Genomic DNA, 288,358 nt, shown 5'->3' on the forward strand with positions numbered 1-288,358 from the left:
ACCGCATTTAAAAAAGACTTAAGCGCCATAAGTTTTTTTAAATGCGGTATCAACCTATCACATACAACGCAAACAAATAACGCAAAAAAATAAATAAATTCGCTTCGCGTTGCCCGCTCGAGTTTTACCGCTGGATTAAATTTGTGTTTAAACCGGCGAGTATTCCCCCTTCTCTTACGGAAAAGTACAGGAGGAGGGGCTTCTTCGACAATTTATCTCTCCGCCATAAACCATGGCAGATATTGTAAAGTATGCTGCGCTGTATCTGTTGTGGAAGTCCCAGATACGTTGACGTTGTGTCAAACAATTCCGGGTGCCCACAAATTATTTTTTAAGGAGAGGGTGGCTCAAAATATCCTTTTTATTTCTGATCTCTTCAATAATCAAGGGGAACTTATCTTATTTAATGAATGTATTACTCTGAAGGGTGTTCCGTTTTCTAAAAGAGACTTCAATAAGGTGGTTAGAAGTATCCCACTTAACTTAAAATCTTTAATCAGTGCACACCTAAGTTATGCTAGCTTGTCTAATCATATCCCTACACTTTCAATTAATAGTATTCATATTCTAGACAAGAAATGTAATATTTTTTTTCATTAGAAATGCTATTGTCTCAGATCAAGTAACTCTTTCTAAAGCCTGTTCAAAATGGAGTATTTATTACCTAAATTCTAATTTAAGCAATTTATAGATTTCTTTTTACAAACTTCTTATCCCAAATAAAATTTGAGAACTTCATTTCAAAATTACTCACAAATATTACCCTTGCAATCAGAATTTAAACAGCGTTTTTGAGAATGTATCCCCCTTAAAATGGAAGAAGAATCAGTTTTACATTTGTTTTATCAGTGTACTTTCTCTAAATCTTTTTGGACAGAAATAACCTTGTTATTATTGTTATGTTTTAACAAATTGGTGCAGATTACAGAGACTATGATTTTTCTTTAAAATATTCATTTTAATTATGCTAAATTTGATTGTTCTTTATTGTTACTTTGTCTTCTAGGTAAATTTCATCTTCACAAAGCCAGAGTAATACAATCGACACCTAATTTTCTGCTGATGTAAAATCCCTTTTTGCCTCTCTTAATAATATGTCTAAACTTCTGAACGCCAAGGCTTCAAAAACATATAACATCTTTAAGGATGTCACATTGAAAATTTAATCTTTAGATGTGATATGTATTGTTTTTATTTGTCCCTTTGTTAGCAATATGTCCCCACTGTTGTTAGTCAATGTATATACACTCACCTAAAGGATTATTAGGAACACCTGTTAAATTTCTCATTAATGCAATTATCTAATCAACCAATCACATGGCAGTTGCTTCAATGCATTTAGGGGTGTGGTCCTGGTCAAGACAATCTCCTGAACTCCAAACTGAATGTCAGAATGGGAAAGAAAGGTGATTTAAGCAATTTTGAGCGTGGCATGGTTGTTGGTGCCAGGCGGGCGGTCTGAGTATTTCACAATCTGCTCAGTTACTGGGATTTTCACGCACAACCATTTCTAGGGTTTACAAAGAATGGTGTGAAAAGGGAAAAACATCCAGTATGCGGCTGTCCTGTGGGCGAAAATGCCTTGTTGATGCTAGAGGTCAGAGGAGAATGGGCCGACTGATTCAAGCTGATAGAAGAGTAACTTTGCCTGAAATAACCACTTGTTACAACCGAGGTATGCAGCAAAGCATTTGTGAAGCCACAACATGCACAACCTTGAGGCGGATGGGCTACAACAGCAGAAGACCCCATCGGGTACCACTCATCTCCACTACAAATAGGAAAAAGAGGCTACAATTTGCAAGAGCTCACCAAAATTGGACAGTTGAAGACTGGAAAAATGTTGCCTGGTCTGATGAGTCTCGATTTCTGTTCAGACATTCAGATTGTAGAGTCAGAATTTGGCATAAACAGAATGAGAACATGGATCCATCATGCCTTGTTACCACTGTGCAGGCTGGTGGTGGTGGTGGTGGTGTAATGGTGTGGGGGATGTTTTCTTGGCACACTTTAGGCCCCTTAGTGCCAATTGGGCATCGTTTAAATGCCACGGCCTACCTGAGCATTGTTTCTGACCATGTCCATCCCTTTATGGCCACCATGTACCCATCCTCTGATGGCTACTTCTAGCAGGGTAATGCACCATGTCACAAAGCTCGAATCATTTCAAATTGGTTTCTTGAACATGACAATGAGTTCACTGTACTAAAATGGCCCCCACAGTCACCAGATCTCAACCCAATAGAGCATCTTTGGGATGTGGTGGAACGGGAGCTTCGTGCCCTGGATGTGCATCCCACAAATCTCCATCAACTGCAAGGTGCTATCCTATCAATATGGGCCAACATTTCTAAAGAATGCTTTCAGCACCTTGTTGAATCAATGCCACGTAGAATTAAGGCAGTTCTGAAGGCGAAAGGGGGTCAAACACAGTATTAGTATGGTGTTCCTAATAATCCTTTAGGTGAGTGTATATGTTTAATGCAAAAAAAAAATATATATAAAATTCTCACATATTTTTCCTGATTTCTTCTGCTACTACAAGAGCACCAAATTCCTTGGTGTTCACCTGACGGAGAACCTCACCTGGTCCCTCAACACCAGCTCTATTCCCAAGAAAGCCCAGCAGCGTCTCTACTTTCTTCGAAGACTGAGGAAAGCACATCTTCCACCCTCCATCCTCACTACTTTCTATAGAGGGACTATTAAAAGCATCCTGAGCAGCTGCACCGTTTCGGACCGCAACGCCTTGCAGAGATAGTGAGGACAGCTGAGAAGATCATCAGGGTCTCTCTTCCCTCAATCAAAGACATTTACAAAAAACACTGCATCCGCAAAGCAACCAGCATTGTGGACGACCCCTCACACAAACTCTTCAACCTCCTGCCGTCTGGCAAGAGGTACCAAAGCATTTGGACCCTCACAGCCAGACTGTGTTACAGCTTCTTCCCCAAAGCCATCAGACTCCTCAATACTCAGAGACTGCACTGACACACGCACACACGCGTCCTGAGTTGCACTTTCGTTATTGTTACTTTATAACTGGCTGCTACCTCAATAACTGCTATGTGCATAGAACACTATCTCATAGTATGTTAGGTTTACATTTGGCATTTTTAGAAACTGTCATCTTTTGCACTAGTGTTGGACAGTAACGAAGTAAATGTAATTCGTTACTGTACTTAAGTAGCTTTTTTGCGTATCTGTACTTTACTGAAGTATTTCAATTTGGGGAGACTTTTACTTTAACTCCACTACATTTCAAAGTCAAATATCTTACTTTTTACTCTACTACATATTCAAAATCAGTCGTTCCTTTTTATTTATGAGTGGATAAAAACGTAACTGGTCAAACGAGCCACCAATCACAGTACAGCGCGCGCGCTTTGTTTTGAACTTGCCTTGGTGGCATCTACTAAGCGCAAACCGGGGGTGCGTTTCCCAAAAGCATCGTTAGCCCACTATGGTCGCAAGTTCCGTCGTTATCATCATAATTGCAGCTATTATTGCAGCAATTATCGGTAAATATTGACGCATAATGTACATTGCTTATTATGTTGACACTAAAATTACTTGCATATAATAGAATTTCTTTCTGGGGAGTAGCAGAAACACTGCATTAATACGTTTTTGTGTTTAATTTTGGAGGGAAATTGGCTGCTCCCATAACATAGAATATATATATATATATTTTATATATATTCTATGTATGTGTGTGCACGCGTGTGTGTGTGTGTGTGTGTGTGTGTGTATATACAGTGAGGAAAATAAGTATTTGAACACCCTGCTATTTTGCAAGTTCTCCCACTTGGAAATCATGTAGGGGTCTGAAATTGTCATCGTAGGTGCATGTCCACTGTGAGAGACATAATCTAAAAAAAAAAATCCAGAAATCACAATGTATGATTTTTTAACTATTTATTTGTATGATACAGCTGCAAATAAGTATTTGAACACCTGTCTATCAGCTAGAATTCTGACCCTCAAAGACCTGTTAGTCTGCCTTTAAAAGGTCCACCTCCACTCCATTTATTATCCTAAATTAAATGCACCTGTTTGAGGTTGTTAGCTGCATAAAGACACCTGTCCACCCCATACAATCAGTAAGAATCCAACTACTAACATGGCCAAGACCAAAGAGCTGTCCAAAGACACTAGAGACAAAATTGTACACCTCCACAAGGCTGGAAAGGGCTACGGGGAAATTGCCAAGCAGCTTGGTGAAAAAAGGTCCACTGTTGGAGCAATCATTAGAAAATGGAAGAAGCTAAACATGACTGTCAATCTCCCTCGGACTGGGGCTCCATGCAAGATCTCACCTCGTGGGGTCTCAATGATCCTAAGAAAGGTGAGAAATCAGCCCAGAACTACACGGGAGGAGCTGGTCAATGAACTGAAAAGAGCTGGGACCACCGTTTCCAAGGTTACTGTTGGTAATACACTAAGACGTCATGGTTTTAAATCATGCATGGCACGGAAGGTTCCCCTGCTTAAACCAGCACATGTCAAGGCCCGTCTTAAGTTTGCCAATGACCATTTGGATGATCCAGAGGAGTCATGGGAGAAAGTCATGTGGTCAGATGAGACCAAAATAGAACTTTTTGGTCATAATTCCACTAAGCGTGTTTGGAGGAGGAAGAAAGATGAGTACCATCCTAAGAACACCATCCCTACTGTGAAGTATGGGGGTGGTAGCATCATGCTTTGGGGGTGTTTTTCTGCACATGGGACAGGGCGACTGCACTGTATTAAGGAGAGGATGACCGGGGCCATGTATTGCGAGATTTTGGGGAACAACCTCCTTCCCTCAGTTAGAGCATTGAAGATGGGTCGAAGGCTGGGTCTTCCAACATGACAATGACCCGAAGCACACAGCCAGGATAACCAAGGAGTGGCTCTGTAAGAAGCATATCAAGGTTCTGGCATGGCCTAGCCAGTCTCCAGACCTAAACCCAATAGAGAATCTTTGGAGGGAGCTCAAACTCCGTGTTTCTCAGCGACAGCCCAGAAACCTGACTGATCTAGAGAAGATCTGTGTGGAGGAGTGGGCCAAAATCCCTCCTGCAGTGTGTGCAAACCTGGTGAAAAACTACAGGAAACGTTTAATTGCAAACAAAGGCTACTGTACCAAATATTAACATTGATTTTCTCAGGTGTTCAAATACTTATTTGCAGCTGTATCATACAAATAAATAGTTAAAAAATCATACATTGTGATTTCTGGATTTTTGTTTTTAGATTATGTCTCTCACAGTGGACATGCACCTACGATGACAATTTCAGACCCCTCCATGATTTCTAAGTGGGAGAACTTGCAAAATAGCAGGGTGTTCAAATACTTATTTTCCTCACTGTATATATATTTGGCCTTCATAGGTGCTCGCTAACAGCACTTGCCCCTACAGTCTGTTAAGGCTAAATGGGGGATCTTTGTCTTTGTTGTGTATATATATATATATATATATATATATATATATATATATATATTAATGGCGTTGTGCAGGTTTATGTGAATGTATCATAACAATAGGATGTTAATAATTATGACCATAGACACTCGAGAAAAATATATACAGTAAATACTGTAAATGTATTATACCTTATGGGAACAGTCCCTTCCCTCCAAAATCAAATACACAGAAAATGTATTCAGTTCAAATATATATATATATATATATATATATATATACAGCTGACTAATTAATGTCATTTTATTAATAGATTCGTGTGCCAAGAGTGACATTAGTCTTCATGTAGACTGAGTTAAGCAAGAGTCTTGTGACAAATTATAATAGGACATTATGGCCATACAAAATCATAGTACTTGGATACTTAAGTACATTTGAAGGCAAATACTTTTGTACTTTTACTCAAGTGAATGTTTAAAGGCAGCACTTCTACTTTTACTTGAGTAATATTTTACCTTGAGTATCTTTACTTTAACTCAAGTACATAGTATGTGTACTTCGTCCACCACTGTGTACAGGTCAGCGCTGCACTGACTCTCACTGTGCCTATTGTACTGTTCATTTTTAGTACTTTTTGCACAGGTTTGCACGTGCACTATGTTATTTAGTCTGTGTAGTCTCATGTGGTTCTGGGTTTGTCCTATTGTTTTATGTAGCACCATGGTCCTGGAGGAACGTTTTCTCGTTTCACTGTGTACTGTACTAACTGTATATGGTTGAACGACAATAAAAACCACTTGACTTGACTACTATGTCAGTGACATCCGGACAATCTCAATGCTGATAGGCTTTTGCGACAACTCGTCATGCGTATATTTCGCTTGAGTTGACAAATTTCATCTCGTGCGAACATACGATTTCGCTTCACACCATTCGCGCCGCAAATTCGCGTTGTATGTGAACGCACCATTAGGCTCAGGAAGGTACTTCCGTAAATTAATGAGACATAAAAGGATACATATTTTATATATATGATTTATAAATAAATAAAAGTCGTTGAGGTGAGTGGGTAATTTTCAAAATATGGTGACAAACATGTCCCTTGAATTTTCAGTAATGAAAAAGATGTCAAATAATCAAGAAACTTCATTTAAAAGGCATCATTCTGTAACTCATAACCTTTAATTAAATCATATTAAATGGTTCGACTATATTGTTTACACATTAAAAAAAAAAATATTTGAATTTGTCAATTGCCTGAAAAACATTGTCCCTTTCATCTGGTACACCTGTTCGATGACATTTACAGTTATCTGTTTATTTCTACTCATTCTGTTTTCTAAAGTAAAGCATTAGTGCAGGGCCTTACAAGTGTGAAAAAAGCAAAACAATTAAAGTTATTTATAATTTAAAAACAATGTTTGATTTCATGTCATTGGTGTGATCAGGGTTAAATATGTTTAAATAACATTAAACAATGTAACACCAATGTGTGAAAGATTTTAATGAATTGTTTTTTATTATTGAGCAAAAAAAACAAAACTGTTTGGATTTGCCCAAAGTGTTAAGTCTTAGGAGGTCCTCAAGGATAAAGTTAGGAAAAACTGGCCAGGTGCTGAATGGCATACTACCATTCTACACTTACTATAGTAAATTCAGACCGTTTTATGTCAGTTAGCCATTCTTAAGTCATTGCCACAATTCTACATTAACAAAAGCATGTTTGTTACAGAGGATTTACTGAAACCATTTGCTTCTAATTTATGAAAAGATCTTAAAATCTTTTAAATTTTATATAAGGATAAAAATCCTCAGAATGAATTTCAGTCTTTTGGGTCACCAAATGGTAATTTAATATTGATAACACAGACACACACACAAATTAATGTTTATTGACACTGGATAAGTCAAAAGTTTGAAAATCTGTGTGGGGGCAATTAATTTTTCTATGAAATAAACCTAGATCTGTCAAACAGACTTAGTCATCATGTTTAAGTTTTTTGATTTTGCCCTCATGACGACTGATCTCCTGTTGTAACCTCTCGATTTCCTTCTTATGGTGGTCAATCTCTTCCTGGTGGTGCTTTCTAAGAGCAGCCAATTGTTCTTGCTCTCTTCTCCTGTGAAGGTGATATATAGAGAGATGACAAGACATGAAGACAACACTGCGAGAACAACACTGCTGCAGCTTGTGAGGTTTATTATACACATGCAAGCAGTAGAGATCTGCAAGCGTGAGGCGCTCAAGCAAAGGCACTTACTTGAAGTACAACTCCTCCTCAGCAGCCTGCTTTTTGCCAAAAGCTCCTCCTGCCTCTCTTATTGCACCGCCACCACCACCTCCTTTTCCGGCACCTTTACCTAATTCTCCAAGCTTAATCAGAGGGAGAGACACAGGCACAGATTGCACAAGACACAAGTGTTTATTGATTTACCTGTAATGAGTACATATGTGTGAGAATACACAAATAAAGCATGAACTGTGGAAGGCATAACACTGTTGAAATGGAGCGGCCGACGAGCAAATTTGGATCGTATAACCATGTTCGAGCATTTTTAGCACCCCGTCAGAAATGCCTGTAAGGGCTTGCCATGCCTCCATGTAACGGGACAGAGGGGGGGATTTGGTTTGTTCAATGTATAATATAATGCGTAGTTGGGCATAACCTTTGTCTTCCCCTTGGTCCACTTTAGTGAGGAGAGTGGAATCGCTGAGGGAGCGAGCTGAATATTTTGAAGATCTGAAGACCCGCTTCCTGAATCCTCCAAATGATGCGTGACCTTACCAACAAGCTTACGTCATCCCTCACATAAGCGCATCACAGAGATATACAGAAGCAAACATTTGAAGTTAAAAAGTATACAAGTATTGTTTTGTTTCTAAAAATAATCAATTGTTTGGGTTCAGAAAAAAATTATTTGTCGACGTGGATTCGTGTGGATTATTTTGTGCATCCTAAATATGCATTTTGGACCACTTGCATTGTTTAAAGGAGGCGGCCTCAAATTAAATCCTAAAAATCATATATTCGGTTTTGATGAAGAAAGAAATAAAATATTTGCACCAGGAGTGGCACGAAGTCACCCAACAGCAATTTGAAAGACTGGTGGAAAGCGTGCAAACACATGAAAGCTGTGATTGAAAATCTGGGTTATTCCACCAAATATTGATTTCTGAACACTTCCAAAGATAAAACATTAGTATTGTGTTGTTTATAAATTAATATGAACTTGTTTTCTTCGCATTTGAGGTCTGAAAACACTGCATCATTTTTGTTATTTTGAACTTGTTTTCATTTTCTTTAAATAAATGCTCTTATTGACAATATTTTTATTTGGAATTTGGGAGAGATTATGTAATTACTTTATAGAATAAAACAAAAAGGTACATTTTATTCAAACACATACCTATAAATAGTAAATCCAGAGAAACTGATACATTTGCAGTGGTCTCTTTTCCCAGAGCTTTATGTAATACAATATAGCAATATCAATAAAGGATACTTAGGCCGAAGCGCTCCATGGAGCAGGTGTGTCGCTCAAGCGAGGACCTGTTCACCAATGAAGCGTCAATCGGCGAGGTGTAGAATGTCCACCGGAACACTGCAGGGGAGCGGAGAGTAGGGCTGCATGATTATAGCAAAAATCATAATTGTCGATTATTGCTCTTGATATTGTAATCTCGATTATTAATGTTGATTAAAAAAATTTAATTACCGTGACATCACAATGTAAGCAACCGTGTAGTTCTTCAGAGTAGCAGATTTCAATGGTGGTTATGAGCTGCATCTTTTAAGCATTATATTGTATTTTACATTGTAATAATGTTTGTTAAGGTAAGGCAAATGAAAATAATTGTAAATGGATATCTATGCTAAAGAATAAATGTAATTATTGCTAAATTACTGTTTAAATGTTTAGTCCACGTAAAATACATAATATGGCATATTAAATATTCCAACTTATTAACAGCCGATTTAAATTGACAAAGTTACACCAAATTAAAAACAGTCATTTGCGATCGGATTCGTGAAAAAGTTAAATCTACCAGCTGTGTGGCAAATGGGTCTTATTAGAGCAGGCGTGATAACAATGACGGTGATTCCTGAAATATGCTTATTCATGTCATATTCCTTATGTTGGCTACACCCCCAAAACACAATTACAACAGTTAAGCTGAATTATTTTATTGCTATTTTGTACAAATCAAATTCACATTGGCCTACTTATTAACGTGACAAAACAAACCTGTTATTACATTAATAAATTGTACACCGAAAGCAAGCAACACGACAAACTCTCCCATTACAACGACTGCGGTCACTCACTGCAGGTTTACACTGTTTGAGACCTGCATTTTGATGCAATGTTCTGCACTCTCACAAATGCTCTCGTGTACATTATTTACACTGCGTCTGTGCCTTGTAGAACAGGATCATTTTTGTTTTGTCGTGTTGCTCATTTGCAGTGTATGTAACATCTACATTCAAAGCGAGCAGTGCAATATGCAATGAATCCAAAATAATTACAAAATGCTTTTCGCTCTTGTTCTACAGCTTCTTTTCAAGTGTCAGGTGATGTTTCTTCAGTATTAATTTTAGTGTGCTGTGCGCACAGATCAAGAACAAAGCAAGCATCTGGGCATTCAGATGGTTTAAAACGTGCGCATTAGGATCAGTTGTCTTTACTGATAGGACAGAGGACTAATCTAAGTGGCTCTGATTGGCCATTGCCATTACATTGCTCAACAGACATGTTAGTGATTGGTTAGAATACTCAACCGCTGCAAAAACAGGTTGTAAATAGAAACCATTGACGCAACAGTAGCAGACTTAAATTGAACGCCATAATCATAATTTTTCACGATTACATGATCGTGGCAGCCGTAATCGCGATTCGTTTTTCTATTAATTGTGCAGCCCTAGTGGAGAGTCTTCTAAACTTGCACATCTGCTGACTCGTGTATTTCGACAGCAACAAATGTAGAGGGCTTCTAGGACGAGAGATAAATCACTGTCTGAGGAATGGTGTTAGTGCACCTGCTTTTATACCAGGCAATTTTGTGCCTAAAAGGGCAGTATTTCAACATCAAAGCCAGTTTTTTAGAATTGGTGTTATTGTAGAGGGGTTTCAACTAGGTAATGTAGAAGGACACTCCCATAGTGTCTGCTTAGTGACACAATGACAAGTGAACTGAATTGTAACAACTATTGATTTTAAATGATGCTTCATCCAAGCCGCTAGGTGTCAGTGTAAGTCCAAGTCCAAGATGACACAAAGACAAAAGATACTGAGTTAAAAACTGTGTATGTTCTATTAATGTAAAATGACTGTGGTATTTTGATATAAAAGTTACATTTTATATCATTAAACTATATATGAACACACATAATTCTTGCTCTTGTAAACAAAACAAAAGGGTCATAAGACAAGGGCACCCTGAAAGTGTGACATTGCAAAACTATAAGTCCTTCGTTGATTATTTAAACAACGCAGTACGTTAAACTATCGTATAATGTATTTGTTTATCAAACACTGGAACTGCCAACGCATGCTTATGAACTCTAAAATCGCAATGAAATACAGCAATATATTTTGTCCTTTTCTTTAATAGAAAGAACAATTCTATGAGAACTTCTATGAGAAAGAAAGTCACTGGGCCGGAATATTTTTTTAATGCATTCTCTACCTGGTCGGACGACATCCTGAGCTGTGTGGCCAAAAAGCTCCTGATATTAAGTTTGAGAAACCTCGCCATGTTGTCTTTATATTCTCGTGCATGCAGTGACTTGAGCGTGCCGTGCGCTCTTGTTTAATGTAGACTCAGACAGGAAGGTACCATTGTAAAGAAATAGGCGAGACCCTGTTTAACATCACTTAATCTAATATATTTGTCATTTAATGGCAATTTAGAGGTTTGTATTAATCTATTACTTCTAATATGCCACTACAAACAAACCGTGAACTTCGTGATTATTATTTTTAAGGAATCCTCTCTAAGTGGTACAGCCGTGGTTATAGCTCTGTATGAGCACTTTCATGCGCACAGCTGACTGATAAAAAGGTGCACTCAGTAATTTTTCATCATAAAAAAAAGTTTCACTTCAAAAGAAATGAAGAATCATAACTACTCACATGAGGTGAATATTCCAGTCCTATCATTAACTTTATAAACTATAAAAGCTGTTTTATTATACACAGAGGGTCCCCTAATGGGGGCTGCCATGGGATGACATGAACCACTGCCCTGTCTCAAATACGTCCAAAACTAATGTTTGCTTAGCATTCTGTCCCACCCCCACCCCCATCTGAGGGTTGTCCCCCCCTAAAATATCATTAAAATATGTGTATTGTAAATAATATAATGATATATTCTTAAAATAATTGTTTAAGAAATAAAATAATACAAATGCAAACGGGGCAACAACAAAAAACCCCATGGTGTCCCCTTCAAAAATTGCTCTTGAGAATTGTTATGTTTATTGTCCCCCCAACATTTTGATGACATTTTCGTCCCTGGGTTCAGCAGTCGATGAAAAGAATAAAAATGGTGTCTGATGAAGCAGTTGAAATTAGTCAATTAATTAATCTACATCAAGTGTAAAATGTTCGATTTTAATTTTTTAAACTTATGATTCTATTTTTAGAAAAGCATTGTAGTCATTAGATATTGCTTGGTTATTTCTAAAGCTCAGTTGAATTTAATAGCTAATTTAAGTTATGGTGCCTTAAGACCCTATCAGAAAAGTTTCCTTTTAAGGTACCTTCATAAAAATGTGTTCTCTCTTTTAAATCATGATAACTGACTAGTCAGTGAGGCAGTTGGCTTCATTTTCAGATTTGGTCTCATACTTCCTCATAATTTGGTCTTCCATTTTTTTCTTTCCCTTTTTTTTTTTTGACCATGCAACATATAATTTAAAAACCAAACTGATTTAGTTACCATTTCACTATAGATAAGTATTATGCAAATCTTTTCTAAAAAAAGATGCACTCAGTATTTTTTTTTCCTCATTAAAAATGTAACTACTAAAAACATGAATAGTCATTTTGAAACATGTATAAAATCACGACCAATCACACGAGATAAAGACTGGAGTGATATCAGTAGACTTATAAAAGCTGTGGAGAGGGACTCCTCTTGGGGGTTGCCATGTTAGGATCATATGACCGGCCCAACAATACTCAATGTTAGTAACCACCCTGTGATTGGACACATTCATTCATGGATTAAATTACTCACGGTTGACTGAATAGATATGTTTTTACAATGGCATTTGTAACTGGAAACTGCATTTTAATTATGCTGAACTGACGTATTAACCAGCACAGCATAAACAAAATAATGAATGCACATTTAATAATGCATGGCTTGTCTTTGTATAGCTTTCACATATTTACATGGCTACTATTGGTTTAGATAATTTAATCTTTTTTTTTTTTTTTAGAAAGTTATACAAAGAGCAAAGATATATTTATTCACTTAAGTGGGAAGTGAATAAAGTGCAGTCAATATATTGTTTTATTTTATCAATATAGTTGTCCATATTTCTTCTCTTGGACCCTTATATATACAGAGATGGTCAATGCAGAAAGAAAAATATAATTGGTAGAAAGTGGATGGCACAGAGCCAAGTACCTGCAGAAGAAAATGTTTATGCAGGAATACTGTTAATGGTGATCAATACACACCAGGCATAAGCCCTGGCATGTAAGCACATAAAATATTCAAAATCTCTGAATTGATGCCATTCATTCATGATAAAAACAAACTGTGGTAAGTTTGTAATTTGATCAATCAAATGGGCCAATGAGTGAGGAAGCAGCAAATTGTCAACATGAGTATTTTAGCATCACACAAAAACTTAAACAAAAAGGGCCCTCAGTAAACACATAAAACACACAAACGTGTTGTATTGCTGCAGATGCTGGAACAGTCTCTCTGGTTCCACTCTCTCACTCACTCTGACGCCTCATGTGCCTTTTTATGACTCCCTCCGCTATCACAACAACAAGAAACAGGTGTTAGAGACAATGACAGCCCAGGTGACAAGCTCTCTCCAGCAGACAGACACATGACCATGCCCCCATCACCACATATCCCCACCACCCAACTCAAGCAAGAGCAACATCCGACCTGCCACACTTGGACACCATGTTCACTTTGCGATAATCTACACAGAACTGGCCCATTCTGTCTTTCTTAGGTACCAGAACCACCGGGCTGGCCCAATCGCTGTACAACTCTCCTACTATGCCCATATCAAGCATCGCCTCATTCTTCCTTAACAACCTTTTTTGTGTGCAGGAAGGCGATCCGGGTAGCTACGAACCACCACCTCCAGGGTGGTCTCAATGTGGTGCTCAATGAGGTTCCTGCGACTGGGGAGAGGAGAGAACGCGTCCGCAAATTCTGATTGCAACTTGGCCACGTCTGTGAGCTACGATGGTGAGAGGTGGTCGCCACACAGGACCGGGGTGAATGTATGTGGATTGAGAGTCAACACCGGCCCGAGCTCCGCAGTCTCGGGGACTACCATTGCTAAGGCCACAGGGACTGCCTCAGTCCATGATTTTAGGAGGTTGAGGTGGTAAACTTGACATGCTCCACCCCTAGCTGTTTGCTTAACCTCATAATCGAGATCTCCAACTCGCCGTGTGACCTCAAAGGGTCCTTGCCACTTGGCAAGAAATTTAGAGCTTGAGATGGGCAGTCATAGAAGCACTTTATCTCCCGGTGTGAATTCCCATAGTCGAGTGTCCCTGTCATACCTTCGACATTCCTGAGCTTGGAGAAAATTCTCCTGTGTTAATTGACCCAAAGTGTGGAGTTTTGCTTTAAGATCAAGAATGTACTGAATTAAAATTGTACCGTTTGAACATTCCTCCTCCCAAGCTTCCCATATGACGTTGAACACACTGTGCGGCTGACGCCCATACAGCAGCTTGAATGGGGAAAACCAGGTGAATGCTTGCAGGACCTCTCGCACTGCAAACAACTGGCTCGAGCCACTTATCCCAATTCCTAGCGTCCTCGTGATAGAACTTACAAAGGTTTTACTAAATCGTTCCACCAACCCATCTGTTTATGGGTGATGAACAGTGGTGCAAATCGATTTAATACCCAACAATTCATATTGTTTGTTGAGTGTTCATGACTTAAAGGTAACGTAAACACGAGTATTTATTTTGGAAATGCCCCCGAAACACTACGTGCTGAGGTGTAGTGAAGGGGCACTGCCTCCAGATATCGCGTTGCATAGTCCACCAGAACTAACAAAGCGATGCCTGCGTGCAGTCCATTCTAATAGCCCAACAAGGTCCATGCCAATACTCTCGAAGAGGACCTTGATCAGCGGTAGGGGCGCAATGGTGCTTTTGGGGTGGCCTGTGGATTCACCAACTGACATTCACGGCACACCGCACACCACTTGCGAACGTCTCAGTGAATGCCTGGCCAAAAAAGTGCCATTATTTGGTTCAACCTTTTCTCGTGACTCGTCGAGAAACCCTCTTTCAGGCGGCTCACTGTAATACAATGGGTACCCACCATTGTATTACAGTGAGCCGCCTGAAAGAGGGTTTCTCAACGGTATTAATAACTGGGTTTCATTTTCTTTTGTTTGAGTGTCCTGCGTCACTCGATACAACTGATCTTTAATATGTAAAAAATATGGGTACGTGAGTGCGACGCCAGGCTGGAGCTGTTGACCATAGATGACTCACTTGATCAAATGCGTCTTTGAGGGACTAGTCACGTGACTGCTTCAGAGGGAAAACCCCTCAGGGAAGCCTCTGAGGACAGGAACTCCCTCTCTTGTGTCATCCTAATGCAGAGCAGATATAGACGGCCCTAGCATCAGGTATCCGGACCAGTGTTGCCACCTCCATCACCAAGCACTGATCCTTGAAGTGACCAGGCTTCCCTACCTCACTCGTGGGGCCATCCAGTCAACTTGGGGCAGAGAGCGGAAAAAGACAGAAGTGGTGGACACAGACACAGGGAAGGACCCCCTAGATGGGGGAAGGGGTTTGGGTGGGGTTCCTCACATGACGGAAAGCTGGTGAGAGGCAGGGTGTTGCTGCCTCCTGTAAATGCCACCATGTAGTTCTCGGTCAGCTGGACAGCCTCCCCTAGCAACGCTGGGCGGTGCCACTGGACCAAACCTGCCATCTCCTGAGGAAGCTGTGAGATTAATTGTGCCAGGTCGACTATCTTCACGGCACCACAAGTTTCCTCAGCCAGCAACCATTTCCGGCAGGCATCCAGGAGCTGTTGTGCAAAAGCGAACTTCAGGGACATGAATCGCCGGTGGTTCTGTTCAGGACTATGGCCAACCCATTGCACGATGGCCTTTTTCAGATGTTGATAATCGAAGATGCAGGTGGCAGGAAGTTGTTAAGCAGCTAGTTGTGCTTACATGGAGAGGAACGGTAACTGGCGGGCCACCCACTGATCGGGTGACCACTTCCACAACTCAGCAGTCTTTTCAAACAGGTCGATGTAGGCCTCAGGCCCATTTTGATGAGGGTCACCAGTGTTGAAGTCTCCGGGGTTGCAGCCCCTCTCTGTCAATCAGGCGCCGGAATACCTGCTGGTCCTCCGCTTGAGCATAGAGCAGGAGTTGGAAATGCTGTTCCTGCTTCAGGCATCACTCCATGTGGGCCTGATGTTGACTTTTCTGGATGCCGGCAAGGGACTTGATGACTTCACCCAGCGGTGAAGATTTCATGACGTTTAGACCAATTGCTCCTGGGTTTTGGCACAACTATAGCAAGTTCGTAATTTGAGCAATGGAAAAGTAAGGAATAAGCAAATAGTCAACGTGTGTATTGTTTTCTTTTCAGCATGTCAAAAACTACAAAAAGGGCTCTCAACAAGCACATAAAACACACAAATGAAACCTTTTGCTGCAGTAATGGTCTCTCTTGTTCCACTCTGGCGCCAAAGTATGGCTTTTTATGTCTCCCGCCGCTATCACTACATCAAGAAATAGGCGTTAGAGATAATGACAAAACAGGTGACAAGCCTTACCGCTCTTTCTCTCTACCGCAGACAGACACGCGATGACGCCCCCATCACCACACAAACTTATACATTTATTGTGAACAGTTTTATTCATAGTGATGAAAAACACATCCATCCAGGCCAATCATCCCAGATGTCACTGGACATATTCCTTTAGTCTGAGTGTAAATGTACCATCATTGAACTTGACTATTTTGTTAAATTTGGAATGAAGCGTTTAGCCTAATTTTCAGGTGGACATTAAATGAGCTCAAGCCATTAAAATATCAAATATAGTAAAAGCCTCAGTCCAATGTTTTTATTGCATGCCAAATATCACAGAAACGTGTATGCCTTCACATGTGAAAACATAGAAAACCCCCCTAAATCCAGTTTTCCACCAGCAAAACTATTATTTTTACGATTCAGGGTTCAGATTTTAAGAGGAAATAAAGAAAAACAAAATAAAAATAAAAACAATTATTTCTAACAATTCATTAAATACTTTCGAAAGTCACTTCTGCCCTTGAATGTTGCTTATACTTCATATTTAAACAACACATTTCTGGTTACAAAAGTAAAACAAAGGTTTTTTTTCCCCAATGTCTTTTCAAAAGAACCAACATTGGAATTAACATTTTAGCTGGCCTTACTGAGCCATAAGTCATCAAAATGACAAATTTTCTTCCTGTGTTTTAAGTGTCAGAAGTCTCATTGGTTTGTACATACCATCTGTCATCTGAACCTTCTTAATTGTAAGAATTTTTGAGTGTCACATAGTGCTGAAAGCCCCTATAAGATGCTTTAACTTAATTTCTCTCTCATGGTTCACATGGATCAAACAGTGGATAACACTTTGAAAATCAAAACATTGACAATAAAAGTGGAAACGCATGGATCTATGAAGAACCGGAAGGGACAATTCACAGTTAAAATATAAAAAGGAATTAAAATAATAAAAATTATATCAAGAACAACTGCAGAAGGCTAACTGAACACATAAACTCACACAGATGAATAAGTAACATCTTGTACATTATCGGTTTTCTGAAGCCATCAGCAAACAATTTGGATTTCCAATCAAGCCAATGACAAACAACTGACAAATTAAACACTTAGGAAGAGAAAGGAAATTATTAAGTAAGTTGACATGGAAAAGGAAAGGAAAGAGAGAGAAAAAGGCATTAATTCCAGAGGGCCAATAGCAGACCCTTTCTCGAGGGACCGAGTGGTGAACCGATTGGGGAATGTGGCCCCCCTTGCAAAGCGGTCAGTCTTGCTTGGGTCCTGTGAGAGCTCGGAGACGCTCTAGCAGGGGAGGATGCGAGTAATGCCACATAGAGAAGAGCCAGTCTGCCACAGGGAACCCCAGGTTATCCTTATTGAGCTTGATGAGAGCAGAGTAGAGCTCAGATGATCTGCCCATACCACGTGCAAATGCATCTGCCTGAAACTCAAACCTCCGGCTCAAAACAGTCAGACAGAACGAGAGCAACTGCAGTGGACAAGACAGGATGAAAATAGATCAGATACATCTTATTACCTGGAAAAAAATATTTCTTAGAATACTGTGTAATAATCAGTGTCCGAATTAACTTTTCAATTAAGGGGCAATATTTGCCCCTTAATTGATTTTCAGGGAGATTCTATTATTTTAAAGGGCCAAATAAACAATTATACAGAATCATGTTACTCAATTAAAAAGAAGCAATTTTTTGCACCATTATTTTATATGTTGGGTTATTTTAGTTCCTTTCAATTACATTTTCCCCTGAGCCCACCTTAATGCAACAGTTTGCCCAAAAATGAAAATTCTTGCATCATTTATTCATTCTCATGCCATCCCAGATGTGTATGACTTTCTTTCTTCATCTGAACACAAAGATTTTTAGAAGAATAGCTCAGCTCTGTAGGTCTTTACAATGCAAGGGCATTGGTACTAAAATTAAATTGAAGCTCTAAAAAACAAAAAAAGGCAACATGAAAGTAATCCATAAAACTCCAGTGGTTAAATCTTTATCTTCATAAGCGATATGATAGGTGTGGGTTATACTTAAGTTTTTAAGCAGGTGGCTATATGCACAAAGAATTTGAATCGCCAAAAAAAAAAAAAAAAGAATGTGAAAGAGGAGATTGAAAGTAAAGGACTTAAATGCTGATCTTTTTCTTACCCACACTCATCATATCATTTCAAGACATGGAGTAAACCACTGGAGTCCTATGGATTACTTCTGCCTTGGTTTTGGTCACCAATAGACTTGTATTGTATGAACCTACAGAGCTGAAATATTCTTCTAAATATCTTAATTGTGTTCAACAGAAGAAAAAAGTCATACACATCTGGGATGGCACGAGTCGGAGTAAATGATTAGAGAATTTTCATATTAGGGCAAACTATTCCTTTAATTTCTGACCCTGGTTATAATTAGTTTCAGGTTTAAGGCTGATCAAAATTAAAAAAATGGGAGACAATTAATTTTTTTTAGAGACAGGAAAAAGAGAGGAGAAAAGAAAGAGGTATTACCTCATTATAAGGTGAGAAGATAAACTGAAAGATGATCATCAGTCCGATGAGGGTGGGTTGGCTATAATGAAAACCAAATGCCACGAAGAGCTCCTTCCGACCAATCAGGACAGCAAAAAGGAAGAAGCACAGGAAGGAGTTCATCTGCAGAGAAGAAACAGCTGGTGAATACTTTAACATCCACACAAGTATCTATTCACATGCTCATAAAACATCAAGAAAAATGGACATACATGAGAAGAGAAAAAAAAAAAAACCTTCTGCATTGAATGCACAGTGGGAGAAAATTCCATGGCAGAGTAAAGAATGTGCATTGGCAAAAACTAGCCTGGAGAAATATCACTTAAAAATAATGTGCCATTATGAGGACTGGCTAATCTACAGTCAATCGGCAGTTAACAAAATTAGGAAAACAGTGCAAATATAATTTTAGAAATCTATAACCCCACACTTTGAGCTGGGCTGCACATGCCAGAATGTTGGAATGCAGCAGACAGCATCTCACCTGGCTGATAACAATGTTCTTGACTGTATGGCCCAGTTTCCAATGCCCCAATTCATGTCCAAGAACTGCCAGAACCTCAGGGTTATTGCAGCCTTGCTTCTTGTTCTAGATAAAGAGAAGACAGAAACCATATGAAACAAATAGCACGTACATAGAGGCACATTGAAATGACCCACTAACTTTTGTAATACTATAATAGTACTCATTTTGTCAAATTTTTTATTTCTGTTTTCTTTTTTTAAGAGTACTGATTTTTCTGACCTTTGGTTTGGACTTGCTTTCATTCTCTGTCTCCTCAGTCTCCTCTCCTGTCCCTGCCCTCTCGGTTTTGTTCAGTGGAGAGTAATCCTCCAAAAGTGTGTCGAATAGCACAATACGCTTGTTTTTGAAGAAACCATAGAAGTAGGCATTGCTGTGGGAAGATCTCTTTGAGCCTGGAAACGAGAAAATAGAGGGAAGAAAGCAATCCAAGACTGAAACATTATGGTTCAAGTAATATAAAATTATTTGTGCTTGCTGCATATGGCTGCAACTAACAATTATTTTGATAATCGATAAATCTAACGATTGTTCAGCGATTATTGCAACGATTAATCATTAGCTCTTAATTGATTATTCAGCTTGTGCCCCGATTTAAAAGGTTGTATTAACATGCTTACAAACAATAGAGGACAAAATCATCTTTTAAAAATACATTCACTGAATTAAAGGATTTTTTTTATTAAGTTTAATTCAGTAAAGAAATTTACTGCAAAAAGTCCTATTGTTATCAAGTGTATTTGTCTTAAAATAGGCCTTCCTAAAAACACTTAACAAGAAAAATTTACTCGACAAGCAACATAAGACATTTAGACCTGCTTTAGTAGAATGTATTTTAAATATACAGTAAGTGTATTTTTTATGCAAGTGTATTTTTCATTGGTTATAATTTGTTATAATAAAAGCAAGTCTAAATATCTTATCTGCTGCTTGTCAGGTGAATGCATCTTTTTTTTTTTATATGATTTTTTTAGATATTTTAAAATATTTGTGTTTTTAATATTATATTCAACATTGTCAGATAAAAAAAAAAGCCTTCAGCAGTATTGTTCCTAAAGTAAATGTACATTGTTTTAAACGAGATTTAGATATTTATATGGGAAAACAAGCCAAAACAAAAACAAATCATAAATGTATTTTGTTGCTGTGCATAATGGGGTGAAGACTTCCTCTCACACATTTCTGTTCACTTCAATCCATCTTTAACTCACAAAAACAAACTCTCTAGTATTAATAAAGCTGATTATTGCCAATTTTCTTCATGATAAGAAATGCAGAGTGACATATTTTATGATTCAATAAGTCACGAGACATCTTGATATAAATCAAGCTACAGCAAGCGTGCACGCTTGAGGGACAAGTGTCCCCGTGACAGAGTGTGACTCAGCCGGGTGTAGTTTCAATCTCTCCTCCTTAGATCGAGACATTCGCGCAACTCATAGAAGAGGTGCTGACCACACAGACAAATGCCAGTGTGTTTCCTTTAAAGACGTTCGATACCAAAGTTTTTTTTCAGCGGAGCGGCAGCTCCAGCTCCACTTATTCCACAATAATAGCACTTCTGTATTTACTTTGTATTTTTGCATTATAATTCCCTCATACTTTGCGACCTACATCACCTGAAGCTGTGAAAGTTTAGAGTGCATATGAACTTTGAGCTGTCTTCTTCCCCTCCTCAGTCAGGTGTGTTATAATAATCATTAGATTATAATGTGACCACACATTACGTTAAATGAGATCAAGCGACTATTTAGACAATTTAATATTGTTGTCGATAACATCAACTAATCGTTTCAGTCATAAATGGCTAATAAACCACTAAAATGGTCTATATTATTATAGTGAAGAGTATTAATTTGCAGTACCTTCCACTACATAGACTTTGGTGAGGGGGAATTGGATGGACTTTGCCATGCTCTCAATCTCGCTCTTCAGCTCTCCCTCTGGCAGCGGAGTGAACTTATCAAACAGGGGGGCGATATAGTCTGCATAGATAGTCACCAGAATCTGAGGGACAAAAATGGAAGGGGGAAATCAAACTCATGTTACAAGATTTTAGCTTAAACATAATATAACCAAGAGGTGATGTGAAATGGCCATGGGCATCAGCAGTTAGGAAACTTCACTCAATGACTTATGAGGGGTGAAAAAACAGAAACCCTTTGTTTTCTTCACAGACCACGTGAAAAATCAGTGTAACTGACCAGAGAGACAGCGAGAGTGAAGAGCCAGGCATAGATGAAGAAATAATCCCCTCCGATCTTGATGATGTATAGGAGCAATGATGTCACTGGCAGTAAAATACACTGCGTCACAGCAAACTTCTTTACAGCATCTTTCAGGAAAAAACCCAGTGTCTACAGGGAAAAGACAGAATAAGAGAGTAAGACACAGCAGGATAGAGTCACTTCAGTACATTTCATCATTAGTTTAATTCCTGCTACACACCGTGCAGAGAAAGAGCTTTAGCCCTACCTGCTGGTTGAATCCATGCTTTTCCTCAATAACAAATGTGTTGTAGAGGCTCCAGGGAAGGCCAGTGAAGGCACTAAAGAGAGTCGCCAACATCAGAAACCCCAAAGACTGGGAGATCTGAAGGAAATTAGAACATTTTAAATATCAATGGATGAAACAGCTTTTTTTGGCCATGTTAAGAATAGCTTACTAACATACTAATGTTTATTCTGCAATATATGAATACTGATTGCAAATTCTATATATGGATAAAAGGTGACACATTTCCACTCAACGAATGAACTTGAAAGTAATTAGACTAAAAATTTTGATTGGACTGACAAAAGTCGAAAACTGATTTGGAAACATTACCGCAAATATAGTGTCACATGACAGAATTGACCCCAATCGTTAGCCTGTGTTAATCATGATGACGCGTATCAATCCTTGAAAGCCAATTTATTGTACGTGAAGGATTACTCACAGTTATGGATTGGTATTAATGGCATACCTGCGCAGATCTGATGCTGCAAACACATGCGAGTCATGACACTTCCAGGAGTGCCAACATAAATGTCTCGTATCATGCACACGACAATATCGACAAGTGCACGGTGAACAAATGAATGGCCACTCTTTGTGATTAATTTAATCGTGGTAGCCATCCGTTTATTTATTAAAGATGCTTTTCCACACCACTCAAAATAATAGATAGACTGAAGTCATGGAATTAGCCCACAATACAAACACATATAATTTCTATGCACGAAGATGTTTAAAATTAAATATAAATACACAATACTTGTAGAAAAGTTTCAATGCTTTTTGGGAACAGTAACACAGCCCAATTCGATCAAATTTTTGTTTAGCTTACTTTTGAAAAAATGCAGGCATAATTCCCTGCATTTTAAATCTTATAAAATATATTGTCGCGCTCAAATTACCAAACGAATAAAGCATTAAATAAAAATAAAAAAATATATATATATAATTATAACCAAACAAAAACATATTGTTAGGCCTATATAATTGCCTTTTGTTTACACAAACTTAAATTAGCCTTACCCTGTTCCGTAGATGAAAATTTGGCTGAATGACATTCTCAGAACGTTCAACACTTTTTTCAAGACTAGATAAAACTTTGTCCAATGCACAGTTCACTTTCGGAAAACTAGCTTTTTAACATTTAAAAACTTTAAAATATTTTAAATCTAACCCTCTTTACCTTGGATCGCATTTGCTGAGCTTATTCAGAAAATATAAATTGCATTATTACGCTAAAATTTATTTTCAGTTCAGTTGGTGTTTCAAGTCATTAAAACTTGCTGGACAAATATGCGAGACATAATGCAGTTGTGATGGCAACACTTTAGATAAGATGATTGTTCAAAATTGCCTACTGAATATCAGGAATGTATCATATGTAGCAAACTATGTTCCACCACATCAATTTTTATTTAATAGCACACTGCATATACACATCGATGGATGGTCCTTATACGAAGACCGAAAGTTTCCCCCACTACTTGGTGCAGGTTGCCAGATTGAACAGGGCCATGACGATTCACTTTCGGGTAGGAACTGGTAATAAACTGCAATAGGTGCAACATCTGGACCAATATTACAGTTCAAGAACAACTGTTTCCTTTTGATTGCATTCATTTCTCAAATTAAAATGACAGTAAGCTGGCTAGGCGAAAGGTACACAATTAGCGATATACACACATTTCTGTCTGGAAACGGCTTAAGGGAAGCTTTCTTTTGTGATAAACCAAAACTTATGCGACAAAGTGTTTTTAAGCCTGACATCATCACGGACACCATTTTTATCGATAAAAGGCCATTTGAATTAAAATTTCAATTTTTTTTTACGCATTTTCACTGTCGATAACAAAACTGATTGAAAAGTGGATGGAAACTAGGTTATTGCCAAGATAATGGGTTCATTTTGAAGTCGCTTTGGATAAGAGTCTGACAAATGCATAAATGTAAATTAAACTTTATATCCAAGATGACTGGATGCCAATGCAAAGTGATAACGTCATGTGGCAACAATGTACCATAATGCAAAATATTCCAGTATTAACTATTGACTGTCAGAATTAACGTGTTAACGCATGCGATTAATAAAGAAAATGTATCTTGTTATTTTTTTCTCAATTGCAATTAACACATTTACCGTTAGTACAGCATAAGTCAGCATAAACACTTGTTGGGCATACGGAACCTTTGTAATGAGTCTACCCGGAGTGATTACACTGATGTACACATCACAACACACATAACAGCGCTTCCCTGTCAGTGATAAAATTATGGAGAAAGGAATTCTTAATGATATTTGATGTACAAAACAAGCCCAGATGGGACTTGTAACTGAAATCAAATATTTTTCAGCCTATGCAAGATGCATATAATTACCACAGAAGCATGTAAAATCATAACAATAACTAAAATGCAGAATGAGACATTTTGTCAGCAAGCGTTTTTCATATGCCGTTCAAAGCACTTGAAGCTGGTGTTGACGCTCTGACACGATTCATGAATGCAGCTTCAAGACTGCTGTAACAAAGTGGATAGCCACAATCTAATGGCAGATTAATATTGTGGAGGATGAGAGTTTAAGATATGTAATAACTATTGCAATGAATATGCAACCTTTGTGGGGACTAGTTCTTTAAATTATCCAAACTCCCACTCAGATTTGGGAAACGTTTAATGTTACTTGAATTGGTGCTATTTTAGTGTATTTCTATCTTTATAGATGTAGAGACTCAACTAATGGCTGAATAAGAATGCATTTTAATGCAGGTTTGAAAAGCCCAGTCCCACACCCACTCTGATCTTCACTTCACACACCTCCTTGAACCCCCTCCTCCACCTTCCTGCTACTCAATCTGCACTTATGATCTGTGAAGAGGATGTGTGCCAGGTTTTTCAGAAACAAAAGACTAGGAAAGCTTCAGGCCAAAACGGTGTTTCACCTGCCTGTCTGGAAACTCACATCCGGAAACCTCACTATTAGCACTGGTGCTCCTCAAGGATACATTTTCTCTCCCCTGCTTTCTCCCTGTACACGAAAGAATTTACTGCAAAAGTCTCCACTGTCAAGCTCCTGAAGTTTGCAGACAACACCACGGCCATCTGCCTCGTCCATGATGCTGACGTGTCTGCATACAGTCGGGAAGTTGATCAGCTGGCTGTCTGGTGCGGTCACAACAACCTTGAGCTGAACACGCTCAAAATTGTGGAGATGATAGTGGACTTCAGGAGAAATCCTCCAGTTTGGTTCAGCCACCAAATCAGACAGAAGGAAACTACAACGGATAGTCAGGACTGTTGAGAGAATTATTGGTGCCCCCTGTCCACCCTCCAAGACCTGTATATTTCCAGAGTAAGGAAACACACCCTGCCCAATCCCTCTTTGAACTGTTGCCCTCTGGGCAGCGCTATAGAGCACAGAGCGCCAGGACATCCAGGCACAAGAACAGTTTTTACCCTCAGGCCATTTTCCTCAATCAACAATCAACCTTCAGGACTCCCCCATAGTGCAATAATGTAAATACATTTCTCATGTACATATGAAAATTCACATATTTTATTTAATAACTGTACATACCCCTACCTTGCACATACATTACCACTTGTACATGTACATAAACCATTCTGTTTTATGTCCTATTATTTCTATGTCTATTTATACTCTAACCTTGTTTTATATTCTGTGTCTCACTTTTATGTTATGTGCACTTATTTTTTCCTATCACCAAAAACAATTCCTTGTGTATGTTTGTACACTTGGCAATAAAGCTCATTCCGATTCTGAGGAAAGGTTTGTTTGGAAAATGTTAATAAATCATTATATTGTTACATGGTGTCAATTTTCAGCATTTTCCAATTCTACGATTAACGCCAAAAAAGAATTATGCAATTAATCGGGATTAACATTTTTAATCGAATGACATCACTAGTAAAAATAGATAAGTAGTTTAAGGGTGAAGAAACAGTGACTCTTTATGTCATTCACAGTGTGTCATGTGAGTGGACGGTCGCTCCAAGGCACGTTTTGTTGGCTTAATTAGGTGCAGTTCTCTGATTGGTGAAGCTTTCTCTGCTGGACAATGGGTAATGCACTTGTTTAACATAAATTCTGCTATCAAACATGATTTTTACACAACAAAGCAGAAATAACACAGACTGATGGATTCAACGCTCAAGGTAGGTTTGTCTTTAATTTATTGTCTACCATAACTAATAAACCATGAGTCCATGAAAAAAACATTATGGAATTTTTACTTCCGGAACCAGACTGTTGCACTCTATAGAGTATCATATTTGACAGCATTAAGAATTACATGGGTGCTCCAGGATATTTGAATGATGATTCACTGGGCTGCCTTGGGTTAAATCTATCTATTTTCCAAAAAACAATATTTCTGGTGTCTTTAGCCATCTTAAGGTTCTGGAGAGAGCTGCAGAAATTACACCCACCTCATACTCTGGACCAAGACCAAAATGAGCTGTGAGATTCCCTGACACTTTCCAGAGGAAGGGGATTCCTCCAAGGAGCAGTATCAGCTACAAAATAAAGCAAACAGAAAAGGAAGATAATATTTACAGTCAAAGCCTCATTCAAATGCAAAGATAAGTTTCAAATGTTTTTCCTAATATTTTAATTTTGAAAGCTGCAGATGTGAATGTCTGAACATAAAACACTGCAGAGAGCATAACTACTATAAATAGGAAATACTTTAAATCACACTTAATACAGGGACGCAAACTCATGAAAGTTGAGAGAGTCATAGCAGATCTTCCAGATGTATATTTTCAGGTGGTGATTCATTTGTTGTCTTTTTTCAGTGTTCAGGCTTAAAGAAACACTTTCAAGTCATTTCAGAAATTAAATGTAATAAGTTAACAAATCTTTTGCGCAAATTATCTTCAGAAAAGGTGACTTTAGCAGTAGTTTGCATCCCTGTTAATAAAATAATTTATCACCATTATTAAAAACAAAACAAAAAACAAGTGTTTACACATTCACTCCACCGCTAATTGGGTGGTAATTTCAAGATATTTGAAAATGACAAATTTCTTTGCAAGCTGTTTCAAGCTCACCGTGCCCTCTGTCTCAGAGTAGAGTCCAGACCAGAAGCCAAAGTTGCTTTTGTCCAGCTGATAGAGGCGAGACTTTTCAAAGGTCTCGGAATCCATTATCTTGCCCAGTTCCGTGGGCACATGCATTGTAGTTCTATAGATCTTCCTCTGTGATGAGTAAAACGGGATTGGTAAGAGTTTACACAAATTCACTCACTGGTATCCCTCAGTTCTGTACATCCCTAAATGAGATGTTATGTGTACAGACCATAAAAATGGCATGCACAACAAAGAAACAATAAGTGTTTGACATCACCTGTCTATAGGCGAGGTAGGCCTCCCAAACATACACCGTCCATGAGAAGACCAGGACAGCGTAAAATATTTTGTCTTCAATTGGTAAAGACAGAACTTCCTGCAGCATTGTTACGGCCTGCCAGTTATTTGTTGGTATCGTTAATTAGGCTAGAGTTATCCAGCAGCAGTTACCTCACAAACAACCCGATCAATCAAGAGAAAATAATCTTCGTAATTATTCTGAAACAATATGAGCCTTACAAGGATATGTATGTGTTATCAAAAATTCCCATAGATCGAAAAACCTCTAAGTAGGAATACACTTATAATGATAACTCATGCTCTATTGCTTCCCATTCCCATTCATGTGAAGTAGCGTGCAACCAGAAACTGTGTCCCACCTGACACAATAGCACAACGACAACGGTTCCTAGACGCTTTGCATACTTGTACCGATTCTGAGTGAAATGTGTACAGTGATACAGATTTTAGCGAAATAGTTCAGCAACGGATGAATTACATTAGAAAAAGTTATTAAAAGGATAGTTCACCCAAAAATGAAGAAATATCGAATTATTTACTCCCACTCATGCCATCCCACATGTGTATGCCTTTCTGTCTTTTTAGTTTTTAGAAGAATATCTCAGCTCTGTAAGTCCATTCAATGCAAGTGAATGGTGGCCAGAACTTTGAAGGTCCATAAATCATATAAAAGGCAGCATAAAAGTAATCCATAAGACTCCATTGGTTAAATCCATATATTCAGAGGCAATATGATACGTGTGGGTGAGACAGAGATCAATATATTTTTTTTTTACTATAAATCTACTCTTTAAATTTCACTTCCACATTGTTCTTTTATTTTTGATGATTCAAATTCTTGTGCATATCGCCACATACTGGGCAGGGAGGAGAATTTATATCCAAATATCACATCGCTTAGAAAGATATGGATTTAACCATTGAGTCTTGTTGATTACTTTTATACTACCTTTATATGCTTTTTGGACCATATGACTTTTGGACTTGCAGTGAAATTGGTATTGTCTAAGCCGTTGAAATGATAAAGGCCAGAAAAAGTATTCCAGACACAAAGATCACTACGTCCCTTACAACAAAGAAAGAAATACAGAACAACCACAACCTTTTGTGTTCCATGACCTGTACCTCAAAATTTAAGATATGCGGTACTTTACAGAAAAAGATTTGACGAACACTTTGATGAACACAACAGTTCCCGTCAAAATATACCATTGTTACTACCATAAAAAATAGCCTATTTTTTCGTCGTCGGCGTCAACACAAGCAATCAAATTTGTATTGTTATTAACTGTACTTATGACAGGGCATGCTTTATTAAGGTTTACTGCATTAACATAACATTTTTACCAAGGATCTCTCATTGTACCGGTCACACATGATACAAAATATTGTATTGTATATATATATATATATATATATATATATATATATATATATATATATATATATATATATATATATATATATATATATAAAACTAGTTCTTGCAGAGAACAAACAAATTTCGATCGAGCACACTCGCTTAATTCAGACGGAATGCACTAAGTAGCCTACTGGGGCCTGAATGCAGAAAATAGAATGAAATGACGAACAAACTGCAACTATGTTTTTCTTTTATGGAATCGGATGCTTCTGCTTATTTCCGGAAATAACGTTTTGTATTATTCTCTTTGCTTTGGAAGGTAAAACAAAAAAAAAGATCAATCTCTTGGAGCTCAGTCTGTGGCCGTGATTGGTTTCCGGGGAGTGATCTAATCCGTTTCCTTAGAAACTACTAAATAAACCTTCATAAAAAGGACGATGGACGAGTATCAGACTGCTGAGGAGGTAAGTAACATGTTTAAAAAAATAACAATAACAGAAGTTTTATGCAGTAGAGTTTTGATTCATACTTCTAAATGAATCTATTTTATTCACGAAAAAGTTTTTTTTAGAAGTAGGCCTACTTCATACAGGAAAGTAACTGCATACACCAATGCTACCTTAACTATGCCTTACTTTCATTCACAGACTACATTTGTTGTAGATGAGATAACCACAATTATCAAAGAAGTAAGAATTTTATAATTCTCTATTTCTTAAGAATTGAGGAATTAAATCTGCAGCTAAACAGATCCATACACTCTCAAGAACTTACATAACTTTTTTGTAAAAATTCTCAAAGTAAATACTTAAATCTGAAATGGAAAATTTGCAGTTATAAGTATTATGGGGTATTTTAATAACAGACTGTTGAAAGCACCATTGGCAACAGCTCTTACCAACACAATCGAATCAACCAGTGGACATCAAGCATTGTGGAGTCAAGTCTGAGCCAGCTAACTAAATTAGGAAAGCCCTTTAAGTACATAGGTATGTAAACAAAAATTGAAACTAAAATAACACTTATTGCATGACATTTTATTAGTATATTTGGAAACCAAACTATAGTCCCAAATCTAACCACACCAGTAGTTTAGATCCAGAATGTTGTACAAGAAAATGTATTGCCTCTGATTCATTGTTCTTATTCATACCCACATCCTTTTCTTTTTGTTCAACCAGTGACATGTATCATTATGCAAAAAAATGGTGCAGGTTTGCACACTGCCAGCTCATGTTTCTGGGACAACACTACAGATGGTAAGATGTACAGTATGACCTGAGTTGCATTTTTTTTTTTTAAATAAACAAAACACACCAAAGCAAGAATAATCGAAGCATTATCTAAAAATGGAAACCACTCGAGTGTGTTTTTATGACACTGTCACTTTCCCCCCAGGGAGTTGCACATTGCGGTGGGAGAATAAAACCATGTACTGCATAGTTAGTGTTTTGGGGCTTGCCATTTGAGGATGAATAAGGCTGATGTATCCAGACCTTTCAGTTTAGACTCCTTAACAAGAAATGCTGTCCCTGTTTGATTTGTAAGTATAATAAATGTATTTATAATTCATCATATCTGTGTGTCTTTTTTGGCCTAGTATCTCAGCAATAGCAGATCACCTGTATTTATCCTATGTGTGATTTACAAAACAATGAAATTCAGTGCATTTCCATCATCAGGCCTAACAATTCTGAGCACACGAGTAACAGTGGCATTTCCATTAGAACAGAGTTCTGTGCAGTATGATTACAAACTGTTCCCTGCACAGATTTGTCAGCACAATTATCCAACAGCACTCAGGACAGGGGATCTATGCATGTGGAATGGCATTAGGGACGTGGCAACACACAACTGATCACTTGTCAATTATTTTCATTCTAATCCTGATTTCACAGCACTGCATTGGAAAAAGAAACCATAAAGGCCCTGATATACTTCCGGAGATGTTCAACTTCGTTCAGACGTAAAAATAAGAAGTAAACAGCTGAGCAATGGTAAACTATTTGCGAACATTCCGATACTTTTCAAAAAGTTCACCCAGGCAAGCCATTACAAACCACTGAAACAAATGCAAAAACACATTTTTGGCCAGATTTTGTTCTAAAAGATGTCACACTTGTTCTTTCTTTGATTTCGTTTGAAGTATATTTGGGCCTTAACTGTGTCAACAAGTTGGAATTGCTGCAGAACAGTGAGATTCAGCAAAGGTACCTGATAATGGAAATACACATATCTAAAAAGCAGTTATGATACAACTGCTCCCTGTGAGGCACACTGCACCAAAACCAGTGTGACTGGATTTGCTTAAGTGCTGTCATTTTTAACTCATATATGAAGATTGTGGAAGACTCACAATAATTTTAAATAATGGGCCCTCATTTGCATTTACAACACCAGAAACAGAATATAAATGTTCAAAATTTAATAAGCTTTTTACTTTTTTATTTTTTCATTCAACCTTATATACACACATATTAACAGCCACAACTTAAAGAAGGTGCCTAACCCTGGCACCAGAAAAAAAAAAAAAAAATGAATCCATGATATAAAAAAATACTATGAAAGTCTTTCAAATAAAAAAAAAAAGTGGGCTAGCGTTTAACTGCCTTAAGAGCAATGTAGAAGCTTAAGCTTTTGTTTCAGAGGGTAAAAGATCAAGAATGGAGGCAGAGGACTTGGGCCTCTCTAGAACCACCACAGGCTTCAAGAACTGCAGCTGTTTTATAGCTTGGTCTCCAAACCCCCTTAAAGCCCTCTCCATAATGAGCCGGAGATTCTGGATTGAGGTACACTCTTCTTTAGAGATCAAATGCCTCAAAGGTGATGATCGAGACCTGCGGCTTCGAGAGATTGTGGCTCCTCTCTCATTGTTCTCTTTAACTGAGCAATTGCGTCGTAAACTATCTCGCCGACGAGGTAGATCTGGCTTGAGACAAGGATTAGTTACTACTGCAGTCCACTGCTTGTCATATTTAACCTCTTCTTCCTTCTCCTTAATGAACTTCAAGAATGATGACTCAAAGCCAATTGGTTTGTAAGTTGCGATGTCAAAAGCTCGTGGGACTAGACTGTGTGTTCGAGGATCCTTTGAGATTGGTGAATGAGAGACTAGGGTTGGTGCTTCAGAGAGTTCATTCTTCCGTCTGAGAGGTTGCCGGGTTGTGGTCAGAGCTGATATGGAAACAGAGGAAGGAATGTTAATGGATTTACTATAACTGTCTCTAACGGAGGGTTCAAATGTACTTTCATCAAAAGCTATTCTGAGGGTAGAGGGTGGCGAGAGGTCCAATGGTGGGGGACGAATAAGGGGAGGTGCGCTTGACCTCTTCTCGTGGGTTTGACCCTCCTCAGAAATAGGCTCTTCAGGTTGCCCACTTGATTCCCCATAGAGCAAATCATCTGCGGCAATAAGCAAATTGCTGTCATGGTGTGACTCCCCTGAAAACTCTGATTCAAAAGAATGAATCACTTCCTGCCCCTTTGACTCAGTTTTAATAGAATGGAGGCTCATTGGCAGTGATGGGCCACCTGGGGTCGAAGGCTCTGCTTGGTACTCCATTTTTAGGACACCATTTGGAATCCGTGTTAAATCAGATGTAGCAGAAACAGCAGATTTCTTTTGTATAATCTCCTCAAGTTTTTCAGTAGTGTAAAACAACTGGTCCATATAATCAGCCAACTGTTTGCATGCAACTTTGTGACAACACATGTAATGTCGCTTCAAACTACGCTTAGTTGTAACCACAGAGTCACAGTTCTGTACCATGCAAGGGAAGGCCACTGGCAGGCAGCGATCTTGGCACATCTGCAAAGCCTCCTCATGTGTTCGGAAGACAAACTCTGTTGTTTCTTCAATCGACTCAAAGTTCTCCTCAGACTGAGCAAGTTCCTGGCCCTTGCGAGAGAATCTTAAAGACTGCTTGAGAGTTCGCTTTGGAGAGACTTTTGATGATTGAGAGGAGGGTGAGATGATCAGCTTAGTTTGGCATCCACTATTTGACTCTTTTTTAGGTGTACTCTGAAGCCGCACCACAAGAGAATCAGAGGGATCACAGTGCCTATGTAACACATGATTTTTATAGCTTGTGTTAAACTCACCGTTCACAGCAGAGGCAACTGGATTTGAGGGAGGCTGGTTCCGGTGAAACTGACTAGTGTGCCGCAAGAGGCTGCTTTTGAGATGGTATGATTCATTACAGTTAGCATAGGTACACTTAAACCTTGGTATGGGCTCTTCCAATGTGGCTGTCTGTCTTTTTATGTTCTTAGTATTCCCACTGCAGGATGTTTTTGAAGTTGTCTTACTGGTAAGGTTGTGCACTTGGCGGTTGTGTCTAGTAAGACTAGAATAATGGTTAAATTGCTTATCACATCCTTTGTGTGCACATGAGAAGCCCAACTGTGAGCGGTTATAGTGATGTATAAACTGAAGGTGGCCATTGAGGCCTTTCTGATTGCTGAAGGCAGCATTGCAGTTTGTGTGCATGCAGGGAAAAGCTTTGTTGCATTTGCCGAGGATGTAGCTCAGGTTCCCTTTTGCAACCAAGCGGTGGCTTCCCTTACCATCATCCGTTGAATTGTTCACATTAGCGACCTGCTGCAGTGATGATACATTTTTGCTGGTCTGCCTTTTCTCTTCAGCTTTAACTTTGCCATTTTCCCTATCTAGTGTCCTTGTCCACAATCGATAATCTCTTTTTTGGCATCGCTGTTGCCAGTTGCACGCATCTCTTCTTTGGGATTTAACCTCATCCACCTTTGATGATTGTGACTGCTTTCTCTTTTTTATTTTGGATGTGGACAAAACAGGCTCCTCATCGGCCAGCTTCTTTTTAGAAGAGCAACTCATCTCTTCAACAACTGCTTCATTTATGCAATGCATCCGTCTATAATGGATCCTCAACTGTATTTTGTTTTTGTAGCACTTGGAGCAGAGATGGCACTGGAAGGGCCTGAATGTTTGAGACTGAAAAACCTCCATCTCTTTAACCTCTTTCTCAGAGTAGTGGTGGATCTTAATATAGTGCTGTAATAAAGCACAACTAGTCACACTCTGGTAGTGGCAATTGTTAGCTTCACAGGTGTAAGGTTTGGTTGTGGGCTGCACATGGAACTCAGTTTGAGGTTGATCCTTCTCCAAGACAGAATCTTTAACGTTATCATCAAGTGCTTTGAAAGGCTTCAATGTTTGAGATTGAAACACCTCCATCTGGTTCACCTCCTCTGAAGAGCAACCATGAACCAGAATATAGTGCTGCATTAAAGCATGACTAGTAGTACTCTGGTGGTGGCAGCTTTTAGCATCACAGGTGTAAGGCTGGGTTTGGGGATGCACAAGGATCTCACTTTGTGGTTCAGCCTTCTCCAAGACAGATTCCTTAATATTATCAGGTGTTTGTGGTGATTCGATCTTGCTGGTTAGTCTCTTTGAATCACTACATTCTACAGGAGATCTTAGCTCAGTTTTGTTGCTTGTTGTTGCTTTGGCAAGTCTCTTTGAATCACTACCTTCCACAGGGGTTCTCAGCTCAATTTTGTTGTTTGTTGTTTCTTTGGTGGGTCTATTTGAATCACTGCCTTCTACAGGAGATCTTAGCTCAGTTTTGTTGCTTGTTGTTGCTTTGGCAAGTCTCTTTGAATCACTACCTTCCACAGGAGTTCTCAGCTCAATTTTGTTGTTTGTTGTTGCTTTGGCTGGTGATCTTGCATTCAAGGTAGGGGGGCAAGTGACCACTGAAGTGTTAGATCCTGAAACAGATCTCTGTGCGTTCCACCTACCATTGCTGGCACTTTGGGAATTAAGGGTTAGTTGACTCAATCCAAGCATGATCTCAGTTACTGTTGCACTGAGTTCCATGTCTGAATGGGTTGTGTCACAATCTACAGAATCACCACCAGGTGAAAGAGCATTTTCTTCAGTAGATTCATCTGTTGATGACCCATTATCCTGGCCACGTTTATGCAACGCAATGCCTGGAGTCTTAAAATTCTTTGGTTGTCCTTTTTTCCATAATTGTTCTTCCTCATTAAATTCATCTGCATGGGCAATTTTCAAGTGCTTCTGAAGATCTCTGGTGGTAGTGAAAGTCCTCCCACACTTTTTTAGGCCACAGGTAAATTTCTTGCCATCAAAGCAAACAGCAACATGTGTCAATGAAGCCTTAGATTCTTTGCATTCCGAGAGCGGAGATGATGAACTTGAACCACTTATTTGGACGTTCTCTAATTCCACCTTTAACCCAGAGCCCATAACATCTCTTACATTTGAAATCAAAAGTTTCCTTTTAATTTTTCTCTGCCTCTCAAAGTCTTCCTCTGTGAAAGTGATGTTATGGGTGGCCAAGTGCTTTAGAAATTCTCTGCGTGAGTAGAAAAATTGCTTGCAACCTGGACCAGTGCATGTGTAAGCAGCATCGCGGAAGTGCTGTGCCTCATGGTGGTAGAGCTGCCCCAGGTCACAGTAGGTAAAACTGCAGCCTTTCAAATCACAGCTGTAGGACAAACGATACCCATGACTATGTTTATGAGCAAAGAGTTCATTGGTGGTGTTAAAACAAGCGCCACATCCGGTGATCACACACATGAAAGGATGATCTCCATAATGGACCGGGCGGTGCTTGTGATGGTGGAAGGTAGTCATAAAGGTTTTCCGGCAGAAAGTGCATTTCTCCCGGCGGTCTTTCATCTCTAGATAATGTTTCACGTTGGGGTCTTCATTATCATGATCATTTTTTATGTGTATACCCATGTACTTGAAAAGTTTGAAATTCTTTGAGCAGCCAGTGGCTGGACATTGGTAAACATCACGATCCTGTAATTTGAAGTATTTGTTGATGTAGTCAAATGTGATATAGTCATTTTCTTCTTGCTTTTTAGGCACATTGGCTGCTTGCTCTAAAATATGTTCCAATACAACAGGGTCATGGGTGGACTGATAGTACATAGCAAGGGAAGGATCTAAAGGAATTTGACCAGGTTCTAGGTCATCGAAACCCTCCTCAAAATAATTTTTCGGGTCCACATTCTTCACTTTATTTTTCCATGGACAGACCTTTGTAGGCATCTGAATGTGTTTTTTGGAGTGTGGCACAAACTCCTTCCTACTTTTGAACTCTTGCAGACATATCGGACACCTCCACACACCATTCTCCATATGCTTTTTGGTGTGGTGACAGATTCTTGACTCAACCACTTCTTTATGGCATATCTTGCAGAGAAACTTGTACTTCTGGCATTTAAGAACTTGTGCTTTTTTCTTTGAGACTTTTTGTTGCTTTATTGTATCCGTTTTCTCCACTGTCTGCTCTTGTTCATTGCTGCTAAATCCATTGTAATCACACTTATCACTCTCCTCCTCCTCTGCCTTTTCATTCAAAACGGTTTCTAGATTATACAGCTCCTCGGGTGATGCTTCATCCTCCACTTCTTCCTCCTGTTCCAGCCCCAATAATCTAATGCAGTGCCTTTTCAATGTTTTCCAGTCCCAGAATTCAGGGTCAAATGGCCAGTGTGCTTTCAGAGCAAGTAGAAGTTCGCAGCGCAGGGAATTTGGAATAATGGCATTTTCCTCATCATATTTTTGATCAGGACGTGTGTAGAGGACCTCGAGGACATCAAAGGCCTCCTGAGCAGGGCTTAAAAGAAATTCTGTGAGCTGGCAGGCCCGTATCATCTCCAGATCCTCAGAAAGGAGACAGGCAACAGTCTTGCAGACCATTGTTTTAGAGCCAACATCTTCTTGCTTTGGAAGCCGAAGAGCCTTCACACAAAGTTCAACTGATACTCCTAGGCCAAGGTGCATTGTCTGAAAATAAAAATAAAAATAAGTGTCAAAAACAGCCAAGCCCATAAAATAAAAAGAGAGAAAATAAGTCTTTTCACCTCTGTCTGAATGACACGAATGAGGAAAAGGAGATGGTAGATATTCTTGGCAATAGCGCCAAACTGCAGGCACCGTTCAAGAAATGATTCAAGGGACACATCAATTCTTCTCTGTAGTTTACTCCAAAGAAGGATTAACTCCCTGAGAGACACCACAGAAAACAGAAATGCTATAAGAGACATGCATGTAAAACTATTCTCCTCATTAATGGTTTCAAGTCCCAAGTTTTCTCTTTACATTGTTCTCTAAATATCATCTGTGCTGATGTCCTGTGGATCAACTATGATCCCAATGACTAGACCGTCAAGGGCCTTTTGACTTCAACATTTATCATCTGTCTGAAATGATCTGATCACAAGTGCATACTGTCATTACTAGTAAAAAAAACTGTCAAATATGTCTTGGAAACCCCATTTGGAGGTTGTCAGATGCATTTGTCCACACTGCATTTGTAGTGTCAAACGTAGAGGAAAAATTTATAAAAAAGGTATAATTCATAGATGAAACATTTGGTTAAATGAGTGGTTAAAACAAGTCCTCACCAGGTGCAACACAAGCTCTCTTGCTGTAGCTGTTGTGTCAAATAGGTGGTGCACAAGATCAAGGCTGTGTTCTCATCTCCTTCAGTGTCCATGTTGCAAATAATGTCCAGGACATCTTTCCCATCTATTCTAGAAATCTAGAAAGGTAAGGATAAAATGTAAATTATCAAAAAATATTTTAAAAAGTTGTTGAATTTGACTATTTGCATTGATAGGGTTCAAGACTGTAAAAATATTATGGGTGTAAGGCACTTGGGTACATTACCTCTATAATTGCTTCCTCACTAGGGAGCTGTTGGCACAGTTGGGTGACAAAGGTTTGCCGAAAGGTGGACTGGTTGGGCATGAGGCTACAGTTAGCACAGGCTTTGTTGAGGATCAGGGCTTTCTCTACCTCCCCTACTTTCTCCAGGTGTTTGATCCTCATTTCCATGAAACCCTCTCCCTCCAAAGCAAGATAGGCATTTACTGTTCCAGAAGACAACAATGGTAAATAAACAGCTGATAGTGTTATACAGTGGTCTGTCTGAAGATGTGAAAAGGAAAAATGTGATCTCCGTGATTTAGAACGTGGCATGAATGTTGGTGCCAGACGGGCTGGCTTGAGTATTTCTGTAACTGCTGATCTCCTGGAATTTTTAAGCACAACAGTCTCTAGTGTGTAAATAGTGTTGTGCAAAACACAAAAACATCCAGCGTGCTGCAGTTCTGTGGGAAAAAAACGGCTTTTTAATGACATAAGTCAGAGTAGAATGGCCAGAATGGTCCAAGCTCACAGGAAGGTGACAGTAACCCAAATAAACATACGTTACAACAGTGCTATGCAGAAAAGCATTGCTGAAGGTACAACACGTCGAACATTGAGGCAGATGGGCTACAGCAGCAGAAGACCCCTCCGGGTACCACTACTGTCTACATAGAACAGGAAACTGAGGCTATAGTGGGCACAGTGGACTGGATAGTAGATGCTTGGAAAAACATTGCCTGGTCTGACATCTCTGGATTTCTGCTGAAGTACACAAATGGTAGGGCCACTGCAGCCTCAGTTTTCTGTTCTTGGCAGAAAGAAGAAGTGGAACCCAACGTAGTCTTCTGCCATCATAGCCCATCCACCTAAAGGTTCAACATGTTGTGCATTCTGAGATGCTATTCTGCTCACTGCAATTGTACAGATTGGTTATCTGAGTTACCGTAGCCTTTGTCAGCTCAAACCAGTCTGGCCATTCTCTGTTTAGCCTCTATCAACAAGCCATTTTCGTACACAGAACTACCGCTCACTGCCCCCCCCCCACCATTCCCTGTACACTCTAGTAAGGATGCCCCTGACCAAAGATTTTCCTTGACGTTAATTTAAGCCTTTAGTCGACTAGTCGCATGTTTATGATATTACACACTAGTTTTGAGTTCCAGGGCTGAGAAAGAATGTTAGAAGTAACATTGCTAACACTGTTCTATAATATAGAGAAATACTAAACCGTAATAATGAGCCTTTAAAATATAAATTTTACAAGCGCGCATGCACGACGCGAGCCGCAGTGACACCAGCAAAAGCTGTAATGATTCTGAATGTGTAGGAAAAACCAGCAAGAGACTGTCTGAACATTTAGTTAATTTATAAAGAGAAACACATTATTATATTATTAAGAACAGATGACAGAAAAGCCATCTGTGCGCATGTATGACACGCTGATACAGAGGCGGGTAGTCTCGTGGAAAACGCGCATCTAAAAGGTTTTCAGTCTTTCGATTTATTTCCATTTTTTGCAAGAACAGGATCATCTATAAGTGCTGCAAATAACCTCAGACGTCTCATCTCAGCTCAGGTGCTTTGAGTTCAGTTCACTTTATTTCCACTGAGCAGTTTATTGTGAACGTAACTGCAGCCTGTAAAATAATACAAAATATAAAAAATATTACAAAAACATGTTCACCTCGAACCATGATTTATATTTCAGAGATTATCATCATCATAATTATTATTTTTACGTCTTCATTTGTGTAAATCATTTTCTGCCTGCTTGTTTAGATGGAAACTTGCCTGACGGTAGAAGGTGGTTATATATATATATTTCTTTTATCATTTTATTTATATACTTTTTTGTTTCATTTGGAGTGCAATTTGTATTTAGAAATGTATTTGATTTAAGTTTAGCTTTTTAAATACATTAATTTTCAACGCAAAATCACTTAAGGAAGAATATTCACCGATCACTCAGCCCATGGGTTGCCGATGTAATTGGATATTGATGTATATATATATATATATATATATATATATATATATATATATATATATATATATATATATATATATATATATATATATACATACATATACAGTGAGGAAAATAAGTATTTGAACACCCTGCTATTTTGCAAGTTCTCCCACTTGGAAATCATGGAGGGGTCTGAAATTGTCATCGTAGGTGCATGTCCACTGTGAGAGACATAATCTGAAAAGAAAAATCCAGAAATCACAATGTATGATTTTTTAGCTATTTATTTGTATGATACAGCTGCAAATAAGTATTTGAACACCTGTCTATCAGCTAGAATTCTGACCCTCAAAGACCTGTTAGTCTGCCTTTAAAATGTCCACCTCCACTCCATTTATTATCCTAAATTAGATGCACCTGTTTGAGGTCGTTAGCTGCATAAAGACACCTGTCCACCCCATACAATCAGTAAGAATCCAACTACTAACATGGCCAAGACCAAAGAGCTGTCCAAAGACACTAGAGACAAAATTGTACACCTCCACAAGGCTGGAAAGGGCTACGGGGAAATTGCCAAGCAGCTTGGTGAAAAAAGGTCCACTGTTGGAGCAATCATTAGAAAATGGAAGAAGCTAAACATGACTGTCAATCTCCCTCGGACTGGGGCTCCATGCAAGATCTCACCTCGTGGGGTCTCAATGATCCTAAGAAAGGTGAGAAATCAGCCCAGAACTACACGGGAGGAGCTGGTCAATGACCTGAAAAGAGCTGGGACCACCGTTTCCAAGGTTACTGTTGGTAATACACTAAGACGTCATGGTTTTAAATCATGCATGGCACGGAAGGTTCCCCTGCTTAAACCAGCACATGTCAAGGCCTGTCTTATGTTTGCCAATGACCATTTGGATGATCCAGAGGAGTCATGGGAGAAAGTCATGTGGTCAGATGAGACCAAAATAGAACTTTTTGGTCATAATTCCACTAACCGTGTTTGGAGGAAGAAGAATGATGAGTACCATCCCAAGAACACCATCCCTACTGTGAAGTATGGGGGTGGTAGCATCATGCTTTGGGGGTGTTTTTCTGCACATGGGACAGGGCGACTGCACTGTATTAAGGAGAGGATGACCGGGGCCATGTTTTGTGAGATTTTTGGGAACAACCTCCTTCCCTCAGTTAGAGCATTGAAGATGGGTCGAGGCTGGGTCTTTCAACATGACAATGACCCGAAGCACACAGCCAGGATAACCAAGGAGTGGCTCTGTAAGAAGCATATCAAGGTTCTGGCGTGGCCTAGCCAGTCTCCAGACCTAAACCCAATAGAGAATCTTTGGAGGGAGCTCAAACTCCGTGTTTCTCAGCGACAGCCCAGAAACCTGACTGATCTAGAGAAGATCTGTGTGGAGGAGTGGGCCAAAATCCCTCCTGCAGTGTGTGCAAACCTGGTGAAAAACTACAGGAAACGTTTAATTGCAAACAAAGGCTACTGTACCAAATATTAACATTGATTTTCTCAGGTGTTCAAATACTTATTTGCAGCTGTATCATACAAATAATTAGTTAAAAAAATCATACATTGTGATTTCTGGATTTTTTTTTAATATTATGTCTCTCACAGTGGACATGCACCTACGATGACAATTTCAGACCCCTCCATGATTTCTAAGTGGGAGAACTTGCAAAATAGCAGGGTGTTCAAATACTTATTTTCCTCACTGTATATATATAAATATAAAGTGACGGAGAGAATTTATTTCACACACATTATGCATTTTCCCGAACAACTAAATACCCGACCGGTAGAGAATGCAGGGATGAGGTTCTTTGCCAGAGAGATGTTGTCAACTGTTGCAAAGCCATCTTTCAAATAGTTGAAGACACATTTTAAATGCACTTTTTCCCCAGTTTCATTTGTTTCATTTTCTTTTAGTTAAAATAAAAAATAAAGTTCAAAGTTTGAAATAAAGATGTCTTGCTTTGTGTAGGCTTAACCCTAATAGCTCCTACACACACTACATGACTTTCAAAGACGTCGGATCGGGGTACCGTTCATATTACACAACGGTCTGTCTTGTCACTGAAGTCGTAGCGTTTTCAAATTACACGATGAATCCGTGACAGGGGTGAACACATTACAAGATATTTTACTATTGACGAATCCCGGACGACTCTGCCTGGACACCAAATTACGTTTCAAAACAGAGTACATTCGAGAAGATACGAAAAAAAAAAAAAATGCATGATCATATGTTGCATTTCAGAATATGATGTGTATATTTTTAATTGCCTCAAGGCATCATATATTTTATTGGTTACAATATGTAGAAGTACCTCCCTACTGTAAAACTACATATTTGCTTACCTGACTGTCCAAGAGATTTGGCAATTTCTCTCCAACACTTCTCTTTCTACACCCAGTTGAGTTACAGTTCAGAGGAAACATCAAATAGGCACTGGTGCTCCTGCCAAATTTTTTCGGTCCAATGAGTTTCTTGATACCGCAGCCATGCTAGTTGATGTTCTGTTGCAGGTACATCAGGACTCCTCCCACTGAAACTTCCCATGCCCCATTTATTGCTCTCTCATTGGCTGTAGGTCAACGCTGCTGTTGTATTCAGTCAAAACATATTTCACATTGCACGATTTGGAATCGCAGACCGTCCAGATATTTAACATTCTAGATATCTCGCTGACAACGGCGACGCATCGGTGATTCTCTCAAAATCGCGTCTTTGATAGTTCATACATTGCGATCATTGCTCACGGGAGCGAACTGGCTTTGATTTCAGGCTTTTATCGTGATCTCCACCAAACTGTCGGCGAGCAAAAATCGGGCTTAAAATCGTGTAGTGTAAACTCTGCATTATCCTGCTAACGAAAATTACCCCATAGTACCCCCTAGCGTACAGCCAGTGGTAATTAGTTTTTTTTCTCCTGCGACCAACCAACCGATCAAAACTCGGTCGACCGAGACTCTTCTCATCGACGAACACTTGGTCGACTACCAGGGGGCAGCCCTAGAGACCGTTGCGTGTGAAAATCCCACGAGATCAGCAGTAACAGATATACTCAAACAAGCCCGTCTGGCACCAACAATAATGCCAGTCTAAATCACTGAGATCACATTATTTCCCCATTCTGATTGTTGATGTGAACATTAACTGAATGTCCTTACCCATATATGCATAATTTTATACATTTAAGTGCTGCCACACAATTGGCTGATTAGATAATAGTGAGAATAAGTAGATGTACAGGTGTACCTAATAAAGTGGCCGGTAAGTGTGTATATACACCGTATATATCTTAGTTTTGATATTGGCTTCTTTAAAATTAATTCAATTTAAAGCATACAGACTGGCCATTGTGTCAAATCTCGTTCTGTATTTTGAGAGTCCTTGCTCAAGTGCATGAGCATTGCAGTCCTAAGACAGCATGTGAAGTTAAAATAGTTACATTTTTAAAAAGGAAACCCAAAAGTTATACCCTGAACTAAAACCCAAATAGGTGGCAAAAACCTCTTCCTAGAAATATTGCAATAATATGGAATTACTGACCCGCATCAGGTTCTGTTGGCTGGCCGGTAAGAAGAGAGACCAGGACAGGGTTATTCCATGCTCCACCCTCTCCTGTTATGTTCAGCAGGGCCTGCAAATCTGTACTGCCATACTCCAGCATGGCCTCATGGGCCGCCTGTAAAGAGAGACAAACCATAGTGCAGCGTGATCCTAATTCTGTTACTCTAAATCATTAACTCTTCTATTCGATATTCAACTTGACAGTTCTGGCATTTACAAAACAAAGTCAACTTAGTGCCATAAAACCCAATTATCTGATCTTACCTGAACTGAACCATGAAACTGCAGCCAGGCTTCATAAGGTATTTCATTATGAGGCACTGACAACAACAATTCAAGGCAGCTCCTGCAGATGACAACAGTATTTAGAAAACATAAGTTGACCTAGTCTTAACATTATACATCATTTTCAGTGATTTACATTTTGTTGTTGAATATTTCTGAAAATATAAAAATATTAAAGTAATAACATTAAATATTAGTATACTAATAAGAGCACTCACAATGCTAGTCTTTTGAGCACAAGGGCAACATTTGGGGAGTCAGCTGTGAGATGTGGCCTGGCAGCTGCAAAACAGTTTATGGATAGACAGTAGACTTCCAACAGAGGCAATCCATGTTCCACTGAATTTCTGCTCCCAGCATAGTGCATTAGAGCCTTAAAAGAACACAACAGGCAGAGTCACAAAAAAAAAAAAACTTTATAAACTATACAGAAACAAGATCATCAAAAAACACGTTAATAAAAATTATGCTCAAGAAAGAAAACAGTATCACTTCTGCCGACAGTTAATTGTCTTAAGCAAGAATTGGATGATAAACCCCTGATACATCAGTTCCAAAGCAGTCCATCTGTGCTGGGGCGCTTTGATTGGACTTTAGGGATGAAAGCAGATGCAACCCAAGCACAGAGCAACTCAAGGCAACCTCCTCGTTCTTCATATACACATTCAAATACATGCAAAAACTCCCCTTTCACAAACATCGAGCCTCAAGGATGTTAATTCCCTGCTGATGTCTTCTTATAGGGTATGAGAAAGAAAATGTCATGCCAAATTTAACCTCCCAGACTAATATTAGGAGAGCTCCCCTCTAGGTAACTGGGTATAGCTTTGTAAACCAATTTCTTCTCAAAACACTTGTGGTGCTTCCTTGTGAGACTTCACTCTAGAGAAAAAAAAATGATTTGGTTGTAAAATGTTATTCTCCAAATGCCACAATTATAGTCCAAATAGTAAAATACAATGAAGGACAGAAAAACTAGGCTAACAGTCAAAACCTAATCTCAATTTGGAGTTTCACTCTGGCTGAAAAACAGCTTAAATCGGCCTTAGCTGGCTGCCTTACTAGGTTCTTCGAATGCTAGACTGTTTTAGAGAGGTTTTGGGTACTTGTCAGCTAATCAGGTCAGCAAACTAGGTTAGGCTTGTTTAGGCAGTTTTGGCTTCAGCAGGGACTGAACTAAAACATTGACTGCACTAGCTTGTGTGTGTGTGTGTGTGTGGCTAAACTCTTTTCTGCATCACAAACATATTTCAACGTATTTTGCTTTCATTCAAAGCAACTTCTTTATTTTTTGTATTTGGTTACACATATTGGATCCAAGATGCAAACCAGTTTATTATTTATATTTTTAGCAAATTGACAAAGAACATTTAAGACAGACATGTAGGGTGTGGCAGGTGACATCTGGCAGAACCAACCCCTAGCACTCAAAACTCCAGCTGTATTGGTGGTGACAGCAACACAAAAACACACACACACACACACACAAAGAGGCAGAGATTACATGCAAGTAAGCTGATGCTTCAAAGAGAAGTCAGTTTAAACCAAAAATTGCCTTTTTGGGGGCCTGGGTAGCTCAGTGGTAAAGACGCTGGCTAACACACCTGGAGTCGCAAGTTCAAACCCAGGGCATGCTGAGTGACTCCAGTCAGGCTTCCTCAGCAACAAATTGGTCCGGTTGCTATGGTGGGTAGAGTCACGTTGGGTTTTTCTCCTCATGGTGGCTATAATGTGGTTATCGCTCTTGGTGGAGTGAGTGGTGAGTTGTGCATGGATGCCGCGGAGAATAGAGTGAAGCCTCCACACACGCTACATCTCTGCTGTAACGCGCTCAACAAGCCACGTGATAAAATGTGCAGATTGACTATCTCAGACGCAACTGAGATTCATCCTCCACCACCTGGATTGAAGCGAGTCACTACGCCACCACGAGGACTTCAAGCGCATTGGGAATTGGGCAAGCCAAATTGGGGAAAAATGTGAGGGGGAAAAAATAAATAAATAAATATTTGCCTTCTGCCTTAGTAATGTTGTTGATATAATAAGAGCAACAACATCATTGCAAGATAACTTTATGGATTAAAAGAAAAGTCCATGATTGATGTGAGTGCGGTCAAGAGCAGTTATTTCTGATGAGGGCTTGACAATAGGGATAGTGCACTAGTCCATGGCAAATGTGAGAGTTTTGGGCCACTTGACATAAGTTACTTTCCCTATTATAACTAAATCTTACATTCATTGATGGTGATATGTTTCATTCCTTAAACATTTTGTTTTCTGTGATGTATTGAACATTGTTGTTTCTGGAATTCTGCTGATGTCAATATTTCAGAATGGTTTCCTAGATGGCATGGGTGTAGAATACTTTTTATTTTATTTATTCATTTATTAACAAATTTGATTGATTCCATTGATGGCTTGAATAAACATGACAGGAAATTTGGAATCAAATTATATGAACTTAAACCCTTCCCTAAAAACACTCCACTCTCATATAGGTCACAGAGAATTTAAACTCCCTCACAATCTACTTTGACCAGCAGAAAGGGGACTAAATAATATTTAATTTTGGGTTCATCCATATGCTCAGGCAACATTTAAATAAATGTCTGAATTAAACACTCTTGACACTTTTGTCCATAAAGAGTGCATAACAGGGTGTAACTTAACTTCTCCGGTTAGTTTAATAGAAAGGCTTTGCAATGGCAAAATAAGGGCAAGAACTTCCTGTTCAATACAAAACCAGGGAGGGGCTCTCTCAGGTGGAATTGACCAATGAGCCAAATGTCTGAGACCGAGGTGTAGAATACTTTTAATAAAAAAATTCATTCATTTCAGACAGGCTACTGAGGCAGCATAACATCACATCATTGCTATGATACCAGCAACTGCTTAATGTCCACTAAAGGTAACACTACATGTCTCCTTCATTCAGTCCAGCCGAACCACAATGGTATAATAATCTAGAACAAAATCAAGAGAATTTTGGCAATAAAAGTTTATATTTAATAACTACAATACTACTTTCCTGCTACAAATGGAATCAAAAGTTGTAAAAAGTTAATAAAAACACATTTTTACACAAATTCTATCAATCTCTTTTTTTTTTTTCTTCAGCTCAACTGCCGTGGTTTCAGGAGCACAGGATTGTGGGATTTCATAGGCAGCAAAGGATACATCTATGCAACCTTCAAAAATCGATCAGATGAAGGTATCTCAGAAGACAGGATGTGAAGCAAACATTGGAATTGGACATGCCTTGAATGATCCCTTCCTACCTCCGTATACAGCCTCCAGAGGCAGCATTTTCCTGGTTTCAGATGCAGCCTGACAGTGCACCGCCTAGATTTTCTTGGCTCACGCACGTGATTCTCATCTGTGTATGCGCAGGACATTGACTACTAAAAGAGTGTCACAAAGCAGTTGTAGTGTGCATGTATCGAACGCATTCCTATTCGTTCGCAGTAAGAAAAGTATACTCAAGGCGCCTTTGTCGACCGGGTGCGAGGCAATCCAGAACGCGCCAAAACAATGTATACCAGGGCCTTTAGAACTATGGCTTTTATTGTACTGGCCCTACAAGGATAAAGAAAATGACACTAATTACAAATTATTTGCATTTTCTGAATAAAAATACTGACTCAAGATCAGGATGCTATAATAACATTAAACATGATGCAGTTTAAGTTAGTTTCCAGTATATGGTGTTTACCATGGGGAAAACATGTTTTAACCCAATCATTTTTTTTTTTTTTTAATTATCCTATAGAATTTTATAGAAAAGGCAGAAAGCTGAAACAAAGTAGTTATATGGATATGTAGCATTTAAAGTAATTCACAGTTTAGTAGTGTTATGCATTAAAGTTTTTAGATGGGTATTCATTTATAGGGTTCTCTATTATTGCTATATTTTGTTGTTTTTTAACAAACAAGTCAAAAAGCAGAAAGATCTAAAGAGAAAGATGTTAAAAATAGTTTGAAAAAGTTGGTTGAAATTAGGCTAAATGTTGATTGAAGATGTCCTGCGTGTTATTCTTAGCGCTACCGATTTAAGGTCCAAGAAAATTTCAGTAAAATTTGTTTCCTTACAGTGAAATATTGTCACTTAAGTTGAAACACGTCTTTTTGCAAGGGTTGATTGAGTGACTTTTTAAAATGTATTTCCCCAAAAGTGGACTGTAGAACAGAATAGAGTAGATAAAATAATATGTGAATGCGCAAGTGTCCATTACTGTATGCAAAGTACATACAATACAAAAAACCCCACTAACAATACAACATGCAATAGGGCTGCACAATTAATCGAAATAAAATCGAAACCACGATATGACCTTGTGCGATTATTAAACTGGAAGGGCTGCGATTTAATTAAATAAATAATCTGCTCCCTTCAAAGTTTATTTGCGCTGCTCTGTCCAGTGTATATTAAGTTAGAGCATTGTTGGTGTTTTCAGAGCAGTTCTGTGCTCCACAACTCACTCTCATGCTTAGAGTAACAGAAGTGCTCAGAATTCGGTTCCGTTTGCTTACGTGCGCTAAACGCTTTATTTACACTAAACTGGCGCGTCCTGCGTGAAGCGTTTTTTATTATTATCTGCGGAAGCAGCATTTCAGTCCCCGCAAGCCACAGGTATCATAATACTATCGCAGAATACAAGATTGGGCACAATCCAAAGATCTTTATTAAATGCTTGCTGACAAACAGCATTAACAGCAACACCTGTAGAGTCCAGAAAAATCTCCTCATTCTTCTTTCATTTGTTTACCTCACGAGAGAATGTGTCGCTCTTATTACACTCCCAGCAGAAACAAGTGAAAACTAATATTACCAACATCAAACAAAATGAAAAGGAAAGAACATACATACAATAAATCTATATAAAATATTTAGTTACTATAATATAATGCATTGTAAAATGTAATAAAGTAAAATAATGAATACAAATAATTAAATGAAATGGTGACAAACTAACCAAAATTTCCACTTTTAATGTAATTACACCAATGGGTTATCAGTTCAACTTCAGTTTTACATTAAGCCTCATTCTTTAGGACTATCTTATACATATATATATATATATATATATTTTAAAGAATAGTTTGTATAAGCCAACTAGGTTTTTAAGGCCTAGAATAAAGAGTAACATTTATATTTTAAAATAATATTTTGTGTGTACTGAATTATTCAATCAATCAACATTATTTTTGACAGCAAAAACTAGGCAACAACTGTGGTTTTACCAACAGGGAAATTCAGCTAACAGTGACATTGAGCAGAAAGCTAACATATAACCAGTTTTGACAGAGCTGCTGATAAAAGTTAAATGATCAGCATCGATTGATGAGATGAAAAGAAAATTGGAGATCGGTATCGGATCTTAAAATCCTGATTGGAGCATCCCTAATATTCAAGTTCATGCACGTACTAAATTCAAGGTCCTAATGCTGGCATACAAAACAGTCACTGGGTCTGCTTCAGCATACCTAAAAACATTTATGCAGAGCTACGTTCCCACCAGAAGCCTGAGGTCGGCTAAGGAACGTCGCCTTGTCACACCAAAACAAAGAGGCACCAAAACACTTTCCCGGACTTTCAGTTTCATCATACCACGTTGGTGGAATGACCTTCCCAACTCAATCCGGGAAGCTAACTCACTCTCCATCTTCAAAAAACGGCTAAAAACACATCTTTTCCAAAAGCACTTAACCGGTCACTAAAATTTAAAGAAAAATAACAAAATAATTATTTACATTTCTTGTTGCACTTAAATCTGTTTTGTATACTATTCTGATGATAGTGAAACTTTGTAGTATGGCACTTTTCGTACCACTGTCTCCCTATGATGATTCGCTTATGTTTTCCTCTTTTGTAAGTCACTTTGGATAAAAGCGTCTGCCAAATGAATAAATGTAAATGGAAGTTGACTGCATTTCAAAAACTAATGTTGATGATTAGTGGGCTGAGACCCAGTCACAAAATGGACAAAAACAGGTACACAGTGGATGATAACATTTGGATATGAAGAAGACTTTGTTTCACCGTTTATATATTTATTTGATGTTGAACTGAAAAAAAGGTCTCAGTTTGGGTCTTTTTAAGAGGGTTCAAGTGTGAAAACCCCAGTAGCCTTTTTGCAGTTGAACATGTGGAAAACATTACCATCATAATCGCAGTTCAATCGCAATAGCAATATTTTTCAAAATAATCGCAATATGACTGTCCAGATCGGGCAGCTCTTATATGCAATATATAAACAATAGAGTACAATATACAATACAATGTGCTTTGTACATTAAGAACATATGCATGGGTTTCTTTCTATGTTTTATTGCATAATTAGCTTAAGCCAATTAAGAGCAAGTAGAAACATTTATTAAAAAAATAGTTTGCACTGTATGCAATCATATTCCAGCAAAAGCGTTTATGAAATGTATAGTTGTGGTCATACAGTTACATTACAGTTGAAAATGTTCTAGCTATTATTTAAAATTCAAAGTTATTTATCATGTTATTTTTGTAATAGATAGATAGATAAACCTTTCTGAAAATTTGGAAAATTACATTGTTAAAAAAAAAGTAAACCCTAATTTGTGGGGCCTGTGGAATTGTGACAGGGCAAGTGAAATATTGGAATTACTGGCCTAACTAAATATTGTCCAGCAGAAAACCCTTATTGTTGAGCCCCTTGTTGACAGAAGACACCACTAATCTGCAAATGCATGGTCATTCTAACACTGTTTACACTTGAACATATTTATTTGTACCACAAACACTTTCCTAACTTACAGAACTAGATGGAAAAGTTTGTGTATGTGTGGATCATATCTCTCTCAGACCATATATCTTTGCAGCTGATATAAAAGGGGATTAAAAGTGACACGCTTTCACTGCACGTAAACGGCATTAATTACAACAGAAGTGCATGCGCGAGATTAATAAACACAACCGAGCCCCACCCAATCGTAACGCGTTGTACCCCCCCCCCCGGCCCCAAACGGCTACCTACATATAAAATATACACGTTTACATTATTTAACATGGAAATGGCGTTTCAAGAAAGCAGTCAGAATCAACTCTATATATAAATGTGATAGTACAGACCACATAAAGACGAGTTTATGTCCTCCGCTTCTAACTGGGGAAAGGGGAAACTGGCACGGGATGTCAGCTAACCCAACCAAACAATATATCAGCTAACTCAACTCAAACAAATACAAGTTTCAATTTGAAAATGACAACTTAAAGACTGCAACATTTCCATTTCTGCTGGTAATCGACCATGCATTTCATCACAATCCTCCTGCAGTAGTTTCGCGTTTGCATGGCTTTCCCTGAGCGGCCCTCACGCTGAGATCGCGAGCGTGCTGGTTGTAGCCACAACTTGCCTTTATGGCCAGCTAACGCAAGCCACCACAAGCGCTGGATTGTTACATAAAAACAATTCACATGCATGCAGTCGTTTTTAACTGCACGTACCTGGCAGAAGTTATTGCAATACTCCGTGGACGATTCTTCGGAAATATCTTGCTGCCGAAGCTCGGCCTCGTGTTGCTGAAGGGTGGCCTGCAAGCCCTCCATTGCGAAAAATGTTTCCTCGTCGAGCAGGCTGGCCTGGCCGCTCCAATCGAGCTCCGTTTCTACGTTTTCATCCGCCATGTTCACTGGCAGCTACGGCGCGTACGCACACATACAGTCATGTGACAGTGAAGGGCTTCCTGCTCCAGGTGGGACTGAGCTGTTAAGGACTCCCCCCTCCAAAATGACATACATTGACCTCCGTAGTTTTAAGTATACGTTTTTTAAGGATTTGGAAACTTACATTGAGAAATGTTTTTGGAAAGTGTGATAAGAATTTGTGTATTTTATGTGATATGTAATTTTAAAGACGATATTTTTACATGTTAATAAGTAGGCTGTATTGTAGGGTACAACGGGGTTAATGGCACACCTTAAGGAAAATATGCTTTTGAAGGTTGTTTTGATTAAAATTATTTTATGTAAAGGTGGGGCCTTTTACTCAACACATTTTGGGTATATGGGGCCTTTAGCCCCTGCAACAGGATGTCAAATTCTATTCTTTTACTTATTAGACACACACACACACACACACATATATATATATATATATATATATATCTTTGATTTAATCACCTTGAACAAAACTGAAAATTATAAATAAGTATTGTCTCAAAATAAATGTGATAAATTCAGGGGATTCTCATAAGCTACACGTATTTTAAAAAAATATGAAAGGGTCATGACATGACCTTTTTACTATTTTATAATGTTTCTTGAGGTTCACTTATAATATCAATGAAGTTTTTTGCACAGTAAGCATTCATATATTTGTAAAACATGATCCTTTTCTACCCTCACTCTGACCTTCTGTCAGAAGCGCTTGGTTTTGGTTCTGCTTCTTCTTTAAGACTTGACAGCAATCGCCCACTGTTATGATTGGCCAAAGTCTTTCTAGCAAGTCAGTCCATTCTGCGGTTATCTGTGGATGCTCTGGGGCAGCTCTTTTATATAAACAAGCGCCATACAAGATAAACTCTTATCTACTTGAATGAGGAAAGACTGAAATCTCCAAAATGGTTGGTCAAGATTATGGTCAAAAAACATATTTAAAATAAGCAGTTCAATCTGACAACATGGGAATCATAAATTGTCCTTCATAAACTCAGATTACGCAAAAAAAAAAAAAACTAAATGTTTTTGACTTGTATAGCTAATGCGCATGTGCGTTCTCTAGTTGATTAACATGCAATGTCTATCTAAAAGGTGATTGGCCCTTTACCTGTAAGGTGGGACTTCTTTTCTATATCCGCTGACCGTTCCAATTTCTCCCAATAATTTTAATAGAAGTGGCCCATCTCTGCTAAATAGTCTCTGGATTGGCTCTTTGATCTTGACTGACCTGATGTCTCTAATTGTCATCTCACTGTTCACTTGATACAAAAGTGATAACTTTAAGTAGGCGTTGATGTTTTGTTGTGGAGGTATGCAAATGTCTACCACAGTGTAACATCACAATGTGGAGGAAGCAGAGAACGAGTCATTTTGGCAGATTGTTTTTTAACAAATGCTCATTTTACAGTGAGAAGGAAGTTTTGAGTTCTGAAACATACAATATGTTTTATTATACAATGACCTCTTATATGTCAAAAGATCAATGAAAATGTGATACCTTTGATCATGACCCCTGTAAATAATAGATCAAATTACCTCAAAATCAAACTTTAGACACTGCACACAATAATCTCATGGATCAGGAATATTTCGTAGAGCTTAGTGACAAACAGGTGTTAAGGAAAGCACTGTGGTTGTTTTTGTTGCTATTTAGTGTTTTGTGAGAAAATAAAATCAAAAGTGCTTTTTCCCAGGGGGACTTTAGCCCCATTGTACCCTGCAGTTATTCATTATACACGGGCAAATACCCTATCATACATATACACAATAAAAATAGGCTCTCTGTAAACTGAATTTCTCACATTTTTGTAAATGACTGCGATATATGTTTTCTCTTTTTTTGTTTTGTTTTAGAAAAAAGCACTAAAAACATGTAACATCTAAATTGTTCTTGTGGCATTGAATACAAAATATATATATTTATTTGATAAAGAATCAGAAATTAGAGCTTTTTAGATACACATTAATGATATGACATGAAATGGACAAGCTTTCCCTTTCACAATTTTTCAGAGTGCTTCTGAAATTTTCAGAATTGAGGTTGAACCATTCAAAGAAAGAGAGTCCTGATTTGCATTATTGTTGCATTTGTAGTTAACACTTTACTGCCCTGTGAGGTTATAAAGCAGGCTTGTCACATTATATCACATTTGGCCATATAATTCAGATGTCTATAATTAAAGAATTATTCCAGCTTTAATAGGCTACAAGTCAAGCATTTAATGTTTATTACCACAAAAATAGCATAAATCGAGGTTACATTGACAGTGCGGCACTTACAATGGAAGTGAATGGGGCCGATTTTTTGGAGGGTTTGAAGGCAGAATGTGAAGCTTACAATTTTATAAAAGCACTTACATTAATTCTTCTGTTAAAATCGTTAATTTTTATAACAGGTACAGTAGCAGCAGCGTTACAGCGCGTACGTCTTGTAAAATTGGCCATAACTTTACACAGAAAAGGTTAGTAAGTTAGTAATCACACTAAAATCATGATGACACGTTGTTTACGTCTTGCATTCTTTAGAAACATTGAGTATTTTAACGTTTAGCGATTGGCCCCATTCAGTTCCATTGTAAGTGCCTCACTGTAACCCAGATTTTTGCATAATTCCATTGTTTTCTTTTTCCGTGTCGTGTTTCATTATGCTCCGTGTAGACAGGGGGCGGTAGATCACTTGTTTGTGATCTGATAGAGTGATAATAAAGAGGTCTGGGTCTCTAGTTGCATATTGTTGGACACGGAACTCCGGATGAGTGCAGAAACTGGCAGTGAGAGCTGTCGGCTTAACTTTACCAACCGAGAACGAAGAGAGAATATAAAATCGAACAGGTTAATTCTCCGTCATGATCATCCATAGCGGATAGGCGAAGGTAAGAACAATGTGCTGTCAGGTTGTTGTTGATCCACTTACATAAAAACTGAACAGTGAAAGGAGCATCGGAAGCTTAATTTTGTAACAACGTCGATGGCAGTATAATTGTACCAACGTAACATAGTTAAAATCACGGCACAGCTGAGTCTAAAGGAATGTTTGTCTGAGGCTTATATCGATTAGAAACCACACAGGGTGATGACAGCGGTCTCGTGCCACATTACAATAAGAGAAGTGACATCTCGCGGATTATTACTTCCTCCTGTCGAGGTGCATGTTAAATATCTCTCTCTCTCTCTCTCTCTCTCTCTCTCTGTCTCTCTCTCTCTCTCTCTCTCTCTCTCTCTCTCTCTCTCTCTCTCTCTCTCTCTCTCTCAATTTCAATTTTGTCAATTCTCTCTGTCTGTCTGGCTGTCTGTCAATGTTACACCCCTTGAGTTTACCCAAGAGGAGGTTTGTCATTATATCACCTGCCAACAAGGCTAATGTTTGTCTACCTGCTATTGAGGGTTTTACTGTCATTGATTCATTTATTATTTCAGTTAAAATACTCTGGTGTCACTGAATACTGCATGTCTCGGGTCCTATTTATCTTGATGATCATTTTATCTTAACAAGGAGGCAAAGACTTGTTAAGGTTCTTTGATACATTTAATTATGTTTAAATATCCTTATTTTTGGCATAAACATCTAAATGTTTCTGTTCCAAACAAACATAGGCTGGTTAGTCTCACATATTACCACATCAGCAGACATTCCAGATCATGGGGGTAGATAAATACCCCACCCATTTGTGACATAATGTTGATTACCACAAAAATAATTATGTTGACTCGTTCCTTTTCTTTAAATAAAAAGCAAAAATCGAGGTTACAGTGAGGCACTTACAATAGAAGCCAATTTTTGAAGGTTTAAAGGCAGAAATGTGAAGCTTATAATTTTATTAAAGCACTTCTGTTAAAACCTGTGTATCATTTTAGCTGTAAAGTTGTTTAAATCACCATTTTTACTGATGTTTTAGGGTTACGGTTTTACGTCGTCATGGGAACACAAAAAAGGTTACCAAGTGATTAATAAGTGATTTTATCACACTAAAATCATGTTAACATGCATATTGGTTATGTCTTGTGACTATACTTTTGAAATGGTGAGTATGTTAATGTTTACGGATTGGGCCCCATTCACGTCCATTGTAATTGCCTCACTGTAACCCAAATTTGTGCTTTTTTTTTTTTAAAGAAAAACAGGGACGAGTCAAATTTTTTTGTGGTAATAAACATTATGCCACAAATGCTGTCGATTGAGTTTAACTTGGGTATTGAACCCAGAATATTCCTTTAAATCTTTGTTTATAAAATCGTTTTGAGATTAGTTTTATTTAAGCGGTAGAAAATGCATGGAGTTGTGTCCCTCAGTGATAGTGTTTGGACTGAGGCTCAGAGAGCACAAAGGGAATGGATTGGGTTTCCTCATCAGTTTACACAACCTCAAAGAGGCTCAAACATATCAACGTTTACACAGTGTGCGTGTGTGTACTGTATGTGTGTGTTTGCCTGAGGAAAACTACATATACTCTAGTGTGTCAGCTAATGTGCAAAATATTTAAAATCACTGGCCAATTTACTGCAGTGAATGTGTTTGTTTAATTAATTGGCTGGGTGATTTTCTCACTTTAATTTACCAGAGTCAAAGATCCTCTGTGTAACTTACTTTTAGGTCTATTTGCACTCGTTTAAATTAAGAAATACATAGACATAACTTTGCTTTGAAACATTGAACTTGTAGAAATGGTGGTCACCCACAAAAGCAGACATGTAGGTTACTGTGTGACCTAATTTAGCCTAGTTTGCCCTCCTGTCAGGTTACTGAAAGTGTCCATTAGATGATTATTCCTCATCTATGTAATGCTGACCTAAAATTCTTAAGGAGAGTTTGAGTGTTTTCTTTGGTGATAAGCAGTTTCTTTCTTTAATAAAAATAAGCCTATGTGATCTTTTATCAAGACAGTATTCATTTAGTCATGCCAAGAAGAGAACACTTTCATGTTTGTCCTTATAGTAGCACCACACAGACATTTACAGACACAAAAGACAATTTAAGGGGTTTAGGATTCTAAGTAGATCTAGTTGTGTAAAATGGGTACTGAGCATTGTGAGCTCCTTTCTGTTTATTATGTGGCTTAGTTTGTCTGTGTCATGTGCACTTTGCAGCTAGACAGAACTGCTTTCATTTTCACAATGATGACTGTGTCAGAAAAAGTTACATTCAAGGAACTATGAACCTAGTATTGAAACTACTGAAACGTGAATTTGCATACGACCAGTATTATTCATTTTCCCCAATGCACAGCACTTGACTCTGCACCAGGGTAGTGAGTGTGCAAACAAACATCTTATGTAATGGTTATCCTTTGACATTTGAGGGCTAGTCAATAATTGCTGGTCATTTTACTGCTCATTCACAAGTTTTAAATGTTGTGTTGTTACTCTTTAAACCATGCCCTAGATTTAGTCCTTGAAAGGAAGATTACGTCTAGTGTGCAAGTGAATAATGAATGGGCTGCTTCTGATCTAGTAGTGCTGACTGTACCCGTCACCTGAATTTTAGTTTTATGTTATTCTTGTTTCTAGTGCATTAAAGATCATAAAATACCTTGAAAGTACCATAAAAATCTTGTTAGACCAAAATGCCAAGTCAGTGCACATTTGTAAGTACTATATTAATAATTTTGTAATAAAAAGCTAAACATACTTCACACAAATATGCAAAGGCAAACGCGAGTGCTTGGCCACTATATGGTTCCGTTGTACATTCATTACGTGTGCTCTTGCGTTGCTCTGGCGGTTGCAAACCTCAGACCACAAGAGGGCAATAGATTTTTTAGGTGTGACCACGAAGCCGGTATTGCATACGAAATGAGGAAAATGCTGCCTTCGGAGGCTGTATACGGAGGCAGGATGAAAATAAGGTGCTTTTCAAACTGTTCGGTGACCAGTTCCTTAAAGATTTCCATTAATTCAAAACTGTCAGTTAAGCCATTAACTGATTAATGTTTTCAGATGTAGTCCGGATGTGGTGTATGTAGTCCGGATGTGGTAGATGATTTGATAGTTGAGGAGTGGGGAGAGACATGGAGAAAAAAAAACAAATTTGTTTGAATACAACAAAAAGTTGTATATTTTTTTTATATACGATTCCGCCATGACACTTGTTGATTGAAAGAAGAAAATCAGCTATAGCGCCCCTTGTGGCAATGCTGAGAATGCAGCACATACTTACGTTGTGTTATAAATTGAGCGCTGACACATTTCACAATGTAACGACATGTGAAATCAAGCTTGCGTAGCAAGTTGCATATGCGTTCACGTACTTGCGTAGAGTGTGTTTGGGCCTTAGGTCTCATCTTCTCATTGGTTGATAGCAACAACACTGTCCAATTGCTTTGTTTGTTATGGCTTTTTTAAAGGAGTAACTAAAAAAATGTAATTCTGTAATAATTTACTCACCCCTCTGGCTGTTCCAAATAGAGGTCGACCGATTAATCGGTCGATTTTTTTTTTTGCATTTTTTTTTTAACATAATCGGCAACGGCCAATATCAAAGTATATTAAGCTGATTATTAGGCAGGCGCATCTGTGGGCAGCCTAGTGTTGTTGTGGAATTAAAAACTTTTTATATGTTACTGCCAACTTCAAGAAAAAACACGACAAACGCGATAGGCGACATGATGTTCAGCTACTTTGGATATTGATAGCGTAGTTGAAGTTGCATTATCACAGCAGAAGGTTGCTATCATGTCACAATAAGTAAGCAAGAATTTTGCAATTACAGATAGTGAATCTGAGACTTTTATTTGTTCTGTTTGTGTGTCTTATATTTGAGAGGGTTGTCACTCAATGCAGAGAAATATGTAATAAAAAAAAAAAATACCAACGCACTATAGGCTATTGAAGGACTGGCTTTGGTAAGCTCGGACGTTATCGGTTCTGCTGTCGGTAGGCTACTGGAGAAATTAAGAAAATACATTTCTTATTGCTATAAAGACAAAGTTATTTTATCTCGCCAGCCATTTCTATGTATAATATGAAACATTTGTCTGTGATGCAATTTAGGAGAGAGAGAGAGAGAGAGAGAGAGAGAGAGAGAGAGAGAGAGAGAGAGAGAGAGAGAGAGAGAGAGAGAGAGAGAGAGAGAGAGAGAGAGAGAGAGAGAGAGAGAGAGAGAGAGAGAGAGAGAGAGAGAGAGAGAGAGAGAGAGAGAGAGAGAGAGAGAGAGAGAGAGAGAGAGAGAGAGAGAGATAGATGGATCCTCACCAAATACAGACTCCGTGATCACAGTCTGGCCATAGAAAAAGGCCGACACAGACAAACATGGCTTCCAAAGGAAGAACGAGTCTGTGCTCACTGTGACACGGGTGAGGTCGAGACAGAGACACACTTTCTCCTTCACTGTGAAAAATTTACAGAGTTGAGAGAGAGATACCTCCACAAACTCTCAAACCTCATGCCACAGTTTGGCAGAAACAGATCAGATGCTGGTGTTACTGGGGGAGGACCCTCATGCATCAGTTGCAGCTAAATTCATTTTTGAGCTGCACACCCTCAGAAATTGAAAATTGAGAGAGATCTCGCTGACGCGGTGCCACAGCGAGCACAACATGAGCCCTGCTTAATGAGTGACGACGGAGGACAGAACTAAACATTCAAACGTAGCCTGGTTTAGATCTGTGATATTAGTCTGATTTTATTTTAGATTTCGCCTTCCAAAGATTATCAAAATAATATTTATACATAAGCCGCATTCTGTCTAGCACAACTTCCTTCCCTTCCCAGCGGTGCACTGACATTTCTCCCTAAAACTCAAACTTAACGTTAGAATCAGCACGATCGGTGATTGTTGTAAAATGCAGTCTAGCTACTGTTGCTAAATTGCGGGACGCGTTTAATAATAAAAAGAGCGCAAGAGATGTCTAATGCAGTCTAATGAACATGCTGACGATTGAGCCATTACTGCGAATCGAACAACAAAAGGCAAAGAGAAAATCACTTACAGCTCTTGAATGAATAACTTCTGCATTAATAAGCATTAATCTATCTATGATAAACTATGCATTGTTATTTTACAATTGATTACTTTATTAGATTTCTTTTTAGACCACACCTGAACAGTAATGTTAGTAGACCTTCCTGAAATTAAATCACTGTGCCTATATAACATTTATCTTAGTGTAATATATATATAAAACAAAAAGAACCGTTAAGAATACCGTTAAAGTACCGGATCGGTAAGAGTAATACCATTAATACCTTAACGATACCCATCCCTAGTTATGCCTGTGCTTCTCTTGGATGCTCTGAATATTGGATTACGTGTCTGGATTGCCCCTTAATTAAAGCTGCATTTGGATCTCAACCTTCGTGTCTCGGAGCAGTTCGTAACACCTGCTTTGTTTATTTAATATATTTGTTATACATTATTTATACAATATGTTTTTACATTATACATTTTTTATTTAAGTCTACAAGTGCAGATTGGTCAAGTGTTCAATAAATGTATTTGTTGAGAAATTGTGTCTATCTTAAGTAATTATTCGTGTTACATTTTATCTTTCAAATAAGAGGTTAAAAACAAGCACATATCGGCCAAATATCGGCCAAAATAAATCGGCAGCAGTAATCGGCCATCGGCCGACCCAGATTTCAAAAGATCGGCATCGGCCTGAAAAAAACTATATCGGTCGACCTCTAGTTCCAAACCCATTTTTTTCTTCCGCTGAACACCAAAAGAGATGTTAAGCAGAATGTTATACTGACTAATGTCACTTTTTACATATTTTTTTTTGTTTTAGTCATAGTTTTAGTCTTTTAACAAAAATGTCCTTTAAAATTAGTCAGTAATTCAAATGGCATATCATTTTAGTCAATGAAAATAATGTCTTTAAGTTGATGATAATGTGGAAAATGGCAAAAATGTGTAACAGACCAGTCTACAGTTTTCTGAATTCTTTATGCTTTAGAGACTGTTATTCATTTTCTGTTTTATTCAGCTTAGTATATTGCGTTGCGTTTAGCATGTTATTTTTTTTACGGAAACAGCATATTCACAACAAAATTTACATAACGCAAGATGAGCATATCATGAATAGTGCGTCACTTCGTGGTCTGTGCAGATGTACACCAAGTTGCAATATTACATATACAGCATGTTGTGAATATAGTAATTAATCTCATGTATAAATAGGATGTGTGTAAGTGAGATGAGTACCTCATTTTATAGAGGTTCATTTTGCCAGTATTTAGCGCTTTCAACTCATGCAGCTCAATCGGTAAAATCCCCAACATACTGGATTATTGGATTAGATGAATCCATATTTAATATATTCTTCTATAAACAGATGATTGGCTAGATGTTTGTTCTTAATTTTATATCTTGCACTGTTAATATCTTGCAGTATTATTTTTTTTCTCATGATATTTTCATGAAAGGTACACTTTAATAAAACATTTAACCTTGTACAACCCCACGTCCATATGCGTGGTCATTTGTATTTTGGCTTTGCTATATGCAAAGCATAATTTAAATGGATTTAAACTGATTGAGCTCAGTTCAGGAGAATCTGGGCTGTCAGTAAAGGGTAAAATTTTCGATGCACAGAGTCATGTGACAAAACAACATTGCGCCGAGCACAGCAGAGTTTGTCTATGGGAGAAATGGCAACAAAACTACTTCTGGTAAGAAACCTAATTAAGTTCTTACATTGAAACCTGTTTGAGTCAAAAGATTAGAGCCTCTAGTTTCATCCGATTTGCTAGTTTTTAAATTTGAGATTTATTGTAAACCGCCACGCTGCTAAACACAACGTATACTATAGTGGAAATCAGTGATAGTTTTTCATTTGAATTTCTGTATTTACTGTGCATTTTCACATTGAGAAAAATTTAACTGATTGAGAGAAACTTTATATGAAGTTAGGATGAACATAAGGTGCATTTAGTACTGTTCTGAGACCAGTGCAGTCAGACAGCACACTGGAAGTTAAGTTATTTACAAAATAGGGAGCAAGGGAGCATCCTGTAGCTATCCTATGCAGCCAAGTGCATTCACGCCTAACATCCGACCAAAAGTTCAGTTGGCTGCAGATGATGTTTTCACCACTCATCATGTTTGGCAGACATGGGCCAATGGTAATAGATTCAGGTAGATTCAGAATTTACTATGTACACTCCTGGAAATATAATAAAAAAATCTGAAAATATATATTTTTTTACTTTCTATAGTTTTGTATTATTTAAAATGTCATAACTTAGTCCTGTTGTCCCCGTATGTGGGCATCCATTTTTAGGAAAAGTATTTGCACTAGAAATATATATATATATATATATATATATATATATATATATATATATATATATTGCATATTTATTAGGTGATACTAGTTACAAATCAAAAATTGAAATGGAAAATGCACTCAGCAGTCACACTTGGGTCTCAAGAGTTTAATTATTGTCAAAATCAAACAACCCTTTGTCAACCATCGTTTTAATCAGTGATTTCATTGGCAAGATTAACAGTGGGACTGACAGCCCCAGTCACAATTCATTTCATTGTATTGAAAAAAGATGCAATTAAAGTGAATTTCTACTGAGGCTAACATTCTGCCTTGCATCTATTTCGTTTTACAGAAGAAAGATTTTTATACGGATTTAGAACTGAAGAACTGGAGAGTAAAGTGGCGGTCACACAAGGCTTTGAGTATGCAATTTTTCTTTCTGACAACGCAACGAACCATGATATGATGTCACGTGGGAGGGCTTCTGGTTTTAATGCATCACAAATAACAAATAATAATAATATACTGTATTCAAAATGTTAAAATATACCATTTACACTCTATCCTGCAACATTAAAAACATGCAGCTTTGAAATATGTATTCTTTAAATGAGCCAAGATGTCATTGTTTGATGTTTCGATCTTCTATTGGTCACGTGTCTTCTCGTCATCCAGATTTGCAGGTCAGAGTTCACCAAGCTTACATTTTTTTATGCAACAGATTGCAAAATTTCTTTGCATAAGCTTGTGCTTCCGGTCTACTGTATTCGAATGCAAACTTTTCAATAAATGTTTTCTGAAATTCTTTCTCTTGTCTTTCTATTTTTGTAGGTGTGTGTGCGCGTGCATGTGGCCTCCAGGTGCCGCAATAGGACTATGGAGCCAGATGTCATCCGTTTGTACTCTTCCTCGCCGCCTCCACTGGATGAGGCTGCAGAGCAGGAAGAGGAGGATGAGTTCGGCGAGTTTGGCAGTTTCCGTGACGGAGGTGTGTCATCCAGTTTCAGCTTTTCAGAGCTTGACACACCCATAACATTCAACCAGTCAAACGCAGTGGAGGACTCGCCTCCTGACCAGTACATCACATCCGTGCAGAATCTCACTTTATCAGGGAAGAACAGATGGGGCAACGAGAGAAGAGTGGTAGAGGAAGCACACCTGTCTTGTGTGGTATCAAATCTAGAAACATCAGGAGATGAGACTGAGGTGCACAGCTACATTGAGAGTCTAGAGAAGGAATCATTGAAGATCGTCATGAATGGTGTCACGTCCTTTGACCCACAGAGGGAGCTCTCTGACATCCAAAGCAGCACAGGCCAGCAAATAGACTGCACAGGTGATGGACACAACCTCAGTAATGGCTATTCAGAGCTGGAGGAAGTTCAGCCCACCTTGTTAAAAAGCACAGAGAGCAGAATAAGCTACGAACTGGATGGTGGGTTAGATGGAACGCAAGAAAATAAACAAACAGACAGCCTGCAAGGCTCTAATAGTCAATCATCTCCTGAAGAAGCATCTGAATCTGTAGAGATGAGTCTGGGAACAGAGTTATGTGATGACTCCCAGTCATTTTGTCCTTATAAAGAAGTACAGAAGGCTGGAGGTAAGCAGAAGCAAAGAGAGAACAAAGGACCAGAAGATGAAGGCCTTCCAGGTGCGTCTGGCTCCTCTAGTGAGCACTATGTTGTTTGTAGTGACACAGGTGTTTCCGAGGCGGCGACAGCCACCACAGAAGATGTGGATGCAATCTCTAACACACAGCTGAGCAGAGACACAAGGGAAATGGATGGATCTTCAGACATGGAGGTAAATGAGGACATCAAGGCTTTTAATGAGACACCCACAGACCGCACAGCCAACGAGGACTTTGGGGATTTCAGAGATGCAACTCAGGTTTTCGCAGACTTCAGCCGGACTGAATCTCTAGCCCAGGAAGGATTTGCTGATTTTGTCACGGCATTGTCACAATTCTCCACCGATGATGAATTTGGTGACACGGACACACTGAAAGACTTCAAGGAGGAAGATGAGCTGGCTGAGGAAGAGGACAACTCTGCAGACAGTGCACGCAACAAAGGAGCTTTATGTTCCGAGTTGCCTCCTAGTGATAGTTTTGCCGACTTTAGCTCTGCTCCATTTGGTGGTGTGGTGGTTAGAGGGGAAGAGGACTGGGCTTCATTTGGACAACATGAAGACACAGAAGAGGGTCAGGATTCATGGGCAGCATTTGGGGAGGAACCGATTACTTTAGTGGGTCCAGAGTTACAGGATGATGCGACATCAACAGCGTTCTCTAGTGACAACCTCCAGAATAGTAGGATGGACAGAGATACTGTGAGTTGTTTTAGATGTTAATTCACTTGTTTTTCCATTATGATTGCTTAAGCAAATATTAACTACACAGTATCTGTGTATGGTTAGTTGCATAATGTCCATAATGTAGTGTCAAGACTTAAGGTAAAAATGTTCTTACAAATTTATATTCATGTATAAGTGTAAGTGTATTTTCTAGGTGCGGTAAAGCCCAAAGTATACTTCAGTATAGGACACGAGGCAAATCTCGTCATCAGAAGCTTGCTCAAGCACTGAATGCATGCAGCATGATTTTTCTAACCATGTTTATTTGAACTTGCAGAATGTGCATGTGCCTGGAATTATTTGCACTAATTAGGTGGGTCCAAAAGATGGCAACACTCACATTTGAGCAGTTGCTGTCACAAAGAAGCGCTAGAAGAAAACAATAGGAGACCAATGTGGACACAAATGCGTATGCGCCAACCCCCTGTGTATATGCACACCGTCAAATGAAGTATACTTTGAAAAGCTAGCTCTCGACTGTATGTAGACGCTAAGTGTTTGCGTCAAAACTAAAGTATCCTTTGGGCTTTACTGGTCACCATTTTCTTCTTTTTTTTCATATCCATTTTTAATCACCATTTTGCCTTCATTGGTTCATTTTAAATTAAACAAACTCTTGCACTTGTATACTTTATACAAAGTATACAAATGTAAAGTATACATATAATACAAACATTTTATGTAGGCTCGCAGTTAATATGGTCATAATAATTATAAAAGAATTGGGGAAATGCTACTTAAAATAGTTTTAGGTGCTGTTAAGCATGTCACACTGCAGAACACGTCAAAATCTCAAATCATTTTCTTAAACAAAAAGGAAGCAGAAATAATCTCGGTCACACTGGGGCACTTACAATGGAAGTGAATGGGGCCAATCCGTAAACATTAAAATACTCTCTGTTTCAAAAGTGTAGCCATATGATGTAAAAAATATGCATTTTACCATGATTTTAGTGTAATAAAATTGCTTACCTTTTCTGTGTAAATTTATATCCAATTTAACAACTTATTTTATGACAGAATGCTGTAAAGCCCTAAAACAACTGTAAAAGTGTTGATTTAAACAACTCCTGTAATACACAAGTTTTAACTGAAGAATTAATATAATTGCTTTTATCAAATTAAAAGCTTCACATTTCTGCCTTTTTTAAACCTGTCCCCATTCACTTCCATTGTAAGTGCCTCACTATAATCTCTGTTTCTGATATTTAAAGAAAAGGAGAGACGAGACAAAATAATTTTTGTGGTAATCAGCATTGTACCACAAATGCTGTTGATTGAGCTTAACTTGTATTGAACCCAGAATATTGCTTTAAAGCATATTTTGTTTCAGATAAATCAAGATATGAACACAACAGTTTATTGAGAGAAGAGCAAGAATGAGACTGAGAAAGAGAGGGAAATTAGAAGGATTAGTGCCTGTTTTGGGTGGATGGTAATAAAATCAAGCTTTCAATTAGTTTTGAAGTGCAGTTCTACATGTAATCTTTCTGGATGTTTTTCAGTGAAAAAAAAAGTTATGACAGTATAGGTTTAGAAGGAAATAGCAAGAGGAATAACTATCAGCTTGTCTTGTCTGTCTCTTATAGGCTGAGTTCAGCTGTAAACTCCAGCATCTCTTCAGAGCCGCCTTCCCTTCAGATGTCAGTCCTGAGGTTAGTGGGGTCACAGAGGTGTTGACCCTCGAGGAAGTCCTGCAGGCTCAGGATCCTCAGGAACAAAGGAATCCGAGCAGCTCTTTTGCCCTCGGGTAAGAGTTGTGGAGTGGAGAGGAGACAAACGGAATGATTGAAGCAAAGGAGATACTACTGTTATATTCAGAGTTGAACGTGTCACTGAGTGGAGTCTATTTATGTCTTTGCCTCTGGACAGACACCGAGTGAATGATGCATGAAACTTTATTAGCAGTGTGCACCACTTAAAACATCACATGCAGAGCAAAGCTTAGATTTAGAATTGTTTCTGCATGTGCTTCTGTAAATGTGTGGCACCAGATTAATGAAAGGTGACCTTTTGAAAAAGATCAAAACATCTTGTGCACTGAGTTGAATATCTAGACTTTTATATAATCAAAAACTCCTGGATAAAATATTTGACATTTTATAAGGTTATAAGATCATTTCCCCCTTCCAACCAGATAAAATGTTTCCTGACAAAGACTGTTCTGTGCTTTGCTGATATTGCCAGTAAGAGCTCCTTTGAAGGTGTTCTCATATATTCTGTTATTCTCAGAGTTTTAGAGAAAGACATTGGGGTTATTAAGGTCTGAGGGTTCTCTTCTGTTCCTACAGGAAAGTATTAGCCATGTGGCGCCACCTTCAGGACATCCAAGGGACATATGGCCTCAAGTTCAAATGGGCAGGTTCCCATGGCAACAGAATCCTGCTGGATTGCCTAGGAATCAGGAACATTGTGAGTACCTGGAAATTAAATGACTATTGCAGTACATAGCAGTGTCAGAAATTAACTTTTGCAGTAATATTATTTGCCCTAGATTTTATTTATAGTGGCATTTTATACCTTTATGAGAGCATATTTTTTCTAACCACTTAAAACAAACTGTGTCTCATCCGTTTATGTCAAATATTTCCATTTAAATTGATTCATTAATACAAATTCATAACATTTTATTTATTACCTTTTTAATCCTAAGAATTAATTAAATATTAGGCTAATTCTTATTTTATACTGTAATCTGTATAACTATGACTATAATAGAATGTTAAAGGATTAGTTCACCCAAAAATAAAAATTCTGTCGTTATTTACTCTCCCTTATGCCATCCCAGATGTGTATGACTTTGTGTATGAATGTGAGTGAGATTTTTAGAAGAATATCACAGCTCTGTAGGTCCAACAAGAATTTCACCTACTGTTGCACTTGTGTACATGGTAGTGTGACAATAAAGTGATTTGATTGATTTGATTCAATGTAAGGGAATGGTGGCAACACCTTTCAAGCTCTAAAAATCACATAAAGGCACCATAAAAGTAATCCATATGTTTTTTGAAGCAATTTGATAGGCATGGGTGAGAAACAGATCAATATGTTAGTCCTTTTTTCTATAAATCTCTTTTTTAGTAAAAAAAGATTTAAATATTGATCATTTTCTAAATGAGAAAGTCATACACATCTGGGATGACATGAGGGTGAGTAAATAATGAGATGAGCTTTATTTTTGCTATCCTTAAGCACAAATTAAGGATATAAACGGATATTACAGGGTCACATGAATTTCAGGGGCATTTTTGCCTCAGGCCCTCCTAAATTTCTGGCCCTGGTACATAGATTACAGATACTGAGACATAAATGTTTTAGATCACTATGTAAATATACACTCCTGTAAATGTACATCTACTTATTCATACAATTATCTAATCAGGCAATCGTGTGGCAGCAGTGTAATGTATAAAATCATGTTGATATGGGTCAGGAGCTTCAGTTAATGTTCACATCAACCATCAGAATGGAAAAAAGGGGTCTCCGTGATTTAGACTGTAGCATGTTTGTTTGTGCCAGACGGGCTTGTTGAGTATTTCTGTAACTGCTGATCTCCTAGGATTTTCACACACAACAGTCTCTAGTGTAAAGAGAATGGTGCGAAAAACAAAAAACATCCATCGAGTGGCAGTGGGTTCCACTTCTGTCAGCCAAGAACAGAAAACTGAGGCTGCAGTGGGCCTACCATTTGTGTACCTTTACAGAAATCCAAATTTGTCAGACCAGGCGATGTTTTGCAATTGTCTACTGTCCAGATTTTGTTGAGCCTGTGCCCACTGAAGCCTCAGTTTCCTGTTTCCTGTAGCTGACAGTAGTGGTACCCGGAGAAGTCTTCTTCTGCTGTAGCCCATCTGCCTCAGTGCTCCACGTGTTGTATGTTCAGAAATGCTTTTCAGCATAGCACTGTTGTAATTGGGTTATGTTGTTATTTGGGTTACTGTCACATTCCTGTCAGCTTGGACCATTCTTCTCTGACCTCTGTAATTAACAAGCTGTTTTCGCAAACAGAACTGCCACTCGATGGATGTTTTTTGTAAATCACTGAGATCAAATATTTCCCCATTCTGATGGTTGATGTGAAAATTAACTGAAGCTCCTGACCCATATCTGATATATTTTATACATAACACTGCTGCCACATGATTGGCTGATTAGATAATCGCATTAATACGTACATGTACAGGTGTACCTTATTAGAGTGTATACTATATACTACATACACACTAATACACACACACACAATATTTTTGTGTCGTTTTACTAGTTGTTCACTGGAGAGAAGCACCAGCCAGTGATTGTGCCTAAGTTTGCTGCTGGACTGGTGAGTGAAATCCTGAAGCACAACAACATGAAATCTTCTGTGCTGATTTGAACCCTCTATCTTTTTCTCTCTCTTCCTCTCAGGGACTGCTGGAACCCACCAAAGAGTCCTCAAAGACTCCAGCCTCTCCTGCACTTTCCCCTTCTGCTGCTGTGGAGAGTGGAAATATGCTATACACTCAGGTGAGGAGAGCACATATACAACTATATATATAGTTGATAAAGATTTGGAGCTAACATTGGAAAGTACCATGTGCAGAGTTTAGCACATGTCTCTTGGACATTGTGTCACTGTTAAAGGTTTATTGAAAAGTAATCCAATTGAAAAGCTTGCTAAACTTGTTGTGTTTTGATGTCTCATGTATTGCAGGTGGCACCCTCTTTGGCCATTAGTATTGATGGTATGTCTATTCGCCGTGCCTCCTTCTCTAGAGCTCAAGATAAAACCACTCGCCACTCACGGCAGAAATCCTACTCCTGATACTGCTACTCTCATCATCCCCATCATAGATAACTTCCACCCTCTATCGCCATCACTCCTTTCCTCTCTCTATTTTTCTCAGTTCCTGTTCCATTCACAGATATTGTGTAAATGGTGTTGATTTAAAAACTGAACTAATATTAACAGGACAGTTTAAGAAGTAACCATCCACATCTTGTTGAGAGATGCTTCTAAACCACAAAAGAGGAGACCATTGAAGCGATTTGGGATATGAACATTTCTCTTTCTCTCTCTCTCTCTCTCTTTCCTTCCAAGCCCCTTTTCCACCGACAGGTATGATTCATTGTATAGCAGCTCCATCCACTTTTATTTGTATTTACAAAATCATATATGTAAATTGATTGCTATGAATTGTACTTGTTATAACTTCAGATTGGTGCATCATAAGTAGCTCACAATAGCTTAAAGGGATAGTTCACCCCAATATGATAATTCTCTCATCATTTACTCACCCTCATGCCACCCCAGATGTGTATGACTTTCTTCTGCAGAACAAAAACAAAGATTTTTTGAAGAATATTTCAGCTCTGTAGGTCCATATAATGCAAGTGAATGGTGACCAGACCTTTCAAGCTCCAAAAATCACAAAGGTACATAAAAATAATCCATGTGACTCTAGTGGTTTATATATGTTTTCAGAAACTATGCAATCATATAGGGTCCTTTAAGAAACAGATCAATATTGAAGTCTTTTTTAATATAAATTTACTATAAATCTCAATATAAATTGAGATTTATAGTAAAAACTAACATAAATATTGATGTGTTTCTTACCCACAGCTATCCTATCGCTTCTGGAGTCATATGGATTTCTTTCATGCTGTTTTTGTGATTTTTGGAGCTTGAAAGGTCTAGTTACCATTCACTTGCATTGTATGGACCTACAGAGCTGATATATTCTTTTAAAAATATTTGTTTTTGTTCTGCAGAAGAAAGTAAGTCTTACACATTTGGGGTGGCACGAGGGTGATTAAATGATGAGAGAATTATCATTTTGGGGTGAACTATCCCTTTAAAAACATAAATCAGATTAAGTATTTATTTATTTTTTTGCTCCAGCACAAGAACCAGAACCATTTAAGTGGAAAAGGGGTACCGAAATACTGCTAAGAGACACATTTATCTCAGTTTCCCTTTATATGTTTGTACTTGCTCTCTCTTACCATTTTCTCCTCTTGTTTCTGCATATGTAGTATGAAATTATTGGCTATTGTCAGTATGTTTTAAACGCTCATATATACACACACACACACACAGAGGCTGAAATGTACTACCTCAAATGATAAGTATGCAGCTTCAACTGTGATTAATTACCTTGCCAAGATATGCAAGACTCTACCCATTATCACATATTTTCTCAGTTGTGTTGTCGAAAATTATTCCCTATGCACCAGCTACTGTCTCAGGTTTGACTGAAAAAGATGTTGCTAATCTTTTTTGGAATAGCTGACCTTACTGCTGGTGCTAATTTGAACAGCTTGCCTTGGCTCGTTTAAAAGGGAAACACCAAGAATTTTTCAAAGATTTATATAAACATGCTACAACACACAGAGATACCATTTTGGGCATGTTGAATTTAACCTTGGTGGAAATTTCTGTTAAACAGTCCATGCAAATGTATAACTCTATCTTCATTGTCTTTCTGTTCCTATTCAGTTTTTCCATCTGATAAAAACAAAACAGTGTCTCCTTGCTGTCTGAGAACTCACTGTGACTTGCAGTAAAATTTTCATTAAAGCACTTTTGACAAACTTTCGCTAACTTTGATCAACTTCTTTTGCTTGATTTTACCAAAATCATTAACATTAAATACTTTTTCATATTTTTTTCAGTTGTATTGCACCAAATAATATTTCTTTTGATAAATATACTTAATAAATCTGCCAATAAAAATTCTATACTGCAATGTCTCTATAGCTCTTTACTATTCTGTTCTGTTCATCTGTTGCTTCAATCTTCTCTTGTATTCTCTTTGTCTGACATGTTGATCCTATTCATTGTTGCCAGATCTTGTTACAAAAACAAGCAACCATGTTTGACGGAACAAGCCCAAAATAAGCAACTTGCCTGGCCAAAATAAACAACAAAGTTTTTTGCATTCCTTTATGAAGAAGGATGGAGGAGAATTGCTTAATTTCAATTATCTGGTTTATTGTGCTAAGGACTAGAAAGTCAGAATACATTTTGGAAATTATAAGAATAAATCGTGTTTAATAAGTGAACATAGCAACACTGCTCCTGGAACTGATCTGCTCTTAGTTTCTTCATAACTGAAGTGTCAGAATAGAGCAACTGCCTCGTCCTTTATACTTATAAATGTGTATATAATACTGATAATATATTGTGGATTTATAATGCTTTAAGTACTACTAACAACACACTAACCCTCCCTGTCCTGCTGTCATTGCTATGACTCTCATGTGAAGCACAAGATGCTGGAATCGCAGGGCTAAATTTGGACTATTTTGGGCCAGTGGATGATTGTAGCTCAGAGGGTGCAAATAACACTCCACTACCAGGTTAGAACAGGAAAGAATCAGTTCTGCTTTGGTGAAGTGGCTTGTTGTGAAACCTTCTTGTCTTCCTTTTTCATTTTGTTTGTGATTCAAAACCGATGTCTCTTAAAGGAAGCTTGTCATCTTAGATTTCCTTCTTAGTCTAGCGCTCTGTCCCTGATTTCTTCTCTCTGGATTGGCTCTGTGAGTATCTCTGTTTTACTTCCTTTAATCACAAGCTCTGTTGATAGTGATTTGCTTCTCTATATCTGGGAAATGATATAAGAGTCTTACCTGACAAGACACACACTTGGATGTTCTTTAAACACAAGTTTTGGACACTGCTTCTGAGGTTCTGTTTTCATGGTTTTTACAGTCTTTACTGTAACTATAATTAATTGAGAGTGTGAAGTGGTTTAAACAAAACGCTAACTTGATGGAATGATAATTATGTATCTATATGCATGTATGTGTTTCTGTATGTTTTTGTGTCTCTTGTATATTTGAAAGTTTTTCTCTGTTTGTTTAGGTGTTGATCCAGAGTTGTATGAACTGACTACAGCTAAAATAGTGACAAACACCTCTGGTCGAAACATTGCAGATGCATTTACAAAACTAATGGAATCGATGGAGAAAACCAGAACAACAACCAGGTTAGAAATATGCATGCGTGACTACACACACTTCTTAAAGCGAAGAGTGGTGGCTCAGCGGTTAAGGCTCTGGGTTACTGATCAGAAGGTCGTGGGTTCAAGCCCCAACACCACCAAGACACCACTGTTGGGCCCTTGAGCAAGGCCCTTGAACCTATCTGCTCCAGGGGCGCCGTATCATGGCTGACCCTGCACTCTGACCCCAGCTTAGCTGGGATATGTGAAAAATAAATAATTTCACCATGTATATGCAGAAATGTATGTATAATGTGTGACAATTGGTCAAATTAAATTAAATTAAGATAGTTCACCCAAAAATGAAAATGTTCTTCTCATGCCATCTTAGATGTGTATGACTTTCTTCTGCTAAACTCAAAGATATTTTGAAAAATATCTCAGCTCTGTAGGTTTTTACATTGCAAGTGAATGGTGGCATAACATTGAAGGTCCAAAAAGAACAGAAAGGAAACATAAAAGTAATCCACACAACTCCAGTGGTTAGATACATGTTTTCAGATGTGATATGATAGCAGTGGGTGAGAAACAGATCAATATTTAAGCCCTTTTTTAACTAAAATTCTCCACATTCACATTCTTCTTCTTCTTACAGACCTACAGAACTGAGATATTCTTGTAATAATCTTAATTTGTATTTATCATAACAAAGAAACTCATGCACATGTGGGATGGCTTGAGAGTGAGTAAATGATGAGAATGTTTTATTTTTGGGTAAACTATCCCTTTAACATGTCTTAAGTTAATACAGGTTTTATCATGTCTTAACATGTGGTTTGGATTAAAGTAATTGTTGGAGCAGTGAGTAAGTCTGCAAGTTTTTCTGTTTTTGATGGTATCGTTTTTTGACTTGTGTCATTTTCAGACATGTGCACCACAAAACTTCATTTCTTTAAAAAATGCAAAAATATGGGCCTGTATTCACATAGAGTTTAATCTTTCACTAAGAGTTCTTCATATAGTTCCTAGCTAAGAGTTTTTGCATATTATGTAACATAGATTTTTGCTTTTAAAAAGAAAAGGAGGTACAAGTCAAAATAGTTTTTTGTGGTAAGCAACATTATGCTAAATGTTGTTAAATATGTAAGGAACCCCGATGTAAAGCAGAGGGGTCTTGTATCACCCTGAAGGGGTTTATTTTGCGATAACAACTGGCAGACTGTACATTATCCAGCTTACTACATGGCTACTAACCAAATAAATAAATGGACATATAATATTGATTTGCGTTGATATTATGTAATTAAATGAGATGAAAGAAATCACTGAACAGCTAAAGTCCACCTTAAATTTGTGTCTGAGTTCAGTTGATGTTTATTTTGTAAAACATTACTGCTGACTGCTCATTATCTAGCTTATTACAAGACTACTTGACAAAAAAAAAAACTAATAAATGGGAATTATACATTGATCTATGTTTAAATTATTTTATTTGCTAACTTGTAGAGATCGCACAGTGATCTAAGTTGGAAAGATGACTTACAATACTCAGATGACTGGTCTGATATGACTTAATCGCTTGATGTGCGGTTGTTCAGAAATATCAGACCTCTAGATGGTGCCATTGGCCAATCAGAATAGAGTATTCCAGAGACCCTTGTAATAAGCTCTAATATTCCTTTAAGACTACACAGAAAGAAAATCTGACTTTGATTCGTCTGGTCTTCCATTATGTTACATTGTTTTAGAGAAGTTTAAATAGGGCATGACCCTGCCTTTTTTGAAACGCTGCTCATACTTTCTTTTATGTTTGTTTGACAGGAAGCCAGATGAAAAAGATGAAAACATAAGTGAAGAAGCAGCAAAGGTTATCTGTCTTCTCCCTGATCTGTCCTTCATGCAGGCCAGGGTCCTAATGTTTCCCTCCATCCTAACTCCATCTGCCAATCACACATAACCAGACACGGCCTCAAGACAATCAGCCTTAAGCTCCGCTGTTCAATCAGTCATTATGAAATCATCATTCATTCTGCATACTGACAGCAGCAGTAAACAGTTCCAGCCTCTCTTCATTGCTTCCTCCAAACAATCCTATTTCATATCAAATAGTAGTCTTTAAAAGCTGCCTATTATATACTTTTATAAACTATTATTTAAAAACATATATAAATATTATATATATAAAAAAACTGTTATAAACTATAACAGTCCTGGCTGCTGTTGTTATTGATATTGTAAACAGTTTGAATTGCTCTGCTACGTGTGAAAAAAAAAAAAAACGAATGCTGAGATGTACCTTCCAACATCCACTCTCTAGTACACACAGTATTTAGAACAGCATATTCAGCTCTTTTATCCGAACATAACATTTTTGATCATGGATAAAATGTTGAGTGATGTTTGTGAGTACTTTTCTTATATAAGTGAGGCTCAAATGGTGAAATGCAGATTGCACATTTTACTACTTGAAATTACACAGCTGGTAAGTTAATGACCCTTGCTTGCTGTGCATATTAATTTGTGCTTTTAATTTTATTTCTTAGTGCTTTAAATGTCATTCAGTTCAAAGGTTTGTTTGTTTTAAATCACAATCAACTGGAAATAATGCCTTAATCTCCTAAAGCTTTCTCTCATTGTTTTTAATTTTGTTTAGACTGTTGTACACCTCATTCAATATAATACCTTGAATTCCATATAACCATCCTTATGTTTTTATTTATTTATTTGGTTTTCACAAAACAGACAAGAACATAAGAAAATATTTTTTTATCTTTTAATTTTGTTAATTTTAATAAGGGAAGTGCATCTTTCTGCATGTCTGCATTTTGTATGATTGGTGTTTGCTACTGTTGTGGTTGTTTGAGTTATTTTTATGTCACGTCACTGTATTATTTTTAAGGAGTATCTTTGCACAATATATAGAATAAATGGGTATAATATGAAGCTGACAGTAGTGCTATCAACCTGTACTTAAAGAAAAGATGGGTGTGCTTTGTACTGTTCCTGTGGAAAAGAGACTATAATGAGGTTTGCCTGTGTGATCACATTTTGTTTCCTCCGAAAATTGTATTTTAATATGAATCAATAATAAAAAGGCAGGCAAAAATATATTATTCTTTCTTTTTCGAATGCCAGGATCTAAATAAGATCTGCTCTAAAAGGGCATTCACAGTAACCCAATTTGCAGCGAAAAGTGACCTGGAGTCTTTCATTTTTAATTAAACTGTGCGACTTCTGTTGACATGTGACAGTGTCACGGGGTTCAGTGGGGCGATGTGGCGAATACATTGATCTGCCACCAGCTGGTTCTCGAGTAAGGACACATAAAAAAATTTGTGTTGGCCGATATGGTAGTTGCTTTGGGTTTATACTGACAATTAGTGTTGTGGTGTGTGGATGCTGCGTAATGCAAAAACATGCCATTGTAGTAATACTTTAAAGGTGCACTCAGTAACATTTGTGTCATCTTGGACTTACACTGACACTTAACATCTTGGATCCAGCATAATTTAAAGATTCAGATGCTATTGTAGACATTTAGTATTCACAATCATCCATGATTACTTTAATCAATGAGTGAAAGTATCAAATAATAGGTCAGTTACTTAAGCGAGTAGTATTTGGTTGCTCATGTGATTCTAGCATAGCAGCTCCCAAGTGCTTACCCTCTCCATGTAGAATAAAACAGCTTTTATAAGGTTACTGATATGACTGGAGTCTTCATTTTAATGTGAGCGGTCATGATTTACTACACATATTGCAAAATTACAATTCATGTCTTTTAGGAGTTAAACTTTTTTAATTAGGAGTGCATTTTAAGAACAGTCAGCCATGATTCATTTATTCTGTGAGCAAAATTGTCCAATAACATGGTTACCAAGCAATATTCGGCCTGGCATGTGATCTCAAAATGGCAGCCGCATGAGGAGATCCACTCCATGTAAAATAAAACGTTTTTATTTGGATACTGATATGACTGGAATCTTCATCTCTTGTGCGTACATCATTTAAATTTTTTTTTTTTAAAGTAATATTGATTTCTTTATGTTAACCTTCTTTTACAGGAATTGTTCACCAATAAGATGAAAGTTCTCTCATCATTTACTCAGCCTCATGCCATCCCAGATGTGTATGACTTTCATTCTTCTGCTGATCACAAATTAAGATTTTTAGAAGAATATCTCAGCTCTAGGTCCTCTCTAAGCAAGTGAATGGTGGCCAGACCTTTCAAGCTCCAAAGATCACATGAAGGTAGCTTAAAGTTTATCCATAAGACTCCATATCTTCAGAAGTATGGAGTTTCCTTTGTGTCTTTATTATTCAATCAAACATACTGTGTTTGAGAGTAAAATTTATTATTTTGTAATTAAAAAAAAAAAGTGTGCAAAAAAGTCTTCTAAATGCTCAAAAATAAAGAAGTTGATAACAAAATTATTTGCAGTGCGTGTAATCTTTTGAAAACTTTTTTTTTTTGTGCACTTCAAAAACTTTTCATCACAAACCCACACATTGTGCTCTCTTTTCTGCTGTCTTTTTTGCCGCTGTAAATATTTTGCTTGCGAGTTGAAAAGTTTTGCTTGCGCGTAAAGTTGTACCTCAGTGGGCGGTCTCTAACAACCAGATGAAAGGCCTTTTCTATTGGTCACCCTCGATTGAAGTGACCGGTTGGCCACGCCCATTACAGTTTCCCGCCGCTGCTGCTGCTGCCATCATCGTCGCACTGCGGTCAAGCCAGCCGTGGTTTGAAAATACACGGTCAAGCCAGCCGCCAAAAAAAGTAGTGTGTGCGCCTATTACTATGAATACGGTAATTTCAGTAACAGCACAGAAAGAACGCGCTTTCAGAGCACTTGAGTTGCCCAGATCGATCCGTCCGTCTGTCTATCTATCTTTTTTCTTTCTTTCTATGTCTTTTTTATCTATCTATCTATCTATCTATCTATCTATCTATCTATCTATCTATCTATCTATCTATCTATCTATCTATCTATCTATCTATCTATCTATCTATCTATATTTTTTCTTTATTTCTATCTATCTATCTATCTATCTATCATCTATCTATCTATCTATCTATCTATCTATCTATCTATCTATCTATCTATCTATCTATCTATCTATCTATCTATTTCTAAAGGCCAAATTTCTAATAAGTAGAAAAAACTAATGGTCAGTTCTTGTAGGGGATGTCCCATACCATACAGTATACTCACCTCATATCAAACCAGTTTACTGTAGCATTTTGGAGAAATGTCACATTATTTGACTTCAGAGGCCCATTAATACCTCATTTCTAATAAGTAGAAAAAAATAATGGTCAGTTCTTGTGGGGGACGTCCCATACAGTACACACACCTCATATCAAACCATTTTACTGTAGCATTTTGGAGAAATGTCACATTATTTGACTTCTGAGGCCCATAAAGACCTCATTTCTAATAAGTAGAAAAAAATAATGGTCAGTTCTTGTGGGGGACGTCCCATACAGTACACACACCTCATATCAAACCATTTTACTGTAGCATTTTGGAGAAATGTCACATTATTTGACTTCTGAGGCCCATAAAGACCTCATTTCTAATAAGTAGAAAAAACTAATGGTCAGTTCTTATACGGGACGTCCCATTCTTTTTTTGGCGGCTGGCTTGACCGTGTATTTTCAAACCACGGCTGGCTTGACCGCAGTGCGACGATGATGGCAGCAGCAGCAGCGGCGGGAAACTGTAATGGGCGTGGCCAACCGGTCACTTCAATCGAGGGTGACCAATAGAAAAAGGCCTTTCATCTGGTTGTTAGAGACCGCCCACTGAGGTACAACTTTACGCGCAAGCAAAACTTTTCAACTCGCAAGCAAAATATTTACAGCCGCAAAAAAGACAGCAGAAAAGAGAGCAAAATGTGTGGGTTTGTGATGAAAAGTTTTTGAAGTGCACAAAAAAAAAAAAAAAAGTTTTCAAAAGATTACACGCACTGCAAATAATTTTGTTATCAACTTCTTTATTTTTGAGCATTTAGAAGACTTTTTTGCACTCTTTTATTTTTTTTAATTACAAAATAATTAATTTTACTCTCAAACACAGTATGTTTGATTGAATAATAAAGACACAAAGGAAACTCCATACAGAAGTAATATGATAAGTGTGGGTGAGAAAAAGATCAATATTTAAGTCATTTTTTTCTATAAATCTCCACTTTCACATTCTTCTTTTGTTTTTGTTTTTTCACATTCTTTGTGCACATTGGCATCTACTGGGCAGGGAACAGAATTTATAAAAAATATTACTTAAATATTTTTTTTTTTGTCCTTATAGACCTTATTCACAGTAGTGCAATCTTTGAATTTAATGGGAATGACGACGAGGCTGTGAGGGAGAGACTTACCATCTCTTCAATGGCACGAACAGTATTAAGCCGTATAAAGCTCCTAGATCACATCTGATTTTCAACAACTCATGTTGTCTGGTTGCCATTCTATGTTATATGTCCTTTTATTTGTATGTCTATTTATACTTGTACCTTGTTTTATATTCTGTGTGTCACTGCAATGTTCTGTGTGCACTTTTTTCTCCTATCACCTAAAAAATTCCTTGTGTAGCCTACGTGAGAATACTTGGCAATAAAGCTCATTCTGATTTGGATATAGGTGTACAGTATACAGGTACACTGCATGTCCAATTACTAGGCAAGTGATTATTCTGATCTTATCATTATTTCCATGCATTTTTTCCAACTCCAAACCATATAAACTTGAATGATTAATGGATTCAATCATTTTCAGGTGGTATATACTGTATATTTGTGTAATGAGTGAGGGTGTTGCGAAAGTTACTAACACCTAATATCAAGGTGTGCATAATTATTAGGCAGCTTCATTACCTCAGGTAAAATGGGACAAAAAGGAGATTTAACTGACACTGAAACGTCAAATATCATAAAAGGCCTTTCAGACGGATGCAACACTCTTGAAATAGCTAAACTATTGAGGCATGACCACCAGACAATCAAACATTTTGTTGCGAATAGTCAACTGGGGTGCAGTAAATGCATGGAGAAGAAAAGGTGCAAATTAACTGCAAAAGACTTGAGAAGAATTAAACGTGAAGCTACCAGGAACACATTATCCTCCAATGCTACCATATTCCAGAACTGCAACCTACCTAGAGTGTACAAAAGTACAAGGTGTCAAGTGCTCAGAGACATGGCCAAGGTCAAGAAGGCTGAAACACGACCACCACTGAATATATTCACAAGTTGAAGCATCAAGATTGGGCAATGAAATACATGAAGACAGATTTTTCAAAGGTTTTATGAACAGATGAAATGAGAGCGACTCTTGATGGACCAGATGGATGGGCCTGTGGCTGGATCACTAATGGACACAGGGCACCACTTCAAGTCAGGTGGCAGCAAGGTGGAGAAGGGGTACTGGCATGGGCTACCATCATTAAGGATGAGGTAGTTGGACCTTTTCGAGTTGAAGTTGGACTTAAACTCAACTCTCAAACCTACTGCCAGTTTCTGGAATGTACTTTCTTCAAGCAGTTGTACAGGAAGAAGTCATCAGCAAAAAAAGAAGGCCATGATCTTTATGCAGGACAATGATCCCTCACTTGGATCCAAGTACTCCACTGGCTAGCCATCAAGGGCCTAAAAGATGCCCAAATAATGACTTGGCCACCTTCCTCACCTGACATAATTCCTACTGAGAACTTGTGGGCCCTTCTCAATTGTGAGATTTACAGTGAGGGAAGAGAATACACCTCTTTGATCAGCATTTGGGAGGCTGTGGTTGCTGCTTCAGTGATAGTTGATAGTGAACAGATCTAGAAACTCCATGGATGGACGGCTCATGGCAGTTGTTGAAAAGAAGGGTGGCTATATTGGTCACTGAATATTTTTGAAAGGCTACAAATTTTATTTAATTGGCATTTTGTGTTACTTAATATTTGTTGCATTTGGGAGAAATTATTTTTGTAATTTAGTTGCCTAATAATTGTGCACACTTATATTCCCCTGTAGCCTTTTTCTTTGTTAAACATTCAGGTTTGAGGTTCAATAACATTTTTGATTGACTGAGAGCATTGTGTTTGTTCAACAATAAAATTAATCCTGAGGAATACAATTTGCCTAATAATTGTGCATGCAGTTTAGACTCAACATTAACCAAGCACAACCAAGTGTGCTGATGAACTGCACGTGACTACCCGCTGTTGTCCTTGAAGCAGCAATAACCTCATCTTATTATGAATTTAACCCCTGCTGTGATTTATTATGAAAAAATTCGACAAAGATAAATTCATCTTCTGTGCAGAGGCGCTGCTGTTTCTCGACGCAGCCAATGTGAACGCCCAACGCTCACGGAGGATGTGTGAAACCGGCGTAACGGTCATATATTATCTATGTATTTTGAGTTTATCCCCTTCTTTTTTATATTAGTTAGTGAGGCTATCTGTTATCCTGCTCACTCTTGTTATAGCCTACACATGATTTGCAGATGACATTTTAAATTCCTCCATGTTCCTTTCACCCAGCAGTCAATCTAAAGGTGAAAATATTCTCTGATTGAATTATACTGTACTTCAGACTGTTTTCTCTCGTTGTTATTTTAACCTGAAAATACAGCACTCAAAGAGTGCAGTTCAACCCTAATCTGGGGGAGAACGAGTTAACTCACTCATCTGCGCGAATTGAACCGAGCGCAGTAGGCTATCTCACCGGCCCGGTGATCATGCCCGGTAACGGTGCCGAAGAAGCTCTTTACCAGAGAACTGAGATGGAAGAGAGGGTGAGTTATTACTAATTTTCCTTATTATATGTTTATCCTTGCATATCATATTAGCAGACAGAACCTGCGCGAGAAACCTAAATAAGGGACATCTAGGCTATCCTCAAGATAGGCGACGATGTGAAAATGTAGCCTACGTGATAATCTGATGCTGTTCTCTTGTAGATGCACTAAGTCTAGATACTTGTTATAATATGTTATTTTCGACAGTCGTTTTTGCACATTTGTTATATATTATTTATGTGAATGTAATGTGGAGAGCAAAAAACGGATTGGTCTGTCACTGCGGCGCCCCCCTAGACGCATAACAAGTATCTATCATGGCAAGTCAGCCCACTCGGCGGCCATTTTTGGAACGCTACCGGGCAGCTATTTTTGTATAAGCGGCATAAAAATACAGCTCCTATCTACTTGAATGGGGAAAGATCGAAATCTCCAAAACGGTTGGCTAATATTACGATCAAAGAACATCAGCAGTAAAATATGACAACAATAGGGTGACCATACGTCCTCTCTTTCCCGGACATGTCCTCTTTTTCGGACCTTAAAAAAGCGTCCGGCCGGAATTTCTAAATTTGCGAAAATTTACGAGATTCGGCTTTGGTTGCATTATGATGTTCATCTGGTATTCATTGTGTGTGTGCGCGCATATTTGCATTGCTTTAACTCCTCTTTGTAAGCCCCGCCTTCTCGCACACAATTGGTCGATTATAAGAGGCTTGCAGCAACTATTGGCCAAATTCCTGCCTGTCAATCCCTCCGCGAACAAAGTTACAGAAGATTTGCACCAAAAATCCCCATGCTTTCGTCCAGGTCGAGATCCGTGGGAAGCAGAATGAATGTATGACATGTAAAGCTGCACTTTTGTGTCAGTGGCTAATAAAGTTGCAAGTGATTTAGAAGCACACATTTGCCCTGCGAAGCATAAAGGGTCAGCAAAAGGTGAAATTTCATCAGGTAAATTAACAGACTACTTTTTGTGACAAGGTAAAATTGTCATCACATAGCTTCATTTTCCATGGCCATTTAAAATAATATTAATAGTAAATATGAAGGTACACTCATGGCATCAAATATTTTATTTTAGTACATTGACATTCAAAAGAATGTTGGAAATTTGTATTTATATATATTTATATTATGCTAATAGGGTGTCTTTTTCACTGTATTAAAATTTGCATTCATAGTAACACTGTTTTGAACCCTATTCAGAGAATGTATTTTTAACATGTGTATTTTGTCTTACTGTACTGGCAGAGTTTTTATAGTCAAAACAAGTGAAACAATCTACTAGTGCTGAAGAAGTAATCCAAAGTATTTATAATACATTACTGACCTTGTGTAATCTAACAAAATACATTACAAATTACATTTTACAGCATGTATTCTGTAATATTTAGTGGAATACATTTAAAAACTAAACCTCCCAATGCTGTGCAGATGTTTTTGGACCCTGTGATAAATAATTTTTGTAATGCATGATTAGAGAATTTTCATTCTTTTTCGGTTATATTTGGTTGTCAAAATACTTTGAACTAACTACAATTTCTTTATCTCTGTAGAATTTTGAGAGCAGTACTATGAAGGCTGACTTGGAGACAGGTAGTTGCGGTGCTGCAATCCATTGTCGTGATGTGTGTCGTTCATATGGCAAACTTAAAGTCCTCAGCAATCTCAGCCTGACACTCCCTCAGGGCCAAATGTGAGTCCACGATTGACCCCTTGTCTCTGTCTTTCTCTCTTAAAATGTGTTTACTAATATGCCTTCTGTTTAATGTGATCTTGGTCGTTAACTTTGAGCAAGAAAAATACCCAAATGCGGACCTAACATTTGTGTTACATGTCACGAAGTGTCAAGCGGGTGGGGTGGGATGGGGTTGAGGGTTGTGGAATTGTGTTTCGCTGTCATCTTGTGCATATCGCAGCACCCTTCGCCATATCGTGGCACTGTTTCGTGGCTACCTTCAGCTTATAGCGCCCCTCTTCATCATATCGTCGCCCACTTTGGCATATCACTGCCCTGTCTCGTGGCTGGCCCACAGGGAAAATTCCTGGTCCTCCTGGCCTCCCGATTGCCAGTCCGCCCCTGATTAAAAATATATTATTGGAAACTTCACATATGTTTTCCTCCACTTTCTGTTTGCTTAAATTGTCATTTATACATTTTCAAAAGGTACACATTTGACTCGACTGCACATTCTAGCACAGAAACTAATTGTGTGGAGCAGTGCACACTTATTCACTACGTGCGACGCATGTTCCAGACGTAATAAACATGCAAGTTGATCTACTTTACAGAGAGTGGAGACTTCACCTGCAAGTGGTGAGCCAGGTGTGGGGGAGAAACAGGCAAGCTGCTGTATATCTTCGCATTGCTCAAAAATGCTCACTCACTGTCATCTGAACCAGTGTCAAAAGCGAAACCACACAAGAGAGACCCAGCATGTGTGCAATAGAGACTATACGGTAGCCAGAGAAGATACGAGTTTTAAGATTTAGGAAATTAATCTTAAGCATTCAGTTTGTTTTATATCTGTATGTATGTATACCGTAGTGTCTAATAATGCATTGGCAATGTAAAATTAAAATGATCTTGCCAATAAAGCTTAATATAAATGGAATCTTCCCATTCGATTTTATTATTAAAAAAGTGCACTGGAAAACAACAAAAGATTTTGCCCAACTTTTAATATCAGTATGTCCACTGATTTTATAGCAGGTATACATATAGGCCTGCTTTTATCAAAGATTTATAACTGTAAAACATGTCTAAACTCCATCTGCAAAAAACTGAACATTTTAACATGTACACATTTAAATAATTAAATAAATGATGACTAAACAATTTCTTGCAAGTTTTAGAGACGAAGTATAAAGTAAATACAGTATATGATTGATTTTATTTTAATGTTTGTTTTAATGTACCATGGCATGTACTATGATTAATCGCGATTAATCAGAAATCTGTGCGATTAATTAGTTAAACATTTTCAATTGATTCACAGCCCTAAAAATCCTATTTAGTTGCAAGGACCCATATTTAGATGGCTGTGTGAACTAGATGTGTATCACATTATGTTTTAAGACTTCTGCTTTCCTGAAATTATATTCAAAACATGGTAGACTGAGGACATTGAAAAGCATCTGGGTGTTTCTTCAACTTTGGAGAGTTTCAGCTCTGTGAATTTCTAGCAAAGCAAAGGCTAATTTCTGTATCCTAAAGTCTCCACTCTCTGTAAAGTAGATCAACTTGCATGTTTATTACGTCTGGAACATGCGTCGCACATAGTGAATAAGTGTGCACTGCTCCACACAATTAGTTTCTGTGCTAGAATGTGCAGTCGAGTCAAATGTGTACCTCCTGAAAATGTATAAATGACAATTTTAGCAAACAGAAATATCCTACACACAATTAAATAATATTTTCAGACGTTTTGCATAAATCATTTGAAATTCTGCTCACAAGTGACATTTACCGTGATATTTTTCTATGTTTTCTTCAAACATCACTTGTCTCAAATTTCATCTCAAGCTCTTCACTTCACTTTTGTCGACTTGGTTAACAAGTACAACAACTTTTGAAAAAAGCTTTATTATGGGCAAAATTGTTTGGTGTGGAGGAAATGATACAACAACTGTGGGATAGTTTTTAAAATGTATAGAAATCATTTTCACACAAGCTTTGTACATCTCTCTCCTGTCTGCCATTGTCTCTTCTCCTTAAATACTCCCACCTCCCCTTGCTGGAACGCATTGCTGGTGTGGTGCGCATGTGGAAGTCATTCACCACTTCTAGATGAAGTCAATCTTCCCGGCCTTGCTCTGCCCAGACGCCGCACCCTTGGACGTGAAATAGTTTTCTTCTTTTAAACATCTCTTACTTCCTTTTCTTTGTTCTCCTTAGCCTACAGTCAGGATCACAAACGTCTCATTAGCATTTGAGTTTTTGCATAGTTGCTTGTTTGAATCCAATTTTAATTGCTCAGTATGTTAAATGTAATGTTGTAGTTTGAGTGGATCTGATGCTTTGGTTGTTGTTTTGTGTGTGTGTGTGTGAGCGTGTATTTATCACTTTGTGGGGACCAAATGTCCCCATAAGGATAGTAAAACCCGAAATTTTTGACCTTGTGGGGACATTTTGTCGGTCCCCGTGAGGAAAACAGCTTATAAATCATACTAAATTATGTTTTTTGAAAATGTAAAAATGCAGAATGTTTTCTGTGAGGGTTAGGTTTAGGGGTAGGGTTAGGTTTAGGGGATAGAATATAAAGTTTGTACAGTATAAAAACCATTATGTCTATGGAAAGTCCCCATAAAACATGGAAACACAACGTGTGTGTGTGTGTGTGTGTGTGTGTGTGTGTGTGTGTGTGTGTTTCCTGTCTTCAGTTATGGGCTACTAGGGCCAAGTGGCTGTGGGAAGACCACGCTGTTAAAATGCATTGTGGGAACTCTGAAGATCTCTCATGGCCACATCACAGTGCTGGGCAAACCACCTGGTTTCCCAGGACATGAAGTGCCAGGAAGGATGGTGGGATACATGCCACAGGTGAGAGATGAGGAAACTGGTGACAAGTGGATCATCTTGATTGGCCTTTTTTATTTTGTCTCTCTCATTCTTCTCTTTTTTTCTCTTTTTCATCCATCCTGTCTGCAGGACATAGCTCTATACAATGAGTTCACTATTTGTAACACACTATGGTTTTACGGTCGAATCCATGGACTCTCATCCAAAGAAACCGAAGCCAGGATGAATTTCCTCATCGACTTCCTGAACCTGCCACAAAAAAACAGCCTTGTCAGAAATCTCAGGTAGAAGAGCATGTACACTTAATTTTTCTTTGCCTTCATTAATCTCAGCAGTAAGGTCAGATTTATCCTGTCACCATGTCATTTGTTTATTTTCTGCAATTACAGTTTGCTGGTTTGTGAGAGAGTTTAGAAATAAAACACAAAAGATGTGTTGTGTTTGAAGGAAATAGAGAGAGGAAGCATAAAAAAGCATCATGTGTGACCCAGTTTTTTGTTAATTGTTATAACAATAACATTCCCATCAGATGATGCCATGCCATCATTCTCATGCCAAATAATATCATGCATGGAAAAACATTTGGGAAACCCTGCGTCCACTTCTCTAGCCCTTTCATTTTGACTGTTCTCACGCTACCTCTATGGGGGCATTATGGGGGCCTATTGGTCATGTGACCACAATGGATTTTATACGGATACAGTAAGGTGACTGAATCTAAAGTCTACCGGAGTCACTGACTATGAAATTTTAATGGATATGTGTTGACATCTGTAATTATGACACAGGTGTCATATTGTACAGTCTTGCAAACACTTCCACATTGTTATTTCTGTTTGTTTGCGCACTATTTTATTTGTAAGTTTTCAGATAACTTGAATAATGCTAGAGTTGGATTAGGGTTGATCCAATACCAAAATTTTGGCTTTGGTACACTACCAGCCCTGGTACCTCAGGCCTTGTCCACACTAATACGTTTTAATTTGAAAACGCATCTTTTTCTCTCCGTTTTGGCCTTCCGTCCACACTGAGACAGCGTTTTTCTCTGCGAAAACTGAGCTTTTTGAAAACACACTCCGAAGTTGATTAATGTGAACACGACATTTTCACGTTATAGTGTGGACTGTGAAAACGGATATATTTGAAAATGATGATGTATTTGTTGCCATGTGATGCAGTCATGTGGTCTATCCAACCAAAACAATCAAAATGGCAGTCCGTGTTATAGCGGCACTGTTGTACATGATACTCACTTTGATAGCGTTGTTAAAAAAATTATTTTACTTTGTGCAACCATTCTGCATTCCTTCAAAGGCGAAGGGAAGTTTACTCGGAATTGGTGTCCGGCGACGGAATACGAGGACAATTGCGTTTCAGACCGTGGGGATTTTCCGCATGTGAAGTAACATGATTTAAGCGTTTTAATTCGTTTCAGTGTGGACGAGCAACTTTTGGATAACGCTTGAAAACGCTAGTGAGGACGGAGAGTGTTTTGAAACAAAAACTGCATTTTCATATGTATCCGGATTAATGTAGATGTAGCCTCAGTATCGATATTAAATCGATACATTGGCAACAAATAAATAGCCTCAGAATACTGATGAAATTACACAGAAAATAGACTTAATTAAAAAAAATTCATAAAGCTTTGCAGATGCAAATTCTGCATTTTCAATTACATTTGTCTGGATTCCATGTTTTATGTTTTCATTAAATGTTACATTAAAACAGTGTTTTTTTTTTTTTGGGACAAATAAAATGCTGCACAGTGTGCTGATATTCGGAACACTTGTTTTTGTGATATTGCAACATCTAATAATAATCGTAATAATAATAATTATAAATAATAATGGGAATAATATTATTTAATTAAATGACATCCTTCCACTGTTTAATGATTACACTTGGCCTTAGCATTATTTTAATTTGGTTAATTGTCAAATTGTTATACATTTAATCTAAAAAACCTCATCCTCCATAAAATCTTGCCTATAGCACAACACTAGCATGGTACCAAAATTAGCAACAAAATGATATTGTACTGTTTTACATTTATTGGTATCGCAATATTTTGTCTGTACTGGCATAATGTGCAACCATAAGTTGGATATAAAACACTTTAACTGGGCATGTATCCAAGGGACAACTGCCCCCTTTTCCTTGCTATATAATTTAGATTAATTTATCTATTTTAATGGAAGTGAATGGGGCCAGTCCAAAAACATTAAAATATACAGTGTTTATTTTATTGTGATAACATAGTTTGCAAGGTTTACCGGCGTTGTGACATCATTGCAACAAAGTTGTAATATTGGCCGAAACTTTACACAATGAAAGTTAGTAAGGGATATAATCACTTTAAAATAATGTTAATACATATCATGTTTATGCATTGTGCCTGAATTTTTGAAACGGTGTAATTGTTTGCTATTCTATTTGATTTCCATTTCAAGTTATAGATTAATAATTTTTGAGGAGCTTCATTGCTTGCCCTGTTTAGTGTATTGGTAGCCAGGGCAGTGGAGAAAGGATTGTCATTCACTTAAGACCGAGGAATGTAAAGCATAAGATGTTTAGTTGCATTGCATTCATGCACTCATGTCCTCTGGATGTAGTCTGTCTGGTTTTGTTTTCACAGCGCTGAACTGAGCTGGCTCTAGGCCGGGGTTACCATCAACAAAGCAAGACAATGAACCTAAATGCCTTAAAGAATCACACTAGTGTGTGGTAAAGACAACTTTTCTTTGACTGTTTGGGTTTAGGTAGAGCTGTGGCAGGTCTCGTGATACCTAGTGATTTGGTGCTGGTGGTTAATTTGTTTGGCTTTTTTTGTAGTCATATTTTTTTGTCAGGGCTGCATTATGTTTAGTTAAATTAAAAGAGTTAAAGAGAATTGGTTGTGCTGTCAAGATTCATGACGTTTCTCAATCATGTGTTAGCACTGAGAAGCATTTTCTAAAGTTCCAAAGCCTAATATTGAATGTATTAACTCAAATGTAAATCTGCATTTTGTGTGAAGACTATGTAGAATTTATTAAAGTGTTCAGGGGCCTGGGTAGCTCAGCAAGTAAAGATGCCGACTACCACAGCTAGAGTCACAAGTTCGAATCCAGGGTGTGCTGAGTGACTTCAGTCAAGCTTCCTAAGCAACCAATTGGGCCGTTTCCTAGGGTGGGTAGAGTCACGTTGGGTTAACCTCCTCGTGGTCACTTTAATGTTATTAATTTATGTAATGTTGCTCTCGCTCTTGGTGGGGCACATGGTGATTTGTGCATGGATGCTGTGGAAAATAGCATGAAGCCTCCACACGCGCTACGTCTTCGCGGTAATGCGCTCAACAAGCCACGTGATAAAATGTGTGGATTGACGCCACCACGAGGACACGTGCGCATTGGGATTTAGGCATTCCAAATTGGGGAGAAAAGGTGAGAAAAAAAGCTGAAGTGTTCTGATGTTAATATACTTTCTCCTCTCCCAGTTTAATATGCAGAGACAACTATAATTTAGTCAAAATATCTAAACTGTGTGGCACTGACCAGCTCGACACAGCAAAATTGGCTCCACCGATAGTGTGAGTTTGTGGTGGGACTATCTGTTTGTCCACCCGATGATAGAGGGTCAGAGTGTTTTTGCAATTCTATTTGGTGATGATAGTTGTGCAGAAATTGTACACTTTAGTTTAAATAAGAGCCTCAGAAAATTATTTAAGCAGGTGTATTTTGATGACATATGGTAACTTCTCATTATCTATGTAGGTTATGGTCCTGGAGGAACGTTGTCTCGTTTTGCTGTGTACTGTACTAACTGTATATGGTTGAAACGACAATAAAAACCACTTGACTTGACTTGACTTGACTATTTAAAGACATATTATTTCATTTTATATACAGTGGAGGCCAGCGGCGTCGTGTCTCTCTTGGAGCTGCTCTTCTTCAGAACCCACAACTTCTGATTCTGGATGAGCCCACTGTGGGAGTGGACCCTGTTCTAAGGGCCAAGTATGCACTAAATATCTAAAGTCTTCATCCATCACTACCTTCCACTGCCACTTTCCACTCTTTTCATTCATCCTCAATAACCCTCTACTACACTGTTGCTACTACAGCAGTCTGTCTGTCTTTTCTCTTGTGTGTATGTGTGTAAACCTTGTTCTATACTCTAAAAGTATGACACAGATGATTTTAACCTGCCTAACTCCTCTCTCTCTTAGACATTTCAGCTGAGGTTCATAGCTGTGTCCAGAGGTTGCTCTAGAAAAATCCATCACTTTGATGGACTGAGTTGTAAAATGTCAATCATGTTGTATTTTTATATGTCATTCTTGTTTTAATTTTATAAGTACTACATTCAGGGGCATAGCATCCATTATAATGGCATATACATGACAGTGGATAGGCTTTATGATATTTTTGACTCCCCAAGTGCAAGTCTGGTGAAACCAAGGAATTCTTGGGTGAAAGTAGCAACTGTCAATCAACCATTGAGCTAAAACAAGATTTTAAAACTGTACCGGTACATGCAGCTTTTAAATGACACGCAGCAGGAGTGAGTGTGAGAGAAACGGTGAAGTCAAAACCGATGCAGTAGGTGAAAATGTTTTATTATTTTTTATCTGACAAAACAACGGACAGCATTTGAACACTTCCATCAATCTTTCAGAAAATCTGTAAATGACGGAGAATGTTAGGTTAATGCAACCCTTGGCTGTGTCATACACATTCTTCTGGCTTTTTCTATATCTTGTGTTTCACTGCAAACTAAAACTTTTTAGAACTTTGCTGGGGTTCTACAGGATTATACTGAGTTCTATAGGCTCAAGATTCCAACCATATCTTATAAAAAACATTTCAAGAAAGTGTTTTATTGTGTAAATTCTCATTGGCAATCCTGTCATGAACAAAAGGCAATAGAGAACATGTAAAAAGAGTAGCTACTAAGAGAGGGAAGGAGTGCATAGCATAAAAAAAAAAAGGGTTACCATGTAAAATTCTTGCCAAGGCTAATAAGATGCAGCAATTACTGGGTGGTACAGTACCACAGTATTGTTATGTTATTTTTTTGTTGCAAGTGATCTTTCTGGCTTTATCCTTCCAGAAAATTTGTATTGTTTAGAATAGTTGACACCCAGAGAAACATACTCTCTCATGGATGTTTTCTATGTAGTTTTACTGACAAACTTCATTTTTGCAGTGGTGAGACCCTGTTGAACCCAGCTGAAATCCTCTTATATTAAAATTCTGTGCTCTTACACAACAGACGGTCTAATCCTGCCACCATTTTGGGGGGGGCTTTGCAAAACAATTGAATACTATTTCTTATGCGCTGTGAATTAATGTATGCCAGAATCTCAAAAGCCCTCCAAGAGTGGTTGTTGGCATTTATAATTCATGTGTACAGCATCCCTAATATCAGACCTAATATTGTATATAAAATGTTTCCTTTGCATTGGTATAACAGTATTATTTTTACAGAAAGCTCAACTCAAACAAAATCTCTACCTCTGCAGGATATGGCAGCACCTGGTGGACATTGTAAGAGGAGGACAGGTGTCTGTTATTATTACAACACATTACATCGAGGAGGCCAGGCAAGCCAAAACAGTAAGCCACCTTCTTTAATTGACCAATATCCAACCTTACAATATAAATATAATTATTTTATAATAGCTGGAGACACTGACACTTTTACTTGCACAATTTTATTGCCAATCCCTAAACACCAGTCAGACAGCCCCTTTATATCTGAATGTACATTAAGCTACAATATCCACCAAATTTAATGTTGATAGTCACAACTTTGGTTTACAAAGTCTAAGTCGGAGTGACAGGGCAGACAGAAGTGATTATATGCCGAAATACCCTGTACTGTGAACAGAATAATGTATAATTGGTAGTATTCCATACTAGTGAGTACTGGCCCATTTCGAGATGACAACATCTTTGTTAATAAACCAATTTCAAACGTTCCACTGAGGGTAAATCACACAAAATAATTAAATTGGTCTTTTTAGGTAGAATTGAAGTAAATTTCCTAGTAAATGTAATCTCTTATAAATGTTCCTGACAAAACCTGGAGGATTGCAGAGACAGTGGAAATGGCAGAATGGCAGAATTAATTAAACTGATCTTTAAATGAGTCATGCTGAATGCTCTTTGTGTGTCTATAACAGACATGCCACTCCACTCAGTGTTATTCATTCAGATTAGATTCTGTAATCCCTTATTATCGTTTTGGCTTGTTTTCAGCATGTACTTTGTACAGCGGTTCATTACAAAACTTTAAAACTAGCTTTTGGTGAAAAATTACAGGTAAGCTTTTATGTTTGAACTGGCAAGCATTTTCTTAACACTAAATGCTTGTTAAATTCGTCAAGACCGTGTCATAAAGCTGGCGTAGAGACAACTGGCAAACCTGTATAGTGACATAATCAGAATTTTACAATCATTTTGCTAACACCATAAAGCACTGTTAATTGCATAAAAAAAAGAAGCTGTTAGACGTCAGACAATAGATTCCAGGAGAAGAAGCGGCATGGGTTTATAGCACCTGAGTCTTTTGTTTAATTTTATTTTTATAGAACCTCTCCAAAGTGTTGTTTTATCAGTTTGTCTTCAGGGTATGACGTCTGTTGTGTGTGTTTGTTATGCATAGTGGTGGATAATTCTGTGCCTGTGTAACATCAGCCAGACAGTTTCTATATCCTGTACGATTTATTACTCTGAGTTATAAACACAAGCCGTATACAGAGGCACCAAACACACCCAGAACAATGATGTGAGTGACCTGAAATGAGACCTATTTTTAAAAACAATAATACTCCCCATCCTTTTCATGCTCCATCATTCTGTCTCTCTCACTCTTTACCCATAACAGAGAAATCATAAATGAGATCTCTTTAGTACCTCAGTTGGTTCAGAGCAAACTGAGACTTTTGTCTCTGGCTTCTAGTCCTTGTTAATATCACATGTGTCACCTGTCAAAAGCAGCAGTTTTAAATTGAACTCAAGATTCACATCTCTATCTATAGGTGGGGTTGATGAGGAATGGTCGATTGTTAGCTGAAGGTCCTCCAGATGCTGTTATGAATCAACACAATGCTGCAGTGAGTACACACTCATTTCATAAGCTAGTACACACAAGCATTGGGTTTGTCAAATATATGTGTTTTTGTTTCTGCTTATACTGTATGTTAGACATTAGAGAGTGCCTTTTTGCAACTTTGCGAGGACTCGGATCAGATCGGGCCCAAACAGAGTCCTCAGGAAAATCTGTTAGACAGCAGCCCATCTCCAGACAGTTTGAGAAATGAGAGCCGAGAGCCCATACTGGCAAAGAGCCCATTAGAGGAAATGCCCAAATATAAAGGTACAAGAAACTCTTAAACTAAGCATAAAGCCTTTTCTAACTTTTAATGCGCTCCATTCGTACTATACCGACTTAAACGTCTTCAGTTGCTTTACCTGTGAAACTGATTCACTGTCAGATAAAATGTGTTTCTCCACAGCTGACTGGAAGGTGCGGGCCAGACACGTCATACCAAAATGGCGCAACATCGCAGCTCTAATGATCAAGACAATGGTTCGAATGAAAAGAACCCCAGGGTAATCAATCCTGTACAATCACTCAGTCAAAGAGACTCTAATCAACAATTTTGTCTTATTTTCCAGTTAAACAAACAAAATAAATGAATGATGTGAATGAATAATTTAATAAGGTGGGGAAAAGATGGAAAAACTATTACATTTCTTTATTTTGATTTGTTGACAAGGTGTACTAAACTTCTACATGTTCATTCAAAACTCTCTATAGGGCTTGTTGCTCATAGGCTACGTACACAGTTAGTGTTTGGGATTTACAACCACATTTACTTACAGCTGTGAGCCTTAAAGGAATATTCTAGGTTCAATACAAGTTAAACTCAATCAACAGCATTTGTGGCATATTATTGATTACCACAAAAATACATTTAGACTTGCCCTCCTTTTCTTAAAAAAAGCAAAAATCTTGGCAACAGTGAGGCACTTACTATGGATGTGAATGGGGCTAATCCCTAAACATTAAAATACTCACTATTTCAAAATTATAGCCACAAGACATAAACAATATGCGTGTTATCATGATTTTAGTGTGATAAAATCCATTACTAACCTTTAATGTATGAACTAATCGTCACTTTACAACTTTGTTGCCATGACGATTGAAAGTCAACAAACCCTAAAATGACTCTAAAATTATGATTTAAACAACTTTACAGCTCAAATAAGACATGACTTTTAACAAAAGACTTGTAAAGAATGTAAGTGCTTGAATAAATTAATAAACTTCACATTTTGGCCTTTAAACCCTTCAAAAACTGTCCCCATTCTTTTCCATTGTAAGTGCCTCACTGTAACTTTGATTTTAGATATTTTGTTTTTGTGGTAATCTAACAATGAATGGAAGTTAAGGCTGTTTTCTATTACCTGTAGCCATAGTGACAGTGACACAAAGATTGTGACGTCCCAACATGTCTGATCACAATTGATGCCGCATTATTAAGTAAACTAGTCCAAACTAGTTTTAACCGAGCGTAGCACTTGTGTACAGTGGAATACAGGGGCTGGATTTTCAGATGACACTCAGCTCATTTCTTCATCTCTGTGAGTTAAAAAAACTCTCATGATTAACATGATGCACACGTTGTACAGTGCTGCGTGGCTCTCACATTATATGATGATGACAGACAACTGTTCAGGATTGTTCTATTCACATACCACAGGCTTGCCAAAAATAAGGTCGTGAGTCCTGAAAATGTAAGGTCATTTAGGTTATAGAATGCATATTCACTCTCATAAATAACCAAAGTATGTGTGAATTAATCGTATTAAGCACTCAAATACAGGACTGACAATCGTAATCTGCTGCTGTGTGAATGTGGCATAGAGAAATTGTATGTGTTTGTCTGGTTTGTGCTCAGGTCCCTCTGTTTCCAATTCCTGTTGCCTGCAATTCAGATCTGTCTGATGTGTCTGTGTATTGGTGGGGATCCCAAAGGCATTGATGTAGCTGTGGTAAATAATGAAAGCAGCCCCAGTGCCTACAGCAGATCATTGCTGTCCTTCCTTGACAACACAAGCATCCACCAGGTACACACACACACACACACACACACACACACACACACACACACACATTTGTGTTCAAACACTAGGCAAGACTAATTTCTCTGAGAGAGACAATGGAATTTAAGGATTGTATGAAATTGCAGACTAGATTAGATTTGTCATGTTAAATCTGGTGACAGTTTACATTTTCAGCAACACTAAAGTAAAAAACTTCCACACATTCTTAACAAATAATTAAAAAGGGGGAGGGCAATGTCTTGAAATAGAAATTATATAGACTCTTACCGTCTCACTTCTTATTTACTCAATTTCAGTTCAACAAATGTACGAGGAGCACAAACAACTTTAAAATACTTTTAGAGAATGGTTCTTATTAGAGTAGATGCAGTTGTGAGTAAATTAATGATACAATGATCTCAAATGATCACATTGTCTGATACAGTTGATGTCACTGAGTTGTGCACTCTTATTATTTTGCCCAACAAATCAGAAGCTACTCATCAGGATTCTTTGTTACCCTAATGTAATATGCTAATGTATTATCAATCAAACTGAGCCACTGCAATGTAGAATGTCATAACTTGCAGTATTTCTACCTGATCTGACCCTGAGACACAAGTGTGACTGCTGTGTGCATTTTCCATTTCCTTTTTTAATTTTTAACTAGTAGCAACTAATGAACATGCAAAAAAAAAATGTCTAGAGCAAATTGTTTTCCTAAAAACTGATGGCAACATATGTGGACAGTGGGACTAAGTTGTGAAATTTAAAATAATACTGTGGTGATGGGGCATTGCCGAGCGACGTCTGTGGAGAGCAAGGCCGCGAGAGGAAGAATGGTAAGGATTGACACCTGTGGTAAATTATCTCTAACAGCTGTTTATGTTTGCAGTGAGAGCTGAGAGGGATCTAAAAGAGCAGACGACGCACAAAGCTGCATGTGTGCACATGTTGTGCTGAAAAGCAAACGGCGATGAAAATACTGAAAAGCGTGTAGAAATAAAGACTCACGTGGATTGTTTATCTGGCTCCCACTTCCTCCTTTACAAGAGAGCTGTCAAAAGAACCTGTCACAGTGGTGCCTAAACCCAGGATTTGGAGGAAGTAAACGCTATCATGGAGTCCTCACCACCGGCCGAAGAATTCAAAACTCTCGCCAGCATCCACCAAGCTCAACAACAGTCTCTGCTTGAGCTGCGTTTGGAACAGGAGCAGCGGTTCCAGGTGCTCTTCCAGGCTCAAGCGGAGGACCGGCAGCTTGGCACAAAAGTCTTCATCCACGAACCCAGACCCACCTACGGCTGTACCACACGTCACGCTGACGAAGATAGGCCCTCAAGATGACCAGGAGTCATTCCTTGAACTCTTCGAGCTTAGTGGGTGGCCTACTTCATGCTGCTTTTATCTGGGGAAGCCCAACTCATGGCCCAGCAACTACCTGCATCCAAACTCCTGGTGTACGAAGATCTGAAGAAAGCCATTCTGCAACAGGTCGACCGAAGCCCAGAGCAGCAACGCCAACACTTCCACTCGCTGAGGCTTAGCAAGCTCATTTTTATGTAATTCACATTCGCTGACCAGCGTCACTAGATGGGGTGGTCCAGCTGGCTGAGGATCATATGGCAGCGTATTCAGAGGCCAGCGAGCCCCCTTCCTCTCTCTCTCTCCCTCTCTCTCTCCTCCCTCCCCCTCTATTTCCCCTAATCCTGTCCCTGTTCCCCAGAAATTCCTACCCCAAAACCAGTTTCCCGGTCCCGTGGGGTGGTGAATCCACTGCCTCGGGAGTGGCTGTGAAGTCTGGGCCAGTCTGCTGGAGCTGCGGGAAACCTGGGCATTTCCGGGACCGATGCCCCACGATTGAGGTGGAGACATAAATTCCTTGTATTACTCCCCACATCGAGCTCTAAATTATTCACCAAGTGGCAAGGGCCCTTTGAGGTAACACGGCGAGTCGGGGAAATCGATTATGAGGTTAAACGAACGTATAGAGGCAGAGCATGTCAGATTTACCACCTCAATCTCCTAAAACCGTGTAGAGAGGCGGCACCTGTGACTTTGGCAATGTTGGTTCTAGAGAGGGAGGAGCTCAGACCGGAGGTGAAACCACCCCAAGGGTAGTGGTACACAGTCGTCCATACCGATTACCCGAACACAAAAAAAAAAGTGGTTCGAGAAGAATTAAAGGCCATGCTAAATATGGGGGTAATACAAGAATCCCACAGAGACTAGGCCAGCCCGGTGGTGCTGGTTCCGAAGAGTGACAGCTCAGTCCGGTTCTTTGTGGGTTATAGAAAAGTCAATGCGTTGTCTAAATTTGATGCGTACCCAATTCCTCGGATTGATGAACTGCTCCATCGGTTAGGTGCGGCTTGCTTTTATTCAACACTGAATTTGACAAAGGGATATTGGCAGATCCCCTTAACTACCATGTCCTGTGAAAAAAAAAAGAAATGCATTTTCCACACCAATTTCTCACCCAACCTTTCGGTTTGTTTGGGGTCCCAGCTAAGTTTCAGCGGCTCATGGACAGAATCATCAGACCGCACACCGCTTACGCCACTGCCTATCTGGACGATATCATTATTTACAGTAATGACTGGCAGCAGCACCTGCAGCATTTGAAGGCTGTCCTGAAGTCCTTGAGATGGGCAGGACTCACGGCAAACCCTAAGAAGCTCTAGAGGCTCCATCGCATGAAGGATACCAACGCACTGATCATGCATTGGCAACTGGATGGGTGGAAGTAGGGTATCTGGGTTTCTACTTAGGTCATGGACCGGTGCGACCCCAAATTGATAAGACCGCAGCAATTGCAGCCTGCCCGAGTCCTAAGACCAAAAAGGAGGCGAGACAGTTCCTGGGGCTGGCTGGCTATTATTGTAGGTTTGTGCTTAACTATTCGACCACCACCAACCCGCTAACTGATCTTACTAAAAAGGGGCACCAGATCGGGTCCAGTGGACTGAGCCGTGCCAGCAAGCATTCATGCAGGTACTTTGTGTCGGATCGTTACTGCACTCTTACTGCTGACTTCTCTCTCCCTGTTTTATTGTGGATGGATGCATCGGACAGGGGGTTGGTAGCGGTACTGTCCCAGATGGTGGAGGGGGAGGAGCGCCCCGTGCTGTAAATAAGTCGCAAACTGAGGGAGACTAAGCACAGCACGATAGAGGAGGAGTGTATGGCCATGAAGTGGGTGGTCCTCATCCTCCGGTACTATCTGTTGGGGCATACTTTCACCCTCTGTTTGGGCCATACCGCACTCTAGAGGCTCCATCGCATGAAGGATACCAACGCACTGATCATGCATTGGTATCTAGCTCTCCAGTCTTTTAAGTTTGAGGTGGCCCACAGGCTGGGTGTGCAGATGGCTGTGGTGGATTTCCTCTCTAGAAATGAGAGGAGTAAGCCACAGGCCGGATGGCTCCCCTGCCTGAGATGGGCGATGGGGGTATGTTGTGATGTGGGTGTGGCTGAGCAACATTTGTGGAGAGTGAGGACGTGAGAGGAAGTATGGTAAGGATTGACACCTGAGGGAAATTATCTCTAATGGCTGTTTGTGTTTGCAGTGAGAGCTGAGAGGGATATTAAAGAGCAGTCCATTCAACTGGAGGAGAGAGAGAGAGAGAGAGACGCATGAAGCTGTGTGTGTGCGCATGTTGTGCTGAAAAGCAAACAGTGATGAAAATACTGAAAATTGTGTAGAAATAAAGACTCCCACTTCCTCCTTTACAAGAGAGCTGTCAAAAGAACCTGTCACAGTGGTGCCTAAACCCAGGATTAGGAGGAAGAAAACGCTATCATGGATTGTTTATCCAGCTGCCACTTCCTCCTTTACAAGAGAGCTAAGAATCTATCACAAATACCAAGCTATTGAAAGTCAGATTAGTTTTTATCAAATTGTTTATTATGTTTCCAGGAGTGTGAGATGTTACAGACATTACATAAGTCATTAGCATTATTCATTCTGTTAACTATTAATTAGCATTCAAAGTAATGACCAGCATCATCCAATCACTGCCAACCGTGTTAAAATAAAATTTGACATTATACATTTTAAATCTGTGTTGATTACCATTGTCCCATGTCTGAAAAACTTTTTGAGTGGTCCAAACATCATCTGCAGCCTGAAATTTAACTTTAAGAAGGATTTTAGGAGTGAGTGGTCTTAGCTACTTAGAGAGATATAGGATGCTTCCTATTTAGTGAATGACTTAACCTTCAGTGTGCTGTTTGTCTGCACTGGTCTCATAACGGTTTGAAATGCACCTTATTTTTATCCTAAGGATTATAAGATAAGGAAAATAAATGCACTAAAGTATACATTTGTGTACATTGGCTTTAGCAGTGTGGCGTATAGTCACAGAGGTATAGTCACATGGGGTAACCTCCTCGTGGTCGCTATAATGTGGTTCTCGCTCTTGGTGTGGCATGTGGTGAGTTGTGCATGGATGCGCTCAGGCAACTGAGATTCGTCCTCCGCCACCCGGATTGAGGCGAGTCACTACGCCACTACGAGGACTTAGAGCGCATTGGGAATTTAAAATTGGGGAGAAAAGCGGAGGGAACATTTTTTTTTTTAAATGGTATTTCATATTAAACTAGAGAGTCTAATCTTTTGATTCAAACTGGTTTCAAAGTAAAAACTTAATTACGTTTTTTACCAAATGGAGTTTTGTTGGCATTTCTCCCAAAGACAAACTCTGCTGTGGTCGGCGCCATGTTGTTTTGTCACATGACTCCATGCGTCAAAAGATTATCCCTTTACTGACTCCTGAACTGAGATCAGTTGGTTTAAATTAATTAAAATTATGTGTTGCGTATATCCACACATGTCTACGTGAGGTCTCATTAGGTTAAACATTATGTTTGTTGGTGTAACCTGATGTAGTCATGTTGATCTTGTCAAACTAAATATATAATCATTTAAATAATATTTAATTTACCTGACAGATAGTTTTCACATTATGTTTTGTTTGCTTTGTGCAGGTGAACTTGTCTCATTCAAAGGCTTTTGCTGGCATACGTAATGGGGAATATTGGGCCGTCATAGAGTTTGGGGAGAATTTCACCAGCTATCTAACCAAAAGGTGAGCTCCAGTGTTTCAGAGCCCTTTTGACTTGAAGTGTCCCAGCTATTTGAAATGTTTTGCTTTCATGTTGTTGCCAAGTTTCTCAATCAAATTGATGATGATTGCAAAACTTACCTTGAGAAAAGAGCCTTATTCTTTAAGTCAATGCGTAGCCTTGGTTTTCAGCTGGAGATAATAGACAAAAATAATAAATTTTTTTGGCCAGCTCATGTTTTTGTGTACTTAGAGGGTGACTTTAGATGGACTCAAGATGATGTCTTTTCTGCATCATCATCATCACAGGTGTTCTGAAAAGCAAAATTACATCCAACCCTCCACTTACTTCCTGTCAACTCACTCACTCACTCACTCACTCACTCACTCACTCACTCACTCACAGCACTTATGCCTACCTTACTTCTCACAACACAAAAATAACCATTGAATATTGGACATGTACCATGAATGTACCTTAGAGTACCATGTAAATACTATTTACTATGATATGGTATTCCCATCTGAATCACTGTACATTAGTACAATGACAACACATTTATGTGGTGTAAACACATTCACCTACTTCTTCAATCACATACAATTATACAAACACACACCGGGTCATATACTGATTGTGTGCTCTCCCCAGTCTGACATGAAACATTAGGACTGAGCTATTATCTCATCAGCTGCCTGTTTGCGGTGTTTTCCCTTCACTCTGAAAATGCAGGCATAAATGTAATCAAGGTTAGGTTTTAGGTGACAGTGACTTTAGCAAAGAGAGTGATGGGAGAGGCTGCAGGCATGATGTTTTTAAGGGGATAAAAAAGCAGGTCTGTCCAGTTATCTGTCTCTGTCCCCATTTGAGCCCATCACCTGTCCTCTGAATTTTACATTATTTCCTCATAAATATTATGTCTGTGTGCAGAATGTTGCAGCCCCGAGTCTCCAGAGATGTGATTGAGGGAGGATCCGTACATGTTTGGCTGGACCTGACCAGTGAATTTTCATTGATTTGTGTTGCAAAGATCCTTCTGCTTTGCACTCGCATGACCTTGTATTGTAGACACAAGAAGGCATTATTTAGGCCTAGACAACACAGCATCTGTGTTTATGTGATCTTTTTTCTTTTTGAAACAGTTCAAGCAGTTAATATTCTTCCTTTTTGTAAACATCTTTATAAATTGTGACTGCATGGCAAATAGTTATAAAGCAATTGCATGGATTGTCAATTTATTGATTTATATTGAACCAACTTGCATGACATTTTGACAACTTGCATTGAAGAAAGAGATGAAAGGACAAACAATTGCAGATGTATTTGAAAGGTTTCTCATCTGAGCATATTTGGCTTGCGTATGACATAAGATCAAACAGGCTGACAGATTAGGAAGAATGAGTTTATAATGAATGGCTGACAAACTGAATTTACTGATTGCACTGTGACACTTCTTTCTGCTCAGGATATTTGTAATTGTAACTTTTTACCTGGGTCACACATAGCATTTGGATAAAACATACTGTCTTCTCAATGTTTCAGATCGACAGATTGCCATAATGCTACAGAAAAAACTCCATGAAGCCTTTGAGGTAAAAAACAACAACAAAAAACATAACTTTAGACTCTGTTGTGGTGCTTTTTTCCATCATTCTGACACCCTTTGTCCTTATTCATTCTGTTCTCTCAACAGGCTTTTATTGAGACAAAGCTGGGGAGTTTGTCATACATGGTTGCTGACCCTATAAAAGTGAGTGATTATGTTCTTAACCACTTTGTTAAGGGAATTTTAAAGCTTGTGATGAGTCATACCTTTGCTTTTAACTTGATAATCTGTAATTTTCTCTGTAATTGTCATATTTTCTCTGTTTGCTTTCTTTACATCCTGTCTTTTTCTCTTTAATCTCGCTTTGTCGTGTCTTTCTCTTATCACCTATAAATTCAGCAAAAAAAGAAATGTCTCTTTTTCAGGACACTGTATTTTAAATATAATTTTGTAAAATTCCAAATAACTTTACAGATCTTTATTGTAAAAGGTGTAATAAATGTTTTCCATGCTTGTTCAATGAACCATAAACAATTAATGAACATGCACATGTAGAACGGACGTTAAGACTTTAACAGCTTACAGACAGTAGGCAATTAAGGTCACAGTTATGTTAACAACAACTAACCGAGTTACACCAGGAACACATAATCCCTCCATCAGTGCTCAGACTGTCTGCAATAGGCTGAGAGAGGCTGGACTGAGGGCTTGTAGGCCTGTTGTAAGGCAGGTCCTTAATTGACATCACTGGCAACAACGTGGCAAAAAGTGCTCTTCACTAACAAGTCGCGGTTTTGTCTCACCAGGGGTGATGGTTGGACTTGCGTTTATCGTGAAGGAATGAAGGAATGAGCGTTGCACCAAGGCCTGTACTCTGGAGCAGGATCGATTTGGGGGTGGAGGGTCCGTCATGGTCTGGGGCGGTGTGTCACAGCATCATCGGACTGAGCTTGTTGTCATTGCAGGCAATCTCAAAGCTTTGCGTTACAGGGAGACATCAATCCTGACATGACCCTCCAGCATGACAATGCCACCAGCAATACTGCTCGTTCTGTACATGATTTCCTGCAAGACAGGAATGTCAGTGTTCTGCCATGGCCAGTGAAGAGCCCGGATCTCAATCCCATTAAACACGTCTGGGACCTGTTGGATTGGAGGGTGAGGGCTAGAGCCATTCCCCCAGAAATGTTCGGGAACTTGCAAGTGCCTTGGTGCAAGAGTGGGGTAACATCTCGCAGCAAGAACTGGCAAATCTGGTGCAGTCCATGAGGAGGAAAAGCACTGCAGTACTTAATGCAGCTGGTGGCCACACCAGATACTGACTATTACTTTTGATTTTGACCCCCCCTTTATTCAGGGATGCATTATTCCAGTTCTGTTAGTCACATGTCTGTGAAACTTGTTCAGTTTATGTCTTAGTTGTTGAATCTTTTTATGTTCATACAAATACATGTTACGTTTGCTGAAAATAAAAGCAGTTAAAAGTGAGAGACGTTTCTTTTTTGCTGAGTTTATCTTATCTTTTGTCTATTTTTCCTGTGTTTGCTCTTTTGTTGCTCTCTGTTGTTTTATTTACCACTTGCTCAATCCTCTCTGTCTCTTTGCATCACCCTTTATTCTCTCTTTCTTAAAATGTCCTACTTTTCTTGTTTTTATGTACTTTTATAGTTTGAAGAACCTATATATGGCAGCTTGAATACAGATTTTACTACATTTGTGACACCAGGAGCCGTTCTGAGGTAAACACCTATATACAGACATATAGATATTCACACAATACCATACATGCACTCACTCAGATACATTCATAAGTATCTTGTAATTCTGTTGCAACATTATGGACTTCTTTGTTCTTTTCTTATATCATCAATGTCTTCGATTTTCAGCATCACCTTTTACCTGGCTGTGGGTTTGACCGCTCTGTCCTTTGTGGTAGAGAGGAAGGAGGGGCTGATGGACAGGTGCTGGGTGGCAGGTGAGACAGCCTCACATCCACCAGATGGCCTTCATTTAACATCTTGATATTCACCAACAGAATATGCGTTTGAGCAGTTTTAGATATTTGCCAGCAGGAGGAGCCTGTCTCTCAGAAAAGCAGATAAACCTATGGCTCTTAATGTGTTTGTATCCAGTATACTGTATGTATGTTACACCGATGTATGTGTATAGATTTGTGTGTGTGTGTATTTGTGTGTGTGTTTCACTGAAGGTGTAAGTTCTCTGGAGACCATGCTGGCCCACCTCTTCTCACAGCTCTTTGTCATCAGTGTTCAGATCATCCTTCTGCTGATCTTCATCCTGCTGGTCTTTAAAGTGAGTGAGTGTGTGTGTGTGCATGTTACTCTCATAAATACTTTACAAGTTTGTCTCAAGTTCAAGATCTCTGTGTGCATGTTTTCTTGTTTGTTTCGATATAGTTTGGGGACGAAATTATCCCCAGATGTTTGCTAAATCAGCTAAATCCTCCTTTTGGGGACATCCTGGGAAATCCTCAATTTAAAAAAAAAATCATAATTTTTTTTTTGTTATTGTAAAAATGCAAAGAGTTTTCTTATCGGAGCAGGGTTAAGGTTATTCTGTTAACATTATTAAAACACATTTTTTGTTTTTGGCAACATTCAGAGTAAATTCTAGAGGCTGTTGTGTGTGTGAAAATCCCAGGAGATCAGCAGTTGCAGAAATACTCAAACCAGCCCATCTGGCACCAGCAATCATCCATGCGATTATCTAATCAGCCAATCGTGTGGCAGCAGTGCAGTGCATAAAATCACGCAGATATGGGTCAGGAGCTTCAGTTAATGTTCACATCAACCATCAGAATGGGATTTTTTTTTTTTTATCTTAGTAAGTTGGACGTGGCATGATTGTTGGTGCCAGGCTGGTTTGAGTATTTCTGTAACTGTTGATCTCCTGGGATTGATCTCCTGATCTCAGAACTGCCGCTTACTGTCAGGGAAGAAAAAAATCGATTGATGGGATAACCTGGTCATTCAGTACATTGTTACTATTTATATTAAAATCCTGATGATGGGAATTTTGTTTTAGGTGTGCATCTCCTTCGTTTCTATGTTTTGAAAGTGCACATAGAACAAATTTGGTTTGGTGTTTGAGAGTGTGTGCATGTTTGGGTCTGTTTATAAATGATGAAAGGGCATGAATTATACTCAAATACATATATCAGTGTCACTTCTCAGTGCTCTCTGTGTTCTCATTTTGATTGGTTAGAAATCAATCTAGTCAGAGAAATAATCTTTATTTTTTTTATTGGATTCTGGCTAATTAGGTAAACCTTAATTCATTGCATTAGTAGGGTCAATCTGAGGCAAACTTATTGGATGAAAGCTGATGCACATAACATTGATTCACTGTACTCCTTTGCACTGAGACCACAGAAATCTAAACCAGATCTCCAAGAAAAACATCCAATCAAATCATCTCAATGATGAATTGGCCCCATTCACTTATATTTTATGTGGCTCACTGTAAACTTGATTTTTGCTTTTTTTTTAAAGACTTATTTATTTAGTCAAAATATTTTTTTTGTGGTAATCAACATTATGCCACAAATGCTGATGATTGAGCTTAATTTGATTGAGCTTAATTGATTGTTGAACCTGGAATATTCCTTTAAACAGACCTCTTCTATAAGAGCCATCAGATATGTGCACCTGTATGTATATACTATATTCAGAGTAAACTTTGCCTAAATACTTAAATCCATACAATTTGTAGATGTAGCATTGACATGTTCAGGCAGGCTATAGAGAAATCTGGCTGCTCATGTTGATGTTCACAAGAATGTCAGGACTGAGCTATATCTAAATATACATAAGCAGTTACTTGCTTTGCGGCGTCTAGTGATATATGCTTTACCACAGTAGCAACAAAAGGATTGCTTTGGTAACAGAGCTAGAAGTAGATTAGAGATAGCATTGAGGATGATGCTTTAAGTGGCATGTGCTGTGTAATTAGCCATAAAGAACTGTGAGTGGTGACACTATTCATCTAAGAACCTCTTCACACTTGCGTAAGAATTATAGCATTGTGTCATGTCTAAGTTAAAATCCTAATCAGACCAATTTGAATCACTCTTTTAAAAGAAAAAACAGGTCTTTCAACATCATATTGTTAAATATTACACATACTTATTGTTTTAGCAATGTAATGTTTAGTAAAGACTAATTGATAATGATTCAATTAATTAAAATGTATGCAAACCCTGAGGTGGTATTTGCTGACAAGAAGAGAAGCAGAGTTATAGAGAATCAATCCTTGGAACATCTATCTCCCAATCATAATCAAGTATTCAACAATGCTGTGGTATAAAATGGTATATTTGGCTCCCCAGATCAGAACAGATTAGATTTCATTATCTTATTCTCATTGTCACTAACATCATCATATTTGTCATTTCTTTGTCTCTCTCTCTCTCTCTCTCTCTCTCTCTCACTCTCTCTCTCTCTCTTCCTCTCTCTTGCACTTACAGATTCCTAATGAAGGCTCTCTGGCTCTGGTCATTTCATTGATTGTGCTGCAAGGTGTGACTGGAATATCTTTCGGACTGGTCATTTCCTCTGCCATCGATGACGAGCAGTCAGCCAACCAAGCTGCTCTTGGAATCTTCTACCCCAACCTCATAATCAGTGGTACGCCTTCCCATCTAACAGACGTTTAAAGATTTGATTACATAAGGTAACACTGCATCTTATATTGCTTGACAATATCTAGATTTACTCTCCCTTTATAAGTATTACATACCAGGACTGATGCAGACCTCTGTGTTAATTTCTTCCCCCACTCCACAATAGATTGTAACTGTGCCTGCCCACTTTTTCAGCCGTCTGGGTCTGGAAATATTTTTCCCATTATTTTTTTTCATAGACTTTTCAGAAAATCCTCTATTAAAGAGTTGTAAAGCATGAACCAAACCAACCGCCTCTAAGGTGAATCGCAACATTACATACTTTGCTTTTAGCCAAAAAGTATTTGAAAATCCAACAAAAAGACAAAGGTACAAGTCTGCGTACTTAGCATCTTTCATGAGGGCACAGACTGCAATCACATGAAGCATTGCAAATTATGTAATTAAATATACTGTAAAATTATGGAAATGTATAAAACTATTGGTTTTAGGTTGTTGATTAAAAGTATAGAAACAATATATTTACCTTTATTGTGAATATACCTATATACACAATTATATAAGTAGTTTGAGAGTGCAGGGAGACCGATTTGTTTGCATCATAGGAGTGGGCAGTTGCTTTCAGGCTCATTTTGCTGGCTTTGTTGTGTGCGGTTCTCAGATTGGTGAAGCTTTCTCTGCTGGACCATGGGTAATGTAGTTGTTCAACAGGAATTCTGCTATTAAAGACAATTTTTAAACGATGAAGTTGAAATGATGCAGATGGATGGCTTCAATGGAAGCATACAACCTCTGAGCTCACATAGGTCTTTCTTTAAAGCTTTGAAAATCAATTAGTCTATGGAAGAAATTAATAGTATTTTTACTTCCAGAAACAGACTGTAAAATATAATGTGAGCTATGTCTTTTCTAACTGATCTGAACGGTTTTCCCACAGTGGATGATAAAAAAAATCTAAAAATTCCATAGACTTACATTGATGGAATGTTCAAATGGGCCAACAGAATGCTCGTTAATTCAAAATCCAACTGCCAAATATACAGATGAAAACAAACCCTCAAATGGACTTTGCTCTGATTTAAGTTTCTATCTCTCAATCTATCTGATGGGTTATCTGATTATCTCTGTGACAGTCTGTTAGACTGACTAGCTAGCTAGCTCACTGTTTATCCTACTGTAATGTCTGTCAAACCATCCAAATTTAAAACTATCTTAAACTTTCAGAAAAGGCTTTGTCAAGCCAATGTCAAAGTTTGTCTTAACAAACTGTAACGATTACCCTGTCTTGTTTCTCTGTTGCCCTTTTGTTTACCATTTGTTGTCACTTTTGCATTTCTTAGTTTTCACTTTAGTCCCTTATGTAATTCCATAGTCTCTTTGTTAGCGTTCGTGTTTTCCTCTGTTCATTGTTTTCACCTGCCCTTGTTAATTTGCCTTTGGTTTCTGTTAATCACATTGTTATCTTGTTTGAGTTCTGTTCTTTCATTGGTCCCTTTTTTCCCTGTCTGTGTATTTATACCCTGTGTCTTTGTTCAGTCTTTGTCGATCGTTGTTTGATGTTTGCCTGATGTTTGTCTCTCTCCCTTGTTCCCTGTTTGTCTCTCTCCCTTGTTCCCTGTTTGTCTCTCTCCCTTGTTCCCTGTTTGTCTCTCTCCCTTGTTCCCTGTTTGTCTCTCTCCCTTGTTCCCTGTTTGTCTCTCTCCCTTGTTCCCTGTTTGTCTCTCTCCCTTGTTCCCTGTTTGTCTCTCTCCCTTGTTCCCTGTTTGTCTCTCTCCCTTGTTCCCTGTTTGTCTCTCTCCCTTGTTCCCTGTTTGTCTCTCTCCCTTGTTCCCTGTTTGTCTCTCTCCCTTGTTCCCTGTTTGTCTCTCTCCCTTGTTCCCTGTTTGTCTCTCTCCCTTGTTCCCTGTTTGTCTCTCTCCCTTGTTCCCTGTTTGTCTCTCTCCCTTGTTCCCTGTTTGTCTCTCTCCCTTGTTCCCTGTTTGTCTCTCTCCCTTGTTCCCTGTTTGTCTCTCTCCCTTGTTCCCTGTTTGTCTCTCTCCCTTGTTCCCTGTTTGTCTCTCTCCCTTGTTCCCTGTTTGTCTCTCTCCCTTGTTCCCTGTTTGTCTCTCTCCCTTGTTCCCTGTTTGTCTCTCTCCCTTGTTCCCTGTTTGTCTCTCTCCCTTGTTCCCTGTTTGTCTCTCTCCCTTGTTCCCTGTTTGTCTCTCTCCCTTGTTCCCTGTTTGTCTCTACCGTGATTACCTTATCTAGTTTATGTTTCTTTTCCCCATCGTGGGTTGTTCTTTTGTTCATTTAGTGTTTTGTTATCAAATAAACTCTAACTGCGTTTGGATCTGCATCTCTTCGTCAGCCTCATTATTCAGACGCAACAGAACGATCGACCACTATGGATCCAGCAGTTATACGGGCCAACTGCCGGTTGCTCAACCTCAAACAAGAGGGCCGCCCTGTTGAAGACCACATCAGCGACTTCCTCGCGCTGGCGAAGTTCACAGACTTCTCGGACTCAGCCCTGGTGGTCTTCTTCAGGGACACTTTACACGGTTCGCTCAGGGAGCGTTTGCCGCCGGCAACGCTTGGTTGGACTCTCCACGACTTCCTGGAGGCGACCTTACTGGTCTGCGGCTCACCCTACACCGTGGTCTTCGCCGAGGAGTATTCCACCTCTCCTCCCACTGTGGTGACTCCCCAATCGTCCTTGGCGCTTCCTGTCACACCAGCCCCACCTGTCAGCGAGCCCGTCCCCACGCCAGTCGCCTTCCATGAGCCAGCGCGGCCCACTGCGTCTGCCTGGAGGAGGGAGAGAAGACGGGCTTCCGCCTCCCGGCCCGCGCCGGCCCCGGTCTGCGAGCCAGAGCCCACGCATGTCACGGTGAGCGAGCCTGAGCCCTCGACCGTCCCCGAGCCAGTGCCGTTAGCCTCAAACGTCAATGAGCCAGTGCCGTTAGCCTCAAACGTCCCTGAGCCAGCGCCTGTAGCCTCGACCGTCCCTGAGCCAGCGCCTGTAGCCTCGACCGTCCCTGAGCCAGCGCCTGTAGCCTCGACCGTCCCTGAGCCAGCGCCTGTAGCCTCGACCGTCCCTGAGCCAGCGCCTGTAGCCTCGACCGTCCCTGAGCCAGCGCCTGTAGCCTCGACCGTCCCTGAGCCAGCCAGTAGCCTCGACCGTCCCTGAGCCAGCGCCTGTAGCCTCGACCGTCCCTGAGCCAGCGCCAGTAGCCTCGACCGTCCAAGAGCCAGCGCCAGTAGCCATGACCGTCCAAGAGCCAACGCCAGTGGTCGTGCCCATCCTAGAGCCAGCACCTCTCGAGCCTTCTAGGGCTCCTCCTCCCGAGCTTTCCAGAGCTCCGCCATCCGAGTTTTCCGAGCTTTCCAGAGCTCAGCCATCCGAGTTTCCGAGCTTTCCAGAGCTCCGCCTTCCGAGTTTCCCGAGCTTTCCAGAGCTCCGCCTTCCGAGTTTCCCGAGCCTTCCAGAGCTCCGCCTCTCGAGCCTTCCAGAGCTCCGCCTCTCGAGCCTTCCAGAGCTCCGCCTCTCGAGCCTTCCAGAGCTCCGCCTCTCAAGCCTCTCGAGCCTACCAGGGGTCCGCCTCTCGAGCCTCCTAGGGCTCCGCCTCTCAAGTCTCGAGTCTTCCAGGGCTCCGTCTCTCAAGCCTCCTGAGCTTTCCAGAGCTCCGCCCTCCGAGCCTTCCAGGGCTCCGCCTCTCAACCCTCTTGAGCCTACCCGGGCTCCGCCCCTCAAGTCTCGAGTCTTCCAGGACTCCGTCTCTCAAGCCTCCCAAGCTTTCCAGAACTCCGCCTCTCGAGCCTGCCAGGGCTCCGCCCCTCAAGCCTCTCGAGCCTGCCAGGGCTCCGCCTCCTGAACCTCTCGAGCCTTCCAGGGCTCCGCCCCCCGAGCCTCCTACGGCTCCGCCCCAGAGCCTCTTGAGCCTCCTACGGCTCCGCCCCCAGAGCCTCTCGAGCCTCCTGCAGCTCCGCCTATGGGGCCTCCTACGGCTCCGCCTCCAGAGCCTCCGATTGCTCCGCCTCTCGATCCACTCAAGCCTTTGACGGCTCTGCCCCCAGAGCCTCTTGAGCCTCCTACGGCTCCGCCTCTCGAGCCACTCAAGCCTTCGATGGCACCGCCTCCCGAGCCTCCTACGGCTCCGCCGCTCGAGCCACTCAAGCCTTCGACGGCTCCGCCCTCAGAGCCTCCTATGGCTCCGCCTCCCGAGCCTCCTCCGGCACCGCCTCTCAAGCCTTTGGCGACTCCACCCTCAGAGCCTCCTACATCTCTACCCCCAGAGACTCCAGAGTCTTCCTGGTCTCCGCTCCTAGAGCCTCCCACGTTGCCGCCTACCTCGGCTCCGCCTCCTGAACCTCCTTCAATTCCTCCTCCCGAGCCTCTCCCGGCCCCGCCTCCGAAGCCTCCATTGGCTCCTTCTTCAGAGCTTTCTTCGCCCTCGCCACCTTCGGCTCCACCTCCAGTGGCTCCGCCTTTGAGCCTTCTACACCATCGCCTCCCTTGGCTCCGCCCAACACTGTTCCGCCTCCTGACCTGCCCAAGGCCTTACCACCTGAGTCTGCCATGGCCCTGCCTAAGCCTCCTTTGGCTCCGCCTCCTAAGTCTTCTATGGCTCCGCCTCTGAAGTCCTCCTTGGCTCCTCACGGCTCTGCCAGCCTCAGTCCTGGCTCTGCCCAGGCCCCTGACCCAGTCCTGTCGTGGCCTCTTCCCAGGCCCCCTGACCCAGTCCCTGTCCGGTGGCCTCCTCCCTGGTCCCCCAAACCTGTCCTTGCCCTGTGGCCAGCTCCCAGACCACTGAAACCTGTCCCCACCCGGTCGATACCACCCCGGCCTCCCAAACCTGTCCCTTTGTGCCCCCATGGACTGCCTGGTTGTCCCTTGTGCCCCCGTGGACTGTCTCATCTCCCTTTGTGCCCCCTGTGGACTGTCTCATTTCCCCTCGTGGCCCCCCCCGGACTTCCTGCCTGCCCTCTGTGCCCCTTGGACTGCCTCCTTTATCTCGTGCCCCCCCTGGTCTGCCTGTCTGCCCCCGGATTTCCTGCCTGCCCAGTGTTCCCCCCTGGTCTGCCTGTCTACCTATGTGCCCACTTGTACTGTCTGTTTGCCCCTGGTGCCCTCATGTTGTTCTTATGGACTTTTGTGTGTTTTTTAGGATCGTCTGGAATCCGATCTTTAAAGGGGGGGCTATGTAACGATTACCCTGTCTTGTTTCTCTGTTGCCCCTTTTGTTTACTATTTGTTGTCACTTTTGCATTTCTTAGTTTTCACTTTAGTCCCTTATGTAATTCCATAGTCTCTTTGTTAGCGTTCGTGTTTTCCTCTGTTCATTGTTTTCACCTGCCCTTGTTAATTTGCCTTTGGTTTCTGTTAATCACATTGTTATCTTGTTTGAGTTCTGTTCTTTCATTGGTCCCTTTTTTCCCTGTCTGTGTATTTATACCCTGTGTCTTTGTTCAGTCTTCGTCGATCGTTGTTTGATGTTTGCGTCTCTCCCTTGTTCCCTGTTTGTCTCTACCGTGATTACCTTTATCTAGTTTATGTTTCTTTTCCCCATTGTGGGTTGTTCTTTTGTTCATTTAGTGTTTTGTTATCAAATAAACTCTAACTGCGTTTGGATCCGCATCTCTTCGTCAGCCTCATTATTCAGACGTAACACAAACTTTAGCAATCTAGTTTAAATTCAAATTTCAATTACAATTCTGCATTCTATTTGCTACCATAATTCAAGTTCTATTGAAATTTAATGGAATTTTAAAAGCATACACTATTCAATTCTGTGTGGCACACAACACTGGTAACTACTAAGAAAACACATAGACACACATAGATGTTACAGAGGAAAGTGTTACTTTAATGAAATTTGTGAGCTCTCTCTCTATGTCTCTTTCTGTAGGTATTATCTGGCCGGTTGAGTGTATCCCATATCCTCTGCGTTATTTGAGTGTAGCCCTACCCCAGACCTATGCATCTGAATCCCTGCGCTGCATCATGTATAGAGGTAGAGTATGTGCACACACACGCACGCACGCACACACACACGCATGCACAGAATAGGGACCTGTAACTGGATAGACAGTGTAAAGATAAACTTGAACTTCACATGCATACTCAAATGAGTAAATATAAACACCCACATACATTCATATTTGTCGCAACTCCTTTGCTGGATGCATGTAAAAGCCGTTGAAGAGGTGTGTTTCTGGGACGGGTGGATTCTTTTCACATTTACACATTTCATGGAAATTTTGTATGTCTTTAGCATCACACACATCAAAGTAACTCTACTTCCCACACACCTAATTTTGGTTGTCACGATACTAGTCGATACCAGTGCCAGGGAAATCTCAATACCACAGCAAAAACGTGCTATTGAACAAACTCTCAAATTAATATACTATAGGTTTTTCTGATTCAAATTTTTTACACACATTTTTTTCACATATTGAACACAGAAAAACAAAACTTATTCACACAGAATCAACAATTAAACCCCACCCTGGCCCCCAACAACATCCCAGTGGTCGTACATGATTACACACACGCACACACACGCGCACAAAAATAATAATAATAATCACACATCCAGCAACGTCAGATATCCACCCCATTTCTCTACAAACAAGTTCAATTTCCCCAGTCTTCTAAATGACCCTTCTTCAAATGGAGCTGACCTCCAGTCCCTTAAAAGTATCTGTCTGGCGATCATGGCATTGGTTAGGACCCAAATGTTTATGTGTCTATTCTCAACATCGATGACAGCCCCATTGCCTAAAATACAGAGTCGGGCAAAATGATACCTGAGTGCCCAATACATCATGCACAAAACTCTGAACCTTCAACCAAAACTCCTGGATTTTAACAAACCCCCAAAAGACATGGGTTAGGTCTCCATCCTCTGATTGGCATCACCAGCAGGTGGGTGTGTGTTTAAGACCAAGCCTATACAATCTAGAGGGGATCCAATAGAATTGATGTAAAATATTGAGCTCAAGGCAACATTTAAATAAATGTTCGAATTAAACACTCTGGACACTTTTGTCCATACCGAGTACAAATATGAGATAACTGGATGTAATTTATCTTCTCCAGTTAGTTTGATAGAAAGGCTTTGCAATGATGAAATAGGGGCAAGAACTTCCTGTTTAGTACAAAAACATGGAGGGGCTCTCTCAGGTGGAATCGAATAATGAGCCAAATGTCTGAGACAACCGCATAATAATAAAACAAAATCTGGGGTAGGCCAAGCCCACCTTTGTCAATCGGCCTATACAACTTACTGAAATTTAATCTGGGACGTTTTCCATTCCAAATGAAGGACTTCGCTATGCTATCAAATTGCTTTAAATAAGAGAGGGGGGACATCTATAGGGAAAGACAGTAGCAGGTAGAGAGTAGTTGAATTTTGGAAAACAATACATTTTAATAACATTAACCTTCCCAGTCATAGATAAATTCAATGAAGCCCACCTGCCCACAACACTCGAAAACCTTTTTATTATGGGGTCAAAATTAACTAAATCACACAAATTTGCTGGGAATAAAATACCCAAATACAGCTGAAAAGCCGTCAGAGCCAAAGCTTTGGATTTAGACCAATTAACTCTGTATACAGAGAACTTAGAAAAGGAATTAATAATTCTATGGACACAAGGCATAGATCTACATTGGTCGGAGATGAATTATAAAATATAATCTGCGTAAAGCAGAAGTTTATGCGCCACACCTCCACCCCTGGAAAATCCTCCTCCTTTCTTATCGCGGCTGCTAATGTTTCCATGGCAAGACAGAACAATAATGGAAAAATGCGGTGTTCCCCTATCCAGAATAAAATAATCTGAAATGAATCCATTTGTCTGCGATGGACTGGCGACCTGTCCAGGGTGTCCCCTGCCTTTCGCCCAATGTTAGCTGGGATAGGCTCCAGCCCCCCGCGACCCTGTACACAGGATAAGCGGTTGACGATGGATGGATGGATGGATGGAATCCATTTGTTTGTACCGCCGCTACCGGGTGTCTACATTTCCAAAATCTTTAAAAGATAATCCCATTCTACCATATCAAATGCCTTTTTGGCGTCAATTGAGATGGCAGCGACCGGAGTCTGATCATTCGCCGCTGACTGCATAATATTGATGAAACGCCTAATGTTATTAGAAGAGCTATGGCCCCGAATAAACCCCAACTGATCTATATGTTTAATAGATGTCAACTTTACTTAATCGATTAGCCATAATTTTTGACAACATTTTAACGTCTGGCTGGATCAAGGAAATTGGACAGTAACTCTTCCACATGCTTGGATCTTTGTCCTTTTTTAAGAATCAGACTGATCCGGGCTTGCGTCATGGTTGGTGGAAGCTTTCTATTCTTTAATGATTCCGTATAAACATTTAACAAATGTGGAGCCAATTTTGTAGCATAAGATCTAAAAATCCTCCTCTAAGTGTATCTCAGAATTAAGAGAATTTTGTTTTTGCTCTGTCATCAGTTTAGAGAGGTCTAATGGTTCCACAAAGTTTCTAATATCCTCAAGACGTGGACATGGATCTATAGAGATCAAGATTGAATTCTTTAAAAGCATTATTAATATCAACGGCCATGGTAAAAAATTTCTCCAACAGCATATTTCAATGAGGGAATGGTAGACTCTCTCTGCTTTATATATCTAGCCAAAAGCTTCCCTGCTTTGTCCCCCGACTCAAAGTATGACTGTCTTAGCCAAATACCCCACTGAATAGCCAAAACGCCACCTTCTGCGACAAAATAGCATTACATCTGTATTTCAATTGGGTCAATTCTCTGAGGCCATCAGACGAGATGTATACTGCAAGTAATAACAAATTGCATTAAAAAAATTCAATAAGGACCCTTTGTTTCAAGTTGTTCTAAGTAATTATTCAAGTAAACTATCAATGATAAAGAAATTATACAGTAAGCAATACAACAAATCACTAGGCTGTGGTGGGTTGGTTAGGGGCCGTTCACACTGTTTTAAAATAGTTTTCCTGTGTAAACTTGCTAGATGGAAGTTTTTGACCATTGCTTTGCTGTTTTTTTACACGTCTCACACAGGAGCAACATGTTTCAAATGCAGTGTCAAGTTAATAAGAACTTCAAATGTTAAAAACGCATCTTGAGACTTCTGCGTTCTGTTCTATTCATTGAACTGCATCTAGCTTTTTTTTAGCATAAGAACACATTCAATCTGATCAGTGCCTTAGACTGCATTTACACAGCAATGTTTAATGCATACATCCAATATTTTGTCTCACATGTGAAGTTTTGTTTTGTCCTGCCTGTTTACATTCATTTAAGACAAATCAACTATGTTTATGTTAATACTCCAGAATACGGGCATTTTGAAGAAGTGCTTTAGACCGTTCAGGACATCTGACCCTCACAGGATTCTATGCTCTGAGCTCTTCTCTCTCAATTATTCACAGAAAAGGGAGGAGTGTCTGCCTCCATTCTTAAATTAAACACAGCTTCCTGCTGTTTACCTGACAGTGTTGCTGCAGGCAGGAACTGGTTGTTTAGACAGTTAGAGGAGAGAAATATGCAGTAAAGTTGGAGTTCAAGTTTGTCAATTAAGTTAAAGTGTAGAACTTATCGCTACTGTCTGAGAGATATGATTGGAGTATTGCTTTCATGTGACTGGTAAGACACAGAATGCACACAGACATGGATTTCCCCCTAATTACTCTACCTGGGCCCTTTATCTTTCATTATGACATCACAGTGGCATTGTTCTGGGTGGAGTCGGGATTACTGGTAATGTTTGTTTGATTTTCTGCTCACCTGAGGACATACTGTACAGAATAATTTAAAGACATACTTAATTCAAATGAAAATGAATCAATTGCTCACCTTCATGTTGCTCCATCTCTGTATGACTCCGTCTTCCATAGAACACAAAAGGAGATTTTAGGCAGAATGTTCAAGCTGCTTTTTTTCCACACAAAATAAGCTGTCCATTGATCCTGTTGAGCTCCTAAAAACACCATAAAAACATCTTAAAAGCAGTCCCTAATATATTCCAATTCTACTGAAAACCTCTAAACAATTAGTTGAAAACCTTCCCTTCTGCTGTAGCTCTGAAATCTCATGCTCACTTCCTTATATTCAAACTTAAATTCGGTTATGAGACATGTGTCAACCAATGGTGTTAAAATGTGGTCACATTTACAAGCATGCCTCGAAATTCCGCAGGAGAAATACAGTCACCTCAATGGACTTCCGATGGCGAAGAATTTACCCTCATGGATTTCGCATGGAGTTCAAGTTTGATTTGAAATTTGCCACGTTGAACAATAGGAAGTTGTTTGGTTTGGCAGTGACCTCTGTGTGGTCGGTGCTTCGTACATAGCTACACTTGATTTTCACAATGGACAAGAATATCATATTAGTGACATTTTCTTTTTAACTTCACTCTTACAGAGTATAAAGTGCAGCATTAAAAAATGGCTGCGTGGCAAGTAGTTCTTCGCCCACGGAATTTCCCCGTGTGAAAGTAAATGTGACTGTGCCTTTAGGCAACATTGAACGTACATCACTTGGAATGGTTGGTATAGTTTGATTAATGTTTTATACTATTGTCAACATTACCGTCAAAACTTAACCAAACACACCATATTTAAATACACAAACACAAAAGTGATGTGAAATGTGAAGGCCGACCGCCCCTTATAACTCTGGAATCCAGATTTATTAACCCTTCACATTCACAGCCTGTGTTAGTCTGGACAATTTTCACTGTTTCAGCTTTATGTAACATAATTTTTTCACCAAATCTTAATTTCCTAATGAGTATTGGGAAGCAACAGTGTGCCAACTTTTTTCAGTTTTCTATTGTTATTGTTCATTTCTATTGTCAGTCAAACAACTACACAGAAGGAATTAAGTACTAATACTGAAGTCTTAAAAGAGAAGTAGCACAGAAACCAAGCGTTTCAGAAAGAGGGCCAGAGACAGGGTGGAAATGGATACTACTAAATTATGACAGTTTTTTGTGCAAAACATTTTAGTATAATTATAAGTGAACGTCAAGGAAAATAATAAAATAAAATAAAAATGAATGCCATGAACCCTTTAAATAATAATTTCTACAGTGTCTTCTAGAATTTATATTACTTTAAATATCATTGGGATTTTGTTCATATCAGCTCTGATATCAATTGTAACTGATTCTCAAACGTCACATTTAGGTTGGGGTTTGTCCCGTATGATGGTTTGGCGAGGCTTTGCAGTCACTCTGGGCTGGAACACATTCTTCCTCATGCTCGCAACTGTCATTCTCAAGCTGAGAACATGAGAGGCTCTACCAAATAAAGGTGCTTCAGATTGGAGATAGTGGTGTCAGGCAAGGCCCAGGATTCATCTGACCAGGCTTCTCTTGCTCTCTTGCATAGAGGCCTGTGGGTTTTCTGCCCTGCCAAAATGGATGAAAAATGATTGACAAATGGATCTGCCAATCTGAGCCTCTTTCTCTTTAAGGACTGGCCAGTGACGTCCCCCCTCCTGAGGACCATCAGCATGAAATTCTGAACCAGCTAAAAGACTTCACTCTAACTATTCCAGCACTGCTTCTGTCAAACATCTGGAGCATTTTTTTTTAAGCTTACTGTTGGAACTTTCCATGCTCATTTATGGAACTCTTTTTCTGCTGGTTTATGTAATTCAGAATTAATTTAATGACTAGGTTTTTGTGTGCCTGAGGTTCGTTGTGTACTGTATGTTCTACATGTCTTGTTTGTGCCAGTAAACATTGGATAACGTACAACCTAATTACACCAACATTGTTCTGGAGAAACGTACAATGTTGCCCATCCCTGTACCCTCTCATCCTGAACAGAAAGGACATTGATGAGTGACTATTGACTATTCTCTGGTCAATATAGGGCACAATAGTGTTTTTCCATATTGCTGCTTATTCATTGTTTTTATGATAAATGTTTTAAGAAGTTAAAAGTTGGGGTGTTAATCATCTATCAAGTGCCATAACGAAAATGAAGGAAGAAAGGCCATGTTTACATTTGAGCACAAAACAGGTTTAAAGTTAAACCTGTGATTTTGCTGAACAGAAAACAGAAGATTAGTCTACTATCTACTATTTATTCATGTTCAACTATATTTGAAGGCCGCACAAATGCATCACAATGCAAAGACATGCTGAGTTATTTGGAATGGTAAGTATAGTTTTATGAATATTGTAGTGTGCAATACTTGATGAAGAGAATGCATATTATTGGTAAAATTATATTGTTTTTGGTAATATATCTTAGGTGTGTGTAACACTGTCCTTCTAAAACTTCAACCAATGTGTTGTGTTTAAATATTTAACTTTAGGCTATTTTATTTCACCATTTTCCTTTATTTGGCCAGGTCCACATTCTGGTTTGGTTTATTTGTGTCAACCCTACAAATCTAGGGCCCACTTAACTGAACTGAGATACTTGGCAAGCTACTTAAAGTATAGACTATGAAATTCTCTGAATTTTTTGTAAACTACCTGCAAATTTGTTTCTAATGTACGGTATGTAATATGTCTGTTATAATTGTTTAACAGTTATAGTAAAAAACTGTCTTTTTTTTTATAATGTTTATTTGTTTTTGTGTAAATAATGTTTACCTTTAGACACCTTTAAACTTAACTCTCTTCTGGAGCTGCACTGGGGAAGACCACCACAGCTGATGTTAATGATGTTGTCTGCTTATGTTATTAGTTGCAGAAGACTGAAACTAAAAACCACCACCCACTTGTTTCAGCTCTTGCAGTTCCCCACCCTCCTCCATCACCAAACTATTAGCACATTTCTGTTTCAAACCTCTGTGGTCTCTATACTTGTAATATTTCAAAACTGAGGGGAAGCGTTTAAAGTATCGGCTATTGACAAAAAAAAACAGAGGCACTCCAAAAAAATATCCCAAAGTAATCACTAAATTCAGAGTGCTCCTCCCTGAGATGCAGGTCAAAGGTTAACTATAGCTTCATAATGCTAGTGTGCCAATAAACAGAGAAGCCAATGACATCAGAGACTGGTATTAATCTTATCTGATGTTTACACACTGATGTCAAGTGCGGCTGTTTATCTGTTCAGACATGTGAGAGAAGATGAAAGTGAGGTCAAAGTTGGATGCATTATGTCAAAGAGACATTCCATATTGCTAAAGCAATGTCTCTTGTAGTTTTAAACATGTCACACTGCTTGTTGATTTCAGCTTCCAACCTTTATTAATTTTGTAGAATTGTCCTGTTCTACTGTCGTTCTTAGAGCTTGCAATTTTATAAAATGTGTCATGACCAACAGCAGAAGAGATCTGAAGAAAATTCTAGGAAAATGCTAATATCTTTTGCTGTTTTCCTCAGTTCTAAGAACTGCTGGAAAAATAACCGTCCTCCCGTAGACTGACATAATTTATTATGGGAAATCGAACACCACACCCAAGTTACATGATCAGGATACATATTTACTCATGACATACTGTAAATCCATTTCTGAAAGTCAGCCCATAAGAAATTGATTCTTCTGGATTTTACTTACTAAGTGCACTGAACCAAAAATTCAAACTAAAGAAATGGTTTGTGAAAACATACTCTCAATTAGCAGTTTCTTAGGAACACCTGCACAACTACTTATTCATGAGATTATCTAATCAGCCAATTGTGTGGCAGCTGTACATTGCATAAAATCATTCAGATACAGGTCAGAAGCTTCAGTTTATGTTCACATCAACCATCAGAATGGGGAAAAAATGTGATCTCAGTTGTTTCGACTGTGGCATGATAGTTGCTGCCAGATGGGCTGGTTTGAGTATTTCTGTAACTGATGATCTCATGGGATTTTCACAAAAGCGAATGTGCAAAAACAGCAGAAGACCACATTGGGCATTGTATTAGGACCATAGTGTTCCTAATAAAGTGCACAGTGAGTATATGTTTCATTATCTTCCACTAAAAGTTGTATTATAGTTGAAGTGTTTAATTTCTGCGCCACTAGCATCGCCAAATGGAATAGCAAAAATAATAATAATTGTTTCCTGGACACTCCCCCATCTACCATTGGTCAGAAAACAGATAGTCCCACCCTAAATTCAGGCCATAGGTTGAGCCAATGTGGTTGTGTTGGGCTGGTTAGGAGGCTCAAACAAACATATTTCTTTGATTCTGCATAATAAGATTGGAGCAATTAAATAAAGGCACTTGAGCTTTAAGAACAATACCCATGACAAGTTACATTACAATAAAGATGTTGAAACTGTTTGGAGTTAGTGTTAACTGACTAAATAACATTTCCAGATTGACAATTGACCCGGTGTAATCAAAGGCTATAAATAGATTCTTTATCTGTATCTCAGTGATGTGCAGCGATGCAGAAAATAAGAATGTATGAGAGATTTTCGCTGTCATTTTGAAATATATACAATGTGATCTTGAATATTCATATGTTTTGACTCATGTATAAGGTTGCAGAATCGTCCACTATAATTCTTTAGGTTTGTTTCTTCATCTTATAAACATTCTGTAACTATATTTTATTACATGGCTACACTCACCATGACAGTCTGACAACAATTTGTGAGCCAGCTCTCAAACACGGGGCAGCTGGAATATGAAATATTTGGTTAAGCTTTAGGATTGTGATTACATCACATGCTCCTGTCACACTGTTGTACATATCTCTCTGGCCACAGTTCAGCCATGTTATGCTTCATCATCTTGCTTCATCAAATTGCTTTTGATACATTTAGAATAAGAGCAACAACAATAAAAATAGGTTCTCAAACAATTTCTCGGTTAAAGGGATAGTTCACCCTAAAATGTAAATTCTCTCACCATTTACTCAACCTTATGCCACCCCAGATGTGTGACTTTCTTTCTTCTGCAGAACACAAATTAAGATTTTTAGAAGAATATTTCAGCTTTGTAGGTCCATACAATGAAAGTGAATATGTGCCAAAATTTTGAAGCTCCAAAAATCACATAAAGGCAACATAAAAGTAAATTTTTGCTAGAAATGCTTCTCCCTCCCAGTAGGGGGCATATGAATGAAGAATGTGAATCACCAAAAACACAAGAAGAAGAAAGTTAAAGTGGAGATTGACTAAGCAGGGAGGAGAATTTATATATAAATATCACTATTACGTACATACCTGGGGTCTCTAATAACCCTATAAACTTTTGATACTAAAACTATTATGATTTTTTTGCAATTTTGGCTTTGTTTGTGTCAAGTCAAGTCAATTTTATTTGTATAGCGCCTTTCACAACACACATCGTTTCAAAGCAGCTATACAGAAGATCAGGCATTAACAGACGATAAAACTGTAATGTCTATAATGTCGATGAATCAACGTTGTGTAATTAGATAAAATACGATTGTTAATCATGTTTAGTAAGTGTTAAAGTTCAGTGTTTAAACATCGATTTTGTTTGAACTGTAAGATTAATGACCAATGTCTTTGAAGTCCATCCTGGATTAACTGCAGAAGTTCACATAGATGCAATTGTCCTTGTTAATTGGCTGATGAAGGCTTTTGTTGGCAATTGCTAGTTTATGTATTCCATTTCAAGATCATAGTCCATCAATAGATAGAGGTGATGCAGGCAGAGATCAGGGATGTGAAATGCAGTTCAACCTGGCCGGTAATTTCGGTGAGGTTCGGTGTGGTCCATCCTAAATCCAAGGTTCAGACAATGGCATATGAAGTATCCTATGTCTTATGGTTGGAGTTGACATCAGTTCATCCTCTGAAGTCCATCATAATAGACTGAAGTGATGTATGGCAGGCACCGGCTGCATTTAGTCATCATCACACAGAGACACGTAACAGTGGAGTCCAACATGAAGCAGGAATGGTGCTTGATCCAGCCGGTTCTGGTGACCTCAGGATAGGAGTCCCGAGGTTGAGACAGGGAAACAAATAAAATAATATTAGCATAGATGCCATTCAATTTATTGCAGAGTTATAAATCATATAAATGGTTTATGGTTCCGGCAGACCCAACTAAAGCAGACTAATTGTGGGTTGGAGGATAAATTAGGTGTATGCCTGGCTAAATAGATGACTCTTTAGTCTAGACTTAAACTGAGGCAGTGTGCCTGCATCTCGAACAGTGTTAGGGAGACTATTCCAAAGTTTAGGAGCCAAATATGAAAAGGATCAACCTCCTTTTGTGGATTTTGATATTCTAGGAACTATTAGCAGGCCAGAATTTTGCGATCGTAATGAACGTGATGGAATATAGCGTGATAGAAGGTCACTTAAGTACTGTGGAGCTAAACCATTCAAAGCTTTGTACGAAGTTAACAGAATTTTTAAATGAATACAGAATTTAACAGGTAGCCAATGTAACAATGATAAAATGGAGCTAATGTGATCATATTTCTTGGATCTCGTTAGCACTCTGGCTGCTGCATTTTGAACCAATTGAAGTTTATTTATTGAACTTGCTGGACATCCTCCCAGTAATGCAGTACAATAATCTAGTCTTGAGGTCATGAATGCATTAATTCGTTTTTTGGCATCAGCAAAAGAGAGCATGTGCCTTAATTTAGCAATATTTCTTAGGTGGAAGAATGCTGTTCTGCAAACATTGGTAATTTGATTTTCAAAGGACAGATTGGTATCAAATATAACACCTAAGTTCTTCACTGTTTAAGATGATTGTCCGTAAACGATCTCTCTCTCCTGCACCATCCTCCGCAGTCAGCCTTTATCCCTCCCAGAGGCTTGATTAGCCTGATAAGGGACTGGGTGTGTAGAATCACGACCCGGCCCTGCCCTCCGCCCTGCCACAATGATGTAACAGTACATCCAACGAGTGTGAAATGATATTGTAGTGGCTTATTTTTAGAGTTTTTTGGTCCAATAATTAGTACATCTGTTTTGTCAGAATTGAGTAGAAGGAAATTTCTGGCCATCCAATCTTTTATTTCATTGATACACTCTGCTAATTTCAAGAATTGTGAAATCTCATCAGGTTTTGAAGAAATATAAAGTTGTGTATCGTCGGCATAGCAGTGGAAACTTATTCCACGATTCCTGATAATATCTCCCAGGGGAAGATAAGCAGATACATGGAGAAAAGCAGAGGCCCTAAAACTGATCCCTGTGGCACTCCATATTTGACTTTTGTTTGGTTTGACAAAAATCCTCATTTACATAGACAAAGTGGTAGCGGTCTGCTAAATATGACCTAAACCATGCTAATGCAACTCCACAAATGCCAACATAATTATCTAGCCTATTCAAGAGAATGTTGCGATCTATCGTGTCGAATGCAGCACTAAGATCTAAAAGCATTAGAAGAGAAATGCAGCCGTGATCAGATGATAAGAGCAAGTCATTTGTAACTCTGATAAGTGCAGTCTCTGTACTGTGATGAGGCAAAATCCTGACTAAAATTCTTCGTATATACTATTTCTCTGTAGAAATTAACATATTTGGGAGGATACTACCTTTTCTAGTATTTTTTACATAAACAGGAGATTTGAAATTGGTCTATAATTAGCCAGTTCTCCAGGATCAAGTTGTGGCTTCTTAATAAGCAGTTTGATATCTGCCATTTTAAAGTTTCTTGGGAAATGTCCTAAGAATAGCGAGGAGTTAATAATATTAAGAAGAGGTTCTGAAATTACAGGAGATACCTCTTTTAAGAGCTTAGTTGATATAGGATCTAATAAACATGTTGTGGCTTTTGATGTTTCGATAAGTTTTGTTAGCTCTTCATGACCTATGACAGAGAAGGATTGAAGTTGCACGTGAGGAAAATTGTTAGACACTAATTTTGTATTTTTCCACATGCGCTCCATTTTCTGAGCTGCTCTCTTGAGAGTATGAGTGTGATCATTGAACCATGGTCCAGGGATCAAAGTGGGGCGACAATATCAAGAGTGCTAGAGAAGTTTGCATTTATATGTTTTGTTATTTCATCAAGTTCTTCTGGGTTCTTCTGGGGTTTATTGAGTGTATGAGATAGATCTGGAAGATTATTAGTGAAGCTATCTTTAGTAGTCGAAAGAATAGTTCTGCCTGAACAATAGCGTGATGTAGATTGAGTAACATTAGCTGATCGCATGTTAATGATCCGAGATGTCATCGATCTGCTGCAGAATTTCTATATTATCAACATCAACTCCATATGACAGAATTAAATCTAGCGTATGATTATGGCGATGAGTTGGTCCTGTCGCATTTTGTCTGACTCCAAGAGAGTTGAAAATATCAATAAATGCTAATCCCAATGTGTAATTTTCCTTATCTATGTGAATGTTGAAGTCACCAACAATTAAAGCTCTATCTACAGTAACTACAAGATCTGATAAAAAAAATTCACGAAGGAAATCAGAATAATGCCCGGGTGATCTATACATTGTAGCAAGGACAAAAGACGACAGAGATTTTTTATTTATATCTGATTGTGTCACATTAAGCATCATTAGTTCAAAAGACTTATATCCTGTCCTCTGAGTAACACCAAAAACTTCACTGAAAATTGTAGCAACACCTCCTCCTCAACCCTTAAGACGAGGCTCATGTTTATAACAATAACCTGGGGGAGTAGATTCATTTAAACTAATATATTCTTCCGGTTTAAGCCAGGTTTCAGTCAAACAGAGCGCATCCAATCTATAATCTTTCATTAACAATCTGTACTTTGGTAGAAAGAGATCTAATGTTTAGTAGCCCTATTTTTATATGATGTGTATTTTTACATTTACATTTACATTTATTCATTTGGCAGACGCTTTTATCCAAAGCGACTTACAAAAGAGGAAAACATAAGCGAATCATCTTAGGGAGACAGTGGTACGAAAAGTGCCATACTACAAAGTTTCACTATCAACAGAATAGTATACAAAACAGATTTAAGTGCAACAAAAATTGTAAATATATATATATTTTATTTTATTTTTATTTATTTTTTTAGTGACCGGTTAAGTGCTTTTGGAAAAGATGTGTTTTTAGCCGTTTTTTGAAGATAGAGAGTGAGTTAGCTTCACGGATTGAGTTGGGAAGGTCATTCCACCAAGGTGGTATGATGAAACTGAAAGTCCGGGAAAGTGTTTTGGTGCCTTTTTGTTTTGGTATGACAAGGCGACATTCCTTAGCCGACCGCAGGCTTCTGGTGGGAACGTAGCTCTGCATAAATGTTTCTAGGTATGCTGGAGCAGGGCCTTGAATTTAGTACGTGCATGAACCGGCAGCCAGTGGAGAGAGACAAAGAGTGGTGTAACGTGCTCTCTTAGGTTCATTAAAGACCAGACATGCTGCTGCATTCTGGATCATTTGGAGAGGTCTAATAGCACATGCAGGAAGGCCTGCAATGAGAGCGTTTAAGTAGTCCAGTCTAGTTATGACAAGTGACTGAACGAGCAGTTGTGTGGCATGTACAGAGAGGAAGGGTCTTATCTTCCTGATATTGTAGAGTGTAAATCTACATGATATTGCAGTCTTTGAGATGTGGTCTGTGAAATTTAGCTCATCATCAATGGTTACCCCTTGATTTCTGACCGTTTTGGAAGGCGAAACTGTAGTTGGACCCAGCTGCACGGTGATGTTGTGTTCAACAGCAGGGTTGGCAGGAAAGACAATGAGTTCGGTCTTGGCTGGGTTGAGTTGCCGGTGGTGTTCCTTCATCCAGGCTGAGATGTCTGCCAGACAGGCAGCAATTTGAGCGGTCACTGTGGTGTCGTTGGGCTGGAAAGACAAGTAGAGTTGCATGTCATCAGCGTAGCAGTGGTAAGAGAAACCATGTGACTGGATGATGGGTCCCAGTGATGTTATTTATATGGAGAAAAGAAGTGGCCCAAGCACTGATCCCTGAGGTACCCCAGTAAGTAACTGATGTGGCTTGGATACCTCCCCTCTCCAGGCTACCTCAAAGGACCTTTCTGAGAGATAGGAGTTGAACCAGCCAAGCACAGTTCCAGTGATGCCCAGTTTAGAGAGGGTGGAAAGTAAGATCTGATGGTTGACTGTGTCAAAGGCAGCAGAAAGGTCTAGCAGAATCAGAACGGATGATCTGGATTCAGCATTCGCCTGTCTCAGCGACTCCGTGACGGACAGCAGGGCAGTCTCAGTGGAGTGTCCACTTTTGAAGCCTGACAGATTGTCATCCAGCAGCTTGTTCTGTGAGCAATAGGCAGAGATCTGATTGAAAACTGCCCTTTCAAGAGTTTTTGCCACTTTTTTTTATTTTCAATTTGTTTGTTTTGTTCAAGTAATTTTTTTCTAAATGATTTAGTGAGGGTGTTGTGTTTGGTAGTTCGGGGAACAGACACAGTCTCTATGAGATATCTAGGTGATATAGTCTCTATGTGTTGTAGTTTATGTGACCTGTGTGACGTCTCAAGGCAGCTAGCAGACATTCGGATTAACCAGTTTGTCTGCTTCCTGACCTGGGCCCCAGTTAATCATTATTAAGACTATGAGCCAAATTACTAGAGAGGAGAGCGGCACCTTCCCTGGAGGGATGAAGTCCGTCTCTCTTTAGCAGGTCAGGTCTACTCCAAAAACTCTTCCAACTGTCTATAAATCCTATTTTATTCTTCAGACACCACTCAGACATGTGTGTGTGTGTGTGTGTGATACACTATTTATAAGAGATAGATTGAGAGTACTAAATAGGTGTGGACACAGCTCCAAGAAAATAGATGAGGTTCGGGGGTGAAATGAGGTCTCGGGTCTCTAAAGAACTGCGGTATGCATTTAGGGGTTAAACATGCAAATGCTTCTAGCAATAACACTAAATGATCCTGAGAAATTTACAGTAAAGCCATTAAACATATTCAGATTATAACATTTAACACATTAAAATATTAAAACAAAATTAAAACCAAAATAATCTATACTGAAAAACTAATCTGAAACTAAGCTAAACTGAAAGGAGACATTTAAAATAAAACGTAAAAGCTAAATTTTAAATTCAAAACTATAAAATCCCTTTGCCATGTGTAGTCATGTGAGGAAACAAAAACTTTCTCTTATCACATTTAGAGACAACAAATAGGTCAGTAAAACGTACAAAAAGCTGTGAAACTTGTTGATAAATAGCAAAGGTCAGAACTGTACTATGGAAAACAACACCTTCAAGGGCCTTAAATTAACCCAAGTGTGTAATCTTTCAATATGTCATGTGTGTGAGTGTCAGAGAGAAAAAGTGAATGTTGGTGTGTCTACCCACAGAGGTGAGAACTGTATACATTTAAGGATGAGGTTTCAGTGTTGTTGCCATGGCTACATTAATAGAGACAACAGATTTAAGCAGAGATTAATTTCAGACACTGCAGCTGATGTGATTAAATGTGTGTGTGTGTGTGTGTGTGTGTGTGTGTGTGTGTGAGCATGTATTTATCACTTTGTGGGGACCACATGTCCCCATAAGGATAGTAAAACCCGAAATTTTTGACCTTGTGGGGACATTTTGTCGGTCCCCATGAGGAAAACAGCTTATAAATCATACTAAATTATGTTAGGGGATAGAATATAAAGTTTGTACAGTATAAAAACCATTATGTCTATGGAAAGTCCCCATAAAACATGGAAACACAACATATGTGTGTGTGTGTGTGTGTGTGTGTGTGTGTGTGTGTGTGTGTGTGTGTGTGTGTGTGTGTGTGTGTGTATACTGACTGGCCATTAAAGGTCAATCTCCAAAAGTTTTTGCAAAAGTGTGTACATGGCTTATATTGTTGCTGGATCTCAGTATATTTTAAGTGTTTCATCATTTGACCTGTATCAACATTACACTGTTTACACAACACCGCTGTGAGTTCTTCGCAGATATGTGCAGGTTAGAGGTGGATATTAGGATAGTACCAGATCATGTCTAAGCAAATCAAGCTGTAAACTATATTGCACTGTCCCAAACACACACATTAAAACGTATCTTGTGTTGTGTTATTTTGTGTTAAATTCTCTCTCCACTAAACTCATTACATAGACCAGGACAGGACTAGTCATAATGTGCTTGGTTTTAAAGGGCAAGGAAAGTCCCATATCAGAAAGTGTGGGTGGCAGAGAGATATGATTTGATTTGTAGAGATGTATGCGCTGAGGTTTTTGTGGGCCAGTTAATATGATGTCTTCCTCCTTGACAGCAGACACATGTGCAGCAACACAAATACACTTTTTGATGCTAGGAAAAAGCAAAAGAAAAAAATGCATATTCAGGAAACATGAACCATTATGAAATATATAGACATATTTTCTTATTCGTGTGCATTTAGAATGAACACTTAATTATTTAGTCTTATTGCAAAACCAAATGACTCCTTTTTTTCCTGTGGAAAACAAAATGAATTGTTTGGCTTAATAAAATATTAGTTAACCCAAAAATTTAAATTATTTCATAATTTACTTACCCTCATGGGATCATGATTTCAAGCTTGATTAAACTTCCTTCGTCATACACTTCCTGTGATAGTGTCTAGAGACTGTAATGACAATGCACAATAAAAAAAGGAGTTATATTGTATGGACTACTTTTTTGCTGAATTAATCAAAATTTTTAGAGCTTCTATAGCCTGATCACCATTCACTTGCACTGTACGTATGGACCTACAGAGCTGAAATATTCTAAAAATCTTTGATTGTGTTCAGCAGAAGAAAGAAAGTCATACACACATGGGATGGCATTAGGGTAAGTAAATGATGAGAGAATTTTCTTTTTTGGGCGAACTATCCCTTTAAGCTTTTTGTTTTCGACAACTACATTACCCAGAATCCCCATTACCCAATCAGTGACGCCGCTCATCCAGTCTCGAGCCACTACAACACACAAAACACACCTCCGTCTGTTTACAGTGTCAGTGAACAAGCCGGCGGACAACGCTGTTTTACAGCCATTGCTTTTTAATTAAATCCTTTGGTCTTCCTCCGAACCGGAGACTCTCTTGACCACATTCACGTATAATAACACAGAGAGCGTTTTTGTATTACATTTTAATGGAACTCTCTACACCTGTCTTTGTTAGCAAGTTAGCCTCGCGAAACTCTTCTGTCCTTCGCGAGCTCCACTATTATTTATTATTTTAGTATTTTATATCGTGGTTTATTTTTTTATTTTATTTGGTTTAGTTGTCTCATTCAGACAGCCGTTATAAATAAACCCGTGCTAACGGAGCGTCTCTTTGTTCGTGGCTCGGAAAAGACCCACATCGGCACCGCCGTGAGTACCTCAAATTCACCACAAAAATAAACAAACACACTAGGGTTTTATTAAATTACAGTTATGTTTCCTTGTGATTTTGACACGTATACAGCAATGTTGTATTTTATTTGTCACAGAGGTCTCCGGGTTATTATGCTCTTAAACAATAATATTGTGTTTTCAGTCCTTCAGTCAGTATGTCAGTAGCCAGATGATTAATTTTTTTTATGTATTTTCTTCTTTCAATTCTATGTGTAAGATTTGCTTGTGGTGTTTTCCTTTTTTAAAAAAAAACAAAAAAACAACAACATTTAAAATAAAACTAGGTCTGTCACGATTATGAAATTTGGCTGACGATTAATTGTAATTGCATTATGACGATAAATGGACTCTTTTAGGGCTTTCACGATTCATTATCATATACATTGTCATAATTCTTAAAGTGCATGTGTGCTTCATACAGCTTAAGAAGTCATTTATACACATTTAACTTCAAATATATAAACCAAATAATAAAATAGGGATATATGATCTCAAAATCAAAATATTCCTAAATACTTAAAATATGTCTCTCTTTTTGGTCAACTTTAGTTTTGGTTAATTTTACATTTAAACTGTTGTTTTTTTTTAAAAAACTCATTAATAATATATATATAAAAAACAATACAATATATTTATATTTTTATATTTATATAATATTATATTATATTAAACCATAGTAAAATACTTCTGTCCTATTTTCTTCACATTCATATGTCATTTAATGCTCTTTGATTAAACCAACCATCCCTTATTTCTCATGAAGTAAAACATTTCATAATTTTATCACTGAACTGAAATAGAATAAGTGTGTCTGTGACACTCTGTCATTACCAATGCTTGAATGAACCCACTTTTTGCCACATTTGCCATTACTCGGTTATTAAAATAAAGTGAAACCGGAGCGCTTTGCATTCACTAACAAAGTTTATCTATGTTCGTATATATTTACGTGGGAGTTTGGATCCAGCCTCTGCTGACGGCTCCACATCAGAGCGCTTCACACGTTCTTCCGCACAGGATCTGCTCTGGTTGACATCTGCGGTGCGGCTCAGTGACGCTCGAAGTTCAAATGAATGACACAAATGCGCCATTCGTGGAATTTATATATTCGCTAAAAGAATCCTTTATTTGGTCATTCAACTGTGATTGAAATTTGAAGTGCACAATAATCGCGGTTATCTCAAGTAACCGCGGTTAAATCAAATAACCGCGATCAGATGATTATCTAAAAATCGCAAAAGGCCTAGATGGATATTTTTTAAGGCTGACTGTGCAACTGAATCAGAGTCATTTAATTACTCTTCGTTGTTCTATAATGCTCTTAAAAGCAATTTTATGACAGTTATATAATACATTTACGACCCAGGTTAATATAGATACTAACGTTACTGTGAGGCATCTGCATGAGACAATAACCAATAATCACAATGATTATAGTGAGCAATATGATATTAATAACTACCCATAACTCTCCATGTAAAGTCCAGAGATTAAGGAAACGTTACATTTTGATGAATGTTTATCTTGACAATACAGAGGCTTAATTCCAAACGTGTTTAGACTGCCTTGAGACAATGGAGATTTATACTAATTGAGAACATGGCCACTGAAAGCTGTGCACTCCATATACTTTATGGCCAAAAGTTGCATTGGCTTTTGTGGGCTTGTTACAGACATTTCATTGTTCTTTGCTGATGCACTTAAATGCTCAGAGTCATTTGCATATGCAGACCCAGCATCTGGTCTGACCCAAATGTGGCCTTTGTCATGTCCCATGCTGACGTCAGGATGTCAATCCTACTACATCTGAATTATTTATTTAGACAATTAATAGATTAACATACATTATTACACCATTTACTGTTACTTTATTGTTTCTATTATTACATTAATTGTAATACTGTTGAAATGGAGACCTTCAAGTTGTCTAATAAAGTGTGTTAATGTTTGGAAGTCATTAGTTGGTAGTATTTTGTTATCTAAAGTAATCTTCCAGGATTTTTGTGAATCTTGTTTTTAATGTTGTACGGATCAGGAAATTTGATGCCGATACCGATCTCCGAATTTTTTAACACTACCCATGGCCACACGTTTGGAAGTTATATGCTGCATTTATATGTTTATGCCCCACACAGTAAAATGATGGTAACACTTTACAAAAAGTTTACATTTGTTAACATTATTTAACAACATTGCTGTAATTAACATTAACTAATGAACTTAATTTTAGTTACAACATTAAGATTTTTAAAATCAAAAGTTGTATTAATTAACATTAGTTAATGCACTATGAACTAACATGAACTAATAATGAACAATTGTAAACTAAAATTATAATTAATAAATGCTGAGAAGATATGTTCATTGTTTGTTCATGATACCTAATGCATTAACTAATGTTAACAAATGGAACCTTTTTATATAGTTACCAAAATTACATTAAAATTATATTAATTGTGAATTGACCATATTTATTTGTTATGAATAGTTCTGTCGTCAATATCAAAATGTCAGTGTGACGTACGTTCAAAAATAGGACAAATATATATCCATTACAATCTCCAGTGAGAAATTATTAATATCTATGGTTTGTTTACTGTCTTTGGTATTTTTCTGCAACACAAATCACTAATTATTAAGCAAATGCATGAAGACACGGTGCCATTATGGTTAAAATGTAATTACTGTGATTAGTGGTAATGTGACCAACATTAATCTAATTTAAATTGGGATCCTCACAGAATAGCGCTGAGATGAGTGACTGATGAGTTATTGAGAGCACATGGAGAACACACATGTTTGATTGACACTGAGAGTGAGCATATTGAAGGGAGTGAAGCTGCAAGTGCTCATGATCGCTCAAACAGTCTCTGTCGTTCAACACAACGTCTGATTGTCATGACTCACGTTACATCACGTACAGTCACATTTGTATATGCATGTTTATTTGTTGTTTAATTTGTTTTTATACCCGTTTGTAGTCTCTTTATCCTCTCTGTGCTCACAGTGCTGTCAGAATTACTATCATAATTTCTCTAGAAAATGGGCAATTTAATATTCATACACATGTAATTCTTACACATTTTTTAAAACAAACCTGCATATTCATCTGAATAACAGCATGTCTGAAAGTTTAAATTAGTGAATACCCTCAATAGGCTACACTGTCATACATCAAGAGCTGAGAAAGCACTCATTCATTAGAGTAGCAGTATATGTGTGATTCTAGGCCCTGATTTAAGGCACAATTATTGTTATTAATAATAATAATAATAACGTATTAAATTAGTTTGTTATCAATTACTTTTTGCCTCATTCTATGAGCAGAATTCACATGAGGTCAGTGAAAGTAGTTGAACTACTCGATGATGATTTAAAGTATTATATGCAGTAGAAAATATACCATTTGTCTTGATTACATTATGAAATCATGACATAAATGCGCAAAAAAATTATACATGGCCATAATGTGTGCCGATTATACTCTGTTATTGTAGTTTGTGATGACACTAATACTACTGCAAAGAAAGGTGTATAAAAGAATGTTAATGGGCAGAATACAGACAAAAGGATGATGATTAGAGAGGCATATTTTACTTTGGGCAGATGTATGAATGGCTTTGTCTGCAGAAGGCACATGAGTAACATATAAAACAAAAGATTGAATGGGCTCCAAGTGTATTTGAGTAGATCTGATTCCTTTTGTAAACCAAATAAACAAAAAATTAATCGCATGACATGTTCTTGGAAAATGTTTCTAAGCGAACAACCATAAAGATGTAGGTCAATTTACACCAGCTCGCAAATAACTGCACATCGGTGTGTTAATGTTGCACGAACTTGACTGACTGAACAACGTAAAAAAAATTAGCTGTCGGCCTCAAGGTAGGTTGAGCTCCAGGTCACACCAACCAATGATGTGGGCCAATGGCTGTAAGAAGATGTTTAGCTAGTAAGACGTTTTCCTAAATGTTTGCCCAGGTGAGCTGTTACAAACCACCAAAGCGAATATAAAAACATCTTATTTAGCTAGATTTTGTTAAAAATAAATTACGTTCATTCTTCGATTGAGTGAGTACAGACAAAAATATAACTCCTTTTTCACTGTACATCTTGCCATTGCAGTCTCTAGGTATGACATGATTTCAAACTTGATAACACTTCCTAATAATGCATGCGTCAAGCACTTGGAAGTGTAATCGAGCTTGAAATCATGATCATACCTAGAGACTGCAATGGGAAGTTGTACAGTGAAAAAGGAGTTATATTTTGGTCTGTACTCACCCAAAACCCACTGGATCACTTCAGAAGACATTGATTAAACCACTAGAGTCATTTGGATTACTTTTATGTTGCCTTTATCTCCTTTTTTGAGCTTCAAAGGCCTGATCACCATTCACTTGCATTGTATTGACCTACAGAGCTAAGCTATATTCCTCTCAAAATCTTTGTTTTTGTTCAGCAGAATAAAGTCATACACATCTGGGATGGCATGAGGTTACGTAAATTATTAGAGCATTTTTTTATTATTATATTTAGTTTTATCCCTTTAAAGGGCAAGGTTACCACAGCAACACTTTGGGCTTTGTATTTTTGTTGTACTTGAGGTGTGATTGAGTCTGCTCTTTCCTTATGTAACATGTATCTCATGTATTGCCTCAAGTGTGGTAGCCTACAGACTCACTGACTCTGCTGTAGTGTAAAATTAGCTTTCTCTGTATAACTTTCAGTATCTTCTGAAACTACTGGTCTAGTATCAGTTTTTTTTGTCCATAAATGTTATTCCTGCCACTGATACCCCGGACTGAGGGATCAGATATTTATGAAACTGTCTGAAGTCTGTTAATAAGCCTGAATTGATTCCAGAGCTCAGAACTCACATGAGCCAAGTCGCCACTCTCTATTAAAGACTGATGCGTCCAGTTTGCTTTTTAGCTCCCGTTTTGTTTTGTTTTTGCTGGTTTGTTTTGCTCAAATTTAATTTTCTCATTTGACTACTCCGTTTGAGTTACTGTTTATTACATCTTAGTAGTGCAGTCTGTAGTAGTGGTTCATTATAACTTCTGTCTGCTTGCCAAACTTATTTTAGTGATGTTAAGTTTAGTCAGTGATGGCAAACTCAACCAGTGTTGTTCTTGTTTCTCAAAACATTGTTGTTTATAAAACTCATGTGAAATTGTGCAAATGAGATGTCGCCCACTTTTTGAATGTTCACGTTCCAGTTCTATACATTGCGGAATTCGTTGGAAGAACGAGAAAGGTAATTTATTTTGGAGTTATCTTCTTCTGCTGTTTGGACTTTTGGCCACATTGTCGAATCTACACAAAGTTTTGAGGATGATGTACATCATAGGTCAGACAGTGGGCAACTCAGAGTAAAAGAAACTTGGAAGAATTCGCTCTTGCATACTCTACTGTGCTGACAGGCTTCTTTAGTCCTTTGAAGTTTTGAAGGTTCAGCACCTGAAAGCTGAGAATTGTTAAGTTGTGTTTTATTTTAAATGGCTATTTTAGAGTTGGTGGGACAGCAGCTCCTGCTGAGTAGTCACCTCAATCATAGTTTTATTTAATCACATTAAAGCGTATAGTTCACCTAAAAATAATTTACTCACCCTCAGGCCATTCCAGATGTGAATGACTTTCTTCAGCAGAACAAATATTTTTGGAAGAATATTTAATCTCTATAGGCAGAACAAATATTTTTGGAAGAATATTTAATCTCTATAGGTCCATACAATGCAAGTGAATGGGTGCCAAATTTTGAAGCTCCAAAAATCACATATAGCTGTCATAAAAGTAATCCATATGACTCCAGTGGATTAATGAATGTCTTCTGAAGCGAAACGTTAGGGGTGTGTAAGGAATAGATCAATATTTAAAACTTTTGTGACTAAAAATTGACAAGGGTCGAGGTCACACAGCCTCTCTGTTGGCAATTTCACGCGAGAACTGACGTGTGAAATACGAAAAAATATGGAAGCACAGTGTTGTTTACAACAGAGGAGCATAGATATTCTTACATATATGCCTCATTTTGCTGGTTTGAATACATCAACTGCGGCACCATCTTGGAACGGTCAACAAGGAGAACTGGTTAAATCGGTTTTAATGGTGGAGATGCCTCAGACTGTGCTCCTTGCTCAGAATGTTGCATAAACTGCTTTTGTGTGGAAACACTATTGCAGTCTGTAGGAACAGCTGCTAATAAGGTATCTTTGTATCTATGCAGTGGAGGCTTACGCACTTTAGTCACTCAAGAGGCAGATTGAACTCAACCCTCGTCAATGAGTTGGCCGGAAGCAAACATTTTTAGTAATAAATATTTATCTATTTCTTACACAAATCTAGTTTTTCACTTCAGAAGACATCAGTTAATCCACTGGAGTCGTGGATCTTGTTTCCACTGATCATCCTTGAGATGTTTCTACAACTATATTTGAGTCCACCTGTGGTAAATTCAGTTGATTGGACATGATTTGGAAAGGCACACATCTGTCTATATAAGGTCCCACAGTTAACAGTGCATGTCAGAGCATAAACCAAGCCATGAAGTCCAACGAATTGTCTGTAGACCTCCGAGACAGGATTGTATCAAGGCACAGATCTGGGGAAGGGTACAGAAAAAGTCCCAATGAGCACAAGCGCCTCCATCATCCATAAATGGAAGAAGTTTGGAAGCATCAGGACTCTTCCTAGAGCTGGCTGCCCGGCCAATCTGAGCAATTGGGGGAGAAGGGCCTTAATCAGGGAGGTGATCAAGAACCCGATGGTCACTCTGACAGAGCTCCAGTGTTTCTCTGTGGAGAGAGGAGAACCTTCCAGAAGAACAACCATCTCTGCAGCACTCCCCAAATCAGGCCTGTATGGTAGAGGGGCCAACCGGAAGCTACTCCTCAGAAAAACGCACATGACAGCCCACCTGGAGTTTGCCAAAATGCACCTGAAGGACTCTCAGACCATGAGAAACAAAATTTTCTGGTCTGATAAAACAAAGATTGATCTCTTTGGTCTGAATGGCAAGCGTCATTTCTGGAGGAAACCAGGCACTGCTCATCACCTGGCCAATACCATCCCTACAGTGAAGCATGGTGATGGCAGCATCATGCTGTGGGGATGTTTTTCAGCAGCAGGAACTGGGAGACTAGTCAGGATCGAGGGAAAGATGAATGCCCAGAATAATGGGAGAAACTGCCCAAAAACAGGTGTGCCTATTACACAAAAAGACTTGAGGCTGTAATTGGTGCCAAAGGTGCTTCAACAAATTATTGAGCAAAGGCTGTAAATACTTATGTACATGTGAGTTTCATTTTTTTATTTGTAATAAATTTGCAAAGATTTCAAACAAACTTGTTTCACGTTGTCATTATGGGGTATTTTTTGTAGAATTTTGAGGAAAATAATGAATTTAATAAATTTTGTAATAAGGCTGTAACATAACAAAATGTGGAAAAAGTAAAGCGCTGTGAATACTTTCCGGATGCACTGTATACAGTATGTGCTTTTTGGAGCTTCAAAAATGTGGCACCATTTTATGGACCAACAGAGCTGAGATATTCTTCTAAAAATCTTTGTTTGTGTTCTGCTGAATCATACACATCTGGGATGTCATGAGGGCGAGTTAACAATGAGATAATTTTCATATTTGGGTAAACTATTCCTTTAACTGTAACCTAAAATGTTCCTGGTATTTTATAAATATTAAAGTTCCTTTTTCTGGAGATTAAGTCAAACAACTTAATAACACACTCAAAACTAGAGCTCACCAGCCATGGTGCTATATTATTTGTCAGGTTTTTCACTGAATCAGCCATTTGCTGAGGGCTGTGTTTGTGAGAAAGAGCATGAGGTTGGAGGGCTTGTAACTGTCTAACTTTTTTTTTTTCATTCTTCACCTGATCTATCTGTTTGTGTATGTATTTTGTTAGATAATATGTTCTGCTGACTCTTACTTGCTGTGTGTTTATGCTTCGAGCAGCTAAATTCTGAGTGGTGCGTGAAAGACGAGACCGCTCATGTGACCTGAAGGACACACCAACCTCCATCATAGGCCTCTGTTCCCCCAACTTCCTTTGGGTAGAGCCAAAGCTGATCACTGTGGGCTTTAAATTATTTATTGTCATGGAGACTGAGAGGTAAGCCTCTGCCAGTCAAAGCTGTAACCAACAGAAGGATGAGATCTGAAATACTGAATATCTGGAATGCAAATCATTGAGGAGATTCCCTCTAAATGATCGAAAGTACATCAAAAGCCCAAAGTATTTTTCAATCAGACGTGAGTGCTGAGCATCCACGTACAGGATGTGTAATGCAAATCTTGTCATCAGCAGAATACTCGAGCACTGAACGCGTGCAACCCGTCCTTAAACACGCAGAATGCACATGCACCTGGATTTATTTGCAATAATTAGTAGGTCCACAAGGTGCAACACATTTGAGCCATTGCTGTTATGAAGAAGCGCTTGAAAATGTTATCAGTGCTAAACATCAGGAGATGAAAGTCCATCCATCCATCCATCGTCAACCGCTTATCCTGTGTACAGGGTCGCGGGGGGCTGGAGCCTATCCCAGCTAACATTGGGCGAAAGGCGGGGGACACCCTGGACAGGTAGCCAGTCCAAGGAGATGAAAGTAAAAAAACAAAAACAGCGAATGTGCAAGTCAAGCGTGCATATGTGAGGAGGTCAGGAGATACCTGCATTTGTATTACTCGAGTCTGAAGCACCATAAAGACATCTTTTATGGGTCCAAATTCCTGAAGAGAAATAGACCTAAGCAGTCGTAGTGTGTACTGCAGTAACCGCAGTTATGTGGAGTATACTTTGGCAAGCTCGCGTTCAACTGTACGCAGACATGGAGTACTCATGTCAAAATGGAAGTATACCTAGAGCTTAAAAATTAAGTTAAAATACTTTCGCTACCCTTTGCTTAATATGCAGAGACGGCTATAAGTAAGCATTAAAAGGTTGATTTCCCCAAATATGTAAAAACAATCAAAACATTTGGTCAACCAATGGTGTGAGTCTGTGTGTTTGTCCCACCATTGAGGAGTGTTTGGGAAAACTTGTTTCAAACGGTCCGTATTTTTGCAATTCCATTTAGTGCAGCTAGAGGCCCAGAATTACACACTTGCAGCAAACTGTTTTTTTTAATGGGGACTCAACAGCAGTTTTATAGTCTTCCTTTTTGCTTGTTCCTTTACACATGTACAGTTCTCAAGAATGACTTGTTTCCTGTTTGGGTGGCTATATCTAAATCATCTTCCCCTCTTCTCAGTATGTTCCCCAGACAAGACTGTTGGGATCATTTGTCAGTTTCTGGGAAGATTGCATTGTTTTCTCCTGGGCAGGAAGTGGTTCTTTAGCCTTTGTCTGAGAAACACACACACACACACACACACACACACACACACACACACACACACACACGACTTCAAGTGCATGGAGACTCCATATTTTGTGTCTCTGTGGATGCATATACATATGTGCGCTGTGTGTGTCTGCATGTTTAATTCATTGTCACAGTCTTGTCTGTTTGTTTCTTTCTGGTTTCTGCTCAGTGCTCATGTCATTGAATAATTAAAAAGCCAATGTAACTGAAGCCTAGCCCATCCCCTCTCCTTCCTCCATCTGTCCATTGCAGACTAATTTAAGAAAGCCGTTTTACTGCCTTTAACATTGATTCAGCTTCTGGTGTGGACTGGGAAGAGAAATCGGCTCTGGATTTTACAGAGAAACTAGATGAAAAGTTGTTGAGAATTGGGGGTGGAGGTAAGTGGCGCTGTCATTTTCTGCATATTGCTGCTCCCTTCGGCATATTGCAGCGCCATTTTGTGGCCCGTTCTGCATAATGCGGCAGCTCATTTCAGCTTATCGTATCGTGGCCGGCACGGTTCTCCCGATGGCCAGTTCACCCCTGATCAGCCCCAAAGTGCGTTGGCCCTCCAGGAAAATGCCCGTTATGCCTGATTACCAATCCAGCCCTGTTCAGCTTGATTACCATTTGAAACAGTTTCCTGTTCCTAAAAAGTTATCTTATAAAGTGTTCAGTGAGTGTATATTTGAAACACCTGCTATGATTTTCTCAACTTTTTCAACTCAGAGTTTGCATTACTGATATTGAAACTGTGGCATCTAGCTAGCGACATTGCTTACTTACATGATATGTACATGAATCTCAGTGTAGTTGAGTCAAACCTATCACAGTACAGATCAAAGTAACTTTTAAGACAAGTTTGTCCACTTGGCAGCTATCTTTGGAAAGCTTCAGAGCAACTTTGTGGATACAAGTGGCATATAAGTACAGCTCCCATCTACTTGAAGTGGGAAATACTGAAATCTCTTAAATGGTTGGTCAAGATTACGTTCAACATATTTCAAATCAGCAGTACAATCTGACAACAATGGTGTCATAAAATTGTGATCCTTAGCTCAAATCACGTTAAGAAAAACAAAATTTTTCAGGCTAGTCAAGCTAATGCACATGTATATTCCAGAGTTGACTGACAGGTGATGTCTGCAAATAAAAGGTGATTGGCTTTTTTACCTGTAAGGCTGGAATTCCTTTTCTAAAACCTTGCATATTGGGTGTACCAATTTGTCACATTCATTTTAATACAAGTAGTTCATTTCAGAATAAATAGTCTCTGTCATAGTCCAAGAGTTCCAATTTTGGACATACTGGAACTAACTTACCTTTGCCCAGGAGAGCCCCATTAGTAGTCCCTCCTAATCTTCAGTTTCAGACTAAGTACATGCCTCTCTAATCAATATTTTGTCTTGTAAAACAATTTTGATTTGAGGTTGTGTTGCTATGTATTACTATAATTAGCCTATTGTTTTTCACTTTGCATAAATGTTAAAAATAAATGATGCTTGTGAGTAAATTACTTTGGGTTAGTAAGTGAAATCCCTTGGAAATGTGAACGGCTCTTGTGGGACAATTTATAAGCAAAGGACACCCAGTTTTGTGTCCGTTTCAGAGGGTGCAATGTGCATACGTGTGCTCGTATATGCTTGTGTGTGCACAGGAGGGTGGGGTATTGCAGTGGTCTCTTCCTTTGTGGTGTAATCAGTACCAGATGGAAGGTTGTATGTGTGTGTGTGCATTAATGCACAGCCCTCGTTTTCCTCAATTCACCAATTAAATTTTAACATGCAAAGAATTATAGCTAATAGATCTAAGAGAGCTGTCTGGTGAAACTTAGGTCATTTTCTCAGGCCATGTTCATACTAATACGTTTTTATTTGAAATCGCATTTTCCTCCACAGAAAACAGAAACTTTGGAAAACGCTCTCTATTACCACATACTTTGGAAATCAATTGCGTTAAAAAAATGAAAGTTGAGTTTTCAAGCTAAAATGGATTAGTGTGGGCATGGCCTCCATGAAAGACCTAATCATCTGACCGCTGAGTGTAGAGTATGTGTGACTGTAGGCACATCATAAGGCCAAAGTATACTTTGGTTTTCTGCATGCGCTACTTTCGTTATCATTATGGCATACATGGACTGTCTGTGTGAAGCCCAGTTTTTCTGGACACGTGGCCAGTCCTCATCTTTGTGCGTCGCCAGCATGTTGCCACTCTGTTGAATGTACTAAAAGAGTATCACAAAGCAGTCATATTGCGCATGCGTTGAACATCCGTATGGGCTCATGGTCAAAAGAGTATACTATGAAAGGCTGATCGATACGGAATAACAAAAAACAAAGTATAACCTAGCCTTTATTCTCTCAGTTTGTTTATTCTTAAGCTTGAGTTGAGCGCTTGTTTTCTTTACTGGCCTGAGCTGAGTTTATAAACAGGGCTTAAGTCAGAATCCATGTGTTCTTTGTTCATCAAAGAAAGCTTTAAAGGGTCATGAAACCCCCTGATTCTTGCACAGTTGAGTTTTTACCACAGTTTAAAAAAAAAAAAAGGCAGGAAAAGTGGGCATGGCCAACAGTGGAGTGAGGGGAGAAGGGGGAAAGAACACAACAACTGTCTAATCCAGTCACTCCGCATTATTTCACTAATGCAGTTAACAGCAACAGAGATTCTCACAATTGCTTGTAACAAAATGCACAAATAAGTTAAACACTGTTTTGAAAGCTTACAATAGATTACACAGAAACACACTGGTCGTTTTAGTTCTGTAATTTAATGTGCAATTAAATGCCAAGCCATGTACTCTGCATTGAAAATATGTTAATGCTTTTTACATTTTTTATAGTTTTAGAGACTTATTCCAAGAAGTTGAATTCCAAATATAAGTTCACTCCCATTAGAGATAAGTGGATTGATAGCATTTGCCAATGAGACAATCGATGTATGCTCTGTTTCAAATGAGCCTGAGTCCACCTCACAGCAACTCTCACGTAATAAATGCATGTTGCGTGAACATTTAGGTTTCACCATTGATTGAAAGCTTATTCCTTTATCAGCATCCAGGGGAATCCGTGCTGTCTTGAACACTCGTGGCCCAGGATCAACTCACTGAAGCATTTGAGAGTTTGAAACATTGTCATACGAGAATGTCATATGTTGTCATGAATAATCATGAGATGATGCCTTCTCAAAGGATAAGGTTGGGCAGTGCCATAAATAATTACAAGACACTAATGAGGCAATGAGGCACTTTAGGATATGGAAACGTCCTGTCGAGTGACTCGGAAGTGAATGAAATTAACAATTTCGTAACAAAAACGATTAAATTTGTCATCTTTTATGTGGAACACATTCATATCTGTTACCATCTAAGCAAATGTAGTTTAGTGTTTCATGGCCCTTTAAGCCAATTAGCCTGCAAGCTCAGCGCTGTGTAAATGGCCATAGTGAGGTGTGTTGTTTGTATGTGTAGGGACTATTTTTCTTAAGTGATCCAGACAGTACTTTGGAGATTAATGAGCCTCATGTATGGTGTAGAAAAAAAGAGTGTTTGTTAATAAATGCGTATGGTCTGGTCTTACATGACTTTTAATTCATATTCCACCTTTTAGAAATGTTGCAACGGTTTTCAAATTCTCATTTTGTTATCACTTTTTTCTTTCTCCAGTCCCTCGTCTTGTGGTCAGCAGGCCTCTCTCAGGCCTGTCTGGTGCCGTTTGTCACAGGCGGATAAGTAGGTGAAGCCTTTTGGTGAGACCAGAGCATATTCTGCCCCATAAAATTACACACACATGCTGATTGTCTATCTTGTATAAAAGCTGTTTGGACTAGTTGATCTCATCCCTTTCTCAAACATCAGGGTTTTCGTGTTTAGATTAGCCACAGACATCTTTCCCATGAAGCTGATAACTTGTGTTTTTCTGCCATAAAGAGCTTTCTTTTCATCTGTCTATCTCTTCTCATCTCTTGTACTCTTTTCTTCACCCACTCATTCTCAAGATTCTCTTCTAAAACTTGTTTGATTACTTGATCGATTGGTTTTGGGTGAGAAGAACAGACCAAATATTTTTTTCCACTAAAATATATAATACATTTTTTTCCACTATAAATCTTCACATTGCAGTCTACTAGACGAGATCATGATTTGAAGCTCTCCCAAATTGTTTCGTATCTCTTTAGAAGACATGGATTAAAGAAATATTCCATGTTCAATACATGTTAAGCTCGATTGACAGCATTTGTGGCATAATGTTGATTACCATTAAAAATTATTTCGACCCTCTTTTTCTTCCAAAAATGCAAAAATCGATGTTACAGTGAGGATCTTTAATGGAAGTGAATGGGGCCTACATTTGGAGGGTTTAAAGGCAGAAATGTCGAGCTTATAATTTTGTAAATGCACTTGCATTAATTATTCTGTTAAAACTCATGTTTTATTTGAGCTGTAAAGTTGTTTAAATCTTAATTTTTTGCAGTCGTTTAAAGGTTTGTTGACATTACATTGTCATAATAATGAAGTTGTAAAATTGGCTATAACTACCGAAAAAAGGTTAGTAAGCGATTTTACAGCACTAAAATCATGCTAACTCACATATTGTTTACATTTTGTGATGATACTTTTGAAATAGTATTTTAACATTTACCGATTGGCCCCTTTCACTTTGAGTGTAAGGGTGTTCTCACACTAGGTGATCTGAACAATGCCTGAGCATGTTTAACCCCCAATGTCTAGTTAGTTTGACTAGTTTGATCGCTCTGCACCGTGCCTTGGCCTGCTTGAAGAGGTGGGCTCGGGCACGGTTCAGTTGGCTCAGGCACGATGAACATCTAGTGTGATCGCTAACCATAGCCGAGCACGGAACTTGAAATATGACGTCAATGATGCGACCGTTCCATTTAACAACCATGCCATCAAAAGTATCACTTTGGTGTATGGCAGAGGTGCAGTGTTTACTGGAAATTCTGGCCGAAGAGAGTACACCGTAACAACTGGATACAACACACAAGAACTCTGAGATATTTGGTAAAATTTGAGACTATCTTCGTGCTCGGGCATACCAAAGAACTACTGAGCAGTGTCGTGACAAGCCGAAAAACTGTGGGTTCAGTATCTGAAGGTAAATCTGGCAGCTCATTGGATGAAAAGGAAAATTTCCAGTCAACAATTAGGCATTTGAGAGGGCTGTGTGTGTCACTGTGCCACAAATGACTCCAAATAAGCCACAAATTAAGTCATGTTAGAATGATGGACTCCATTGTGCTGTGTGACACAAAACAAAAAGTCACATCGTAAGGACGTAAGCATGCTCAGGCCCAGATAGTTAAATGCAATGTGAGTATAGGCCATCAGAGGAGTGGGGAGGAGGGATAATCGTGCTTTGGCACAGTACAAGGCAACCGGGTGGGAGTACGCCGCAAGTGCTTCACTGGAACCCAGATTTTTCCTTTATTTTTTAAGAAAAGGAGAGGCAAATCAAAATTAATCTTGAGCTTAACTTGTTTTGAACCCGGAACATTCCATTAAACCACGTGAGTCATATGGATTACCTATGTAGATTGTATGTTGCCTTTATCCTTTTTGGAGCTTGAAAGTGTTGGACTCCATTGACTTGCACTGTATGGATATATTCACATAATGTCTTCATCTAAATATCTTCATTTGTGTTCCACAGTAGAAAGAGAGTAAATGATGATAGAAACTACATTTTTTGCTGCACTATTCCTTAATATATTGGTTGAGAAGTAGCACAGTGTCTGGATATTTTGTGTGTGATTTCTCATTCAATTGGTCTGAATTCTTTGATTTTCAGAAAACCTAATGTTGTTCTGTGTATTCAGCACTGCATAACTTGCAAAATGACCACATTAAACAAAAGGCACCCACTTCTGTTTCTAGTGAGTTTTAGTGTGTTTGTGGGGTCAGCACTTGTCCCTGCCCTAGAAAACCCTTCGATTTTGAACGTTTCATAGCGGAATGTAGAAAATGTTTGATGTGTCTCCTGCAGCTTCAAAGACCTGTTGTTCCTTGCTGAAATTTTTTTTAAGCTTTGATTTTTGTTTTTCCGAGAGTCTCAAGGGACAAGTTTAGGCCACTCTTTTGCAGATGTGTTCATTTGGCATTTAAGATGCTCCGTTTTCATATATAACTGGTGCACAAGAATGCATATGTTGCAAGCTTCTCTGGATATCTCATTCATCTTGACATATCTCTTCTTTGAGATTTTTATGACATGTCTGATGATGTTCTCTGTTTAACAGTCTCAGTAAACAGTGCTTTAATGATTCAAACAGTTTCCGGTGTAGAGTGTTGGAAAAGTCATGAAGGTGCATAGTTCCTCAGGTGGAGGTCACCTGCTTCCTTTCAGCGGTTTTACTGTGATCTACTACATGTGCAGTTCACTTCTCCCATTAGTGGGGGACAGTATTTGTAATATGTTCATTAGTGTGCTTCAGTTACTTTATTAGTCTTCTTAGTTACCTGTATGTGGGGAAAACAACCTGATTAATTTATCTTGTGTTTTATGTGTATTTTTATTTCTCTTTTTTTTCCTGTATCTCTTAAAGACACCAGGTAACTTTTGGTGAGTTTTCAAGGAACAGTAAATTAGATTACATACTAGCCTTGACCTCTTGTTTAATAAAGCTTTTTCTAAGCTAAAAACAGCTTGAAACGAAGCACAGTTGTGTAACAATTCAGGGAGCTCTAATTCGTCTGTGGTCACCCATGCGTATGTGTTCAGCGGGTGCGTATCGCGCTTCTGATTCTACTACTGTGAAGCAGCTGCATGCCCAACATGCCCCACTCAAATTTCTATCACCCACATGTGGCGCTCATGGATCCCACAGACCAGATGCCCATACTGGATACAGATGTGTCCCTCCCTCCCATCAAAACTTCTCATTTTTACTTCCTTCTCTTTTCTTGGATCTATTTTAGACCAAAGATGCCACCGATACATCTCCCTAATTTCTCTGTGGGAACTGTTTATGCTTCCACATCCTACCGACTCATGAAAGAAATTTTCCTCACTGTTAGGCCATAATTCAGACATCCCTTGACAGTAAAGTGATATTAGAACCTGTGTGAAGCTTTTACAATTTTCATTTTAATCACAGATGTGGCACTTCTTTCAAGAACTCTCAAAAGGGAGACTCCTACAGATGGGTGGTTTCTTTCCTTTGAATGTGTTTTAGTGGGTTTTGCACATGGGAAATTCTTTGTTTCACTATTAAGTGTGCAAGTGACTTATTGACTGGTAGACTTTTATTACAGGCTGAGGCTGATTTTATTAGCTTTTTATTGCAGTTGAAATCAGCTGTGGACTCTAACGAGCCTGTTCACCTCTTTGTTCTGGGAAAAACTGTGTGTAGGACTGAATGCAGGTCATTGTTCTGGGTGTTGTCATGAATTATGTTATGGTATTGTGATGGGAGTTGTCTGGTTTTGCAAGCTCACAAGTGGCCTTAAGGCTTTACCCACACACAGGTCTCTAATACAGCATCAAGTTTGCCCAGTTTTGCTTGCACATCAGTGTATTTATTATGTAAGTATCTTACTGCATCATATTAAACAAAGTCAGAAAACACAAAGAAAGTGTGAAAAAAAAAAAAAAATGGCACGTTGTTTCTCCCAGATGCAGTTGAAATGTAATCTAAGCTCAAACGCAACATGTTAAGCATTATGTTCAGTTATTTTAGTATATTAGTATAAGCTGCTCAACCTACAAAGTTTAAACTCTCGTTTTAGCGCAGCGGTTTATTGACAGGTGATGGGTGAAAATTCAGTTTGGTAACATGCATTTTTGACCACATTCGTATGTGGTTTTTGTGATCCAATCACAAAATGTTTTTATACCTCGTTTAGACCTGTATTTTGGGCTGACCACATGTGAACGGATCACCAGAATCGCATCTTAATACCAGGTGGAAACTGTTTTTTTTTAGAGAGAGAAAGTGATCTCACTTCAGAAAACTGAAACTGACATGCATCTTCCTGTAGTTATCTGTACATACACTCCTTTACATTTACAATTTATTTTCTTGGTCCGAAACCATATATGTTTGAATTTCTACACATTGTCAACTGATATGATCCCCTAATTTGATACAGATCCTTAAGTTGTCTGTAAAACCCTCCTTTCAAACATTGTTATTAGTTATGTCTATAAAAAGTTTGCTGGTGGTAAAACCTGTATAGGAACTTATGACCAAACTGAAGCTATGTGGACTTGATGATGCTTAAACATTTTTAGACCTCTTCTGGAGTTCATGGTACAAGCCTAAATAGAAAGTAGAGTAGCAAAGAAAGAGATTGAATGGATGGGGGTGCCAGGCAGCTAATGGCATAAACCATTAGGAGTGGTTGTGGCATAGTGAGCTAAAGCACTAAACTGTTAAGCAGAAGGTTGTTGGTTTGGCCCCACAGCCACCACCATCATGTCCTTGAGCAAGGCACTTAACTCCAGGTTGCTCCGGGGGGATTGTCCCTGTAATAAGGGCTCTGTAAGTCGCTTTGCATAAAAGTGTCTGCCAAATGCATAAAAAAAAAAAACCCACCAGGCTGGCACATAATGGTGGTAACCCATTTTACAAATCCGAAGAGGCCATGTTAGAGTAAAGTTGTAGTGTAGCTGTGGTTATTTGGGCCTCAAGCCCAGCATGAGCCATAGTAATGTAGTCGCAACCTGAAGTTTTTTTCTCTGGCTGGGGAGGAAGGAGAGCAGTTTCACATCAGTGCTGTATTAGCAAACAATATTCAGTGTTTTTTGTTCAGTGAAAGCCATGGGCTGAGCGCTGACCTCTGAGTAGAGTGTAAAATGTAATTGACATCTCAGCTCTGAAACAGGCCCAGCTTGTTTCTGCTTGTGGAACAGAATTTCTGCATGTGTCTGGATTCTCTGGAATGCTCCATCTCAGTGCTTGGAGCTCTTTGGTAAGGGTTGTGTTGAGGCTTAATGCTAACCTGGTGTCTTGGTCTGTCTCGCTGCTCATGGGATTGTTTTATTTTTCATCTCATTAAACTATACAGTATACTAATATATTATATATATATATATACACACTCACCTAAAGGATTATTAGGAACACCTGTTCAATTTCTCATTAATGCAATTATCTAATCAACCAATCACATGGCAGTTGCTTCAATGCATTTAGGGGTGTGGTCCTGGTCAAGACAATCTCCTGAACTCCAAACTGAATGTCAGAATGGGAAAGAAAGGTGATTTAAGCAATTTTGAGTGTGGCATGGTTGTTGGTGCCAGGCGGGCCGGTCTGAGTATTTCACAATCTGCTCAGTTACTGGGATTTTCACGCACAACCATTTCTAGGGTTTACAAAGAATGGTGTGAAAAGGGAAAAACATCCAGTATCGCGGCAGTCCTGTGGGCTGAAAATGCCTTGTTGATGCTAGAGGTCAGAGGAGAATGGGCCGACTGATTCAAGCTGATAGAAGAGTAACTTTGCCTGAAATAACCACTTGTTACAACCGAGGTATGCAGCAAAGCATTTGTGAAGCCACAACATGCACAACCTTGAGGCAGATGGGCTACAACAGCAGAAGACCCCATCGGGTACCACTCATCTCCACTACAAATAGGAAAAAGAGGCTACAATTTGCAAGAGCTCACCAAAATTGGACAGTTGAAGACTGGAAAAATGTTGCCTGGTCTGATGAGTCTCGATTTCTGTTGAGACATTCAGATGGTAGAGTCAGAATTTGGCGTAAACAGAATGAGAACATGGATCCATCATGTCTTGTTACCACTGTGCAGGCTGCTGGTGGTGGTGTAATGGTGTGGGGGATGTTTTCTTGGCACACTTTAGGCTCCTTAGTGCCAATTGGGCATCGTTTAAATGCCACGGCCTACCTGAGCATTGTTTCTGACCATGTCCATCCCTTTATGTCCACCATGTACCCATCCTCTGATGGCTACTTCCAGCAGGATAATGCACCATGTCACAAAGCTCGAATCATTTCAAATTGGTTTCTTGAACATGACAATGAGTTTACTGTACTAAAATGGCCCCCACAGTCACCAGATCTCAACCCAATAGAGCATCTTTGGGATGTGGTGGAGCAGGAGCTCGTGCCCTGGATGTGCATCCCACAAATCTCCATCAACTGCAAGATGCTATCCTATCAATATGGGCCAACATTTCTAAAGAATGCTTTCAGCACCTTGATGAATCAATGCCACGTAGAATTAAGGCAGTTCTGAAGGCGAAAGGGGGTCAAACTCAGTATTAGTATGGTGTTCCTAATAATCCTTTAGGTGAGTGTATATACATACCGATCAGTCACAACATTAAAACCACTTGCCTAATATTGCGAAGATCCCCCTCGTGCTGCCAAAACAGCGCCAACCCACATCTCAGAATAGCATTCTGAGATGCTATTCTGCTCACCACAGCTATACAGAGCGGTTATCATGAGTTACCTTAGACTTTGTCCGTTTGAACCAGTCTAGCCAATTTCTGTTGACCTCTCATCAACAAAACATTTTCGTCCACAAAATTTATGCTTGGATGTTTGATGTCTGGATGTTTTTTGTTTTTGGCACCATTCTGAGAAAATTCTAGAGACTCAAACCAGCCCGTCTGGCAGCAACAATCATACCATGCTCCAAATCACTGAGATCCAATTTTTCCCTATTCTGATGTAGAGGTCGACCGATTAAGCGGCCGATTTTTTGAATTTATTTACATAATCGGCATCGGCCAATATCCAAGTATATCAAGCCGATTATTAGGCAGGCGCATCTGTGGGCAGCCTAGTGTTGTTGTGGAACACGTGTTCGACGCACGCTGCCCCTAGAGTCATTTTCCAGCAGAGTGAGCAGACCTCATCCAGTGCCTAAGGAAGGAGCTAAGTTTCTTGGAGAAAACAGTAAGGATTAAATTTGTATAACTTCTTTATAAAATGTATTTTGTTTTCTTTATGTAAAACAAAAGGCAAAGAGAAAATCACTAGCATTAATATCTATCTATGATAAACTATGCAGTGTTATTTTACAATTGATTACTTTATTAGATTACTTTTTAGACCACACCTGAACAGTAATGTTAGTAGACCTTCCTGAAATTAAATCACTGTGCCTATATAACATTTATCTTAGTGTAATATATAACAAAAAGAACCGTTAAGAATACCGTTAAAGTACCGGATCGGTAAGAGTAATACCATTAATACCGTAACAATTCCCATCCCTAGTTATGCCTGTGCTTCTCTTGGATGCTCTGAATATTGGATTACGTTCCTGGATTGGCCCTTAATTAAAGCTGCATTTGGATCTCAACCTTCGTGTCTCGGAGCAGTTCGTAACACCTGCTTTGTTTATTTAATATATTTGTTATACATTATTTATACAATATGTTTTTACATTATACATTTTTAATTTAGAAGTGCAGATTGGTCAAGTGTTCAATAAATGTATTTGTTGAGAAATTTTGTCTATCTTAAGTAATTATTTGTGTTACATTTTATCTTTCAAATAAAAGGTTCAAATAAGAGGTTAAAAACAAGCACATATCGGCCAAATATCAGCCAAAATAAATCGGCTGCATTAATCGGCATGATTATATGCATGATTTCATGCGCTGCATTGCAGCCTTATGATTGGCTGATTAGATAATCACATGGATGATTGTTGGTGCCAGATGGGCTGGTTTGAATATTTCTGTAACTGCTGATCTCCTAGGATTTTCATGCACAACAGTCTTTAGAATTGACTCAGAATGGTGCCAAAACCAAAAACCTCCAGTGAGCGGCAGTTCAGTGGACAGAAACACCTCGTTGATGAGAGAGGTCAATGAAGGATGCCCAGACTGGTTCGAGCTGACAGAAAGACTACAGTAACTCCGATAACCACTCTGTACAATTGTGTTGAGCAGAATAGCATCTCAGAATGCACAACATGCCAAACCTTGAGGTGGATGGGCTACAATAGCAGAAGACCATGTCAGGCACTTTATTAGGACCGTAGTGTTCCTAATAAATTACTCAGTGAGTGTATACCTATACAGTATATGGATTGTGAAACGGTAATATTGCAATTATTTATATTTACTGTATTGGAATTCAAAATTGTGATGTATCGTGATCTTTTATTCACTTGTTTCTCATTCATCTTTATTGCGTTTGTGATTGCACAACAACTTTCTGCTTCATTGTAGAGCTTAGGCGTATCAGTGTGAGAAAAAGAAAAAAAACTACATGCTTTTTTTCCAGTGTATATATCTTAAAAACGCTTGCAGTGTAGCTGTAACTTAGCTTGTGCTGAGTTTGCATTTTGGTCAAAAAGAAACAATCGAGTGTCTGTTTTGTCTTCTCACATACTAGCTCTGATTGGTGCTCAATCTATCCCCCCCAAACAAATATGAACAATTTGAAAAACAACAACTAAAATATAAATTAGGAACACAGAATGTTAATTCACGTTTACAACGTGAAACTGCAACCATGTGATTCTTTATGTCATGATGTTTCAACAAGTCTTCTACATTTGATAAGATAGGGAGATATGTAGATAAAGAAACTGCTATTTTACTGAGTTTGATGTGTGTTGGTTTTGTGTGTGAAACAAATAGAGAGATGGAGGAAAGAGCAAGCTATCTATTTTTTTCTATTTCACTTTATCGCTCCCCCTTTATTAATTTTTGTTTTGGTATTTTGCTTTATAACAGTAAAAAAGTGTGCAGTGCTTATAATGACCTACTACTGCATATAATTGCATGAACAAGGGTTGTCAAGTAGAAATGTGTGATATGGAGTACACAAAGAGCTGTTCTTTATAACTGTAAGCTGGTTTGTTCTGTTCAGTATTGGATATTCAGGCCTGGTACTAACTGTGGCAGTGACACAGAACTGAATCTTTGATTCTCTCTTTAGCAGTGTTGGTCTGCGGTTAACATTTAGTAATGGTCTTGTCTGATGTACTTTCCCTTTTCACATTAGTTTCTTTCCTTTTGGAAGAAGGTGTGCCATATAGCATAATTGACCTTTATTTTTCCACGGTCACTTTCCCTTGCTTTCTTACTGTCTAATCTCTCTCACATTCTCCTCTCTCTGTTTTTTTTTTTTTCTTAGAATGAGAAAAGGGTCATGAGTATCTTTAACTGGGTGAAATTTCTAGGAACAGGAAGAACTGTTATTGTACTTCATGGTACAATAGTGTGATAAATGGACTGCATTGAATAAAGGGTTATGAGAAAATTCTAAACTTGACATTTTTACTGTTGTTTTAGCGTTTACAGCGTTGCATTATCACATCAATGAAGTTTAAATATTGGGAATAACTTTACATAGTGAAGTGCTTACTGTCATTTTCTATCACTAAAATCATTTTAAAGGAATGTTCTGGGTTCAATACAATTTCAGCTCAATCGACAGCATTTGTGGCATAATGTTGATTACCACAAAAATGTATTTTGACTCATCCATCCTTTTCTTTAAAAAAAGGTAAAATCTTGGTTGCTGTGAGGCACTTACAATGGAAGTGAATGGGGCCAATTTTTGAACATTTAATATACTCACTGTTTCAAAAGTATAGCCACAAGACTAGGACTGAAACGATTAGTTAATGTTATCGACAACATCAACAATAAAAATACGATTAACGCAACATGAAATCATATGAAATGCTAGTATGAGGGAATTATAATGCAAAAATACAAAATATTTAAATACTGAAGCATCTTGAAATAATACAGAGCCATACTTGTTGTTCCGCTTGAGTAAAACTTGCCTGTCAGAGCGTCTAAAAATGTTATATTTTTAATGCATCCTTTATTAAAATCAAAATAATAAGGAAGCGGGTTGTGTAAATAAGAACAAACTCCAAAACTGTCATTTCTCTGTGTGGTCAGAATGGCATATATGAGTCATGTGATAAACAGCACGAGAGAGTTTCAATGTTTTAACTGCACTGGCAGAAGTATGTGAAGAAAAAAAAAATACACTAAATGTAGTTATTCAAGATACATTCTCTGAAAGTAAGTCTAAATATCTTATTTTGCTTCTCAAGTAAATGTATCACGTTTTATGGATTTTTAGATAAATTTAAATGGAAAACAAGACAAAAACATGATAACAATATAATATTTTTTGCATTGAATATTTGAATGAATTAAACTGGATAAAAATCCAAATATTTTTTCCCCTTGTAATTCAGTTAATGTCATTTGGAGCTATTTTTAAAGACGATTTTGTCTTCTGTATTGTTAGTAAGCACATTTAACACATCCTTTTAAGTCGAGGCACAAGCTGAATAGTCCGTTATTAATCTTTGCAATGATTGCCCGAATAGTCGAATAATCATTCTAATAATCGTTAGATTAGTCGATTATCAGAATAATTGTTAGTTGCAGCTCTACACAAGACATAAAGGATATATGTGTAAAAATGATTTTAGTGTGATAAAATAATTTACTAACCTCTTTTGTGTTAAGTTATAGCCAATTTTAAAAAGTATTTAGCCTATATTTGGTCTTGAGTTCAGTATATATGCGACAAACTTTCTTGTGACTTTCTCTCTGCGTGCTTACACAAAAATCAACAAGCATTCAGTGAGGTGCACGAGATAGGGATGTGGAAGAGCTGATTTTGTACGGCTGCAAATAATTTATAAGTGCAGTTTAGTGCCATTGATGCATCTGGACCATCAACACTCCTTGCCCTTGTTAAAGCTGTATATGGGCACTGTATAACCACATGCTCAATTTCACCATTAAAATAAGTGACTCAGAGGTATGATAGTAACACACATCAAAGCCCATAGCAACAGGGTGGTATGTGGGACAGTGATTGCTCTGGGAGGATGAAGGAAAGTGTGGATAAAGAAGAATGTTTGGATGAAGGGATGTAAAAGGGTGCGACGTCCCAGAGTTAACTCGTGTCACTTTGAAGGGACAGAAAGAAAGAGAAGATGGAGAGACCGATCTCTCTCTCTCTCTGTATATACACACATTAAATGTTTCTTTGACAGTTATTTACCTTTTATATTTCAGATTTGCACACGTTAGGAACAGAACTAATGAGATTAAAATGTTTTTCTTTAAGTGTCCTTTGCAACATGTTTGCAAGTTATATGCTGCAGTTATATGTTTATGCCCCACACAGTAAAATTACATTAAAATTACATCAATTGTGAATTGCTAACATTTATTTGTATTGAAAACTGTTATTAATCATACTTTTATCAATATCAAAAGGTCATTGTGACATACTGGCGACCAAAAACCATGAGAGCATGACACACAGAGGAGATACTTTCAAAAATAAGAAAAATATATCCATTAAAACTGCTCCAGTGAGAAAAAATTTTATTAGTGGAATTGTGACCACCATTGATCTGATTTAAATCGGGATCCTCACAGAATAGCACTGAGATGAGTGACTGATGTGAGAGCACCTGCAGAGTGCACATGTTTGATTGGCACCAATAGCACTCATGTTAAAGAGAGTGAAGCTGAAAGTGTTCATGATGGCTTAAACAGTCTCATGTTACATCACGTGTTTATTTGTTATTTAATTCATTTTTATACCTGTTAGCAGCCTCTTTATCCTCTTCCTGCTCACTGTGCAACGAGTCAGAATAACTACTGTAATTACTCTAGAAAATGTGCAACTTAATATTCATACACGTGTAATTCTTACAAAAAAAACAAACAAACAAACAAAAAACATTCATCCAAATAACAGCATTTATGAATGCTTAGAATTGCCAATAACTCTGTCACTCTGTATGCTTCAAGGGCTGAGTAAGTGCTCATTCATTAGAGGAGCTGTGTGTATGTGTGATTCCCTCAGGTCTTTACTCCTGCCCATTTCTCCTGCATTCAACACATTAAGAAGGCTGTTCCAAAGGGTGAGCCATTTTTTATTTATTTTTTTGGCTGTAACTTCCTGTTTTCTCTTCCGGTCGCTGTCGGCTCGCTGCACAAGTCTGTGTATTTGTAGCTTACTAGCCTGCTTAGCATTGCTTATTCCTCTACACTCATTTTATTTTACCACATGCTTAGTTTTTTCCCTTGCTTTTCTACTTTTTCAACTGCGTGTATATTTCAGGGGGCACCCGTTTTCTTTATTTCTTTTTTCACTTATCTACATCACGCATTTCGACTGCGTGCATTTGTTTTTTCTGTGTTTTACATGGATTATTGCATCAATCTCAAACATCTACTGATTAGGAACTGACACAACAACAGCAAACAATTGCGTGAGGAATTCAAATCGTTCCCAAACCCTCGTCACTCAAGAATAACCATAACAACAACAAACAAGTGCGGTAAGTCATGGCATCAGCTCATATTATTGCTTCAAGCATTGCATGTCACATGTTTACTATAGCTTCTTCCATCAGCAGTGAGGGGTTTACATGTGATAATTATAAGGAATTAGTCAGGCTGACAGAGAAGGTTAATGAGTTAGAAACGCACATCTGAATGCTAGTGGAGGTCAGTGGGAAAGAGAAGCCGGTAAATACTGCTTCAGATGTGGGTAGAACAGCTAGCAACACACACACTTTGGTTCCGGCTCTAGAGCCCCCACAGCAAGACATTTGCATGCTCAGCAAAGTGACACCACTCTCCCGTTCCTGTTAGGGTTTCCAATATATTCTCCTCACTCAGTGATGCACCCACTGAGAATCATGTTGAAAGAGCCTTGTTATTAGGTGATTCTATTGTAAGGAATGTGGAAATAGATACTCCAGCCACTATTGTTAAATGCATTTCCGATGACGGAGCATCTGATGCTGCGTTCACACCGGACGCGAATAGCGCGTCAGGCGCGAGTGATTTCAATGTTAAGTCAATGCAAAGACGCGTTACGCGCGTAAAAATTCCTGCGGCGCGAATGAGGTGTAGAGCGCGGCGCGGTAGACGCGAATACGCCTCATTCGTGCGTCAAGTTCGCGCGAATGGCGCGAATTGAGCGTCTGGCGCGTTACGCGCGAATGGTGCATTTTGTGCATTCACGCGTTTGACGCGAATTCGCGTCTGCCGCCCGAGTTGAAAAATCTGAACTTTTTCTGAACGCCGCGTTAACCAATCAGGAGCCTAGCTGCCTGCTGTCTCTCAGGAGGTAAAGTGACGTAAACTTTCATTATTATTGTAATGTAAAGACAACCAACATTAGTGTCTGGACAGTGTTGAATAAGGAAAAAAACACAGGACAGGTTAATTACTTTTGGAGGCTGGCTCCATTTATCATCAAAACAAAAATAAATAAATAATTTAACCTGATATACTACCATGGAAAACCTGACATTTTTAAAAAGTCTCAACTTAATAAATGTGCATGTTGTGGACCTGACATCCTGGAACTGGGGCTGACAACCTGGGAAAAAAAATACAAAATATAATAATAATGGACTATTTTTAGATAGTTTAGCTCTTTATAGGTTTGTGGGTGGCTCTTAAAAGAGCCGTTGTGGGGAAGTCATGAGGAGGACTTCAAACGCTACTGGTACTGCTCCCTCCGCCATGGTACTGCTCCCTCCGCCGAGAAGTGTGCCATGAAGACATCCCTCACCCGGAGTGCCTCTCTGGAGGAGTTGTTGGCCGCAACCCGACCCAGACCTGGCAGTGGCTCCTCTCCAGCATGTCCCGCGCCCCTCGCTGGTGGACCCAAGTACGGCGACGTATACGTACGACGACCCATACGCCGCTGTTCTGCTCTCCAGAGCAAATACAGAGCGGTGACTCTCTCCACGAATGCTCGATCAACATCAGCCATCTTGTAAAAAGATGACCGTCATCGGATTTTGCCTCCGACGCGCGTCACGCGCGTAAATTTCGCTTCAAACTTTTGTTTTTTACGCGCGTCAATTTCGCTCTTGACGCGCGAATGGATTCAAAGTGGTCAAGCGTATAACTAGACGCGGTAGGCGCGAATTTGACGCGCTATTCGCATCCGGTGTGAACGTAGCATGAGATCAGATCAAGTTTACAAGTGCTGGTTATTGCTAAACGTAGATTTTCTAAATTCATGTTATTCATGTCGGCACTAATGATGTCTGGCTTCCCCAGTCAAAGATTACTAAAGATAATGTAAAATAGGTGTGTGACAAACGTTTTTGCACATTTTTGCAAAAATTACATCAGACACTGTAATATGCTCTGACCTCCTCCCTGCTCAATGTGGTGATGTGGTTTATAGTAGATTAGTGTCACCGAATGGCTGGATGTGTGGTGTCCGGAGAATAGCATAGGATTTATAGACAATTGGAAGAGTTTTTGGGGAAGACCTGACCTGCTAAAGAGAGACAGACTCCATCCCTCCACAGAAGCTCTACTCTCAAGTAATTTGGCTCATAGACTTAATAGTGATAGTATTTGACTAACTGGGGCCCAGGTCAGGAAGCAGACAAACTGGCTTATCCAAACATCTGCTAGCTGCCTTGAGATGACACATAAACAACAACACATAGAAACTGTATAACCTAGATATCACATAGAGACAAGCTCTTTTCCCCAAACTACCAAGCACAAACCTCTTGAAACTTGAAAATAACAAAAAAAGAAGACAAATATTGCATAAAGGTTGGGCAATTAAACATTAGGTTTCTTTCAACCAAAGCACTAATTGTAAAATAAATTATTACAGATCATAGTTTGGATGTGCTGTGTTTGACAGAAACCTGGCTTGAACCAGATGAATATATTAGTTTAAATGAATCTACTCCCCCAGGTTATTGTTATAAACATGAGCCTCACCTGAGGGTCGAGGAGGTAGTGTTGCTGCAATTTACAGTGAAGTTTTGGTGTTACTCAGGGGACAATATATAAGTTGAACAAATAATCTTTTTGAAGTCTTTTGAACTAATAATGCTTAATGTGACACCATAGGATGTCACCATTGGTGACTTCAGCATTCACATAGATAATGAAAATTACACATTGGATTAGCATTTATCGATATTCTAAACTCTCTTGGAGTCAGACAAAATGTGACAGGACCAACTCATCGCCATAATCATACGCTAGATTTAATTCTGTCATATGGAGTTGATACTATAGAAATTCTGCTGCTTCATGCTATCGTTCAGGTAGAACTATTCTTTCAACCACTAAAGATAGCTTCACTAATATTATTCCAAATTTATCTCATATACTCAGTATGCCAAAAAGTCTAGAATAACTTGAAGTAATATATAGAAATATAAATGCAGTCTTCTCTAGCACTCTTGATAGTGTTGCCACCCTTTGATTAAAGACAATCAATTATAGAAAAAAGCCCAGCACCATGGTAAAATGATCACAATCATGCTCGGAAAATGGAGCGCAAGTGGAATAATACAAAATTAGAGGTATTTCACGGTGCATGGAAGGATAGTGTCTGTAGCTACAGACAGGCACTAAAAGATACCAGGTCATCACCTAACCCAGGTCAAACAAAAAAATAACCACAACAATCCTAGATGTTTATTCAGTACTGTGGCTAAATTGGTTAGGAATAAAGTCTCAACTGAACCAGATATTTAGTCACAGCACAATAGTAATGACTTAGAATTCAATTTAAATAATTAATTCTAATCAGAAATAAAATTGGAATTATGCAATCGTCAGTATTTCATAATTTTCCTCTCGAGCAACTTCAATCCTTCGCTGTCATGGGTCATAAAGAGCTAACAAAACTTATTGAAACATTAAAAGCAACAATATGTTAGATCCAATACCAACTAAGCTCTTAAAATAGATATTCCCTGTAATCTCAGAACATATTCTTAATATTATTAACTCCTCGCTATCCTTAGGACATGTCCCAAGAAACTTTAAAATGGCAGTTATCAAACCGCTTATTAAGAAGCCACTGCATGATCCTGGAAAATTGGCTAATTATAGACCAATTTCAAATCTCCAATTTATGTCAAAAATACTAGAAAAGGTTGTGTCCTCACAAATATGTTCATTTCTACAGAGAAATAGTATATATATATGAACAATTTCAGTCAGGATTTTGGCCCCATCACAGAACAGAGACTACATTTATCAGAATTACAAATTACTTGCTCTTATCATCTGATCGCGGCTGCATTTCTCTTTAAGATCTTAGTACTGCCTTCGACACCATAGATTACGACATTCTCTTCAATAGGCTTGAGAATTATTTGGCATTTGTGGACTTGGTTTAGGTCCTATTTAGCAGACCGTTACCACTTTGTCTCTGTAAACGAGGAATTGTCAAATCAAACAAAAGTAAGTTGCTGGTTCTGAAAAAATATTTATACGTTCATGACCTCAAGACTAAATTACTGTAATGCATTACTTTGAGGATGTCCAGCATGATCAATAAATAAACTGCAATTGGTTCAAAATGCAGCAGCCAGAGTGCTAAATAGAACCAAGATATATGATCATATTTGCCCCATTTTATCATCGTTACATTGGCTACCTGTTAAATTTGTTATTAATTTTGAAATTTTGTTAATTGACAAAGCTTTGAATGGTCTAGCTCTGGAGTACTTAAGTAACCTTCTACCGTGCTATATTTCATCACATGCATTATTATCGCACAAAAGGTGGTAGATCGTTTTCCTTTTTGACTCCTAAACTATGGAAAAGTCTCCCTAACACTGTTTGGGACGCAGACACACTCACTCAGTTTAATTCTAGACTAAAGACTCATCTATTTAGCCAGGCATACACCTAATATATCCATTAACTAAAAATTAGGCTGCTTTAGGTAGGTCTGCTGGAACCAGACACATTTATCATGCTCTATAACTCTGTAAAATATTGAATGGCATCTATGCTAATATTATTCTGTTTGTTTCACTGTTTCAGCCTTGGGATTCATATCCCGAGGTTACCAGAGCCTGCCAGATCCACCTACGTTCCTGCTTTTTGTCGGACTCCACTGCTATGTGTCTCTGAGTTATGGTGACTAAACGCAGCCGGTACCAGCCAGACATTACATCAGTCTATTATGATGGACTTTAGGGGATGAACTGATGCCAACTCTGACCATAAAACATGGGATACTTAATATGCCACTGACTGAACCTTGGACTTGGGATAGACCTCTCCGAAATGACCTGCTGGTTGAACTGCGATGCACCTCACTGATCTCTGCCTGCCTCAGTTTGGTCTAATGATGGACAATCTTGAGAAGCCTGGGTAGCTCAGCGAGTAAAAATGCTGACTACCACCCCTGGAGTTCGCAAGTTCAAATTCTAGGGTGTGCTGAGTGACTCCAGCCAGGTCTCCTAAGCAACCAAATTGATCTGTTTGCTAGGGAAGGTCGAGTCACATGGGGTAACCTCCTCGTGGTCGATATATTGTGGTTCACTCTCAGTGGGGCGTGTGGTGAGTTGTGCATGGATACCGCGGTGGATGGTGTGAAGCCTCCACGTGCGGTATTTCTCAGTGGTAACATACTCAACAAGCCATGTGATGAGATGCGCGGGTTGACGGTCTCAGACGCAGAGGCAACTGGGATTCGTCCTCCGCCACCCGGATTGAGGCAAATTACTACACCACCACGAGGACTTAGAGTGCATTGGGAATTGGGTATTCCAAATTGGGGAGAAAAACTGGAGAAAAAAAAATGGACACTCTTAAAATGGAATAAATAAACTTTCAATTATTTGCCAACGAAAGTCTTCATTGGCCAACTATCAAATGACAGTGCATCTATGTGTATTTTTGCTGTTAATCCAGGCTGAACTTCAAATACATTAGTCATTAATCTTACAGTTCATACAAGTATATGATGTGTGTTGTGAAAAGTGTTATACAAATAAAAATTACTTGACTTGTGTTGACTACAAGAACTGATTTTTAGCTTACTATAATTTACCCAGACCTTGACATGTGGCCTTGTTAGGAGATGATCAACATTATTTGCTTCAACTGTGAGGGGTCAATGTTTTGGCTCATCTGTGTATTTTTATTGCATCATCTCTTTGATTTTTGACAAATAAAACATAAAAATATATCAGAATATATTCTATTGTATTATTTTCTAATTGTCTTGAGAATCTTTTGAATATTTTACACTCTCTGGGCATTTTGTAGATCCATTTGTGATAGATAAAACATTAGAGAATCGTATTGTGATGCAACTTGCAATTTACACTCCTACTATGTACTTGTCCATTTAGTGTGTGAATTTTAGAAGGGTAGTTTTATATATATATATATACTGAAGCATTCACCATCTTCCAGTTTAGTTAAATTACATTTCAAATTTATGTTGTGTTTTACGACCAACATGAACAGAACACCAACATCAAAAAGTGCTTGCTAGAAAATAGCTATTTACAGTTTTCTGCTTATGAGGAAAAGTAACTTTTAACAGGTTTTAGTAATAAATTCTTTTGTTTTCTCTTTCTTGGTTTCGTATAGTTGCAGTGATGATGAGGATGATAATGGTGATGAAGAAGAGACAGAGCTGAGAGCTGAGAGTGTGTGGTTGTGTTGCGTTCACATTGGGAGTGGAAAGGACCCCCTCCCCCACACATACACAGCATCCATGTTTTCCCCCGACCAGGAAAACATCTCCACGTCTTCAACCAAAGTGCCAATCAAATATGGAGAACTCCTTGTACTCGGGTAAGAACGCTTTTGAACTTTGACCTTGGATCTCCTGGAAACAACATCTGTTATGCCAGAGTTAATAGTTTCTACATATACATTTAATCATTTAGCAGACACATAGAAGGGTTCAGTCAAGTCCAAAGTGCCTTGAATGAGTAGCATTACAAGAAATGAATAATACAAGAACCAACATTACTTGCAGTATTGCAATGCCAAGTTTGAAGAGTAAACTAAAATAATACAAAAGCTAGAGCAGTAATCAAAATTCCATTAAAGTTTATAGGACGTTAATCAAAATGCTGATAATGCTTAGGGAATAATGGAATTCAGTCATAAAAACAGAACTAATTATAAAATGCAGAATGTCATGGAATTTGACATATTTGGGATAAAATCGATGTATAAATTCACAATCAATCAAATTAAAATTGGGAAATGTCCTAGTGAGATTAAACATAACAGGCTGATTAACATAACGTGCACTCTCTCTCTCTGTATGTGTGTGTGTGTTAATGACAAAGAGCATATCACTTCTCTGTGAAGCACATAGCACATGCAGACTATATATTTTTTACAATTAAATCATAGCTTTTTGCTGTTTAATAAGCACATTAGCCCATATAGCAAACTGCTTTTCTGGAAGTGAGAAGTGAAGCCCTCAAAAACAAAGTTTTCTGCCAGAATAAAAGCTCCATTTAACTAGATGCGTGAAATTGAAACAATGCGACAGAAATATATTACTTCTGTATAGTAAAATGTAATTCATTCAATGTAGTAGTAGTAGTAGTAGTAGTAGTATTAATGATGATAATAATAATAATATATAAATAATGTTACATTATATTTAAGCAGTATCTCAAGCAAGAGTTTCATCACTATCATTAACACTTTGATGCTCCTCTGTGCAACAATATATATATATATATATATATATATATATATATATATATATATATATACAATATAATTAATAACAATAATAAACAAAAAACTCTTAATTTTAGGTTTTGGATTGCACTGTGAGGATCAGTATAGACACTCTTCATTTAATAAAAAAGAAATACAATGGTTTGTTGAAAAGTAATTGTTCTGTTTTCATTTGATTAAAATTCTATGAAATAATTTGATTACTTTTTTAATTATAAAATGTAATCAAACTTGAAAACATGGAACTTTGGTGTGCACTGAGTGATGCATGTGCATTGGGAACAATGGAGCCCTTAGTTGGAAAACACAGTGGGGTTTTAACAGTGTTGGAAAATTAGCCAGCATCAGGCCACGGTCAGACCCCTGACTCTATCCCCCCCTCCCACAAATAGCACATAATGCACTTCATTGACTTTGGTTTGCACAACAGCCTGTGCTATGTGATTTTCTGGCTCCTAGCCTTTTCTATACCAATATCTCTCATGCAGTCATCACATGACTGGCTGAATTTTGTATTAACTTCTTTGATTAGATGTTCTCAGGGGTCATGGATTGGATTAGATTTTCATTCTGTCTGAAGTGTGTAGTGCTCACCTCCATTATATCATGTGTTGGGTTACAGATGATCTCAGTGTTGTGTTACTAATTCCACTTACTCAGCAGTGCTACAAGAGCTTTATGGCTACATGGTGTAGATGTTTAGCTCTGTTTTTCATTGGTGTAGACACAAAGATTTATTTTATTGAATGTTATTTGTGTTACATAACTGGGCTGTTTATTTATTTTTTATTTTGCATACTGTGCTTACAACTCTGCTGTAGAACCTCTTGAACTTATGACCTACATCTGACCACACAACACAAACACACGTGCTCACTAGGCTATGCTAAATTCCATAGACTTGCATTGTTTGTCTTAAAAATAAATATAATTTAACCTAATTAAAAGAAATTTGTAGCATTATAATAATAATAATAATATAATATTTTTTATAAATAGTTTTTCAAATAAGGACACCCCCAATTGTCTCCAAAAAGGTGGGGTTTGTCTTGGGCTGGGTAATGATACATATTTTTCGATTCCGATTCACAAGCTTTCGATACGATATTGATTCATATGTGTATATTTAATTTATAAAGTCTATTTTGCTGACATATTAAATAAATATTAATAGTAATTTGGTACATTATGAAATTATTAATTGTATTTCATCATTCGATTTTCATTATTTTGGTGACATTTTAGCTATTTAAAAATGCACAAACTCCATCTATTTCATAAATAATAATGATATCTTAATACAATACAGTTGAAGTCTGACATTTTTCATACACTTACACTTGCTTACACAGTCATTAAAGCTAATACATTTTTTAACCACTCCACAGATTTACAATTCCTGACATTTAATCATAGAAAACTGTAGGTCAGTTAGGATCACTACTTTATATTAAGAATGTGAAATATCAAAGTATTATTTATTTCAGATTTTATTTCTTTCATCACATTCCCAATGGGTCAGAATTTATATACACTTTGGAAGTATTTGGTAGCATTGCCTCTAAATTGTTAAAATTGGGTCAAATTTTTTGGGTAGCCTCCAAAAGCTTCTCACAATAAGTTGCTGGAATTTTGGCCCATTCCTCCAGACAGAACTGGTGTATCTGAGGTTTGTAGGCCTCCTTGCTTGCACATGTTTTTTCAGTTCTGCCCACCAATTTTCTGTCGGATTGAGGTCGGGGCTTTGTTATGGCCACTCCAATACCTTGACTTTGTTGTCCTTAAGTCATTTTGCCACAACTTTGTAGGTATGCTTGGGGTCATATTCCATTTGGAAGACCCATTTGTGACCGAGCTTTAACTTCCTGGCTGATGTCTTGAGATGATGCTTCAATATAGCCACATACTTTTCCTTCCTCATGATGCCATCTATTTTGATAGATCTTACTTTTTTCTCCAAAAAGTAAGATCTTTGTCCCCATGTGCATTTGCAAACTGTAGTCTAGCTTTTTTTATGGTGGTTTATGAGCAGTGGCTTCTTCCTTGCTGAGCAGCCTTTCAGGTTATGTCGATATAGGACTGTTTAACTGTGGATATAGATACTTGTCTACCGGTTTCCCCCAGCATTTTCATAAGGTCCTTTGCTGTTGATGTAGGATTGATTTGCACTTTTCGCACCAAACTAAGTTCATCTGTAGGAGGCAGAATGCGTCTTCTTCCTGAGCGATATGATGGCTGTGTGGTCCTATGGTGTTTATACTTGCATACTATTGTTTGTACAGATGAACGTGGTACCTTCAGGCATTTGGAAATTGCTTCCAAGGATGAACCAGACTTTTGGAGGTCCACAATTTTTTTCTGAGGTCCTGGCTGATTTTCTTAGCTTTTCCCATGATGTTAAGCAACTGTTTGAGGCACTGTTTGAATGTAGGGCTTAAAATACATCCACAGGTACACCTCCAAGTCAGTATCAGAAGCTAATTGTCTAAAGGCTTGACATAATTTTCTTGAATTTTTAAGCTGCTTAAAGGCACAGTTAACTTAATGTAAACTTCTGACATTGTGGTCACTGGAATTGTGAATTAGTCAATAAAAAGTGAAACAATCTGTCTGTAAACAATTGTTGGAAATATTACTTATGTCTTGCACAAAGTAGATGTCCTAAACGACTTGCCAAAACTATACTTTGCTAATATAAAATCTGTGGAGTGGTTAAATTAGTTTTAATGACTTCAACCCAAGTGAATGCAAACTTCTGACTTCAGCTGTATATTGTATATTGTTTATACGCATAATTTGTATCATTTGCATAATGTTAGCATCTTAGAACCGTTGGAATTTGACACAGAAATTTTGCTTTAAGATACTATGGTTACACTTTAGATCTGTGATATTAGTCTGATTTTATTTTAGATTTCGCCTTCCAAAGATTATAAAAAGAATATTTATACATAAGCCGCATTCTGTTTTGCACAACTTCCTTCCTTTCACAGCGGTGCACTGACATTTCTCCCTAAAACTCAAACTTAACGTCAAAATCAGCACGATCGGTGATTGTTGTAAAATGCAGTCTAGCTACTGTTGCTAAATTGCGGGACGCGTTTAATAATAAAAAGAGCGCAAGAGATACCGTTCCCAAGGCGGCGCGCACTCCGATACAGACAGCAACGAGACAAGCAAAGTATAGGCTACTTTGGGTTTCATGTGCGCGTCTAAACGATCAACTATATGTCAAAAATAATGTCAAAACGACCGGCTTGGAGATTCACTTAAACACAGTTTATGTCTTAAATGGACATAATTATGGAAATAGTTGGGAGAAAATATGGCGCATCAGGAGCCTATTAGACTCGGTCTTATAAAGGAGAAGCAGTCTAATAAACATGCTGACGATTGAGCCATTACTGCGAATCAAACAACAAAAGGCAAAGAGAAAATCACTTACAGCTCTTGAATGAATAACTTCTGCATTAATAAGCATTAATCTATCTATGATAATCTATGCAGTGTTATTTTACAATTGATTACTTTATTAGATTTCTTTTTAGACCACACCTGAACAGTAATGTTAGTAGACCTTCCTGAAATTAAATTACTGTGCCTATATAATGTTTATCTTTGTGTAATTGTTTATCTTTGTTCCTTCGTGTCTCGGAGGAGTTCGTAACACCTGCTTTGTTTATTTAATATATTTGTTATACATTATTTATACAATATGTTTTTACATTATACATTTTTATTTTAGAAGTGCGGATTGGTCAAGTGTTCAATAAATGTATTTGTTGAGAAATTGTGTCTATCTTAAGTAATTATTTGTGTTACATTCATACTTTCAAATAAAAGGTTCAAATAAGAGATTAAAAACAAGCACATATTGGCCAAATATCGGCCAAAATATATCGGCAGCAGTAATCGGACCCGGATTTCAAAAGATCGGCATCGGCCTGAAAAAACCCCAATATCGGTCGACCTCTACACACACACACACACACACACACACACACACACACATATATATATATACACACACTCACAAGTACTTATATTGTCTACATATACACACCCACTTTTATACACACACATACGCACATATCCATAGTCCATACACAAACGCATGTACAAGTCAGCACCTTATTTCTATAAGACTAGTTATTATATTCTGGCTGTAGAGTAGTGCACTTTACTGAGTTGGGTCATAGATAGAGAAATGTGTAATATATTATTTAAAACTATAACATTTCTGTCAAAATATTATAGTTACTGTATAACAGAAAATAAAAGATTTTCTTCATCTCTGCCTTTAAAGGGATGTTCCCTCCCTTAATCCCTTGTTCCCAGAGTTTATTCTGAAATACTAGAGTCATAGATGAACTTGGAAAAAAGTCACAGTGCAGGAAATACCCAACCAGATTCCTGTGTGTGTGTGTGTGTGTGATTGCATCTTTATGCACGTCTCCATGAAATACTCTCTGCAAGCTGACTCACTGTTCTTCAACTTTGTCATGCCTCATTTCTGTACTTCCCTATAAATTCGTCCTTGAAATAATTGTGGAAAGTCTCAGTGTAAGTGACTTACAGCTTTGTCAGACTTACCCAAGCTGAACATAGATCCTTGGGGGAAAAACCCAGTTGTCTTTATTGCACATTTCTAAACTTCATGGAAGACTGAATCATATTTCAAGGTCAGAGCATAGATTTGGTGAGGCCTGCCTCAAAAGAAACAAGCACAAACAGTCAGATTGTTTGGCCTGTTTACAGAGTTAATTGTGATAATGTGGGTTTGCCAAAATATGTTGGGAATGCAGCCAATGACGTCAACCAATGTTTTTTTTTTATATATATATATGTCCTCTGCAAGCTCATGTTAAATCAATCAAAAACTTAATTTCCATAACTGTGTATTAACAGCCAAGATCCACTCAACATGACACCAAACAGACAAAATAATGTGATGTCGTTTAAATCTTGTGCATGTGAAGGACACATTACAGACTTAGAAATTGGGTGGGTGACTGAGAGAGAACTCAGACCATTCCGACATAATGTGTTCTTGCATTAAAAAAAGCTTGCAGCACAACAAATGAATCAAATGAGTATAGGTGTCTCAAGACACATTTATAAGTTTGTCGTTTTAACTCGACACTGTTTAATAAACGTGGTACTCATATGTGAGATCTGGAAAAAACAACAAGATCATATATGTCAAAAAACAACAAAGATGTCCGGCTGGCAGGTTTACAGAGAAAAACTATTAAAAACAGCGCAGTGAGATGTGCAAATGTGTTCTTTGTGAATGGCCCCTTAGTGTGGTTGGAAGTTGAGTGCCTTGCTCAAGGACACAATGGTGGTGGCTGTGGGGATCGAACCAGCGACCTTCTGATTATCAGTTTACCAGTTATGTGGTTTAGACCACTACACCACCACCACCACTCCAAATTAATAAATTAAACTCGCTCTTAATAGTTACCCATTCACTATCATAATCTCTTCAACAGGACATGCCACATGACCTTAGTAACACCATGTCCAAGCACTGTTTACTAGGGCTGGGTACTGATTAGGGCTGCAACTCATGATTATTTTGATAATCGACTAATCTAATGATTATTAGAATGATTATTTGACTTTTCTGCGATTATTGCAACGATTAATCATTAGCGCTTAAACGATTATTCAGCTTGTGCCCTGACTTAAAAGGTTGTATTAAACGTGCTTACTAACAATAAAGAGGACAAAATCATCTTTTCAAAATATCTCTATATGACATTCACTGAATTAAAGGGGAAAAATACTTTTTATTAAGTTTAATTCAGTTGTTTTTATTGGAAAACAAGCCAAAACAAAAACAAATCATAAATGTATTTTGTTGCTGTGCATAATGGGGAGAAGACTTCCTCTCTCACCTTTCTGTTCACTTCAATCCATCTTTAACTCACAAAAAACAAACTATTATTAATAAAGCTGCATATTGCCAATTTTCTTCACGATAAGAAATGCACAGTGACATATTTTATGATTCAATAAGTCACGAGCCATCATGTTCTAATCTAGCTGCAACAGAGTGCGCATCAGCTCGGTGCAGTTTCAATCTCTCACCCTGAGATCGGGACATTCGCGCAACTCATAGAAGAGGTGCTGACTGCACAGAGAAATGCCAGTTTCGGAGTTTGTAGTTAATTACATGACCTGCTTCTGTATTATTTGAACTTTAATAAAGCTATAACGCATTAAATATAACTGCATTTAAGATGTAACAAAGGGGTGTTTCCTTTAAAAAGCTCCGGCTCCGCTTATTCCACAACGAGAGTGCTTCTGTATTTACTTATTTGTTATTTTTGTGTAATTCCCTTGTACTTCGCGATCTACATAAGATGAGGCTGTTTAGAAAGTTTAGAGTGCATCTGGACTGTGATCTGTGTAATTCTTCCTCTCCTCAGTCAGGCTCGAGCTGCAGTGCTGCTCTCTCGAGTCATCATTACAGTTTTATGTGATTTCGACAATGAACATTTTTGTCGACAATTTTGTATTGTTGACAACGGTTTACTAATTGTTTCAGCCATACATACAGATTTCCTGATTCGAGACATTTCTGTTACAATGTCTAATTTGCTTACATATAAAATAAATACTCTCTCTGCTACTATTATTTATTATAAAGGAACCTTCTAGTCAACCCTTTAGTTTTTCATCAAATTTGTCACATTTAAGCTTTTAAAAAATGTTCAAATCCCATCTACTCCATAATTTAATGTCTTGCCATATAATTTATGTTGCATGTATATTTTTGTTAAATTTATAATGTTTACTTGCATATTTGATACTATTTACATTGATATATAGAACACGTGCTTAATCGGTACTGTCTCTTTAAGACTTGCGGCATCAGCCAGTGAGTGCATTTAACAAGAGAAGATGTGCGTGGTTACTTTAGTGCATCCATGAATTAATTAGAATTAAATGTTTATTTTTTTGGCGTTTCAAAGAAAGGGTATTATTTATTGAATGACATATGAATCTGTGGATCTCGTCTTTGGACACACATAACGAGTTAAACCAAACCTTTACTCTCAACACGCAGTGAAAGGACCTCTGTGCTAATAACGTCTTCTCCACTATACTATTCAATCACTGGTGAGGGAAATCTGAATTTTTTTTGTCACATAGCGTGAGATTTGGTTGCACGTGCGAGTGATTTACTTGCATTCGTGTTGCCACATAGAGATTTCTGTCATTGATACCGAGATTGTTCAACGACGATTACGATGCATCAGAAAAACTATATTTTTACCCAACCCTACAATTTACCATGGTTACCCTCTTTCAATTGACAATAACCATCTTCACACAATTGACTATTCAGACTGTGCTATCACCCCTGTTAAGACTGTTGCCATGTGGGTTTTTGACAGTTTCAGTATACCGTCTCTCCCAAATATATATTTTATAAAGAGTGCATCTTTAAATTCATCATTCAGTGTTGAATGACACAGCATAGCCCAATGCCCCATTGCATTATGCACCTTAAGTTTGAGTATGACACTTAAAGCGGGAATGACTTGAGGGTATTAATGTCACATTATCCCTTAGACATTTGACTTGGGTAAGGGAAACTGTTAAGGGATTTACTACAGTGAGTCAAGGTTTATCTTACTAAAATTCTACTGTTACCATGGATGCAATCTACGTCAACCCAGATAGTTTTTAGCTGGCTAATATTAGATTATATATTTTGACAGACAACATAACATGGAAAATAGGGACAACAAAAAAAGAAAACCGAATTGGACAGAGGAGAAAGTTAATATTTTAGTTAACATTTTTGAATAGCAAATTCAGTTATACCTGCAGCCAAAACACAAAAAGTTTGGGAGGAAATAACCAAAAGAATCAATGCATAAAATCTCTGCATAAATAGGACTGTTCAGGAGGTCATAAATATCCTGGAGTCAACCATGCTTCCAGGCTTTTGTGTAGAATATTTGCGATTTGTCTTTGCTTCCAGATAATGTTCTATATATTTTGGATTGTGTGACTGTTTCCTTAGAAAAGCATTGGAGTAAATGTCTACTGTTCAGCTTACTGACAGATGAGTATGGTTTTGTGTTTTTGTTTGTTTGTGCTCTTCTAATGCTTTTGTTAATGTGTCTGCCTGTTGTGTTCTCCACCTGTTGCTTGTGGCAGATTTCATGATGGGGGAAGGGTTGTGTGCAGGCGTTTTCAGTTTAATTTTTCTCCCTGCAGGTATAATGGCTCTCTACACAATGGGGACCGTGGCAGAAGGAAGAGCCGGTTTGCACTCTGTAAGAGGCCCAAATCCAATGGGGTCAAACCCAGCACCGTACACGTAGCCTGCACCCCACAGGCTGCCAAGGTACACACACCCTCTCCACCTAGGGACTTCACAGGACCTTAAAGAGAATCAGCACTTAAAGTATAATTTGGTCTTGGGCTAGTTTTAAATCTGAGAACTAGGTGGGTTTGAGCTGGAATGAAATGGGGTGTGGTCCACTCACACATCTGGATACTGTTGAGCTCATGAATGGCCCCTCTGTGGCTCTCCCGCCCTCACTCACTCACTCTCTCTCACACACACACACACACACACACACACACACACACACACACACACACACACACATGCATACACATATATATATATAAAAACATATTTACTTAGCTATCTAAATGAAGATTTGGACTGTATATAGATTCTGATGTTTATATAAAGCTGAATTATAATAATTATAGAATAACCCTAAGAATTTAGAAAAACAGGATATGAATCAATTTTCCTATTGACGACATCCCCAAATGTCCCAAAAGGGAACTTTTGTCAGATTCAGTTTGCTTTTGTCTCCAAAATATAGTCAAGTACATATGCACACACAGCCCTGAGTCTGTTTCATTGTCAAATAGACTCTGTTTTATATTCTTTATCTACTAATGTTATAACTGAATTCTAAAGGCCCAATATACTTCCAGAGAAGTTCTTAGTTCAGCTGTAAAAAGAAGTTATAAACAGCCGAGCACATTATCGTATACTGTTTGCGAACATTCAGACATCCACCACATCTTTGTGGGAGGCATTTAGAAGTACATTTAAATACGGGAATGCTCAGTAAAACCTTACAAATGTGTTATCAATGACTTCATCCCTCACTCACATAAGGTCAGTAAAGGAAGTGGTTTTAACCACTCTATCATGATTTAAAGTAATATAAATGCAGCAGAAAATTTTGAATTTGTCTTGTTTAAATGTATGACGCTAACACACTATACGTGGCCATAATATGCGTCGGTTACACTGTCATTATAATTTATGATGACACTGAAACTATTGCAAAGATGAGTGTATAGAAGTTTAAATGAGCAGAAAATGGACAAAAGAATTATGATATATATTTCACGTACATATCTTACTTTGGGCAGATGTGTAAATGGCTTTCACTGCAGACATACCTGTCAACACTCCTGTTTTTCTCGGGAGTCTCCCGTATTTCACACCCATCTCCCGCACCCCTCCCATTTTGTTATTTCTCCTGGGAAACTCCTGAAATTTGTATGGCCAAAACCTCATTATATGAATAATCACATCAATATATTATTCCAAGGTTGTACAGTTGCCAGATCTTGAATGAAACGCATCCTAATCACACAATCTTCAATCAAGCATCTTGGATCAAGCATCACTGGTAGATGGGAGAAGACTTGGGTGGTGCTCCGGCGAATAAAAATAAATATACATATAAATATAACAACAGCTGGATGGAAGAATTTAATTTAATATCTCTTTAACCTATATCGACAATGGCCACACAATTTGCAAAGTGTGTCATACTGATTTTAATATCAGACATGGTGGGACAAATAACGTTATGAAACGTAGCACATGAAATCACAACAGAACAATTTGTATGTATTTAGCCTGCCTCTGCCAACCAGAATGGTCACTTGAGATTATTTGAATAGATTTGATTCCTTTTGTAGACTAATTGAATTTTTTTTTAATATTGCATGACACAGTCTTGGAAAATATCTTAACGAACAGCCATACAGATGTAGGTACATTTTCACCAGCTTGCTAATAACTGCACACCGGTGTGTTCATGTTGACTGAACTTGACTGACTAAACAACATCAACATAATCAGCTGGCGGCCTCAAGGTAGGTCGAGCTCTAGGTCACACCTACCGATGACGTGGACCAATAGCATTAAGGTGTTTAGCAGCTGTTTAGAAGTATTTCCTAAAAGTTGGCACAGATGGGCTATTATGAACCACCAAAATGTTTTTGAAAACGCCTTCTTTTTGGCCAGATTTTGTTCTAAATGACATCATAGCTGTTCGTTCTTTGATTTCTTATGAAGTACATTTGGGTCTTTAGGATGTGTATGACATTATGACATTAACATTTAATTTAGCTCTTATTGTTATTTTACAACAAAACAAAACCCCTCTATCTTCTTCCCCCACATCTCTCTCTTCTTCTCTTTTGCTGTCTCTTTCTTCCCTTGTCTCCCTAGGCCATAAGCAACAAGGATCAGCACAGTATATCCTACACTCTATCCCGAGCACAGACAGTAGTGGTGGAGTACACTCAAGACAGCAATTCAGACATGTTTCAGGTACTGACTCCCTGCTGAATGGACTGTGGTTTCCTTCAGTCCTTTATTGCTATCCTGGTTTGATAATGCTTTCCTGGACAGTGTTCAAAGGCTTAAATTTATCAAACTAATCAAAGTATCAGCCTAAATTAACCCTGAAATAATGTCACTAGGCAGAGAGGTATCAACATCATCCACTGCAGTTATGGTAGAAGATGTACAGTGTTTCTGTAATTGTGTACAGTGGTTCAAACAGGTCACCTCCCATACATTTTCCTTGATATGTTCTGTTTATTCACTCTTTTCACCTCAGATTGGCCGCTCAACTGAGAGTCCTATAGATTTTGTGGTGACCGACACGGTTCCCGGCAGTCAGAGTAACTCAGACACTCAGTCGGTTCAAAGCACCATCTCTCGCTTTGCATGCCGGATCATGTGCCAGCGATCACCCCCTTACACCGCTCGCATCTATGCTGCTGGATTCGACTCCTCAAAGAACATCTTTCTAGGGGTAAGAGAGAGGGAATTAAACTGCTGTGCAGAAAGTGTGACTTCTGAAATCAAGACAGTGGTAAATTAATTGCTTGTTGGAACCAAAATGTCCAAATTACTAATAAGATCTAAAATCAGGATAGATTTAGATTCGTATTGAGTTATTTACCTAAAATAGTGAAGTTAACATTCACTGAAAGCCTGAAAGAGGTCTTGATGGAATCAAGATGGAAAAAGTATTTACGTTTTAAGTGTTAATTGTTGTATTGAATCATTTGTATTTAAAATCATTCAAATATAGTTACAGTAACATATTTTTCAATCCCAGGAGAAGGCAGCAAAGTGGAAGACGTTGGATGGACAGATGGATGGTCTGACAACTAATGGTGTATTAGTGATGCATCCTCGCCTCGGTTTCACTGAGGACTCAAAACCTGGTGTGTGGAGAGAGATTTCAGTGTGCGGAAATGTTTTCACCTTAAGAGAGACCCGCTCGGCTCAGCAGCGAGGGAAAATGGTCAGTGCAGCGCTCACAATCGTTATTACACATAATAGTACATAAACGGTGCCGGATCAGATTATCGCTATTGCTTTGTTGGGATGCTCAAACAAATAGCAATGGGAATCAATGATCAATGACTTACTTATAGTTGTTGTTAAGCTCAGCTAAAGTATTTTAAACTGAAAAATGTCTCACTTTACCTTTAACAAAAGTGCGTTGCGTTTTAAAGGCACATCCTCAATATCAGTTAATGTTTACAGAAGTTATGTGGTGTACTTCAGACAGGATTCTGAAATTGAAGCCATGTTAAACAGTCAGATGGTTTCCTGCAAGATGGGACATTGGGGAGATTTGGTGCCATTGACCGGTTGCTCTGGGACACTGTTGCCACAGCAATGGCTCAGGCAAGATGGTTTTGCTCTGTCCAGTGTAACACAAAGCTGTAAGATGATCTGAAGCTGATCTGTTAAGTGCGTCAGACAGAAGGTCCAATCAGAACTATCTCTCTCTCTCTCTCTCTCTCTCTCTCTCTCTCAACACTTTTCCCCCTGTGGTCATGATAGGCCATTATCTTCAACAGGTGTGTTTAAGCTGGACTAATACAGACCTTAAAATAAAATAAGATTGGTCAAAAATGCTTTTAAGGCAGGGCTTAGCAAATTGTTAGCAATTGCTTCGATGGCAGGAAGATTCATTACTACAGAATTTACGTTTGGGTTGGGGGCATGAATAATTGTGTTCATTTTTTTTAAGTTATTTTGTTTATATAATTAATCACACTAAATTAACAAGTTAAATTAGCAGTCCTTTTTATTTTATTTTTATTTTTTATGCAAATATATTTCGCCATAGTTTTGTGAATGTAAATGTTACAAAAAATGCAATTACATTTTATCCAGTATATGGCTTGTTTGAATCACAGATACTACTACGAAATGTGATTACTGTGCATCTGCATAAAAACACGTTAGACCAGCGGTATTCTGCCATATGTTGCTGATTTTCGAATTCCAGCATTCATTGCAACATTAATAAATTATGTGGTTAGTGTTATAGGCTTGTTATTTTTGCTGTTTATTTACTTTATTTATGCTGTTATTGTTTTGTTTTGTTTTTTCATTGCTTGTTAAATGCTTTTGTGGTGATGTTCAGAGCTTTTTACTTAATTAGGTTTGTCGCTGTTATTGAGGTTTGTGGGTTAAGGGTTAAAGTCTAACTGTGTCTGTACCAAAGTATTGCATGAATCGCCTTACTTTACATATTGACCGAGCTAAAGACCTTAGTTAACTTGATATAAAAGTGATATAAACCATCTTTAAGAATGAAATGGTGATGGAATTAAAGTCCCTGTATTGATAATTGACTGAACATAAAATCTGCAGAAGACTTTATTGGCTGAACATTTTGCATTTAGTGAATAAACAAATTCAATCTGACTAAACATAGCAATTTTGCTGAGGGCAATTAAGACAAAATGTTACTGCATCATGTTGCCTTTAATTTTTTTAACTTTGCTTAACAATTCCTTTTTTTATAGTGTACAGTTACAGAGACTTCCGCATACCATGCTGTATTATTCTTGTAACTTTTGCGTAAAACATAAAAATATCATATTGACTGATGAAACATGTAGTTAATAAATTAATTATGGCAATATATGGTTTGGCTATTTTCCAAGCATTCTTTTGTATATTTATGTTTATTTTAGAGAAAAGACAAAAATGTCACTGCAGCTGTCATTTTATCTTAGCTGAATATTAAGAATATGCTTTCTGCCTCATTGTATAAATAGAATCCACACAAGATCAGTTCAAGTAAATTTCAGAACCACTCGATGATGATTGAAAGTTTATATACTGTGGGCAGTAGATTCTGTCATTTGTAATGTTTACATTCTGCATCAGTGACAAAGATCCATGTTGCTAATGCTTATACATGGGCATAATATGCACCTGTTACCTTCTATTATTGTATTTATGGTGCATTTTGTGAAAAGAATCCACATCAAGATCATGAAAAAAGTTTTCTCTTGATCGCTCACTCACTGTCACACGCATTCATCTTTACCGCTACAATAACTGATCAAGTAATGTAAGTTTGGGCTTAGAGGATCTTGCTAACTTAGAGGATCTTGCTGTAATACATAGATCGATCAATGCCAAGGAAACAAAATTCACTGAGGTCAACCAAGAGTGTCGGATTTTTAGAAACGGATCGATTATCTGGAGTCATCTGTGAGGTAATTAGCTGCTAATCCACTAGTGACCAAGATAGACTTGGAGCATGCTTGGGAAAAGTTGGACGACCTTGAGGATCGTAACCGGTGGAACAGCATCCAAATTGTTGGAATTCCTGAGGATGAGGAAGGCCTAGATATGGTGAAATTCCTAGATGAGCACTTCCCAAGTCTGCTCGAAATAACAGGGCATAAACTGGAAATCAAGTGAGCTCACAGAGTTCCAGCTCGGAGATCCGCAGAGGGAGACAGGCCACGATCGATTCTGGGCAAATTTCTGAGATCATCCGATAAATATCTCGTGTTAAGCGAGGAGTAAAGGAAGGCTTTCTTGGAAGAACCACATAATTTTCATGTTCCCAGACTGTTCCCAGACTTTGCTAATTCAACAATGATCTTCATAAAGTCAATGAAATGAGTAAGTCATTGTGTGATGCTCTCGATGCAGCCGAGTGGACCTGACTCACTGAACATTCACTTGACCTTCCGAAGAAATTGAGCGCCGCCTTTGTTTCTTTTGGTGCTGGTTCAGCCTAGCAGCTGGAGTTTGTTTTGTTTAATAGTTTGTGGATGAATCTGCATTTTCATGCAAAATATTGGAGTGATTAGGTCATCCGTTTCACTCACGTAACAGCCGAGTGGGCCTGACTCACTGAATATTCAGAGGAAACTGGGCACCTCTTGTTTCTTTTTGTGCTGGTTCCGCCTAGCGGCTGAAGTTTGTTTTGTGGAGGAATATACCTTCGGAACAGTTATGTGGATGAATCTACACGTTCTTTGTGCTTATGCCTCCAATTGGCTAGAGTTTGTTTTATAGATTATATTCTGTTGTGTAATTCTGTCTCGTAGCATTTTTATAGAAGCAATGGACTTGAGCAATCCGACAAGAAAGTTGTCATGGGGGTTCTTGTAGGCTTACATGGACTGTTTGAATTTAGAGGGATGGACGGCGGTTGGCCAACCCTGCGCACGTTTTTCTTTTTTCTGTTTGTTTGGGTTGGGAGGAAGTTTGGGGTTTGACTGTACTAATGTCGGAATGTGGTCATTATAATTTTATTTTTGACACACAATCTTTGTTTTTTCTAATATGTCAAAATGTTAATATGAGTAGATTGTCTCTCTCCATGTGGAATGTGAATGGGTTGGGGCACCCCATAAAAAGAAGGAAGGTTATTTATTTTCTTAAATGTAAGGAATGTAATATAGTGTTTCTTCTAGAAACACATGTTTCCTCACAAGAAGATGAAAAATTTGGGAAGATATGGGGTGGGCATGTTTTCTTTAGTGCTGGTTCAAAAAAGAGCAGGCGTGTCATTACATTGATAAGTAAACATCTACAATTCAAATGTCTCAGACAGATTAAAGATAAATTAGGAAGAGTTTTATTGTTTTAGCAGAAATTCAAGGGCAAATGTTGATTTTGCATAATATTTACACATTGTTATCTGGAAACCCCAAATATTTTGAAATATAATTCTGATCAGCTAATCGCTGTATTTAAAGTATATTATTTATCAAATGTAAGGAATTAAAATATTTTACTTGCATGATGAGTTCTAAGTATTACATGACACTTTAAAGGGGATGGTAATGGGGGATGGTTTTAAAAGGCGGATTGTTTTTGCCATTTCTTTCAACAAGCATTCCCCTGCATGCCCCCTCAATTCAAGCCCTGACTCAAAGACTATTATTTTCAGGTTCGTTTTTTTTTATTTTATTTTTTTTTTAAGTTTTCGTATTTTCAAGCTGGAAAGGTTAATGCATTAACTGACAGCATAAAATGTTTTTAGGCCATCTACTGTTTTCGCTAGTGCCATTTTCATGTCTAATAAAGGTGGGTTTTAAAGGTTTTTGTTTGTAATATACTGTGTATCAGAAACTTGAATTAATGTTTTAGTTTTTGCAAATGTGTTAAGTTTTAATTTTAGTTTTTGTTAATAATAACAACACTGCTTGGTGCACAACTCAAACTCTGTCTCTGACACGCATACACGCACAGCACAAGTCTAGGCCCATGAGCTCAGAGGCGCCCCATTAATCTGGCTTGTCACAGGCAGAACAAAAACACTCTTGATGTTCCTGCTTCTGAGGAGTCCAACTACAGGCACTGGCTAAACATGGAGCTAATGCTGCCTCTTTGCTGGCCAACACTGTTTGATTCTGCTGCTGTGCGTTCACATTCAGCTTTAGTGACTCGTTTAGTGACCAGATTCAAAGCCAGACTGCTTAGACACTAATTCGATGATGGTGTAAAAGAGTTTAATGAAGTACTGAAACTATGCTGGTCAGACATTTGAGATTAGTTGGGGCATTGTAAATGTCCTGTTTTTACAATACACTTAGTTAAGGGAAACACAGTATATTTGATGCAAAGTATGGTGTGTATGTGTGCAGCCTATGTGTTCCGACAGTCATCCTTTCACTTTTTGATGCTCTATTTATAAAATCAACTAATTCTGGAGGTAAATTTGACTCAATATCTGTATAATATCAAAATGTAAGTGCACATTTGAGTAATGGATTCAGTTTCAGTGCACTTTATGAATTGACTGCTTTACAGTGAAAGTGTTCTGGTGGTGTTTTGATTTACGTTCAAATGTAGAGTAAGGCTGCACGATTTGGACAAAGTCATATTGCGATTATTTAGGAAAATATTGCAATTGCAATTTGAACTGCTATTATGAAAAAAATGTTCAACTGCCAAAAGGCTACTGGGGTTTTCACACTTGAGTCCTTTTATAAAAACAAATTCTTAATTCACCCACAAACAAACAAATAAATATAAACGGTGAAACAAAAAAAAACTTCTTCTTCATATTCAAATTGTACCCATTCACCATGTACCTGTTTTTGTCCATTTCATGATAGGGTCTTAGCCCTCTAATCATCATCATCATTAACCCAGTCAATATTAATATATTAGGGATGCTTCAATCAGTATTTTAACATCATCAGATACTGATAATTTAACTCTTTATCAGCAGCTCTGACAAAACTGGTTATATGTAAGCTTTCTGCTCAATGTCACTGTTAACTGAATTTCCCTGTTAGTAATACCATAGTTACCTAGTTTTTGCTGTCAAAAAATACTATTTCATTTACTGTTATACCATTTCATTTAATTATATTATATTATTTATATTATATTTATTTTTAACAATGCATTATTTTATGTATATAAATATGAAATATAGATTTGTTATTATATATGCACATTCCTTCGTTTTCATTTTGTTGGATGTTAGTAATATTAGTTTCACTTTCACTTGTTGACGCTGGGAGTGTAATAAGGGCAACACGCTCTCTCTTTAAGTAAACAAATGACAGGAGAATGGAGGAAGAGCACGTGGTTCTGGACTCTACCGATGCTAATATTAATGCAGTTTGCTCAGCATCATTTACTAGAGATGTTTGAATTATTTCCCATCTTGTATTACATGTTATTATTATGATATCTGTTCCTGGCTGAGGCTGAGATGCTGCTACTGCAGATGATAACTAAAACTGCTTCATGCAGGATGTGCCGGTTTAGTATAAATAAAGTGCTTTGAGCACGTAAGCAAACGGAACCGAACTCTGAGCACTTCTGTTATTCTTGAGATGGAGAACCACTCTGAAAACACTGAAATAATGCTCTAACTTAACATAAACTTGACATGGAAAGAGCAGCGCAAATAAACTTTGAAGTGGGCAGACTATTTATTTATTTTATTAAATTGCAGCCAGTTGCGTGCGATTTAATAATCGCATGAGGTCATATCGCGATTTCGATTTTATTCGATTCATTGTTCAGCCCTAATGTAGAGTTTTTAATTATTAACATGTAATGCCTCACACTTAAAGCCTCTGAGGCACGAATAGAGGTCTGTTCAAATTACAGCATAATATTTTTTTATTTAATGAAAGTAGATTTCAGATATTTGATTTTTCATTGTTAAAATAAACCTGTTCGTATTAATTAATGTGAGAATGGATTTTTGGAAGCTTTCAGATGGATGATACATTGTAGACAAAGACAGTGGAATGCAAGACACAGTATATACAGACACAAGCTTGCTCAATAACAAAACGCCATCATATTTACACTCAGTCACTTTCACACACCACAACATAGACACACACACTGCGGTGTTCACATGTGTAGTGTCCTTACAGCTGTGTGTGTGTGGAGGGGTGTGGCTAATGCAGTATGATGAAGGTCAAACTAAAGGCTGATCAAGGGTGGCTGGGCTCTCTGTCGCAACCATGTATGTGCAAAAATGTATGTGTTAATCAGAGAATATATTTTGCACCGGTTATTTATGTTTGCGTGTTAACATGTACATCTTATCACAAGTGTTCTGACACACATCCTCTCAACAAGTAAACTGTTTCATTATTATTATTATTATTCATAAAATATTTGGGGTCTTGTTAAACCCACTTTTGGTCTGCAATTTAAAGATGAAATCATTACTGCACAAAGAGTGTTAGGACTTACTGCCCCCTGCAGGCACACTTTGAACACTGCACCTACTCATCTCAGCCACCTGAATTCCATTTAATCAAAAAACAAAACAAACAAGGAATGATGTCATCATTTACTCAACCTCATGTTGTTCCAAACCATATGACTTCTTCAGTGAAACATAAAAGGAGATATTTAGATATATTAATACATTATAATAGAAATTCACTCTGATTCTTTGGAAAATAGCAACTTGGACATTCTTCTAGATAACTACTTTTATATGATTTTTCTATGTCATCCGGTTTTGGAAGAGCATAAAGTTGAGTAATAATAAATTATATTTTTTTGGGTGAACTATCCCTGTAAAACCCAACAATATTATTACAGCATAGGCGAATTCATTTCTCTTTCTTTCTTTCTCTCTCTCTGTAGGTCGACAGTGAGTCTCAGGAGTTAGTTGATCGGATCTCTGATTGATCTCTGTGGAGCGACTCTCTTGTGGCGAACAGCTGAGGGCCTTTCCCGCACTCCCACTGTCAAACACCTGGAGGCGCTCCGGCAGGAGCTGAACGCCGCTCGTCCCCAGTGCCCTGTAGGTTTCAACACCCTCGCCTTCCCCAGCATGCGCAGGAAGGATATCGTGGACGAGAAGCAGCCCTGGGTCTACCTAAACTGCGGACACGTTCACGGCTACCACAACTGGGGGAACCGCGAGGCAGAGCGAGATGGAAGAGAGGGAAGGGAACGTGAATGTCCCATGTGCCGCGCTCGTGGGCCATATGTGCCGCTGTGGCTGGGCTGTGAGGCTGGCTTTTATCTGGATGCAGCCCCACCCACTCATGCATTCAGTCCATGTGGTCATGTATGCTCGGATAAAACGGCTGCATTTTGGAGTCAAATCCCTCTCCCCCACGGAACACACACCTTTCACGCTGCATGTCCTTTCTGTGCCAAGCAGCTCAGCGGTGAGCAGGGATACATCAGACTGATCTTCCAGGGGCCGGTGGACTAAAAACTACTGCCTATGGCTTTTTGACTACATCAGCCCCATAGCCTGCTTTGCTTATGGTAAAAATAAGACAGGCTTGCTTTCTCACTCTCTCTTTCTCTGCTGTTCCTGAAATGTTCTTTTCTTTTTGTAAGTTGTGACTCGAGACTGTTTTTTCCCCTTTGGTTTGTAAGTGACCTTTATACTGCTTTTTCGAATACAGAGAAAAGACAAAGAAATATATATTTTCAAATAAAATAGAAATAAAAGCAAAAAAATATAATAGAAATGGAATAGACCTATTCAAAACAGCAGAGCACATGCACACCGATGTTTGAGAGTTTTGATTGGGTGGCTCTGCTCTTCATTTGAAGTCAAAGATGGTGATGTGTACGGTGTTTATTTGCAGAAAAATCTCAACAATAGAGATGCAATACACAACCATGTGTGTTTATAATGAGCTAACAAAAGATTCTATTGTACTCAATAATTAATTCAGTTCACATAGCAACTACATTATACTACAGAAAGTAGTTTTCAATAGTCAGAAATGTCTAACGTAAACAAAAATACTTGCTAATGTTTTTTTTATTTATATGCAATAGCAATGTTTATCAAAGATAAGATTCTAGGTGAGTTGAGTTCTATGTAGCTGATTTTTTTGTTTTTTATTAGTTCTCTCTAGCTTTCTCTGTCGTTAATTTGAGCATTCAGATTTTCTCTGTTCTGTAGTTTGTCTTCATTAATTTAGGTAACATATGATTTATGTGAGAGTGGAATCTTTCCTGCAATAGTGAACTCATGAGGTCATGCTAAAAGAAAAGTTCTTGCTGAACCCCAGAACTTCAGAGGCCTAAAAGTCATCGCCTGCCTTTGGGCACTGGCCAAAACCAAATGCCCTGTCAGTGAGTGTTTGCAGAGATGTGTCTTTTGTGTGTGGATAAAGTTTTTCTTAGTCAACATGAAAGGAAAATCAATCCAATTGACTTTCTTAACACACGTTTGTGGTCTTCTTGTTAGCGATTTATTGGTGCACATAATTCTAAATATTTTGTTTTCTCTTGGCATTTTGCCTTAAAAATTAAACAACTTGCTCAGCTTCCAAAATAACTTTTTCTTTTTGCAGGTATGCAAACTTATGAGCGGTAAAAAGGTGAGATAGTCATAGCAGCTGTTCCAGATATATAATTTCTATTGATTAGTTTGGTTTATTTAAGTAGTTTTATTATTTATTTAGTTATTTTTTAAGTGTTTAAGCTTAAAGTAACCCTTTCAAGTGATTTAAATAAGGAAAAATGTAGAAAATGTTCCAAACAATTTGGGCAAATTCACTTCAGAAAAGGTGACTTTAGCTGAAAGGTGAGTAGTTTGCATCCCAGTTTTAAGCTGACATCACAAAACGCTCTATATTAAATATTTGCCCCGCCTATCCAACCACCTGTCATGTACAGACCACTTTTCATGATAGTCATTTTCCAATTTATAAAATCCAGGCCTGTCCTACGTTATTTATTTATTTTCATTTTTTAATTGTTGGACATCCTGTTACACTTAGGTAAATATCACAACAGCAAGAGTGCTGTCAAATTCAGTACAACAGCATGATTGTGAGTGTGATATTGCTTAGGTTAATATCGAGGAATACATTTTAAACACATTTTAAACATAAAACTAACAATTTAGACATAAAATGGCCAGTTATTATTTTTGCTCTGTTAACAAAATGTCTTAAAATGACACCAAAGCAAGTTTAACAGTTGTGTATTGCCAAGCAACACAGACTGACAGCCTGTCTGGAACACTGTGACCAGAGACAAGTGGAGCAATACAAGAAGTGAATCGTCCCAGGGCTTTTAAAAATGAACATTCTCTGATCATTTACTCACCATTATGCCATCCCAGATGTGTATGACTCTCTATATTCTGCAGAACACAAATTAAGTTTTTTTTTTTTTTTATTTTAGCTCTGTAGGTCCATTCAATGCAAGTGAATGGTGACCAAACCTTTGAAACTTTAAAAAGCACATAAAGATAATCTATAAGACTCCATATTTTCAGAAACGTTATGATAGGTTTGGGTGAGAAACAGATCAATATTTAAGTCCTTTTTAACCAGTAGGTGGCGATATGCACAAATAATTTGAATCAACAAAAATATAAAGTGGAGATTTATGGTAAAAAAGGACTATTGATATGTTTTTCAACCACACCTATCATATCTCTTTGGAAAACATGGATTAAACCACTGGAGTTTTATGGATTACCTTTATTCTGCCTTTATGTGCTTTTTAGAGCTTCAGAGGTTTGGTCACCGTTCACTTGCATTGAATGGACCTACAGAGCTGAAATATCCTTCTAAAAATCTCCATTTGTGCTCTGCAGATGAAACAAATTCATACACATTTGAGATGGCATGAGCGTTTTCATTTTTGTGTAAACTATCCCTTTAAGAAATAATGTGGGTTGTGAACACTCTTTTCTCTCTTTTGAGCCTTTCTGTGTAGAGGAGTTGTGTTGACTCTTCTCTTGTCCCTCTTGTTTAATTTACTTTTGCCATCTTATGCTTTGCTTTACAAGTCTTGCTGAGTTTTGTTTTTATACCCAACACTTACTAGAAACATTGTTCCAGTAGAAAACAAAACGGTCATATCTTTTCTTTAAGTGTAAAATAGATATTAGGAAGGTTGATATTATATAAAAAAAAAAAAAGAATTCTACTCATACACTGTAAGGAGACCACATTTTGTGTATCACTGACTCTGCGCAAGCAACTTCACAATTTTAGTTCCTCTTGAAGAATTTACTTACGTGTGTATGAGTAACCTAATATAGTTGTATTTGTAAATTGTGTCATATGTTTTATTTTATGTGTTGTGCATACTGTATGAATGTATTTAAATGTACTGTACTGTGTTTCCTGTGTTGTGTAAGAATCTGAAAAGCATATATTGAGTCCAAATGGTTGAGAATTCCAGAACTCTGACAAGTGGATTCTGGATTTCTGTGTGGCTGTGGAATCCAGGCTGATGTTCCAGACATTGCATACTGGTGCAGTTTTCACCTCAGGGACTTTCCTGAATCCTGACCATGTGTTCATGAAATATTCCATACCCAAATGGCTGATCTTGGATCTGTATGTGTGGGAGATCTTAAAGGGATAGTTTACTCTAAAATTATAATTCTGTCATGATTTACTCACCCTCATTCCAAACCCGTATGACTTTATTTCTTCTGTGAAACACAAAAAGAAAAATTCTGAAGTCTGGTTGCTGTTTTTCCATGTAGTTACAAGGAAGGGGGACTGAAGCTTTCAAGAGTCAAAGGACGCCAAAGCACCAATAAAGTGGTCCATACGACTCATGCTATATTTCTGAAGTCTTCTGAAGCCATATAAGCATTGTATGTAAAATGATTGAAATTTAAGTCATTAATCAATGTGAGTAAATGATGACAGACTTTTCATTTTTGGTTGAACTGTTCTCTTCACCAAACCACTCTGAAGAAATCTTAAGCTCAGTCACACCACAGTTATATTTGTCTGTCACCTTGTTCTTCATTTTTCAAATTTGTAGATACTTCATTAGCAAAAATGTTTTCCTCCATCTCATCCCATATAAGTATTTCTCCCAGTATTAAACATTAGACTTCAGCGACACATCTGACCTTTTAAGGGCAACACATGTTTGTAGAAACAGCGTGTGTAAAGGGCTTTCATTTTCTGTTGATTTGTCAGTTGAAGTCTTTGTTTAGTTTTTCTTCATGTTTTGGTCTAACAGGTCTGCATGATCCTAGTCTTAGTGTAAGAGAGTGTTTGTGCCCTTGCGTTCTGAAAAACAAACAAGAACAGATTGCTTAAAAGACAAATGCAGCGAATGTTCCTGATCTACCATTTTTTTTGTACCAACTTTACATAAAATATGAAAAACAAGAATGTGTCATGAATGTTATTTTCATCTCACTGACAATGGATGTGCTTTCTGAAGGCATCTTCCTGGCCTTTTTTTAATTCTGTATTTGCATATGTTCATGAAAGGGTTTCCTCATTTTGAGAAAGCTGGAATTACAGATAGAAAACTATGTTGCTTTGTGTGCCAAATAATGAGCATGTGGGTAAGAAATGAGGAAGAAAGATGCCAGAGCAAAACGTGTCACCCTTTTTATATTTTCTTGACATTTTTAGACGTTCTAATGTTGATTCTACTAACATGTTCAGTTTACCATTGACCTGACACTTTGCTGTACTGTGCAGCAATTTGTTGAATTATTTTACCCATATAAAACTATTTCTGTTGCTTTCTGGTGTTTGAAAGTGCTTGCAATTGTGTGGCCACAGAATACTAATACTTCTCTTAATGCCTTGGCCTGCTTTCTTTTGATATAAAAAAATCCCATTTGCTTGACGAGCCACTCAAACTAGCTAAATGTGAGTGTCGGCATGTCATTCGAAGTTAATAGTACCCACAACCTTTATTACTGACTTTGAACTGTAATCTGAAACCCCCATATACCTATATACTAGAGTTAACAGCATGTGTTAGAGGCGTTCTCAGCTAGAACTGAGATTGGGTTCAGTCTGAAGGGATTGTTTTATGGGAGCAGTGGAATGGATTGTACACTGACATAATGGAATTAAAATATTTTTTGTGAGATGTATTTACAATGGAATTAAAATATTTTTTGTGAGATGTATTTACAAGTAAACATAAGTAATGTTGATGTTCTTCGTAGCCATTTAATTCAATAGGTCTGATGCCAGGAGATATGTGTTTTTGTCCATACAACGATGTCACAAATCATTGCTCATTTGTATTTACACATCCCACAGGATGAGTCACCACACCCTTGGCCTCACCTTCTGGTGCACAGTTCAAGTCAAGAGAGCAGGCCTTGTGTGGTTAACTGTGGTGTCAAGTTACAACTCTGAAAGGGAGAATCAATTCTCTTTCACCCGCTATTTTTAAATTGTTGGTGTATGTAAACATAGTGTGTTTCCACTGATGTGCACCTTCAGTTTGTGTGTGTGTCGTTTCACCAATCTTTGGACTATTATGTGTTAGTTTTTTCGGCTCATGTCAGCATGGATTGCTTGTGAACAGTCAATATGATTCAAGCTTTGTGAAGGAACTGTTATTGAAAGATGGGGCAGTTCAAAAATGTAAGTAAAGAATTTCATTCATGAATATTTCAAATGGCATGACTGTTTGATGAACTGTTTATGGCGAGTGTTAACAGTTGTGCTTGAGATGAAGTTTAATATATTCAGATGCAATATGTTGGATGTGTGTTATGTGTAAACCCTGCAATATTGTTTTATAATTTCAAGGTTCATTCTCTTTGAGTTTGCTGAATTTGAGGGACTTCGTGATCCTCTGAAGCAATACGATTTGTTTTGGGTGAATTATTTTTTTTTTTTAACAAATGTTTCACTATAAATTGCGATAAATAAAGGCACGATCATGATTTGAAGCTGGATTACCCTTCCTCGCTATTGATGCGTACACATGCTGGACCCCATAGACTTGCATTGTATGAACAAAAACACTTATCTCCATTAAAATATCTTTTTTTTTGTTGTTGTACAAGTTGCTAGGGTGGGCTGGGGATATCATAGGTGGGCATTTGGGATGGGGGAGTGGTTAAACAGACTACTAATTTAATGTCTTTAATTGCCGTAAAATGGCACCATTGTCGAGATCATAAGACCCAACATAACTATATTTTACAGTTTTTCCCCATATTAAAAAATATATTCAAATAAATAAACTGATAAACATGGTATATTCATATAATCATCGTATAATCATATGCACTTATTTAGTTTACTAATTTTAACAACTACTAGTTCTAAACATAACTAATATTGGCATTATATTTACTCATTTTCTGTTATAGCATAATTTCATGTAACGCGCTATACAAATAAATTTGACTTGACTCATAAGATTTAAGTAATGGAGATCTTACTACCTCCATTACTAAGAAACACATTACTATGAATGCAAGGATGGAATGGAGAGAAATAATATCAAGGATGAAAATAGATGGAGAGATCAATAACATGTAAGATTAAGATCTTAAAATTTGACACAGATGGGAACTGCTTAAAGTAACTATATAATAATAAATGGTGACAATTCTTTCTGTTTGACAGAATATAATGCAAATATGTAAGGAATATATAAGGGGTCGGCAACCTATGGCACATGTGCCAACATTGGCATGCAGAGGGGTAATCACTGGCACGCCAGCAATGGCGAGAGAGGAGTAGACTATTTTATTTATATAAATTTCGCACCTGCATTCCAATCTACACTGGTGGCCAAAAGTTTGGGATGTACAGATTTTGCTGTTTCGGAAGGAAATTGGGACTTTAATTCACCAAAATGGCATTCAATTGATCAATGTATAGTCAGAACATTACTGATATATAAAAAAAAAAAAACAGCACCAATCCTATTTTTAAAAAGAAAAGTAATTTTTTATCAAATCTAGACAGGCCCCATTTCCAGCAGCCATCACTCCAACATCTTATCCTTGAGTTAAATTGCTAATTTGGTACTAGAAAATCACTTGCTATTATATCAAACACAGTTGAAAGATATTTGGTTCATTAAATGAAGCTTAACATTGTCTTTTTGTTTGTTTTTGACATGTCTTAAGGTCAATATCAGGACAAAAATGCCACAAAAAGAAGAAACCGCTTTCTCTAGAAAATCAGTCAATCATTGTTTTGAGGAATGAAGAATATACAATGCTTGAAATTGCCAAGAAACTGAAGATGTCATACAAAGTTGTTCATTACAGTCTTCAAAGGACAACTGACTCTAACAAGGACAGAAAGAGGTGTGGAAAGCCAGATGTACAACTAAAGAAGAGGATAAGTACATCAGAGTCTCTAGTTTGAGAAACAGATGCCTTGCATGTCTTCAGCTGACAGCTTCATTGAACTTTACCTGCTCAATACCAGTTTCATGTACAATAGTAAAGAGAAGACTCAGCAGTGCAAGCCTTATGGGAAGAATTGCAAAGAAAAGCCACTTTTGAAAGGAGAAGAAAAAAAAAGAGAAAAGGTTAGAGTGGAAAAAGAAAACAGACATTGGACAACAGATAATTGGAAAAGAGTGTTTTATGGATCTTGATCCCAATGAGCTTTTGTGGGATCAGCTAGACTGTAAGTTGCGTGAGAAGTGCCCGACAAGTCAAATCTATGGCAAGTGCTACAGGAAGTGTGGGGTGAAATGTCACCTGAGTATCTGGACAAACTGACAGCTAGAATGCCAAGGATTGCAAAGCTGTCATTACTGCACATGGAGGAATTTTTTATGAAAACTCTTTGTAGTAAGTAGTTCTTAACATCTTTTTCAAATTGTAATATACATTTTTCATGTTATTATTGTCCTGACTATTATTTGTGATCAGTTGAATGCCACTTTGGTGAATAAAAGTACCAATTTCTTTCCATAAGAGCAAAATCTGTACATTATTCCAAAGTTTTGGCCACCAGTGTACATCTTGATGTAACCCTCATGATCACGCAGTGTTTACATGAGCTGAATGGGAGGCTAAACAAAAAGTTAAAATGTGATGAGACTTCAGTATATCCAACAGACTCGTGCAGTGCGTGCAAGCCATTCATGCAAATAAATATTCAGATATTGTTGGTTTGTCTAAACATGAGCTAGACAGTTACGCCAATGTAAAATGCTCAACTCAAACAAACTGGTTTGTGAAAAAATAAAAATTTAAGAGCGAGAGAGAGAGAGAAAAAAATGTGACTCTGCTACTAATGTCTTGGTGCTAGATACCACAGTACACCTTCAGGGGTCTTGTAGAGTCCATGCCTTGGCAGGTTGGTGCAGTATTCGTGGCACACGGTGGACCAACACATACTAGCAGGTCATAAAGTTTTGGCTCACCGGTGTATGTATATATATATATATATATATATATATATATATATATATATATATATAAATAAGCAAGCCATGCTGATAAATGAGGACACTAACTAAGGGAAACCCAAGAGCTCAGACACAATTTGAAATGGTTTTAATTTTCAAGGACATCTGTGAAATCAAGCTAAACAGCTGTTCTGTTTCATATTGCACTTTATTTAGTTCCACAGAACATTCAGGATCTAAAATATAAAGATGTAACCATCAACCTTCACTGTCCGAGAACACTTATTGCTTTACCACTCTTGTATGCACTCTTTCTTTAACATTTTTGAGCAAGTAGAAGAGGCTCACCCAGATGGGTCAATTCTTTATGCCATAAACACAATAAAACAAAACAGAATTATGTGAATACATACATTAAGGTACAATTTTTGATACAGACAATATGAGGACCACCAAAAGACAGAAACCCACAAAAGACCCAGACTACTACAAAAATAAATGTCTCTAGAATGGTGTGGAAGTTTTGTCTGGTATCTGTGGCACTGTGTGCTGCAATCAGCTCCACAAATGGAGGCTCTGAGAGTGGCAGGTGTGGATAGGCCATGTAATGTTGCATTCAGCTCACATGACAGAAGCATCAGTGGTCCAGGATCCGAAGGTTTCCGGACACAATTTTATTTTCCAACAAGGAGCCAGCCGGAATGTCGATTCTGTCACCGTGGTTAGCTATGATGATGACAGTTCCCTGGCGAGAATAGAAGAATAATCAGGCTAGATTTTTACCATATTCAAGAGCAAGAAACCCAAGAGCTGTAAAGAGTGGTCCTGTCTTGGGTCTTGACTGTAACTAGTGTGTATTCTGTTATGGTTTGTCAGTGTCTGCAATGACTGGACTTGAGAACCACACAGTTCTATTAACTGCCCTGCATCTAACTTTTTTTAATGCAAGAATGCGTCTGGCCTGAACAGTCTCTTATATTTTATAGAGGGAATCACCATTTACAGTGAAAAATATGTTACAAGGTTCTATCTTTGTGCAGGATTTCTGTCCAAAGACATTTTTACTGTAGCTTAGGAGAATGTTCTCATTTACAGTACTCTTGAAACCACATTGAAACTATTTATACACTGGCCATGTCTTGAGCAATTATATATCGGTTACAGGCACAATTCCTGCAGAAATTGTGATGTTCAACTTGAACTGGTGGAAACGGCCTGATTGCAGAATCTATTTAACATACTGATCCCCTTAAAGGACAAGGAGGACATTTATTTTCTGAAAAAGTTTTGCGTTCCATCTGCATTATTTTGGATTCTCTCACAATAAATTAACCATGGTTTTACTATAGAAATTTTATAGTAACCATAACTGTAGTAACCTTGTTTTTTTTGTTTTGGCAGAAAAAATGGTTTGGATGCAACTAACCATGTCTTTACTTCATACATTGTAGTAAATACTATGGTTAAACGGTGGTTACTATAGTAAAACCATGGTTAATATTCATAAGGGTTAACCGTGGTTTTACTACAGTAACCACATTTAAACTATTGTATTTGTAGTAAAAGCATAGTAACCACAAAATTATTATTTTTAGTACCAAAGTTTTCATTTTCCTGTATTATCACTATGGTTTCACAAAAATTATCATGGTTAAAATACACTCACCTAAAGGAATATTAGGAACACCATACTAATACTGTGTTTGACCCCCTTTCGCCTTCAGAACTGCCTTAATTCTACGTGGCATTGATTCAACAAGGTGCTGAAAGCATTCTTTAGAAATGTTGGCCCATATTGATAGGATAGCATCTTGCAGTTGATGGAGATTTGTGGGATGCACATCCAGGGCACGAAGCTCCCGTTCAACCACATCCCAAAGATGCTCTATTGGGTTGAGATCTGGTGACTGTGGGGGCCATTTTAGTACAGTGAACTCATTGTCATGTTCAAGAAACCAATTTGAAATAAATCGAGCTTTTTGACATGGTGCATTATCCTGCTGGAAGTAGCCATCAGAGGATGGGTACATGGTGGCCATAAAGGGATGGACATGGTCAGAAACAATGCTCAGGTAGGCCGTGGCATTTAAACGATGCCCAATTGGCACTAAGGGGCCTAAAGTGTGCCAAGAAAACATCCCCACACCATTACACCACCACCACCAGCCTGCACAGTGGTAACAAGGCATGATGGATCCATGTTCTCATTCTGTTTACGCCAAATTCTGACTCTACCATCTGAATGTCTCAACAGAAATCGAGACTCATCAGACCAGGCAACATTTTTCCAGTCTTCAACTGTCCAATTTTGGTGAGCTCTTGCAAATTGTAGCCTCTTTTTCCTATTTGTAGTGGAGATGAGTGGTACCGGAGGGGTCTTCTGCTGTTGTAGCCCATCCGCCTCAAGGTTGTGCGTGTTGTGGCTTCACAAATGCTTTGCTGCATACCTCGGTTGTAGCGAGTGGTTATTTCAGGCAAAGTTGCTCTTCTATCAGCTTGAATCAGTCGGCCCATTCTCCTCTGACCTCTAGCATCAACAAGGCATTTTCAGCCCACAGGACTGCTGCATACTGGATGTTTTTCCTTTTCACACCATTCTTTGTAAACCCTAGAAATGGTTGTGCGTGAAAATCCCAGTAACTGAGCAGATTGTGAAATACTCAGACCGGCCCGTCTGGCACCAACAACCATGCCACGCTCAAAATTGCTTAAATCACCTTTCTTTCCCATTCAGTTTGGAGTTCAGGAGATTGTCTTGACCAGGACCACACCCCTAAATGCATTGAAGCAACTGCCATGTGATTGGTTGATTAGATAATTGCATTAATGAGAAATTGAACAGGTGTTCCTAATAATCCTTTAGGTGAGTGTATGGTTATTGTGGTAAAACCATGTTAAATTTTGTGGTTATGGTTTACTACAAATATTATATTATTATAAAATATTTGCATTCCCCCACAAATAAGGTTATTTAAAACCTTTTGTGGGGGAATGCAAAACTATTGCGAAGGGACGCTTAACTATTGCAAAGGAATAAAACATTTTCTCCCTGTCCTCCAAGGGGGTCCATAGATGCCTGCTCTTACCTTCAGAGAGACATGCTTTCCGAAGGTGACATCACCAGACACCGTCAAGTGATCCAGCTCCAGCATGTCTGGAATGCTCTCGAATCGTGTGAGATATTCTTGAACCTGAAAAACAGATAACATCCCCACAAGGATCTCGATTAAAATGATGAAATAAGGTATTTTTCACATCTAAAATGACCAAAGTAGTATTCTGACAGGAACTAAGAAAGTTACTATAAAATATAAACACTTCATATGTGTAGCAATACAAATTTTGATGCCAAGTAAGGTGTTATTAAGCACATTCTAGATAACATATAAAGAATGCTAATTTATCACACTATAGGTCAAAGTAAATACATGTTCAAGTTGTCTTTACAAAGCAAAGAGAACTGGATGTAACAAATATGACACAGCATCTAATCACATCCGGTTTACTGCAGCCATTCTTTCTATGGGTGTGTGTAGATTATGCAATGCAGTACACTCACCTAAAGGATTATTAGGAACACCATACTAATACTGTGTTTGCCCCCCTTTCGCCTTCAGAACTGCCTTAATTCTACGTGACATTGATTCAACAAGGTGCTGAAAGCATTCTTTAGAAATGTTGGCCCATATTGATAGGATAGCATCTTGCAGTTGATGGAGATTTGTGGGATGCACATCCAGGGCACGAAGCTCCCGTTCCACCACATCCCAAAGATGCTCTATTGGGTTGAGATCTGGTGACTGTGGGGGCTATTTTAGTACAGTGAACTCATTGTCATGTTCAAGAAACCAATTTGAAATGATTCGAGCTTTGTGACATGGTGCATTATCCTGCTGGAAGTGGCCATCAGAGGATGGGTACATGGTGGCCATAAAGGGATGGACATGGTCAGAAACAATGCTCAGGTATGCCGTGGCATTTAAACGATGCCCAATTGGCACTAAAGGGCCTAAAGTGTGCCAAGAAAACATCCCCCACACCATTACACCACCACCACCACCACCAGCCTGCACAGTGGTAACAAGACATGATGGATCCATGTTCTCATTCTGTTTACGCCAAATTCTGACTCTACCATCTGAATGTCTCAACAGAAATCGAGACTCATCAGACCACGCAACATTTTTCCAGTCTTCAACTGTCCAATTTTGGTGAGCTCTTGCAAATTGTAGCCTCTTTTTCCTATTTGTAGTGGAGATGAGTGGTACCCGGTGGGGTCTTCTGCTGTTGTAGCCCATCCGCCTCAAGGTTGTGCGTGTTGTGGCTTCACAAATGCTTTGCTGCATACCTCGGTTGTAACAAGTGGTTATTTCAGGCAAAGTTACTCTTCTATCAGCTTGAATCAGTCGGCCCATTCTCCTCTGACCTCTAGCATCAACAAGGCATTTTCGCCCACAGGACTGCTGCATACTGGATGTTTTTCCCTTTTCACACCATTCTTTGTAAACCCTAGAAATGGTTGTGCGTGAAAATCCCAGTAACTGAGCAGATTGTGAACTACTCAGACCGGCCCGTCTGGCACCAACAACCATGCCACGCTCAAAATTGCTTAAATCACCTTTCTTTCCCATTCAGTTTGGAGTTCAGGAGATTGTCTTGACCAGGACCACACCCCTAAATGCACTGAAGCAACTGCCATGTGATAGGTTGATTAGATAATTGCATTAATGAGAAATTGAACAGGTGTTCCTAATAATCCTTTAGGTGAGTGTATATCATTTTCACGTTTCTTTTAGGGTACAATGGTGTCACTCAGATCATGGTTTTTTTTCTCCATTCTGATGGCTGATGTGAACATTAACTGAAGGTCTTGACCCGTATCTGCATGATTTTATGCATTGCACTGCTGCCACATGATTGGCTGATTAGATAATCGTATGAATATGAAGGTCCATGTAGGTGTTCCTAATAAAGTTCTCAGTGAATGTATTTGTTGTATAGCATATGCTTTCTTTAAGTTAATTACCTTGGTGAAGGAGCTGCCCAGTTTGACGTGAGGAGTAGTGGGAAACTCGCGCTTCTCGCTCATGGTCAGAGAGCCCGCCTCCAGGCTGTACAGGTTGGACATGACCAATAGGAGGTCAGATGTGGTTTTGACAGGCAGAAACCGGCTGCGGGGCACGCTGATGCCCAGAGCATTATCAAAGCACTTGATGGCAGCGCCCACTGCAGTCTCCAGCTGAATTACATTCAGACCCCCATCTAGAGTCTATGAAAAAGAGAGATAAGAGAGCACAATAAGAGATAAGAGAGCACAAATTCATGAATACACATGAAAATGTACATGGTGCAAGCTGATAGGTCCTTGACTTGTAAACGAACAGCTTTTTAATTGTCTTCCCTCAGTAAAGTTCTGGTAAGCCATCTCATTGTAGCACACTAAATGTGTGTTCCCACTGAACCCCTCCATCTCTCCAGCCCCGCTTGTCTAGATCAACTTGCTCGGCAGCTGCAAAAGCAGATCTAGTCCAAGATGATGCCTACTAACTTGTCAAATCAATAAAAATATGTCAAGTTACAGGCAAAGTTACAAACAAAAATGCTACATAGAGCCAGATCTATTTGTATCTTAACTCTAACTAGAAACTTTTTTCACTGGGTTTTTACACCATATATATTTGGTATGTGAGTAACACAATATTTTAAGTATTAAGTATTCTACTTGAGAACTTTCTGATCTGTATGATGTTTTGACCATTTGTTTGACAGTATGGTGTACAGTAAATAATCATATTTCTTAAGTTACGAAAACTGAAAACTTCTGATTTGTCAGCAAATTAAAAAGCACCCTTTCAGAGCTGGTTATATGACCCATGTGCATTGTAAAGTCCAGCTTCTAAGCTTTGACACCCATTTTGTGTTGGTCAAGTGAGTAGTTACTGATAGACTTGATTGTTTTGCTTTTTTGTTGGCATGAAGAATCAAAAGTACAAAAAAATATTGATTCATTATTATTTAAGTGACTCAAGAGCAAGGATACAGTATATGCATGAATGATGTCATCTCTGCAAGGCAGAAAGCAAGTATAATAAATAATATGTACCTATTTTTCAACATGTTCACATACTTTAAATAATTTTTAATGCTACAATAAATTAATAAATACTTTTGAATCCATGAATTCTGAAATAATGAAGACTTTTTTTTTTATTAACAAAATTAATAGTTATTTCAGAACTGAAGACATTTTCTCTTAATACACTAGCATTTTGGCTATGTACTTGCAGAACGAAGCAGACACACCAGCCTACGGTGTAGGTTCGACGTAGTTTTGTTTAGCGAGTGGGTTTGATTCAGAAGTGAGCTCTCTGCAAAGGAGACTTCTGCAGCACATTTTTAGAGGGTCTTCTGAGGCCTGATGAATGAATAAGGGTCAGGGTCTCTCTCTTTTACCTGGGGCTTCACAAGAGAGAAAGGCAGTACAAGAGCGAGAGAGAGCAGGAAAGAAAGGGTGGAAGAATGAAATAGACGCTCTTTGGCAAACAGCTTTAAATAGTGTTTTAGAACAAAATTAAATATGCTGTAAGTAACTCATGAATTTTGTAAGTACTTTTGGTGGGAAAGAATTTATTTGTGCTGATTTCCCCTCAAGTTCAATTTAAGTTAACTTTGACAGGCGAAATCAACACGTACACCATTAGGAAGTTGCTTGGTTTACCGGTGACCTCTGTGTGGCCGTTGCTTTGTACTCCGCTACACTAAATATTCCCAATGGACAAGGATATAATTTTAGCGATGATTTATTTTCCAACTTATATCTCACTGAGTGTAAAGTACAGCACTAAAAAAGGCTGATTGGCAATTATATTTTTTCTGGTTTCACACATGCTTAACGTCTGCCCATGCCATCTTTGCCCACTGAATTCTGCAGTAAAAACGGTATGTTTGACCGCGCCTTTAGTGTAGCTATGCTGACATCAAATTGCATATTTAATTTATTTTTCTTACCATGTTCCATCTTTTGATTACATTAATCTCTATGCATTTTTGTGTGTGTATCTTTGGAGGGTGGGGTTTGGAGAAGAGGGGGAGTGTTTAATTCAACAACTAAGACAGGTGGAAGTTCCAGAACGGCTAACATCACATACAGCACCTTTACAATGTCATTGAGAGAGACAGAATTAATGGCAAAACAAAAGAACAAATTGAAAAAGAACAGAAATGTAAATGTCTGGATTATGCTTGATGCAAGGCTTTATTCACTTCCATTGTAAGTGTCTTATTGTAACCTGATTTTTGGTTTTGTTAAAGAAAAGAAGGGACGAGTCGACAATATGGTGGAATAATTATAAAGAAAAGAAAATTCAAAACAGATACACGCTCAATCACGCACACTCTTAACCTTACAAACCTCTTAAAGCTCCCACATTGTCACAAGACCTCACAAGATCATCACATTAGTGCCGTCAGAAAGCCAAAATTCCGATGCCTGTTTGCATCGTAAGCATATTAGAACAGCTCCAGTGTCTTCCAGAGACTTTACTTTGATAGGAAACAACACAGTGCTTTAAGGTTCACAGAGTAACACCAGGTTTTCAAAGCTCAAATTCACCTCTCACAGACTTAAAAACTTCAGTGTTCAGGGTGCTTTAAAATTGACATATTTAGGCTACTGCACAGGAAGACTTGAACTAGAAAAATTCAAACAGAATGGACAATCATTTCCCTTTGGTTTACTTCTGTAAAAATGCATGCAAAAATGAAACAGAGGATACTTCATGCATTTATGAATTGTTTGCCAACACACAGAAGGCAAAACATACAAGATCATTCTGAAATCTGTCCTTTTCCTTAAATCTTCCCTTTCAATCCAATGAGTCCTGGTTTTCAACTGCTTTATTTTCTTACCTTAGGGTTGACTATGATCTCCATGTCCATGGCGTTTTGTTCCTGTAGTCTTTTTATAGCAGACAGGGAGACCCATATGTTGTTGGTGTTGAAGATCTTAAACTTGGTGACCGATTTGAATTCATCAACATGAGCCTTCGGAACCTGTGCGATCTCCAGTAATCGAAGCTTACCGTCGTACTGAATGAGTGTACCTCCCTGGAAAACACATAAAAACACAACACAAGATAAGACTCCAGTACTACACAATGGACTACTTGCACTGAACCTTTTTGCGCTTTTAAAAGTACAGACATTTTCAGAGACAGGAGAAGAACTATTCTAACTATTACTGTGTATAGCATCTTCAAAATTCTGTGAAAACCATGGTATACGCTCCATGCGCATTTCACCATTTCTCCTCAAGCGGAGGTCTGTAGCAGACATTTAACACTAGATCAGCTTGAACCACAAATGACAAAATGTTGAAGGAGACTAGTAAAGGGTGTCAGCACCAGTGAACGAATGATTGCAAAGTAATTTGCGATCATTGTATGGTGGAAGTTAAAGCTTAACAGGTATGAAATATTATCAATGAATAAAACATGCGTTAATGATACAACCAGATTTCTGCAGTTTATATAGTGGCCAGAAAAAGTATGTTAACCCTTTGGAATTACCTGTATTTATGTATAAATTTGTCTAAAATATGGTTTGATCTAAGTTACAATAATGAACAATCAATCAGTTTTAACTGATAACACACAACTTATTGTTTTGTTCTTGTACATATTTAAAGGGGTCATGACATGAGAAACCAAATTTGCCTTGATCTTTTGGTATATAAGAGGTCTTTGTATCATTAAAACGTCCTGCAAGTTTAATATTTTAAGACGTCCTCCCCATTCTAAACGAATCATTTATTTAATCAAGCTCAAAATACAGCTCGTTCTGGATTCATGGTTAGAAGTGACGTGTCAGTTAGAAGTGACGTAACAGTGTTTGCATATGACCGCCTCCAGCACAACATAACTACGATTTAAGCGCCAAGACAACTACGCTCATTTCAGTATCGCCGTCGCCTCACAAGTGTTCAGTCGATGGACAGCGAGCTCTGACAGAGACTACTTGTGCACAGGAAAATTACGATGCCACACAGATGTGCTGTTCCTGGCTGTGGTCAAACAAAACCTCTGAATAAGCTGCCGAAAGATCCAGACGTCAGGGAAAAATGGATGCAGTTTATTTTTTGCGGACGCTCCAGTCACGGCAGTGTTAACTTAAGCGTTTGTTCTGTACATTTTAAGGATGACTGTTTTGAGAACAAATCTCAATATGATGCTGGCTTTGCCAGAAAACTGTTGCTCAAAGATAAGTCCGTGCCGACTATTCTGGGAACAACGACGACGCAAACTGTAAGTAATCTATTTTAAACTTCAAACTACTTTTTAAAGCGCAATTTCATTCATTATGAATAATCACAGTGTTTTTACTTAGTTTACTTGCATATTGTTCTGGCTGGGGGCGTCAATAATTGATACATAGGCACTGACGTTAGCCAATCATAACAGTGGGCGTTAACACTGAAGTCTTAAATGGAAAACGCCCCCAAAACAGACTGTTTGAATCAGAGGATGAGAAACAGGGTGGGAAAAGGTCATAAATCACTAGATTTTAAAAGTTTTTCTTAAAAAAAAATATATTAATACTATAATTGCACCTAAGGGAACATAATAATACAATAAAAAAACCCATGTCATGACCCCTTTAATACATCATTCAAACTTTCACAGTGTAGGTTAGAAAAGGTTTATGAACTCGGGCTAATGATGTAAACTAAAGCTAATTGTAGTTAAGTTGTCAAACCTGGCATCCAATTAATGAAACATGATTGGCTATACTGACATATAAAAAGCACTCAAACATTTTGAGCTTGCCGTTCACAAGAAGCTTCTGCTGACATGGACCATACCTCACAAAAATAAATCTTAGAAGATGCACAATCAAGAATTGTTACTTTGCATAAAGATGGAAAGGATAACAAACATATCATCAAGAGCTTGGATATTCATCTATCCACAGTTAGACAAATTGTCTAAAAATAAAGATGATTTAGTACTGTGGCTACTCTCCATAGAAGTGGCCGTCCAGCCAAGATGACTCGGAGGGCATACAGCAGAATACACAATAAGGGAAAAAAAGAACCTTACAGTGACAGTCAAAGATTTGAAGTAATCATTGGAACTGGTTAACATCACTGTCCATGAGTCTACTATACGTAAAACATCAAGCAGGCAGGATAACATGAAGGAAACTGCTGCTTTCCAACAACAACATTGCTGCATGCCTGTTTGCCAAAGACCACCTTGACAGACACTCAACAATGCTACTGGGAAAATGTTTTGTGGACTGATGAAACTAAGGGTGAATTGTTTGGGAGTGGTGGTGGTATAGTGGTCTAAAGCACATAACTGGTAAACTGTTAATCAGAAGGTCGCTAGTTTGATCCCCACAGCCACCACCATTGTGTCCTTGAGCAAGGCACTTAACTCCAGGTTGCTCCGGGGGGATTGTCCCTGTAATAGGGGCTCTGTAAGTCGCTTTGGATAAAAGCATCTGCCAAATGCATAAATGTAAATGTAAATACGCATCACAACGTATGGTGTAAAAACGGCACCGCATACCAACATGAAAACATCATCCCAATGGTTTTGGGGCTGCTTTGCTGTTTCAGGGCCTGGACAGCTTGCCACGATCGATGGAAAAATTAATTCCCAACTTTATCAAGATATGCTACAGGAGTCAGAGCCGTAGCCTAGTGGGCTGCACTCATGACACGTGGTGCTGATGCATTGCTGGTGACCTGAGTTAGAGTTCCAGCTCGTGAGGTCGTTTCCTGATCCCATTCCCACTCTTCTCCCCTGTCATTTCCTATCTCCTCTCCACTAACTCTGTCATTAAAAAAAGATAAGCTACACGATAATTTCAGGGTGGCTGTGCGCCAGCTGGACTCAGTAGAAGTTGGAAGTTGAAGCAGGACAATTAGTCTAAAAATCTAATTAAATCCACAACAGAATGGCTTAAAAAAAAGAAAATCCACCTTTTGGAGTGGCCCAGTCAAAATCGCATTGTGTTGTCCATACTTGTGACTTTGATGAAGATGATATCACATTTTATGTCCAATTAATGCAGAAAACCATCTATTTCCAAAGGTTTCACAAACGTATTCTTGCCACTGTTTGTTTACTTTATTATTCAGTAGCTGAGTGTGGCTACATTTGTAAAGGAAAAAAAAAGGTTTAGAGGCATATGAGCAAATTAAATAAATAAATCTTGTGGTTCCTATATTTCAATCGATATCCCAATTTGTTGGCACCCAGACCTCTTATCAGTGAACTTTACAACGCACAAACAATACTGCCTCACCTTCACATCTGCTCTGGTCTTGTCTGTGACCTCCATGATGAACTCACAGCGTTTGCCATTGGGTTGGCTCACCAGGTGATTCAGTATGTATAGGTCTACGGTGGCGCCCAGGTTATCAATGTTGGAGACAAAAATGTACTCCTTCCCTTCAGCAATGAGCTGCTCCAATACACCAGAGTTAAAAAAGCTGGCATAAATGTCACCGTGACCAGGAGGATACCACACATCTGCATTCTCTCCTGCCATACCCATGTCCTTAGCAACCGGCAACAATGACTCCTTATTTATCCGTGGATACCTGTAAAGACAAGTAGCAGTGATAGAAGTACAGTAGATAATATCAGGGGTTTATTTTTTCTACTTCAAACAATATACTTTATTATCTCTGCCAGTTTCAAAAGTTTCCTAAACACAAAACAAAATGTCACATTAGGAATCTTAGCATTTTGTGAAAATATTTTCAAGACAAGCACATTTTAACCCTCAGGTCATAGAGTAATACATTTTTTTTCTGTGTGACGGACAAGTATTCTTCCTAATGCTGTTAAAACAAACAATTAAAGCAGTATAGATTTGTAATATGAGACATGATATCGGATTTCAATTATAATAATAACTATTGTATTACTGTAATAGTGATCATTTCTATTTTGGTGTGTCTCTTTTGTTAATTAACAATAAAAGTATCAGGTCAACCATACAAATAGTCGTAAAATTAAGCATAGATATCTAAAAAACAAAAGAAGAGTCATATAATTCTTAATAAGAAGTGTAAACACCAATACACACAAACAACTCAAAAACATGGATGAAGTTGCTCTGTTATAAAGTGATAAAACACTTAAAACATTTAAAATATTCTGCAAATATGTGTAAGAAAAAAAACACTGCTTATAAAATGTAAATGTGTTTTCAGAAGGCTCTAAAATCTGCTCTCATTCCTGCATTACAGGCTTATTCAGGTCAAAATGAAGCCAGGGAAATGAGAGGGGGAGCTTCATCAGATGCTCATATATCCTCCTCTTTATTCGTTCATCACTTTGTCTCTTTTCCACGGTTCATGAGTTTCAGTTGTAACCAGGACTGAATTTGAAGCGTCTTTAAGCACTTTATACTAAATAAGACATGTAACCGTATCCCAGGAGCATCTGTTGTTGGCTTTGAGATACATTTATGGTCTGACGACTCTATAAAATATTAATGTATCCCCATTATTGGGTGAAAACGTCATCAATCTTTAACTTGTTTTTACACAACTTGTTAGTGAAAGGGTCAGTACAGGCTAAAGGATAAGTAGCAAACATCATGAAGGAGACCAAATTCAGCTTATTGTTTTCTGCGGTGTGACAAATCACTAAATAACAGGATGTGTCTTTTCTTAAAGGTGTTTGTGATTATGTGGTTTCATCAACTATGTGGCATTATGCCTTAAAAATACATACAATGAAAAAATAATTTTCTTTGACTTGTTTTCTACTAAAAATATCTACATATCCTTCAAACAAAATACATTGTCTGAGGCAAAATTACATAAAATAATAAGTCTTATTTTCTGGAAACTGACAAAATTTTGAGGTTTATGCTTAAAAAAAGATATGGTAAGTAAACAATTAACTTTAAACAACAAAAAAATATTGAATTAAGCATAAATCTCACAAAATTGTTGGTAGATTTTTATGACAACAACCTTAATATCTTAGGCAATTTTGATCTGCAAGTAAATGTATCATGTTTTAAGGATGTTTTGATATTTTGACTGGAAAACATAAGAAATTGAGTGCTGTGTAAATGTTCTTGAGTGTTAATACCTGCTCTGGTTGAAAGTGTGTATCTTGACTCTGTGGTGTGTGTATTTCTGGAGGATCTTCTTGGTGTCTTCGTCCGTGTTGAAAGAGTTCATAAGCACCAGTGGAACATCAGCATTATATGTTTTATTCAAGTGCTGAAAAGATCAAAGAAAAACAAATAAACAGCTAAATAAACTTAAAGGAATATTTCAGTCTTAAAAAAAGTTTAGCTCAATGGACAGCATTTGCGGTATCATGTTGATAACCAAAAAAATCAAAAATCAAAATAAGACAACCCATCGCCCAAAGAAAATACAGAGCCTGGGGCAAAATGAAACCCCCAAGTGCCAAGGGGGTCCAATAGAATAAAATCTTTTATTGCTTAAGGCGCAGGCTCTAGATGCAGACTTGACATTTTTTTGAATCCTAGCCCACATTCCCTCCTCCAATACCAAGATTAAATCCCATAATCTCTAGAGAGAAGTTGAAGCTCCATCCCCCAGACTCTGAATTAGCAGGGAGTAATACACCGATGCCTCATAACCTTTCCAAAAGTAGTAATCACCACTCCCAGAGTATCTGCCACTTTAGGGGGGTGTATGCTACTTCCAAATATAGTACAGAGCAGGTGGCGTAGCTGTAAATATTTAAAGAACTGAGTTCTGGGAATCCGAATCAAAGGATCTCAACACTCCTATCTCAAAAAGGTCACAGAGTTTAGTAACAACCCTCACAATCCACTCTGACCAGCAGAAAGGGGACTTATTAACAAATAAATTGGGGTTCGGCCATAAGCTTGAGGCAACATTTAAATAAATGTTCGAATTAAACACTCTGGACACTTTTGTCCATACCGAGCGCAAATGCGAGTTAAAGGGGTGTAATTTAACTTCTCCGGTTAGTTTGATAGAAAGGTTTTGCAATGTCAAAATAGGGGCAAGAACTTCCTGTTCAATACAAAACCATGGAGGGGCTCTCCCAGGTGGAAGCGACCAATGAGCCAAATGTCTGAGCCCGAATGCATAATAACAAAACTAAATCTTGTGTAGGCCTATGCAGCTTACTGAAATGTAATCTGGGACGTTTCTCATTCCAAATGAAGGAATATGCTATCAAATTGCTTGAAATAAGAGAGGGGGACATCTATAGTGAAAAACTGTAGAAGGTAATTGAATTTTGGAATAAATTAATTTTAATAACATTAACCTTCCCAATCATCGATAAATGTAATGAAGCCCACCTGCCCACATCGCTTGAAAAACTTTTTACTAAAGGGTCAAAATTAACTAACTAAATCACGCAAATTTGCTCGGAATAAAATACCCAAATACTTAAAGCCGCACACCTTCCCCACCCCGACTATGCCTCGATATCCTGTCCTTGAATATCACAAACAGGATTGGTGACAAAGCGCAGCCCTGGCGGAGACCAACCCCCACATGGAATGAACTTGACTTTGTGCTGAGGACCCAGACACAGCTCTCACTTTGGACATAAAGGGATTGGATCGCCCTAAGAAGGGACCCACCCACCCTGTACTCCCGCAGCACCACCTGGTCATACGCCTTATCCAGATCCACAAAACACATGTAGACCGGATGGTCATACTCCCAGGCCCACTCCAGGATCCTTGCGAGAGTAAAGATCTGGTCGGTCGTTCCACGGCCAGGACGGAACCCGCATTGTTCCTCTTCAATCCGAGGTTTGACAATTGGCCGAACCCTCCTCTCCAGCACCTTTGAGTAAACTTTACCAGGGAGGCTGAGAAGTGTGATACCCCTGTAGTTGGCACACACTCTCTAATCCCCCTTTTAGAAGAGGGGAACCATCACCCCATTCTGCCACTCCTTAGGCACTGTCCCCCCCGGTTCGGTGGGCTGGGGATCTCATCGCTGCTTTTTGCAGATGATGTAGTCTTCATGTCATCATTGGTCCGTGACCTTCAGCTCTCACTGGATCGCTTGGCAGTCGAGTTTGAAGCGGCTGGGATGAGGATTAGCACCTCTAAATCTGAGGCCATGGTTCTCAGCAGGATGGAGTGCGTTCTCCGGGTAGGGAAGGAGGTATTGCCCCAAGTGGAGGAGTTAAAGTACCTCGGGGTCTTGTTCACGAGTGAGGGGACAATGGAGCGGAAGGTTGGCCGAAGAATCGGGGCAGCGGGGGCGGTATTGCACTCGCTCTATTGCACCGTTGTCATGAAATGAGAGCTGAGCCAGAAGGCAAATGGTCATGAAGGCTGGGTCATGACCGAAAGAACTAGGTCGCGAGTACAAGCGGCCAAAATGGGTTTCCTCAGAAGGGTGGCGGGTTTCTCCCTTAGAGATAGGGAGTAGAGAGTAGAGCCGCTGCTCCTTTGCATTGAAAGGAGCCAGTTGAGGTGGTTTGCGCATCTGGTAAGGATGCCACCTGGGTGCCTCCCTAGGGAGGTGTTTCAGGCACGTCCAGCTGGGAGGAGACCTCAGGGAAGACCCTGGACTAGGTGGAGAGATTACATCTCCACACTGGCCTGGGAACGCCTCGGGGTCCCCCAGTCAGAGCTGGTTAATGTGGCTGCCCCATGCTGGAACTGCTGCCCCCGCGACCCGACTTCGGATAAGCAGTTGAAGATGGATGGATGGATGGATACTTAATGCCCTGTTTGGGCCAATGAAAGGCGCCCAGCTGAAAAGCCGTTATCAGGCAGTCCGCAGTCAGAGCCAAAGCTTCGGATTTAGACCAATTAACTCTGTATCCCGAGAATTTAGAAAAAGGAATTCATAATTCTGTGAAGGCAAAGCATAAATCTAGAAGGGTCGGAGACGAATAATAAAATATCATCTACATAAAACAGAAGCTTATGCGCCACACCTCCCACCATTACCCCTGGAAAATCATCCTCCCTTCTTATCGCGGCTGCTAATGGTTCCAGGGCAAGACAGAACAATAATATAGGAAAAGAGTGCAACCCTGCCGGGGGTGCCACTATCCAGAGTAAAATAATCTGAAATGAATCCATTTGATTTATTCATACTATTGACTTTATGAAGAACAGTGCTTGTTGAGGACAAGTAAATACTTTGCAGCTATCCTTAGCATATATTCTCAATTTGGCCAGGAACGTCAGTGCAAAAGCGACCTTCCATTGATGTAAGAGTTTCTTGTATTCCTTAAATCGATCACGTTTCTCTCTTGTCGATTTTGCAAAGTCTGGGAACAAAAACATTTTGTGGTTCTTCCAAGAAAGACTTCCTTTACTCCTCCCCTAACACAAGATCTTTATCGTATGACTTCAGATATTTGGCCTGTCTCCCTCAGCGGATCACCGAGCCAGAACCCTGTGAGCTTGCCCGATTTCCAGCTCATGGCCTGTTATGTTGAGCAGATTCGGAAAGAGCCAATACATAAATTCCAACATATTGTGACCCTCTGCTCCCTCAGGAGTTCCAACAATTCAGACGATGTTTTACCGGTTACGATTCTAAAGGTCCCTTTTCCCAATACCTTCTGAAGGTATTAACTTTCCCCAAACACGCTCCAAGTCCGCCTTGGTCACTAGCAAATTAGCAGCTAATTCCCTCTCCGATGACTCCAGATAAGTGATCTGTTCTTAACATCCGCCACTCTTGTAACCAACTCAGTGAATTTTGTCTCCATGGCAGCGATCGATCGACGTATTACAGCAAGATCCTCCAAGTCAGCAACAACCTTCATCAGGATTCTCTACATTTTCGACAGTAGACACTGAATCTCTTTCACCTCACTGGACAAATTGAGTCCCGGGCCTGCGGCCTGTTGCTCAAGGGCTTCAGCTTGAGCATTTAAGTGTCTTTTAATGTCTACAGAGCCCGAGGATTTTGAATTCTTTGACAAATTGGCTTCATAGAACAGTTATGGAACAGGATGTATCGATTCTCAATGGTTTATGACACAGAAAGTAATAAAACTAGCAAAGTGAGCAGAGCTCGCCTCTCACATAGCCGAACCGTGCATGGAGCCACACAACTCCTCTCTTTCCTTTTCTTAAAACAAAATAAATAAATCTAAAATCTGGGTTACAGTGGGGCACTTTTGAATGGGACCAATTTTTGGAGGGTCATGTTTTAACTGTGTGAGAATGAGTTCTAGATGATTCTGGTTTGAGGTTAATATTGCATATAAATGTAGAGAAACTGATGGTATTGTTAAGACAACTAAACTGTGAATATGTGATCGTTTATAAAAGTGTCAAACTGTTGATACACTGTCTGTAATAGATTAAAACATCTTTCCAATCTAGTCTCTGTAGTTGCACTGGTGAGATTAACAATAATTAATCAGTATGAAGAATAATTTAATGTTGCTACATTCTGGATTCTGTACCTTTCTGAATCATTCTAGCATTTAAGTTTAATTTTAAGATAAAGATTACATCTACTATACGAAGACACCAAATTGAGCAGTGCTGGTAATTATTTAAATGTTCACTGAGAAATTAGAGACTCTATGCTAAAAAGACATATGTGTCCAAATGTATTCAAATGGTGTTCAAATGACTTATTTTAAACAACCTATAAAAACTCACATCAAGCAGTAAATAAAGTGTTTAATTTCCCTTGTGTTAAAGGTCCCTGTCTAAACAACTACAAAGTTCACACAAACATTGTTTAAATGGCTAGGAAAAATGATCCTTTTTCAGAAACTGTTTTGACAGATTTTAGTTAGTTTCCTGTAACAAAAATATGCCCATAAATTCAAGCCAAAGAGGAGCCAAATGGAATAAATTGGCCTGAGGGCTCGCTAGGGGCCTGCCAAGCACAGAAACTGCAGTCTGTATTTCTGTGGGAGAAAGACAGATTACCCATTTACATCTACTAATAGGCCTTATTCAATGAGGGGGATATCTAACGACATGAGGCAGGTAACCGGCCTGCCGAAGAGACACTAAGCTGAGTGTTCTTCAGCAAGGACGTCCCACAGGGCTCAGCACTGGGCCCCCTGCCTTTTTTCCCCTCTAACCCAGAACACAGCCCTGTCTGTTTGGGTTTCACCCTTGGATCTCTTTCATGCACACTTGCTACCTATCTTTCAGTCCATGGTGCTGGGAATAAAAACTCGCTCAGAGCCCACTGCTTGTTGCTGTTGGTTAAAATGCTCTCTCTGTATAAATGATGGAATGTGCCAGCATTTTTCAGTTGTAGAAGAGGAGAGAGAGAGAGAAGGGAAGGACAGTGGAAAATATGTTTCTGATTTAAGACTTGTGGAGGTCTACTCACTCTCTTCCAAATCACTCAGACCTCATGTTATTCCAAACCTGTATTTCATAAAATCTTCTTCCATAAAACACCAAAGGAGATGTTAGGTAGAATGTCAGCCTCAGTTACTATTCACTGTCATTGCAATTTATTTTTTTTACCATACAAATAAAGTGAAGGGTCACTAAGGCTGACATTCTTCCTAACATTTTCTTTGTGTTCCAAAGAAGAAACAAAGTCATATGGTTTTGGAACAACATAAAGGGGAGTAAACTGTGACAGAATTTTTAATTTTGGGTGAACTATCCGTTGGGAGGCTTGGTAGGGACACCAGCATACCAGCATCCAAAACACAACATATAACTAGCCTTTTCAACCAGATACAATGTTTTGAGGTCCACAATCATATTCTTTCAAACACAGCACTGCAACTATTGGTGCAGTTAGACAAACCTCAATCTGTTGAACAGTTAGATCCAGGAAAGTGTTTTCGTTACGAACACTAATGAGGCTTTTGGGCCCTTTGCAGCCCATGCTGGTTCCCAGACCTCCATTCAGCTTCACCACCACCAGCTTGTTAAGACTATCTGCTATGTTGCCCGGGATACCTTTTGTCTTGATTTTATCATATGGCTGGATCTGAAACACAGAGAAGAACAAACAACAGTTGTTTACAGCTACCAATAAGTGTAGTACTCTCAGCTCTGTTAAACACATTTTACAGTATTTCCTCAAATATCAGCACATGAGATGCAATTAAATGTTTGGGACTGGTCATGGCTTACATTTTATCACCATCCTGAGGTTTATATTATATAAGAGAATGATACATTCAGTGCTCACAATGTATTTTCTGTGACATCTAATTCCATCCAAATGCATTTTTCACTGTTCAACAAAGAATCTGACTATGGTAAATGGACTGCACTTATATCGTGCCTTTAACCTTAACCTTAAAGGTTACCAAAGCGCTTTACACGATGTCCCATTCACACTCATACACCAATGGCGGCAGAGCTGCCATGCAAGGCACTAGCCTGCCATTGGGGTTCACCGTCTTGCCCTTCGGCATGTGGAGTTGTGTGGGCCGGGAATTGAACCGCTAACCCTGCGATTAGCAGCCGACCCGCTCTACCACCTGAGCCACTGCTGCCCAATGGGGTCAGAGTGTTAAGGTCAGATAAATCACCAGAGAGTTTATTACGATCAGGTCTGCAGTCAGTTTTCAGTAGGGCTGGGCGATAGGACAATATAATCTGATATCATTGATATCTGACAAATACCCCAATGTTGATTGCGACGGTCATAGACAGACGATGATATACTATATTAAATAGTAGCCCAGTAATTATCATGCACTTACGATTTCAGATACTAATCAAATTATTAAAACGTTAAATACATTACGGAATAAAGAGGCTGGTTGCATTTTCATTGCAGACATTTTCCATAGCAGTAATAACCTACTTTCTAGACTCAGACATGAACTGAAACAAATACGCTATTGCTTAGATATTAGATAAAAACAGCACACACATTAGAAATGTCATAATTAAGGAAATACAGCCTGGTGATAAAAGACAACATTATGAAATGTCATTAAGGGGAAAATAATGATTGACGGAAGATTTTATGTTTGTATTTTATTTTAATGTATTTTGTTGACTTTTGGACCGTCAAAGTGCTGGCACCCGTGTACATCCACTAGGACCTGACAGAGGTCTATCTTCTTCTAAAACATCTTAATTTGTGTTCTGCTGAAGAGAGGTAAGTGAATAATGAGAGAATTTTAATTTTTGGGTGAATTATTCCTTTAACCAAGATTAGTTCAATGTGTTTAAAGTGACTGCTGAAAAGTAGTGTGTAATTTATGTGCTGCTGAAAAGCACCACGTTTTGTGAGACACTGAAATGTGTGTGTGTGTAAATAAATGTATCACGGATGTTTACCCGGCTCCTGCTTCCTCTTCCTTTAAGAAAGATAGAGATCTGCCAAAATGCTGTAAGAAATATATTGTTCATTGTTTGTTCATGATACATAATGCATTATCTAATGTTAATGAATGAAACCATACGAACCTTATGAAGTGTTGCCGAAAAGTTTTTAATTTGCAGGCATGGAATTAAACTAAAAAGATTTTATTTTTAAATATAATTATGGCATGCATATAGGCCCTATTAAAGTGCCTTACAATTTGCTTAGGGAAAGCAGTTGATAAAAACAAAGATGAAAGTGATTAAATCATAAAATAATACAAAAACACATTCACATTTAACAAAAATGTTTTGCTCGATTTCATTTTCTTTAGGCAAAATTAACTGCATAAATGAAATGCAATACAGACACAAATTCGATGTGAACACAGCAGAAATGATCAAGCAGTATTAATTGTGGAACACAAGGAAATTAATTTGGCATACACCTAATAGGAAAACTGGTGTTTTCTATTAATTTAAGCACAGACTAAGTGAAGTTAACAAACAAACTATTGAAGCTGTTTTATGAAAGTAGAAATTATGTGGGTTGTGTTGAACGTTTTTGAGGTCATATTTTATTTATATTTCAATTATAATAATAATAATAATTATTATTATTATTATCATTATCATGTTTACATTTATAATTGTCTTAATGATCTTAATTTGTAGTGGTAATTTTCCTCCTGCTGTTGTAGACGGATACTTTTGTCATGGTGTAGGTCGGAAGTTGGAGATGGTAAATGTTTGGATTTGGGGAGGTGGTTATATAGGATTTTGTTTTACCACTTTGTTATCTTAACTGCTTTTCTGTTTCATTTGAAGTGTAATTTGAATTTAGAAAAATATATATTTGGTTTAAGTTTTTTTTTAAGTTTTAGTTCTGTCATGACAACTCTTAGAAATAATTCTCATTTTTATTGTCAGTTATACATTTATATAATAGGCTTTAATAAAAATATTGTGGAAATATTTTTTGCATATCACCTTGGCTTATCTTCCAGTATGACTGAGATCAGTTTACAGACACATTTAACAACCATAAAACACATGCAAACACAATATACTTCACATAAAGGCTAAAACAAATAGCAGTGGTTAGCTGAATAAACAGCCACTGCTGAGGCTGCGGATCAATAGAGAAAATGGGAGCGAAGCAGAGGAAGGAGATAAGAGATGATGGATGGATATTTGGAAAAAAAAGGAAAGAAAAACTATTTAAATGGCTGTTTAAGCTGGCTGATGCAATGGGCACAAGGCAGCAGAGATAACACTGATGAGTCAGGTATATCAGCACGCCTGTGATATGGCAGCAGTTAATGGTATTCAGTACAACAGCACGTTAGCTAGTGTGATATTGCTTTTATACAATATCAAGTTCATATTGAGTAGCTTACATTTTAGACTCGATATAACCAGTCCTTCTGTCTTTCCACAGTTTTCCTGACTAACCACTTGAAGCCGCCATGTTGATTCTAATAGCCACTGGACTGTTTTCGAGTTCCCATAAGAAACTATAAATACGATGCATTCCAGATGGATTCAATAATCAATTTAATGCATTAGTTGGAGTAAAAAGGAGTTCAGGCTCAACTTGTACAGTTGGTTAAAACAACTCAAAGTAGTTAACGATATCAATGTAACTAACCTCTGTACATATCTTTGAATCATCAACCCACTCTTAAAATTTGAACGTATTTACGGCTCTCTAAAGTATCAGTACTATGGAGCCACATGCTTGCTTTGACAGTTTACACTACACATCAACCTATGCAGCAAGTTAAAACACTGGAGACCAGAAAGCGAAAACATTTCCACAAAAATTGGATTTTTCTTTAAAGAAAAAAAAATTATATAAATTATCCAGAGCAGGAACAATTTTTTTTTTTAAATACTTGATTTAATAAATTTTGTTAGTTTTCTCAAAAATAAATAAATAATTCAAGTAATTTGGATGTTTAGAAAAAAAAAAGACAAATATACTGATTAAGAAAAGTGTGTAGAAGACTGGAAAAAAATGTATAATAATAATTAAATATTACCACATTCATATACACTAACTTAGCACTTTATTAGGAACACCTGTACACCTACTTACTAATGCGATTGTCTAATCAGACAATAATGGCAGCAGTGCAATGTATAAGTTCATTCAGATATGGGTCAGTAGCTTCAGTTAATGTTCACATCACCCATCAGAATGGGGGAAAAAAATTTGATCTCAGTGTTGATGAGAGGTCAACGGAGAATGGCTAGACTGGTTCGAGCTGACAAAGGCTACAGTAACTTAGATAACCATGGTGGTAAATCCAAATTAATGAATACTTTAATAACACAGTGAAGCTGACATCTTATTTAATTGTGTCCTAGTTACAGTGGTATACAGCTGCCACTTGTATGCATGTTGATGACATAAACAGACCGCTGTATACGGACACAAATAATACGATGTGAATAGGGACCAGCCAGGGCGAGAAAATTAACTCCGTTTCGGTCCAAGCAATCAAACCAAGTGTGAAAGCACCCTAAGGGTTACTCATAGATAAAGACAGACTTTCTGAAACTTTAAAAAAACTGAACAGATGAGCACAAAAATAGAGGCAATAATAAACTGCAATTGACCCTAATCAAATCAAACAGGGAGTAACACTTCTTTAACCACTGCTGGCATCACTTCTCTTAAAATTAAATAAATAGACAATAAATTACTGCCAACTAAAGCCTTCATCAGCAAAATAACAAAGAACACTATATTTACAGTATGTGCACTTCCAGAGTCAATTCGGGATAGACTTCAAAGAGATTTTATCATTAATCTTACAGTTAAATCAATATAATTCAGTTTTAAACACTGCCCACAAAATGTACTTGTATTACACATTGATAACTAATATTGGCTATGTTTAACTTATATATTATGTTTATGATGTATAGCCAGAGGGGAACTAGCTCCCCCAGCTGAAGCTGGTTTCAAACAAGGTTTATATACATTTTTAAATAAAAATAACTTGACAAATCTTCATCACCCGCAGTCATATTTCCATGGCTTAACACAGAGACAGATGGTGAGCATGATGTAACCAAGGTCATCACATTTCTCAGGGAAAGAGAGCTAGAGAGAGTGAGAGAGATAGAGAAATTGGGGAGTTAGAGATGGAAGTAAAGACAGATGTGTCTGTTTTAAAGTACAGTAAGTTGTGGATCAAGCAGAAACGCAAGTATCCTTATTCAGTTTAAGCCATCAGGTGCTCAGAGCCACAAGTCACAGTGGTCACATGAAAGAAAGACAGGAGATGAAAAGTCAACTATCAGTCTATAAACCTGTCTCTCTATATGCAGCAGATACAGAGTGAATCCATTTCAGAATCAGAAATAGCTTTATTGCCAAGTATGCTTCCACATAAAAGGAATTTTTCTTGGTTACAGAAGCTTTCAGTGCACAAACAATACAACAAGACTGAATAAAAATTAAAAACAATCTGTTATATACAGTGCAATGGAATGCAATGCAGAAGAGGTAAGTATGTTAACTAATTCATAACTGACTAGGCTTTGTATTGTACGTAATTATAGTATAGTTTTAACTGTTTTTGAGATGGATAGCCTGAGGGAAAAAAACTGTTCTTGTGCCGTATGGTTCTGGCACTCAGTACTTTGCAGAGCAGGCCAGAAGGCAACAGTTTAAAAAGTTAGTAGGCTGGGTGAGTGGGGTCCAGAATGATTTTACCAGCCCTTTTCCTCACTCTGGAAGTGTACAGTTCTTGAAGGGTGGGTAAGGGGCAACCAATAATCTGCTCAGCAGTCCGAACTGTCCTTTGTAGTTTTATGATGTCTGATTTCATAGCTGAACAAAACCAGACCATTATTGAAGTGCAGAGGACAGACTCAATGACTGCTTAATAGAACTGGATCAGCATCGCCAGTGGTAGGTTGAACTTCTTCAACTGACAAAGGAAGTACAACCTCTGCTGGGCCTTTTTCACAATGGAGTCATTGTGGGTCTGCTGCCACAGTGCTGTTTAGAATGGTGAACAGGGTTAATGTTGGTGTGTTCCTCCTACAGTCCACAATCTCCACTGTTTTAAGTTGAGCTCCAGGTTATGACTGTCCCAGTGAGCCAGCCGTTCAACCTCCCATCTGTATGCAGACTCATTGTCATCTTGGATGAGGGTGTTGACAGTAGTGTCATCTGCAAACTTCAGGAGCTTGACAGAGAAAAGAGTAGTGGGAGAGCACACATCACTGGGAAGTTGTACATGTGCTGGAAGTGAATTTTCCCAGTCTCACTAGCTGCTGCCCGTCCATCAGAAAGCTGGTGATCCGCTGACAGACAGACATGGGAATAGAGAGCTGGGTTAATTTATTCCATAGGAGAGCTGGGATGATGTTTTTGAAAGTCAAACTGAAGTCTACAAAAAGGATCCTTGCATATGTCCCTGGTCTGTCCAGATGTTGCAGTATATGATGCAATCCCATGTTGACTGCATCATCCACAGACCTGTTTGCTCTATAAGCAAATTGAAGGGAATCTGTGACGTTGCCACAAACGTCAGAGTGAAGTGTCTGTAGTCATGAAGTCTTTTGTTCTTGTGTTTATTTGGGACAGGGATGATAGTGGAGTGTTTGAGGCAGCAAGGATCTTCACACTGTTCCAGTGATCTGTTGAAAATCTGTGTGAACATGGGGGCTAACTGGTCAGCACAGGATTTTAGACAAGTGTGTGAAACACCATCTGGGCCCTGTGCTTTCCTTGTCTTTTGTTTCTGGAAGACCCAGCACACCTCCTCTTTACAGACCTTAAGTGCAGGTTGATTAGTGTGTTGGGGGGTGTTGGTGTTTGTGTGAAATGAAGGTCAAATTGAAAGACATTTTTACACAAAGCTGAATTAAGAACGGAGAACTGTTTTTATTTCCAATATGATAACAGGATGCCACTCACATGCAATGTAATTGAGTAATGTGACAAAAATGTAGCATATAACTGTTTGAACCATTTAACATGAAATAATGCATACAAGTTCACTTTTTTATTGTAGGCGTTATACAGTGTACTTTGCACAATATTCAGAAAACAGAAACAGAAAAATATATTAGTTATTATTCCATTCTATGCACAGCCCTAAACTCAAAGACACATATATAAAGCAGGAGTTTAGATGTATGCCCTTGATTCCTCAAACCTAACCCAGGTCAGAGCTGCACAGTAAATTGCGATGTAAAATTATAATATGCAATGACAAAAAGGACAATGGAATAAACAAATACTCTCAATACAATGAGAGATATTATTCTTTTCACCTTCAAGGTCTGTGAGCCTATATTTGCATGATTTCCAGAGGGCATGCTTAAACAGTTGTGCTTTTGACTCAGAAACCCTGGATTCCATTCATCTAAAATACACACTATATCTGTTATTTACAGTTTACGCACGCAAACACAAAGGTCTGGTAAACGTAATTCTTAGTCTTTTCAGTTGGATGGTTAGTATTTTCACTGGATTTAAACAGGATTTACTGGAGTGAGACATTTAATATCCTGTTCAGGTATCATGACTGAAGGTTGCAGACAACATGGATCAGCACACATGCCTCACCCCATGACACAACACATAAATTACACATAAAACACAACTATACCTCCTCACAGCAGATCTCTCTGTTTGGGAGGCTCAATACCCTCCTGCTACACACGTAGAGAGAATGAGAGAGACAATGTCCATCAGGTGATTGGATATTATACAGGTTATATGGATTAATGCTTCTCATGTTTGTTGCTTACATCTACATCTGTCTATCTCTTTCTATCTATTCCCAGAGGATACATTTTATCGATAAAGGCTTAGGTATACTTTTTTCCCCTGCGTTCCAGATAGCCACGCACATAGGTGAGCGTTCAGCCTTTCAAAGTATACTTGTGAATATGAACACGTTGGATGCAAGCACACCACAACTGCTTTGTAATGCTTTTTTAGTACATTCAACGGCAGGTGCATGTGTTGACGATGCGCACAGACAAGGACTGTCCGCATGTCAAGAAAATCTAGGCCACATACGGACAATTAGTGCAGACTGTGTAGCGTGACTGCTTTGTGCATTTTCCATTGCCCTTTATAATTTGTTATTAGTAGCAGCTAAAAAACAAGTAAAAAAATAATACAATTCTAGAGCAAATAGTTTTCCTAAAAATGTATGAGAACAGGTGTGGACAAAGTGACTGAGTTGTGGAATTTTAAATAATACCAAGCTATAGAAAGTATGGCTGGGCAATTTGTAAAAGTTATTTTAATTGATAATCGCCTTAAAAAACATCGCAATATCCGATAACATAAAAAATAAACAAAAAGTCATTTCTAAATTCAAATTGAACTTTAAACTAAACGAAAAAAGTAATAAAATAATGATGTGATCAAAAAATATTATTTAACCACCTTATTTAAACATTTACAGTTTGCCATCACGCATCCATCAACGACAACAGGTGGAGAATTACTAATAGCCTACATATTAAGAACTAAAGACAATCATAAATGAAAAGATAATAATCATAATTATAAAGCCTAATAAATTCCCTTGTATTCCCAAAATAATGCTGCCAAATGTGTGTTCTTATCAACTTTGTGTTTGTATTGTGTTTTGGTAATACAGTTTATGCTGCCTAAAGAAAAGAAAATAGAACTAAATTTTAGGTTCAAGGTGAACCTGCAGAGTTGTGTTCACATTGCATGCCAAGCGCATGGAAATAAAGCAAACTAAAGTCACAGCACCTCCTGAGATGATCTGAGATAATTTGCAGCATTTTCATAGATTACATTATTCTTGCAAACAGTTTTCAGACGAATGAGACAGAGAAAAAAAAAGAGTGAAAACTCTTTACATGCACTTGTTTCACGAGACTTGTGCTGCGTGCCTCTGAACAAACAGTGAATCAGACACAAGCAATGCCGGCTTTTTTTTTGTCTGTTCTTAAAAATATAATAAAGTGTGTTTCTTCAAGCATGTGTCTTTGTGAATAACAGCATTTCTTGTCTTGTGTCACTCATCATGACGTCACCCCCCCTCCGTTGTGGGTAAATGAGCAAAATTACCCACGCATGAAATACCTGCATTTGGACAAAACGCTTGCAAACTGGATTCAGCCTCGATGCATTTTGCGGGTGGTGGGTGCTAGTTTCACACCCTGGCCACTGTTTAATATATTTGCCGACTTCCCAGAACATGGTTTTGCCATTTCCCAACATTGTTGATTATCATCTGTTCGCAATCGGCATTGGGAATTTGTAAGACATCGTTGATATCTGATTACATCGTCATATTGCCCAGTCCTAATAGAAAGTCAGATCAAATTATTTATTATGTTTCCAGGAGTGTTGGTTATTCATGTTTTTGAGACATTACAGACATTACAGCTGATTTTCTGTAAAGCTAAATAAAAATCATTTTGATTTTAAATAATGGCCACCATCATCCAATCACTGCCAACCATGTTAAAATAACATTTTGAATAAATTCTGAATCATTGTCCTGATTATTATTATCCCATGTCTGCCAAACATGTTGAGTAGTCCAAACATCATATGCAGCCTGAAACTGAACTTTTGGTCGGATTTAAGGAGTATATGGATTTGGCTGCATGGAAAGTTATAGGATGTCCCCTTGCTCCCTATTTAGTGAATGAAATAACCTCCAGTGGGGTCTGTCTGCACTGATCTCAGAACTGTTCAAAATGCACCTTATTTTGTCCATGGAAAATTTTTCTGCTTTTGGATGAACCAATTGTTTCTCAATGTGAAAATGCACAATGAATATAGGAATGTATTTACTAATGTTAATGATTAGAACTGTATTGTACAGCGATAACAATTATGTCATCACACTGACGCACGAAAAACAAATGACGTTTTTAAAGCGTCATATAAAAAGAAACTGGAGATGCTACTCTTTAAACCCCAAACAGGTTTCAATTTAAAAAATTAAAGAGCTTTCTTTTGTTGGCCCTGTGACTGTAGAAGCACTTCATGGAAATCACCTGGATGTTGTTGTATAATGTGATTCAGTTTAAATGTATTTAAAATATGCAGTGCAAATAGCGAAGCCCAAATGCAACATACACGCATGTGTACGCTGAGTCACAAAAGGTTAAGCAGAATTTATTCTTCATTTAATCTTGTTGCTATCTAAGAAAATCAAAGGACGTATAAAGAGATCTCGTGTGTAATTTTTCTTTCCTATGGGTTCCTCTATTCATAAATGAAAATCTTTCCTAGTACTGCTTGCATGTGGTTACTTATGGAGCTGAAAGGGTTGTGTGTGGGCTTCTGGCTCAAAATTAGACAGCATTGCATAATCATCACAGACTGTATGAAGACAGACTGACACTGGATTCTTTATGTGAAACCTTAATACACAGACAAACGCATCCAAATCAAAAGAACACTTTTGGTAAGGCAGAGAAACCATGAACAACTACTCTGCCCACAGATACAAATCAATGTCAAAATAAACTTTGCTCATAGTCAGTCAGTCACTCTGGTAATCATATATCAAATTACCATGGTAGTAACATGGTATTCTTTGAAATACTTTGAAGCACCATGTAAATACCGAATGGTACATAAATATGGTCATTGTATATCAAAAAACCATCAGCAATCAGCCCAGATGTGACCGTGCTCTCTCTCTCGCGCTCTCTCTCTCTCTCTCGCTCTCACTCTCACGCTAGCTCTCACTCTCGCTCTCTCACTCACACACACACACACACACACACACACACACACACACACACAAATAACTACTTTTACTATACCTTTACCTACCATTTCTACAATCCTGCTTTTCTTCCCAGCATGCATGCTCAAATAACAAATCCAATACAGTACTAATTTAAAAAATTAATTCATGCTGAAATGTGGGCAGTGTCTAATCACAGCTGGCCAATCCCCAGAGCCTGAGGTGATATATTAATGCCCAAACATGATACTCAAAAGCAAAGGCTCTGAGTGCCATTCCATTTGTCTCCCAGTTTTACTGGTTTAGCTTGAACTGCATACAGATCTTCACTTGACTTTCATATGTATTGTGTTCATAGGTCTAAAGTCATAATTATTAAATCTGGGCTAGATCAGTCTTGTGTGAGTGAGTGTAAGAAACAAAGAAATCTCCTCCTGAACTTACAGAGTCCTCAGGGGGCCTGTTGATTTTTGCCCACTCTATTGAAGGTCCCTTAACCTGGAGAAATCGGTGGAATAACTTCCTAAAGCCTTCAAAGTCCTTCTTAGACACCTGGAAAAAGAGTGTAAGCAAAATGAATTAGCATATTTCTCATTTAAAACAGGACTGTCCCCTCTTTCTGTGGAGAAGGCTCTACACTAATGCTCATGCCCTTAAGTGAAACATTTTAATCAGTTTAAATGTCAGTTTTTTAAAGACTGTTGACTGTAAAAGATGCTTGATACATGACAAAGGACACCTCTAATATACCTTTTCAGAAGTTCAGCACTCAAATATATTAAATTAAACTTTCATGACATTTAAAACAATTGAAATATATTTCAGTTGCATATAACTATCTCTGTTAAGTGTATAATTGTATAATCCATTAAAGCTTAATGTTATTCACAAAAGTTATAAAATGTTAACAATATATTTATGATGCCCACATAAACTACCTCACAATTTTATTGAAGATTTCATTTCTGCGTCTTATTTTTAAATTGTTTTTCAATGAAAATTGAACAATTGAAGACATAGTTGGCCCCTCCTATTGACACAGATTTTTGCCCATTAACCCGATTTACTCTGCATGAAAACACCTTTACCGCAGTTCAATGTGTGCAAGTGTTGTATGCATACCTGATGATTTCCAGTCTCATGTAAATGTGTTTTTCTTGCATTGTTAGACTTTATTTAAATAAGCAGATTTTTGGTAGTTATCAGTTTATTGCAGTGCATGCAAACGTACTCATTGTGTCCTACTAACCAAAAGTGACATGAACAATTCCAGTGACAGTGTCTGTCCAGACTGAGATAAAATGTTGTGCAACGTAATGCAATTATAGTCAACAAGATCTTCTTTGATGTTTACTATACAGTTAGTGCAGATTTTGGGCCAATTACATTTTCATTGTTGTCAGGGCAACACATCAGGATGCAATAGAAATAGAAATCAAGCAACCGAAAAATGCCCTATAGCTGTTGTTAGGTTAAAACTAGTACATCGAAGAGATATTTTTGCTTGTTGCCTTATCAAGTCACACTTGGTTAGAACATGACGTAAGAATATGACCATCAGTTATCCCCTTCCTGTGCTTATTCACTAATTAACTAAATATCCTAATTATTGTAAATAGTCCAGCATAACTTTCTAATCCTCTTCTGTACAAACTGGTATTTAAAACTCCTAAAGTTTTCTGAAATAATTAACACCCTTCAGAGAGAGAATGTTGGGTCCTCAGGCACTCAGAATACATAATTAAGAACAAAATCTTTATATTGAAAATCCATAAAACTCCTTGTTCCTGCTTAGAGTTTAAAGCGACATCCAAACCTCTCTACTCTAATCAAGGTGTATTGCCTGAAGAGAACAACAGTTAATGTTTCAGATCGGGCATTAAGTAGAACTTAACTCAACATTCGATTATGTAGTCATCTAGTACAAATCTGTATGCATTCAAGTGCCAGTCTTGTGATCTGCTGCTTCTAAATGTAGAATTGATATCACATATCATACACTTATAGCAAATAACACTCGTCTTTTACATGATAAATGGTAAAGTGACAATCTACAGTTGAAGTCAGAAGTTTACATATACTTGGGAAGTCAATGTGGAAGTCATTAAAACAAATTTTTAACCACTCCACAGATTTTATATTAGCAAACTATAGTTTTGGCAAGTTGTTTAGGACATCAACTTTGTGCATGACATAAGTACATTTTCCAACAATTGGTTACAGACAGATTGTTTCACTTTTAATTGACTATATCACAATTCCAGTCGGTCAGAAGTTTGCACACACTAAGTTAACTGTGCCTTTAAGCAGCTTGGAAACTTCCAGAAAATGTTGTCAAGCCTTTAGGCAATTAGCCAATTAGCTACTGATTGGCTACTTGGAGTCAATCGGAGGTGTACCTGTGGATGTATTTTAAGGCCTACCATAAAACTCAGTGTCTCTTTGCTTGACATCATGGGAAAACCAAAATAAATCAACCAAGACCTCAAAGAAAAAATGGTGGACCTCCACAAGCCTGGTTCATCCTTGGGAGCAATTTCCCACGTTCATCTGTACAAACAATAGCATGCAAGTTTAAACACCATGGGACCACGCAGTCATCATACCGCTCAGGAAGGAGACGCATTCTGTCTCATAGAGATTAACATAGTTTGGTGTGAAAAGTGCAAATCAATCCCAGAAAAACAGCAAAGGACCTGGTAGAGAAGTATCAATATCCACAGTAAAACGAGTTCTATATCGACATAAAAGGCTGCTCAGCAAGGAAGAAGCCAGTGCTCCAAAACCACCATAGAAAAAGCCAGACTACTGTTTGCAAGTGCACATGGGAACAAAGATCTTAATTTTTGGAGAAATGTCCTCTAGTCTGATGAAACAAAAATGTTCATGTTCAAAAACTGTTTGGCCACAATGAACATCCTTATTTTTTGAGGAAAAAGGGTGAGGCTTGCAAGCCGAAGGACACCATCCTAACCGTGAAGCATGGGGGTGGCAGCATCATGTTGTGGGGGTGCTTTGCTGCAGGAGGGACTGGTGCACTTCAAAATAGATGGCATCATGAGGAAAGAAAATGATGTGGATATATTGAAGCAACATCTGCCAGGAAATTAAATCTCAGTCACAAATAGGTCTTCTAAATGGGCATTGACCCCAAGCATACCTCCAAAGTTGTGGCAAAATGGCTTAAGGACAACAAAGTCAAGGTGTTGGAGTGGCCATCACAAACCCCTGACCTCAATCCGATAGAAACTTTGTGGGCAGAACTGATAAATCATGTGTGAGCAAGGAGGCCTAAAACCTCAGATACACCAGTTCAGTCTGGAGGAATGGGCCAAAATTCCAGCAACTTATTGTTAGAAGCTTGTGGAAGGCTACCCAAAAAGTTAAAAAATGTAAAAGGCAATGCTACCAAATACTAACAAAGTGAATGTAAACTTCTGACCTACTGGGAAAACACGAACAAAAGAAAGAAAGTGTCCAAAAGTCATATTTAGGCAGCAATAAAGTGATCCACACGTCCAGTCGATCAATGAATGTCTTCTGAAGCAAATTGATAAGTTTGTGTAAAATATAAATCGATACTTAAAATGTTATTAACATTTAAAAAGCGCTTCCTGCCAGCAGCTGACGAAGTGTGACACAAGCACGTCGGCAAGTTCACAAGAATTCGGAAGTGCCGCTAATTTACAACAGAAGAATGAATGAGAGTTCAACCATTTCAAACTGCATCAAAGCCCTGGATGGAGGGCCGATTTAAAGTTAAAAACATTTGAATTATTGACTTGTTTCTTCCATAAGTCTATCGATTCGCTTCAGAAGACATTATTGATTAACTGGAGTTGCATGAATTACGTTTATGCTGCTTAAATATGACTTTTGGACCGTCAAAGTGCTGGCACCCGTGTACTTTTATTATAAGGACCTGACAGAGCTCTATCTTCTTCTAAAAATCTTAATTTGTGTTCTGCTGGAGAAAGGCAGTCCTAATCATCTGGGATGGCATCAGGGTAAGTGAATAATGAGAAAATTTAAATTTTTGGGTGAACTATTCCTTTAAGGAGGTATTTACTTGGGATGTCCCGAAACCGATACCGTTATCGGAATCAGGTTTGATACCATGTACATGTACTTGTGCTCGTAAAAATTATCTGATTCCAAAAACCGATTCCAACTGACTCAAGCATATCATAACGTAAACATTCAGCGCACAAAATAAAATCACGTAATGTCCTATTGAGATTATTTAACCACAAAAGTAGTGATTTAATGAGATAAATATATAGTTTGCATGTGCGGCACACTTCAAATGTGAGCACTTGTAATTGTGTGAAGACAAGTGTTTTGTGACAAAAGCTGCACATACCTTTTAAAGCTCCTCATTGGCTCATACACAGTAAAAGCCATCACGAGCGTTACGTGCTCTGTTTGTAGAACAGAGCACAGATTCACGTTGTAGCACGAGGCACAAACAGTGTACATATTTAATTAAATAGAAGCCTTTGCGGTTTAATAATCACTTTGAGTCACGTAGCGACTGGCTTTTCCGGACTGAAGAGCTAGTGTCATTACACAGAAACCCTTAAAAATAAAAGCTCAGTCAAAATATAAGCTTAATTGAAATGAAAATGACAGAATATTATCACTACTGTAAAGTAATATTCACTGTATTACTACTACTAATAATAATAAAAACAGTAAATCAGTAGTAATTGTATTATATTAATGTAATATTTATTACATTATCTCACATCTGTGATGCACTTTTATGCAGCAATTTATTTGACAAAATAAAACCTAATTCTGTATTTTGGATTGTGCTGTGAGTTTCTGCATAAAAGCACTTCATTTGATAAAAATAATACAATATCATGTTGAAAATTAAATGTTATTCTTTCTTTTGATTGAAGTTTTAATTAATTCATTTACTAAAACACAATTTTGATGATAAAATTTAATTAAACTATTGATATGAAGTTCAGAAAAAACAAAACCAATACCAGGATATTTGTAGTAAAAAAATGACTTAAATATGTATCAGTTTTTCACCCACACAAATCATAGTGTGAAGATATGGATCAATCATATGGATACATATTTTATGACTTTTTTTTTTTACCTTAATGTGCTTTTTGGACCTTAAAAATGTTGTTACCCATTCACTTACATTGTCTGGACCAACAGAGTGGAGACATTTTTCTAAAACTCTTTGTTTGTGTTCAGTAGAAGAAAGAATATACATCAGGGATGGCATGAGGGACAGTTTTCGAGTGAACTATCCCTTTAACCAGTTACCATGATATTTCAAAATGCTCACATTGGGTTTGAGTGTCTTGATTTGTAAGTAGTTCCATGTAGAGGATGCTGTAAGTTTCTCACCTTGGCATCTGTGCCTTTGACCGTACTCAAGAGCTTCTCCAGCTCAGCATGCATAGAGCTCTCCAGCTGCTGTCGCAACACTTCCTGAAACTGAGCCATCCCGTTGGTGCTGCTTGGTAACTCCTTACTTAGACCTATAATTAAGGCCAAACATCACAGTTACTTTCCCACAACAACTTTACAATCCAAACCTCCCAATTTATATCCACAAACTCTAAAATACAGGTGCAGGTCAATTACCTACAAACAAGCAATTGTAGTTAGCCAATGATGATCTATGCCATTTATATTGTCTGTAAATTTGTGCCTTCATTACTGTGATATTACATGCACTTGACAAGGACAACTGACTATTAATCCTATAATACAACTGCTTTAGTACTTGTCCACAATGGAAAGAACTCCTATCCCAGAGGCCACTGAAGCACAGATACAGTATCTTATCAAGTGTTTCATTTGCTGTTTGTAACAAACACACTATCCATTGGGTTCAGGGTTAAATGAGTGAAAACTGCCTATTTACAATGGTTGTTATTATTCAGATTAATGACTAAGGTGTAACTCAAACAAAATTCTGTTTGATAAAGCTTAAGCGCACTAAAGGTTCCTGAGTTTGTGGCATGCCTCTGATCATTCAATTGACCTGGCAAATCAGTATACATTGAATCACAAGCAGTGATTTGTCTGTGACTGAATATTGTCCGGTAAGGGTTTGACCACATTTCATCTGCATGCAACTATTTAATTCACTGTTCTGTCAGGAGTTAATTATCTTTTAACATACTGCCAAGAGGAGTGGAATGAAACATATTGGCTCCGAGAAAGAAGGTATGTGACATTTAATGTTCAAAATAGCCACTAACTCAAAGTGACAGCTGGCACTGTGAATAAGAGACTATATTTTTTTTCTCACAATTTTCATCTATGCTTGTAAAATACTTGTACAACACTCTGGACACTGTAACAAGTTCGTACATTGTCTAATAAAACAATCTGACCATCGCTAATGACTACAAATAATGCTAAAGTGTACCCAACATTTATTCGATTTACTGGAATGTTGATTCATTCTATGGAACAACCTGGAGTTAAATGTAAGACACAACAACGTGCAGTCAGTTGGACAATATCACAAAATAAACCCTGACAGGGTGATTAGGGCTTATTTGCAATAATGACCAGCTGACTGTACAAGTAATAAGCGGTTATTACATGATTACACATTCCATATAAATAAATAAATTAACATGAACAATTGATTTGAGTTTCAATTATTTTATTACGCAAGTAGAAAGAGAACGCAGAGCCCAGCTATGTAGAAAATGTTGCCTGGGACAGTTTAGTGGATATCTGCAAAAATATTTGGCTGCAGAATGCCATTATTTGACGGTGGCAGGGCGGAGGGTGGGGCCAGGTCGTGATCCTACACACCCGGTCCCGTATTAGGCTAATCAAGCCTCCGTGAGGGATAAAGGTCGACTGCAGAGGATCGTGTGGGAGAGAGAGATAGTTTACGGACATGTCCGTCATATGTGTGTTTGTCTTTTGTTTCAGTTTATTCTTAAATTATTATTTATGTTGAAAAGCAGGTTCTCGCCTTCTCCTTTCCATTGATCACTTTACATTTCAAAGAGCAATATAAATAACGACTGATAATCATCTGATTATCTTAAACTAAGATGTGCCATATTTGCATATACAAACAGCAAATTCTTTAGCTAGGTAATTTAAAGACTACATGATATTCTGAGAGGAAAAGTATTCCCTCTTTGGAGAGATAAGCACAGGTTCAGTGTACAAAATGCTTTCAGACAACCTAAACAATGTAAATCATGCATTATCATCCAAGTAAACGGTTTTGTTTAATTAAATGTTTTCAACAAAAAGAAAAGAAAAAAGTCAAATATATACTTTAACATGACTGAATCAGCCTGACTACATTAGGTTACAGCAACGAAAATTATTTTTAAGGTTCAGATCATGATACCTCCTTAAGGTAATGGCTGGACATTTTTTACAGTGGAAAGATCATGGTTTCATGAACAGCGATGTGTTTCCATTTACAAATGATTCTGCCAACACAGTCAATTGTTCTCATTTATACACAGTATTTGCAGATGTTGAACATTTTATTTTGCCTTGTAAGCAAAGAAAACAATAAGAAAAAGATTGCTGAAAGCCCATATATTTACAGCCCAAGGCCAGTCAGAATGTCCGGGAACTTGTAAGTGCCTTGGTGCAAGAGTGGGGTAACATCTTGCAGCAAGAACTGGCAAATCTGGTGCAGTCCATGAGGAGGAAAAGCACTGCAGTACTTAATGCAGCTGGTGGCCACACCAGATACTGACTATTACTTTTGATTTTGACCCCCCCCTTTATTCAGGGATATGTTATTCCAGTTCTGTTAGTCACATGTCTGTGAAACTTGTTCAGTTTATGTCTTAGTTGTTGAATCTTTTTATGTTCATACAAATATTTACACATGATAATTTAGCTGAAAATAAAAGCAGTTGAAAGAGAGAGGACATTTCTTTTTTTTCTGAGTACATAACCATACAGCACCGTGTTATATTATTGCAAAGAAAATTCCTGGCGGTTTAAAAAACATTCAATTTTAAATGAAAGTGCATAAAATAAAAAAATAAAAAGTTTTAGTCGGTTCAAAATCTCAAGTCATAAGTAAAACGAGAGGGGAAACGCTACATTATGCAGTTCTTTGATAACATGGTGTTACACTTGCACTGGTGCCACAGTATATACTTCCACAGACTCAAACTTCATAATAACTTTGACATACCACAGTGTTTTTACATTATTTACAGCTGTATGTAGGGTAGAATTATTCCCAGATAACATTGGTATTCAGCTGAACTAGGTAGTAAAGTGGCTCATGATCCCTATTCAGGGGCTGTTCAAACAGACGGAACACAACATAAGGAATAGTACGCGAGGATCTTGAGACACAGTAGGGTTGGGCGATGTCCCCTAAATTGGCAGTTGACGATGTTGACAGTAAAACATCGCGATGGACGATGATATTGTCGGTGGAGAGGGGCGGGGGGGTGGGGTGGGATTATATAATTTCATATAATTTTCAAAAATTATATGAAAAATTATAATTTCGTTATTTTACTAACCCAACTAATGACTCGTCGGCGCTTTATCAGTAGGTTGCACGACACGTGAAGCATTTTTTTTTTTTTTTGCTTTCACTTAAAGAGTTGTCCACTTTTTATTTTAATATATCTCTTTACATAAATACTATTTTCCACTTAAAAACTATAATTTCGTTATTTTACTCACTGATGAGCAAAAGGTCGAGGCAGAAATGACCATGTACCTGCAGGAAATGGCCATTGATGGGGAAGAGGACCCGCTGACTTGGTGGAAAACGAACGACAAAAGGTTTCCGTTCATGGCAAGATTAGCACGGAAATATCTGTGCATATGTGGTACCAGTACTCCATCAGAGCGGGTCTTCAGCACAGCGGGTAGTGTAGTTACTCCAATCCGCAGCTTATTAAAACCAGATAAAGTGAATATGTTGGTGTTTCTGGCCAGAAACATCAAAATTTAAACATGGTCTATGGTGAAAGATATTAGTTCCCTCTCGAGAGGTCTCTCCTATTGCGTAAGTAGTTTACGCTATGGGAAAACTCAGTTTCTCGAGAAATATTGAAGTCTTTATGTAAAACGCATTGCAGCTGCACAGCAGACAGCAATGAGCGAGGCAGCTCGGTCATTGGCTGTGCTGCGGCAACTTGCTTCGAACCAATGACGGGCGACTCTGAACAGCGCAACCAATGAGCGCCCTTCATGCTCAGCGCTCAGAGCCCGCCAAGATGGGCGTGGCTAAGGCTATATATTAGGCGCCCGTCATGAGAGTTCTTTAGATTTAATCTCCTTCAGCAAAGACCTTCTCTTCGCTGGATCCTCCGGATTATTGGAGTCTTTTCGCCCGCCGTCGACAAGCCTACAGCAGGACTGCTACGAGGACGCCGGCGCCTTCAGCCGCCTTCAAAGCCTTCTGCTACGCCATCCGGCGCGCATCACCTCGATATCCTTTTACTAAGCTACTTTGCAAGTGTTCGCCTCTGTGACGCTTTTTTGTCATTTAGTAAAAGAGCAAATTGAGGCGTTGTTTCAAATGCCTTCGACCTGCGCCTCGCGCAGAGGCCCTCTTCCTGACGGGGACCGTCACATTTTCTGCGCTCGCTGCCTGGGACCTGACCACACAGAAGCTGCACTCACTCGAGGCGGATGCCCCGAATGTGACTCCCTGGGCCTCACCGAGCTGCGCGCTCGCTTTGCCGCCTTCGCCGCGAACGAGCCTGCTACCACCGTGCTGCCATCCCCTCTGTTCGAGCCACGCAAGAAAAAGCGCCACTCACGGAGGCCGCTAGAGCACGCGGACTTCAGTGACGTCACGCCGGGCCAGTCCCCACGTGCTTCACCACCACCCGAGGAATCCCTGCCGCCGGTTCAATTCACGCAGGCAGACCAGCACCCCTCCAGAGCGGTGGGTCTCGTCTCGTTCGGCGCATCAGGGGACGACGGTAAAAAGGATGACAGCCTTTCCATTGACGCTGCATCCGACGACTGGCCGGGCTCGGCCTTCGACCCCGCGCCGTCGACATCAGCGGACACGAGCAGGGGCACCAGCATGGACTCAGAGATCGTCCGCATCCTGTCCAAAGCCGTGGAAGACCTCGGGCTCGACTGGTCTTCTCCGGAAGAACCCGCCCGCAGTCGGCTGGACGAGTGGTTCCTGCAAGGGCGCCGGCAGGCCCCTCGACAGAGACCCTCCCCTTTCTTCCCCGAAGTTCACGACGAACTCACTAAGTCGTGGAAAGCCCCGCACTCTGCTCGCCTGAAGCCTTCTTTCTCTTCCTCACTCTCCTCGGTGGGCGGCGCGAGAAAGAGGCTACTGAGGGAACCCGCCCCTCGAGGAGGCTATGGCCAACCATCTGTGCCCACCCTCCACCGCTGGATGGAAAGCCAAAGCTTCTCATCCCTCGAAGCCCTGCCGATCTACCTCAGCTCTCGCCGGTCGCGCAAACTTCTCCGCACCATGGACGAGTCTGGACCTGAACCTGAGGCTTTCAAGGACCTGCGCAGCGCCACTGATGTAGCCCTGCGAGCCACAAAGGCCACCGCCAAATCCATCGGCCGGGCCATGGCTAACCTAACTGTCCTTGAGTGCCATCTTTGGCTGACGCTAACAGAAATGAAGGACGCGGATAAGGCGCCATTCCTCGACGCGCCTATCGCTCCAAGCGGCCTGTTCGGACCGGCGGTAAGAGAGTTCGCTGAACGCTTCACTGAAGCCCAGAAGAATTCGCAGGCTATGCGTCACTTCCTGCCCAAGCGCTCCAGCTCGTCACAGAGCCGCCAGAGACCACCTCAGCTGCAGCAGCGAGCCAGGGCGGTGCCTTCCGTCTCCCAGCCCAGACCTGAAACGGACGCTCGACGCCGTTCGCGTTCCGCTAACCGAAAGCAGCCGCCTGAGTGACGGGGACCTCGGCCCAAGATCGTGCTGAACCCGGAGCCTCGTAAGTCTTCCTAGCCATAGGAAGAAAAAGAGAGAGTGCGTGTCTCGCAAAAGCCGGACCCCTCTCTCCAAAACGTGTAAAACATTACCCAGTCCCCTTACAGGCGGCTGGAAATGTCTGTACAGCAGTCAATGGGCCAGTCACAGAACTCGCTCACCTGCAATCAAACGCCGTTTTAACGGCAACACACAGAAATCACAAAAGAGTCATTTTCTGCCTGTGTCACTAAGGAGTCACGTGTCCACACTAAAGTGCGCATTCCCACATATCAATACTGTCCAAACAGTGCCGAATACTTCCCCAGCTCAAGCTGGACGCCCCATAAATGTGGATCGTGTGCCTATTGTCATGTATGCACCACTACACACAAGCACTGTTCCCACAGTTATAAACACTTCCCCAGTAAAAGCGGGAAATACTATAAAGGTAGCGCGCGTGCCTGCTGTCATGCATGCACCCCTACACACAAACACTGTATGCATGCCCAAAAACCCCCCGCCGCGAGCGGGAGGCTTTATGAAAATGGCGCGCGTGCCTATTACAATGTAGGCACCCCCACCCGTAAACACTGTCTATACAGTTTCAAACATTTCTCCAGCTCATGCTGCGAGCATTACGGAGATAGCGCGCGTGCCTGTAATCTCACACGCACCCCTGCACTCAACAAAGCTGCTCAGCGCACTCCCGCACCTCTGAGAGCTGTAAGCTCAGTGTTAGCACAAGGCAATTCGCCGGCAGGGCCCATACTTCACTGCAACACGCGCCCAGCCAGCATTCAGCCCATATCTGTGCGAGCAAAAGCCTGGGAAAAAATCCCTGACATGCCGAAATGGGTTTTGAACATAATAAAACACGGTTACTCGCTTCAATTCGCTGGCAGACCACCCCGCTTTTCAGCGGTGGTCGAGACGAAAGTGAGGAAAGATGTTTCACATGTTCTACGACGCGAGGTGCTCAAACTGATAGAGAAGGGCTTATAGAAACTGTTCCTCCCTCTATGAGCTGAGGCGGGTTTTTACAGCCGCTACTTTCTCGTCCGAAAAGGACGGTGGCCTCCGCCCCATCCTAGATCTCAGACATCTGAACACAGCTTTAATGATTCGCTCGTTCAGAATGTTAACGACCAAACATATCCTCGCGCAAGTTCGCCCGGGGATTGGTTTCTATCAGTGGATTTGAAAGACGCTTACTTTCACATTCCGATAGCGCCTCATCACAGGCCATTTATGAGATTCAGCTTTCAAGGGACAGTCATACCAGTACACAGTACTACCATTCGACCTATCATTGGCCCCCGTACATTCACGAAATGTATGGACGCAGCACTTTCCCCTGAGAGAGCGGGGAGTGCGAATACTGAATTACCTCGACGATTGGCTAATCCTAGCACAATCAGAGAGTCAGTTAACGACGCACAGATCTTGGATTATCAGCCATCTAGAATGCCTGGGTCTGAGAATCAATTTTGCAAAGAGCGTGCTATCCCCCAGCCAGAATATCTCTTTTCTGGGAATAGGACTCAGGCCAGGGAGCTCATCTTATGGTCACAGCACAACCTGCGCTCGCTGAGGACTCTATGGCCAGGGAGCTCATCTTATGGTCACAGCACAACCTGCGCTCGCTGAGAGCAGCGCATGTGCCAGGCGTCCTGAACCAGGGAGCGGACATGCTGTCCAGAGACAAAGTTCTCCCAGGAGAATGGTCTCTCCACCCCCTGATGGTTCAGTGGTTATGGCAAACCTTTGGCGAGGCAGAGGTCGACCTCTTCGCCTCCAGGGAAAATGCGCACTGCCCTCTTTTCTTCTCAAAGAGCACAGACGCGCTCGCCCAAGTCTGGCCGAGCCGCCCCTTGTATGCTTTTCCCCCGATCGCGATGCTACCTCAGGTCATCAGTCGGATCAGGGAGGTGAAATGTGCAGTGCTCCTGGTAGCCCCACTCTGGAAGAACCAGACGTGGTTTCCAGAACTAATGCAGATGATGCAATCTGCCCCATGGCCGATTCCGTTGAGGCTGGACCTCCTCAGGCAGGCCAACAGGATGATTCTTCATAACCGCCCCGATCTGTGGGCCCTTCATGCATGGCCCCTCAACGGGTTCCAGAGAACCTCCCCAGCGGAGTGTTGAGAACCATCACTGAGGCGCGAGCGCCCTCTACGAGGCGCTTATATGCCCAAAAGTGGAAAGTGTTCAGTGATTGGTGTGATACCAAGAGCTTGAACCCCAAATTGTGCGAGATACCAAGTGTACTCGCCTTTTTGCAAGAGCTGCTGGAGGCGGGGCGCACACCCTCCACGCTCAAAGTCTATGTGGCTGCCATAGCAGCGTCACACAATCCTGATAAAGAACGCTCATTAGGGAAAAACGACCTAATCATTCGTTTCCTAAGAGGCGCTAGGAGGATGAACCCTCCTCGCCCCCCCTCGGTACCGATCTGAGACCTGTCCACAGTCCTGGACGCACTCAAGAGTGCCCCGTTCGAACCTCTCCGAACCGTGCACCTTAAACAGCTCTCGCTCAAAACTGCGCTCTTGCTGGATAACAAACCCATTTCTTAATCTGAGAAATACTGAAAGAGAGCAAGACGCAATGGCCAAAGACCTCCACCTATTGTAAGGAGCTGTTCAAACCGAACGCTTTTGCAACCATCCAGTTTACCATTTGTTTTTCTATGTAAACTCGCTAGACGAATGCCTTTGTTTTGCTTTGTTTTTGTTTATTCAGCGTCTCGTGCAGGAGCACTGTTTTTTCGATGCCATGTCAAGTTAAAAATAACTTTAAAACGCTTCTCGTGACACCTGGTTTCTGTTAAATTTTATCTAGCCTTTTTTAGCACAAGAATGTGATGCGTCTGAAGTCATCACCAGTGCTTGCCAGACATTCAAAATTCTAATACGCAGTTTTACCATTCGAATGTGTGTATTTTTCTTAAAATTCGACAAATATTCGAATTTCACCTTTTTATTTGACAGCCCAACATAAAGGGAGTTAACCCAAAAAATGAAAATTCAGTCATTGTTTACTCATCCCTGTGGTGTTATAACCCCATTCTTTCTTTTTCTTAACACAAAGGCAGAACATTTGAAAAAACAAAACAATTTTGCTGTGTTGTCATACAATGGCAGATTATGGTGACCACCTCTTCAAGCTTCAAAAGGACACTAAAGTATAATTCAGAAGTCTAATATATGATTGTCATGCCTCGTTCTGAAGGCATACAATAAGATTTGGTGAGAAACAAACTGAAATCTAATGTATTATTAAGTGAAACTCTTGAACAACCATTGATCTCCTGTGCGCATTCATGAGACTGCACAAGTTCAGCAGTTACACTGCACCCACTTGCGAGTTTTGTTTCACTTCAACGGGTCCAGCAGTGATATTAACAACAGAAAACACAACACAGCAGCACAGCAGCACAAACCACAGAAAAGAACCGGAGTACTCAATCAAACAGAGAGATAGAGGAGGATGAAGGCAGCCACACACCCAGATGCTACATTCAGAAAGAGAGTACAGGAGACCACAACGTTTTGGAGGTTTTTCTTACAGAAAGTGAACTGGAGGAACCAGAGAGAAAGGTGGAGGGACAAGTGAGATGCATCATGTAGTTTTTGACGGACAAGTGAGATGCTGGCTTCAATATAATGTTATGAAAATTATTTTGAACCGTTGCCATAGCAGATGGGGCTGCATGGCGCGACACCAAAAATGGAAACCAAGCGATCGACATAATGTTCCGTCGCTCGTCATGGCTGCTTAGGACAAAAACTCTGATTAACATAGAAATGTTTAACAATTATTGCATGTCGTTTGGCGTCTGGTTAGGACACGATGTGACTGTGTTAACCGAAGGCATTGCTAGAACCTATTTAGGAGGGCTTCCGCCCCCTTCGTGAATGAGCTAGGATTAGCAACAGCATATCTATTGACTGATTGAAGAAGTGGAGGAGGGATGTTGCTCGTTTAGTTCAGTAATCTCATTTAACAAGGAAAGAAAGGGGCTGGATGAATTAAGATATCAGGACATAAATGAAAACTCTTAATTAAGTTTAGGCTAATGATGTTTTCTTTTGTTGTATACCTTGATGGTCATGCACAAAATGATGATCATGCTTTGTTGTAATTTGCAGGGGAAATGCTTGTGATGCTTAAACATTCTGCTGAAGTCTGTTAGTAAACAGGCAGATATTAATAAATTATAATTAGACTTGTTTTGGTCGTGAAGAAGGTGCTTTTTCAACGTTTTAATGATGCACGTTTGTTGCCACCTACTAATGTAAACTTGTAATTTACAAAAATGGTTACTGAACAAATCAGAAATATTATCAGGGTTTGTCTATTTCAATGAATATCTCTTATTGGTGTTAATTTCTCTTATGAATAAATTCAAGAGACTCAAGTCACGAGTTAATTACATACAGAGAAACATCATCTGGAGTTAATTCACTCCACTAAAGAATGACCCACCTTAAAGTAAAATGTATTGTAATACTAGGTTTTTGTGGAATTTGATATATATATATATATATATATATATATATATATATATATATATAAAAAATACAAATAATTGATCTTCTATAATAAACTATTTAAAAAAAATAATACATTGAACTTGTGGCTTTGAGAACATTGTATTTCTGTGTTGTCTTGGCACATTTATTATTGATTTTTAGATTATAAAAACATGTTCAGCACAAAATATTTCCATTACTATAAACTTCAGCTTCTCTAACTTTAAAAAACAACAACATATATTAATTATATATATTAAAACCCAAAGTGTCTTCTTTCAAAGGTACTACAACTGTATCCATACTCCAAAGGGTCCAGTACACACAACCATTTAAGTTCAGATATGTCATTTTCATGATTTGTGCTCAAAAAGGGGGTGCGTATCAACAGGTTAAACTGTTTCAGTATTTTTTTTTAATAACTTTCTAAGTGTTTATTATAGAAAATGATTTTTTTTTAATTATTATTATTAAAATTAGTTTACTGTCTTGAATGATGTAAACAAAAAACAACAATAACACTATGCTAAGTGAAACTGAGCCCCCCCTAAGATTGAAATACTAGAATCGCCCTTGATATCAACCATTTACATTTGATGTATCCAAAGACCCAAACCAACCTTAAAAGTACCGTAAAAGGAAGTGTAATAGCATGCCTAGTACGTAAGAATATTCTTACCTTCAATGTAAAGCGGCATGGTACTTAGTCAGTCGTCTAAAGTCTAAAATATGCAGTTTGGTTTAATATTACAACAACAGTAATCGCGTTTTTTTCCGAATCCAGCTTCCAGTATAAGAGCCTTATTGGCGCTGTTAGTAATAATAATAACAATTGGACAGGTCAGCTGATCGATTCTTCTCTCAAACTGTTCAAGAACGCTTTCCTCTGGCGTTCATGCACTTTTAAATAAACCATCACTATATCTCTCCTCCCACTACTCTGTCGAGTAACATGCAGTGCGAATAAACTGTCTCGTCGACATTACTCGACCGTGCAGTTATTGCTTTGAGTAGAAGGTGTGTAATAAAAACAAATGAAAGTAATTAGCTGTGCGTGTCTCTCTCGCTGTAAAAACTGCAGTGGTGCTGCTTGGCCCCTTTCTGCCCAAGCATCCCTGGCTGCAATTTGAAGAACGGGGCGGGGCAATACATTGGGGCGTGGCTACACGTGTCGTTCCGCCCATAACGTACTCTCATTGCTCGATCATCTTTTATTGGTGTACAGATGCGTTTATAAAATAGTGTAGACCGATAATTTTTATTATAGTGCTGTGGTTCGTAAGTGACTTTGTGTTGTATCTCACGTGTCATTTCAAACAAATGTAGTAGGACTGAGTCACGAAGACTGATGAACAAACTGTGTTGATGTGTCTGCTGTCATTCAAATCTGTAAATCAAAAAGTTGAGCAATTTCACAAAGCCTTAATTATAACGCTTGGTTAGAGAAATTAATTGAATTAAATTAATAAAATATGAAATAAATAATAATATAATAATGAGTGCAAATGAAAAAAATTGTATCAGTGACATTGTTATAATCATTGAATTCATGGGTTATGAAACATCGCCATCTATTGTAAATTAACTGTAAATTACACTCAAATTCTCACAAAAGTTAAGGATGTAATAATATAAACAACGTATTTTCAAATATCCTATCGTTCATTATACATGTGCTTGTTTGCAACTGCCAATTCTCGAAAAAACCGAGAGCATGCATGCACTTTTGTCTCCCGGTTTCTGCCGTAACAGCTCATCATTGTGAGTGATTATTTTGCATGATTAATAATAGATTAATTGACAAAGTTATGAACGCCGTCTGCTTGATCTATTGATTACTCAGCATTTTAGGAATTTTGTCTTTTTAATTTATGCCCTCAACAATAGACAAGAGGCTGATGAACTGATGAAAATTGTTTTGCCATTCTTGTGATAGTTGAGGTGCTTTCGCTCCTATTCTATATTGATTCATATTCATTTCTTTGAAGGATTGTAAATGATTATCTCTCCTCATCGCTTCAGAAACGTGTGCTCCGTTATGTCGTCGGCCTAAAAATTACTTTCTAATTTACATGCACACAGAAACCAACGGCAGTCAATAAATAGTCAGTTACAGCGGAAAATAAGGAATATTGAGCACCAAACCAAAAAAACACATATACATGATTTTCATTTGGCATTTATTTAAGAACATTTTCACGTCAGTTTGAGCCTTTATAAATCCCAAGTTATTCTTCACTTTTAACGTAGGATAAAATCCATGGAATTTAGGAGTGAATATCACATACAAGTAATCAAATGTTTTGGCTCAACTATTCAATATCCCTCAAACAATGAAAACACACCAGCAACGACGACCACATCTCCTATCATGTACAGGTGAAACTCGAAAAATTAGAATATCGTGCAAAAGTTCATTAATTTCAGTAATTCAACTTAAAAGGTGAAACTAATATATTATATAGACTCATTACAAGCAAAGTAAGATATTTCAAGCCTTTATTTGATATAATTTTGATGATTATGGCTTACAGCTTATGAAAACCCCAAATTCAGAATCTCAGAAAATTAGAATATTACATGAAAACAATAAATAAAAGGATTTTAAATACAGAAATGTCGGCCCTCTGAAAAGTATAATCATGCATATGTACTCAGTACTTGGTTTGGGCCCCTTTTGCATTAATTACTGCCTCAATGCGGCGTGGCATGGATGCTATCAGCCTGTGGCACTGCTGAGGTGTTATGGAAGACCAAGATGCTTCAATAGCGGCCTTCAGCTCTTCTGCATTGTTTGGTCTCATGTCTCTCATCTTTCTCTTGGCAATGCCCCATAGATTCTCTATGGTGTTCAGGTCAGGCGAGTTTGCTGGCCAATCAAGCACAGTAATACCATGGTCATTGAACCAGGTTTTGGTACTTTTGGCAGTGTGGGCATGTGCCAAGTCCTGCTGGAAAATGAAGTCAGCATCTCCATAAAGCTTGTCTGCTGAAGGAAGCATGAAGTGCTCTAAAATGTCCCGGTAGACGGCTGCGTTGACTCTGGACTTAATAAAGCACAGTGGACCAACACCAGCCGATGACATGGCTCCCCAAACCAACACAGACTGTGGAAACTTCACACTGGACTTCAAGCATCTTGGATTATGTGCCTCTCCATTCTTCCTCCAGACTCTGGGACCTTGGTTTCCAAATGAGATGCAAAATTTGCTCTCATCAGAAAAGAGGACTTTGGACCACTGAGCAACAGACCAGTTCTTTTTTCTTTAGCCCAGGTAAGACGTTTGACATTTGAAGCCCATGTCCAGGACCCGTCTGTGTGTGGTGGCTCTTGATGCAGTAGCTCCAGCCTCAGTCCACTCCTTGTGAAGCTCCCCCACACATTTGAATGGCCTTTTCCTGACAATCCTCTCCAGGCTACGGTCAACCCTGCTGCTTGTGCACCTTTTTCTTCCACACTTTTCCCTTCCACTTAACTTTCTATTAATGTGCTTTGATACAGCACTTTGAGAACATCCAACTTCTTTTGCCTACCTACTACCAACTACCTTTTGAGGCTTTCCCTCCTTGTGGAGGGTGTCAATGATGGTTTTCTGCACAACTGTCAGGTCAGCAGTCTTCCCCATGATTGTGAATTCAACTGAACCAGACTGAGAGACCATTTAAAGGCTCAGGAACCCTTTGCAGGTGTTTAGCTGATTAGAGTGTGACACTTTGAGCCTACAATACTGAACCTTTTCACAATATTCTAATTTTCTGAGATTCTGAATTTGGGGTTTTCATAAGCTGTAAGCCATAATCATCAAAATGATATCAAATAAAGGCTTGAAATATCTTACTTTGCTTGTAATGAGTCTATATAATATATTAGTTTCACCTTTTAAGTTGAATTACTGAAATTAATGAACTTTTGCACGATATTCTAATTTTTCGAGTTTCACCTGTATGTCTATGAAAGATGAACGAGCCAATGAGACTCTGTAATGGGCGAAGCGACACATATAGCTCCGCCCCATATGTAGCCCCGCCTCATTTTGCAGGCTGTAGCCAGGTCCTTCTCTTTCGGCCGTCATTATTATTAAACACGTCACATTGTAGTAGAGTCCCACTTCCTCGATCACGTCTTCACATTACCATAATTCCTTACTATGATTTTTAAGATGATATATGTTATAGTATAAGTGTATGTCCACATTCGAGAAGATATAACCGAAAAGATTATATTCAATGAAATTCAATGTTGATGGCTGCGATGGATTCATTTGGCATGGACAGTGCGTGTAACTGCACTATTGGTCGGCCACTCAATACAAACTATTCCTATTTTCGCCTTTATTTTGCTAGGACAGAGCAGCGACGTTCTTCACCGCCGTGCATAACCAAAAAAGCACAAGCTTGACGTTCTCTCATTGCACCGAAATATAATAATGTCGCTTATTAACACCCACCTAGTTGGGAATTTAAAAGCACGACAGATAAAGTAATTGCATAGCGTCAAAGTTTTAAAACAGCAAAGCGAATGTGAAAGTAAACAAGAAATATCTTACTCTGAAGGATGCTGTCGTTGCGCCGTTGAAGGTGGTTCCTGTAATAGGGACGTGCTTTCCTCTCTGGCCAACCAACTTTCTTCTCTCAGAAACAGCAGTGCTGGGCCACCAAACACTGCGGAAGTGATTCCATAAAAATATTATTTGAAAATATCCTATAACAACATAACAGGTTCAAGTCCATTTGCTTAGAAACCAAAAATACATACCAAATTTTCGGTCGTAGTTTTTTATTATTATAGATCATTAGTCATTATTTAGCCTACATCGGTGAGATTTACATCGCTCTCTTTAAAGGAATACATTAGAAGTGGGACACATATTTTAGCACATTACTAAACACAATAACCGAACGTGGATTAATCTGTTAATTTCTTATGTAAAAATATGACAAACATTACTAGCAATAGCAGTGCACGATATTTAATTTCCCAAAAAAGCTGGAGTAGGAAAAACGTGTTCTTGCATTCACCAACTAGTAGCATTTTGGTACGGCATTTCTCATTGGCTGACTCCAGACTGCTCCCTTATGGGACTTATTACCACGTTTGCGTTGACAGAAATAATACCCTTTCAGGATATCTCCAGACCTCCCTTCACAGTGCATGTTATGTTTTGTAATGTGGAATTATCATTTCTAATAATAATGAGGTCAAACATCCAAGCATGCAAAATGATGACTATACAGTGAGCGTGCTGCAAAATGATGAACTGAGTTTTCCCACAACATATGAAATCCGTTTCTGTAATAAAGGAGACTAGTGCAAGAATTTATTTTAATATCTTGGTTTTATTAATGGATTCTGCCATAGCACTTTTATTGACACATGAAACATTCCTCCATAAATATCAGCAAACTCTTGGACATGTAACAGTTGAGATTTCAATGTAATTGTTGGATAATGACACAGAATGGTCTAAATCATATACTCAGAGTCCTTTCCAGGCTTTGGCCCTCTTTTATGCAGCTCCTCTATGAGTTGGATTAGAAAGGGCAGTATAGATACTGACTTGTTTTAGACTATTTTTGAGAATGGTGTAGCTGCAGGCATAACTCCAAAAAGGGGCGTGAACTCCAAATCACCATTAAAAATATAGGGAACCCCTAACATTACCCCTTTCCCTAACACCTTTTGGAGTTGGCACAACATCTCTTTAGAGTAACCCCACCCCCTTTTCGAGTAACCCTGTCCTTTTTGAGATTCCGACCCCATTTGGAGGTCTTCGGCCTGCAGCTATACCTACTTGCTATTTTTTGTGTCCTTACATGAGAGCAGTACACAGGTGGAGGATCAAAAACAGGAAGGAAAACAAAAAAGGAAAAGTCCTTGCGGCACAGTGAGAACAAGATTAGAATTTTTCAGTCAGCATTCTAAATTTAACCAAGCTTAGCTCTCTTGGCAATAATTTAGGAATTCTAGCCCAGAAAGTTCTAGAAGTTGTTTTACAGAGTTTTAGGGAGGAAAACAAAGATGGAGTGTTTTACAGCCATGCTTCTGGAGTTTTCTGGGTATCCAAGTGTGGTGTAGATGGTTGGGTTTCTAGTCAAACACCAAGGAAAGAGACAGCGGTGTCTCTTTCCTCCACTAATTCCGCTGCTGTTTCATCCATCTTGGCTCTTGAGAAGTCATTGATGGCCAGCCCATCAACAATCTTCCAGGTCTTATCCTGAAGATGAGCAGACAAATATAAATGTTGAGAACATGAGATGTTAAACGGATCACAGTCAGCATCTACTTTGTACAAAACATCAATAGTGGTTAAAACTTCTACTCTAGATCACGTGTTGAAAGTAATGATCACCTCAGGATACTGAGTGAATGAAGTCAATCGGTGGAGGTTATAAATCAGGGCTGAATTTTGGTTTAAGTGGACAAACCTTGATTGCAACAGGGAATGAGTAAATGAGGTCCTCTGGTACTCCGTAACAGTTTCCATTGGAATAGACACCCATAGAGATGAACTCACCCTACAAAAACAAACAACTGTGGTTAAGAAAAATGTGGCCCCCTTATAAAAACCTAGTGTCAGTCCAAACATCATATTCCAAAAAAGTCTCATGTTTGTTTAGAGGTGGAGAAAACAATTGTAGGCAAATTATGAACTTGTGAATGTCTACACTGCTCACATGGCTCCCCACTGAACATTTCACGAAGCTAGACTGTATTAATGGATGTCTAGGTCTTATTTTTCCTCCCAGTTTCATTTGATTTACTGACTTATTACTTCCCATAATCTAAAATACTTTCTATTACGAGGACATGAATGTTAGGCTAAGCCTTTTGTCCAACACTGGCTGACTCAACATTTTAGAGCAGAAAATCATAAAGGCTTTTTGCATTGTGTTGATGCAATAAAATATCTTTAGTGGACACAATGCAAATATTAACCAATGCGTCCCCATTTGTCAACCACTTCTGAAGGACCCATACAAAGCTGACCTCAGGAGTGCCGGTCCAAATGTCTCTCATGTGGTCACAGATGGCCTTGGCAGCTGACATGGCACTAGAGAGCTTCCTGGCCTTAATGACTGCAGCACCACGCTGCTGCACTGTCTGAGAGAAAGAGACCATTTTTTTATTTTTGTAATTTCACTGCAAGAGAAGTCATGTTCATCCAATTTTTCTGCTAAATAAAAAGACAAAAATGGTCAATCACTATGTTACTGAATGGAAATCTACTGTGAAGGGCTTCTTATAGAACAACTGTCCAAACAATATCCATAATATCTCAGTCAGTACTGAAAAACATAAACATGTTGCTACACTGTATTGATTTACACTAACAAACAGTATACTACTCATAGTGACATAGTACACATTGCATACAGATGCAAGAGTACACTGCAGGAAAGTAACTGTTAAAGCTTTCAATGTTAAAGTTTCAATATTAAATTCTTTAAATTGCAGCGGAGAAAACTATAAGTGAGCATTTTGTGAGTTGATTTTCCCAAAAGCTGTTTGTCCAATCTATGAAAGACAGGGGAGAACGTTTTAGAAACCTGTTTGAAAATAGTTGTTATTTTTGCAATTGCATTTGATAGTGCTAGTGGCACATAAATTACACAATTCACATTTAAACATAGGCATGCGTTATTGAACCATTTTGCGTGGAACAATAAACAGGCTAACAGTGACCTCTACAGGAAGAATGCAGCAAAGCACTTACAGAAATGAACTCCCCCTTCAGCCAGGCATCATCTTTCACTGCATCAAAGGCCGTCACGTCCTTCCCCTGCACATTCACCATGCAGTGATGGACATCTGGGTACTGTGTAGAGGAGTGATTTCCCCAGATGATCACATTCTTCACACTGCTTGCAGAAATGCCACAATGCATTGCCACCTAGCAGACACATTATGCAGTGTGGAGCTTTAGGCATTAATTTAACCATGTTATTATGGTCATTATTAATTTCACCTTTTGTATTAAGACTTGGGTCTTTGTCAGGGTTCCCACACTTTGATCTTTCAAGCCATTTGTGATAAATGGATAAAGATTTTTTTTAAATAATTTTATAGAGGTTGTTCGATAATTAAGAGTTTTTAATTAATAGATTTAAACAATTATACTTAAGAGTACAAATGTCTTTAACAGACAGACTGATGTTATCAAGGTTTACTCTACACAAGCACACACAAAGAGCAATATCAAGCAGATGAAATGTTTCAGACAAAATAAAAAAAATTATATTCACTTCAAAAAATTCCAGGACATTTCCATGACTTTTTCAAATTTTATTTATTTCCATGACGTTTCCAGACTTGGAAATAAAAACTTCAAAATTCCCTGATATTTCCAGGTTTTCCCACGACCATGGGAACCTTTTTTACTGTCATAACTGATGGAGATCAATTCATTGTTGGTTCATACTCATTTTAGTGATTTCATGCTGTTGTAAAACTGATTCTGAAACAGCCATGTAGTGCTTCGTTAAGGTGCACCCCACACAGGGGTGTTCTTACCTGAGAACAAGCCCTGTTGTGATCAAGACGTGTCAAACAGGAGAAATTCTCTTTGGGGATGGAAGGGGCCGATTTGGCTGCAATCAGACAGTTGGTATTAGCTGGGTTACCAACAACCAGAACCTGTATAGTAAAATGTGAGGGTCAAATATATTAAGTAGTAGTAGTATTATGTTTTGTTTAATGCCATGTCAGCAATCAAAGCTATTTTCATGGCAAGAATTAAATTACAAAAATACAGAGATCATATAAATACAATAAAAACAAAACAAATATAGATAGCAAGTCATATTATACAATATTTTTTTTAAGATTAGCATATGACAAGAAACCCAAAACCTTTTCAGGCACAATCTCATTAAATAAGTCTTTTAACGAGGTAACTTCATAAAAGAGCATTCTACTTGCGTTAAGACCAGGACAATCTAGTAAAATATGTTTGACAGATAATGGAATATTACAGAACACACATAGGGTTGGGTCTTCACCTTTAAGCAAAAAGGCATGGGTCAGATTTGTGTCAAATATATTAAAGGAATATTCCAGGTTCAATAAAAGTTAAGCTTAAATCAACAGCATTTGTGGCTTATATTTCCACACATCCCTCCTTTAAAAAAAAAAAAAGCAAAAAAGAAATCTACAGCCTTGGCCAAAAGTATTGGCAGTGACATACATTTTGTGTTTTGCCAAGTTTGCTGCTTCAGTATTTGTAGATTATCATTTCTATGCTATACTGGAAAACAATGATACACATTTCATACATTTTAATGGTTTTATTGGCAAAAACATTAAATATATGCAGAGTGTCAATATTTACAGTGTTGACCCTTGTTCTTCATAAGCGCTGCAATTTGCTCTGGCATGCTGGCTATCAGCTTCTGGGCTAAATCCTCGTGCTCGGAGTTGATCACAATTTGTGGGCTTCTGCTTGTCCACTCGCCTTTTGAGGATTGACCACAGGTTCTCAATGGGATTACGATCCGGGGATTTGCCTGGTCACAGATCCAAAATTAGATTTAATTCAATCTAATGATCTCTGAGCCACTTCATTTTCACTCTTGATATTGTGCTCCATCATGCTGTAAAATGCATGTATCATCACCAAATTGCTCCTGGATCGTTGAGAGAAGTTGCTCTTGCAGGATGTTTTGATACCATTCTTTATTCATGGCAGTGTTTTTGGGCAGAATTGTGAGAGAACCCACTCCCTTGGATGAAAAGAAACCCTACATGTGGATGGGCTCAGGATGCTTCACTGTTGACATGACACAGGACTCATGCTTTGAAACGATGAGTGTTGTGAAAGGCGCTATAAAAACAAAATTGACTTGACTGACTTGACTCATGGTAGCGTTCACCTTTTCTTCTCTGGACTACCGATTTTCCAGATGTCCCAAACAGTCGGAAGGGGGCTTCATCAGAGAAAATACCTTTGCACCAGTCTTCTACGGTCCAATCCTTGTACTTCCTGTAGAATTTAAGTCTGTCCTTGATGATATTCTTAGTCCCACATAGATAAAACAAAAGGCCTGTTAATCACCTTGATTGTCTTCTTGGCATACTTCTCAAGCGCCACCCCCTGGGCCTTAAAGATGGCAACATTGGCCTTCAGCAGGTCCTTCCTCTCCATGCCATCTCTCCTTGGCATGGACCCCACCAGGATGGCAGCATCCAAATCTTTGAATGCAACATCCTCTTTATCAGTAGGGATGGCCTCTGGAACACACAGGAACAGACAGTGGTATCAGAATAAACAACATATAGTAACATCAAGGAGTCACAAGGAAACACACAAGTATCGAATTGTTTTTAAAAGAATGCCAGAGAGCTTGAAAGAACCTGCATGCTATGAAAGACATTTGAATTAATTCAGTTAAAATAAAATACGTATTGAACATATCACTGTAAAAAAACTTGAAAACTTGTGCATGCCATTAGAGAATATTCAAATAACTATAGCTTAAAGGAATATTCCATGTTCACTACAAGTTAAGCTCAATCGACAGCATTTGTGGCATAATATTGATTACCACAAAAAATTTATTTTGACTTGTCCCTCCTTTTCTTAAAAAAATAAAAGCAACATTCTGGGTTCCAGAGAGGCTCTTACAATGGCAGTGAATTGGGCCAATCCGTAAACATTACAATACTTACTATTTCAAAAGTATTTCCACAAGACATAAACAATATTTGTGTTAACATGATTTTTGTGTGATAAAATCGCTTACTAGCCTTTTCTGTGTAAAGTTAAAACCAATTTTACAACTTTGTTGCCATGACAATTAAATGTCAACAACCCCTAAACAGACTGTAAAAATTAAGATTTAAACAACTTTACTGCTCAAGTAATACATACGTTTTAACCGAATAATTAATGCTTTTAATTAATTAAATTTAATTAAAATTAAGTGCTTTTATAAAATAAGCTTTACATTTCTTTACATAATTGACCCCATTCACTTCAATTTTATGTACCTCACTATAACCAAACTTTTTCAGGAAAAGGAGGGATAAGTCAAAATGTTTTTTTTTTTTTTGGTAATCAACATTATGCCACAAATGCTGTCGAGCTTAACTTGTATTAATCCCAGAATATTCCTATAATGGGGGGAATCTCAATCTCAAAACCTGTTAAAAACATGTCTGGGGCACACTTCACCCCAAAATACAAAAAACAAAAACAAACATGTTTTATATATATATATATATATATTTATATACACTACCGCTCAAAACTTTTGAAACACTTGACTGAAATGCTTCTCATGATCTTGAAAATCTTTTGATCTGAAGGTATATGTCTGAAGGCTTAAATGTTTGGAATTAATTTTGAAGACAAAAATATAACTGTGCCACCATATTCATTTATATCATTACATAACTAAATGCGTCATTTAAATACTGTTTAAAAAGCATCCCAGGGTGATACCTCAAGAAGTTTGTTGAGAAAATGTCAAGAGTACATGTCTGCAAATTATAGGCAAAGGGTGACTACTTTGAAGATGATATAAAAGTTTATTTATTTAGGATTTTGTTTAGTCACAACATAATTCCCATAGTTCCATTTATATTATTCCATAGTTTTGATGACTTTACTATTATTCTAAAATGTGAAGAAAAAAATATAATGAAGAATGAGTGCGTTTCAAAATGGTAGTGTACGTGTGTGTGTATATATATATATAACACACACACACACACACACTTGCAATCAAAATTTTGAAACCCCCTGACCAGCAATATATTCTGGAGATGTGATTTAAAACACATCAACTAAAACCTCAGTAAACAGACAAAGTAAGTTTTTAATACACATTTGATTGATTTTGAGAACAAAGAGTTCAGTTTACCCACATTTAAAAATAACAAATTCTCTCCACAAATGTCATGTTAAAAATATTCAACCCCCAAATTCAATCATTTGTGGAGCATCCTTTACCCTTAATAACATCAAATAAATGTTTCAGGTAAGTGTTCTCAAGCGTTGGACTCCTCTCTATTGGAATCTTTACAAATTTCTCATGAGCAAAAGCTTCCAGCTCATTGATATTCTTTGGTTTTTGTGCTGCCAATGCTTCATTGAAATCCCCAAAAAGATTTTCAGTGGTATTTTAATGATGGACTGAAAGGGCCATACAAGGACATTCCATGACCCATCCCTGTACCAGATTTTGGACATCTTGGATGGGTCCTTAGTGTTATTGTCTTGCTGGAAATTCCAGTGATTACAAGCTTCAATTTAAACACTGAAGGCATCATATTTTGGCCAAAATGGCCTGAATCCATGGCATCAGTCAAATAGTCAGGATAGACATTTCCTGCAGCCACAAAACACTCCCATAACAGGACTGACCCACCTCCATGCTTGACCGTGGGGATGGTATCATTCTTGTCATCCCCTTGCCTATCTTACTCCAGACGTACTGCTGACCCATGGGTCTAAAACTCATTTTCAGTTTAGTGTCATATGTCCATAAAACATTCTTCCAGGACTCCACATGTCTTTCCAAATTCATTCTTGAATATTCAAGTCAACATTTCCCTTGGTGAAATGTTTCTTTCTTCCACACCCAAGAAGTTTGCTGTTGTGCCATATTTAAAAAATGTATGATAATAATATTTTTGCTTATGACACTAAACTTAAATAAGTGCCATTGTAGAGTGATGGCTTAATTTTGTTTTAAAACAATTACTTGTGTAGCCTTACATATTTAAGAAACAGCTACATGCAATAGGGGTTGATTAATTATGGCATGGCTGTATTTAAAAAATATCCTACTATTTAGAAACATTAGGTTATATATTCACACTATGACTTTGAATTTGTAACTCAACTGATATAGATGTAACCTTTAAAAATTCTGGGTCATCAAAAAAAGCTTACTTTTGTAAAGGGGGGCTCATTTGATTGCAATTTTATATATATATGTATATATATATATATATATATATATATATATATATATATATATATATATAGAGCATGATTATACATACACTGGCAGCCAAAAGTTTGGAGTACAGATTTTGCTCTTATGGAATGAAATTGGTACTTTTATTCACCAAAGTGGCATTCAACTGATCACAATGTATAGTCAGGACATTAATAACGTGAAAATTACAATTTGAACTTCTTTTCATTTCTTAAACTACTTCAAAGAGTTTTAATCAAAAAATCCTCCATGTGCAGCAATGACAGCTTTGCAGATCCTTGGCATTCTAGCGGTCAGATTATCAGGTGACACTTCACCCCACACTTCCTGTAGCACTTGCCATAGATGTGGCTGTCTTGTCAGGTACTTCTCACGCACAGTCTAGCTGATCCCACAAAATCTCAATTTCGTCGAATGTCTGTTTCTTTGTCCACTCTAACGTTTTCTTTTGTTTTTCTGTTTCAAAAGTGGCATTTTCTCTGCAATTCTTCCCATAAGGCCTGCACCTCCAAGTCTTCTCTTTGCTGTTGTACATGAAACTGGTGTTGGGCAGGTAGAATTCAATGAAGCTGTCAGCTGAGGACATGTGAGGCGTCTGTTTCTCAAACTAGAGACCGGTGTACTTATCCTCTTGTTTAGTTGTACACCTAGCCTTCCACATATCTTTCTGTCCTTGTTAGAGCCAGTTGTTCTTTGTCTTTGAAGACTGTAGAGCACACCTTTGTATGAAATCTTCAGTTGTTTGGCAATTTCAAGCATTGTATAGCCTTCATTCCTCAAAACAATGATTGACTGATGAGTTTCTAAAGAAAGTAGTTTCTTTTTTTTGCCATTTTTGACCTAATATTGACCTTAAGACATGTCAGTCTATTGCATACTGTGGCAACTCAAAAACAAAACAAAGACAATGTTAAGCTTCATTTAATGAACCAAATAGCTTTCAACTGTGTTTGATATAATGGCGAGTGATTTTCTAGTACCAAATTAGCAATTTAGCATGATTACTCAAGGATAAGATGTTGGAGTGATGGCTGCTGGAAAAGGGGCCTGTCTAGATTTTATCAAAAATTACTTTCTTCAAATAGTGATGGTGCTGTTTTTTTACATCAGTAATGTGCTGACTATACTTTGTGATTAGTTGAATGCCACTTTGGTGAATTAAAGTACCAACTTCATTTTGCTGTTTCGGAAGGAAGATGAAATGTCATGAGGTTTTTCATGATATGCACCCACCCTGAGTGGGCCTCCTGAACTTCCTGTTGCTGGTTCTATACGGTCAACCTACCCATACCACTCTCTGATGGGAACCACAATCCTAAGTTTAGCTGCCCTTTCAATCTGGGATCATATAGGCAGCCAATCAGACTGCACAAATGACTAGAGGCCAGAGCAATGCAAACACAGGCCTTTAAGACTGCAGGATTTGCACAAAGACTAGAGAATACAGGGCCTCATGACACTCACAATACTGTACAAAGAGGCATCCCATTCTGATTGTGTGTACCTCTCAGAAGCGGGAGAGCACAGTCCTGCAGCTCCATAACCACACCATCCAGGACTGGCAACATGGGCGTGATGTCCAACAGAACCATAATGAGAGGCTGAAAAAGTGAGAAAGAGGGAGATTAAGCATTAGATTTACTTTGTAGTACATTTGACCTGCACCTGTGTTAGTAATCTCTTGGGCTGCCCCCTGATAGGAAGAGTATTGGTCGACCAAGTTTTGATTGGTCATTGGTCAAGAAAAAAAAACATGGCAAGAAAACGACGAACCGCTGGTTGGACGCTAGGTGGTACTATGGGATAATTTTCATTAAGCTGGGTTAGGGTTAAGCCTACACAAAAAGCAAGAGACCTTGATTTGAAACTTTGAACTTTATTTTTTATTTATTTTAACTAAAAGTACAAATGAAACTGGAAAAAAATAAGTGCATTTAAAACGTGTTGTTCAACTTTTTGAAAAATGGTTTTACAACAGTTGACAACATCTCATTGGCAAAGAACCTCATCCCTGCATTCTCTACCGGTCGGGTATTTAGTAATCCATGAAAATTCATCATGTGTGTGAATAAATTTGTTTTGTTCCCTCCTTCACGATATATCTATATACACACACCTTTCCATTTACCATCAGGCAAGTTTCCATCTTAACAAGCAGGTGAAAAATTACTTACACAAATGAAGACATAAAAACATGAAAAAAGACATGTAAAAATAATAATTATACTGATGATAATAATCACTGAAATGTAAATCATGGTTCGAGGTGAACATGTTTTTGTTTTATTTTATATATTTTGTATTATTTTACAGGCTGCAGAGTTGCATTCACAATAAACTGCTCTGTGCCTGTGGATATAAAGTGAACTGAACTCAAAACAACTCCTGAGATGAGATGTCTGACGTGATTTGCAGCACTCATAGAAGATACTGTTCTAGCAAAAAATAAATAAATCTGAACGCAGAAACAAAGAGTGAGATCCTTAGATGCGCGTGTTCCACGAGACTGCCCGCCTCTGTATCAGCGTGTCATACATGCGAATAAATGGCTGTTCGGTTATTAATAATATAATAAAGAGTGTTTCTTCAAGCGTGTGTCTTTGTGTCTACGGGCAAATTATTGTAATATTAATTTGATAATAATTTGATATAAATAGTCTAATAATAATAATTTAATAGATTAATGGGAAAACTAGCCAAATATCATCTTGACATCATCAAAGGCATCAGCTATTGGCGATCACTCTGACCATCATTGATCCCCGAGGTCATCGTCTGTCGGCACAACTCTAATGTGCATTTCTCTCTAAAAATTAAAAAAATGTTCAGACAGTCTCCTTGCTGGTTTTTCTGACACATTCAGGATCATTACCGCAGTGTCGGCTCGCTTCGTGCGTGCGCTTGTAAAAATTATATTTTAAAGGCTTAGGTTTACGGTTTAGTATTTCTCTGTAATGTAGAACAGTGTTAGCAATGTTACTTATAACATTCTTCCTCAGCCCTGGAACGCAAACCATTTTCTGATGCCCCAACATATAAGTAATTAAATTAACGTCATAAACGTGCGACGACTAATGGCTTAAATTAACGACTATTAGTTGACTAGGAAAATCTTTGGTCGGGGGCAGCCCTAGTAATCTCATCAGCTGTTGAGAGTCAAAACACATAAGGTGTCTTTTCCTGGAATTAGTCAAACAGCATCCGCAATGATGCAACAACATTTAATGGGATGTGATGGGACATTGCATAAGCCAAATCCTGCTAGTACCTGATCTTTGCCGAAGACATCTCCCTTGGCAATGCTGTAAAGAAGCGAATAGGCGATCTGCCCTGCAGCGCCAGTGATCAGTACTCTAATAGGCTCTGCCTATAGCACAACAGAGAAGGAGTAATAAACAAAGATAGTAAGTAAGCAGAAAATAAACTAACCAACAACTGGGTCACTACCAGGACAGAGGAGCTCACTAGGCTCACCATGTTATAACATATAAATAGGACCGTCCTGGTAAACACTACAAGACCTCAGGATGACATGGAGTGCCAGGTATTTTTAAACTAGGTGACTTCTCCTTATTTTTACAATCAATGAACTTACATTCAACACTGTAGATACTAACATTTAATGCAAATTAAAGTACACCAACAGAAGTGTGGCTTTAACACAGGTTAAAGAGCACTTAAAGTTATACCTGAAGATCAAGTTCATTGCAATATGTCATTAAATGTCTGATATAAGGGATATCACATATAAACATAGGTACCATTAAAACAGGTGCTTTTGATCAGGATTATGCAAATCTCAGCCAAGCAGAGCACCTCATTATACAAGATAACTTCTATTATATTTTAGTTGGCTTTACACTTTTGCTTACATTGTCATATCCTAGAATCACTGTCCACTAACATGACCATACGAACGTACAATTTCATATAAATATAGCCAAGTATTTTGTTTTTCTTACCATTTTAAGATGCTTCAGAATAACAGCGGCTCTCTCACTGCTCGGATAATTCGGAGGTCACCACTATTTTCCCCACGAGGCAAAAAGTTGACGTTGCACCTGCGTTTTAAGGGGCTGAAGGGAAATGTAGTTTTTAGTGGCCATTCAGGAGTTCATTAAATTATATACGAACTACATTTCCTCTAAGCCACTATTCTAAATCACAAACTGGCAGGTCGGTAATGCTGGGTTCCATTCAAGTCGGATTTGGGATATTCCTACATAATATCTCCAACCTCTGACCCTAAATGCATTCCATTGCCGGATGCTCGGAAGGAAGATATTCTTTACATCTCCTAGCACCCCAATTCAGAAACAAGCTGCAACCAGATCAGTGGCGGCAACGCTAGCATTTGTGCTACAGGTGTACGATTTTCAAAAGAGAGTAGGCCTATAATTGACCATGTTTTGAACACCTGCTACTCTGCTAACGTTTGTTAAACACGCTTTATTATCATGCAATGTAGGAACTTTTATAAATTTTTCGATATTATTTAATAAAAGGGAATGTTTATCACTTAAGTTGTACATCTTCCTGGGTGCCACATGATTGTGTGACGTCACGTACCTGCATCTCGGCGAAATCGGAGTTTAACATTTCCGTACGACTTTCCCAGTTGGATTACCTAGAAGCACCATGAATATACAATAGTAGGCCTATATGGTAATCATATATCAAATTACCATGGTAGTAACATGGTATTCTTTGAAATACGTTGAAGCACCATGTAAATACCGAATGGTACATAAATATGGTAATTGTTTATCAAAGTAGGCCTACCATCAGCAATCAGCCCAGATGTGCGCGCGTTCTCTCTCTCTCTCACTCACAATAAATTTGGCCTCTGAAGATATGTCCTGTAATTCTGTGTCTAGATGCTGTATTTCTGTATTGTAGATGAATATTTAGATAAATAGGCTATACTGCATGTACGCATAGTTTTCTTACAGGTATGTGCAAATTAAGTCTTTTAAATGGGTATGGGTTTGTAGATGTAGTAGGCTAGTCTAAATCGGAAAAATAAAATGTAAAACTTGTGATTTTTCAAACTGAACACATGTTTGTAGAGGTATAGTATAAATATACAATTAAAATATAGTGACTAAATGTTGAACACATGGGTTTTTATAAGTAGCATGTCTAAATATGAATTTACATTGTTGTTTTTTTACGTTCAGGTGGTACGTATTGCACCTACTGTATATTTGTATACTGTATTGCACTAAACTGTAATATACCAAACCAAGGCTTTGATAAATGTCATTTGAATGTCTTTAAGGTGTTTTGTCTATGACAGCATGCTTCCTGCATCTGCAGTTGAAAAATAAATATGAAGTAGCTTAAATGTAGCGAGCTACTTTTGACTTGTAGTGTAACTTGCTACTTTCTCTGAAGTGTAGCTTTTAGCTTAGCGTATCTAATATTTCTGTTGAGTAGTTTGTAGCTTAGCTTGTTAAATTTATTTGAGTAGCTTGCCCAACACTGCTCACAGACAATAATCCAAAATGTGTTTTGAATTCAAAGTTGCTGACAAATAGTCACATAATAATTTCACACAGTGAAATTACATTCAAATAAATACAATAACGGACACAAACTTGTATTACATATTTACTTTTGTACTTTACTATATATATTATATATATATAATATATATAATCCAAAAACAAGAATGTCAAATTAATACTGCGGTGCTGTGACTACACAACAACTTGACTGTTATTTCCAAAACAATTATCCTCATATTCACATGAATGTGTAACTTTATTAATCACACATGCTGACTAGAAGATTAAATATCATGCCTTTATTATTTCATTATTATTTTAGTTAGTTGTTTCGCTTATATTTCTTCTTCGATTTTGTAACTGATATTGCATTGTTTCAAGTTAGCAAGCAAATGTTAAATCAAAGAAGTCATACAATATTGTTTAGATGAATTGCAATGCTACTGTAATTATTGTAAAAACCCACTTGTGAAATAAAGATAATATTGTACACAGTCTTTCTATTTGAAATTAGACGCAGTTCGTATATTTATAAATTCAGAATAAAACTCAGGTAATTTTAAATGTCTTTTACATGACAGTAATTAATTTCTTAGTTCTAGTTAAAGGTCTGTTTAAACTGTTTATCAACCCGTCCATGCTGATCAGTCCTTAAAATGATTTAGAACTTGAGATATATAATTGCCTGACCACGATGATTTGCTTTAATCATGATTATTTGAGATTACCATGGTAATGTGCACTTTAATTAAAATCTGAACATTTACTCCCAAAAACAAGTCTTGTGCTTTACAAAGAATAATATTCGGAGTGTTTTGCAGTTGGTTTTATGTCTATAGGTCAAACGGTCATTGAGTTTAATGGAACTAGAATATTACAAACATTTTCATGACTATATTTATTTGAACACATTTAGAATGTAAATTCCATAAACAGAGTCTTGTGTCATGAAAGGGATATTTTTAAGAACATTTCATATTTGTTGTGATGTCATTATATCAAATGGTTAAATTGTTTAATTGATTTATAGGGCTAAAAAAATTTAAATGAAAAGAAATCTCATTTTTTAAAATTCAGCTTTGTGCTAGGCAAAGGAAACATATTCATGCATTTCCAAATTGGTTTGGCTTAAAAATGTCAAATATGAAACTAACTTTACTGCACTCAAGTAGTTAAGTTCTTAAATTAAAATCTACAAGCTCTAAAGTTTTGCAACAGATTTACCTTCATATTTGCATGTGATTTTACGCTCGTATATCAGTGTATTAATGATGGAGAGCATTAAAAACTTCAATAATATCAATAATTCAACATTTTTATTATCACAGAGTGACTATTTGCACTGAAGTAATCTGGTGGAATCAAAGAAATTAAAGACAAACTGTTCCTTGAGTGTTACGCCAATGCTTATTGTGATAAAACTGTGTTGATGTGACTTTTCCATGTGGATGATCTGGGTTCTAATTAGAGGTCGACCGATTAATCGGCCGATTTTTCGCATATTTTTTTTTAACATATAATCGGCATCGGCCAATATCCAAGTATATCAAGCCGATTATTAGGCAGGCGCATCTGTGGGCAGCCTAGTGTTGTTGTGGAACACGTGTTCGACGCACGCTGCCCCTAGAGTCATTTTCCAGCAGAGTGAGCAGACCTCATCCAGTGCCTAAGGAAGGAGCTAAGTTCCTTGGAGAAAACGGTAAGGATTAAATTTGTATAACTTCTTTATATTTAATTAAAAACTCTTGATATGTTACTGCCAACTTCGAGAAAAAACGCGACATGATGTTCGGCTACTTTGGATATTGATAGCGTAGTTGAAGTTGCATTATCACAGCAGAATGGTTGCTATCATGTCACAATAAGTAAGCAAGAATTTTGCAGTTACAGATAGTGAATCTGAGACTTTTATTTGTTCTGTTTTTGTGTCTTATATTTGAGAGGGTTGTCACTCAATGCAGAGAAATAAGTAGCCTAATAAAAAAGATACCAATGCACAATAGGCTAGTGAAGGACTGGTTATAGTAAGCTCGGACGTTATCGGTTCTGCTGTCGGTACTGGAGAAATTAAGAAAATAAATTTATTATTGCTATAAAGACAAAGTTATTTTATCTCGCCAGCCATTTCTATGTATAATAATATGAAACCATTTGTCTGTGATGCAATTTAGCTATTCGCAATGAGAGAGAGAGTGAGTGAGTGAGTGAGTGAGTGAGTGAGTGAGAGAGAGAGAGAGAGAGAGAGAGAGAGAGAGAGAGAGAGAGAGAGATCTCTCGCGCACAGCGAGCACAACACAGCCCTGCTAAATGAGTGACAGATCGAAACATTCAAACGTAGCCTGGTTTAGATCTGTGATATTAGTCTGATTTTATTTTAGATTTCGCCTTCCAAAGATTATCAAATTAATATTTATACATAAGCCGCATTCTGTCTAGCACAACTTCCTTCCCTTCACAGCGGTGCACTGACATTTCTCCCTAAAACTCGTCAGAATCAGCACGATCGGTGATTGTTGTAAAATGCAGTCTAGCTACTGTTGCTAAATTGCGGGACGCGTTTAATAATAAAAAGAGCGCAAGAGATACCGTTCCCAAGGCGGCGCGCGCTCCGAAACGGACCGCAATGAGACAAGCAAAGTATACTGGGTTTCATATGCGCGTCTAAACTATCAACTATACACAAAAATATGTCAAAACGACCGGCTTGGAGATTCACTTAAACACAGTTTATGTCTTAAATGGACGTAGTTATGGAAATAGTTGGGAGAAAATATGGCGCATCAGGAGCCTATTAGACTCGGTCTTATAAAGGAGAAGCTGTCTAATAAACATGCTGACGATTGAGCCATTACTGCGAATCAAACAACAAAAGGCAAAGAGAAAATCACTTACAGCTCTTGAATGAATAACTTCTGCATTAATAAGCATTAATCTATCTATGATAAACTATGCAGTGTTATTTTACAATTGATTACTTTATTAGATTTCTTTTTAGACCACACCTGAACAGTAATGTTAGTAGACCTTCCTGAAATTAAATCACTGTGCCTATATAACGTTTATCTTTGTTTAATACATACATATATATATATATATTATAACAAAAAGAACCGTTAAGAATACCCTTAAAGTACCGGATCGATAAGCAGTATCGGTAAGATAGGCCTAGTAATACCATTAAAACCTTACCGATACCCATCCCTAGTTATGACTGTGCTTCTCTTGGATGCTCTGAATATTGGATTACGTGTCTGGATTGCCCCTTAATTAAAGCTGCATTTGGATCTTAACCTTCGTGTCTCGGAGCAGTTCGTAACACCTGCTTTGTTTATTTAATATATTTGTTATACATTATTTATACAATATGTTTTTACATTATACATTTTTAATTTAAGTGTACAAGTGCAGATTGGTCAAGTGTTCAATAAATGTATTTTTTGAGGAATTTTGTCTATCTTAAGTAATTATTTGTGTTACATTTTATCTTTCAAATAAAAGGTTCAAATAAGAGGTTAAAAACAAGCACATATCGGCCAAAATAAATCGGCAGCATTAATCGGCCATCAGCCGACCCGGATTTCAAAAGATCGGCATCGGCCTGAAAAAAAACCAATATCGGTCGACCTCCAGTTCTAATCCAACTTTTGACCCAGTTTTCCCCGTCCTGTCTCAACTCTTAATATTTTTCTTTAATACTACTTATAATAATAATAAATAAAATGAATATAAATGTTGATTTCCTCACAGTGATTTGGTCACAATGAAGGTCAGAGAGTTGAGGGAAAGTTTATATCCAGGTACAAATAACCATGGTTTTAAAATAGTAATATTGTAGTAACCATGTTTTTTGGCAAAAGCCATAGTTTTTATACAATTAACCAAATTTGTTACTACAGTAATATGTTATTAACATAGTAACCATGTTTTAGTGGTTACTATAAAATACCATGTTGATACATTTACATTTATTCATTTGACAGATGCTTTTATCCAAAGCGACTTACAGTGTATTACAGGGACAATCCCCCTGGAGCAACATGCCATGCTCAAGGACACAATGGTGGTGGCGGTGGGGATCAAACCAACAACCTTCTGATTACCAGTTATGTGCTCTAGCCCACTACGCCACCACCACTCCATATACTATGGTTACTGTATTAAAACAATGGTTAATTTTTGTAAGAGAAGGTTAGAATTAGGTTTAGAGAAATCAGAAAAATGCACGTTTGCACTGCGCTTTGAACTTATCTCATTTACTCAAACTATTGATAAATATATCTATGTATTAGATTGCTTCAGAAAACACATAACCTTTAAATCACACAACCCTTGTTCTTAAACATGACATAAGTGTCAAACTGTTTCTGAGGTTTTATTTAGGACTGTATTTGCAATGGTTCGAACTAGCTGTGCTCGCACTGGTGTGTCGGTCAGAACACAGGAGGCAGGAATCAGAAGTAACAGTTTTAATTCAGTCCAGCAGGAATATTCATCACAATGAACAGCACAGTCAGACCACAGGGCATTTAGAATTATTCTATTAGATATGGTATATGAAGTAGTATGTTGTGTGGTCTGAAACACTGAATAATAAACAATAATTAGATATCAGACATGCCCATCGTAATTAACAACAGCTGGCATTCATCCTAATAACGTTCTATTATAAACATAACATTATTTACTGTAATATCAAATCTTACCACTAGATGGCGTCTAGCGCTCATAAACGGAATTATCCGAAATGTCTTTGCTGAGTCATTTCACAATAAGCTTACAAATCTATATAATCACTGAACAGATCTATACATTATTTAAACATATATTTATACACAGTAAACAGTAATCAATGATCGTTATTATGCTGAAATCAAGTGTATTTAGAATATATACAGGTTAATTGAACATCTTAGGCTAGAAGCTGAGATTGTCGTAACCTCAGACAAACGAACTCACGATGTTTGATTATTAACAACATGTGATATCTGATATAGACACTCATTAGATTACTTACATAGTCTCATTGACGCACAACTTAAACATATCCACTTTAACCATGAATGTTAGGTTCAACACACATGCGGTCCACATGCTGGAGGAACTCAAGCGATATCTCGCGTGGCGGGCTCGTCAGGAACAGAAAATGACTGACGCAATAGAGTAACAACTAATCTGATTGGTTGTTCCTTCCCAACATCGCCGCCCCCAAATATGTTGAACATATTTGCTACTTTATTGGTACAGTCATTTAGGGGGATCTGAGTCTTTATCATGTTTGTCATCTGTGAGGGCTGGAAGTGGAATTAGTTTTGCAACTGGCCGAGTGTATGTTTTATTTTTCACTTGGATTTCCACTGCTCTGATATGACCATCTGTTCCAGGAAAGGTCTTACTTACTCTGCCGACCAACCACATGGCACGTGGGAGTTGTGAATCTACAAGCATAGCAATAGTTCCTGGGGATATGTCACCCGTATCTTTACACCATTTGTGACGAGCTTGGAGTGTTGGTAAGTAGTGGCGAATAAAGCTTGACCAAAATTGATCGGTTAGCACCTGACTTTGCCTCCATCTCCGCCGCCCCATGAGCTCTGAAGCTGGACATATAACAGGTGGTAATGAACTGTCAGGCTGCCCCATGAGTAGGTAATTGGGCGTGACTGGGTCAAAGTCAGCTACACTGGAAGATGTGTACCCCAGAGGCTTACTGTTCAGAATCCCTTCCACTTCAATAAGCACTGTCAGGAGCACTTCCTCAGATACTGTCTGTGAGCCGATGGTGATCCGAAGAGCATTCTTTACAGAGCGGATCTCTCGTTCCCAGGTACCCCCAAAGTGTGGAGCACTTGGTGGGTTGAAATGGAAAGAAAGTTTCTGCTTGGCCAGATGCTGTTGTAGTTGAGGGCTGAGGGATGCAAAGGCCTCTCGAAGTTCTCTTTCTCCACCATGAAAGTTTGTGCCATGGTCTGAGAATAATTCACATGGTTTACCACGACGGGCTACAAACCTCCGCATGGCCATTAAGAAGGAATCAGTATCTATAGAGGAAAGCAAGTCAAGGTGAACACATCTTGTGGAGAGACACTTAAAGATTATCCCCCATCTCTTTTCACTGTGTCTGCCAATTTTGATTTGAAATGGTCCAAAACAATCCATGCCCGTACTATAGAAATGTGGTTTCTGAATTCTCAGTCTGGCTGGTGGCAGATCTGCCATCTTTGGAATGATCGGTTTGCCTTTCCACTTGTGACATTCTTGGCATAGACGTTGCTGTCTACGGATGGCTTCACGCCCTCTCAGCACCCAAAAGTTTCGCTGTATCTCCGCAAATACTCTCTCTGGTCCGGGGTGGCAAAGCTTATCATCATATTCTTTTATTAGTAGTTTGGTGACTGTGTGATAAGGATCTAGCACTATAGGGTGGATCACTGATGGCTCCATTCCTTCTGCATGACGCAAACGACCACCAACTCGAATTACTTGGCAAGACTCATATTCTGGGGCTAAGGTTAACAACCGACTGGTAGAGAGAATTGGTCTTTTCGCTTTGAGCAGGCTGTACTCTTCAGGGAAACTATCAATTTGTGATCTTTGAAAGAGGACCATTTCTGCAGCTTGGTAGTTAGCTGCCAATGGGGTTTCATTGAGTTTATGTATTTGAACTGTTGCTTCAACAAGGTCACTCCAGGAAGTATAGTTGGCAGGGTCAGGAATGTTAGGGGCAGTAGTTTCTGTCAGTAATCCACAGAAAATAACCTTTCGCTGTTCGTCTTTATCCATGGGATCTTGTATAGGAGGAGTAACTGGCCATTCTGGTTTGGGTCGGAGCAAGTATGATGGACCTTGGCTCCACCTGTTGGGTATTGATAACTCTGTAAGCATTTTACCTCGAGTAAGGTCATCAGCTGGGTTACTGCACGAGTCTACGTACCTCCAGGTACATCCAGTAGTCAGTTCCTGGATCTCTGCAATCCTCGTACCAACGAATACTTTGAATCTGCAAGATTCAGACGTTATCCATGTAAGGACAGTTGTGGAGTCTGTCCACATGATCACTTCACTGATTTCTAAAGTGAGTTCAGCTTCAAGGAGTTTGGCCAGTTGAGCACCATTTAATGCACCACATAATTCCAGTCGGGGAATGGTTTGTTGTCGCTTAGGAGCAACTTTAGATTTGGCCATAATGAAGGCTAGCTGAACATGGCCTTGTGGGTCTTCTGTCCGTAGATAGGCGACAGACCCATATGCCTTCTCCGAGGCATCACAGAATATGTGAATCTGTCTGGTAACCGTAGACTGATCTGTATTTGATGTCACAAGACAACGAGGCAGTGTAATGGTGGCCAGGACAGGGAGTTCTTTTTCCCAATTATTCCAGGATTCCAGGAGGTCCTCAGGCAGATTAGGGTCATCCCATTCCCTCTGCTTATCCCAAAATCTCTGGACCAGCAATTTAGCACGTGTGGTGAATGGGAGGATAAAGCCAAGGGGGTCATACTGCGTTGCTAATACTCTATAAATGTGACGCAGAGTACATTTTCCTGGCTTTACATGCCAGTTTTTGTAACTGAATGTGTCAGATTGACAGTGCCATTTCAATCCTAAAGTGGATTCCTGGGTGTAATTTCGGTCTTCAGACAACCACAGCTCTTTGCTGTCAGATCGTGCTTCAGTTGGCAAATGCTCAATTACGCTAGGAACATTACTTGCCCACTGACGGAGTTGGAAACCTCCAGTAGCAAGAAGTTCACACAGTCTATCTACTAGGTGTTTGGCCTCTTGAGGGGATGGAACACTTCGCAGACAATTATCTACATAGAAGTTCCTCTCGACTGTGAATCTGACCTCATCACCTGGTTCACTGTGGTCATTAACATGCCGCTGCAAAGCATATATGGCACAACACGGGCTGCAAGTTGTACCAAAGGGTAGTACTTGCCACTCAAAAATATCCGGAGGCCTGTTTCTGTCCAGGTCACGCCACACAAAGCGAAGGAGATGTTTATCTTCAGGTAGAAGGCGGACCTGGTGAAACATTCCCTTGATATCACCACTCACAGCCACAGTATACTCACGGAAGCGTAAAAGGACGCCTAACAATGATGGGCCTAGAGCAGGACCAGGTAGCGCAGGTAGTCATTTAAAACTTGGCCTTGATACTGAAAGGAGCAGTTAAAAACTACACGGTTCTTGCCATTATGCTGAACTAGATGGTGAGGTAGGAACCATGACTCACCCTCTTTGCTGGTTTCATGGGGGGAAAGTTTTACGGCATAACCAGCTACTTCCAGCTTCTTTATTTCTTCCTTATATGCAGCCGCTTTGACTGGATCTCTCTCAAGGCACCTTTCAGTGTTTCTTAAATTAGGCAGCACTGCTTCCATTGAGGCCTGAAGGAGTGGCATGCCCTTCTTGCGCAGTAAGGGTGTGGCATATCGATACACTTCATCAACTGATACTCTTGTGGTCTGAGTTTGTAGAAGGTGTATAGCTTCTCGGTCTTGCTTTGATCGTGTGACTGACCTCTCTGATTTGATAGGAATGACATCAGCCTGCCAAAGCCTTTCCACATTTTGGAGCAACTCTGCCTGTGAAGGGCTAAAAGTGGCATGTAAACACTGCTGAGTGTTAAGAGTTACCTCCAGTACACGAGCCGGACCTTGCAAAGCCCATCCCAGTCATGTCTTAACGGCTGCTGGGCCACCTGGTGGGCCGAGTCGAACTGGCTCTATTGTGGTAATGAGATGAGGATGATCAGCTCCGATCAACAACAATGGACGAGCCTTATGAATGGGCTGAAGTGGGAGGCCTTTCAGATGGCTGTATTTCTGCTGTAAGGTTGCCACAGGATACGAGTACTCTGCCAGGCTCAAGGGTTCAGCTGTGAAGGCATTCTGGATTTTATAGCTCTTGTGTGGTTGAGTGGGTGTTGAAATTCTGAAAGACACTGCTGAACCTTTTAGAGTAGTAAGATCTTGCCTAATGGTCCTTAAAGTTAAGTCCTCAGACTTTCCTTTGAGTCCTAGCATTTTGGCTGCTGATGACAGGAGAATGGTGCGCTCAGATCCATCATCTAGTACGGCATGGGTGTCCAAACTCTGCCCATTATGCTCCAGGACAACTCTGACCACCTTCAAAAGGACTCGTTTAGAACTTGGAGGTCTGTCCAAGTACAGTGGTTTTGTGGTAGAGCTCACCAGACAAGTACCCTCATTTGCTGTCTTAACGTTAACGTTGTGTAAGATTTGTAAGTGTTTGCCATTACACCTGTGGCAGGGCTTCTTTAGTGTGCATTGCGCAGATCGATGTGAGCGTGCACACTTCCAGCATCTGCTGTTCCTCTTTATCCAGTCTGTGATTTGTTCTTTAGTGAGTGCTTGGAATATGGTGCACTGGCTCAGATAATGGTCTCTGTTATCACAGTATGGACAGAATGCATTGCTCTTCTCAAATTTATTTGATGGTTGCCGTACTATTTCAGATGAAGTTGTCTGATCTGCACCATGGAGGATTGTGGCTGGTCTGGACTTGAATCTGGGTTCTCTGCTTAAGTCCACCTTATTTCTGACTCTGTCTCTCTGGGTTTTGTTTCCAGCAAAGCTATCATGGTCCTGACACCATGACTCAAATTTCAGCCACTTTGCCAGATCATAGAGGGTGTACACAATACCAGGTTCATTGCTGATGCTTCTTCTAAAGGCTGCACGTAACTCTGTAGGTAATTTAGTGAGAAGTCGCGACACGAGAACCACAGCGTAGTTCAACCTCTCCCTCTGACCCCAATGTCCTGAGGAGGCCTACAAGCGCTTGGACTTGGAGAGCAAAGCGTTCAAAGCTAACCGTGTCACCAGGTTGGATATCTCCAGAATCCATAACAGCTGCTATCTTATTTAGAGCCAGTTGATGAGGACGGCCATATCTCTCAGTCAACGCCTCCATGGTGTCTGTATATGGGGTAAGTGAGTTCAAGAAAGAGTCCGCTATCAGACGTGCCTCCATTAGTTTCAAATGGTCAATGAGTACCTGATATTTGAACAGTTCAGTTGCATCCTCTGGTAACAAGTTACCCAAAGCTAACTTTAGCCTGGTAAATTCGCCTGGGTCTCGATGGATGAAGTCAGGTATGGTTGGCTGTGGACCCCTATAAGTTGTCTCTTGTCTAGTTGAACTGGAATGCCACGCCACGGGGTTTACTGGTGGTCTATAAGGTTGAGAATAAGAAGGAACAGATGGCATTAGAGGAGTAGATGATGCCAGTTTTGTTTCCACCTGCCGTAAGTCTCTTTGGTTTCTACAGGGATTAAGCATGTTTAATGGAACATGAGTCAATCCATCACTAGTAAAGGGGGATGTAACTATGTGAGCCTCAATATCTGTAGCATCAAGATGCTCTTTTCTATGTGGGGTCAGAAGTCTGCGGGGGGCTGGTATTGGCTGAACTCGAGAGGCTGGTCTAGGAACAGGTTGCTCAATAGATCTGTAGACCGTTCTAGGTGAAGGTAGTGGAGGTGTTGGGGCTAAAGGCTGTGGTTTAGGAAGTGAAGAAGTTAAACTTGTTTGGTTTCTCATTAGCATTTCTTGCATACCTTTCTGAATCTCCAACAGTTGTCCAATTTCCTCTTTCATTGTTTGCTGTGCTTGACGCAGCTGTCTGTTCTCTCTTTCAAGATCATACAATCTTTCTCTGGATTCCCTAGGTATTGAATAACTCTCCATCTGTGGTGAATAATCATCTAGCTCCCTCCACTGATCTCTGAGATACAAGGGCTTTCTACCTAGATCTCCTGCATCTAACGAATCAGGTGTTCTGATCTCAGGTTCCTTGTCTGTACTTTGATGACTGATATTGTGCCCATGTGCTATCATTGTAGCATTGTGCTGATAATCTTCTAGCCCATGTGACTGCTGTGCCGTCATAGAAACTCTAGTTTGATTTGGATACTGAACTTCAAATTCTTCCAAATAGGCTGGATGGCGGACTGAACGTCTAGGACGTGCACCTTGAGTCTAATATTCATCCATTCTGGTCCAGTGTAAGCACAATTATCCGGCTCGAAGGACCAAATGTTTCTGAGGTTTTATTTAGGACTGTATTTGCAATGGTTCGAACTAGCTGTGCTCGCACTGGTGTGTCGGTCAGAACACAGGAGGCAGGAATCAGAAGTAACAGTTTTAATTCAGTCCAGCAGGAATATTCATCACAATGAACAGCACAGTCAGACCACAGGGCATTTAGAATTATTCTATTAGATATGGTATCTGAAGTAGTATGTTGTGTGGTCTGAAACAGTGAATAATAAACAATAATTAGATATCAGACATGCCCATCGTAATTAACAACAGCTGGCATTCATCCTAATAACGTTCTATTATAAACATAACATTATTTACTGTAATATCAAATCTTACCACTATCCGAAATGTCTTTGCTGAGTCATTTCACAATAAGTTTACAAATCTATATAATCACTGAACAGATCTATACATTATTTAAACATATATTTATACACAGTAAACAGTAATCAATGATCGTTATTATGCTGAACTCAAGTGTATTTAGAATATATACAGGTTAATTGAACATTTTAGGCTAGAAGCTGAGATTGTCGTCACCTCAGACAAACAAACTCACGATGTTTGATTATTAACAACATGTGATATCTGATATAGACACTCATTAGATTACTTACATAGTCTCATTGACGCACAACTTAAACATATCCACTTTAACCATGAATGTTAGGTTCTGGAGGAACTCAAGCGATATCTCGCGTGGCGGGCTCGTCAGGAACAGAAAATGACTGACGCAATAGAGTAACAAGTAATCTGATTGTTCCTTTCCAACACAAACAACTGAACACAGTTTTGAAGTATTTTAATGGAACTGAAATTCTAGAATAATCCAGACCTGCTTCAACAGACCTTAATCTATGCCTTAATCTGTGCAAGATGTTGGTCAAATCTCAAAGACAAATATTGATGATGTGAAATAAAAAAATAAAACAATATATACAAATCTGTTAAATTAAATTATTAATAACAGAAGGAGCTAAATTAAATCAATGTATAATTGTAATAATAGTAAGAATTATTATTATCAGGCATTTGTGTAGTAGTTGTTCAGTAGTTCTAGTTCAGATTTCCATTAAAGCAAGTAACCTTTAATTTCCTTCTGTGCTATTATTGTGTAATTACTGATGTAAATCATCCAGAATTCCACAGAATTTGTGGTAAAAAATGTAAAAAAAAAATATAATAATATATCTGCTGCCATGTTCAACCGCTGTACCTGACTTAGTGTACCTCTATCACATCACGCTCTGGTGACTTTAGCTGTTTTTTTCATACTTATTTAAATGGTATGTTTTTCACAGGTTTTCTGGACATGCATTGTTCTTGCCATGTCAGTGTGAATGTTTGTTATTGTGTCTTACCCTCACGATTGTTACGAGCGCACCGGGCTCTCCCTCACCGTCAATCACCCGCTCTCACTCACCCGAGTTTTAACCATGCGCACCTGCAGCTTATTATTATCTTGTTATGACTTGCACTTAAACATCACTCGCACACTCTGTCAGCGTCTACCTTGTAGTGAGGTACCTCGGACTTCCCGCGCATTCAGCTGCAGTTAAATTGACTTATTGTGTTACTGACTTTTCTACGGTCTGTTCTAGAGGAATTATTCTACGAATTTGGCGATAACGCTTGATCTTCTTAACTGGATTATCCTCCGTTTGTCTACGATCCTCTTCAGACGCACGAAATAAGTGACTTCATGATACTCAAGTTTACCACATATCTACTCCCCTTTAAGCTTACCTGTTCAACTACAAGCACTTCTGTATGCTCTGGAAACGTGACTTGAAAACGCTGAGAATTCCTTGTGTTTGGATCTTTTTGCATGCACATCTGTTTATGTACACTCTCCTTTTGATCCTGATTGATGTTGAAATACCTGTTTGGGCCCCTGTTAGTTTAGTTATCTACTCTTGTAGATTAGTGTCTGCTGCCTTTTTTGGCTCCCTGTCTGATCCTAGACTGTCTCCAAAGATGGTGTACTAAACATGAACACTTGCCTGCCTTTTTCAGTGTACTGTTCAAACTCCAGCACCTGGGTTCATCTCAAGCTTCAGAGGCTACGTATCATTACAAAGATGTACTTGTTGATGTGAGGGATATTCATGGTCCTTGCTGAGAGGGAAAATCAAAACAATTCCTGTGAAGCTTCTGAGAACATCTGCACTCTTTGACCTCATCCAAGTATGCCTTTTTAATATAAAGGGATTCATTGTGGGAGGCTTTTCCTCTTTTTCATTGAGTGAACTGCTAGGTGAAGGGTGAAACAGGAAAAATCAGCCTGATCTTTGCAAAATATTGTGTGGTTGGGGCAGTTGTTATAAACATGAAATTAGAAATGCTTTGGCTTTCTTTTTTATTCTAATAAATAATGCAAAAAACATTTATACATAGACTCAATATTTAAGCCCCACAACCACCAATCCCAACCTCGCCCTGACCTCCAACAAACAACTCTGTGGTCACACATGAGTGTATATACACAAAAAAAAGCAAGCACACAAAAAAAGCAAGCAAACAAAAAATATATATATCATACACATTTAAAACTATACTACTCTCTCCATCACCCCACCCTGAGAGCACTCCAAATAGTTGCCCCATTTCCCAAAAAACAAATCCAAGTTACCCCGTCTTCCAAATGACTCCTCCTCAAAAGCTGCAATCCTCCCCATCTCTGTGCTCCAGCTGACCTCCAACCACTCAAACTAATCTGCCTGGTGATCATCACACTGGTCAGAACCCAACTCTTTGTGTCTATTCCAGTCTGGGGCAAAATGAAACCCGAGTGCCCAACATGACACACCAAACTCTGAACCTTCAATCAGAATTCCTGGATCTCAACATACCAACACAAATCTATGGGGGGGGGTCAAAAAATAACCTATGTAAAATCTTGAATTGCATAAAATGCACCCTTGCATCTCTAGATGTTTTTTACAATCCTAGCCCACACTCCCTCCTCCCATAAACTCTTGATTGAAGTTACAGCTCTGTCCCCCAGACTCTGAATTAGCGGGGAGTAATACACTGATGTCTCATGACCTTTTCCAAAAGCAGTAATCACCAATCCCAGAGTATTTGCTGCTTTAGGGAGGTGTATACTACTCCCAAAAATTGTACAGAGCAGGTGACGCAGCTGTAAATACCTATAAAACTGAGATCTGGGAATCCCAAAATGTTGAACTGAATTTTCAAAAGCTCTCAACACTCCACTCTCATAGGTCACTGAGATCATTAACCTCCCTCACAATCCCCTCTGACCAGCAGAAAGGGGACTTATTAATATATTATTTTGGGTTCTGCCATATTCTCGAGGCAACATTTAAATAAATGTCTGAATTAAACACTCTGGACACATTTATATATATATATAATGTTTGTGTGTGTGTGTGTCATGTAGGCCATCAGATGACATTCGGAACTCCAGCTCTACCTCTGCACTTTTAATATTCTCTTCCAACTCCACAAGTTCCCGTGCTTTGGGTTTTTTGATGAATGAGGCATACTGTATGATCCGACCCCTAAGAACTGCCTTAAGTGCCTCCCAAGCAATGCACACAGAGGATACTGAGGTCCAGGTGGTCTCCAAATAGACCATTCCATTTTTTGGAATTCAGGACTAAAATGTTTCCAACTGAACAATCAACAACAGATCAAATGAGGGACTTGGATAAATATATATATAAAAAAAATCTATTCTAGAATAAATCTTATAGGCTGATGAAAAAGACCAAGATTTTTACTCATTTTTACACACCTGTGAAGCGTCAATGAGGCTTTAGGGGCTTTCACAATTTTGTATCTCTATGATCAAGGACTGAGTCCATCAAAACATGAAATTCTCCTCCCAATATTATATCATGAGGGGTGCTAGCGGCTTGCAACATCCCTGCAAGATCTACAAAAAAAACCCTGATCAGCAGCGTTAGGTGCATAAATATTAGCTAAAATCAACCTTTGGCCCTGAATTTCTTCTAAAACAATAATGACTCTTTCTAATTTATCTTTAATCTGTTTGAGACATTAGAATTGTAAATATTTACTTATCAATGTAATGACTCCCCTGCTCTTACTTGAGCCAGCACTATAGAAAACATGCCCAACCCATATCTTCACAAATTTTACAGCTTCCTGCGGGGAAAGATGTGTTTCTTGAAGAAACACTATATCATATTTCTTGCGTTTAAGAAAAGAAATAACCTTCCTTCTTTTTATGGAACCCATTCACATTCCACGTGGAGAGAGAGACAATCCACTCATTAACATTTGACATTTTGACATATTCTAAAAAATAGACCGTTTCAAAAACAAAATTATGAAGACCACATTTCAACATTAGAGCATCAAACAAACCCTGAAATTCCCCCAGAACAATGAAAAAAGAAAGACTTGCACATTAACCCCATGAACGACAGCGCCAACTGGCGTCCATCCCTCTAAACATAATGTCCATGTATGCCTACGAGAGTCAAGGTGAAAACTTTGCTGTCTGTACAACTTTTGTGAGATGGATTTACACAACAGAAAACAATCTATAAAACAAACTCCAGCCAATAGGAGGCATAAGCACAAATAGCGTGTAGATTCATCCAACTGGCCCGAAAAAAGGCCATTCAGTTTCCTCAGGCAGTCAAACGAATGTTCAGTGAGCTGGCTGTTACATGAGTGTAACACATGCCCCGATCACTCTAGCATTTGTTGGAATTCAGGATTTTGCAAAAGGGATACATTCAAGTGGCAACTATATGATTTATTTTTCTCTGTATGTGGTAACTCCTCTAAACTCTACAGGGCGTGATCTGAGACTAAACTAAATTTCCTCGGGAAGTCAAATCCTAATCAATCTAATGATTTGCAAGAAATATTCCACAAAACAAATTCCATCCAATAGGAGGCATAAGCATAAAGAATGTGCAGATACGTCCTCAAACTGTCCCGAAGGAGTGTTATTCCACAAAACTACTCCAGCCGCTAAGCTAAAGAGACTAAAAGATATTTCCTCGGGCAGTCAAATCCTAATCACTCTAATGATTTGCAAGAAATATTCCACAAAACAAATTCCATCCAATAGGAGGCATAAGCATAAAGAATGTGCAGATATGTCCGCAAACTGTCCCGAAGGAGCCACTAGGTGGAACCAATACTTAAAGAAACAAAAAAGGCACTCCATTTCCTTGGACCATCAAGAGAATGTTCAGTGAGTCAGGTCTGCTCGGCTGCATCGAGAGCATCACACAATGACTTACTCATTTACATTTACATTTATGCATTTGGCAGACGCTTTTATCCAAAGCGACTTACAGTGCCGTAATTACAGGGACAGTAACCCCAGAGCAACCTGGAGTTAAGTGCCTTGATCAAGGACACAATGGTGGTGGCTGTGGGGATCAAACCTACAACCTTCTGCTTATCAGTTCAGTGCTTTAGCCCACTACACCACTACCACTCATTCCATTGACTTTATGAAGGACATTGCTTGCTGTGGACATGTAAATATACTGTATTGCAACCATCCTTAGTATCTATTCTCAATTTTGCTGGGAATATCAGTGCAAAAGTGACCTTCCGTTGATGTAAGTTTCTTGCAATCTTTGAATCGATCACGTTTCTCTCTTGTTGAATTTGCAAAGTCTAGGAACAAGAAAATGCTGTAGTTCTTCCAAGAAAGCCTTCCTTTACTCCTCGAGTACCACAAGATCTTTATTGGATGATCTCAGAAATGTATATTATGGCCTATTATGTCGAGCAGACTCGGGAAGAGCTTGGCTAGGAATTTCACCATATCTCTGTGTGGCATTTGAGGCGTGGTCATGTGTCGGCCTGCAGGTTCCTGAATCTGCATATGATAGTATTAACCTGTTTGTGTATTTGGCCACCAAGAGCCCCTTTTGTTTTACATTTATGCATTTGGCAGATGCTTTTATCCAAAGCAACTTAACCCTCTGGGGTCGACGGACGTGCCGGCGCGTTCTGCTGGATATTTTCGTCATTACAGCAGAAACAACTTAATATACTCTGTCATTTTTGGGTATACAGATAAGTGTAAGACATAATTAGAGACTATAAAGGGTCTACTTTTATTTGTGTACACTCACAATAACAACAAAATCTTGTGCTTTTGTAAAATAAAGAAAATAAAAAGGGTGAGCTTTCAGCAGTCTCTGTGTTCACGAGCATATTTCAGAGACACGTCACAAAAATGAACTGAAACTCCGCGAATGCTTATCACACAAACATGAAACATATGTCTAAAGAAAGCTTAAAATGTCTACTTTTAAATAAAACAATTCAAATTTAAAACAAATATTCTCCTGCAATGCAATCTGTTTGAAACAAAGCGATGTACAGTTTTTACTTGGCTATCTAATTATCTGTAATGTGATCCCACCCACCAGTAGAGTGCGCCATTCATATTAATATGATATAAAAATAATATGAATGTTTAGATTACATTTTATCTAGTGTTTATAATGCCTCATTATCATCAACAAAGCTTGTGCTTGCAAATATGTGTTCGGGTTAAATTAGTAAAATGCACTTTAAATATGCCCATATTAGAAAATCAGCATATTATAATGATTTCTGAAGGATCATGTGACACTGAAGACTGCAGTAATGATGCTGAAAATTCAGCTTTGATCACAAATTGCATTTTACAATATACTTAAATAGAAAACTGTTCTTTTAAATTGTAAAAAGAGTTCAGAATATCAATGTTGTTTCTGTATTTTGGATCAAATAAATCCAGTCTTGGTGAGCAGAAGAGACTTCTTTTAATGGTAGTGTAGGTCTAAAATTAAGTATGTAAAGAAAATGTATAGTCAGATTACTTTTAACTTAAAACTTGATTTTGATCATTAAGTCTCCTCACATTCATTCTCTATCCCCCATTGATGGGCCCAGGGGAGGGGTCTTTGTCTCTTGTGTGAATTACAATGAATATTCATGATCATTCACGCCTCCTTGCATATTACCTTTCAACACTAAAATTGTCTTACAAAATTTAAATTACTTTTAACTTGTTTTGTATGAATGAGTGATCAGGATGGTTTTCACATCATCTTGTAGCAAAAACTCTAGGCTACAATATCCAGTTCTCAAAATCCTTGTGGACAAATGTTTAGTATGTGTTATATGACCTTATTTCAGTGACTTAAAATTTTAGTTTTTTCAAAAACCAACGTTATTTTCTCAAAAATACAAACCTGTACATACATGTTGCTCACATATTATTGTAGCCCAGTTTGTGCTGAATACAGTGTTATCAGACTTTAGCCATTAATATATTTTTAAGCAACTGAAATGTCAAGGCATGTCAAAACTTCTGGCCCAAAATACCCTCAGACCCCAGAGGGTTAAAGTGCACTTATTACTGGGACAATCCTCCCAGAACAACCTGGAGTTAGTACCTTGCTCAAGGATACAATGGTAGTGGCTGTGGTGATCGAACCAACAACCTTCTGATTACCAGTTATGTGCTTTAGCCCACTATGCCACCACCACTCTGTAGTTTTGTAAGACATTAAGGGAGAGTAATAAAATAATCACCTTGGTCTATTCGCTGTCTCCTGACTCCTCCAATGCCCATGAAGCTAGAAACTTGTTACAATCTGCCTTCTTCGTTCTCAGGATTTCAAACAGTTCGGACATTGTTTCACCAGTCACGATTCTCAAGGTCTTCCAACTTTTCCCAAACGCACTCCAAGTCTGTCTTGGTTTCTAGCGGGTTAGCAGCTAATTCCCTCTCCAATGACTCGATCAGTTTCTCAACATCCCCCACTCTTGTAACCAATTCAGAGAACTTTGTCTCCATGGCAGTGATCGATCGACTTATTACAGCAAGATTCTCCTAATCAGCAATGACCTTCATTAGCATTGCCGACATGCTTGACAGTTGACGCTGAATCTCTCCCACCGCACCATCCAAACTGAGTCACCGGGCTGCGGCCCTGTCAGGGATATCAGCTTGAGCAAGTGAGTGTCTTTTAATGTCTCCAGAGCCCGAGGATTTTGAATGATTTGACATATTGTCTTCATTGTCATATGACACAAAAAGTATTAAAAACTAGCAAAGTGTGCATAGCTTGCTGTTCACACGTCCAACCCTCGCATGGTGCCACACGACTCCAGTGCTTTGGCATCTTAACCTCTTACCTAATGTTCCCAAACTATCGAATACATAAACTCTCTGACAGTAAAGTGGCCCAAGAATTTATTTGAACACTAAGGCTATGTCCACATTAATACTTTTTAGTTTTGGCCTTCCATCCACACTGAGACAGGTTCCCCCCATTTCTCCCAATTTCGCATGCCCAATTCCCGATGTGATTTTAAGTCCTCATGGTCACATAATGATTCACCTCAGTCCGGGTGGCAGAGGACGAATTCCAGCTGCCTCCACGTCTGAGACCGTCAACCTGCGAATCTTATCAAGTGGCTTGTTGAGCGTGGAGACATGGCACGTGTGGAGGCTTCACCAGGAGGCATCCACGGCTAACTCACCATGCGCCTCAATGAGAACGAACCACATTATAGCGACCACGTTGAGATTACCCCATGCATCGCTATCCTCCCTAGCAACCGGGCCAAATTGGTAGCTTAGGAGACCTGGCTGGAGTCACTCAGCATGCCCTGGGATTCGAACCATCAAACAAGCAAACGTCAGGGTTGGTGACCAGCGTCTTTACCACTAAGCTTTGGAAAATGAAAATGCCTTTTTCAAACGAATCCGGATTAATGTGGACGTAGCCTTAAAGCGATAGTTCACCAAAAACTATACTAACCCTCATGCCATCACAGGTGTGTATGACTTTCTTACTTCTGCTGAATGCAAACGAATATATTCAGAAGAATATTTCAGCTTTGTTGGTCCTCACAATGCAAGTGAATGGGAAACAGATCAATATTTATTTTTTTACCATAAATTCTCCTCCCTGCCCAGTATGTGGCAATATGCACAAAAATGCAAACAGAACCCTTCTATCAAGTAGAGCCTACAAACTTAGTATAAAATAGCATAAAGCAATGACCCTATAGATATTCTATGGTTGGTACACTCGAGGAGACCAGGCCAAATTTCTTTTTTTTATGGATTTCTATGGAGGAGATGCATCAATATGCTGATTAAACTGCTTTTGTGATGAAACAATTCATCACATAATGAATTGACCACCTGGCTGCTAATCTTGTTTTACACTAAAAAGTCCTATTGGAATGAACTATGTGTGGAGTTTTTAACTGAGAAGACAGAACATTTTGCGACAGGTGTCAGTTATGGCTCTCCCCATTAATTTTTATGCTATCTGCAAACTGTGACTTACTGTCATAGCACACTTATTGACCGTTACGCTTTCTCTTATGGTAGAAGCGTGGAGGGAGGTCATCTCTGTATAGAAGATCTCTTGATGCAAATCACCAAACACAAAAGAAAAATGAAAGTGAAATAGGAGAGCGATTTAGTAAAAAAGGACTTAAATATTGATCTGTTTTTTACCCACACCTATCATATCGCTTCTGAAGATATTAATTTAACCACTGGAGTCTTATGGATTACTTTTAGCTGCCATGGCACAAATTACAGAATTGGCACCAAGAGAAACAACCAAATGACAAGTATAAAATGTTCCCCCTTACTAGGTCGTTTTGGAATTCGTAATGATTGGATTAAGATTAAAAACCCTCATTGTGATTGGGAGTACCTCTTATCTAGATGTTTCACAACTTCTATATCACGTTGATCTGCTTTATTTAAAAGCTGCTGTATCTGCTGACAATCTGGTACTGTCTGCCAGTGACTCACCAAAACTCCTCACCAGACAACTCTTTTCCATAGTCTGTTGGCAAAAGCCATCTTGATAATGTCTTCCAGTAAGGTTATGCAACAGCCATGCTGTCCATCTTCTAGATGTTTACTTGCTTTCTCATGAGTTTCTTTGTTGGCCTGTTCTTAGATGGTTTTTCTATTGACCTAGATTTGAACTGCAGTGTTGGCATGCAAACACAAGATGTCAGTATAACACTAGTTTTGAAGCATATTAAACAAACTATTTGTAATAGTGTAATATATCGGCCACGCCGATTAATTAGCTCGCATTTGGCAATTTTGTGATTTTATATATATATTGGCCGATTAATAGAAGAGGCTGTTCCTAATTGTGTCAGATTAAAAATGTCATACATTTTTTTTAGTTTGTGTAAAATAAGTGTTCATTTAATTTGATACATTTTGTGTGTCATTTAATAACATTAAATTGTATTATTTATATATATATATATATATATATATATATATATATATATATATATAGCCTTGCTCAAATGATTGATTTCTTTAGTATTCAGCATTATATTGGCCACCAGCCACCTTGATCTGTTTATATTGGTATCCGCATCGGCCATTGAAAAACCCATATCAATTGACCATTACAAATGATAAATGGCTAAAAGTGTTGAAACCCTTTATGTTCCACATATCAATGAATTGTTTAATTTCAAGGGTTTTAAACATGCATTTGTTTGGAGTGCAAACCTCAGACTGTTCAAAACATTCAATTTCAATCTAGCCCCTTGAAATATGACTAAGTATTGAGTGAGTTATTTAGTCTTTACTACTTTTGGGGTTTTTAAAACCAACACATTTAGAGTTGACACATTGTTTCACAAATGTACAGCTGTGTTCTCCTAGCTCGTGACCATTCTAAATGCATACGTGCTCTTTGATTTAGATTCAAACAACAAAGCCCTGAGGAGTATTTACTCAAGAATGCTTTTTCAACCCCAGACTTCCACATTCCTGTTAAATACACACTTGTCAACCTCCAAATTTCCCATGCCTGGCAGCCACACACACACACACACACACACACACACACACACACACACACACACACACACACACACTGATCAAAGTGAAAGCAGACACTTCACCTGCTCATATGTATGTATGATCAAATAAAAAGCAAACAACAGTATTTTAATTGTATACATTTATGTAAATAACTTATTTTGCTATATATTATTTATGTAAAATATTATTTTTAGAGTAATATTCAGGGTTCCCATGGTCAGGGAGAATATCAGGAAATTTTTAAATTATGTTTTCAAGCCTGTAAAAGTCATGAATCTTAATAAAATCCAAAATTCATTAATATTTGTATAATTATGTTTTCTAGTTATGCTCTGCTCTAAAATATTTAATTGGTTAAATATAGCTTTTTTGTGAATCACTCTTTTGAGTTTCTTTTTTCAGTCAATTGGTCTAACAAATCAGTCTGATTGATTAATTTGCAAAACCTTATCCAGTAAACGAACGAACGACAGAAAAGGTCATGGAAATGTAATGGAAATTCATTGTTAAAGTGTGGGAACCCTGAATGTTTTTATATAAATATTTTTAATAAAAAAAAAAACAACAGATCAGCTTTTCTATAGAAAACTTTATTTATTTGCTTATTAATTCTCTTTAAAAAAAAAAAAAAAAAAGCTGCACTAAGTCCTAAATCAAAAGTGTCAAACTCAAGGCCCGCGGGCCAAAACCGGCCCACCACCTTATTTCATGTGGCCCGCGAGCTGATTTCTAAAATGTGTGATGGAAGGTAAATGTAACGTCTCGCTGACCAATCAGTTAGCTCTTTCACCATGAATATTAATGAGCCTTCCGCTGGAGCGCATTTTACTCTCTAATTCAGCGCTACCCAGAACAACTATGTTACGTTTGAGCAGCGAGGCAGACGAGGAGATGCGGATCCAAATGCAGTTTAGACTTTTATTAAATGAACAAACGAATAAACAAAGGAAAAACCCACAAGGGGGAAATAAACTTAAACGGAGAACCAGGGCAAACATAAACAGAGAACTAGGGCAGCAAACATTCATGCACATACATCAAACAACGATCGACCACACATGGATCCAGCAGCTATTCGGGCCAAATGTCGGCTGCTCAATCTGCAGCAAGAACACTACCCACTTGTAGACCACGCTCGCTACTTCCTCCTCCTGGCGAACGCTACTGACTTCCCGGACTCTGCACTGATGATCTTTTTCAGGAGCAGCTTGAACCCCTCGCTGAGGGAGCGGGTGCCACAGGCAGCGCCCGGCTGCACTTTCCGCGACTACCTGGGAGCGACCCTACTGGCGTGCAGCTCGCCGCTCCCTGACACACCAGCCCATCCTGTCGGCGAACAGCCCCCCACGCCTATGGCTTTCCTTGGGCCCGCACGGCCAACTTCGTCTGCCCGGAGGAGGAGGAGAAGACAGGCGTCCGTCTCCCGGCACACGCCTGCCCCGGTCAGCGAGCCAGAGCCCTCGTCAGCCACAGTCAGCGAGCCAGAGCCCTCGTCAGCCACGGACAGCGAGCCAGAGCCCACGCCTGCCCCGGTCTGCGAGCCAGAGCCCACGCCTGCCCCGGTCAACGAGCCTGAGCCCTCTTCAGCCACGGTCAACGAGCCTGAGCCCTCTTCAGCCACGGTCAACCAGCCAGAGCCCTTAGCCCCAGAAGTCAGTGAGCCAGTGCCTGTCGCCTCAGAGGTCAGTGAGCCAGTGCCTGTAGCCTCGACCGTCCCTGAGCCAGCGCCTGTAGCCTCGACCGTCCAAGAGCCAGCGCAAGTAGCATGACCGTCCAAAGGCCAGCGCCAGTGGTCACGCCCGTCCAAGAGTCCGAGCCTCCCGAGCTTTCCAGAGCTCCGCCTTCCGAGCTTCTTAGAGCTCCGCCTTCCGAGCCTCCCGAGCTTTCCAGAGCTCCACCTTCCGAGCTTTCCAGAGCTCCGCCTTCCGAGCTTCCTAGGGCTCCGCCTCCTGAGCCTTCCAGGGCTCCGCCTCCCAGGTCTCTCGAGTCTTCCAGGGCTCCTCCTCCCGAGCCTCCCAGGGCTCCGCCCCTCAAGTCTCTCGAGCCTCCCAAGGCTCCACCCCTCAAGTCACTTGAGTCTTCCAGGGCTCCGCCTCTCAAGCCTGGTCTGTGTTCCTTGCCCTAGTTCTCTGTTTATGTTTATTTCCCCATTGAGGGTTTTTCCTTTGTTCATTTGTTTGTTCATTTAATAAAGAAGTCCTGCATTTAGATCCTCTCTCCTCGCTGCCTCATTCGTAACAAACTACCAGCTCTGGTCAGGCGGCGTGAACGCAGAGAAGGTGTGTTCATTCTCCTACCACAAACAGTATAGCGCACATCATTATCAACAGCGCTAACTGCTGCCTGGATCAATGAAGAAAAATGCAAAGGGGTGAGTGAGCACAGGGCAGATGCATTTTTCCCGGACTGCAACATGCCGTGCCGACCATTATAAACAGCGCCTGTGTCAAGCGTGGTAAGGATAACGAACCACATTTGAATTCTAATGCAAAACTTCAAATGTATCATTAATTAAACTACTTTAAAACCATGTTAAACAGCCCAGCCATTAACAGCAACGACAGAGACATAAAAAAAAACACACATGAATTAGAAGAATTTTCACTCCACATACACATCATATACCTTGCAAACATTTACCACGTATTTACTATAAAAACACTAACTGTATTAATTATGGTATTTTGCCAGTAATAGTTTATACATGTATTTAGATTACTGTACTTTATTGTTCTCCCATAATTTTCACAATTATTATGAACCAAGTTATCAGTTTTCCTTCTTTGTAAAATCTGGTCTCTATAATAATGCTGTATGATTGTAGGAAAATGTAACTGGATTTGTTTGTTTTCATAAATTCTAAGAGGTGACTGTACTTTAAGTAGGAGCCTGATGAAAGACTTAGAGGAGACCCATTTTAGTTGCTCTGTCAAAATATTTTAATTTAGCCCTATACAGATTAGGCATTAATATTCTCAGATGTTAATGTAAATATAATAATTTACATATACATCCCAACCTTAAATTCAATGTTTATTGAAAAACGTGCATTTTAAATGCACAAAATATGCAATATTATTGGATATTTCATGGTTGCTACCAAATCATATTTTCAACCGGTCCTTTGAGGGCATATATAATGCTGAAGTGAGTTTGACACCCCAATGGAAAAAATTAAATCTTAAACTTGTCATTCCCTTAAAATGACAGTAGAGGGTGCTGATAGGCCACAAATAACCCACTTCCATGTTACAATGTGCTTGGACTGGCTCCTATGACTTATATTGTTTTTGTTGGTTGCGTCAAAGCAACTACACATCCATTGCACTCATCTAAATGAGAGAATCATTGCCTTGGGGATCAGAGGCTTGTGCAGTTCAGGTCAGCTTCTGTGATTGATTGTAGCTCTCCAGCAATGACTGCATGTTGCATTCATCCAAATCCCTTTAACTGGACAGGCTATCCTGGCCTTCACACTCGTGTGTGTGTGTCTGTGTGTGTGTTTGTTTTCTCTTTGTGTCACTCTTAGTCAGTTTGGAGATTAGGCCTGTAGTTGTCATAAGTTACTGTACAGATGCTAACTGGGATAGTGTTGTCATGCCAATCACAAGCTCCTTTCTGGGCTGACATGTTAGACTGTGTCTCCAAAAATCCTGCCCACATGCATGACTGAATCATCAAGGGTGGGCCATTTGTCAGACATGACAGTCAAGTAAAGGTAATTTAGACTCATTAAGCTCCTCCACAACATCCTGTTTGCTTTCATGGAAACTTTAAAACAGAGTGAGAGAAAGTATTATTTGATTCGTCAGTGCTGTGAGGTGCAGCAATTTTTTAAATATATATATATATATATATATATATATATATATATATCAGTTTATCCAGTAAAGTATTGGCGCTTCACTTTTTCCACATTTTGTTATGTTACAGCCTTATTCCAAAATGAATTAAATTAATTATTTCCAAAAATCCAAAAGTCCTCAAAATTCTACAAACAATACCCCATAATGACAACGTGAAAGAAGTTTGTTTGAAATATTTGCAAATTTATTAAAAAAATAAAATAAAAAACTATCACATGTACATAAGTATTCACAGCCTTTGCCATGACACTCAAAATTGAGCTCAGGTGCATCCTGTTTCCACTCCCCTTGAGATGTTTCTACAACTTGATTGAGTCCACCTGTGGTAAATTCAGTTGATTGGACATGATTTGGAAAGGCACACACCTGTCTATATAAGGTCCCACAGTTAACAGTGTATGTCAGAGCACAAACCAAGCCATGAAGTTCAAGTAGACTTCCGAGACAGGATTGTATCGAAGCACAGATCTGGGAAAGGGTTCAGAAAAATGTCTGCAGCATTGAAGGTCCCAATGAGCACAGTGGCCTCCATCATCCGTAAATGGAAGAAGTTTGGAACCACCAGGACTCTTCCTACAGCTGGCCGCCCGGCCAAACTGAGCGATCGGGTGAGAAGGGCCTTAATCAGGGAGGAACTGGGAGACTAGTCGTGATCGAGGGAAAGATGAATGCAGCAATGTACAGAGACATCCTTGATAAAAACCTGCTCCAGAGCACTCTGCACCTCAGACTGGGGCAAAGGTTCAACTTCCAACAGGACAACAACCCTAAGCACACAGCCAAGATAACAAAGGAGTGGCTACGGGACAACTACGTGAATGTCCTTGTGTGGCCCAGACTTGAACCTGATTGAACATCTCTGGAGAGATCTGAAAATGGCTGTGCACCGACGCTCCCATCCAACCTGATGGAGCTTGAGAGGTCCTGCAAAGAAGAATGGGAGAAACTGCCCAAAAATAGGTGTGCCAAGCTTGTAGCATCATACGCAAAAAGACTGGAGGCTGTAATTGGTGCCAAAGGTGCTTCAACAAAGTATTGAGCAGATGCTGTGAATACTTATGTATATCTGATAAAAAAAAACAAAAAAAATTCAAACAAACTTCTTTCACGTTGTCATTATGGGGTATTGTTTGTAGAATTGAGGAAAATAATGAATTTAATCAATTTTGGAATAAGGCAGTAACATAACAAAATGTGGAAAAAGTCCAGCGCTGTGAATCCTTTCTGGATGCACTGTATGCATGGATACATACATACATGCATGCATACATATTTCAATCCTCACCATAAACTAATTACCAGTGTTCAAGCTGAATTTAAGCGAAATTGTAGTGATAGAAATGAAAATGATGAAAATAATTTACTCTACCGAATGCCATTCTAAACTTTTATGACATTTTATGATATTTATTGGTAAGTACCGGCTCATCTAGATAAGCACAATAGGGTGATGTCTGAAACACGAGACCTCTCAGAACCATTTTAATACTTTAACTGCTGCTGAATGCTCAGAGCTCTGGTCCCGGCCCCTGTGGGCCCCTGCTTGGAAAGCTGATATAGGATCTGACAAGACAGGGCTTGACATAGCAATCCACTTCCCTGCTATTGTGTCCAATGGCCTGAGGCCAGCTGCCTGCATGTGAGGATTTCCCTATATAAAAAGGAAGAGGTGATACATTTGTAAGTGCTGAATATTACCAGTCAAATACAACATGTTTGATGTAAAAGAATCGAATAGCAGGAAGTGTGTGAGCTGGGTTTAACCCTTTTGATCTGTTGACATTTTGACTGTCTTTATGTTTGAAGTCCCAAAGACCTAAATTATGTCAGTGTAAACATTTTAATAGTAGTTTAAAGTATTTTATTTTAAACTTTTAATTTTCCCTTTGTCTGACCTGGCCAAAACCCCATAGTCGGATATTATTGAAGCTTTAAAGGTTTTTGCACAAATAATATAGTATTAAATTAACCTTTTCCACCATGTCTTTGGCCCTGTGTCTGAAACGCTCAATATTCTGTGCTGTCCCCTTTAAGACTTCAGTATACATGCCCACTGTGTTATGATTGGCTAACCTATTGGCTAAGATCCTCTAAAAGCACTCAGTACAGGCAATCATTAATAGCTATGTCACAATTTATGTAAAGTACGTAATAAAATGACTACAGTTGTTCTGACTGAACAAAACAACAAAGTCAGGATACCGTTTCTCCGTCAAATGGTAGCATCCTGCACATTCTTCCCCAAAGTTCATAATGAACTATTCAAGTCCTGGCGCACAACCTTATATGGCGCACTCGTGCAGTGACACCATCCTCTTTAACGTGGATCATGGGAAAGAAAAAAGTTATGCCCAATTACCCCCTGTGGAGTAGGCGGTAGCGACACACTTCTGCCCCACGAGTAACATGTACATCCTTCCAAACCGTGTCGACAAATGACCGCACTGGCGGGAAAAGCTTACTCAGCAGCAAAACAAGCCAGATCACCCCTCCACACAATGGCGGTGCTCCATTGCAGAAATGAGTGATAAAGAAAAAGGCACTCTTTTGGATGCTCCAGTGTCTCCAGCCTGCCTTTTTGGTGGCTCCATGAATAAGTTTGCTGAGCGTTATGTCGCGATTTCAGCAGTAGTCACAGGCTATGAGACACTTTCTGCCCAGTATGTCACAGCCAGTTCGCCGAACGGCATTTCGTCCGATGACACGCCAGTGTTACGAGCCGAAATACATCTCTCATCGTGAAAAACGCGATAGTGTTCCAAATTGTCAAGCACAAAAATTGTTTTACAGCCATTATGTTCTTGTTTGTTCCAAAGAAAGACGGCGGGCTTCGGCCAATCCTGGATCTGAGACATTTAAATAGCGCACTTATAAATCGCCTATTCAAAATTATTACTCAAAGGATCTTATCGCATGTACGCCCACAAGATTGGTTGATAGATCTGAAGGATGTGTAGTTTCATATCCAAATTGTACAACATCACAGGATGTTTTTGAGATTCACGTTCGAGGGAACAGTGTATCAATGCAGAGTCCTGCCCTTCGGACTGTCTTTGGCTCCTTGTACATTCACAAAGTGCATTGATGAGGTTCACGCCCCTCTGAGACTGAGCGGCATGCGCATCTTGAACTACCTCGAAAATTGGCTGTCACTGGCGCAATCGGAGACTTTGTTATGCCAGCACAGTTTTACGGCTTCAGTCATTTTACAGTGTCCATCTCCGTTCAAACTGGGAAGAACATTTCCACTGAAACTTGTTTCAGAAAGCATTGGGATTTGTGGCGGCGGCATCCACAGTCATTCCATTAGATCTCTTACACACAAGACCTCTTTTCTGAATCGCTGTGTGCCGTGACGTGCTTGGCGCCAATGACGCATGCACATCACTATATCCAGCTGCTGTTTAGCACCACGGACAGCTGCTCCTGCATTTTACCAGCGAGGTGTTGTGCTGGGGCAAGTGTCACGCAGTGCCTAAGCCATCAGTGGTATTTCTTTCCTTAAAGGCTTTTCAGTCAAAAATATCAAACTGTCATGTCCTGGTTCGCTCAGACAACATGACAGTTGTGGCATATATAAACCGCAAAGGTGGAATTCAGGAGACTTCACCCTCAAACTGTATTGAGGATTTGGGAAATATCTGGCAGAGCAGAAATCGATCCATTTGCCTCAGTGGAGAATACCCACTGTCCCTCTGGTACTCGAAGCCCCAAGTTGTCAGGCAGAAATTGGTGACCATGGATGCTTCCAACACAGGTTGGGGGGCGGTGTGAAATGGATGCCCAACTTTTGGCACCTGGACAGGTGCGAGGAGGGCGTGGCACATCAACCGCTTAGAGCTATTGGCTGTAATTCTAGCCTTAAAGGCTTTCAGTCAGAAATAGTGAGCTGTCATGTCCTGGTTTGCTCAGTCAACATGACAGTTGTGGTATATATAAACAGCCAAGGTGGAATTAATTCACCGCCATGGTCGAGAATGACCCGTCACCCCCTCCTATGGTGTGTCCTTATAAGACATATGTTTTGCAGCAGGTTGTCCTCGCAAAAAAAGTTCGCAAGGTTTTACAACCTTGATATCAACAGTGCAACTAGGTTGCAGGTTGCCAGGTTGAGGTCACAAATAGGTTGAAATTTGTATGATGTGTCGATTGTGTGAGTAGGATGCATTTCATACAAGATCTGGCAACTGGACAACCTTGGAATAATATATTGATGTGACTATTCATATAACAAGGTTTGGGCCATACAAATTATGTGAGTTTCCCCGGGAGAAATAACAAAACGGGCGGGGCGGGAGATGGGTGTGAAATACGGGAGACTCCCGTTAAAAACGGGAGTGTTGACAGGTGTGATTATGAGTTCTTTCCTCCTGACCATCATGAGGATCACTCACTTCGGACACAAACCATGTTTCCATGGGTGTCGAACACAACAGTAGTGAAATAGCACCCTCAACTGACAAATTATAAACCAGAATATGACATTAAGCCTCAATAATTCGCTGCAATGACAACAATATGAGAATGCGCAAAATGATTGACAGACGGTAGTGTCAGAAACCGCGGACACTTTTTTGTTTGCTGTTTACAAAGTCTAGAGCTGTCACAGAGACGGGTGAGGTATCTTTTGACACTTATTTCAGTGATATTTTTCAGGGAGTAGGATTTTTTTTTTTTTTTTGCATACATTTCCATGAAAAAAAATTGCTTACAAACACTTCAAATAAAAGCTCTGCCAAAATAAAAGATTAATTTAAATAAAAAAGTATGACCGAAATATAATATTTACTGTTATAAATAATTTCTTTCAATTTGCACTCTTGTAGTCTCTGTGTCTGGGCCATCGGTAACACATTGGTGGCCAAAAGTTTGGAATAATGTAAGTTTGGAAGGAAACTGGTACTTGAATTCACCAAAGTGGCATTCAACTGATCACAAAGTATAGTCAGCACATTACTGATGTAAAAAATAGCACCATCACTATTTGAAAAAAGTCATTTTTGATCAAACCTAGACAGGCCCCATTTCCTCCAGCCATCACTTCAACATCTTATCCTTGAGTAATCATGCTAAATTGCTAAATTTGTTCTAGAAAATCACTCGCCATTATATCAAACACAGTTGAAAGCTATTTGGTTCATTAAATGAAGCTTAACATTGTCTTTGTGTTTGTTTTTAGTTGCACAGTATGCAGTAGACTGACATGTCTTAAGGTCAATATTAGGTCAAAAATGGCAAAAAGAAACCACTTTCTTTAGAAACTCTTCAGTCAATCATTGTTTTGAGGAATGAATGCTGTACAATGCTTGAAATTGCATCAAAAATACTGAATATTTCATACAAAGGTGTACACTACAGTCTTCAAAAACAAAGAACAACTGACTCTAACAAGGACAGAAAGAGATGTAGAAAGCCAGATGTACAACTAAACAAGAGGATAAGTACATCAGAGTCTCTAGTTTGAGAAACAGATGCCTTGCATGTCTTCAGCTGACAGCTTCATTGAACTTTACCAACTCAACACCAGTTTCATGTACAATAGTAAAGAGAAGACTCAGCAGTGCAAGCCTTATGGGAAGAATTGCAAAGAAAAGCCACTTTTGAAACAGAAAAACAAAAATAAAAGTTTAGTGTGGGCAAAGAAACGGACATTGGATGACAGGAGTGTTTGGAAAAGAGTGTTTTATGGATCTTGATCCCAATGAGCTTTTGTGGGTCAGTTAGACTGTAAGGTGTGTGAGAAGTGTCCCACAAGACACATCTATGGCAAGTGCTACAGTAAGCATGGGGTGAAATGTCACCTGAGTATCTAGATAAACAGAGCTAGAATGCCAAGGATCTGCAAAGCTGTCATTGCTGCATGTGGAGGATTTTGCTCTTTGAAGTAGTTTAAGAAGTTCTGAAAAAAAAAAAAAAAATATATATATATATATATATATATATATATATATATATATAATTGTAATAGCAATGTTTCATGTTATTGTGATCAGTTGAATTCCATAAGTGCAAAATCTGTCCATTATTCCAAACTTTTGGCTGCCAGTGTCTATATATATATATATATATATATATATATATATATATATAGATATATATATATATATATATATCAGTATTTACACAAGGTGCAAACATTAATTGATGCTCAAGACGACACTACTAATATGATACTCAAGAAGACACTACTATATGATACTATATGTAATTATCTGTAATGTAGATTCTGAATAGCAGTGCTAAGTATAAATTATGAAAGGGGTATGAACATTTATGAGACAAAAGGGAATGCAAACTTATCTTCTCACCTATGTATACTGTTTATTAAATGTCAGATTAATGGGGTATCAGTTGTATTAATTTTTTTCGCCATCTATCTTTTTTCTGAACTGCAATCTAAATCGAGCAATTCTGTGATTTGGCATCTAAAAATAGCCATTTGGCTCCTTAATGTTTCAGTAATTTGTTAGTCTGGAGCCCTGCTACTATAAACCAGTTAGTCGTTGCACTCAGCACTATGCGTTCTTCTAACATAAAAATCTCACATCAATCTTACATCAATATTTTGTGAACAATTATGTCTGTCTTTGGTAAGTAACCATGTAATAAGCACGATCCACTCCGTGTTGGAGTACTGATCATAGTTTATATTGCAATTATAAATGGCTGACTTTGCAATTCCTTACAAATCAAACAAACATTAGACCGAAACAGTAGTATTACATTTATTTATCGCCAACATTACTGTTGTGTCCAATATAGATAGCACTGCTCCATCTTACTATATACATTTCTTTGTAAAGTCTTAGTCATAATAGTTCTCAAAAGAATCCTTAAAGAACAAAACGTATAATGCCACACTAACACGTTCAGGAAATTTGTTTAAATGAGCCACTTATTTCTAACGTTGGGATCCTTCAGAAGGCTGTGCAGAGATGCAGTTTTTCTACAGCTAGAAACATCTGGGGACCTTACTTGACGTCTTGATCTTTTCGTGGTTAAAAGCAAAGTACAGTAACAATAGTACCACTTTCAGAGTTGAAGTACTTCAGCCGTTCTAATATTAGTTCACCGGTACAATTACGTATGTTGTGGAGGTGGGGCTATTCAAATGGCACTGTGACGTCACAATGTAGCCAATTTCAAAATGAGTAATTTTTGCAGAGTAGAAACAATTTATGCTCGGACTGGAGAGGATGTTTTGAGTTCTGAAACTTACAGTATGTTTTTATAGCACAACTTATATGTCAAAATATTAAGGACATTTTGAATCCTTATGACATGACTCCTTTAACCCATTTGATGTTTCACAAAGCAGGTGTGCACTGTTCAGAAATGTTATTTAGTATAGATACATTGTTTCTGTTTTGAGTCAGTTTGACTCCAGCAAGGAAAATACAATAAAACAAATCCAAATAGACAGAGTGTACTTTTACAGTGTATGCACACATCAGAAAATCTTAGCATGTGAAAATTAATTCCTTTTATTCTTGTTTTATATTTAGTTTTGTTTTAGACCCCATAGATAATTACTGTAATATGTACACTGATACTTCAATGTTAAAGTGAAATTTCATCCAAAAATGATCACCTCATGTTGTTCCAAACACATATGACTTTCTTTTGTGTAATATAAAAATAGGTGGTATGCAGAATGTTAACCTCAGTCACCATTCACTCTCATTGTATCATTCCATATGAAAGTGACTGCATGAATGATGACGGAATTAAAAATTTTAGATGAACTATTTTGCATGTTTTTATGAGCTAGGAAAATGCCTTTGTGTCTCTCAGACCCCAAACAGAACAAGAAGGTTAATATTGAGTGGGCATCTCAAGTCATTGTGTTTGTAGAGGAGGCACTTGTGTGGGTAGGTGTTTTGTGCATGCATGGCTGACTACTCCGGCTGGTTGTCAGACAGAACTCCTCCAGGTTCCATTTTCTTGATTCTTACCATTATTGAATGTGTTTGAACTGTTTGTTTTTGGCAAGAGAGCCAACCTGGATGTTCATTTTAAACTCCCAAAAAGATGCATGCTCTCTCCATTCTGCCCTCACCCACTCGCAAACTCGCACAATGATGCTCAAACTGAAAGGTCAAAGGTCACGCCAGAAAATACGACCTTTATTTTTAATTGAAAATAACTTTGTGTCTCGTCTCTGTCAGTGGTGAGGCTTTAGGGGTCAGAGACTCTTATCCAGACTGCCAACAACACCTGGAGAAAACTGATAACACTTCATTACAAATAACAGTTGTCAGCGCAGTCTAAGACATAATGGAACATCAACACTGTATGTGGAAAATATTGTTGAAGTAAATTATGCACTGGTAATAATTAAACAAGCCATACTTGGGAGCTAAAGTTTTTAATTTCTGCACCATTAGCATCACCAAATGGAATTGTAAATACAATGACTGACAATGTTTTGATAGCACCACAGTTTTTACACTTTGGGGGGGGGGGGGGGGATATACTAATAGCTTAATTATAATCTCTACATTTTAAGCTGGGATAGGAGAAAGTAGTTTAACATACAGAGAGTTGCACAAAAATATAGAATATGCGGAGAATATCATAGTTTTTAAACAGGTTTCCTGAACACTGCCACTCCCCTACATCAGCTATTGGTCCCCTACATCAGACAAACAGATAGTCTTACCCCAAACTCACACCACTGGTTGTGCCCTTTGTATATTAAGCTTGGATAGAAGAACATATTTGAACTAGGGCTATCGATTTAACGTGTTAATTCAGTGCGATTAAATTTACAAAAAAATAACGCGTTCAAAAAATTAACGCAAATAATCGCACTTCCCCAGACCATAATAAGGAAGAATTCTGAGAAATGCAAGCTTGTAGTACCACCTGTTTACTCCAGAAGACAGTAAATGAAATTTCAGCTGTATGAACAATGCGCAGTTTATACAGTGAAGAAAACAACCTTCAGCAGCAACAACACAAACATACGTTACGTTCTTGCGTTCAAAACAACAACAGCGCAAATGCCAACTAAGGGATCTCAAGATGTGTTTAAGGATTAAACTATATTAAACTTGACACAGTGACCTAAACATTTTATGTTTATGATGCAACGCACCAGAGACGCTACACAAAAGCATGTCTGACGCTGGATTGAGATGGTGCAAAATTTGGAAGTTACCCATAAATATTTAATCACGAATAAAATCAAATAAATTTCCTTCAAACTTATTTGTAAGTACTACCTCACTAATTATTTTCATGTAGACAGATTTAATTGTGATGTCGATATATTCTGTACATTTTGTGGTCTGCAACATTTTCATTTATTTTGGAGTTGTCCCTACTCGACTTGATTTTGGTCTGATTTCTGCAAGATTGTTAGAGATCATATTATTACCAGCTTTCAACTTTGTTTTGAAAATGTTTTATTCGTTTTTATTTTTAGCTATGACACGTCTCTTCATAAGGAATATTATTTGATTAATGTTCTGCTTTTGTTGGCAAAGTTTAGTATTCATAAATGTAAAATGTTCACTGTAAAGTTGTAAAGTGTATAGAAATAATGTAAACAATTTGATATTTTTATTAAACGGTTTATTTATTTATTTTCCTTTTTGTTGTTGTTTGTTTTAATATATATAAAAAAATAAATAAAAAAATTATGTCTGACGCAGGTGTAAATTGACGGGCTCTTAAACAAGCCCTCATAATAAATCTCCAACTGATTGACAAATTCACTTGTGAAAAGGATTGCTGTGAACTGTTGGATTATGTTCAATAATATGGTAGTAAACAATACATTGTATTCTAAAGCCGCTTTTTGTATTGTCTTATCAATGATTAACTGTTCTGCTTCAGGAATGTAATGCATTTTAATTATCTGAATATTTTATTTATATATATATATATATATATATATATATATATATATATATATATATATATATATATATATATATATTATATTTTGTTTTTTTTATATTTAAAGATAACTATGTATAATTATATATTGATATAAATATGTATAATAATTTATATATTTAATTATTGTTATATAAGGGGCTTTCTCAGCAAATATTTGTATATGCGATTAATCGTGATTAATTAATTGGGGCACCATGTTATTCGATTAAAAATTTTAATCGATTGACAGCCCTAATTTTAACATAAAAAGAACACACTTTAGCTTCTATATTATTTGACCATTTTTGCATTTTTAATCTTTTAGAAAAGTTCAGTAAGTATGTGATTTGTCCTCGGTGTGGTCTGATGTAGAAATAACTCTGAAAGGTCTAAATGAGGTTAATCAGTCTGGATGAAGAAAAGCGAGTAAGCGCATGAGAGAGAGAAGAGAGTTAGTGAGTTCTGTGTAGCGGCTACCATGTCAACGTTTGACTTTACGGACTGACAGGTTGTCATTTTTTGTGACTGCTTCCCGCCGACTATCCGTAATGAGCTGCTGTGAAGTCCGGAACATTCTCTTGACCTTTCAATGCCTCGCTACGTTCCGGGGTCTTCTCCTTCTACGCATCCTTGTCAAAGGGCCAAACCACAAAACATCAGGGGATGAACACTGGCAGGGACATTAAAGAAAGTAATCCAACAACAAAACAAAGACACAGACACACTGACACCTGTCTCACTTGAATCTGTCTTACTAACAGCCACACTGGACACTGACAGGATGGGCTTCTAGAGCTTCTCTCCCATCATTTAGAGGCTCCATACTGTTTTGGCCTTTTGTTGATGTTGCTGTTTACTCGCCTATTTCACGAACGGCATCCAGGGAGCCACCGAAGAACATGGTCCAAATTTTTATGTTGAAAATTGATGACAATCATGGTAACATCACTGCTACAAGTCGCTATGAATGAAGTGCCTCCCAATGTGGTTTTGAATGTGTTTGACAACTAACTGGGAACAAAGATGCCACTTCTCATACCAACGAATATTCTTTGAAATGGTCTATATACTTTTTTTTTTTTTACGCACACATGCACACACACACAAAATCCTCAAAAAGGGCAATAGTTTGAAATGTACTGGGGTCAAATGCCATCTCAGGGCAGTGGTGGCTTAGCGGTTAAGGCTCTGGGTTACTGATCAGAAGGTCGTGGGTTCAAGCCCCAACACCACCAAGACACCACTGTTGGGCCCTTGAGCAAGGCCCTTGAACCTATCTGCTCCAGGGGCGCCGTATCATGGCTGACCCTGCACTCTGACCCCAGCTTAGCTGGGATATGTGAAAAATAAATAATTTCACCATGTATATGCAGAAATGTATGTATAATGTGTGACAATTGGTCAAATTAAATTAAATAAATTAAATTAAATCTCCCCAATGTTGTTCCATTGGCCTTGGTTATATGGTATATCGCTACTCTCTTTA

The 288,358-nt window shown here is 38.6% G+C and overlaps 9 protein-coding genes across 14 annotated transcripts; 4 read left to right on the forward strand and 5 right to left on the reverse strand.

Annotated features, from left to right (window-relative positions):
- Positions 1-7,282: 7,282 nt before the first annotated feature.
- LOC127656682 (ATPase inhibitor B, mitochondrial) lies at positions 7,283-11,219 on the reverse strand. The gene is made up of 3 exons (XM_052145113.1): positions 11,098-11,219; positions 7,670-7,782; positions 7,283-7,528 (listed from the first exon to the last, which is right to left on the reverse strand). Exons 1-3 carry the CDS (start codon positions 11,164-11,166, stop codon positions 7,387-7,389), a joined length of 324 nt encoding a protein of 107 aa, XP_052001073.1. The 5' UTR covers positions 11,167-11,219; the 3' UTR covers positions 7,283-7,386.
- Positions 11,220-16,517: 5,298 nt separating this feature from the next.
- LOC127656680 (CAAX prenyl protease 1 homolog) lies at positions 16,518-27,708 on the reverse strand. Its single transcript, XM_052145111.1, has 10 exons — positions 27,346-27,708; positions 27,051-27,197; positions 26,427-26,513; positions 21,960-22,076; positions 21,689-21,841; positions 21,350-21,491; positions 19,707-19,879; positions 19,446-19,550; positions 18,941-19,084; positions 16,518-17,911 (listed from the first exon to the last, which is right to left on the reverse strand). The coding sequence occupies exons 1-10, from the start codon at positions 27,451-27,453 to the stop codon at positions 17,687-17,689; spliced, it is 1,401 nt and encodes a 466-aa protein (XP_052001071.1). The 5' UTR covers positions 27,454-27,708; the 3' UTR covers positions 16,518-17,686.
- Positions 27,709-29,143: 1,435 nt separating this feature from the next.
- Positions 29,144-31,075, forward strand: LOC127656681 (dynein light chain Tctex-type 1-like). The gene is made up of 5 exons (XM_052145112.1): positions 29,144-29,195; positions 29,379-29,420; positions 29,597-29,720; positions 29,913-29,990; positions 30,130-31,075. The coding sequence occupies exons 1-5, from the start codon at positions 29,169-29,171 to the stop codon at positions 30,198-30,200; spliced, it is 342 nt and encodes a 113-aa protein (XP_052001072.1). The 5' UTR covers positions 29,144-29,168; the 3' UTR covers positions 30,201-31,075.
- A 70-nt stretch (positions 31,076-31,145) lies between these two features.
- On the reverse strand, positions 31,146-50,918 carry LOC127656678 (zinc finger protein Rlf-like). Its single transcript, XM_052145110.1, has 8 exons — positions 50,715-50,918; positions 43,456-43,610; positions 43,217-43,298; positions 42,932-43,067; positions 37,424-37,626; positions 37,159-37,295; positions 36,616-36,757; positions 31,146-36,538 (listed from the first exon to the last, which is right to left on the reverse strand). Exons 1-8 carry the CDS (start codon positions 50,892-50,894, stop codon positions 31,361-31,363), a joined length of 6,213 nt encoding a protein of 2,070 aa, XP_052001070.1. The 5' UTR covers positions 50,895-50,918; the 3' UTR covers positions 31,146-31,360.
- A 2,722-nt stretch (positions 50,919-53,640) lies between these two features.
- On the forward strand, positions 53,641-77,835 carry aftphb (aftiphilin b). 2 transcript variants are annotated; one of them, XR_007972273.1, is made up of 10 exons: positions 53,641-53,800; positions 61,964-63,466; positions 65,080-65,240; positions 65,782-65,902; positions 67,755-67,811; positions 67,895-67,993; positions 68,181-68,211; positions 71,337-71,460; positions 73,237-75,666; positions 77,727-77,835. XR_007972273.1 is itself a non-coding variant. In XM_052146131.1 (9 exons), the coding sequence occupies exons 2-9, from the start codon at positions 62,009-62,011 to the stop codon at positions 73,370-73,372; spliced, it is 2,187 nt and encodes a 728-aa protein (XP_052002091.1). In that variant the 5' UTR covers positions 53,641-53,800; positions 61,964-62,008; the 3' UTR covers positions 73,373-75,821. The 2 variants fall into 2 exon arrangements, 1 of the variants encoding a protein (XP_052002091.1); XM_052146131.1 differs by lacking the exon at positions 77,727-77,835 and having other exon boundaries at positions 73,237-75,821.
- Positions 77,836-79,816: 1,981 nt separating this feature from the next.
- On the forward strand, positions 79,817-118,961 carry abch1 (ATP-binding cassette, sub-family H, member 1). 3 transcript variants are annotated; one of them, XM_052146115.1, is made up of 20 exons: positions 79,830-80,200; positions 81,763-81,902; positions 84,590-84,749; positions 84,858-85,012; positions 88,619-88,726; positions 90,235-90,328; positions 91,756-91,830; positions 91,922-92,093; positions 92,233-92,329; positions 93,685-93,853; positions 98,822-98,922; positions 99,830-99,900; positions 100,442-100,491; positions 100,593-100,649; positions 102,114-102,184; positions 102,332-102,420; positions 102,655-102,758; positions 104,932-105,091; positions 110,976-111,080; positions 116,287-118,959. In XM_052146115.1, the coding sequence occupies exons 1-20, from the start codon at positions 80,144-80,146 to the stop codon at positions 116,391-116,393; spliced, it is 2,142 nt and encodes a 713-aa protein (XP_052002075.1). In that variant the 5' UTR covers positions 79,830-80,143; the 3' UTR covers positions 116,394-118,959. The 3 variants fall into 3 exon arrangements, with proteins under 3 accessions (XP_052002076.1, XP_052002075.1, XP_052002077.1); XM_052146117.1 differs by lacking the exon at positions 79,830-80,200 and adding an exon at positions 83,980-84,047 and having other exon boundaries at positions 81,786-81,902; positions 116,287-118,961; XM_052146116.1 differs by lacking the exon at positions 116,287-118,959 and having other exon boundaries at positions 79,817-80,200; positions 104,932-105,137.
- Positions 118,962-127,911: 8,950 nt separating this feature from the next.
- Positions 127,912-185,825, forward strand: LOC127657216 (E3 ubiquitin-protein ligase pellino homolog 1-like). Its single transcript, XM_052145915.1, is given in 8 exon segments — positions 127,912-128,255; positions 159,993-160,199; positions 169,353-169,482; positions 171,634-171,735; positions 172,028-172,225; positions 172,535-172,723; positions 179,827-179,856; positions 179,858-185,825. Coding segments are annotated over 7 exon segments (1,278 nt in total). The 5' UTR covers positions 127,912-128,255; positions 159,993-160,119; the 3' UTR covers positions 180,407-185,825.
- A 2,623-nt stretch (positions 185,826-188,448) lies between these two features.
- LOC127657094 (UTP--glucose-1-phosphate uridylyltransferase-like) lies at positions 188,449-237,358 on the reverse strand. Of its 2 annotated transcripts, none has more exons than XM_052145742.1 (10): positions 233,418-233,848; positions 222,672-222,805; positions 217,740-217,847; positions 207,047-207,232; positions 201,405-201,538; positions 199,597-199,894; positions 196,192-196,389; positions 193,310-193,552; positions 191,370-191,474; positions 188,449-189,028 (listed from the first exon to the last, which is right to left on the reverse strand). In XM_052145742.1, exons 1-10 carry the CDS (start codon positions 233,434-233,436, stop codon positions 188,921-188,923), a joined length of 1,533 nt encoding a protein of 510 aa, XP_052001702.1. In that variant the 5' UTR covers positions 233,437-233,848; the 3' UTR covers positions 188,449-188,920. The 2 variants fall into 2 exon arrangements, with proteins under 2 accessions (XP_052001702.1, XP_052001703.1); XM_052145743.1 differs by lacking the exon at positions 233,418-233,848 and adding an exon at positions 237,286-237,358 and having other exon boundaries at positions 188,450-189,028.
- Positions 237,359-238,074: 716 nt separating this feature from the next.
- Positions 238,075-264,124, reverse strand: LOC127657098 (malate dehydrogenase, cytoplasmic-like). 2 transcript variants are annotated; one of them, XM_052145750.1, is made up of 10 exons: positions 264,013-264,124; positions 249,646-249,759; positions 248,952-249,050; positions 247,188-247,284; positions 242,791-242,966; positions 241,251-241,373; positions 240,454-240,630; positions 239,727-239,840; positions 239,165-239,254; positions 238,075-238,953 (listed from the first exon to the last, which is right to left on the reverse strand). In XM_052145750.1, exons 2-10 carry the CDS (start codon positions 249,646-249,648, stop codon positions 238,831-238,833), a joined length of 1,002 nt encoding a protein of 333 aa, XP_052001710.1. In that variant the 5' UTR covers positions 249,649-249,759; positions 264,013-264,124; the 3' UTR covers positions 238,075-238,830. The 2 variants fall into 2 exon arrangements, with proteins under 2 accessions (XP_052001710.1, XP_052001711.1); XM_052145751.1 differs by lacking the exon at positions 264,013-264,124 and having other exon boundaries at positions 249,646-250,252.
- Between the last annotated feature and the right edge of the window lie 24,234 nt (positions 264,125-288,358).

This window comes from Xyrauchen texanus, chromosome 16, assembly GCF_025860055.1.
Source record: "Xyrauchen texanus isolate HMW12.3.18 chromosome 16, RBS_HiC_50CHRs, whole genome shotgun sequence".
Classification (NCBI taxonomy): Eukaryota; Metazoa; Chordata; class Actinopteri; order Cypriniformes; family Catostomidae; genus Xyrauchen; species Xyrauchen texanus.

What these genes read in the sequence shown, in the direction of transcription:
- LOC127656682 (XM_052145113.1), bottom strand. Translation starts at nt 11,166, where the DNA reads ATGGCGAGGTTTCTCAAACTTAATATCAGGAGCTTTTTGGCCACACAG. An exon ending in TCAGGATGTCGTCCGACCAG is followed by an intron (nt 7,783 to 11,097) that starts GTAGAGAATGCA and finishes CCTCTGATTAAG; the next exon opens with CTTGGAGAATTAGGTAAAGG. An exon ending in GAGGAGGAGTTGTACTTCAA is followed by an intron (nt 7,529 to 7,669) that starts GTAAGTGCCTTT and finishes TCACCTTCACAG; the next exon opens with GAGAAGAGAGCAAGAACAAT.
- LOC127657098 (XM_052145750.1), bottom strand. An exon ending in TGAAGGGGGAGTTCATTTCT is followed by an intron (nt 239,841 to 240,453) that starts GTAAGTGCTTTG and finishes TCTTTCTCTCAG; the next exon opens with ACAGTGCAGCAGCGTGGTGC. An exon ending in TTTGGACCGGCACTCCTGAG is followed by an intron (nt 239,255 to 239,726) that starts GTCAGCTTTGTA and finishes TTGTTTTTGTAG; the next exon opens with GGTGAGTTCATCTCTATGGG.
- LOC127657094 (XM_052145742.1), bottom strand. An exon ending in TAACTGTTCAACAGATTGAG is followed by an intron (nt 201,539 to 207,046) that starts GTTTGTCTAACT and finishes TGATCTTTTCAG; the next exon opens with CACTTGAATAAAACATATAA. An exon ending in GAAAGCATGTCTCTCTGAAG is followed by an intron (nt 189,029 to 191,369) that starts GTAAGAGCAGGC and finishes TATTCTCGCCAG; the next exon opens with GGAACTGTCATCATCATAGC.
- LOC127656678 (XM_052145110.1), bottom strand. Translation starts at nt 50,894, where the DNA reads ATGGCGGATGAAAACGTAGAAACGGAGCTCGATTGGAGCGGCCAGGCC. An exon ending in ATTGCAATAACTTCTGCCAG is followed by an intron (nt 43,611 to 50,714) that starts GTACGTGCAGTT and finishes TGTTCTTTTAAG; the next exon opens with GCTCTAATGCACTATGCTGG. An exon ending in GTGAGGAAGCAATTATAGAG is followed by an intron (nt 37,296 to 37,423) that starts GTAATGTACCCA and finishes TTACCTTTCTAG; the next exon opens with ATTTCTAGAATAGATGGGAA.
- aftphb (XM_052146131.1), top strand. Translation starts at nt 62,009, where the DNA reads ATGGAGCCAGATGTCATCCGTTTGTACTCTTCCTCGCCGCCTCCACTG. An exon ending in GAAATATGCTATACACTCAG is followed by an intron (nt 67,994 to 68,180) that starts GTGAGGAGAGCA and finishes CATGTATTGCAG; the next exon opens with GTGGCACCCTCTTTGGCCAT. An exon ending in AAAACCAGAACAACAACCAG is followed by an intron (nt 71,461 to 73,236) that starts GTTAGAAATATG and finishes TTTGTTTGACAG; the next exon opens with GAAGCCAGATGAAAAAGATG.
- LOC127656681 (XM_052145112.1), top strand. Translation starts at nt 29,169, where the DNA reads ATGGACGAGTATCAGACTGCTGAGGAG. An exon ending in TAACCACAATTATCAAAGAA is followed by an intron (nt 29,421 to 29,596) that starts GTAAGAATTTTA and finishes TTTTAATAACAG; the next exon opens with ACTGTTGAAAGCACCATTGG. An exon ending in CTGGGACAACACTACAGATG is followed by an intron (nt 29,991 to 30,129) that starts GTAAGATGTACA and finishes CTTTCCCCCCAG; the next exon opens with GGAGTTGCACATTGCGGTGG.
- abch1 (XM_052146115.1), top strand. Translation starts at nt 80,144, where the DNA reads ATGCCCGGTAACGGTGCCGAAGAAGCTCTTTACCAGAGAACTGAGATG. An exon ending in AGGCCAGGCAAGCCAAAACA is followed by an intron (nt 90,329 to 91,755) that starts GTAAGCCACCTT and finishes CTCTATCTATAG; the next exon opens with GTGGGGTTGATGAGGAATGG. An exon ending in CCCCAACCTCATAATCAGTG is followed by an intron (nt 105,092 to 110,975) that starts GTACGCCTTCCC and finishes CTCTTTCTGTAG; the next exon opens with GTATTATCTGGCCGGTTGAG.
- LOC127656680 (XM_052145111.1), bottom strand. Translation starts at nt 27,453, where the DNA reads ATGCTGCAGGAAGTTCTGTCTTTACCAATTGAAGACAAAATATTTTAC. An exon ending in CCTACCTCGCCTATAGACAG is followed by an intron (nt 27,198 to 27,345) that starts GTGATGTCAAAC and finishes TACTCATCACAG; the next exon opens with AGGAAGATCTATAGAACTAC. An exon ending in AGCATGGATTCAACCAGCAG is followed by an intron (nt 21,842 to 21,959) that starts GTAGGGCTAAAG and finishes TTTTCCCTGTAG; the next exon opens with ACACTGGGTTTTTTCCTGAA.